This window comes from Neoarius graeffei, chromosome 9 (assembly GCF_027579695.1).
Source record: "Neoarius graeffei isolate fNeoGra1 chromosome 9, fNeoGra1.pri, whole genome shotgun sequence".
Taxonomy (NCBI): domain Eukaryota; kingdom Metazoa; phylum Chordata; class Actinopteri; order Siluriformes; family Ariidae; genus Neoarius; species Neoarius graeffei.
Window position 1 is genome coordinate 31,594,212 of NC_083577.1, and position 249,002 is coordinate 31,843,213.

The 249,002-nt window shown below is 43.3% G+C and overlaps 3 protein-coding genes and 1 long non-coding RNA gene across 5 annotated transcripts; 2 read left to right on the forward strand and 2 right to left on the reverse strand.

The window, feature by feature from the left end:
• Positions 1-43,942: 43,942 nt before the first annotated feature.
• Positions 43,943-44,324, reverse strand: LOC132891186 (uncharacterized). Its single transcript, XR_009655294.1, has 3 exons — positions 44,276-44,324; positions 44,125-44,147; positions 43,943-44,038 (listed from the first exon to the last, which is right to left on the reverse strand). It is a non-coding gene; the product is annotated as an uncharacterized LOC132891186 (long non-coding RNA).
• Positions 44,325-61,951: 17,627 nt separating this feature from the next.
• LOC132892146 (zinc-binding protein A33-like) lies at positions 61,952-64,385 on the forward strand. Its single transcript, XM_060930540.1, has 6 exons — positions 61,952-62,347; positions 62,497-62,592; positions 62,683-62,913; positions 63,042-63,064; positions 63,151-63,269; positions 63,841-64,385. The coding sequence occupies exons 1-6, from the start codon at positions 61,952-61,954 to the stop codon at positions 64,383-64,385; spliced, it is 1,410 nt and encodes a 469-aa protein (XP_060786523.1).
• Positions 64,386-105,928: 41,543 nt separating this feature from the next.
• cenpj (centromere protein J) lies at positions 105,929-146,064 on the forward strand. Of its 2 annotated transcripts, none has more exons than XM_060929309.1 (17): positions 105,929-106,040; positions 106,358-106,676; positions 119,192-119,306; positions 119,404-119,529; positions 119,755-119,878; positions 119,949-120,039; positions 136,509-137,856; positions 139,003-139,126; positions 141,561-141,726; positions 141,833-142,087; positions 142,169-142,286; positions 143,276-143,394; positions 143,509-143,583; positions 143,927-144,067; positions 145,290-145,374; positions 145,465-145,585; positions 145,731-146,064. In XM_060929309.1, exons 2-17 carry the CDS (start codon positions 106,362-106,364, stop codon positions 145,921-145,923), a joined length of 3,516 nt encoding a protein of 1,171 aa, XP_060785292.1. In that variant the 5' UTR covers positions 105,929-106,040; positions 106,358-106,361; the 3' UTR covers positions 145,924-146,064. The 2 variants fall into 2 exon arrangements, with proteins under 2 accessions (XP_060785292.1, XP_060785293.1); XM_060929310.1 differs by having other exon boundaries at positions 143,276-143,343.
• A 4,404-nt stretch (positions 146,065-150,468) lies between these two features.
• Positions 150,469-243,561, reverse strand: rnf17 (ring finger protein 17). Its single transcript, XM_060929311.1, is given in 37 exon segments — positions 150,469-150,580; positions 150,687-150,799; positions 159,739-159,925; positions 160,116-160,254; positions 160,329-160,449; positions 160,536-160,643; positions 167,023-167,079; positions 167,175-167,297; positions 167,366-167,446; positions 167,548-167,667; positions 170,792-170,955; positions 171,094-171,380; positions 171,458-171,579; positions 171,684-171,774; positions 171,883-171,995; positions 182,903-183,047; positions 183,779-184,009; positions 184,106-184,229; positions 184,303-184,417; positions 184,499-184,614; positions 184,714-184,870; positions 185,844-185,979; positions 186,072-186,247; positions 192,957-193,077; positions 196,138-196,318; positions 197,051-197,212; positions 197,285-197,380; positions 198,727-198,944; positions 202,589-202,642; positions 205,558-205,634; positions 205,890-206,058; positions 212,953-213,056; positions 214,434-214,514; positions 214,822-214,919; positions 215,005-215,104; positions 238,351-238,481; positions 243,503-243,561. Coding segments are annotated over 36 exon segments (4,668 nt in total). The 5' UTR covers positions 243,558-243,561; the 3' UTR covers positions 150,469-150,580; positions 150,687-150,691.
• Positions 243,562-249,002: the final 5,441 nt, after the last annotated feature.

Genomic DNA, 249,002 nt, shown 5'->3' on the forward strand with positions numbered 1-249,002 from the left:
TTATGTATTTAACAACAGTATCAAAATACTCGGGTCTTGAAATAAATGCACATTAGTCATGAACAGTGGTAACTACTCTCTTTTGCATTATTTTTGACAGAAGTAAAATTCATACATGAACAAATTTTGGCTAGTTGATTTTCTGTTTGGCGAGTTACTTTGGAAGGTAACTAGTCTGGCTGGCTTGTGAAAAAAAAAATTAATTTCGAGCCCAGATATATATATATAAAATAAGGTTCTAATTTGGCCTAATCAGGCTACTACGCAGTGTTTCCTTACTGCTATGCCCACAATATTGCCGCCATGTTTGTAAAAGTTGCCGCTACATGAATAAAAAGTATATAGATATGAGTAATCTCCACAAGTATTATCCCTCCTGTAATGATTTGTAAAAAGGGCTATAAAGAAAATCCACCTATTGGTGTAGTCAATTCATCTCACACTGAAAAAATAAAGAAAAATCCAACCTTTAATTGAAATAAATTAATTCAGAGAACAAACAAATCACTCATCAATAAATAATTGCTTTCAACAAAAACACACATGACAATTTATTGAGAACCCCAGAAATTATAGTGAACACAATGTAATGTAACACAATGTAACCAATATGATACAGCAGCCATGGATCATGTATGATGGTTGAATATCACTTGGGGTTAAATGACAATAGAGAACATTGAGAAAATTGTTGCTTTTAATGCCTTTGATGACTGACTCTCTCACCTGCCTCTCTCTCTTCCACATCCTCTCAGTGACCAGTTACACAGACATTAAACTGAACACATCTCTGATACTAATCATGTAAACAACAACAATGAGGTTAGAGCTGGAACCAGAGGTACTGTACATCCAAAAAATGCGGCCCAATTCAGTCCGGTCCCCTGTGGAGACTACCTTTCACCATCCCAGAGAGCATAGGTTATCACGTTGCAGGAGGAATTATGCGACGTGTTCTCGCCCCTCTCTGGTCACCACATTGAGAGTCGCCCAGAGGTGGTGGTGCACAGCCGCCCGTGTCGGCTCCCCGAGCACAAGAAAAATGTTGTTTGGTATGACCTCAAGGCGAAGCTCAATATGGGAGTAATTGAAGTACCCAAGACTGATGGGTCAGTCCTGTTCTGTGTGGACTATAGAAAAGTCAATGCAGTGTCTAAATTTGACACACATCCGATGGCTTGCACTGATGAACTGCTTGATCGGTTAGACCGGCTCGCTTTTATTTGACACTGGATTTAACAAAGGGATATTGGCAGATGCCCTTCACTCCATTGTCCCATGAGAAAACAGCCTTTTCCACTCAGTTTGGTTTACACCAATTTGTCACCCTTCCTTTTGGGCTGCTTGGGGCCCCAGCGACATCTCGAAGTCTCATGGAGTGAATTGTCCATCCCCCCAATGTGTCTGCCGCTGCCTATTCAAATGATGTTATTTATACACTGCAAAAAATGATGTCTTAGCAAGTGAAAATATCTTAAATAGTTGAAACGATCTAGCATTTCCTATTAGAAGAACACAAAACCCCAATTCTGAGATTATTAAAACTAGTTCTAGATTGCAACCAACTTATTCTAAGATGTCTTATCAAGTAAAAATATCTGTCTATGCAGCAGGATAATTTCACTAGTATTAAGTAATTTTCTCCTCAAATTCAGTTTTCAGTATTTTTGCAGTGTAGTAATGATTGTCAGCATCATATACAACATCTAAGGGCTGTCTTGAGGGCACAGAGGCATGCGGGGCTCACAGCAAACCCAAGAAAGTGTGCAATTGGGCGGGTGGAAATACAGTATCTGGGATTCCACTTGAGTCATGGGCAGGTGTGTCCCCAAATTGATAAGACTACAGCAATTGAGGCCTGCCCAAGACCTAAGACCAAAAAAGGGGTGAGGCAGTTCCTGGGGCTGGCTGGCTGGCTATGATGGGTGGTTCATGCCTAACTTTTCAGATGTCAGCAGCCTGGTGACTGACCTCACTAAAAAGGGGGCAGATCCATTCCAGTGGACGGAATTAAATTAAAAGCAGTTTTCTGTGGGGTCCTGCAGTTGCATTCTCCTGACTTATTTCTCCCTTTTGTGTTACAGACCGACACGTCAGACAGAGGGCTGGGGGCTTTGTCCCAGGTGGTGGAGGGGGAGGAGCGCACGGTGCTGTACATCAGCCGCAAGCTCTTCATGAAAGAGTCAAAGTACAGCATCATAGAGGAGGAGTGTTTGGCCAGCAAGTAGGTGGTCCTCACTCTCCGGTACTACCTGCTAGGGTGCCGTTTCACCTTCTGTTCCAACCATGCCCCGCTCCAGTGGCTCCACCACCTGAAGGATGCCAACGCGCGGCTCACTCATTGGTATCTGGCCCTTCAGCCCTTTAAATTCGAGGTGGTCCACAGGCCAGTAGCCTGGGAGAAGTCAGCTGCAGGCCAGATGTCTCCCTGGCCTGAGTTGGACAGTGGGGGGTAATGTGGCAGCAAGGGTGTGGTTAAGTGAACGATGAGGAGTCAGGTTGAACCAGCAGATAACATGTCACGAATTAGACCTGTGTCTAATTACTGATTGTTTATTAATGTGCATCTCTGTGTGTCTTTCAGATGGCCAGTAATGAGAGAGAGAGAGAGAGAGAGAGAGCTGCATCTTGCTTTGTGTGTGTGTGTGTGTGTGTGTGTGTGTGTAAATAGTAGTCACTAAAACGTGAACATGAAAAATAAAAGTGCACCTTGGATTGTAGTGCCTGTCTCCAGTTCCTCATTATCTCACCTCAGGGAATTGTTCCAGTGATATTGGTGAATTTTGTTCAAATTCATATGGGTTAAGTTGTACAAAAACATATGAATGCATAGACATTTAAAAAGTTCTCTTACAAATTTGCAAGTTGTCAGTGGTTCTCAAAGTATGGTCTGGGGTCCCTAAAACGTAGCATAGGTATTCACCCCCCTAAAGTCAATACTGTGTATGTAGATCCACCTTTGGCTACAATTACAGCTGCAAGTCTCTTGGGGTATGTCTCTATTAGCTTAGCACCTCTAGCCACTGGGGGTTTTGCCCATTCCTCAAGACAAAACTGCTCCAACTCCTTCAAGTTAGATGGGTTGCAGTGGTGTACAGCAATCTTCACGTTATGCCATAGATTCTCAATTGGATTGAGGTCTGGGCTTTGATTAGGCCATTCCAAGACATTTAAATGTTTCCCTTTAAACCACTCCAGTGTAGCTTTAGCAGTATTTTTAGGGTCATTGTCCTGTTGGAACGTGAACCTTCATCCCAGTCTCAAACCTTTGGCTGACTCAAACAGGTTTTCCTCCAGAATTGCCCTGTATTTAGTGCCATCCAGCTTTCCTTCAGTCTTGACCAGCTTTCCTGTCCCTGCAGATGAAAAATATCCCCACAGCATGATGCTGCCACCACAATGCTTCACTGTAGGAATGGTGTTCTCAGGGTGTTAGGTTTGTGCCACATACGGTATAGTATTTTTCATAATGGCCAAAAAGATCAATTTTACTCTCATTTGACCAAAGAATCTTCTTCCATGGGCTTGGAGAGTCTGCCACATGCAGTTGGGCAAACTCCAAACATGTTTTCTTCAGCAATGACTTTTTTCTGGCCACTCTTCCATAAAGCCCCACTCTGTGGAGTGTATGGCTTAAAGTGGTCCTATGGACAGATACTCCCATCTCTGCTGTGGATCTTTGCAGCTCCTTCAGTGTTATCTTTGGTGTCTTTGTTGCATCTCTGATTAATGCCCTCCTTGCCTGGTCTGTGAGTTTTGGTGGGCAGCCTTCTCTTATCAGGTTTGTAGTGGTGCCATATTCTTTCCATTCTGCTATAATGGATTTAATGGTGCTTCCTGGAATATATATATATATATATATATATATACAACCCCGATTCCAAAAAAGTTGGGACAAAGTACAAATTGTAAATAGAAACGGAATGCAATGATGTGGAAGTTTCAAAATTCCATATTTTATTCAGAATAGAACATAGATGACATATCAAATGTTTAAACTGAGAAAATGTATCATTTAAAGAGAAAAATTAGGTGATTTTAAATTTCATGACAACAACACATCTCAAAAAAGTTGGGACAAGGCCATGTTTACCACTGTGAGACATCCCCTTTTCTCTTTACAACAGTCTGTAAACGTCTGGGGACTGAGGAGACAAGTTGCTCAAGTTTAGGGATAGGAATGTTAACCCATTCTTGTCTAATGTAGGATTCTAGTTGCTCAACTGTCTTAGGTCTTTTTTGTCGTATCTTCCATTTTATGATGCGCCAAATGTTTTCTACAGGGAGTGCAGAATTATTAGGCAAATGAGTATGTTGACCACATTACCCTCTCTATGCATGTTGGCCTACTCCAAGCTGCATAGGCTTGAAAGCCTCCTACCAATTAAGCATACCAGGTGATGTGCATCTCTGTAATGAAAAGGGGTGTGGTCTAATGACATCAACACCCTATATCAGGTGTGCAAAATTATTAGGCAACTTCCTTTCCTTTGGCAAAATGGGTCAGAAGAGGGATTTGACGGACTCAGAAAAGTCAAAAATAGTGACATATATTGCAAAGGGATGGAGCACTCTTAAAATTGCCCAGCTTTTGAAGCGTGACCATCGAACAATCAAGCGCTTCATTCAAAATAGTCAACAGGGTTGCAAGAAGCGCGTTGAAAAAAAAAAGGCGCAAACTAACTGCCCGTGAACTGAGGAAAGTCAAGCGTGAAGCTGCCAAGATGCCACTCGCCACCAGTTTTGCCATATTTCAGAGCTGCAACATCACTGGAGTGTCAAAAAGCACAAGGTGTGCAATACTCAGGGACACGGCCAAGGTAACAAAGGCTGAAAAATGACCACCACTGAACAAGACACACAAGATGAAACGTCAAGACTGGGCCAAGAAGTATCACAAGACTGATTTTTCTAAGGTCTTATGGACAGATGAAATGAGAGTGAGTCTTGATGGGCCTGATGGATGGGCTCGTGGCTGGATCAGCAAAGGGCAGAGAGCTCCAGTCCGACTCAGACGCCAGCAAGGTGGAGGTGGGGTACTGGTATGGGCTGGTATCATCAAAGATGAGCTTGTGGGACCTTTTCGGGTTGAGAATGGCGTCAAGCTCAACTCCCAGTCCTATTGTCAGTTTTTGGAAGACACCTTCTTCAAGCAGTGGTACAGGAAGAAGTCAGCATCCTTCAAGAAAAACATGATTTTCATGCAGGACAATGCTCCATCACACGCATCCAAGTACTCCACAGCATGGCTGGCCAGAAAGGGTCTAAAGGAAGAAAGATTAATGACGTGGCCTCCTTGTTCACCTGATCTGAACCCCATAGAAAACCTGTGGTCCCTCATCAAATGTGAGATCTACAAGGAGGGGAAACAGTACACATCTCTGAACAGTGTCTGGGAGGCTGTGGTTGCTGCTGCACGCAATGTTGATCGCAAACAGATCAAACCACTGACCGAATCCATGGATGGCAGGCTTTTGAGTGTCCTTGTAAAGAAAGGCGGCTATATTAGTCACTGATTTGTTTTTTTTTTGTTTTTGAATGCCAGCAATGTATATTAGTGAATGTTGAGTTGTTATATTGGTTTCCCTGGTGAAAATAGATGAGTGAAATGGGTATATGTTTGTTTTTTGTTAAGTTGCCTAATAATTATGCACAGTTATAGTCACCTGCACACACAGATATCCTCCTAAGATAGCTAAAACTAAGAAAGCCCTACTCCAACTTCCAAAAATACTCAGCTTTGATATTTATGAGTCTTTTGGGTTCATCAAGAACATAGTTGTTTTTCAATAATAAAACTAATCCTCAAAAATACAACTTGCCTAATAATTCTGCACTCCCTGTATGGGTGAAAGATCTGGACTGCAGGCTGGCCAGTTCAGTACCCAGACCCTTCTTCTGTGCAGCCATGATGCTGTAATTGATGCAGTATGTGGTTTGGTATTGTCACGTTGGAAAATGCAAGGTCTTCCCTGAACGAGACGTCGTCTGGATGGGAGCATATGTTGCTCTAGAACCTGGATATACCTTTCAGCATTGATGGTGTCTTTCCAGATGTGTAAGCTGCCCATGCCACACGCACTAATGCAACCCCATACCATACAGCTTCTTCTTTGAACTATAGAGTTTTAGCTGGCAACGGCAGATGGCACGGTGAATTGTGTTCACAGATAATGTTCTCTGGAAATATTCCTGAGCCCATTTTGTGATTTACAATACAGAAGCATGCCTGTATGTGATGCAGTGCCGTCTAAGGGCCCGAAGATCACGGGCACCCAGTATGGTTTTCCGGCCTTGACCCTTATGCACAGAGATTCTTCCAGGTTCTCTGAATCTTTTGATGATATTATGCACTGTAGATGATGATATGTTCAAACTCTTTGCAATTTTACACTGTCGAACTCCTTTCTGATATTGCTCCACTATTTGTCGGCGCAGAATTACGGGGATTGGTGATCCTCTTCCCATCTTTACTTCTGAGAGCCGCTGCCATTCCAAGATGCTCTTTTTATACCCAGTCATGTTAATGACCTATTGCCAATTGACCTAATGAGTTGCAATTTGGTCCTCCAGCTGTTCCTTTTTTGTACCTTTAACTTTTCCAGCCTCTTATTGCCCCTGTCCCAACTTTTTTGAGATGTGTTGCTTTCATGAAATTTCAAATGAGCCAATATTTGGCATGAAATTTCAAAATGTCTCACTTTCAACATTTGATATGTTGTCTATGTTCTATTGTGAATACAATATCAGTTTTTGAGATTTGTAAATTATTGCATTCCGTTTTTTTTTTTTACAATTTGTACGTTGTCCCAACTTTTTTGGAATCAGGGTTGTGTATATATATATATATATATATATATATATATATATATATATACATATATATATATATATATTAGTGCTGTCAAAAATGTCGCGTTATTAACACATTAACTTGACTCAATTTTAACGGCGATAATTTTTTTATCGCGAGATTAACGCTCTGTGACATGATGCCACGCCCCGCACAGCCAGAGTCCTCTGCCCTCCCCCGAAGAGCCACAGTGCTCGGCTTAGGTTTCATTTTCCCACCGGCGGCTCCAGCCCCACTTTGCAGTGGCTGTGACAAGACGTGTTATGCTCTGCAATAAAAAAAAAACATTGGTACAACCAGTGTTCGAACTATGCCGATATTTTCGGGGGATCCCTTTATTCCCTTGGGGGGGGTGCTTGCACTTGTCTCAGAGCGCGGCTCTCCATCGCGCGCTCACTTCGGATATGCAAATGCTTCCCGTTACACACGATTGCTATGTCAATAAACATCATTTTGACAATATTTTAGAGACCCCCGAACATTTCCCAAGTCATGTTTTCAAGGGATCTCATGTCTGTTTCAGGGGATCTCGGATCCCCCGAGTACCCCCGTAGTTCGAACGGTGAGCAAGCCCATTCAATTTTTATGCTGATAAGAGAATTACAATGGTTTTTCATGTGACAAAAATGTGCGATTAAATTGCGATTAATCGCGAGTTAACTATGACAGTCGAGACATTAATCGCGATTAAATATTTTAATCGCTTGACAGCACTAATATATATATATATATATATATATATATATATATATATATATATATACTGTGTATGGGCGGCACAGTGGTGTAGTGGTTAGCGCTGTCACCTCACAGCAAGAAGGTCCGTGTTCGAGCCCCATGGCCAGTGAGGGCCTTCCTGTGTGGAGTTTGCATGTTCTCTGCGTGGGTTTCCTCCGGGTGCTCCGGTTTCCCCCACAGTCCAAAGACATGCAGGTTAGGTTAACTGGTGACTCTAAATTGACCGTAGGTGTGAATGGTTGTCTGTGTCTATGTGTCAGCCCTGTAATGACCTGGCGACTTGTCCAGGGTGTACCCCGCCTTTTGCCCGTAGTCAGCTGGGATAGGCTCCAGCTTGCCTGTGACCCTGTAGAACAGGATAAAGCGGCTAGAGATAATGAGATTATTTATTTATTTATTTATTTATTTTAAACCCAACCCTGATCTATACTTCTTCACAACTTTGTTGGTGACCTGTTTGGAGTGCTCCTTGGTTTTCATGTTGCTTGTTTCATAGTGCTGCAGAGTCAGGGTCCTTCCAGAACAGGTTGATTTCATACAGACATTGTGTGACCGATCATGTGAGACTTTGCACACAGGTGGCTCTTAATCAATTAATTATGTGACTGTGAAAGCTGCCCTGATGTGGGTGGAGTACAGAAGTATGGCAGGTGGTTGTTAATGCTCAGACACACGTTTATTTGTTGCTTTTCAGTAAGAAAATGACACTCTTAAGACAAGGACACACAAACACACACAGTTGTGTTCTGGTCCCAGCAACCACTCCTCTGCTCTCCTACTCCTTTTATACTCCGTCATCACTGCAAGAGACACACACACACACACACACACACATTTAATTGACGATAGGTGTAGCGATTTGGCCACTCACCTTCCCTGACTCCGCCCTGTATTCACAAACCGACGCTTGGCCACGCCCCTGCTGCCACATTCCCTCACCGCCCGACTCAGGTTGGGAAGCTGTCCGGCCTGCAGCAGACTCCCCCCGATGGGGCAGGAAGTTCATCACCACCATCTGCTCCCTTGGCCTGTGGACCACCTCAAATTTGAATGGCTGGAGGGCCAGATACTAACGGGTGATACGCACATTGGCATCCTTCATGCGGTGGAGCCCCTGGAATGGTGCATGATCTGAACAGAGGGTGAAAGGGCATCCCAGCAGGTAGTACCGGAGGGCACGGACCACCCACTTGATAGCCAGGCATTCCTTCTCTATCGTGCTGTATTTGCTTTCACACATCAACAGCTTACGGCTAATGTACAGCACAGGACGTTCCTCACCCTCCACTTTCTGGGACAGAACGGTCTCCAGCCCCCTGTCCAATGTGTCTGTCTATATAATAAAGGGGAGAGAAAAGTTAGGGGAGTGTAAAAGTGGCCCCCCACACATTGCAGCCTTTACCCTAGAGAAAGCCTGTTGGCATTGCTCCATCCACTGGACCAGATCTGGTGTTCCCTTTTTAGTGAGATCAGTCAGTGGGCTGGTGACATCTGAATAATTAGGTATGAATCTACGATAGTAGCCAGCCAGCCCCAGGAACTGTTTCACCCCTTTTTGGTCTTGGTCCTCAGGCAGGCCGCAATCCCTGTAGTCTTCTTAATTTGGGGACGCACCTGCCTATGACCCAAGTGGAAACCCAGATACCGTACTTCAATCCACCCTATTACACACTTTTTCAGGTTAGTTCTGAGATCCACATGTCTCAGCAACATTAGGACGGCCCTAAGGTGTTCTAGGTGCTGCAGCCAATCGTTGCTATCGATAATGATATCGTCGAAGTATGCAACAGCGGGAGGGCAGAGAATCCTGTCCATGAGCCACTGGAATGTTGCGGGACCCCCAAATAACCCAAAAGGAAGTGTGACAAATTGGTGTAACCCAAACAGTGTGGAAAAGGCCTTTTCTCTAGGGATACAGGAGTCAAGGCCAATATCCATTCATTAAATCCAGGGTCAAGTAAAAATTAGCAGCACCTAATCAATCGAGCAACTCATCAATGCAAGGCATCGGGTATGCGTCAAATTTAGACACCGCGTTGACTTTTCAATAGTCCACACAGAACCGGACCAACCCGTTGGCCTTGGGTACCAGGACCACCGGGCTGCTCCAGTCACTGTGTGACTCCTCAATTATGCCCATATTGAGCATGGCATCCCGAACCACCTTTTTTTGTGTTCAGGTAAGCGGTACTGGCGGTTATGTACCACCACCCCAGGGGCATTTCAATGTGGTGTTCTTTGAGGTGGGTGTGGCCGGGAAAGGGCAAGAACACATCAGAAAATTCCTCCTGCAACTTGGCTACCTCTGTGAGTTGGGCCGGTGAGAGGTGGTCTCCACAAGGGACCAGAGCACTTCGGGTTGTGGCTTTGGTTATTTTTACCTCTGGCCCCAGCTCTGCCTTCTCCGGAACTACTGACGCCAACGCTACAGGGACCCCTCATTCCAATACTTTAATAGGTTGAGGTGGTATATTTGTAGAGTCCCGCCCCTATCCATTCATCTCACCTCATACTCAACATGCCCGACTAGCCGTGTGACCTCGAAGAGCCCTTGCCACTTGGCGACTAATTTGGAACTCGATGTGGGCAATAACATGAGTACTTTGTCTCCCAGAGTGGACTCTCTAAGGCACGTGCCCCGTCATACAGCCGGGCTTGACTGTCTTGTGCCTACCGCAAATTCTCCTGGGTTAAGCGAGTGAGTGTGTGGAGTTTGGCATGCAGGTCGAGAACATATTGAATTTCATTCTTACTAGGCTAAGGTCCCTCCTCCCAATTTTCCCGTAGCATGTCCAAGATGCCACGTGGCTTTCGCCCATATAATAATTAAAATAGGGAAAATCCCATGGTGGCTTGAGGGACCTCTCGAACTGCAAATAACAGGGGCTCTAGCCATTTATCACAATTACGTGTGTCTTCACTTATAAATTTCTGAATTATATTTTTAAGTGTTTGATTGAACCTCTCTACCAAACCATCTGTTTGTGGGTGATAAACGCTGGTGCGGATGGATTTAGTCCCCAATAACCCATACAGCTCGCCCAGTGTGCATGACATAGACTAGAGGTCTGCGCGGGCCGGATTTTTCAGTCCCGCTCCCGCCCGCGCCCGCATTGTGCAGTCCCGCTCCCGCCCGCTCCCGCAAAGAATTATGATTTTCAGTCCCGCTCCCGCCTGCACCTGCCATATTTTGTCCCGCTCCCGCCCGCAAATCCTGCATGATGCAGACGTTCGCGTTATTTCTCACGAAAGTTCTTGTCTTGACACAGCGTGATGGTGCCCCGCCCCCTACTTTGAGTGGATTTGAGCATAAATATCTACAGCTCACATTCACATTTGTTATTATTTACCTTGTTTCTGAATTCGGAATGTTGAAATGGCAACATGTAGACCTAATAATAATAATTATTTAAGTAGGCTAATCATTTAAGTATGCGCTCTCCCCGGTGCGTCTCCTATGAATAATTAGTGTGAAAAGAGAGATGGATCGCACTCTTGAACTTATTCTTTTAGTTACATTTCTTTTCAGTTGTTTTTAGCAGCAGAAGGAGACAAACGTTTTGGCTGTTGCCTTCGTCAGTGTCTCTAATAATAATAATAATAATAATAATAAACAATAAAAAAAGACAGGCGAGCACGTAATTCCAAGTGGAAATTTGGTATATTTATTGTTCAGCCATACAAAACATTAGGCTAACCCAGTTTACATTTGTAAAGCATTTCTAACTAGAATATCCTATAGAATACCCTATAAGCATAGCATATATAAATGTTATAACAAAACACAGTCCTAGCCTACAACAACAAAAAATCGACAGTATAGGCTACTGTAGCCATTATAGGGCTATGGTTGCACATTTCTAAAACTATTTGGGCTTGAGCCTCTGTGCAAGTGTTAAACTCAATATAACATAGCTGACCTTGTTTGAATATGAATAAGAAAAATGAGAAAATCAAATGCAGGTAAACGAAACAACTAAGCCTATTGCTTAGGCTATCGGGTTCTTTGAACAGCTATGGAGAAACAGCAAATTGTTCACTGTTGAGGGCTTCAACATACTGCGTCTTTCCTCCAGTATGCGACCACATATGCTGAATGCGCACTCAGATGGTGCACTGGAACCTGGAATGGCCAGTACATGCCGTGCCGAGATCTCAAACACGGAAGAGGAAAGGAATCGGAAACGTACGAGAGACCTCTCCTGGATCAGAATCAGAATTCTGATGACCAGCTCATCTAAGGTGTCATTGAGGCATCATGTTAGTGTGGGTCACTCGAGGCTGGGTGTGAACGGCGAGTCATTAGAGTGATCAAAGGATTGCCCGTTAGGGTGATCAATGGCAATCTGACTCTCTCTGCAAATTTAGGCATCTTAAAATGTTTTTATTAATGCCAAATAAAATATCCAGCACAAATTATATATGATAGACATAAATTAATAATTTATAAATTTTATTTTAAACACGTTTTTAGTTAGCGGGACTGCAGCTTATCACCACTCCTGCCCGCACCCGCATTGTGCACTCCCCCTCCCGCCCGCGCCCGCAATGAGCTTTCAAAATTTGTCCCGCACCGCACTGCTTTGCGGCGGGTCCCGCAGATCCTGCGGGACTCCCACGGGAGTGCAGGGCTCTAACATAGACAAAGTGCCTTGGTCTGTCAGGATTTCTTTTGGAATCCCAACCCAGGACATAATACGGAAGAGCACTTCCACAATACTGCATGCTGAGATATTGTGGAGAGGCACCGCTTCCGGATATCACATTGCATAGTCCACCAGAACTAAAATAAAGCGATATCCTCGTGCTGACCGATCTAATAGCCTGATGAGATCCATACCAATTCTTTTGAAGGGGATCTCGATTAGAGGGAGAGAGCACAAAGGCGCTTTTGGAGTGGCCACGGGGTTTACTAATTGGCATTCACAGCACGCTGCACACCACCAACGAATGTCCCCGCGAATCCCTGGCCAATAGAACTGCGCCATTATTCGGGCTAGTGTTTTATCCTGCCCAAAGTGTCCGGCCATGGGATTAAAGTGAGCTGCATGGAAAACAAGTTCCCTATGGCTCTTAAGGATTAACAACTGGGTCATTTGTTCACTGGTTTGAGTGTCCTGTGTCACTTGATACAGTCTATCTTTAATAATTGCAAAGTACGGGAAGATGGGTGCTGCATTTGGCTGGAGAGTTTGACCATCGATTACTCTCACTTGGTCCTCCGCCAACTCGATGGCTTGTTCTAGTGATGCCGGGTGATGACACTGGACCCACTCCGCCGTTCCTTCCAGAAGTTGAGAGATGAACTGTTCCAGTGCCACCAGCTCGATGATCCCATCAGCGTCATGGTCTTCCACCCTCAGCCACCGCCGGCAGGCATCCCAAAGTTGCTGGCTGAGTGCGAATGGCCGGCCGACCTCCTCCAGTGTCAGCGTATGGAAGCGCTGATGATGTTGTTCTGGGGAGCGGCCGACATGCTGCAGGATGGCTTTCTTCAGGTCAGTGTACCTGAGCTGGCTGTCAACAGGGAGCTGCAGCACTGCGAGCTGCGCCTTGCCAGTCAGAAGCAGGAGGAGGCGAGCTGCGCGCTGCTCGAACGGCCACCCCCACATTTCGACCACTTGCTTGAAAAGAGCGAGGAAAGCTTCTGATTCATCCTGCAGGCCCATCTTCATGAGGGTGGCATGAGGGTCCGTCGTGGTGCTGGTCGAAGCCCCTGCCAAAGCGAGCAGATGCCGGAACGCCTGGCAATCTTCCTGCTGGGCCAGCATCAAGTCTTCAAAGTGTTGCTCCTGCTCCTTCTGGAGGGCGATCAGTGCTTGATGCTGGTTCTCCTGGGTGGTTGCGAGGGCATGGATGAGCTCTTGGAATGGAGAGGCCTTCATGTGGTGGTTCCCTTCTGTACTCCTGGGTTTCGGCACCACTGTAACAGTTCCCTGATGAGGATGGAGTACAGAAGCACAGCAGGCGGGAATTGATGTTCACACACGTTCTTTGTTTTCCTTTTATTTTCTGCTTTTCAGCATCACACTCACACTCTCCCAGTCTTGCACGCACACACACACACACACACACACACACACACGTGTTCTGGTCAGGAGAGCTCCCTTCTCTCTGCTCTCAGCATTCTTCCTGCTTCTTGAGCAGGAAGTGATTTGGTTTACGCACTTCCTGGTTCCTGAGTTGTTTGCGCCGAGTCCTTTTTTCCCGCGAGTGGCGGCGTTAATTACTAATCCTTTTTTAACTTTTTTCTACAAATAAATTTCCAGTATCCTCTTCATTTTTATTGTACTGTCGCTTTCCTTTTTGTACTTTTCACTTTCGCTTTCCTTTTTCCGTTTTTTTTCCTTTCTCTCTTTCTTTTTTCGGAAGAACGCCGAGACCGGGAGCTTTCTTTTTCTCTCCTCCTGTGTAAAGACCACAAGTGGAGGCCATCCACATCGGATCTGCTTTAATATAAACAGATCTTCGTTTAAGGTACGTGAATCTTTTCATCATGGCACACCTTCAGCCTGTTCAGTGTGCTGAGTGCAGGATGTTTAGTCATTCTTCTTCCGTCGCTAGCGATAGCTTTATTAGCTTTATTTGTGATAAGTGCAGATTAGTTAGCTCTCTGATGGAGAAGATTACAGTGCTAGAAGCACGTGTCCAGGCTTTAGAGCAGGTCAGTGAGCGTGAGAACAGTGTAGTTCCTGTAGGGGAAAGTCTGGATGCCCTAGGTGGATTTAGTAATCCCCCAACTCCGGCATTAGAGCCCTTACAGTGGGGCGAAATGGTGACAGCTCGGCGGCATAAGCGTAGAGCCAAAGCTACCATTGAGGCTCACCCACGGGAGCACCACTCCTCTCCGTGTCACGTGCCGAACAGGTTTGCTCTCCTTAGTGATGCACCCACTGAGAAACCTGAAAGAACTCTGGTTATAGGGGACTCTATCATACAGCATGTGAAATTAGCTCAGCCTTTAGGGGCACCAGCAGCTTTAGTCAGGTGTATACCGGGAGCCAGGGTGCCGGACATAGCAGGTAATCTTAGGGTCCTAGGCAAGCACAGGTTCTCAAAGATAGTTATCCATGCAGGAGCTAATGATATACGCCTTCGTCAGTCTGAGGTTACTAAGAGTAACTTTGTAGAGGTGTTTAAATTAGCGAAGGCAATGTCCGATGCTGTAGTATGCTCTGGCCCCATCCCAATGCGGTGTGGCGATGTAGCTTACAGTAGGTTATGGTCGCTGAACTGCTGGCTGTCCAGGTGGTGCTCTGAAAACAGTGTGGGCTTTATAGATAATTGGGCTAATTTTGAGGGCACTGCTGGCCTGTTAGGGTGGGACGGTATCCATCCCACTCGGGAAGGTGCTGCTCTCATTTCCTGCAGCATAGGTCATAGTCTCAGAACAGGCCTAGTTAATTTCTGACAATCCAGAGCCAAGGCCAGGGAGCAGACGAACAGGCTAAACCGACTGTCTGCTAGCTGCACAGTTGTCACTCAGGGTCCACTACATCAAGACTGTGTCTGTTCCCCGAGCTCAACAAAAAGGTAGAAATTTTCAGAGAGTTTGTTCCAGTAACCTAATCAATATAAAATTAGATCATACTGATTGGACAGCTGCTGCCAGCACCTTTGATCTAAAGGTGGGGCTATTAAATATTAGATCTCTTACATCTAAAGTGCTAATGGTTAACGAACTCATTACTGATCAGGAGTTTAATGTACTTTGTTTAACTGAAACATGGATTAAGCCAAATGAAATATAGCATTAAATGAAGCGAGTCCTCCTGGATACAGTTATATACACCAGCCTCGTCTAACTGGCAGAGGAGGAGGTGTTGCTGTTATTTATAATGATTATCTAGGTGTAACACAAAAACCTGGTTATAAATTTAATACATTTGAAGTTCTTCATACTCATATAATGTATGTAGCCTCGAAAAATAAGTCTACACAGTTAATTCCATTGCTTATTATTTACAGGCCCCCAGGGCCATATTCTGAGTTTCTTTCTGAATTTGCAGATTTTATCTCAGATCTGGTTATTTCCTTAGACAAAGCTTTAGTTGTCGGAGATTTTAATATTCACTTTGATAACCCAGAAGACCCTTTAAAAACAGCGTTTGTGTCCATCTTAGATTCAGTAGGGATTAAGCAGAATATCATAGGACTGACCCATAATGGTGGTCACACCCTTGATCTAATACTAACATTCAGATTAAACGTAGACAATATAGTCATACTTCCACAGTCTGAAGTTATCTCAGATCATTATCTCATCTCATTCAAACTATGTCTGAGTAATAATATATGCACCTCACCACACTACTGTATTAAACGTACTTTCACGTCAACTACTGCACAGAGCTTTATAAATGATCTCCCAGAGTTGTCAACTTTGAATGGGTCACTGTCAGCCCCTGCAGAACTTGATCAGGCAACTGAATGCTTAGAGTCAACATTCCGCCATACTTTAGATAATGTAGCTCCTCTAAAAAGGAAAATGGTCAGAGACAAAAAATTAGCACCCTGGTATAATGATGACACTCGCACATTAAAACAGAGCACTCGAAAATTGGAACGTAAATGGCGTCAAACAAAATTGGTAGTGTTCAAATTAGCTTGGAAGGAGAGCTTCCTGAAGTATAGAAAAGCTCTTAGTGCTGCGAGATCAACATATTTTTCCTCCCTAATAGAAGATGATAAAAATAATCCTAGATTCCTATTTAATACTGTAGCAAAATTAACCAGGAATAAGTCCACTATTGACACATGCACAGCTGCAGTATGTAGTAGCAATGACTTCATGAATGTTTTTAATGACAAAATTGAGAATATCCGACAAAACATTCCAACTACTAATTTAAGGTCAGACAATGAAAGTGACCTTGTAGTTAACTATATAACTGTATCAGATCTCGTCTCGTCTCGTCTCGTCTCGTCTCGTCTTCTTCCGCTTATCCGGGACCGGGTCGCGGAGGCAGCAGTCTAAGCATGGAAGCCCAAACTTCCCTTTCCCCAGACACCTCGGCCAGCTCCTCGGGAAGAACACCGAGGCGTTCCCAGGCCAGCCGAGAGACATAGTCCCTCCAGCGTGTCCTGGGTCTTCCCCGGGGCCTCCTCCCGGGGGGACATGCCTGGAACACCTCCCCAGGGAGGCGTCCAGGAGGCATCCGAAAAAGATGCCCGAGCCACCTCAGCTGGTTCCTCTCGATGTGGAGGAGCAGCGGCTCTACTCCGAGCTCCTCCCGAGTGACTGTGCTTCTCACCCTATCTCTAAGGGAGCGCCCAGCCACCCTGCAAAGGAAACTCATTTCAGCCGCTTGTATCCGCGATCTTGTTCTTTCTGTCATTACCCAAAGCTCATGACCATAGGTGAGAGTCGGAACGTAGATCGACCGGTAAATTGAGAGCTTCGCCTTTTGGCTCAGCTCCTTCTTCACCACGACGGACCGGTAAAGCGACCGCATCACTGTGGAGGCTGCACCGATCCGCCTGTCGATCTCATGCTCCATCCTTCCCTCACTCGTGAACAAGATCCCGAGATACTTAAACTCCTCCACTTGAGGCAGGACTTCTCCACCAACCTGGAGAGGGCAAGCCACCCTTTTCCAGTCGAGAACCATGGCCTCGGACTTGGAGGTGCTGATTCTCATCCCAGCCGCTTCACACTCGACTGCAAACCGCCCCAGTGCATGCTGAAGGTCCTGGTTTGAAGAAGCCAACAGGACAACATCATCCGCAAAAAGCAGAGATGAAATCCTGTGGTTCCCAAACAGGATTCCTTCCGGCCCCTGGCTGCGCCTAGAAATTCTGTCCATAAAAATTATGAACAGAACCGGTGACAAAGGGCAGCCCTGCCGGAGTCCAACATGCACTGGGAACAGGTCTGACTTACTGCCGGCAATGCGAACCAGACTCCTGCTCCGTTCGTACAGGGACCGGACAGCCCTTAGCAAAGAGCCCCGAACCCCATACTCCCGAAGCACCCCCCACAGAATACCACGGGGGACACGGTCGAATGCCTTCTCCAGATCCACAAAGCACATGTGGACTGGTTGGGCAAACTCCCATGAACCCTCGAGCACCCTATGAAGGGTATAGAGCTGGTCCAGTGTTCCGCGACCAGGACGAAAACCGCATTGTTCCTCCTGGATCCGAGGTTCGACTATTGGTCGAATTCTCCTCTCCAGTACCCTGGAGTAAACTTTCCCTGGGAGGCTGAGAAGTGTGATTCCCCTATAATTGGAGCACACTCTCCGGTCCCCTTTCTTAAAAAGAGGGACCACCACCCCAGTCTGCCACTCCAGAGGCACTGTCCCCGACCGCCATGCGATGTTGCAGAGGCGTGTCAACCAAGACAGCCCCACAACATCCAGAGACTTGAGATACTCAGGGCGGATCTCATCCACCCCCGGTGCCTTGCCACCAAGGAGCTTGCAAACCACCTCAGTGACTTCGGCTTGGGTAATGGACGAGTCCACCTCTGAGTCATCAGCCTCAGTCTCCTCAGTGGAAGACATGACGGTGGGATTGAGGAGATCCTCAAAGTATTCCTTCCACCGCCCGACAATGTCCCCAGTCGAGGTCAACAGCTCCCCACCCGCACTGTAAACAGTGTTGGCAGAGTACTGCTTCCCCCTCCTGAGGCGCCGGACGGTTTGCCAGAATTTCTTCGAGGCCAACCGATAGTCCTTCTCCATGGCCTCCCCGAACTCCTCCCAGTTCCGAGTTTTTGCCTCCGCAACTGCCCGAGCTGCAGCACGCCTGGCCTGCCGATACCCGTCGGCTGCCTCAGGAGTCCCGGAGGTCAACATGGCCCGATAGGACTCCTTCTTCAGCTTGACGGCATCCCTTACTTCCGGTGTCCACCACCGGGTTCGGGGATTGCCGCCACGACAGGCACCGGAGACCTTGCGGCCACAGCTCCGAACAGCTGCGTCCACAATGGAGGTAGAGAACATGGTCCACTCAGACTCAATGTCCCCCGCCTCCCTCGGAAGCTGGGAAAAGCTCTCCCGGAGGTGGGAGTTAAAGACCTCCCCAACAGAGTGCTCGGCCAGACGTTCCCAGCAGACCCTCACCATACGTTTAGGCCTGCCAGGTCTGTCCAACTTCCTCCTCCGCCAGTGGATCCAACTCACCACCAGGTGGTGATCAGTTGACAGCTCAGCCCCTCTCTTCACCCGAGTGTCCAAGACATAGGGCCGGAGATCAGATGAAACGACTACAAAGTCGATCATCGACCTCCGACCTAAGGTGTCCTGGTGCCACGTGCACTTATGGACACCCCTATGCTCGAACATGGTGTTCGTTATGGACAAACCGTGACTAGCACAGAAGTCCAATAACAAAACACCACTCGGGTTCAGATCGGGGAGGCCGTTCCTCCCAACCACGCCCCTCCAGGTGACACTGTCATCGCCCACGTGAGCATTGAAGTCCCCCAGTAGCACAATGGAGTCCCCAGTCTGAGCACCCCTCAGTACCTCTCCCAGGGACTCCAAGAAGGCCGGATACTCTATACTGCTATTTGGCCCGTAGGCACAAACAACAGCAAGAGCCCTCTCCCCAATCCGAAGGCGCAGAGAGGCGACCCTCTCGTTCACTGGGGTAAACTCCAACACATGGCGGCTGAGCTGGGGAGCTATAAGCAAGCCCACACCAGCCCGCCGCCGCTCACCACGGGCGACTCCAGAGAAGTGGAAAGTCCAGCCCCTCTCGAGGAGCTGGGTTCCAGAGCCCAAGCTATGCGTGGAGGTGAGCCCGACTATCTCTAGCCGGTACCTCTCAACCTCCCGCACAAGCTCAGGCTCCTTCCCCCCCAGCGAAGTGACATTCCATGTCCCAACAGCCAGCCGCTGTGTCCGGGGATCAGGTCGTCGAGGCCCCTGCCTTCGACTGCCACCCAATCCACATTGCACCAAACCCCAACTGCTACCTCTGTGGGTGGTGAACCCACAGGAGGTCGGGCCCACGTCACCTCTTCGGGCTGAGCCCGGCCGGGCCCCATGGGCAAAGGCCCGGCCACCAAGCGCTCGCATACAAGCCCCAACCCCGGGCCTGGCTCCAGGGTGGGGCCCCGGCTGCGTCCTACCGAGCGACGTCACGGTCCTGGATTTTTTCTCCATAGGGGGTTTTTGGTGAACTGCTCTTGGTCTGGCCTGTCACCTAGGACCTGTCTGCCTTGGGAAACCCTACCAGGGGCATAATGCCCCCGACAACATAGCTCCTAGGATCATTCAAGCACACAAACCCCTCCACCACAATAAGGTGGCAGTTCTAGGAGGGGACTGTATCAGATCATCAGTTAAAACGTTTTACTCCCCTTAAAGAAACTGAATTACTTTCATTAATCTCTACATCAAAAGCCTCAACTTGCATACTAGATCCCTTACCTACACATATATTCAAACAGATAATACCTGGAGTAATTGAACCGCTTCTAAAAATAATAAATTCTTCTCTTACAATTGGCTATGTACCCAAATCCTTTAAACTAGCAGTTATCAAACCCCTGATTAAAAAAACCTGACCTTGATCCCTGTCAGCTGTCCAATTATCGGCCAATATCAAACCTCCCCTTTATCTCCAAGATCCTTGAAAAAGCTGTGCACAGCAGTTATGCTCATATTTACATAGGAATAACATCCATGAAATGTATCAGTCAGGATTTAGACCTCATCATAGCACAGAGACAGCACTGGTTAAAGTAGTAAATGACCTACTGTTGGCGTCTGATCAGGGCTGTGTCTCGCTACTTGTGTTGCTTGACCTTAGTGCAGCATTTGATACCATTGATCATTCCATTGTTCTGGATAGACTAGAAAATGTTGTGGGAGTTAAGGGAATGGCCCTCTCCTGGCTCAGGTCTTATCTAACTGATAGTTATCAGTATGTTGATATAAGTGGTGATATTTCTAGACATACCGAGGTAAAGTTTGGTGTTCCACAAGGTTCTGTCTTGGGTCCACTGCTTTTTTCTCTATATATGTTACCTTTGGGTGATATTATTCGTAAACATTCTATTAGTTTCCACTGTTATGCTGATGACACACAGTTGTATGTCTCTGCAAAACCTGATGAGAGACACCAGCTTAATAGAATTGAGGAATTTGTTAAGGACATTAGACACTGGATGCTTATTAATTTCCTTCTGCTTAACTCTGACAAGACTGAAGTACTTGTGCTAGGACCACATACAGCTAGAAGTAAGTTTTCTGATTACACAGTGACTCTGGATGGCCTTTCTCTTTCTTCAAGTGCAGCAGTAAAAGACCTCGGAGTGATTATTGATCCCAGTCTTTCATTCGAAACTCACATTGATAGCATCACTCGGATAGCTTTCTTTCATCTCAGAACTATTGCAAAGATAAGAAATTTAATGTCATTGCATGACGCAGAAAAACTAGTCCATGCTTTCTTTACCTCCAGGTTGGATTATTGTAATGCCTTACTGTCTGGATGTTCCAATAAGTGCATAAATAAGCTCCAGTTAGTTCAAAATGCAGCAGCAAGAGTCCTTACTAGAACTAGAAAATATGACCACATCACGTCTGTCTTATCCACACTGCATTGGCTCCCAATCAAATTTCGTATTGATTATAAAATGCTACTATTGACCTTTAAAGCACTAAATGGTCTCGCACCACAGTACCTGAGTGAACTTCTGCTCCTCTATGACCCGCCACGCCAACTTAGATCAAAAGGTGCAGGCTATCTGCTGGTACCTCATATAGTGAAGGCTACATCAGGGGGCACAGCCTTTTCTTACAAAGCCCCACAGTTATGGAACAGCCTTCCAAGTAATGTTCGGGAATCAGACAGTCTCAGCATTTAAGTCTAGGCTGAAAACATATCTGTTTAGTCAAGCCTTTTGTTAATGGTGTTTATGAGGTAAAGGTGTAGATCTAGAGGGTCCTCAGACATAGAGTGTTTTGGTAAACTGGGATGTATGGATGCTGTCAGTCCCCACTCGCTTGCTCACTCGAGTTTGTTGATGGTGTAGTGGCTGGCTGCTTTATGTCCCAGGGCTCCCTCATGCCTGTGTTACCTTCTGGCTCTCTCCTTTTAGTTATGCTGTCATAGTTAGTTGCTGGAGTCCCTGCTTGTACTCGGTGCAATATGTATACTGCTCCTACTTATTCAGGTGACATTGGGCATACCTAACAACCTGCGTTTTCTTTCCCTCTCCCCCGCCCCAAATCTGTCCCTCTGAGTTACATGGAGTCAATAGGAAATCTTTTGGTGGAGAGGGTGGAGACCCCGACTGGCTATCGTAGCCTGCAGGGAATCGGCCGTCAGACATTCTGTCGCATGTCCCAGACCCGGTGAAATGTAACTGAATTGTCTTGGCCAGCCCTAAGGGTCCCATCTGCATCTCATCATTGCTGAGGAGTGTGCTCCCATCACCCAATCAAGCATCCAGCCAGAGCAGGTCATGATATTTTTTAACCATATTAACATGCCATTGTTGTGTGTTATGCCTGATGTCAAGACTCCCGTCTCTGCGAGCCTACCACACAGATTTAATACTTGTCATTTTTATGGCATACCTAACAACATGTGTTTTCTTTCTCTCTCTCTTCCCCCCCCAATCTGTCCCTCTGAGTTACATATTGGTCCTGGGATTGAGATGCTGGCCTCTTCTGGGCCTCTTTATTTTTTGTATTCGGGCAAGCGGTAAGGGCGGCTCCACACCACCACCCCTGGGGGCGTCTCACTGTGGTGTTCTATGAGGTGGGTGTGGCCGGGCAGGGGCGAGAAAATGTTGGAAAATTCCCTGTGCAACTGAGCCACCTCCGTGAATTGGGCCAGTGAGGGATGGTATCCACAACGGACTGGAGTGGCTGGACATGACTTATTTTATTTATTTATTTATTTATTTATTTATTTGGTACCTCTGGCCCTAGCTCTGCCTTCTCTGGGACTACCGACACCAATGCCACGGGGACCTCCTCATTCCAGCGTTTTAACAGATTGAGGTGGTAAATTTGCAATGCCCTACCCCTGTCCATTCACCTCACCTCATAGTTGTCATCCCCGACTCGCTGTGTGACCTCAAAGGGCCCTTGCCATTTGGCAATTAATTTGGAGCTTGACGTGGACAATAATATAAGCACTTTGTCTCCTGGTGTGAACTCTCTAAGGTGCGTGCCCCTGTCATACAGTCGGGCTTGACGTTCTTGTGCCAGCCACAAATTCTCCAAGGTTAAGTGAGTGTGTGGAGTTTTGCGCGCAGTTCGAAAACATATGTGACCCCTCACCGAATCCAGGGACACATGTCGGCTGAAACGAATCCAAGATAATCGCAAAAGAAGCATTTTCTTTCGAAATTTGTGATTTTTGTTTTTTTCCATCATGTGCAAGTTGAGATCTTGAAGAATGCAATCAGTATTCCAGATAATAGATTGTTTTGTTGGAAAAGCATACATTTTTTGTTGCAAATTGTCTCGTTTTTGTCAGGAATGTAGCCTGCTGGGGGGTGTGGGTAAATTACCATGTGGGCCATTCACATGATGATTTAAGTCTTTTGGTTTTTTTTCCGTGAATCAGCTGTATGATCCGAGTTGAGCGCATGGCTACTTAACTGCATACAGGCGTGTGATTTCACTATGGAATGAGTTACTAAACAGAGCGCAGAGGACCTGACACACCGCGAAGCAAACAGACACACGATATTTACATCGGAGATAATCATTTCTAGCAACAAAAAAAAACGCAACCTCGTTTTCCAGATTGAATGGAATACTTGAATGATTGGCTGATACATGGACCATTCTAGGACTACATTCCATCGGAGGCATTGGTGTGTGCAAGGCGCCATTTCTCTTTCTGATGGGGTAAGTTTATTAATCTAAGGCTGTGTGGTTATTTTTGCATGTAACGGAGAGTGTTGTGGTTTGGTTAAGCCTAGGTCACAACCGGACGTACGATTTTTTGGCCGTGTGATTTTTGGCGTTTCCCAAATCGCTGCGTTTTTTTTTTTTTCACAGAGAAAGACGCGCGTTGGCCGTAAGTTTGTCTTGCAACTTGAAAAAAACGTAAGCACCCGTAGAGTTTGTTTGACATGACAAAGAACCTCTGCGGCTGGTCTGCGCCTCGAAAATCAGCACATCACACGCGCGCTCTCGTGTTTTTCACACACGCGCTCTCGTGCGTTTCATGCGCACTCTCCGTGCGTTTCTTGCGTTTTTTGCGTGTAGACCGGCCGTAGGAGCACATACCGTACGGCCGGTTGTGACCGAGGCTTTACATGAAACTAATGTTGTGTTAGTTGTGTCATCATCGTGCTATCTTTCTTTCTTACGGTGTGAGTAATTTTTCAACCACAAAACGTTAAAGTATACTTTAGGACTTATTTTTGTACTTCATAATTGTTTTGAGCATACTTTGCATGGAAGGAAAATTGATGTGGTGATCTTTGTTTACATGAAAGTAGTATCGTGCTAGCTAGTAGCGGGTAGGGCTTTCCTTAATATCATACAAATGAGCGCCATTATGTGCCCGCCCTACACCCAGAGTAGCTGAGATGGAAAACTTTGAGGGCGATTTTCTCCCTTTTCTGTTTTAAGAAGTATACACTTTCAAAAGGCCACACATTCTTCAAATATTGTCAGGTCTCCACATGGAAGGCATCATTGGAAAGCTTAGAAACTGTACTTTCTGAATCTGTCAATAACTCAAAATGCCCCCGGGCAGACATGTGTCCCTGGATTCTGTGATCTGCCACATATTGAATTTCATTCTTGCTAGGCAAAGGTCCCTCCTCCCAATTTTCATGTACCACATCCAAAATGCCACATGACATACGCCCATATAATAACTCGAATGGTGAAAACCCTTGGAGGCTTGTGGAACCTCTTGAACTGCAAATAACGGGCTCAAGCCATTTATACCAATTACGTGCATCCTCAATTAGGAATTTCTGAATTAAATTTTTGAGTGTTTGATTAAACCGTTCCACTAAGCTATCTGTTTGTGGGTGATAGACAGTGGTGTGGATAGGCTGAATTCCCAACCCATACAGTTCATGCAGTGTGCGTGACATTGTTGTAGTGCCTTGGTCTGTCAGGATTTCTTTCGGAATCCCGACCCGGGAGATAATACAGAAGAGCGCTTCCACAATACTGCATGCTGAGATATTGCGGAGAGGCACCACTTCCGGATATCACGTTGCATAGTCCACCAGAACTAAAATAAAGCAATATCCCCGTGCTGACCAATCTAATGGTCCAACGAGATCCATCCAAATTCTTTCAAATGGGGACTTGATTAGAGGGAGAGGGCGCAAAGGCGCTTTTGGAGTGGCCGTGGGATTTACTAATTGTCATTTGCGGCATGCCGCACACCACCGACGGACATCCCCATGAATCCCTGGCCAATAGAACCGGGCCATTATTCAGGCTAGTGTTTTATCCTGCCCTAAGTGTCCGGCCATAGGATTAAAGTGAGCCGCATGGAATACGAGTTCCCTATGGGTCTTTGGGATTAATAACTGAGTTATCTGTTCACCAGTTTGAGTGTCCTACATCACTCGGTATAACCTATCCTTCATAGTAGCGAAGTAAGGGAAGGCCGGAGAATTTGACCATCGATTACTCTCACTTGGTCAAATGCATGCCACAGAGTCTCATCTCGCAACTGCTCTAACGGGAAATCCTCAAGGGAATCCCAGAGAGAGAGGGAAGAGGGGCGGGATGCTCCTCGCTCCACGTATCGCCCTGACATGGTGCTGATGTAGATGGCTCTGTGACAGCTTCCCCAGCCAATGCTAGACCAGGATCTTCCCGAGACGTATTACTGCAGGACCCACTTCTTACTATGTGTTCCAGTAATTCTTTAAACCCTGGCCAATCAGTCCCCAAAATCAGCGAGTGTGTGAGACGAGGATTAACCACTGCCTTTACTCTATGCTTTTCTCCCTGAAATAGAATGTAGATGGACACTAAAGGGTAGTTGTGAACATCCCTGTGCACACGCAATACCTTCACCACTTGTGCTCTCCCCAATGCCTCACCTTGCACCAGGCTTTGGTGGCTTGAGGTCTGGTTACAGCCGGAATCCACTAGGGTCTGATACATATCCCCTTGTACACTTACCGGTATATGATATGCTCTGGCCCGATCGAGGGCAGTTTCTGGAGCATCAGGGACCTGGACCACCGCTCCCACCTCCATCGTGAAGCACTGACTTTGGAGATGTCCCAGCTCCCCGCAGCGCCAACACACCGGCCCAGGCTCTCCCTTTGCACTGGTGTTATGGACGTCACTCACCTGTGGGGGAGAAGACACAGAAATGGAAGGGGGAAATGGGAGGACATCACAGGTGCATCGGGCTGGCTGGGGGGGAGCTGGCCCCCACCTCCTCAGTGGGGGAACAGGGCAATGATGGGAAGCAGAGGGAGAGAGAGAGAGAGAGAGAGAGAGAGAGAGAGAGAGGAAAGGAGAGAAGAGGAAGCATGTCTTCCAGCCATCAGAACCGACGCCATGTGGTTCTCTGCCAGCTCGATGGCTTGTTCCAGTGACACCGGACAATGACACTGGACCCACTCCACCGTTCCTTCCGGAAGTTGCATGATGAACTGCTCCAATGTCACCAGGTGGATAATTCCCTCAGGGTCATGGTCATCTGCCCTCAGCCACCACTGGCAGGCATCCCGGAGTTGTTGGCTGAATACGAATGGCCGGCCGACCTCCTCCAACCTCAGCGCATGGAAGTGCTGACGCTGTTCCGGGGAGCAGCAGACTCGCTGGAGAATGGCTCACTTTAAGTCGGCGTATATAAGCCAGCTGTCAGGGGGGAGCTGCAACGAGGCAAACTGCACCTCACCGGTCAGCAGGGGAAGTAGGTGCGCTGTGCGCTGCTCGACCAGCCACCCTCACGCTTCAGCTGCTTGCTCGAAGTGCATGAGGAAGGTTTCCGGATCATCGTGTGGACCCATCTTCGTTAGGGTGAGGTGGGGAGGGTCCACTCCGGTGGCGGTCAAGGAGCCCGCCGATGCGAGCAGGTGTCGGAATGCCTGTCGGTCTTCTTGTTGGGCCAGCATCAAGGCCTCAAAGCGTTGTTCCTGCTCCTTTCGGAGGGCGTTCAGCGCTTGATGCTGGTTCTGCTGTGCTGTGGTGAGGGCATGAACAAGGTCCTTGAAGGGCAAGGGCTCTATGGATGGGCTCCCTTCTGCACTCCCTGGTTTCAGCACCACTGTGAAAGCTGCCCTGATGTGGGTGGAGTACAGAAGTATGGCAGACAGTTGTAAGTGCTCAGACACACGTTTATTTGTTGCTTTTCAGCAAGAAAATGACATTCTTAAGACAAGGACAGACACACACACACACACACACACACACACACACACACACAGTCACGTTCTGGTGCCAGGAACCACTCTTCTGCTGTCCTACTCCTTTTATACTCTGTCATCACTGCAAGAGACACACACACACACACACATTAATTGATGACAGGTGTAGCAATTTGGCCACTCACCTTCCCTGACTCCGCTCTCCATTCACAGACACTTGGCCACGCCCCCACTGCCACAGTGACTTATGAAGTGAATTGGTTAGACCATCTCTTCTTTTGGGGTTTCATACAAAAGGGGGTGAATACCTATGCACACTCCAGAGTTCTGTTTTTTCATCTTAATTATTATTTGTGTCACAATAAAACAACAATTTGTACCTTTAAGTGGTAGGTAAATCAAGTGGTGCTTGCCCCCCCAAAAATCCATTTTGAGTCCATCTTGTAATGCAAACAGGACAAACACCATGGGGGAGGAAATACTTTTGTAAGACAATGTACATATTTGAATAATGGTGCCTAATATATACATAACTGTATTATGTTCACAAAATAAAATCTATACTGAGGAGTTGTGTGAAATTTATTAAACAGTTAAACTGATCTCTGGATTCAAAGAGATTGAGAATCCCTGTTCTGCCGCAATTGCTGTAGTCTTATCAATTTGGGGACACACCTGCCCATGACTCAAGTGGAAGCCTAGATACCATACTTCCACCTGCCCAATTGGACACTTTCTTGGGTTTACTGTGAGCCCCACATGCCTCTGTGCCCTCAGGACAGCCCTTAGATATTGTAAATGCCACTGACAATCATTACTATAAATAATGAGGTCATCTGAATAGGCAGCAGCAGACGCATTGGGGGGATGGAGGATTCACTCCATGAGACTTCGAGACATTGCTGGAGCCCCAAGCAGCCCAAAAGGAAGGGTGATAAATTGGTGTAAACCAAACTGAGTGGAAAAGGACATTTTCTCGTGGGACAATAGAGTGAAGGGCATCTGCCAATATCCCTTTGGTCTGTTGTGTAGGATTAGATGTTGATATCCCTCGTTACATACTTGAGGCACTGATGAGACTCTGTGGGGTGGTTGACTGAGTGATGGCATCCTTTAGATTATCAAGTGGGCGCCCTCCTTCATGGGTGTTTCGCTGATAGACCCACAACACCTCCAGAGGGTTCAGCAGTGAGCGTCCCAGGTTCACCCCCTAGATGCCATCACCTCATTTGAGGGCCCAAGTGGAGTCCTTCCTCTTCATCCACAGCCACTGACTCCCCTTTTTAGCAGTCTTGGAGAGGTCTTTGACTGCCTGCTGGTGGGCCTTCCCTCACACTCCCATCTCCCTGAGTAGCCTGGATGTAGAGGTGGCTACAAACCCTCTGCAGCCTACTTCCACCAGGCGTACCTTCACTTTCCAGCCTTGTTGTTGCGCATCAGCTGCAAGCTCAGTGTACCTCAGCTTCTTCCACTCGTAGGCCTCCTCCACTGCACTCTCCCAGGGCACAGTGAGCTCGATGATGTAGATGATGATGTAGGCCAGGATGGGGGCAGCCTGGGCTACAAATAGATCACTCGAATCCAGCAGCATCATCTCCAGTCTGAATTTGGCGCACTTGTACTCCTCTGATAGACTGGCGATGGGCAGATCTAACATCCCTTTGCCATAAAGCCCAATACTGCTGAGGCACCTGGGAAGGCCAAGCCACTTCCTTACATACAAGCTGATCAGCCTCTCCAGCTTTTCCACTTTTGAGAGTGGGACTTCATAGAGGGTTAGTGGCCACATAAGACGTGGAAGTAGTCCATACCGCATGCTCCAGAGCTTCAGCTTGCCAGGAAGTAGGGTTCTGTCGATGTTCTCCAGACCGCTGGCTACCTCCTTCCTGAACTGATCTACCTGCTCTTTGTCTTTGAGGGAGACATCATACCAATGACCTAGGCTCTTCACAGGCTTCTCGGAGACAGTTGGAATAGGTTCCTCGCCAATGTGGAAGCGGTGGACTGACAGTTTCCCCTTGACAATAGAGATGCTTCTGGACTTGCTTGGCTTGATCTTCATGCGAGCCAGCTCGATGTTTTACTGGAGCTTTCTTAGCAGCCGTACAGTGCAAGCCTTGATCATGGTGAGTGTTGTGAGGTCATCCATGTAGGCTCTGACAGACGGCAGCCTCAGGCCAGGTCTTATTCGCTGTCTGGCAACCACCTATCGAGAGGCTCGGATGATCACCTCCATGGCCAAGGTGAAGGCCAGTGGGGAGATGGTGCAGCCAGCCATGATTCCCACTTCTAGGTGTTGCCATGTTGTGGTGTACTCGGCTGTTGTCAAGCAGAGCTGGATGTCCTGGAAGTAGGCCTTGACAAGGTTTGTGAGAGCTGCTGGGATCCTGAAGTAGTTGAATGCTGTCCACAGGAGGTTGTGAGGGACTGAGCCAAAGGCGTTGGTGAGATCCAGAAAAACCACATGAAGGTCTGTTCCCTCCTTCTTGGCGACCTGGATCTGATGCCAGATGACACTAGCATGTTCCACACAAACGGAGAAGCCTGAGATGCCTGCTTTCTAAATCGATGTGTCAATCAGGTTGGTTCTTTGCAGGTATCCTGCCAGTCTGTGAGCGACCACACTGAAGAAGATTTTTCCCTAGACATTTAGAAGGCTGATCTGGTGGAACTGGATGATCTCTGATGAGTCCTTTTCCTTGGGGATAAGGATCCCTCCGGCTCTATGTCAGGACGTTGGTATCTCCTTCTTTTGCCACACGACTCTCATCAGCTTCCAGAGGAATCGCAGGACATCTGGTGCGTTTTTGTAGAGCCCGTATGGAACTCCGTTAGGACCTGGGGCAGATGCAGCCCTTGCTCTATGCATGGTTTTGTCTATTTCATTCCATCTGGGTGGGCTGCTGTCTAGTTCGTGCTCTGGTGGATTGACTGGTGGTATGTCAGGTGGGAGCATAACTTCATGGTGCTGGTCGTCTGTGCAGGATTTTTTCAGATGTTCTTCCAGGTCGGCCTTTGACACTGAGAGACTTCCGCTCTTCTCCTTTGTGAAGAGACTCTTCATGAATTTGAAGGGATCCTTGTAGAAGCATGATCTTGTTTGCTCCTTCCGTCTACGCTTTATCAGGAGATTTTCAGCTCTCCTTAGTGTTGCAAGCATACTCTGGATCTCTTCCTGCAACAGGTTTATACCCTCCTTCTCTTCTTCTGTGGCCTTCCCCATTGCTTCTTCAGCTGCCTCCTCTCCTTGACTAGGCAATATATTTCTGTCTGCCTTCTGGACTTAGTGGGGATTGACGGAGTAGATTGTTTGCCTTCGACCACTCCAAACCGTTCCACTCCATAGGCATAGATTACATTGCCCATTCTCTCCAACATCTTAATGGGTGGTGCCTCTGATCCTTTCTAGAATGTTGCAGAGATCAGTGTTGACCTCCTTCCACAATGTCTTGTCGCAGGATTTTGGCCACTTGACTAATGGCCTTCACCCCTGGATCTTCTTCTCCGCTGCTGGTCGTAATGGGTTGGGTTCAGGTTGCTCCCCCGCGCCTAGATCTCCCTCCTTTGGTAAAGGGGTGTTGATGTCCTGCAGACTGTGGTGTGTGTCCTGCTGCTGAACTTAAGTCGACGGACTCGGCCTACTTCTCAGAAAGTAGTTGTCGATGCGACTTCCCCGTTGTCCCTTCTTGAGGCACCCTTACTTGCCCTGATGTATTTTCAGGCCTTGGGTGGAAGTAACCTTTGACCAGCCACATATGCAGCTCTGAAGTTTGCATCCTGCTGTAGCTGTTGGAGCCTCAAGTATGCTGATCATTAATCTCATAGTCTGTTCTATTCCTGTGTTCATTACCAGGTTGTCTGCCAATGAGCCATCTTCCACCCCCACTCTCACTGACTCAGGGGGTATTTTCTTCTTAGGACTTTTCATAGCCATGTGTGGGTGGGACCCATACACCGATCATGCTGGATCCCACCGCCATGGGTAGTTAGCCCGTGGCAGCCCCATTGGGGTCAATTCCCTCCTGCCAGTTGTCTTTCCATGCCATCGCAAGGTCTTTCCCTTGTTGTCAGCTGCCCTTTCTCAGCAGTCACTGTTTCACCAGGTGATCAGTTCTGTTGTGTAGGATTAGATGTTGATATCCCTCGTTACATACTTGAGGTACCGATAAGACTCTGTGGGGTGGTCGATTGAGTGATGGCATCCTTTGGGTTATCAAGTGGGCGCCCTCCTTCATGGGTGTTTCACTGATAGGCCCACGACACCTCCAGAGGGTTCAGCAGTGAATCCCAGCATCCTGGGGTCACCCCCTAGATGCCATCAGCTCATTTGAGGGCCCAAGTGGAGTCCTTCCTCTTCATCCACAGCCACTGACTCCCCTTTTCTGCCCTCAGGACAGCCCTTAAATGTTGTGAATGCCGCTGACAATCATTACTATAAATAATGAGCTCATCTGAATAGGCAGCAGCAGACGCATTGGGGGGATGGAGGATTCACTCCATGAGACTTCGAGACATTGCTGGGGCCCCAAGCAGCCCAAAAGGAAGCGTGACAAATTGGTGTCAACCAAACTGAGTGGAAAAGGCTGTTTTCTCATGGGGCAATAGAATGAAGGGCATCTGCCAATATCCCTTTGTTAAATCCAGTGTCAAATAAAAGCAAGCTGGCCTAACCAATCAAGCATCAATGCAAGCCATCAGATATGTGTCAAATTTAGACACTGCATTGACTTTTCTATAGTCCACACAGAATGGGACTGACCCACCAGTCTTGGGTACTTCAATTACTTCCATGTCAAGCATCAGCTTGAGTTCATACCAAACAACATTTTTCTTGTTCTTGGGGAGCCGATACGGGCGGCTGTGCACCACCACCCCGGGGCGACTCTCAATGTGGTGACCAGAGAGGGGCGAGAACATGTCGCATAATTCCTCCTGCAACGGGATAATCTATGCTCTCTGGGATGGTAAGAGGTAGTCTCCACAATGGACCGGACAGAATTGGGCCACATTTCTTGGATGTACCTCTGGTCCCAACTCTGATCTCCTGTTGTTGTTGTTGTTGTTGTTGTTATGTACATGATTAGTATCAGGGATGTGTTCAGTTTAATGTCTGTGTAACTGATCACTGAGAGGATGTGGAAGAGAGAGAGGCAGGTGAGAGAGCCAGCCATCAAAGGCATTAAAAGCAACAATTTTCTCAGTGTTCTCTCCTGTCATTTAACCCCAAGTGATATTCAACCATCATACATGATCCATGGCTGCTGTATCATATGGGTTACATTGTGTTACATTACATTGTGTTCACTATAATTTCTTGGGGTCTCAATAATTTTGTCATGTGTTTTTGTTGAAAATAATTACTTCTTGATGAGTGATTTGTTTTTCTCTGAATAAATTCATTTCAATTAAAGGTTGGATTTTACTTCATTTTTTCAGTGAGAGATGAAGAAAATTCACCAAAAGGTGGATTTTCTTTATAACCTTTTTAACTAATCATTACAAGAGGGGCCAATACTTGTGGAGATTACTCATATCTATGTACTTTTTATTCATGTAGCGGCAACTTTTACAGGTGTGTCGGCAATATTGTGGGCATTGCGGTAAGGAAACATTGCGTCGCAGCCCAATTAGGCCAAATTAGAACCCTGAGAGAGATATATACAGTGGTGCTGAAAGTTTGTGAACCCTTTAGAATTTTCTGTATTTCTGCATAAATATGACCTAAAACATCATCAGGTTCTCACACAAGTCCTAAAAGTAGATAAAGAGAACCCAGTTAAACAAATGAGACAAAAATATTATACTTAGTCATTTATTTATTGAGGAAAATGATCCAATATTACATATCTGTGAGTGGCAAAAGTATGTGAACCTTTCTTTCAGTATCTGGTGTGAGCCCCTTGTGCAGCAATAACTGCAACTAAACATTTCCGGTAACTGTTGATCAGTCCTGCACACCGGCTTGGAGGAATTTTAGCCCATTCCTCCATACAGAACAGCTTCAACTCTGGGATGTTGGTGGGTTTCCTCACATGAACTGCTCGCTTCAGGTCCTTCCACAAATTTTCGATTGGATTAAGGTCAGGACTTTGACTTGGCCATTCCAAAACATTAACTTTATTCTTCTTTAACCATTCTTTGGTAGAATGACTTTTGTGCTTAGGGTCGTTGTCTTGCTGCATGACCCACCTTCTCTTGAGATCCAGTTCATGGACAGATGTCTTGACATTTTCCTTTAGAATTTGCTGGTATAATTCAGAATTCATTGTTCCATCAAGGATGGCAAGTCATCCTGGTCCAGATGCAGCAAAACAGGCCAAACCATGATGCTACCACCACCATGTTTCACACATGGGATAAGGTTCTTATGCTGAAATGCAGTGTTTACCTTTCTCCAAACTTAACACTTCTCATTTAAACCAGAAAGTTCTATCTTGGTCTCATCCGTCCACAAAGCATTTTTCCAATAGCCTTCTGGCTTGTCCACATGATCTTTAGCAAACTGCAGATGAGCAGCAATGTTCTTTTCGTAGAGCAGTGACTTTCTCCTTGCAACCCTACCATACACACCATTGTTGTTCAGTGTTCTCCTGATGGTAGACTCATGAACATGAACATTAGCCAATGTGAGAGAGGCCTTCAGTTGCTTAGAAGTAACCCTGGAGTCCTTTGTGACCTCGCTGACTATTACACGCCTTGCTCATGGAGTGATCTTTGTTGGGTGACCACTCCTGGGGAGGGTAACAATGGTCTTGAATTCCCTCCATTTGGACACAATCTGTCTGACTGTGGATTGGTGGAGTCCAAACTCTTTAGAGATGGTTTTGTAACCTTTTCCAGCCTGATAAGCATCAACAACGCTTTTTCTGAGGTCCTCAGAAATCTCCTTTGTTCATGCAATGATAGACTTCCACAAACACGTGTTGTAAAGATCAGACTTTGATAGATCCTTGTTCTTTAAATAAAACAGGGTGCCAACTCACACCTGATTGTCATCCCATTGATTGAAAACACCGGACTCTAATTTCACCTTCAAATTAACTGCTAATCCTAGAGGTTCACATACTTTTGCCACTCACAGATATGTAATATTGGATCATTTTCCTCAATAAATAAATGACCAAGTATAATATTTTTGTCTCATTTGTTTAACTCTGATCTCTTTATCTACTTTTAGGACTTGTGTGAAAATCTGATCATGTTTTAGGTCATATTTATGCAGAAATATAGAAAATTCTAAAGGGTTCACAAACTTTCAAGCACCATTGTGTATATATATATATATATATATATATATATATATATATATATATATATATATATATGGCGCCGTAGTGGTTAGCACTCTCGCCTCACAGCAAGAAGGTCCTGGGTTTGAGCCCAGCGGTTGGCAAGGGCCTTTCTGTATGGAGTTTGCATGTTCTCCGTGTCTGCGTGGTTTTCCTCCAGGTGCTTCGGTTTCCCCCACAGTCCAAAGACATGCAGGTTAGGTTAATTTGTGGCTCTAAATTGACCGTAGGTATGATTGTTTGTCTTTGTGTCAGCCCTGCGATAATCTGGTGACTTGTCCAGGGTGTGCCCCGCCTCTCACCCATAGTCAGCTGGGATAGGCTCCAGGTTGCCTACGACCCTGTAGGACACGATAAGTGGCTACAGATTATGGATGGAGATTATATATATATATATATATATATATATATATATATATATATATATATATATATATACAAAACCTCCAACACACATATTGTTGTAAAGATTAGTAAAAAGTGTTAGAGAAAAAAAATCCACCTTTTGGTGAAGTCAGTTCATCTCACACTGAAAAAAAAAATCCAAACTTTAATTTAAATAAATTTATTCAGAGAAAAATAAATCCCTCTACAAGAAATAATTATTTTAAACAAAAACATACAACAATTATTGGCACCCCTGGAAATTATATTGAACACAATGTAATGTAACTCATATGATACAGCAGCCATAGATCATGTATGATATCATGTCATTTAACCCCAAATATCACTTGGGGTTAAATGATGATAGAGAACATTGAAAAAATTGTTGCTTTTAACATCTTTAATGACTGACTCTCTCACCTGCCCCTCTCTCTTCCACATCTCAATGATCAGTTACACAGACATTAAACTGAACACATCCATGATACTAAACATTAAAACAACCACATCTGTACAAATATATAACTGTCCACATCACAAATATTTTAACTGTTGATGATAAACATTACACAGATTACAGATGTATTTATTTGTGCCTGTTTTAATTCTCCCATTATGCAGATGAACAATGTTATATCAGAATGAATAAAGTGAATTTATTTCACTCAGAATTGATTTAAACTTGTGAATCATTACCTAATGCAGCATTAACATACAAATCCATCTGATCTTTATAAAACCACAAACTGCTGATGGAGAGAAACTTAGAACTTGAATTCTCCTCCACTGCACAGTTTCTCACACACACACACACACACACACAGACACCTAAACATTTCAACCATTCACAGCATAGCGCTAACAAGTACAAATACAGTAAAGACATGAGCTTTCAAATTCTCAGTTTATTTAAAACTAGGGTCTTTTCATCTCTGTCTACATTTCAACACTCTTGTGATTTTGATGAAATGCTATGTCCTTATTTTGAGTTAATAGCTTGTTATTTCAAGTTAGTATGTCATTGTTTAGGGCGGCACGGTGGTGTAGTGGTTAGTGCTGTCACCTCACAGCAAGGTCCGGGTTTGAGCCACGTGGCCAGAGAGGGCCTTTCTGTGCGGAGTTTGCATGTTCTCCCCGTGTCCGTGTGGGTTTCCTCCGGGTGCTCCGGCTTCTCCCACAGTCCAAAGACATGCAGGGTAGGTTAACTGGTGACTCTAAATTGACCATAGGTTGAATGGTTGTCTGTGTCTATGTGTCAGCCCTGTGATGATCTGGCGACTTATCCAGGGTGTACACCGCCTTTCACCCATAGTCAGCTGGGATAGGCTCCAGCTTGCCTGCGACCCTGTAGAACAGGATAAAGTGGCTAGAGTGAATGAGATGAGATGTCATTGTTTAACTTATTATTTTGACTTCCTCATAATTTGAAAATATATCATAATTTATTTTTATTTGTGTTAATTATTTCAAGATATTCTGCAAATATTTTGAGGTGATTCACTGAAAAAAAAAATCACAATGTGTGCTTCACAGATCCCAAAGGGGAAAAAAAGACAGAGACAAAAACATTAATCTTTCAATCTGCAATATTTTATGAATGAACTGGAAGAAAACAATATGAGCTCTAACAGATCTGATTCACGCTTACAGAGCACTGAAGTGGAATGATCTTTAGAGGTGATTCTTTATGATTAACATGCAGGATTGGCAGTAATTTATCAGTAAATGTGTGTGTGTACAGTGGTGCTTGAAAGTTTGTGAACCCTTTAGAATTTTCTATATTTCTGCATAAATATGACCTAAAACATGATCAGATTTTCACACAAGTCCTAAAAGTAGATAAAGAGAACCCAGTTAAACAAATGAGACAAAAATATTATACTTGGTCATTTATTTATTGAGGAAAATGATCCAATATTACATATCTGTGAGTGGCAAAAGTATGTGAACCTCTAGGATTAACAGTAAATTTAAAGGTGAAATTAGAGTCAGGTGTTTTCAATCAATGGGATGACAATCAGGTGTGAGTGGGCACCCTGTTTTATTTAAAGAACAGGGATCTATCAAAGTCTGATCTTCACAACACATGTTTGTGGAAGTGTATCATGGCATGAACAAAGGAGATTTCTGAGGACCTCAGAAAAAGCGTTGTTGATGCACATTAGGCTGGAAAAGGTTACAGAACCATCTCTAAAGAGTTTGGACTCCACCAATCCACAGTCAGACAGATTGTGTACAAATGGAGGAAATTCAAGACCATTGTTACCCTCCCCAGGAGTGGTCGACCAGCAAAGATCACTCCAAGAGCAAGGTGTGTAATAGTCATTGAGGTCACAAAAGACCCCAGGGTAACTTCTAAGCAACTGAAGGCCTCTCTCACATTGGCTAATGTTAAGGTTCATGAGTCCACCATCAGGAGAACACTGAACAACAATGGCGTGCATGGCAGGGTTGCAAGGAGAAAGCCACTGCTCTCCAAAAAGATCATTGCTGCTCGTCTGCAGTTTGCTAAAGATCACGTGGACAAGCCAGAAGGTTATTGGAAAAATGTTTTGTGGACGGATGAGACCAAAATAGAACTTTTTGGTTTAAATGAGAAGTGTTTTGTTTGGAGAAATGAAAGCACTGCATTCCAGCATCAGAACCTTATCCCATCTGTGAAACATGGTGGTGGTAGTATCATGGTTTGGGCCTGTTTTACTGAATCTGGGCCAGGACGGCTTGCCATCATTGATGGAACAATGAATTCTGAATTATACCAGCAAATTCTAAAGAAAAATGTCATGACATCTGTCCATGAAGTGAATCTCAAGAGAAGGTGGATCATGCAGCAAGACAGCAACCCTAAGCACACAAGTCGTTTTACCAAAGAATGGTTAAAGAGGGACAAAGTTAATGTTTTGGAATGGCCAAGTCAAAGTCCTGACCTTAATCCAATGGAAATGTTGTGGAAGGACCTGAAGCAAGCAGTTCATGTGAGGAAACCCACCAACATCCCAGAGTTGAAGCTGTTCTGTACAGGGGAATGGGCAAAAATTCCTCCAAGCCAGTGTGCAGGACTGATCAACAGTTACCGCAAATGTTTAGTTGCAGTTATTGCTGCACAAGGGGGTCACACCAGATACTGAAAGCAAAGGTTCACACACTTTTGTGTTAGGACTAGGACTGTTTTGGCCTCTAGAGGCCACTGTTATTTCCTTTTCATGTCGTGTTTATTTTGGCCTCTAGAGGCCGCCACTGTTCCTGTGTTTTGTGTTTGTGTTAATTGCCTAATTATCTTCACCTGTGTCCTTAATTAGTTTGTCTATTTATACCCCTGAGTTCAGTCCTCTTGTCACGGAGTCTTTGTGCTGTTATGTTTATCTCCAGTTTCCTTTGTACTGTGTTTTTTGATCTTCTTAGCTTTTGTATTTTTGCACTTTGCTTTTCTTTTGGATTTTACTCTTTGGTTTTTTTTTTGTCTTTTGTTTTGCCCTGTATATAGTGTATATAGTTTAAATAAACCTTTTGATTCTTTTTCTACTTCCGCCTCACGCCTCTGCATTTGAGTCATCCCCCTGGTGGCCTAGTGGGGGTTTGCTGGATTATCACACCAACGAACCAGGTTCGAATCCCAGCAAAACCCTAACAGAAAGACTCCGTCATGACCGACTCAGCAGAGGCTGCTTCAACTGTCTACCCGGCCAACCTTCAGGGAATTATGGCAGCTTTGACACGCTTCGGAGCGACCATGGACGCTCATGGACGTACGCTCACCAGCCAACGTGAGGCCCTTGCTCGCCACGAGGAACTGCTTCAGCAAATTGGGAAAACCCTGGCACAGCTGACATCTCTGCCTGCATCTCCTGATCCAGTTCCTGCTCCTGATCCAGCTCCTGCTCCAGTGCCTCCTGCAATGCTGCCTTCTTCACCTCGCGAACCCAGCCTTCCTGCACCACAGAGGTATGACGGCAAGCACAGTGAGTGCCGAGAGTTCCTTACCCAGTGTCAACTCACCTTTGAGCTTCAGCCTACCACCTACACTACGGATCGCCGCAAGATTGCCTTTGTGATCACCTTATTAGCTGGTAAGGCGCGAGCCTGGGCTACTGCTATCTGGCAAAGACAGGGACCTGAGTGCTTTGATTTCCAGCTGTTTTCTGAAGAGATGCTTCGGGTCTTCGATCAGGCAGACATCAGTACCGACGCAGCCCGAAAGCTCATGTCCATCCGGCAAGGAGGAAGCGTCGCAGATTACGCCATCTCGTTCCGAACACTCGCAGCAGTAAGTGGATGGAACGAGACTGCCCTGGTGTCAGCCTTCCACCATGGTCTGTCTGACCCCATCAAGGACGGTCTGGCCTCTATTGGATGCCCAAGTGACCTCGAAACCCTCATCTCACATGCTATTCGTCTGGACAACAGGATGAGAGAACGCCACCAAGCCTTGAGCCCCCCCAGCCTCCCTACCTCTACCTGGAGACCGTCTACCTCCTTCAGTGACTGTCCAGAACCCATGCAAGTGGGTCGTACTCGCCTCTCCGCATCTGAGAGGGAGCGCAGAAGGAGGGACAAGTGCTGCATCTACTGTGGCAAGCCTGGTCACTTCCGAGCATCATGTCCCGAACTCTTGGGAAAAGGACCGCCCCGTCCAGCCGAGGGAGGGTTGTGACGGGGCCTACCCTCTCTCCCGGACTCCCTGGCCAAGGAATCTACATCCCGGTCTCCATCTCCTGGGGTGAGTCTGTCCACTCTTGTCAAGCTTTGATAGACTCAGGGGCGGCTGGGAACTTTATGGATATTCACTTCGCCCAAAGCATCAATATTCCGACTGCACCTCTTGAAGTCCCACTGTCTGTGTCTGCCCTCGATGGCCAAGCGTTAGGTGATGGAAGAGTCACCCAAGTTACTTCTCCAGTTTTCCTCCAGTCTCAAGGTCACAAGGAAGAAATATCCCTGCACCTGATTCCTTCACCTGAGTTCCCAGTTATTCTAGGCCTTCCTTGGCTTACTCGCCACAACCCTCGCATAGACTGGGTAACAAGCCAGGTTGTGGAATGGGGCCCTGCATGCCATGCCTCTTGTCTGCTCTCTAGCTCTCCTGTGTCTCCTGCCGAGCCCCCTGATCTCACCGAGTTATCTCAAGTTCCCACAGAGTACTGGGATCTCAAGGAGGTATTCAGCAAGAGCAGGGCCGCCGTTCTTCCTCCGCACCGGGCCTACGACTGTGCCATCGACTTGCTCCCTGGGACTACCCCTCCTCGTGGCAGACTGTTTTCACTCTCTCAGCCAGAACGCAAGGCCATGGAGGAATACCTCAAAGATGCCCTGGTCTCTGGGTTTATTCGACCCTCCACTTCACCTGCTGGAGCCGGCTTCTTCTTTGTCGGCAAGAAGGATGGGGGGCTCCGACCATGTATTGATTACAGGGGCCTGAATAAGATCACTGTGCGCAACCAATATCCCCTTCCGCTGATGTCCACAGCTTTCGACCTGCTCCAAGGCGCCACCGTCTTCACCAAGTTGGACCTACGGAACGCATACCACCTCATCCGTATCCGACAGGGAGACGAGTGGAAGACTGCCTTTAACACCCCGTCTGGGCACTACGAATACCAGGTGATGCCCTTCGGACTCACCAACGCACCAGCTGTTTTTCAGGCCCTAATCAACGACGTCTTAAGGGACATGATTAACCTATACGTTTTTGTCTACCTCGACGACATCCTTATCTTTTCCAAGACCGTGCAGGAGCACCGCCACCATGTCCGCCAGGTTCTCCAGAGGCTGCTACAGAACAATCTGTTCGCCAAGGCCCAGAAATGCGAATTTCATGTTCCCGAGGTCTCCTTTCTGGGATTTATTGTACGGACAGGCCAACTCCAAATGGACCCTGCCAAGACCCTGGCCGTCCGGGACTGGCCTACTCCCAAGTCCGTTAAGGAGGTTCAGCGGTTCTTAGGATTCGCTAACTTCTACCGCAAGTTCATCAGGAACTTCAGTTCTGTGGCAGCACCCATGTCAGACCTCACCAAAGGGACAGGTGGATCTTATGGCTGGTCTCCTCAGGCAGAAAAGGCGTTCAAAGACCTCAAGGACCGCTTCTGCACGGCACCCATTCTGGTTCTCCCGGACACCTCCCAACCATTCATCGTGGAGGTGGACGCCTCGGACAGTGGTGTCGGCGCGGTGCTCTCTCAACGTTCGGAAGGAAAGCTGCACCCCTGCGCTTACTTCTCCCACCGCCTGAGTCCTGCTGAGTCCCGGTACGATGTGGGGGATCGAGAACTGCTAGCGGTCAAACTGGCCCTTGAGGAGTGGAGGCACTGGCTGGAGGGAGCACAACATCCATTCCTGGTTTGGACTGACCACAAGAACCTGGAGTACCTCCAGCAAGCCAAGAGACTGAACCCTCGACAGGCTAGGTGGGCCCTGTTTTTCAGTCGGTTTGACTTCACCCTCTCATACCGCCCCGGCTCCAAGAACACCAAACCTGACGCACTGTCCAGACTGTTCTCTGCCACTAACAGGGAGAATGAAGTCGGGCCTATTATCCCTGTGTCCCGGATTGTGGCCCCTGTCCGCTGGGGTATTGAGGAGGCTGTCCGACGAGCCCAACGCCAGGACCCCGGTCCTGGGACGGGGCCACCAGGCCTCTTGTACGTCCCACATCAAGCCCGGGCCAAGGTTCTCCAGTGGGGTCACTCTTCCCCTCTCACCGCCCACCCGGGAGCTCGGAGGACCCTGGACTTCCTGAAAAGACGCTTCTGGTGGCCTAACATGGAGAAGGAAGTAAGGTCATTTGTCCTGTCCTGTGAGGTTTGCACCAGAACCAAGAACCCACGACAGCGTCCCCAGGGTCTCCTGCATCCTCTGACCATTCCCCGGCGTCCCTGGTCCCACGTGGCAGTCGACTTTATCACGGGTCTCCCTGAGTCACAAGGTAACACGGTCATTTTGGTCTTAGTTGACAGATTCTCCAAGGCCTGCCGCTTCATACCACTGTGCAAACTCCCCTCTGCTCTTGAAACTGCGAAACTTTTGTTTAATCATGTCTTCCGAGTCTTTGGTCTTCCACAGGACATCGTCTCAGACCGAGGGCCCCAGTTCTCCTCCCGAGTGTGGCACGGGTTCTGCAAGGTCATCGGAGCCACTGCCAGCCTCTCCTCTGGGTTTCACCCACAGTCCAATGGTCAGACGGAGAGGCTCAACCAGGACCTGGAAACCACCCTGCGAGGCCTGGCTATGGATAACCCGACATCGTGGAGCACCTGGCTGCCATGGGCGGAGTACGCCCACAACACCCTGCAGTCATCGGCCACCAAGCTGTCGCCATTCCAGTGCCAATTCGGGTTCCAGCCACCTCTGTTCCCGGACCAGGAGGAGGACGCGGGGGTGCCCTCGGTCAACCAATATGTGAGACGGTGTCGCAAGACCTGGAGCAAGGTCAGGAAGACCCTCATACAGACCTCCAGAACCAACCAGACTCAGGCCAACCGCCATAGAAGACCTGCACACGCTTTCCGCCCTGGGCAGCGTGTTTGGCTGTCCACTAAGGACCTTCCACTGCGGGTGGAGAACCGCAAGCTTGCTCCTCGCTACATTGGCCCCTTCAAGGTGGTGCGCAGGGTGAACCCTGTCTCCTACCGGCTCCAGTTGCCCCGGACTCTGAGGATCAACCCCACTTTCCATGTTTCCCTGTTACGGCCCGTACTGACGTCTACGTATGCCCCTGCCCCTAGGAACCCCCCACCCCCCCGCATCTTCCAGGGGCAGACTGTGTTCACTGTGAATCGCCTGCTTGACTCCCGCCGGGTCCGCGGCGGGTTGCAATATCTGGTGGACTGGGAGGGCTATGGTCCTGAGGAGCGCTGCTGGGTTCCTGCTCGGGATGTCCTTGATAAAGAACTATGTCGGGACTTCCATTCGGCCCATCCGGATCGCCCTGGGAACGTCAGGAGACGCTCCTAGAGGGGGGGGTCCTGTTAGGACTAGGACTGTTTTGGCCTCTAGAGGCCGCTGTTATTTCCTTTTCATGTCGTGTTTATTTTGGCCTCTAGAGGCCGCCACTGTTCCTGTGTTTTGTGTTTGTGTTAATTGCCTAATTATCTTCACCTGTGTCCTTAATTAGTTTGTCTATTTATACCCCTGAGTTCAGTCCTCTTGTCACGGAGTCTTTGTGCTGTTATGTTTATCTCCAGTTTCCTTTGTACTGTGTTTTTTGATCTTCTTAGCTTTTGTATTTTTGCACTTTGCTTTTCTTTTGGATTTTACTCTTTGGTTTTTTTTTTTGTCTTTTGTTTTGCCCTGTATATAGTGTATATAGTTTAAATAAACCTTTTGATTCTTTTTCTACTTCCGCCTCACGCCTCTGCATTTGAGTCATCCCCCTGGTGGCCTAGTGGGGGTTTGCTGGATTATCACACCAACGAACCAGGTTCGAATCCCAGCAAAACCCTAACATTTTGCCATTCACAGATATGTAATATTGGATCATTTTCCTCAATAAATAAATGACCAAGTATAATATTTTTGTCTCATCTGTTTAACTTGGTTCTCTTTATCAACTTTTAGGACTTGTGTGAAAATCTGATGATGTTTTAGGTCATATTTATGCAGAAATATAGAAAATTCTAAAGGGTTCACAAACTTTCAAGCACCACTGTAAGTGTGTGTTAGTGAGAGGGTCGGAGAATGACAGTATTCCTCTGTCCCAGTCCAGCTTCACTCTGATCCTCTGGAGTTTCTGTGCTACTGAGAGGTGAGTGACTGGATGTGGTGTAGAACCTGCGAAATATTGACCATTATAATACCCCACACACCAGATTCCACTTCTAGAGATTATCTCCCCCTTCCTCTGAGCAGATTCTGTCATCACACCCACACTCCACCATGTACAGTCTCCAACTTCCACATCCCAGCAGTGTGTCCCTGAGTTAAAGTCCTCAGATCCCAGGATACACCGAGAGTTATCACCGAATCTCTCTGGATTATCAGGAAGTTTCTGTTTCTCATCACTGCGTCTCACACTTTTCAGATCATCAGATACAATGAGTACAGGATGAACAGCGTTGGGGTCCAGAGTTACAGGTGCTGAAAACACACACACACACGTTTACTCATCTAATTTCATCATTAAATTAGCATGGAACTAGCTAACATTTGCCAAAACCAAACAAAACTTCACTTACATTTCATGAGTTCAACATGAAAGGTGAATAATAATAATAATAATAATAATAATAATTCCAAAACAGTATACAAATAAAACATGTCATAATAATGACCACATTAGGAATACTAACAAAGAAAGAAAGAAAGAAAGACTGTACATGTTCTTCACACACACACACACACACACACACACACACACACACACGAGTCTTACTGTATTGGACAGTGGACTGCATCTTCTCCCAGACTCTGAACTGCAGGTTGGCCAGATGTTTTGCCACATGGATCAGTGCTCCTGAAAGCTCCTCTGGATGCTGCAGTGTGCTCTGGGCTCTGCAAAAACATTCAGGAGTCAGTGTTGCTGTGGGTTTGGATTCAGAAACACAGAGAATGAGAGAGACAGGAAGCACATCACTCACCTTTTCACTGTGGCCTTGTAGTTCTGTAAAACAACAAAGCAAATATCAGTGGATATGATTTACATTTTTACACCACTGAAATGTGACATTTCTGATGATGGAAAGAAGTTTTAATTTCTCACAGTATAAATACTGACTAAATGATCCTCACTTGTAGCAATGAAACGTCTTCAGCTCTCATCTCCTCTTCTACGGCTCTGACTGTCTGAAAGAAATGATATATCTTTGCTCAGCTTCTCAATCTTCTCCTTCATCATCTGACTCTTCTGCTCCTCTTCCTCTCTCAGTGCAGTGATCCTGACTGCCTCTTCATCTCATAGAAACTGGTGAAGCTTCTCAAACTCCTCCTTAATCAGATGCTCTGTGTGTTGGGCCTGAATCTGCAGTGAATAGAAAATCAAATGAAACATAACTGAATATGTAATGAAGCAAAATATATCATATCAAACCCATGTTATTGATTCTAACCTTTATATGTTCTGCAGTCTGACTCCATTTCAGTTTACAGTTTTTAAAGGTCCCATGGCATGAAATTTTCACTTTGAGGTTTTTTAACGTTAAAATGAGTTCCTCTGACCTTCTTAAGTCACCCCAGTGGCTAGAAATTTCATAATGTGTAAACCAAACTATGCCCAACATTTGAGAATGGCGCGTCAAAACGGCGCGTTGATAAGCTCTTCCCTTGCCGACGTCAGCAAGGGAGATGATCCCCACGCCCCCCCCTCTGGATTCCCACCCACCGTATGGATTGCCCGCCCAGTTGTAGTGAGGAGACCATAGAGGACACAACAACATGGCACCACCTAAGCGAGCGAAACATGGAAATTGCGCTGTACATGGATGTGACAACACAGAAAAGAGTCTGTTTTTACTGCCGATGGGAGAGCCCCTGAAGACGCAGTGGCTTAATTTTATTTACTTCAATAATACGCCGTCGAGTCTACCTAAGATGGTGTATGTTTGTCGGAAGCATTTTCCTGATGAATGTTTCCACAACTTGGGACAGTACAGGGCAGGTTTTGCACATCAACTGTCACTGAAGCCTGGGTCTGTACCAAGCATCCCTGCCGCATCAGCCACAAACAGCAAACAAGTGTATAACTGTTAAGTCGTTTTGCCATGTTTTAAAATCGGTGCCACGTTAGCCTTGCAATGGCTACATTAGCTGTGCAGCTAACCGCTTCCTGCAGTTAGCCAGGTACTCTGCGCTACAAAACCAAAAAGCATGCAGCATGCTCTGTTAAACTGAGTTTAGTCTGGAAATTGACTGTAACTTATGAGCTTATGTTTTGCCGTGTTTTAAAATTGGTGCCACGTTAGCCTTGCAATGGCTACATTAGCTGTGCAGCTAACCACTTCCTGCAGTTAGCCAGGTACTCTGCGCTACAAAACCAAAAAGCATGCAGCATGCTCTGTTAAACTGAGTTTAGTCTGGAAATTGACTGTAACTTATGAGCTTATGTTTTGCCGTGTTTTAAAATTGGTGCCACGTTAGCCTTGCAATGGCTACATTAGCTGTGCAGTTAACCGCTTCCTGCAGTTAGCCAGGTACTCTGCACTACAAAACCAAAAAGCATGCAGCATGCTCTGTTATAATAGCCAATCAAAACAGTTTTTACAAAGACAGCCACATTCTTTTTTTTAAGTCACTCGTTCATTTTATTTGTTTGTTTGTTTGTTTGTTCAGTAAAAACCCAAACATTTGTTGAATTTATTTTATTTCCTCACGTCGCACCTTAATGACGTCAGCGCGCGGTATTTTTCCCTTCGTGGTTTGTTCCTTCTCTCTCGCCATAGTAAGACACTCACATCCGCTTGTTCTGACCCACTGGAGGTAGCGTCACAGTGCTGTTAGCCAATCAGAGGTAACACTTTACATGTCATGAATATTAATGATAAGACCCGCCCCCACCCTCTACCCTTCCCCGCCCCCTGCTTCTCATTAGCAAAACGACGCACTGGGAAAAGCGCTGAAATGGGGCTTTCTCCCAGGAGGCTATATCTACGTGCCAAGGGTTCATTTCGAGAAAGGCTGCGGATATAACATCTGGAAACCTCCAGGAGCCCATTTAAAGCATCAACAAACCACCATGCCATGGGTCCTTTAAAGATCTTCAGTTTCTCCTGTAGCGGTTTCAAGGCAGTTTTGAGCTTCTCCTGAAATAAATTAACACACTCCATGGAGACTGTGTTTTAGATATTACTTTCACTCAGATAAACTAAATTGATTGCAAATTGTCATAATTATGAACAACAGCATTTGTTCACATGTGACCCATGAGTTCATATGTCCATTTTACCTTACAGTCTGTTACTGCCTCATCAATGGCACAGAATTTGTGGTTGGTGTGTTTTCTTGAAGTCTGACACACCACACACACCAGCTTGTTGATGATCCAGACAGAAGAGTTTGAGTTTCTCACTGTGCAGACTGCAGACTGTTTCAGACCCTGATGAAGATCTCTGACTTCTCTCCTGTAAGAAAATCTCACACAGGTTCTTTAAGGCCAGGTTTATGGGAGGATACGCCACAGATGACTGCCTCCTACAAAGAGGACATTCTCTGGATCCTTTGGTCTCCCAGACCTGCTGCAAACACACTTTACACACACTGTGACTGTAGTGCAGAAGAACAGGATCCTTGAAGATTTCACTGCACACAATACAGGAGAAATCCTCCTCTGAAAACTTAGAAGCCATTTTATTTCGCTGCTACTGTTGCTCTCTCCAGTCTGAATGCTCAGAGTTTCACTGTCAGAATCAGATTTAGAATCAGAATTGTGTTTATTGCTAAGTACATTCTCACAAGGAATTTGGAATTTACCAGGAATTTGCTTTGGTGTTTGGTGCTTGAACAGTTAAAATAAAAAAGAAAATTAGTAAAGACACAAAAGTAGAAATATAAAGAGAATAAAAATATGGAGAAATCTAAAATATACAATTAAAAAATAAATAAACATATATAAAGAGTATGTGAAATGGATGATTTACAGGTAAATGTCCAAGCTGTACACTGTGTGCTGGAATGTGCAATAAATGGTCACAGAATGAAGATGGCATGACATTGTCATGAAATGTGCAAAAAGCAGTCCAGAGGGGAAGTGCATTAATGTGATGCACTGGGAGTGTGTGTGAGTTCAGAGTCAGTGGGGGGCTCTGACCTTGTTGATGAGGCCCACCACAGTGGGGAAAAAGCTGCCCTTATGGTGTGAGGTTTTGGTTCTCAGGACTGCAACCTCCTACAAGAACAGTGTTCTGCATGAATGCAGTATCAGTCCTTAGAACCAAAACCTCATGCCATAAGGGCAGCTTCCCCAATTCATTTTTAATTGTCTCATCTCATTATCTCATCTCATTCATTATCTCTAGCCGCTTTATCCTGTTCTACAGGGTCACAGGCAAGCTGGAGCCTATCCCAGCTGACTACAGGTGAAAGGCGGGGTACACCCTGGACAAGTCACCAGGTCATCACAGGGCTGACACATACAACCATTCACACTCACATTCACACCTACGGTCAATTTAGAGTCACCAGTTAACCTAACCTGCATGTCTTTGGACTGTGGGGAAAACCGGAGCACCCAGAGGAAACCCACACGGACATGGGGAGAACATGCAAACTCCGCACAGAAAGGCCCTCGCCGGCCACAGGGCTCGAACCCGGACCTTCTTGCTGTGAGGCAACAGCGCTAACCACTACACCACTGTGCCGCCCATTTTTAATTGTATACTTTACAGGTGCTGATCATATAATTAGAATATCATGAAAAAGTTGAATTCCATTCAAAAAGTGAAACTTGTATAATGTATACATTCATTACACACAGACTGATATATTTCAAATGTTTATTTCTTCTAATTTTGATGATTATAACTGATAACTAATGAAAATCCCAAATTCAGTATCTCAGAAAATTAGAATATTACTTAAGACCAACACAAAAAAAGGATTTTTAGAAATGTTGGCCAACTGAAAAGTATGAACATGAAAAGTATGAGCATGTACAGCACTCAATACTTAGTTGGGGCTCCTTTTGCCTGAATTACTGCAGCAATGTGGCGTGGCATGGAGTCGATCAGTCTGTGGCACTGCTCAGGTGTTATGAGAGCCCAGGTTGCTCTGATAGTGGCCTTCAGCTCTTCTGCATTGTTGGGTCTGGCGTATCGCATCTTCCTCTTCACAATACCCCATAGATTTTCTATGGGGTTAAGGTCAGGCGAGTTTGCTGGCCAATTAAGAACAGGGATACAATGGTCCTTAAACCAGGTACTGGTAGCTTTGGCACTGTGTGCAGGTGCCAAGTCCTGTTGGAAAATGAAATCTGCATCTCCATAAAGTTGGTCAGCAGTAGGAAGCATGAAGTGCTCTAAAACTTCCTGGTAGACAGCTGCGTTGACCTTGGACCTCAGAAAACACAGTAGACCAACACCAGCAGATGACATGGCACCCCAAACCATCACTGACTGTGGAAACTTTACACTGGACCTCAAGCAATGTGGATTCTGTGCCTCTCCTCTCTTCCTCCAAACTCTGGGACCTTGATTTCCAAAGGAAATGCAAAATTTACTTTCATCAGAGAACATAACTTTGGACCACTCAGGAGCAGTCCAGTCCTTTTTGTCTTTAGCCCAGGCGAGACGCTTCTGATGCTGTCTCTTGTTCAAGAGTGGCTTGACACAAGGAATGCGACAGCTGAAACCCATGTCTTGCATACATCTGTGCGTGGTGGTTCTTGAAGCACTGACTCCAGCTGCAGTCCACTCTTTGTGAATCTCCCCCACATTTTTGAATAGGTTTTGTTTCACAATCCTCTCCAGGGTGCAGTTATCCCTATTGCTTGTACACTTTTTTCTACCACATTTTTTCCTTCCCTTCACCTCTCTATTAATGTGCTTGGACACAGAGCTCTGTGAACAGCCATCCTCTTTAGCAATGACCTTTTGTGTCTTGCCCTCCTTGTGCAAGGTGTCAATGGTCGTCTTTTGGACAACTGTCAAGTCAGCAGTCTTCCCCATGATTGTGTAGCCTACAGAACTAGACTGAGAGACCATTTAAAGGCCTTTGCAGGTGTTTTGAGTTAATTAGCTGATTAGAGTGTGGCACCAGGTGTCTTCAATATTGAACCTTTTCGCAATATTCTAATTTTCTGAGATACTGAATTTGGGGTTTTCAGTAGTTGTCAGTTATAATCATCAAAATTAAAAGAAAGCTTGTCTCGTCTTCATCCACTTTATCCAGGGCCGGGTCGCGGAGGCAGCAGTCTGAGCATGGAAGCCCAAACTTCCCTTTCCCCAGACACCTCGGCCAGCTCCTTGGGAAGAACACCGAGGCATTCCCAGGCCAGCGTGTCCTGGGTCTTCCCCGGGGCCTCCTCCCGGGGGGACATGCCTGGAACACCTCCCCAGGGAGGCATCCAGGAGGCATCCGAAAGAGATGCCCGAGCCACCTCAGCTGATTCCTCTCGATGTGGAGGAGCAGCGGCTCTACTCCGAGCTCCTCCCGAGTGACTGTGCTTCTCACCCTATCTCTAAGGGAGCACCCAGCCACCCTGCGAAGGAAACTCATTTCGGCCGCTTGCATCCGCGATCTTGTTCTTTTGGTCATTACCCAAAGCTCATGACTATAGGTGAGAGTCGGAACGTAGATTGACCGGTAAATCGAGAGCTTCGCCTTTTGGCTCAGCTCCTTCTTCACCACGACGGACCGGTAAAGTGACTGCATCACTGTGGAGGCTGCACCGATCCGCCTGTCGATCTCACGCTCCATCCTTCCCTCACTCGTGAACAAGATCCCGAGATACTTAAACTCTTCCACTTGAGGCAGGACTTCTCCACCAACCTGGAGAGGGCAAGCCACCCTTTTCCGGTCGAGAACCATGGCCTCGGACTTGGAGGTGCTGATTCTCATCCCAGCCGCTTCACACTCGACTGCAAACCTCCCCAGTGCATGCTGAAGGTCCTGGTTTGAAGAAGCCAACAGGACAACATCATCCACAAAAAGCAGAGATGAAATCTTGTGGCTCCCAAACAGGATTCCTTCCGGCCCCTGGCTGCACCTAGAAATTCTGTCCATAAAAATTATGAACAGAACCGGTGACAAAGGGCAGCCCTGCTGGAGTCCAACATGCACTGGGAACAGGTCTGACTTACTGCCGGCAATGCGAATCAGACTCCTGCTATGTTCGTACAGGGACTAGACAGCCCTTAGCAAAGAGCCCCGAACCCCATACTCCCGAAGTACCCCCCACGGAATACCATGAGGGACATGGTCGAATGCCTTCTCCAGATCCATAAAGCACATGTGGACTGGTTGGGCAAACTCCCATGAACCCTCGAGCACCCTATGAAGGGTATAGAGCTGGTCCAGTGTTCCGCGACCAGGACGAAAACCGCATTGTTCCTCCTGGATCCGAGGTTCGACTATTGGTCGAATTCTCCTCTCCAGTACCCTGGAGTAAACTTTCCCTGGGAGGCTGAGAAGTGTGATTCCCCTATAATTGGAGCACACTCTCCGGTCCCCTTTCTTAAAAAGAGGGACCACCACCCCAGTCTGCCACTCCAGAGGCACTGTCCCCGACTGCCACGCAATGCTGCAGAGGTGTGTCAGCCAAGACAGCCCCACAACATCCAGAGACTTGAGATACTTAGGGCGGATCTCATCCACCCCCAGTGCCTTGCCACTGAGGAGCTTGAAAACCACCTCAGTGACTTTGGCTTGGGTAATGGATGAGTCCACCTCTGAGTCATCAGCATCCACTTCCTCAATGGAAGACGTGATGGTGGGATTGAGGAGATCCTCGAAGTATTCCTTCCACCACCCGACAATGTCCCCAGTCAAGGTCAACAGCTCCCCACCCGCACTGTAAACAGTGTTGGCAGAGTACTGCTTCCCCCTCCTGAGGCGCCAGACAGTTTGCCAGAATTTCTTAGAGGCCGACTGATAGTCTTCCTCCATGGCCTCACCGAACTCCTCCCAGTTCCAAGTTTTTGCTTCCGCAACTGCCCGAGCTGCGGCACGCCTGGCCTGCCGATACCCGTCAGCTGCCTCTGGAGTCCCGGAGGCCAACATGGCCCAATAGGACTCCTTCTTCAGCTTGACAGCATCCCTTACTTCCAGTGTCCACCACCGGGTTCGGGGATTCCCGCCACGACAGGCACCGGAGACCTTGCGGCTACAGCTCTGAACAGCTGCATCTACAATGGAGGTAGAGAACATGGCCCACTCAGACTCAATGTCCCCCGCCTCCCTTGGAAGCTGGGAGAAGCTCTCCCAGAGGTGGGAGTTAAAGACCTCCCCAACAGAGTGCTCGCCAGACGGTCCCAGCAGACCCTCACCATACATTTGGGCCTGCCAGGTCTGTCCGGCTTCCTCCTCCACCAGCAGATCCAACTCACCACCAGGTGGTGATCAGTTGACAGCTCAGCCCCTCTCTTCACTTGAGTGTCCAAGACATAGGGCCGGAGATCAGATGAAACGACAACAAAGTCGATCATCGACCTCCAACCTAAGGTGTCCTGGTGCCATGTGCACTTATGGACACCCCTATGCTCAAACATGGTGTTCGTTATGGACAAACCGTGACTAGCACAGAAGTCCAATAACAAAACACCACATGGGTTCAGATTGAGGAGGCCGTTCTTCCCATTCACGCCCCTCCAGGTGTCATTGTCATCGCCCACGTGAGCATTGAAGTCCCCAGTAGAACAATGGAGTCCCCAGTCTGAGCACCTCTCAGTACCTCTCCCAGGGACTCCAAGAAGGCCGGATACTCTATACTGCTATTCAGCCTGTAGGCACAAACAACAGCAAGAGCCCTCTCCCCGACCCGAAGGTGCAGAGAGGCGACCCTCTCGTTCTCTGGGGTAAACTCCAACACATGATGGCTGAGCTGGGGAGCTATAAGCAAGCCCACACCAGCCCACCGCCGCTCACCATGGGCGACTCCAGAGAAGTAGAGAGTCCAGCCCCTCTCGAGGAGCTGGGATCCGGAGCCCAAGCTGTGCATGGAGGTGAGCCCGACTATCTCTAGCTGGTACCTGTCAACCTCCCGCACAAGCTCAGGCTCTTTCCCCCCCAGCAAAGTGACATTCCATGTTCCAACAGCTAGCCGCTGTGTTCAGGGATCAGGTCGTCGAGGCCCCTGCCTTCGACTGCCACCTAATCCACACTGCACCAGCCCCCTACAGCTACCTCTGTGGGTGGTGAACCCACAGGAGGTCGGGCCCACAACTGCACGTATTCCACGTTGCAGTTGGAATATTCTTTGATTTAAAGAAAGCATTTGATACAATAAATCATGACAAATTAATAAAAAACTGGAATGATATGGCATCAGGGGTATAGTTTTAAACTGGGTTAAAAGCTACTTAAGTAACAGGAGACAGTTTGTGAAGCTGGGAGATTGTTCTTCCTCATGTTTGGACATAACTTGTGGTCTTCCCCAGGGGTCAGTGTTAGGACCAAAGTTTTTTATATTATATATCAACGACATATGTAGTGTATCCAGGGGCGATTCTAGCATCTGATCTTTGGGGGTGCTTAGCCCCCAGAGCTGACAGAGGCACCTGGCTTGAACGACAGTGTTTCCATGTTTATTCCGCATTTAGACTAGACTTAACTAGACAAGAAGACTAGACTAGACAAGACTAAACTTATGCAATGTTTTAACAGAAGCTGACCCAATAAACTATGATATCTACACATTTACAACCACTGACACAAATATTTACGTGATATTTTTAACTAAACAAGACCTACTACTGCATTTGTAATGTTGGAGCTATTCATTTTGAACAGTGGTAATTGTTAATTAATGTGTTATTGTGTATTGTGTAATACAGGGAGTGCAGAATTATTAGGCAAGTTGTATTTTTGAGGATTAGTTTTATTATTGAAAAACAACTATGTTCTTGATGAACCCAAAAGACTCATAAATATCAAAGCTGAGTATTTTTGGAAGTTGGAGTAGGGCTTTCTTAGTTTTAGCTATCTTAGGAGGATATCTGTGTGTGCAGGTGACTATAACTGTGCATAATTATTAGGCAACTTAACAAAAAACAAACCTATACTCATTTCACTCATTTATTTTCACCAGGGAAACCAATATAACAACTCAACATTCACTAATATACATTGCTGGCATTCAAAAAAAAAAAAACAAATCAGTGACTAATATAGCCGCCTTTCTTTACAAGGACACTCAAAAGCCTGCCATCCATGGATTCGGTCAGTGGTTTGATCTGTTTGCGATCAACATTGCGTGCAGCAGCAACCACAGCCTCCCAGACACTGTTCAGAGATGTGTACTGTTTCCCCTCCTTGTAGATCTCACATTTGATGAGGGACCACAGGTTTTCTATGGGGTTCAGATCAGGTGAACAAGGAGGCCACGTCATTAATCTTTCTTCCTTTAGACCCTTTCTGGCCAGCCATGCTGTAGAGTACTTGGATGCGTGTGATGGAGCATTGTCCTGCATGAAAATCATGTTTTTCTTGAAGGATGCTGACTTCTTCCTGTACCACTGCTTGAAGAAGGTGTCTTCCAAAAACTGACAATAGGACTGGGAGTTGAGCTTGACGCCATCCTCAACCCGAAAAGGTCCCACAAGCTCATCTTTGATGATACCAGCCCATACCAGTACCCCACCTCCACCTTGGTGGTGTCTGAGTCGGACTGGAGCTCTCTGCCCTTTGCTGATCCAGCCACGAGCCCATCCATCTGGCCCATCAAGACTCACTCTCATTTCATCTGTCCATAAGACCTTAGAAAAATCAGTCTTGTGATACTTCTTGGCCCAGTCTTGACGTTTCATCTTGTGTGTCTTGTTCAGTGGTGGTCGTTTTTCAGCCTTTGTTACCTTGGCCGTGTCCCTGAGTATTGCACACCTTGTGCTTTTTGACACTCCAGTGATGTTGCAGCTCTGAAATATGGCAAAACTGGTGGCGAGTGGCATCTTGGCAGCTTCACGCTTGACTTTCCTCAGTTCACGGGCAGTTAGTTTGTGCCTTTTTTTTTCAACGCGCTTCTTGCGACCCTGTTGACTATTTTGAATGAAGCGCTTGATTGTTCGATGGTCACGCTTCAAAAGCTGGGCAATTTTAAGAGTGCTCCATCCCTTTGCAATATATGTCACTATTTTTGACTTTTCTGAGTCCGTCAAATCCCTCTTCTGACCCATTTTGCCAAAGGAAAGGAAGTTGCCTAATAATTTTGCACACCTGATATAGGGTGTTGATGTCATTAGACCACACCCCTTTTCATTACAGAGATGCACATCACCTGGTATGCTTAATTGGTAGGAGGCTTTCAAGCCTATGCAGCTTGGAGTAGGCCAACATGCATAGAGAGGGTAATGTGGTCAACATACTCATTTGCCTAATAATTCTGCACTCCCTGTAATAGTGAGTGTGTATTATTATGATTTTACATTAGTTTATATTAGTAAACGCTATGTTACATTAAATAAAATTGACTAACACACGGTGGTCTAGCACCGTAGCACTTGTACAGCTCTGCACAAAAGTATCTCAATATGGATGATAAATGTCGTTTTTATCATTCTGTTCATAGACCAGGGAACATCAATATTGCATTATGCATATTATTGTGTTGTGTTTAACAATTGTAACTCCAGTCCGTACCTTCACATCTCGCTATGCCAGTAATACTCAGGTGCTACTTCCAGTTCCTCATCGGCGTGGAATCCAGTTAAAAAACCACCATGTCGTAGCAAGCACTCGCGCGGACAGGCAACCCAATCAGAGGGGATGCAAGGAGGAGAGGTATTTTACTGCTCATAGAACTATCACGTAACAGGTGAATTCAAGAACACACACACGCCCGCGCACACATTCATTGCGCAGTGCGCAAGGGCACTTATTTCTGAAAATTACGTACAAAAGCAGTGTTTTTGAGGGTGCTGAGCTAGGGGGTGCTGAGCTTGTTTTGGGGGGTGCTTGAGCACCCCCCAAAATAGGCTAAACACGCCCCTGAGTGTATCTAAAGTAATGAAGCTTGTCTTGTTTGCTGACGATACAAATATCCTCTTTTCTGGTGATAATTTAATGGAACTATTGCAGGAGATCACAACAGAAATAAGTAAATTAATAATATGGTTCAACAGTAACAAATTATCATTAAACTTGAACAAATCCAAAGTAATATTATTTGGTAACAACAAAACAAACACAGAAATAAATATTCAAATATAGATGGGGTTATTATAGAAAGAGTTAAGGAAATCAAATTTCTTGGAACAACTATTGATGAAGAACTCACTTGGAAACCACATATAAAAAACATACAATCCAAAGTATCAAGAAGTATTGCAATATTAAACAAAGTCAAACAGTTTCTAGATCACAATTCACTCCGGATTCTTTACTGTTCCCTAGTTTCACCTTATTTAAGTTACTGTGCAGAGGTATGGGGCAATAATGACAAAAATACAATACATTCATGATTCATTCTCCAAAAAAGAGCAATAAGGATTATACACAAGGCTGGTTATTGGGATCATACAAATACATTATTCTTACAGTCAGAAATACTGAAATTTGCAGATCTGGTGGACTATCAAACAGCACAAATATTATTCAAAGCAAACAATAATCAACTACCACATAATATTCAAAAACTGTTCACTGAAAGAGATGGGAGTTATAATTTAATTTATGTGACAAGAGTAAGAATAATTTAAGCTTGTTTAATGGTTTGATCTGGCCCAAGCAATGAGGGCAAAAGATACCCTAACCATGTAGCCTATGTAACTAAGATACATTAACAATCTGGCATTCGTTACACCTACACAAAAAAAAAAAAATTCTGGAGAAAAAAAAAATCTGTGCTGCTTCAAAAATGTAAATTGAACAGCTTGATGAAAGTGCACCGGTGGTGTAGTGGTTAGCGCTATCACCTCACAGCAAGAAGGTCTGGGTTCGAGCCCTGTGGCCGGCGAGGGCCTTTCTATGCGGAGTTTGCATGTTTTCCCCGTGTCCGCGTGGGTTTCCTCCGGGTGCTCCGGTTTCCCCCAAAGACATGCAGGTTAGGTTAACTGGTGACTCTAAATTGACCGTAGGTGTGAATGTGAGTGTGAATGGTTGTCTGTGTCTATATCACGGGCGATTGCTCTAAGACAACGAGGGAGGCTCAGCCTCCTCTAAAAATGACGAACACCGTGTAGGATGAATTGCACTAGGCTTATGTTATAGCCGACCTTATAACATTGCTATTTCAGATCCAGAATCATAGAAATATATGTGCTCAACCCACTACAATGCGAAATCATTCCCTTATAACTTTCCCCAGTTCGCCTAATGTGTGTGTGAGTTTTTCTCCCTCGTGACAGCGCGATGCAGCCCAGCCTCAGTGGATTGGGAGCTATGTGCTTGTCAATCTCAAAATGCAAGACGATTATTGGACAAATACTGCGAAAATGCCCGCCCACAGAGTCTCACGGACTCCCAGACTCAATGGACTTCAACGGCATTTGGGAGCTATGCGCTTTTCAATCTCAAAATGCAAGACGGTTATTGGACAAATAGTGCGAAAATGCCCGCCCACGGACTCCGAACCTCACATGGGAGGGACATGGCAGTTTCCGCAAGGAGACTGGTGATTGGTGAAAGCGGCCGGATATTTTCTTTGATTGACAGCTCGTTTCAACTATAGACAGGCAGCGGTTCAGTGTTGCCAGATTGGGCGGTTTCCCGCCCAATTGGGTGGTTTTAAGTGCATTTTGGCGGGTTTTGAACATATTTTGGGCTGGATAACGTCAGCAGTATCTGGCAACATCAGTTCAGTCCCATGCGGATTCGCAAGTGCTGTGGTCTATTGTAAGAGATCGGCTTACATTTCAATTTCATTCATTACATACGGTTTCTACCAGCTTTTTTAGTTTGTATATATTTTCATTGTAAATAAAGTGTAAATATAGTGTTGTCAAGTTTGCTATCTTACTTCCAGAAATTTCATTTATTTGAGTGACTGAACTTGAACTTGAGGGGGCTAGTCAGCTAGCAAGAAAGCTGCACACAGATGCCAAGCATTGCTGATTTAATTTTGGCGAAGCCATTTGCCAGTCTTCCTTTCGAGGAAAAAATTAAAATTAAAGAGCAGGGTAGACCAACACCTCAAATTGACTTGGTGAAAAAGGTAGGGAATAATACTCGTTCCTTTCAGCTCTCCTGGTACGAGAAAGTGAATTGGCTAACAGCAAGTGACCCACATCAAGAACAGCAAATAGGCTACTTTAGTAATATGTCATGGATGGACCAAAAATATAGAATCTATTTAAAATGTTTATGCTGAGTATATTATATTGGAATATATGTTTTTCTGGATATGAATTAAACACAGCTACAATTTGGAAAACATTTTTAAACAAAAACACAGCTGAGGTCAATTTTTAAACAACATGCCACAATTTTAAAATATAAAATGTTAAAATATACACACACCCCCAACACCACCATCATGTATATTGGACAGTAGGCTAATGGGCCAAAAGAACCTGTTATTTCACAGTTTGTGACCCTGCCAACAATCAGCCAGATCAGAGGCAAGAGTATGGGGAAAATTGATGTGTTTTTTCTTTTAAAATCTGGAAATATCGTAACTGACCAGCCTCCCCTGTTTGAAAGACTACCAGCCGCCACTGGTCTATATGTCAGCCCTGTGATGACCTGGTGACTTGTCCATGGTGTACCCCGCCTTTCGCCCGTAGTCAGTTGGGATAGGCTCCAGCTTGCCTGCGACCCTGTAGAACAGGATAAAGCAGCTAGAGATGATGAGATGGATGAAAATGCGCTGATGGTTACCATGGAAACCCCGTGTCTCCTGCACTGCGTTCCTCCCCCGAGTCACGCGCTCATTCGCATTTGTGTTCTTGGTCTCAGAGCCGCATGCACGAAACACACACAGAAGACAGAATCAACATTTAACATCATTAACTATGCACTTTTTACGGAGACATTTTAATGTTATTCTTTATTTTTTTTATCCAGTTGAATATTTAGCGTACAAATGTATTTTCAGCTCTTAAAAATGACCGAGGTCCGGACTGCGGGGGCCTCAGAGCTGGCTGCGGCCATGGAGATGAACAAGACGCTAATAGGAAGATAAGACAGTTCAATGACAAATGGAAGTTCGGGCAAGATTGGCTAGTTCATAGCAAAATCGAAAATACCATGTACTGCGAAGACTGTAGAAAGTCTGGCAAAGACAGGCACCAGTAATTTTAAACTTGAAACCATAAAGGACCACGAAAAGTCAAATGCACACATCGGTACTACAACATCAAAACAGGCAAAGATGGCTGATTCACTACAGGACAGCATTGCTTTCAGTCCCTGGCTGTCATGAAGTCAGCTGAGCTGGAGAGGATAGAGCTGCTATTTAGAAACATTCACACGATTGGAAAGAAGTTGATTCCGCCCCAGCTATCAACTTATGGCCTGCTGGAAGCCTCAGGTCACGAAGACCATTTTTCATGGACCATTTATGCTGCTTTTCCACTACCAACGTGGCTGAGCCGTGCCGTGCTGAGTCGGGCTGAGTCGAGCTGAGCGGGGCTGTTGGAGTTGCATTTCGACTACAACCGCGCTGAACCATGCTGGCTGGAAGTGGGTGGACACATTGGGTGGAGTTAGCGAAAGTGGGTGGACGTCACATGATGTCGTTTGGCGGCGCAAACAGTGACATCAGTGATCTTTTAAGCGGTAGTCTCACGACCCGGAGAGTAAACAATAAACATGGAGGACATGGAGTCGTTAGTGTTGCTGGTCTTGGTGCTGTGGCTTGTTGTCACCGACAACGCCAACAGATACTGGCAAGAGCGTATAGATGAGGCGAGGCGCATAAGGCTTCATAATTCTCGTAATTTGTAACTCTCCTTCTTCCGGGTTTACGGTGTTGACAGATCCCAGCGTGCTCGCGGGGCATGTGTGGGCATGTGAGGACACTCCTCCGCACCAATCAGCGCGCAGGGGAGTGTCTCCTCACGCCCCTAGCCTCACTCAGCTCGGTTTGGCTCGCTTCAGCCCCACTCCAAAACTGTGCGAGTTTTGGGGGCTAAGCAGGGCTGAAGCGAGCTGAGTCGTGCTGTTTTTGGATAGTCGAAACGCGAGCCGTGTCGGGCTGAAGTGAGCTGAAGTGAGCTGAAAAAGGGTAGTGGAAAAGGGCCATTAGACTCATCTGATGATGAATGTCATGAGGAAATGTAATGTCTCTCTCTACACATGTTCACACACACACACAATAGATAATATAATATACATAATATTTGATAACACACATAATACTTGCATATCAAAACATCAAATGTTTTTCAATGATAAATGTTTTGAATTGGACTTTAAATATTAGAATCAGTTCAGTTGTACTGAAAGTTATTTTTCATATTATACGATATTTCATATTGTAAGGGGCTTGAATTTGAGTTCAATAAACAGAATACTCTGTTGATATTTTTGTCTGAATTGGTTGCATATTTTCATATAGGGAGCTACTTTAACAGCACTGAATGCTTGAGGAGCACTTGAGTGCTCCTGTAGAGATACATTATACGCTGCCATTCATAATTAAATCTAGATCTTCCAAACTGTAACATATCATAGTGAAGAAAAAAACTGCGATTTCCTGGCAACAAAATTGTGGCTAGTGAAAAGGCTGAATGGCGAGTGACTCGGGAAAACCACTAGCCACAGTGGCCGGTGAGCAAAAAAGTTAATGTACAGCCCTGATGTATATAAGTGTGTGTGTATACACACACACACACACACACACACATATATATATATATATATATATATATATATATATATATATATATATATATATATCAGGGGCGATTTCTCAGAGACAACAAGGGAAGCCGAGCTTCCCCTAAAATTCTCTCCCCAAACTGCAGCGTCTACGACGTGGAATTCTCATTAAAACAATAACTTGCATAACATAATATATGCCCAAGATTGTATTTATGTTCATAACTATCCTGTAACTTATTTGAGTGATGTCTAACGAACTTGCAGTTCGCTACGAGAATCACCTTTGCTGCCAGGCTGTAACCTTTCTTATTTCAATGGGCTCTATGGACTGGCAGCAGTGTTGCCAGATTGGGCGGTTTTAAGTGCATTTTGGCGGGTTTTGAACATATTTTGGGATGGAAAACATCAGCAGTATCTGGCAACACTGACTGGCAGCCGGGTATCCGTTGCAGTCTACGAGACGGCTCTGAACAGCCAATTTCGGCTAGTTGTTATTGGTTAAAATCAACAAAATCGTCACTTCCAGGGAAGCCGGGCTTCTCTGGGACTAAACGAGACAGTGGGAGGGACAAGAAGCCGGGCTGATAAAGGATTATTGGAGGTAGTGTTTGAAAGACATGAGGAGGGCTGTACTTCGGTGAGGAACACGGAAGTATGATCAGTCAGTCCCTAGTGGATGTCGAGAAAGTGTAGTCGTGTGCCAAAGTGCTGTCCAAATTTCATTTCATATAAACGTTTCTTCTCATTGATGTCTCTGTACATTACTCTGTAAATAAATGTAAATATTACTCGTTGTGCTCTGTTAACTTTCATCCATTCTATCAGTTTGATCATTCGTGAATTCACTCGTTTATTTAATTTGTAGTTCAATCTGGTTGTAGGCTAGCTTGAGCCTTATTGGGATCTGCAGTGCTAGCTGCTAACAGAAATTGGTGAAGTCTCTGGAAAGCACAACCAGCTGGTATGACAGGGTCACAGACCATTTTCTGGAAAAGGAGCGGAGGGCAGAATTTGTGTATAAATAGTGTTCATGTTCATGAATCTGAAGTGTGTATATTGTTCAGTAATGTTAAGAGAATGGTGGGCTCTGTGTTATAGGTTATACCTGGGTATAATATTCAAGGTTCTGTGTGTTGCATAGCTTACCTGGTTATGAATTTCCAGACTGTGTTGCAGAAGATGTTCAAGGATGTGTTGCACAGCTGGGTGTTGTGTTAAAGACTCTGTGTTGCATATCAGGGTATGATGTTCAAGGATCTTCGTTGAATAGCCAGTGATTTTTGGATGTTTGATATTTTTGATTAAGGATATGAGGCACTAGCCTGGCAAGCCAGACTATAACATGAAATGTACAAGCAAAAATACTTTCTGCCACTAGGTAGGGTTGTCTAGTTCACTATGCTAATGGGGCACACTTTTCTATGCTTTGATATCCGGCCTACAGGTTTTACGATGAATGCGTAAAATGGGCTTCCCCTGTTTTAAAAACCAGCAGCCGCCACTGATATATATATATATATATATATATATATATATATATATATATATATATATATAAGGAAGCTAGATAATCAATTTATATTGACTAAAGTAGAGGGGTGGAATTAAATAAGTTTTTACTTCAGCCCACTCCTTTTCGGACATGTAAACTCAAAACTGCTTAGTGTGTCCTTGTTTGTATTTTTGTCTTGTTTTCTTTTGTTTTGATTTTGATATATTATTACTTATATTATTTAAGGTTTATTTTCTAATTTAGTGGCTTTTTACGTGTTCTTGTTGCAAATGCTGTTTTGTTTTTCTTGTTATCTGCTTATTTATTCATTGTTTGTTTACATGTTCGAAATAAACTATCATCATTATATTTCTACTTTTGCATCTTTACTAATTTTCTTTTTTATTTTAACTGTTCAAGCACCAAACACCAAAGCAAATTCCTGGTAAATTCCAAATTCCTTGTGAGAATGTACTTGGCAATAAACACAATTCTGATTCTAAATCTGATTCTGACAGTGAAACTCTGAGCATTCAGACTGGAGAGAGCAACAGCAGCAGCGAAATAAAATGGCTAAGTTTTCAGAGGAGGATTTCTCCTGTATTGTGTGCCATGAAATCTTCAAGGATCCTGTTCTTCTGCACTGCAGTCACAGTGTGTGTAAAGTGTGTTTGCAGCAGTTCTGGGAGACCAAAGGATCCAGAGAATGTCCTCTTTGTAGGAGGCAGTCATTTGTGGCGTATCCTCCCATAAACCTGGCCTTAAAGAACCTGTGTGAGACTTTCTTACAGGAGAGAAGTCTGAGATCTTCATCAGGGTCTGAAACAGTCTGCAGTCTGCACAGTGAGAAACTCAAACTCTTCTGTCTGGATCATCAACAGCCGGTGTGTGTGGTGTGTCGAGATTCAGGAAAACACACCAACCACAAATTCTGCCCCATTGATGAGGCAGTAACAGACTGTAAGGTAAATAAAATGGACATATGAACTCATGGGTCACATGTGAACAAATACTTTTGTTCATAATTATGACAACTACTTTGCAATCAATTTAGTTTATCTGAATGAAAGTAATATCTAAAACAGTCTCCATGCAGTGTGTTAATTTATTTCAGGAGAAGCTCAAAACTGCACTGAGGCCACTACAGATGAAACTGAAGATATTTAAAAACTGTAAACTGAACTGGAGTCAGACTGCAGAACATATAAAGGTTAGAATCAATAACATGGGTTTAATATTCTCATTATATTTTGTTTCATTATATATTCAGTGATGTTTCATTTGATTTTCTCTTCACTAGATTCAGGCCCAACACACAGAGCGTCAGATTAAGGAGGAGTTTGAGAAGCTTCACCAGTTTCTACGAGATGAAGAGGCAGTCAGGATCACTGCACTGAGAGAGGAAGAGGAGCAGAAGAGTCAGATGATGAAGGAGAAGATTGAGAAGCTGAGCAAAGACATATCCTCTCTTTCAGACACAATCAGAGCCATAGAAGAGGAGATGAGAGCTGAAGACGTTTCATTGCTACAAGTGAGGGTCATTTAGTCAGTATTTATACTGTGAGAAATTAAAACTTCTTTCCATCATCAGAAACGTCACATTTCAGTGGTGTTGAAATGTAAATGATATCCACTGATATTTGCTTTGCTGTTTTACAGAACTGCAAGGCCACAGTGAAAAGGTGAGTGATGTGCTTCCTGTCTCTCTCATTCTCTGTGTTTCTGAATCCAAACCCACAGCAACACTGTCTCCTGAATGTTTTTGCAGAGCCCAGAGCACACTGCAGCATCCAGAGGAGCTTTCAGGAGCACTGATCCATGTGGCAAAACATCTGGCCAACCTACAGTTCAGAGTCTGGGAGAAGATGCAGTACACCGTCCAATACAGTAAGACTCTTAACTCTGTGTGTGTGCGTTAAATATGAATTGTTTCTTTTTCTTTTTTCTGCCTTTATTAGTGAAACTTATGTGGTCATTGTCATTACATGTTTAATTTGTATACTGTTTTGGAATTATTATTATTATTATTATTATTATTATTATTATTCACCTTTCATGTTGAACTCATGTCATGTAAGGGAAGTTTTACTTTGAAAAGTGTCTATTTCCATCAGACTGAGTGAAAAAGTCGAGCTTTTCAGCAGTTTACAAAACTTTTAGCCTTACAATTATAAAGATTGTTTACTGATTGTTTACTGAAATTTCATCTGTGCTGTATGTCGAGCATGTATAGCATATTTGATGATAAAGTTGACTTGACTTGACATTTGTAATTTAAACACACAGAGAAAAGGACACAAGGCATGTTATTAAGTTACTCGTGTTTATTAATGAACTTTGTAATTACAGTTATCATTTATTTAGTTACAGCAAATGTTAGCTAGTTCCATGGTAACGTAATGATAAAGTTAGATTAGCTCCATCAAAACGAAATGTAAAAATGTGTCTGTGTTTTCAGCACCTGTAACTCTGGACCCCAACACTGTTCATCCTGGACTCATTGTATCTGATGATCTGAAAAGTGTGAGACGCAGTGATAAGGAACAGAAACTTCCTGATAATCCAGAGAGATTTGATAAATGTTGGTATATCCTGGGATCTGAGGGCTTTAACTCAGGGACACACTGCTGGGATGTTGAAGTTGGAGACTGTACATGGTGGAGTGTGGGTGTGATGACAGAATCTGCTCAGAGGAAGAAGAATGCAATCTCCAGAAGTGGAATCTGGTCTATGTGGGATTATGATGGCAAATATTTTGCAGGTTGCACATCACATCCAGTCACTCTCCTCTCAGTAGCACAGAAACTCCAGAGGATCAGAGTGAAGCTGGACTGGGACAGAGGAAAACTGTCATTCTCTGACCTTCTCACTAACAAACACTTACACACTTTCACACACACATTTACTGACAAATTACTGCCAATCCTATACGTTGGTTGTAAAGAATCTCCTCTAAAGATCCTCCCACTTCAATGCTCTGTAAGAGTGAATCAGATCTGTTAGCACTGATGTTTTATTTCAGATCATTCATAAAATATTGCAGATTGAAAGATGAATGTCAGTGTTCTCCATGGGCACTTTTAAAGTGGCGCACCACCACATTATAATTCTGGCCTGCAACCCTTCCCTTGGCCAAAAAAATAATAATAAAATATGTAACTTCATCAGTATACACCAAATAAATTGTAAAGTATTCACTTTGTTTTAATTTTGTAACTATTTAACACGCAGAAGACCATTAAACAAATGCATACGGGGCTACCTGAAGTGGCCACGCGATTGCAATTGAAAACAGGGGTGTGGCTAGGATTTTTCGGGGGGGGGGGCACACACTGACTAGCAGCCTGAGTACATTATGTAACAAAAAATAATTATCATTGCTAGTTTTAGGTATCTTAGAAACCGGCTCTTCCATTATTGCTGTTTCTTCCGCGTTTTCTTGAATTTGTGTTCTAGAAACGCCACACTAAAACTTAGCTTCGAAGCTACAAAATGCAACTTTGATGGAAAAAAACTATATAATAAATTGCTTACCTCTCTTCACGTCAAAAGAAGGAGGAAAGTTTCACTTGTTTTGACATGGCGAATTATTAACACGAGGAAATACTCGTAATTCGCAACTAAAAAGACTGCAGATACACTGGCAGATTGACCATGCTTTCTAGTGTGATCGTGTTGGGCGCGCGTGCCTAACAAGCTCCGGCACACGTGCCGTTAACAAAGAACACCTGTCTTTAATCAATGAACTATGTTTGGGCTATTTAAGGACTGCGCCCGTGCAAGGATGATGTGAAGTATTACGCCACATCTAGTGTTTCTTACAGAGCCTTGTTTCCTGGCACTGTTCTTGTTGACCTGGTTTTTCGACTCCTGTTTCTCATCCCTTGATATTGTATAGTTTTGCCTCTGATACTCTGTCCGCGCCTCAATTGACCCCCTGCCTGTTTCCTCAATTACGACTTTACCTGCTGTTTTGGACTGTTTGCCTGTTGTGTGCGTTTCACGCACTTTATGCTCGTATCTGCACTGTGTATTATTTAACATATCTGCACTTACATCCGCCTCTCCTGCACACACTCTGACAAACTGGGTTTTCACGCCCAAACTGCAGGAAGTCCATACAAGGTTATAGAAACCCTAATGAGGCTGAGGTGATAGTCTAGTTTAAAAAAAAAAGTTAGAAAAATTACAGTGGGCGCTTTTCTAATATTCTTATGCGGCTATTGAAAAAATGTATGGTCCGACAAAGGGGGGGGGGGCCCACGGGAACCCCAGGACACCCCCCCCCCCCCCCAGCTATGCCCCTGGAAAAACATCCAGCCGACTGCATACAGATTGTGACCCAGAGCTCTGCAGATTGCGGTCTATCCCTGCGTTATCCTACCAATATTTCTGATTGAAGAAAAAAAAATCGCGGTACACAAATGGTTACTGTAGGTTCCCACTGGGTGAAACACCATGCAAAATTTGCTCATGAATATTCGCTCTGGAGGTATGGTCGTGGAAACAGCATGCAAATTTGGCTACCATGTCAATTAGCAAGTGCGGTTGCAGTGCAGTGACCGGCTGCTAGCTAGCAAACTGTCCTTGAGGAATGTAACGTTAGATTAGCTTGTAAAATTAATCAGTTAACAACAGTTCCTATTCAGTGTGTAAAAACGACAACATACGAATATGATTGTTTTCTAAGTTTGTATGGCATGTAAATAACAATCCGACTTGATACTGACAACAACTGGTGTTCATTAGTATAGGTAATTGTATGGGGCCGAGTAAAATGAAGGATTAATTTCACAAGTGATTTCGAAGTTTTGAAAATTTCAAAACTTTGAAATCACGAGCTAAATTGATCCTTCATTTTACGAGGAACCATACGATTACTTGTTTATAATATATAGGGACAAATTCATACTTTGGAAGCAATTCAAGTTCACAACATTTGTCATTCACGTTTTCTGAACCAATCAGTGCGCAAGACTATCTTGCACGTTTGAATCAGTTTCTAAAGCGTCGTTCATCATGACACGGTGACACGACACAAGGATTTTGAACAGGATTTTAACATCTTTCAGGATTGATCCCGGATATTTCTCTTGTCTCAGATGCCGATCCAATGCTGCCTGCATTACTTTAAGAGAGTCTGGTTCGTAGTTTTCCAGATTTTCTTTCCTCACTTCTGCATAAAACTGCGATAGCACCTTGTCTAACTTGCAGCATTCCTATGCCACTCGAGAGTCATTTATTTGTCTTTCTGCAGCCCATTTCTTCAACACGGAAAGCCAAAAATTTGTACTTTATTTTGTTATTTTCATTTTTGCTTGCAGCTTTCAATTGGTTTATCATTTCTTCGTCATATATAGCGAAACGCAGTATTGCTGAGTCAGCAGAGTCAGCCATTTTGTTGACAAAATTTGCTAATTTTTGTAACCGTAACCAAGCAATGAACTAGCCAATAGCATTTCAGAATGCCCTTCTTGATTGACCAATCAGAATTGAGTAATTTGGCCCTATGTATTATTAAGGTCCCAAAGACATTATTAAATCATATCAAACTGTGCTAATGTTGGCTAATATTGTCTTGCTTGTGAAGTGCCTGCAAACTTTAGCAGCCTGCTAATTTGAAGTGCTTCAGTTAAGACCTGCAGAGCCCTGACCAAGTTCGTGTAACATGACACATGTAAACAACAACAAACCGATGGTGATGTGGACATTGTTCGAGGCCCAGACACCTTTTAATCAAATCAAACATTTTCACGTAATAAGCAAAACAGCCTCCGCCTTCTGGATCAGAAATGTTTGGTTCCTCCCGCCTCTCTTTTGAAAACGTCCCATACCGAGAACACACATCCGCTGAACTGATTGGTTCTCGAGGGGCTTCATTTGAAAGCGGGGGCAAAAACTTTTCTCTGTAGAACCCTGTCACTCCCTCCTCCCCCTCCCCCCTCCGCTCTGGGCTCAAGAAGACAACAGAAGGGCAATAATATAACAACAACCAATCAGAATTCAGATACAACAACCAATCAGAATTCAGATACATTCTGTTGCCAAGTAAAATTGTAACCTTTCAACGTGTCAAAAAGGTTCTCGAGCCCTCGTCCTGTTTTACCGTTAGATCAATCACATATCAGCTTAAACTATATGGAAGCAATTTTGTGCCAAAATGTTCATACAATACTTTTGAAATATCAAACAAAAACGACAAATCAAAATACAAAAAAAGAACAAAAAGTCAATTTTTTTAGACTGGCAAACAAATTATTTGTGTAATCATGCAAAATATCAGTCTATTACTCTTCAGAAACCTTTTATTTTTGTTCCGCGTCTTTCTCAGTTTTGCTTGACGTAATTTATTTTGGTTGCGATTCCAGCTTTCTCGTTTGCGCTCCCTGACTTTTTGCTTGCGGTTTTGGCACAAACTTCATGTGTGGGTGGGCTGTCCAGGAATGCATTCCCATTGGCTAACTTGTGTTTGACTGACAGCTACGCTCAGCCATTCCCTACTCGGATTCTGGCGGACTGTTTGCCGAGTGACCGATCCATTGACGGTAAACAAGGATCGAGTGGACTTCAGTGGCGACTATGATATTGAATTTACACTTTGTTGAATTAATTCAGTATCATAGTCGCCACTGAAGTCCACTCGATCCTTGTTTACCGTCAATGGATCGGTCACTCGTCAAAAAGTCCGCCAGAATCCGAGTAGGGAATGGCTGAGCGTAGCTGTCAGTCAAACACAAGTTAGCCAATGGGAATGCATTCCTGAACAGCCCACCCACACGTGAAGTTTGTGCCAAAACTGCAAGCAAAAAGTCAGGGAGCGCAAACGAGAAAGCTGGAATCGCAACCAAAATAAATTACGCCAAACAAAACTGAGAAAGATGTGGAACAGGTTTCTGAAGAGTAATAGACTGATATTTTGCACGATTACACGAATAATTTGTTTGCCAGTCTAAAAAAATTGACTTTTTGTTCTTTTTTTGTATTTTGATTTGTCGTTTTCATTTGATATTTCAAAAGTATTGTATGAACATTTTGGCACAAAATTGCTTCCATAAAACTAGCATTCTAAAACTAGTGGAAGATTCCACAGAAGAGAGCCGACTCCCCTATGGAATCAATTTTGTGCCAAAATGTTCATACAATACTTTTGAAATATCAAACAAAAACAACAAATCAAAATACAAAAAAAGAAAAAAAAGTCAATTTTTTTAGACTGGCAAACAAATTATTCGTGTAATCGTGCAAAATATCAGTCTATTACTCTTCAGAAACCTTTTATTTTTGTTCCGTGTCTTTCTCAGTTTTGTTTGACGTAATTTATTTTGGTTGCGATTCCAGCTTTCTCGTTTGCGCTCCCTGACTTTTTGCTTGCAGTTTTGGCACAAACTTCATGTGTGGGTGGGCTGTCCAGGAATGCATTCCCATTGGCTAACTTGCACTTGACTGACAGCTACGCTCAGCCATTCCCTACTCGGATTCTGGCGGACTGTTTGATGAGTGACCGATCCATTGACGGTAAACAAGGATCGAGTGGACTTCAGTGGCGACTATGATATTGAATTAAGGATCGAGTGGACTTCAGTGGCAACTATGATATTGAATTAAGGATCGAGTGGACTTCAGTGGCGACTATTATATTGAATTTACACTTTGTTGAATTAATTCAATATCATAGTCACCACTGAAGTCCACTCGATCCTTGTTTACCGTCAATGGATCGGTCACTCGTCAAACAGTCCGCCAGAATCCGAGTAGGAAATGGCCGCAACAGCCTTCGGGGAATGGCTGAGCGTAGCTGTCAGTCAAATGCAAGTTAGCCAATGGGAATGCATTCCTGGACAGCCCACCCACACGTGAACTTTGTGCCAAAACTGCAAGCAAAAAGTCAGGGAGCGCAAACGAGAAAGCTGGAATCACAACCAAAATAAATTACGTCAAACAAAACTGAGAAAGACGTGAAACAAAAATAAAAGGTTTCTGAAGAGTAATAGACTGATATTTTGCACGATTACACGAATAATTTGTTTGCCAGTCTAAAAAAATTGACTTTTTGTTCTTTTTTTGTATTTTGATTTGTCGTTTTTGTTTGATATTTCAAAAGTATTGTATGAACATTTTGGCACAAAATTGATTCCATACTCCCCCTGCCAGCCTCATGGAGCGCAGTGTTTAAGGCTCCAGATGTGTTTTACTTCCATTGATGAGGGAAAGGAACATACACCCTCCCGACAGTCAATGCGTTATTCGCTTGTAAAACACATTTGCAAATTGGTAGAATGAGTTAATCATCACATGCAAGATTTGCAATTAATCAAATGAATTGCTTATTATTATTCATTAATTATTACAGTTCTGAACTTCAAATTTTAAAAGTCTGGACTTTGGAGAGATGATGGATACTCTTGGTGTATGGAATCAATTTTGTGCAATTGCTTCCATATTGGTGGAACACAACAGAGCAAAATATTGCGACTCTCTAATGTTGACCTGAAGTTGGTGCCCCAGGTCCCCACCAATGTTAATACCAAACCTTTTCTGACCAGACACAGTTACAGTAATCATATAACAGCGCGCACACACACATTAGTTAAGTTCAGATGTTTTATGTACTGTATCTGTGATTGTGTAGGCGAGAGCTGCATTTTCCCGCTGCTTCAGTGTTTGTTTACTGCAGGACTACTGGGTTCCCAGGTCAAAGGACCTGAACTACGGAGGCCGGGTTGGCTTTGTAGTGTCAGTCTCGGGCATGCGCACCAGCTTGTGCATGGATTGTAGTGGTTTCATCCAATTAATATATATTTAATTTTTTCACGGTCCAAATCCTGCGCTCTGATTGGCTGGCGAGCGGGTCCGTATCCTACGGTACAGACCCCAGTTACGGACCTCTGGCAACTTGCTCGTTCACAACAACAGCAAACATAGTAGCATTTTTTGTCAACATTTATCTTTTTTTAATAAGATTTATTTAAAAGATTATCAAAATTTTTTTACATTTTTGCCAGCATTTCTCAGGAGAATAGTATTAATTTTACATCATGAATAGCGATAATGACAGTGTTCACAGCGAAAGCGAGTTTTACTACCCTGAGGAAGAAGAAATAAAAGAAAACATGTCAGGAGAAAGCTAAAAACCTCTAACTTGCTAACACCGAGCAAAAACATGGCTGAATCCTGAATGACTCAATTTTGTATAAATGGGGACTACATAGGCGGCAAAATGTAGTTTTTTTTCCAGCCATGGAAATGCACTTGTATACTGAGAAGGAAGCAATTTGCATTACAGCTGTGAATGACAATTCAAAATGGCGGCTCTGCTTGGTTTTCCCTTTTGGGCGCTCTCGTTTTCTGTTAGAATTTGGTAGAGAAAAAAATAAATATATTATTTACCAGCTTAAGGTCGGTCCGTATGGTGAAATACCGTGACCTCAGCCTTGAATACTGACCTCGGCCCAGAGGGCCTCGCTCAGTACTTTCAAGACCTCAGTCACGGTATTTCACCATACGGACCTCCCAGCTGGTAAATAACATTATGTGTATTGTAAAAAAAAAGTATGCATTTATTGAAATTGGGTATTTTGTTTATGAATTATAGAGATTGCTGGCATGTACTTAGACTTGAAATTGTTCTGTAAATGTATGGTTTATGTGATGTTGGTAATATAAAGTAATTGGTATCTTCCAGTGGGTGGGGACAGGCCACTATATCTAGCCCTCTGAAGGGAGGTGGGTTAGTGGGTCATGGGCACTGGGTGTTATGTAGTAGTCCTGTAATGTGCATGTAATCAGGTGGTGCAAATATAATGCAATATAGTATTCTGTTTTGTAGACAGAGTTTTGTTTTTTTTTTTGCAATAATTACTTGACCTTTTATTTTATTATTATAATTTATTTTGTGTTAAATTTCTGCTGCTACTTTGGGAAACCAGACCCAATAAAACATCTTGTATTAAAAGTTCTATCTTTGGCTGTTGTCTATCAGATATGTACAGTAGGAATGGGTTAATTTTTTGTAAAATGATTTCAACAATGATTTAGTATTTCCTATTCATTTATTGGCCGATTTCACTGTCAAAAAAGCCCAAAGTCCGTCAGCTTCAACCGGGGCCCCGTCGGGGGGCCTAGGTGGCCCCCAAACCCCTGTCACCACCTTTTATTTTTGAAAAGTGGAGAACCCTGAATGTTTTGTGTCAGCCTTTTTTCCTTTTGGAAACCCTGAAGCACACTGATTTTTTTTTTCAGTGAATCACCTCAAAATATTTGCAGAATGTCTTGAAATAATGAATTAACTAAAATAATTAGGTAATATATTAAACTATATCATATATTTTGAAAGTCTGAGGAAATCTAAATAATCCATTTTTCAGGGTGAGATGAAGCGACTTCACCAAAAGGTGAATTTTTTCCCGAACTCTCTTTACAAATCTTTAATAATTAGAGGTCGTGCACATATTTTAGTGTGTGTGTGTGTATATATATATGTAGATAGATAGACGCTCATGCCTCGTCCCATGAGCTCCATCCCACTGTTAGGGTTTTGCTGGGATCTGAACCCGGGTCACTGGCATGATAATCCAGCAAACCCCCACTAGGCCACCAGGGGGATGACTCAAGTGAAGAGGCGTGAGGCGAAAGTAGAGTATCAAAAACAGTTTATTTACACTATATACAGTCCAAAGGAAAAAACAAAAGGATAATCCAAAATCTCAGAAGATGTACAAAAAACAAAAATATCCAAAGGGTCAAAGTCCAAAATCCAACTAAGAAAAGAAGAGGCAAAAACTCAAACGCTCAGAAGATCAAAAGGTCAAAACAAATTCCACAAAGTCCAAAAGAAAGAAGCAAAGGATTAAACAGGAAGATGTTAATACCTGCAGGGCATTGCTGCCTGTCGCACCTCCTCCGGTGCCCATGGGTCAGCTGCAGGGTCATCAGCCAGAAACCACCATTCACCAACGTTTCACTCCTTTAATTCTGGTACGTCTCCTGGTGGCGGAGCAGTGACAGGGACGTCTCCCTGTCACCCCCTGCAGCTGATGGGTGTTGTCCCCTGCGGCTGTTGTCTGGGGTTAGCTGTTCTTCCCCCAAGTTTTGTCCTTCCTCCTGAGCCAGAGCCAAAAGCTCCCTTTTTCAGCCTCCTCTGCCAGGTCCTTTGTTGCCTTCCTGAGTCTTCCTCCGGTGAGTCCCACATCCCTCAGGAGGCGTGTGATTGACAACCCCATGAAACCTTGGCATCCGACCTCCACTGGGTAGATGGTAGTCTTCCAGCCAGCCTCCCGGCACTCAGCAGCCAGCTCCGAGTACTTGGCCTTCTTACGTTCGAAGGCGGCCTCAATCCCCTCCTCCATCGGTACTGTGAGCTCGATGAGGATCACCGCTCTTGCCTTGGCTGACCACACGACTATGTCTGGCCGGAGAGATGTGATGGTGATCTCCGTGGGGAACTGAAGCTTCCTGTCAAGGTCGACCCTCATGCTCCATTCCTGGTCAGGGGAGAAGGGCCTTGATGTTTCTCTTGGCCTGGTGCTTCTGCTGACCCCTCCTTCCGCAACAAAGATGGTGGGGTCCTCTGCAGATGCTGGTGTTTTCCTTCCCTGTCGGCACTCCTCCAGCACTTCAGCTAGCTTCCTCAGGACTTGGTCATGGCGCCATCTGTAGCGGCCCTGTGAGAGCGCGATCTTACAGCCTGACAAGATGTGCTGGAGGCTTACGTTGGGAGCATTGCAGAGCGCACAACATTCCTCACTCCCGAACCACTGGTGGAGGTTCCGAGGGCAGGGAAGCATGTCGTAGGTTGAGTGGATGAGGAAGCTGAGTCTTGCCTGTGGGATCTTCCACACGTCTGACCAACTGACGTTTCTGTTTGTAATTCCCTCCCAGGTAGTCCAGCTTCCTTGCCGACCCTGCGACATGGCTTTGATCTTGTAGCGGTCTTCCTCCATCCTTGTCACCTCCGCCACCACCATCTCCTTCCTTTCCTTGCGGTTGGCCTTGGACCAGAAGTGCGGTGCATCTCCCCATCCTAGGCCTGCTCTTCCTACCTGGACTCTGCCCATGATCTCGTGATGTTGCAGCCGGCTGATAGCTTGGTCGACCTCGGTCTGGGCTTTCCACTTGCGGCCAGTCAGAACCTTGGCGTTAGCATTCCTTACTGACTTGTCTGTGGACTCCCTAAGCTTGAGGACCAACCTGGCCTTCTCTTGCATGTAGCCCAGCTGTAGTGACTTCAGTGGTAGCTGCAGCATGTTTTTTCCAAAGAGGCCGGCTTCAGATAGGCACCGTGGCAGCCCCAACCACTTTCGGATGAATGAGTTGGCTTTCCCATCCATCTTACTCACGGTCGATGAGGGGATCTCACTCATTTTCAGGGGCCACATTACCCTCTGGTAGAGTGTGAATTGGTAGCACCAGACCTTGTACTTCCCAGGGAGTTGACTTTGATCGATCCTTGCCAGGCCATCACAAAGCTGTTTCATGACGGTTTTCCCCATCTGCTTGTCAGACAGCTCTGCGGTGTACTGCCTCCCCAGGCTTTTGATGGACTGCTCTGCGAGGAGTGGTATCTTCTCCCCTCCGACAACAAAGGTGATGCTGTCGTTCCTGACTCCTTTCCTGAGTGACAGACTGTGAGACTTGGAGGGCTTGATCTTCATTCTTGCCCATGACATCAGCTCATCCATCCTCTTCAGCAGTCTTGATGTGCATGCTGCTGTCTGAAGGAGGGTGGTGACATCATCCATGTAGCTCCTTAGTGGGGGAAGCCTCTGGCCAGTTGGCAGTTTGATTCCTCCTACCATTTGTCTTGCACCGATGAGAATAATCTCAAACGCTGCTATAAACAGTATCGGAGAAATGGCACATCCCATCGCAATTCCGACTTCAAGCCGCTGCCACCCAGTAATGAAGTCCTGCACGGAGAAGCACATCTGCAGGTTGTTAAAATACTGTGCTACAATGTTCTTGACGCAGGTGGGCATGTGGAAGAAGTCCATGGCGTAGTTGATCAGCTGGTGCGGGACTGATCCATACGCATTGGCAAGGTCAAGCCAGATGACGTGCAGGTCGGTCTTCTCCCGCTTAGCCTTCTGGATCTGGTCCCAGATCATTGTGGAGTGCTCTACGCATCTGGGGAATCCTGGCACTCCTGCTTTCTGACAGTTTGTGTCGATGTAGCCATTCTCAAGCAGGTAGTTGGTCATCCTTCTGGCTAATACTGAGAAGAAGATCTTTCCTTCTACGTTCAGTAGAGCGATGTTACGGAACTGGCCAATGTCTTTGGAGTTTGTTTCTTTGGGAATGAAAACTGCTACCGCTCTTTGCCACTCAGATGGAATGAGTTGCTTTTTCCAGACAGTTCTCATTAAGTACCATAGCAGCTCTAGTACCTTAGGGCAGTTCTTATAGAGCTTGTAGGAGACTCCATTGGGGCCTGGTACAGAAGAGGACCTTGCCTTCTCCACAACTTGCCTGACCTCACTGAGCTTGGGAGGCATGGTGTTAAACTCAACTGTCGGCTGTGCAGGCTGAGGTACGTATCCTGGTGTTCCCAAAGGAATGTTCCTTTGCGGATCACTGTACTGTCCTCTGACATGCTGTTCCAACTGCTCCCTGGTGGTTTCGAGCTTGCCAGTCTTCTTTTCCTCCAGCAGCTGTCTGGCATGCTTAAAGGGATCCTTGAAGAAGCTGGCTCGCTCTTTTTGCTTCTGCCTGTTGCGTTTTCGAATGCGTTCAGCTCTGCGAAGCCCGGCTAGTCTTTTCCTGACCTCCTCCCACAGGGCTTTCAGCCCCTCTTTCTCTGCGTGGGTTGCCTTCCTCCAATTCTTACAGAGTTGCTGACGCCTTTGCACCAGCTGGAGGATTTCCTTTTCTCTCCTTCCCATCACTCTTAGGGTGGTCCTCTGTCTGGGGACAAACTCGCCAAACCTGGCCTTACAGGTTTGGTATATGATGTCCCCAATCAGATTAAGCTTAGCCTCCACCCCTCCATGCAGTGATTCCTCTAGGGTCTTGATCAGGTCTGCGTCCAGTGCACGCCATGCCTCTGTTTCGCTTGACTTTGGCCACTTGATCTTACTTCTTCTGGCTGGTTTCTTGGTCTCTGCAACCCTGCAAAAACCAAGAATACAAAGACACAGGCAAGGTACATGGGACAGAGGGAACTAGCACTAACAGCATAGCATAGGAAAAAGACTCCGTGACAAGGGAACAAACAGAGGGGTATTTATACACACACTAATTAAGGAAAGGGCGGGGCAGGAAACAGGCAATAAGGCAAAAACAGAACACAGTGGTGACCTCTAGAGGCCAAAACAAACATGACCAGAAAAGGAAATAACAGCGGCCTCTAGAGGCCAAAACAGTCCCAGTCCTAACACCCGCTTCTTCTCTCTCTTTCTCCACTGAATGCCTCCAGGTTGTTTTTGGTTGCCCTCTTTTCCTTTTCCCCTCTGGCACCCATGTCATCACTGTGTTGCTGTGGTTGTTTCAATCTTGTCTTAGAATGTGACCAGTCATCTTCCATCACTGCCGTCTCAGTTCCATTCTAAATGGTTTCATATCTGAATTTTCAAGTAATTTTTCGGTGGTCACATGATGTTCCCAGTGAATTCATAGGATTTGTCTGAGGCACTTATTCTTAAAGACATCTACTACTTGGTTGTCTCCTGAATTAATTTTCCATGTTTTGCAACTGTATAAAAGGACACTATGTAAAATGTAAATAAAAAACAGAATATGGCAATTTGCAAATCATGGAAACCCTATATTTCATTGAAAATAGTACAAAGACAACATATCAAATGTTGAAACTGAGAAATTATTGTTTTTTTTTAAATATATATGCTCATTTTGAATTTGATGTCAGCAACATGTTTCAAAAAAGTTGGGACAGGGCCATGTTTACCACTGTGTTGCGTCACCTCTACTTTTAACAACACTCTGTAAACATTTGGGAACTGAGGAGACCAATTGCTGTCATTTTGGAAAAGAAATGTTGGCCCATTCTTGCCTGATCTGCAGTTTCAGTTGCTCAACAGTTCAGGGTTTCCTTTGTTGTATTTTGCGTTTCATAATGCACCAAATTTTTTAAATGGGAGACAGGTCTGGACTGCAGGCAGGCCAGTTTAGCACCCAGACTCTTTTACTATGGAGCCATGCAGTTTTATGTGCAGAAAGCAGTTTGGCATTGTCTTGCTGAAAGAAGGAAGGCCTTCCCTGACAAAAGATTTTGTCTGGATGGCAGCATATGGCTCTGAAATATGTATATATCATTCAGCATTAATGATGCCTTCCCAGATGTACCGTACAAGCTACCCATGTCATGTGCACACATGCACCCTCATATCATCATAGATGCTGGATTTTGAACTGTGCACTGATAACAAGCCGGATGGTCCTTCTCCTCTTTAGTCTGGAGGGCGTGGTGTCCATGATTTTGAAAAAGAATTCATCAGGCCTCAGGACAATTTTCCACTTTGCCTCAGTCCCTCATAAAAGAGCTCAGGCCCAGAGAAGATGGCAGTGTTTCTGGATATTGTTTATATATGGTTTTAACTTGCATTTGAGGATGCAGTAATGAACTGTTTTCACAGACGATCGTTTTCTGAAGTGTTCCTGAGCCCATACAGTGATGTCCACTACAGACGCATATCTGTTTTTAATGCAGTGTCTCCTGAGGGCCTGAAGATCACAGGCATCCACTGTCAGTTTTCAGGCTTGTCTTTTGCATACAGAGATTTCTCCAGGTTATCTGAATCTTTTAATGGTATTATGTACCATAGATGATGTGATGTCAAAATTCTTTGCAGTTTTACATTGAGGAATGTTATTCTTAAATTGTTGCACTGTTTGCCCACACAGTCTTTCACAGAGCGGTGAACCCCTCCCCATCTTTACTTCTGAGAGACTGAGCCTCTCTGGGATGCTCTTTTTATACCCAATCATGTTACCGACCTGTTGTCAATTAACCAGATTTTTTCTTTTTAGCATTAACACAACTTTTTCAGTCTTTTGTTGACCCTGTCCCAACTTTTCTGAAACATGTTGCTGACATCAAATTCAAAATGAACAAATATTTTTCAAAAAATAATAACATTTCTCACTTTCAACATTTGATATGTTGTCTTTGCACTATTTTCAACAAAATATAGGGTTTCCAAGATTGTCACGCCTTTGCATGCTTGAGTCTGGCACAGCTCAAGCGGCCATGTGCACTCACAGAGTGCGTTGTGCACACACTTGGGGCCCAGTCGTATGGGAAACACTTGACACTGATTTGAGCGCAATCGGCATGTACAGATACGGAAGCTGTTTGCATAGATGCTTTGCGAAGCATTATCATTATTACTGTCATGTTTGTTTCTAGCCATGTTTATAACACTGTTTAACTCTGTGGGGTCTGAGGGTATTTTCTGGCACTCTAATGATTTTGGTATGCTCTGATTTTGTTATCAATTTCAACAAATCTAACAGTATTTTCAAAGTCATACAATTACAATAATACACATGTAGTATGTATGTTATGATTGTACTTTTAAAAATATAACAGATAAATGAAGATGTTGTAAAAAACAGTTTTAGAACTGTGTTGGAATGTGTGAAAAAAAACATGACCTTACCCATTCTGTCGAACCGTTTTGGTCACTTAAGGTGATTCTGTTCAGTCTGAGGAATGTATCAAGCACAAAAACTTAAATCTGCTCCATTGATTTGGACAATTAACTGGTAAATTGCAACTATAACTTTTAGTAACTTTGCAGAATAACAAATGAAAAATAAATTAAAATTAAAAATGGCCCTTTAAAAATAATGAGTTGTTTGTGAGTAGTCAACAGAGTCTGTATATTTGTCCTGTCAATCTACTGCAAGTTTCTTAATGTTTGTAACTGCTCACGTGGCAGTTTCTTGTGATGAGTGCACTCTTTAAGGATATGTGTAGCAGTTCTGGTAACTTGCACCACTCAACCACCAGGTAGAGGGTTCGATGAGTATTCGATGAGTCAAGCTGCGATTCACGAAAAATCAGCTGGGAGGCTCGCCATCAATTGATCTCCAGAAATGGCACTCACTCCGTCCTTAAAAGACCTGATCTGTTTGATTTTGCAAACAGGACTTTAAGAATTTGTCAGATCTATTTGTTGTACAACACTCATACTAAAGCATAACAATCATATAACACTAAGTATCACATACAGTATAATACTCCGTGATCACATGTTCAGGCCTTTCATTACACTCTAGTTCAATATAATTCTCCATCAGTATCCAAATCATTATGCTATAACACTAGCATACATTTGTATGCTAAACATTTGTATGCTAAATACTGATTAAACAAAACTAATAGCATAGTTATTGTGATAGTAGCATTAAGCTTTACCTCACTCAAATATTACGAAATATTGGCAGTGTACGTTAGATAACATGTTACATACAGTATGGCTCTGCTGATATTTTCAATGCTCACTGGTAAAAGTACATATAATATTAACATAACAACTAGGGATGCACACCAGTGTTGGCCGAACATTTATATCGGCCAAATTATTTTAAATACCGGTATTGATCAAGCATTTCACAATCGATGTATCCTTAATAACAACACATATTTTCTACAGTAAAATGTTAATGCTGAGATTTCTTGACATTTTTCAAACATTTACATCCTCAAAATTATAACAATAATAATAATAAACAACACCATAGCAATTTAATATCTCCCTTACCTTTTGTACTATTAACTGTAACTATAGCAGTAGCATTAATATTACTGCTTCAAACCACCTCAGAAATCAGTAAGTTTGGCTCTGGCCCCTGCTTCCACCAAACGCAGTGACATGCAGGTCATACAGGACCACACACGCAATTAGCAAAATTAGCATAATATTGGTAGCTTATCAAGATAGATGGAGAGGGAAAACAGGACTTTCCAAACTTCAGGTCACCTCTACACACGTCAGTTATCTTCTGTTTTGACTAGTTAGCTTGTAAATACTTTTTATTAACCTTTACCTTTAAATACTTTTAACTTTCACTGCTCCGGTCGTCACAAGCATGTCTTCTCTCTGTCTCACACACAGATCTGATCACGCAGGTGTCAAGTCAAGTCAAGTTTATTTGTATAGCGCTTTTAACAATAAACATTGTCGCAAAGCAGCTTTACAGAATTTGAATGACTTAAAACATGAGCTAATTTCATCCCTAATCTATCCCCAATGAGCAAGCCTGTGGCGATGGTGGCATGGAAAAACTCCCTCAGACGACATGAGGAAGAAACCTCGAGAGGAACCAGACTCAAAAGGGAACCCATCCTCATTTGGGCAACAACAGACAACATGACTATAACATTAACAGTTTTAACATGAAGTCAGTTTCGTTGATGAAGAAGAAAAAGAAGAAACCTTTATTCATCACATGCACACTTCAAGCACAGTAAAATTCATCCTCTGCATTTAACCCATCTGAAGCAGTGAACACACGCACACACCCAGAGCAGTGGGCAGCCCAGAGCGCCCGGGGAGCAGTCAGGGGTTCGGTACTTTGCTCAAGGGCACCTCAGCCCAAGGCCGCCCCACGTCAACCTAACTGCATGTCTTTGGATTGTGGGGGAAACCAGAGCACCCAGAGGAAACCCACACAGACATGGGGAGAACATGCAAACTCCACACAGAAAGGCCCTTGCCAGCCGCTGGGTTCGAACCCGGAACCTTCTTGCTGTGAGTCGACCGTGCTAACCACTACACCACTGATGTTATAAACTCTTCATTAATGGAAACTTGAGTGCAAAACTGTTCATGACAACTGCAGTCCTAAAGTTAGCAAGTCAACTGTAGTCCTCAGCCATAAAAGCATTACTGTAAATGTCCAGAGCGTCCTCCAAGTGTGACTTTCAACTGTCCATATGGGGCCGTCCTCCACAGGAGCGATGCGATGAGACTCCAACCAGACACAGGGCACCAGGATGGATCAGGCAGGTCCGATAGGTGTGTCATGACCTATCAATCATGTTCAATTAAGGCGGGACCTTACTAACTATGCGTGGCTAATCTGAGTGGCTAATCACTCTCTGTTGGTTCAGATGAGAAAAACAGTAAAACTATATGGCTGATCATCTCTCATTGTTTGACACAGAAAACAATAACATTACATTAATACATCATTAACATTTTTAACCCTTTATTGTTACTGGGTTACATATTGTTTTGGGATAAAGGGTTGGCAGTGGGAGGGGTATTCAATAATCAGTGTAAAATATTTCCATTCATTCAACGAGGAGAGGGAAAACCCCTCCCATTGCCGACTCTTAATCCCATCAGGTCAAGTCACAATGGGTAAGGTCATGTTTTTTCACACATTCCAACACAGTTCTAAAACTGATTTTTACAACAGCTTCATTTATCTGGTATTTGACTTTATTTTGGTATTTGACTCTATTCAGTGTGTCTTGAAATTAACTCTTGTACTATAGATGACTTGCAACCACGTAATCAAAATGTGTTACGTCATGAGCATCTGCCATGATGATGGATATACAAAGCAATTAGGATGGCAGCTGCTGAAAGCATGTCTGTAAACAATGCTGAATTTTCTCAGTATTACCACAATTTGAACGCCTGAGCGAAGATAGATATGTGTGGTTTTGACCCATATAATTTAAAAAAGTCAGGCTTTTCTGAAGAAAAGACGCTTCTACCGACCATCAAGTATGAATACAGGTCATTTCATCCCGTGACCATTTCATCCAAAGCCGTTTTCATACGCACTATCGGTTATTTTATATTTCAGGTATTTGTTTGTTCAAAAAAAGGGGGAATTCTCAATGGAATTTAACTGAAGCATAACACATTTTTGTAAAGCAAATGAATGGCACAGTATGGATCATATTAAATCTTTAGGCGCCGAGCAACGCTCTTGCGGGGGCTACGTTCGCAAATCCCGGACCAAGGCTACTAAGCCTCAGAGTTTCCTCTTTCCAAATCACGGACAGAATTCTAAAAAATCAGAACGTGCCATGTTCACAAGTACTGTTGTGACCACAACCATATACAGCACGAAGATATGGCATAGCTAAAAGAACACTTTCAGAAGTGGAAAAACAAAGAGAGTTAAACTACACCACTGTCCTACCCACCTGCTGAGATGCTCAATTATCACCAGGAAATATCTAAAACCTCGTACTATTGATCATTTCCACATAATCTACCACCAAATGTCTCAATGGTTGTCCTGGCACTAGCATGTGCCCTATTGTAATTATATCCTTCCTTACATTATTCCAAACACAAATTCCACCTCCATTCATTGTTTCATCTATCACAAGTCAACATTAATCCAAACAAGGAAAATGCATGTTTTCCACTTAAGTAACCCTAATGCAGATTAATAAATACATAGAAACAGACAAAAACACAATTCTACTGGGAGAAAAAAAAAAACTTAATTTTGGGGAGTGGACAGACAAAATGAGAGGTCTATGCACTAACCTAAATGTCTAAAGCTACAGATTAATGTTTCCAATTTTCTTATTGTGGTCATCACCCTTGCGCTATGGTCTAAAACATACATCAATAATCAAATACTAAATGAACAAAGCAGAGACACCAAAAACCTTTCTTGGCTTCTCCATAGTGTTGTAGTCGAGTCACTAAACCTTGAGTTCAAGTTCAGGCTCTGGGCTTCAGTGTTCAAGTCCAAGCCAAGTCCAAGTCATTAAAGGAAATTTCAAGTCAAGTCCACTATTGGTTAGCGCTGTCGTCTCACAGCAAGAAGGTCTGGGTTCGAGCCCCGTGGCCGGCAAGGGCCTTTCTGTGCGGAGTTTGCATGTTCTCCCTGTGTCTGCGTGGGTTTTCTCTGGGTGCTCCGGTTTCCCCCACAGTCCCCCACATGTGGTTTGGCATTGTCATGTTGGAAAATGCAAGGTCTTCCCTGAAAGAGACGTCATCTGGATGGGAGCATATGTTGCTCTAGAACCTGGATATACCTTTCAGCATTGATGGTGTCTTTCCAAATGTGTAAGCTGCCCATGCCACACGCACTAATGCAACCCCATACCATCAGAGATGCAGACTTCTGAACTGAGCGCTGATAACAACTTGGGTCATCCTTCTCCTCTTTAGTCCGAATGACACGGCATCCCTGATTTCCATAAAGAACTTCAAATTTTGATCCGTCTGACCACAGAACAGTTTTCCACTTTGCCACAGTCCATTTTAAATGAGCCTTGGCCCAGAGAAGATGTCTGCGCTTCTGGATCATGTTTAGATACGGCTTCTTCTTTGAACTATAGAGTTTTAGCTGGCAACGGCGGACGGCACGGTGAATTGCGTTCACAGATAATGTTCTCTGGAAATATTCCTGAGCCCATTTTGTGATTTCCAATACAGAAGCATGCCTGTATGTGATGCAGTGTCATCTAAGGGCCTGAAGATCACGGGCACCCAGTATGGTTTTCCGGCCTTGACCCTTACGCACAGAGATTCTTCCAGATTCTCTGAATCTTTTGATGATATTATGCACTGTAGATGATATGTTCAAACTCTTTGCAATTTTACACTGTTGAACTCCTTTTTGATATTGCTCCACTATTTGTTGGCGCAGAATTAGGGGGACTGGTGATCCTCTTCCCATCTTTACTTCTGAGAGCCGCTGCCACTCCAAGATGCTCTTTTTATACCCAGTCATGTTAATGACCTATTGCCAATTGACCTAATGAGTTACAGGGCTCGAAATTCATATATTTTTTCTACCAGCCAGCCGGACTAGTTACCTTCCAAAGTAACTAGCCAAACAGAAAATCAACTCGCCAAAATTTGTTCATGTATGAATTTTACTTCTGTCAAAAATAACACAAAAGAGAGTAGTTACCATTGTTCATGACTAATGTGCATTTATTTCAAGACCCGAGTATTTTGATAGTTTTTTTGCACACTTTACAAATTGGCATTTGCTGTTCCACGTCCTCCTCGCGATATCCAAAAAAATGCCGGATGACTGACCCCTTCCTAGTTCTTTTAGGAACCAATTTGTCCTCTTCCATTTTTAATTTGTTGCTGAAATTGACAGACACGGTAGCCTATGCAACACCAGCAATTGCACGAACTAAGTCAGCACTGACTAGAAACCAGAAACCGAAACTAGAAAATCTTCCCGCAAGTTCCTTTCAGCACCGAGATTTCGCCCAGGATTGGTTGGAGAGTGTGTGATGTTATTGTTTTTTTTTACCCTTAGGCAGCCTCTCACGTTACTGCCTGAGGGACAGGGAGAAAACCACCGGAAAAGGTTTTAAACAAACACGAAACAAACGCAAGTAGGCAGATGACCATAAAATACTCAATAGTTACGATATAATTTATATGTATCTCACACAGAATTTTCGGAGATATATCAAGTATATTCGATATATCGCACAGCCCTAGTCTGAATCTTCTCTTCATCACACACACACACACATCACATTATCTCTAGCTCCTTTATCCTTCTACAGGGTCGCAGGCAAGCTGGAGCCTATCCCAGCTGACTACGGGCGAAAGGCAGGGTACACCCTGGACAAGTCGCCAAGTCATCACAGGGCTGACACATAGACACAGACAACCATTCACACTCACATTCACACCTACGGTCAATTTAGAGTCACCAGTTAACCTAACCTGCATGTCTTTGGACTGTGGGGGAAACCGGAGCACCCGGAGGAAACCCACGCGGAGAACATGCAAACTCCGCACAGAAAGGCCCTCGCCGGCCCCGGGGCTCGAACCCAGGACCTTCTTGCTGTGAGGCGACAGCGCTAACCACTACACCACCGTGCCGCCTTCTCTTCATATATATTTTTTTATTTTCAACTAGCCAGCCGGGCTGCCTAGTGACAGGAATTACCCGCCAAATGACAAATTAAGTCACCTCGGGCGACCGGACCACCGTGAATTTCGAGCCCTGTGTTGCACTTTGGTCCTCCAGCTGTTCCTTTTTTGTACCTTTAACTTTTCCAGCCTCTTATTGCCCCTGTCCCAACTTTTTTGAGATGTGTTGCTGTCATGACATTTCAAATGAGCCAATATTTGGCATGAAATTTCAAAATGTCTCACTTTCGACATTTGATATGTTGTCTATGTTCTATTGTGAATACAATATCAGTTTTTGAGATTTGTAAATTATTGCATTCTGTTTTTATTTACAATTTGTACTTTGTCCCAACTTTTTTTGGAATCGGGGTTGTATTTTTATTATTCATTATTTTTTTTAGGGTTTCTGTCTAAAGTCTTGTTTAATTTTTCTTTTTCCAGTCAACATGTGCTTTTGTTTGTGTTCATTTACCATGTGGTGGTGTCATGGGTTCCATTTGTTTTCTATGGCCATATGCTTCTGACCCCACCCATTCTACTTCCTGTCTGTTTCCCGCCATTTTTGCATGCACACCTGTTTCTCATTGTCTCTATTAGTTGTGCTTTAAAGCCCTGTTTCTGGCCTGCCTCTGTCAGACTGTGCCAGTTGTTTTCTGTTCTGTTCCAGCTGTTTAAGTTTTTGCATTCTCTTCTGTGTTTTTTTTTCCCCCTTGTTTGCTTGTTTTGCCTCTTGGATTGTTACCTCTTGCTTGCATTTTTGGATTTGAGACTGTTTTTGGTTTGGACTTGTTTGCCTGATTCTTTGTTTAGAACTTTCTGACTTCCTTGGGCTGTGCTGGGCTGTGAGTGAGTCATTTTCTGACAAAGATCCTAACACTATTTATTCTTGGATTATTACACTGTAAGAAATTTACCATAAAATTTACAGTAACTTACTGGCAGCAATTAACCAGGTAATTACTGTAATATATTTTACAGTAGAAGTACTGTAATTCCATTTACAGTATTGATGTATTTACTGTAAAATAAAAAATTAAATACCGTGATTTCAGTTGTATTTACTGTGCTGGTTTATTTACTATACAAACAAAGCACTCATTTTTTTTAACGGTATTCTATATGGCAATGCAGTACTATTAACAGTGATTACCTGTTAATCACTGTAAATTCAGTTTCTCACTGTACGATTTAAATGCTGAATCACTGTGATTTAATATTAACCATTAACAGAATGACCCATATTCTAAAATATTTCAATCAACTACAGAAAACAAGAAAATTGTTAACAGGATTATTTATTGCTTTGGTGAACAGGAACATAAAGCACAAGTTGCTAAATTTTTTAGACAAAAAACTTGGACTTGGAGACCCTTGGACTGAACTTGGGACCCAGAATCCCAATTGGAGCCCTGAAATTAAAGAAGAAAACACATTAATAATTACATTTATTACAATTACTTTGTAATGCACCACGTATGAGATGAGGGTCTAAGATGGTGATGTTGGTATCATGTCAAGATACTTGTTCCTGATAAGAGGTGTGTCACTGGCTGCAGGAGCACTCAATTACATATTCTTCAATCAAAATGTGGGCTAACAAACTTAATGCAGCACTGTCAACAATATTTGTTCTTGTAACCCACTTTATTTGTGAATAATGTAGCTTATCCTCATGGCTTCTGTGTGAGCAGAATAAATGCAGAACATTATATATTGATCATTGGAGAGGGTATTTTAAATATCCTGATGACTGCTGCATTCAGTTTAAGGTAGCCTACATTTTGATTCAAAATGTAATTGAGTTTAGCAATGTGTTAAAATGCTTAAAGAGATGTTGAATAAACTGTTTTTAACATGTTTTTGATTGAATATGAATTACAGCATGTTTGATTTTTTTTCTGCTGAGATCGACTCAAGAACCTTCATCAGTGGAGCATAGTCTCAATCACTGTTACCCCTTTTCCACCAAATCAGTTCCAGGTCTGGTTCGGGGCCAGTGCTGGTGCTGGTTCACAACTCGTTCAACTTGCGAGCCAGCTGAGAACCAGTTTGCTTTTCCATAGCTCGCGGTGCTAAGCGGAGTCACGTCATTACGTCGCTGTATACGTCAGTTATGGCGCTACGTTTACATAAACCTTGGCGCGAATATCAAAGCAAAAACAACATGGAAGAAGCAGCAGCAACAACAACAATAATAATAATGGATGACTTCGCGTTTGTACAGCTGCTGCTTCTCGTCGCTTAAAAATGGCGATCTTTCGTGGTCTTGTTATTGTTGTTGGTCTTAACAACTCCACCACCACCCCACCACCCCCACCCCCGCTGACATAAGCGGTTCTTTCCTCTGGCCCAGCAGAGAGTTGGTGCTAGCCTGGAACCGGTTTTTCTGGCCCCAGAACCAGTTCTTTGTCAGTGGAAACAGAAAACCCGGTTCCAAACTAAGCACTGGCCCCGAACCAGCCCTGGAACTGCTTTGGTGGAAAAGGGGCATGTGACACAACCGTAGCTTAACACATTATTTAACCCTTACCGTATATGGTGTTAGGGTCTCTGTCCTCACATGGCCTGTTCTTATTGTGAGTGTTATCAGTACAATGTTCCAACAATTGTTACATTTCTAAGTACCAACACCTGTTTGCTCCCATATTCCCGCACTTTTTTACCCTCTGTATTCCAGCAACCTACAAAAAAAAATTTTTGCAGGTGCAAATTTCTCTGCTCAGAGGGCAAAAATGCCCAATATAGTTTGTTGCTTGGACGTGAGGGACAGCAATACTCAAACCATGACATTTTTACATACAGTATAAATCAACACTGCTATGGCTGTACACCAGAAAAACACAACTGAGTTGTTGATAACTTTCATATGAACTTGTACCATGATATTACTTTTACAGCAGAGTTAAGTCTGAAACCACAGGTTTGAATGACTAAAAATCATTTATCACATTTCCTTAGCGAGCAGTCAACAGCTGGCCAAGGCAGCTGTCTCCACTAATGCAGTCAGTAACTATTATACATAAAAGACCAGAGTTTGGACATTTTTGTATTCAAATTTGAGACTAAATCTTTTGAAAAACATGTAAAAATCCATAAAGTTGAATTGCTTGGAGCAGACCATTAACTGAACTCCTTGACATATTTCCTCTTTTTATGCATTTTATCATGAAAAATCGGGCAACATTTTTATTAATGTGATCTAACAGAGGTAAATAATAAATATTATCCATATAATGTTGTCTTCATTGCTTGTAATTGGGATGAATTGAACATCTGGTAAGTATCTTTATATAAATTATGGCTGTATTGATTTAAAAAGCCACCAGACCCGCAAACATGTCCAGTGTAACAAAAATATGAACATCCCACAAAGGTTAATAAAACTATTTGAGATAACATCTTTAAATAAACCATCTTGAACTTTCAATGCAAAAGCTATTATCAGAACCTCACCTCTATCTAGTCACTTAGCCAATCGAACTCAGTGAAGTCCCTGATGAAGGAGATCACATGGGGGTTCATGTAGGAAGTCTTCTGCTTCACCACTCTCCCAGTCTTCCTGCTCATCTGCTCCTTGGCACTGCACTTAGTGAAGTCAGGATTAATCCTGACCAAAAACCTATGAAAATGAGTATAGGAGTTAGAGGGTGGGACAATATTTACATGTCAACAAGCCTTCCGTTCTCTAATAAAGCATTCAAGTTGTAAGGAGACTTCAACCTACACTATTTACATACTTAAGACCAATAACATTTTAAAGGAAGAGGGTGATTTTGAACAGTTTTTCAATTGTCAATTTGCTTTTACATTTCAATCTTTACAATCAACTATTTGAGAGAGTTAATACCTCTGAACAAACTCCAATGTTGTGTTGGCTTCCTCCTGATACTCTAGGTTGAAAACATAGTAACAGGCGAAGAGAGCGGCCAAGGCAGTGGTGAAGTCAGTCAGGTGAGCAGCAGGTGGAATTATGACCCTCCCCTCGATCGACAGCATCCATTTTTTCGCAGTCAGGATTGTCTCTCCTTAGTCAGAGTCAGACATTACAAAAATTATATTTCATAGCAGTACATTCCATAAATGATTTGCTCCACATGAATGACTGTAAAAACAGGTCAAGGAGCATACATATCTTCCAAGCAGTGCATAAAACATAAAAGGAGCAGATAAAGTAACTGGGTTGGTGAGAGATAAACAAAAAGTGACACATGCATAGCAAGCAATCTGAAATAGCAATAATGACAGCAGAGGTGGCTACTAGGAATGAGTGAGTACACCATTATCTGTATCTGTTCAAATCAACTAAATTATCTATATCCGTACTCTGAATGGGGCTTAACCCAGAAGTGGGTGTGGTTTAACCCAGAAATAGGCTGGTCTTAGCCCAGAAGTTGTCTTTTTCGCCGGAAATTTATACGAGTTTATCAGAAGTTTCTATATGTATTGTTTATTAGAAAACTATTTACATAAAAGCCTCCGAATTTAGCTTCAGATAAATTTTTTGATCACAAGAGTCAGAGAACTATTTACAGATAAAGGTTTTATAAACAGAACATGAATAAACTTCAGTGAATCAATGAACACAAGCACAAAACAATGCCTTGTCTACCGAACTGATATTCGAGTGATTAGGAGTGGTCATGAAGCTTTCCTTACTCTGACAGAGTCAGAACTGCAAGTGCTGTGTTCGTGGGTTTTTACGTTGACGTGACTTGCCCATTCGAAGCACGACCGTTGAACTCTCTTGATCCTCATTGGATAAATTTATGTCACCCTATGTCAGCCAGTGAAAGAAAAACAAAAAGATAAAACTTACTGTTGATAAAAATACAAATGCATTATGAATTAATAATGCAATAAGAAGTCATAAATATGATATAAAAAGTATGTGCCCAGATACTTTTTTTAATCTAATCTAAAAATCTATCTATCTATCTATCTATCTATCTATCTATCTATCTATCTATATTATATTATATTATATTATATTATATTATATTATATTATATTATATTATATTATATAAAGTAGAGTAAAAAGTCTCTGTCAGCCAACAACCAGTCTGTCCAAAAGGATCCAGAGGATACCATGGGTCCCAGCAGTGTAGATATAGATAATGTAGAATAGAAACATTTAACTCTGACACCCAACTTTTGAACATTATTAAAAATTTATTCTCGACAAACGTTTCGGCCTTCGGCCTTCTTCAGTGTCATAAAAAACTACATAGTGCTGTGGGCTTGGTCTTATATATACAAAATTGTGAATTCTATACACTTCAAAATAAAAGACAAAGACAAAAATAAACTATTAATTAAAAAATTAATAATTAAATATTATTTTAAAAAATGCGATTTTTAGATTTATATTATTTTCGCTTATTTAACCCATAAGGGGCTAAAGTAAACAATTACGACATCCAGTACGCTTCCCTATTTAGAAGCACGTTGTCTAAACTATCTTGAGCAGCGTTAACTATTGTTTCTATACAAATGAATTCAAAATCATTCAAGTTATGGGGAGACTGATTAAAATGTTTGGCTACTTCGCATGTTTTTTTGTTGTTTTTCATACTAGATTTATGGTTACGAAAACGTACTTTAAACTCTGTAGTACAAGAGCCAACATATTGGAGATTACATTTACGGCAAGTTGCTAAATATATTGTATTGCGGGAAGTACAAGAAAGATGTTGACGAATTTTGTATTTCCTTCTGGTTACAGAGCTGACAAAAAAAATGACTCAGCGAAAAAGTTATTACATAAATCACATTTTTTGTGACACCTAAAGCAACCTTGTTCATGCCCTTGATTATTGACTTCCATGTCACCACGCTTAAGTTTAGAAGGTACCAGAATATCCTTAAGATTTTTAGGCCTTCTAAAAGCCGAAATAATACTACCCTCCGGAAATACTTCTTGCATGAAAGTATGGAATGCAGAAAGCTGATATTGTTCCGCAAAATCTTACCAATATCCAGAAGGTTAGGATTAAAGTCAATAACCAAGGGCGTAACCTTATGCTCAGGCCTAATTGCCCTGGATATTAATTGACCATAAGGATATTCTGGCACCTTCTAAACTCAAGTGTGAAAAAATCTGTAAAAATACTGTAAAAATCATACACAGTAATGTTACTGTGTTTAATACAGTAAATAACTGTAGATTTCACAGCCATTTTTTACAGTGTACAGTTATGGAATAGGACTATTTAATGCTGTATCTTTATTATTTACTGTTTGATATCAAACGCATTAAGAAGGCAAGAAATGCCACTAATTAACTTTTGACGAGTCGCACCTGTTACTTAAAAAGCATTCCAGGTGACTACTTCATGAAGCTGATTAAGATAATGCCAATAATGTGCAAAGTGTCAAGGTAAACAGTGGCTACTTTGAAGAACCTAAAATATGAAATGTTTAAACAAAACTTTTTTGTCTACTACATAATTCTATTTATGTTCCAGATGTTATTTCATAGTTTTGATGTCTTCAGTATTGTTCTACAATGTAGAAAATAGTCAAAATACAGAAAGACCTATAAATGATTTGAGTGTCCAGATTTTTGACTAGTACTGTGTACATCAGCTCAGTCTTGCTGAGATTTTACTTTTGGTGATGGGCTCCTTTGTAATGATATGTCTCCAGATAGCAAGGAACAACCTGTGTACTGTATAGTGTGAAAGAGAATGGGTTGAGCAACATCAGTGGAAGAAGCCATGTGACGATATCACTAAGAGAACAGCTATAAAGGGGAAAGACAGGAGGACCTAGAACTGAGCCTTGTGGGACACCAGGAAAGAGTCTGCAGATTCTCTCCAACAAGAAACAATCTTTTGTGAAATATTTGAGATCAAATTAAAACAATACTAGATACAGCATTGTCTGTGAGTTGAACCCTGAACTTTATTTTGAGAATTAAGTAATACTCCTGAAATATAACAATGTTTGAATAGTGTTCTGCTTGAATGCAGTATCTGGTTGCATCATAATTCATTTAATACATTTTCAGTTTCTCAGTGGTTCTGTAAAGCCCAATAAATTCACACACATTATCAGTTCTTATCTGATGCAATATATAGATCATCTATCTGGAAATAACTGATGCACATGAATTGGCAAATCAGACATGTGGCTACAGACAAATCAGATTGTAAGAGAAATAAGGAACATGAGTGAAAAAGACATGAAGTGATACACTGGCAGTCATGCACATCTAGGCTCATACTTTAAATATTGTAGTTGAAGCTTATTGTGAAGAACTGTGTGTTTTAAGATGGTCATACTGACCATCACATCTGTTCAGATGTTGTTTCAATACTGTGACCATACTGAAGTCTAATTTACTTTTCTAGAGGAGTCCTTCAACTGAACATGTATTTACCTACATTGCTGTCATCTGACATTGTGTTCATGTGAAGCCATAGTCCTGGAGGAATCATATTTCATGCCACTCTATATGTATGTATTGTCACGATGGCAGGTTAAAAGCCATTTCTTCCTCTGCAAGTGCTCCTCACTGCACCGTGGTGCTGAAGAAGAGAGTGCCCCAGTCAATGCACCAAAAGCAAGCAACAACGGTTCAGCACCACTGGCTGAAGACAGTGACAAACGCACGAAAGGACTAGTAGTTTAACACAGCATGGCTGGTGGGTCCTAATTACAGTGTGCACATCGATCCTCCCAGAGTTCACATTAAAGTATATAAGGGCTGCACGCTACAGCAAGTGAGTACGTCCTTTCCAAGCTCGTTTAATGCTCTGTTTATTCCCCACCCTACACACACCAGACTCGAGTTCAGACGATGCACTCGAAAAGAAGAAAAGGCTGCCAGCAAGCCACATCGGACTCCAGTCCTTCACACTACCGGATCCACTGCAGCTTCCATGCCACGCTCACTGCACAGCCTCACCAGCTAAAGGAAAGAAAAAAATTCCACCAGTTTTGCACCTAACCTCTGTTGTGGGGTGTCTGTGTCTGCCACTGTCACTAGTATCCCTCACACTGGTGGAGAATGTGGGGAGGTGACACAGACTGTGGTGCCCCAGTGGTGGACCCTGTTGTGTGCCATCTCCTGGTCAAGTTGTGTACCATCTAATCCTCGGGCACAGATGGCTTCTTTGTAGAGTGGTATAAAGTGATGCAGGAACAACTGGGTCCAACATTTTTGAAAGCTTTTAATTGGGTACTACAGAAAAATGAAATCCCATCCTCATGGAGGGATGAATAATCTCTGTCATTCCAAAGCATGGAAAAGATAAACTGGATTGTGGAAATTATCATCCCATTAGTGTGTTAAATGTAGGTTACAAACTATTTACATCCATACTATCCAAAAGAATAGACGATATTCTGCCAGAACTCATTCACCTGGACCAGACAGGTTTCATCAGACAAAGACAGACACAAGATAGCATCAGGAGAACACTGCACATTATCAGACATATCACACAGCAGGCAATAGAGTCTGCCATCATAAGCCTAGATGCCGAGAAAGCGTTTGACTCCGTTAGGTGGTCCATCCTATACAAAGTATTATCAAAATTTGGATTTCATGAATCCATCATTGAAATATTTAAAGCACTGTATGGCAAACCCACTGCAAGGGTAAAAAATTAATGGTGATTTATCCAATTCTTTTATTCTGGAACGAGGAACGAGACAGGGCTGTTATGCCTCGCCCATGCTCTTCTCTTTATTTATAGAACCCCTGAGTCAATGGATCCAACAAAATGTCAAAATTAGGGGGATAGACATGCTAACAGGGGAACATAAGTTGGCTTTGTTTGCTGATGATGTACTGATATCCAGTGCCTTGAAAAAGTATTCATACCCCTTGAACTTTTTTCACATTATTCCACCTTACAACCACGAACTTAAAAGTTTTTTTATTGAGATTTTATGTGATAGACCAACACAGAGTAGCACATAATTGTGAAGTGAAATGAAAATGATAAATGGTCATCAAAATTTTAAACAAATAAAAATCTGAAAAATGTGGTGTGCATTAGTATTCAGCCCCCTGTACTCTGATACCTCTAAATGCAATCCAGTGCAATCAATTGCCTTCAGAAGTCATCTAATTAGTTAATAGAGTCCTACTGTGTGTAATTTACTCTCAGCATAAATACACTTGTTCTGTGAAAGACAGGCATAAGAAATGTAGGGGACACAGTACACATAAGGAAGAAGGTGCTTTGGTCAGATGAAACCAAAGTTGAACTTTTTGGCCTAAATGCAAAGCGCTATGTGTGGTGGAAAACTAACACTGCTCATCACCCTGCACACACCATCCCCACTGTGAAACATGGTGGTGGCAGCATCATGCTATGGGGATGCTTTTCTTCAGCAGGGACAGGGAAGCTGGTCAGAGTTGATGGGAAGATGGATGGAGCTAAATACAGGGCAATCCTGGAAGAAAACCTGTTGGAGGCTGCAAAAGACTTGAGACTGGGGCCCTGTCCACACGGCAGCGGATTCAGGTGACTCTGATACAATTGCTTATCGTTTAGGCCTGGCGTCCACATGGCACCGGCGTTTTGGGTGTCCAAAACGCAATCTTTTTGAGAACGGGTTCCAGAGTGGAAAGATCTGGCAATGTTGCCGTTGTGAAGTCGTCTGGATGAGTAGAACAGATTTGTTTATGATGACGTCACAACCACATGACTGTGAGTGCTTCACACCGGGTAGAAGTGTAACGAATATCACCAGGATATCACCAGGAAAAAGCCTTACAGAGCACTAGTGAGAGTGAAACACGAGCTTGGATATTATTATTATTATTATTATTATTATGTTCAGTGTTAGTTCACAGTAGTAATGCAAGAAGCAGAATAGTGACAGTAATAGTGAAGCAAAAACATGCAATTGTACAAACACTGCAGCTCTACAGCAAAATATTCATTTATGAAATGGTCTGATTCTTAACACCAGTAGTGCCAATGATCTTCTCATTGCGATGCGATGCGAGTTGTCAACAAATCCTATAACTTGGTTCATGAAACGCGCTTACAAAATATTTTCACTGTGAATATTTATTGTGTAATGGTGCAAAGTGAGAGAGAGAGAGAGAGAGAGAGAGAGATAGAGAGAGAGAGACTCTGCCCTTAGGGCAGAGTCAATCCCGCCAGCAAAAATAGGGGAAAAAAGGAGCGATCTCACCTCTTCAGATGTTGGTTTTAGTCCTACAATACATTCCTCAAAAAGGGCGTAGAGGAGCAAATTAATCCATCAACGTGTAGCATTCAATTTATTACGGACCATTAAAGATGCCGCCTTCCGCGTAGAATCATACGTCATCCTCGCCGCCATATTGGATAGGTCAAAGCGGAGAATAAAGATTCATGCGCTGCCTTTAACTGTACCAACAGGTTTACCGTCCAAATGAGATCACATGGGATTGCCTTTCACAGGTGAGAAACAACAAATTAATCCATCAACGTGTAGTATTCAATTTATTCCGGACCATTAAAGACGCCGCCTTCCGCGTAGAATCATACGTCATCCTCGCCGCCATATTGGATAGGTCAAAGCGGAGAATAAAGATTAGCTGCGTTTAACTGTACCAACAGGTTTGCCGTCCAAACGAGATCACATGGGATTACCTTTCACAGGTGAGACTGGAAAAATACTTTTCATTGTATTTGGTCATTATAATGTAATTTTACGAACAGATTTTCCTGACTTTGTGGCTAATATGAAGTCTCGTGCATAATAGTTTATGCGCATGCGTCCTTACTTCTTCTATTGTTCTGGTGTTTCCGAAGGGACCGTCTTACAGCGCCCCTAGAGGTGTGGCATGTGTATTGCATCGTTTTCAGCAAGCGTTGCGTTGCCATATGGACCTGATATTTTACTGATCATTGCCCATTTGGACGCGATATATTTTTAAATAACATCTCGTTGCCGTTGTCGTTGTCGTGTGGATGTAGCCTTGGAAGGAGAGTCACCTTACAGCAAGACAATGACCCTAAACAAACAGCCAGAGCTACAATGGAATGGTTTAGATCAAAGAATATTCATGTGTTAGAATGGCCCAGTCAAAGTCCAGACCTAAATCCCATTGAGCATCTGTGGCAAGACTTGAAAATTGCTGTTCACAGATGCTCTCCATCCAATCTGGCTGAGCTTGAGCTATTTTGCAAAAAGAATGGGCAAAAATTTCAGTGTCTAGATGTGCAAAGCTGGTAGAGACATACCACAAAAGACTTGCAGCTGTAATTGCAGCAAAAGGTGGCTCTACAAAGTATTGACACAGGGGGGCTGAATACTAATGCACACCACATTTTTCAGATTTTTATTTGTTTAAAATTTTGAAGACCATTTATCATTTTCGTTTCACTTCACAATTATGTGCTACTCTGTGTTGGTCTATCACATAAAATCTCAATAAAAACCTTTTAAGTTCATGGTTGTAAGGTGGAAAAATGTGAAAAAGTTCAAGGGGCATGAATACTTTTTCAAGGCACTGTATTTAGCACAGCCTACACAGTCACTCCCAAAATTGATGAGTCTCCTCGAAAAATATGGGATACTCTCAGGTTACAAGCTTAATATACAAAAGACATTTAATTATGACCCACCCAATCATCTCATCTCATTATCTCTAGCCGCTTTATCCTGTTCCACTGGGTTGCAGGCAAGCTGGAGCCTATCCCAGCTGACTATGGGCGAAAGGCAGGGTACACCCTGGACAAGTCGCCAGGTCATCACAGGGCTGACACATAGACACAGACAACCATTCACACCTACGGTCAATTTAGAGTCACCAGTTAACCTAACCTGCATGTCTTTGGACTGTGGGGGAAACCAGTGCACCTGGAGGAAACCCACGTGGACACGGGGAAAACACGCAAACTCCACACATAAGGGCCCTCGCTGGCCACGGGGCTCGAACCCAGACCTCCTTGCTGTGAGTCGACAGTGCTAACCACTACACCACCGTGCCACCCAATCATATCAGGGGAAAATACAACCCCGATTCCAAAAAAGTTGGGACAAAGAACAAATTGTAAATAAAAACGGAATGCAATAATTTACAAATCTCAAAAAGTGATATTGTATTCACAATAGAACATAGACAACATATCAAATGTCGAAAGTGAGACATTTTGAAATTTCATGCCAAATATTGGCTTATTTGAAATTTCATGACAGCAACACATCTCAAAAAAGTTGGGACAAGGGCAATAAGAGGCTGGAAAAGTTAAAGGTACAAAAAAGGAACAGCTGGAGGACCAAATTGCAACTCATTAGGTCAATTGGCAATAGGTCATTAACATGACTGGGTATAAAAAGAGCATCTTGGAGTGGCAGCGGCTCTCAGAAGTAAAGATGGGAAGAGGATCACCAATCCCCTTAATTCTGCGCCGACAAATAGTGGAGCAATATCAGAAAGGAGTTCGACAGTGTAAAATTGCAAAGAGTTTGAACATATCATCATCTGCAGTGCATAATATCATCAAAAGATTCAGAGAATCTGGAAGAATCTCTGTGCGTAAGGGTCAAGGCCGGAAAACCATACTGGGTGCCCGTGATCTTCGGGCCCTTAGACGGCACTGCATCACATACAGGCATGCTTCTGTATTGGAAATCACAAAATGGGCTCAGGAATATTTCCAGAGAACATTATCTGTGAAGGGCGGCACGGTGGTGTAGTGGTTAGCGCTGTCGCCTCACAGCAAGAAGGTCCTGGGTTCGAGCCCCGGGGCCGGCGAGGGCCTTTCTGTGTGGAGTTTGCATGTTCTCCCCGTGTCCGCGTGGGTTTCCTCCGGGTGCTCCGGTTTCCCCCACAGTCCAAAGACATGCAGGTTAGGTTAACTGGTGACTCTAAATTGACCGTAGGTGTGAATGTGAGTGTGAATGGTTGTCTGTGTCTATGTGTCAGCCCTGTGATGACCTGGCGACTTGTCCAGGGTGTACCCCGCCTTTCGCCCGTAGTCAGCTGGGATAGGCTCCAGCTTGCCTGCGACCCTGTAGAAGGATAAAGCGGCTAGAGATAATGAGATGAGATAAAAACAGCTTTATTCTACATTTAATTAACTTTCAGAGCTTTGTTTATGTAGTCTTTTTCAGATAATGCTAGGATAATGTTTTTCTTCCATCTTTTTCTCAAGCACATTGTAATGTATGAAAATCTATTGTGGATGGCACCTCTGCCGCCTCTCGTTCACTCAAGATGAACTAAACTTCGGACGACAGCCATTGTTGTGCCGCTTTGGTGTGACGTCATCAAAATGAATGAGTGAACGAACTGAACGAACGAATCAATTACAGCATCATGGCTGTGTAGAAGAAGGGTCCGGGTACTGAACTGGCCAGCCTGCAGTCCAGATCTTTCACCCATAGAAAACATTTGGCGCATCATAAAACGGAAGATACGACAAAAAAGACCTAAGACAGTTGAGCAACTAGAATCCTACATTAGACAAGAATGGGTTAACATTCCTATCCCTAAACTTGAGCAACTTGTCTCCTCAGTCCCCAGACGTTTACAGACTGTTGTAAAGAGAAAAGGGGATGTCTCACAGTGGTAAACATGGCCTTGTCCCAACTTTTTTGAGATATGTTGTTGTCATGAAATTTAAAATCACCTAATTTTTCTCTTTAAACGATACATTTTCTCAGTTTAAACATTTGATATGTCATCTATGTTCTATTCTGAATAAAATATGGAATTTTGAAACTTCCACATCATTGCATTCCATTTTTATTTACAATTTGTACTTTGTCCCAACTTTTTTGGACTCGGGGTTGTATAAAATGAACTGGGATGCAGAGTCAATCAGGTATCTGGGGGTTAACCTGTCTAAAGATGTTTCGAAATTATTTCCTCTTAACTATGATCCTGAAGATAAAACCAGATATATTAAAATGGGATGTTACTCCTTTCTTGAGTCTGAATTCTAGAGTACGGTAGAGTCAAGTAAAACAAATATACTGCCACAGTTGTTATATCTCCATCAGTCTCTCCCAGTAAAAATACTGACCAAACAGTTTACGGACTGGGATAGGTTGATATCCAACTATCTATGGCGAGGGAAAAAAAACAGAATCAGGTATAAAACCTTACAATTACGAAAGGAAGATTGAGGCATTAGCCTCCCCTGCTTGCAAGCATACTATTATGCAGCCCAATTAAGGCCATTAATTTGTTTATGTACGCCATCATACTCTGCAAGATGAAAAGAGATCGAAAACACAATGATAAAAGACATACCAATAGCAGCAGTGATGGCGCATCCGGAATTACAAAATAAAATAGTAAACAGGGAAAATCCCTAGATCAATATAATGCTGGAATCCTGGCAGGAGATCGTGAAGTTATGTAAAGTGAGTGAATCATTAAAACTATTGTGGTTGTATGCTTATGATTCAGATTTTGTCCCACATAGATCGGATGTTAGATTTTAAATATGGATTACCAAAGGCCTAACTAATTACTATAAATTTATCCACAAGGAGGCATTTCAGAGCTTTGAATCTCTCCGGAAAAATCATGGTCTGGATCGTAATGATTTCTATAGATATCTCCAGGTTCGACAGTACTTTAACCAGAACCTGAATGCAGCTTTAGAAACAGGAGAGACAGGAATCATGAAAATACTGTTATCACATCTAAATCCACAGCATGTTATAAGACTGTCTCGAAGATGTACAATGCTATTTTCCAGTCCAGTTCTGAGAATGCTCTGTATATAAAAGAGAAATGGGAGAAGGAAGGTAATTTTAAAATCTCTGAGGAGGGTTGGAGAAGAATTTGTCGAGTGCAATGGAAATCAACTAGTTCAATTACATGGAGAGAATTTTGTTGGAAAAATGCAATAAGGTTTTTCATTACACCCCTGCAAAAACGACATCAAGGAAGTAGCTGAACATGTTGGAGACTGTGTGGGGTAAATGATGCCAACCACTTCCATATTTTTGGAAGTGCCAGAATATTGTGCCTTATTGGCAGGAAATATACAAACATATTAATAATTAATTTTTTTCGCGGTCTGGTTTCCATCAAATCTTGCGCTCTGATTCGCTGGCAAGCGGGTCCATATCCTACGATACGGACCCCAGTTATGGACCTCTGGCAACTCGCTCGTTCACAATAACAACAAACATAGTAGCATTTTTTGTCAACATTTATTTTCGCCTTTCTCAGAAGAATAGTATTAATTTTACATCATGGATAGCGATAATGACAATGTTCACAGCGAAAGCGAGTTTTACTACCCTGAGGAAGAAGAAATAAAAGAAAACATTTCAGGAGAAAGCTAAAAACCTGTAACTGTTGCTAACGCTGAGCAAAAACATGGCTGAATCCTGAATGACTCAGTTTTGTATAAATAGGGGACTACATAGGCGGCAAAATGTAGTTTTTTTCCTGCCATGGAAGTGCACTTGTATACCGAGGAGGAAGCCATTTCCATTACAGCTGTGAATGAGGATTCAAAACGGCAGCTCACCTTGGCTCTGTTTTCCCTTTTGGGCGCTCTCGTTTTCTGTTAGAATTTGGGGGAAAAAATATTATTTACTAGCTTAAGGTCAGTCCGTATGGTGAAATACCATGACCTCGGTCAGTACTTTCAAGACCTTGGTCACGGTATTTCACAATACGGACCTCCCAGCTGAGCTGACTACAGGTGAAAGGCAGGGTACACCCTGGACAAGTCGTCAGGTCATCACAGGGCTGACACATAGACACAGACAACCATTCACACTCACAGTCAATTTAGAGTCACCAGTTAACCTAACCTGCATGTCTTTGGACTGTGGGGGAAACCGGAGCACCCGGAGGAAACCCACGCGGACACGGGGAGAACATGCAAACTCCGCACAGAAAGGCCCTCGCTGGCCACAGGGCTCGAACCCGGACCTTCTTGCTGTGAGTCGACAGCGCTAACTACTACACCACTGTGCCGCCCCTGGATAGAAATATTACATGAAATTTATATTATGGAAAGGCTGTCGCATTCCCTCAAGATCCAAAAAGAAAATTTTATCAGATTTGGACTAGATGGACTGAGTACATTAAACCTATAAGGTCAGACTTCAGTTGATTTTTCAGAATTGCTGAGTGAGACTGGTGGGTACCCCCCCTTTTTCCCCCTTTCCGCCCTGCATTTTTATTGCACAACAGCTCACTTTTTACCCCCCCCCCCCCCCCCCCCCCCCGTCTGTAATATCAGAAGTGAAAGCTTTCCATGTTCACTTGTAAATAATAATTAAACCTGTTGCTAGAAAAGAAAAACAATGGAAGAGCCAGACACTGAAATGGCTATCAAACATGCTGCATAGTTTTTGTTTTGGATATACAGTAAATGACTGAAATGCCTTGCAGTAATGTTGAGGTTATGTAAAATGATCACTGTGGGATTTGTGCTTTTCCAAATAAAAATAAATAAATAAAATTTATTTATGAGCCCTGCGATAACCTGGCGACTTGTCCAGGGTGTACCCCGCCTCTCGCCCATAGTCAGCTGGGACAGGCTCCATCTTGCCTGCGACCCTGTAGAACAGGATGAGCGGCTACAGATAATGGATGGATGGATGGATGGATGGATGGATGGATGGATGGATATATATTTATGAAGTACTTCTGGAGGTTATCTCCCCCTTCCTCTGAGCAGATTTTTTCATCATACCTTCATTCCACCATGTCCAGTCTCCAACTTCAACATCCCAGTAGTGTGTCCTCGAGTTAAAGCCCTCAGATCCCAGGATACACCGATAGTTATCACTAAATCTCTCTGGATTGTCAGGAAGTTTCTGTTTCTCATCATCGCATCTCACGCTTTTCAGATCATCAGATACAATGAGTCTAGGATGAACAGTGTTGGGGTCCAGAGTGACAGGTGCTGAAAACACACACACACACATTGAAACATGGTGTTTCAATGGTGACAATCTAACTTAATCTTTACTTTAGCGTGGAACTAGCGAACATTTGCCTAAACCAAAGAAATGATCACTCATCATTTCATCTCATAATCTCTAGCCACTTTATCCTGTTCTACAGGGTCACAGGCAAGCTGGAGCCTATCCCAGCTGACTACGGGCAAAAGGCAGGGTACACCCTGGACAAGTCGCTAGGTCATCACAGGGCTGACGCATAGACAACCATTCACACTCACATTCACACCTACGGTCAATTTAGAGTCACCAGTTAACCTAACCTGCATGTCTTTGGACTGTGGGGGAAACCGGAGCAAACCCACGTGGACAACATGCAAACTCCGCACAGAAAGGCCCTCGCCGGCCATAGGGCTTGAACCCGGACCTTCTTGCTGTGAGGCAACAGCGCTAACCACTACACCACCGTGCCACCCCACATATTCTGACAAAAACAGAATCAAAGGATAATTGCAAGACTTAGATTTGGAAAATGTCTACTTAATGATACACAATTTCTTAAAAAAACTCTCCAATCAATGTACAACTTGTGGTGTAAAAGAAAATATCAAACACTTGCTTCTAGATTGTATTAAATATCCAAACTTTCATCTCATCTCATTATCTCTAGCCGCTTTATCCTGTTCTACAGGGTCTCAGGCAAGCTGGAGCCTATCCCAGCTGACTACGGGCGAAAGGTGGGGTACACCCTGGACAAGTCGCCAGGTCATCACAGGGCCGACACATAGACACAGACAACCATTCACACTCACATTCACACCTACAGTCAATTTAGAGTCACCAGTTAACCTGCATGTCTTTGGACTGTGGGGGAAACCGGAGCACCCAGAGGAAACCCACACGGACACGGGGAGAACATGCAAACTCCGCACAGAAAGGCCCTCGCCGGCCACAGGGCTCGAACCCGGACCTTCTTACTGTGAGGCGACATCGCTAACCACTACACCACCGTGCCGCCACACCCAATTAGAAATTAATATTAAAAATGTACTGTTACATAAAGAATTTTATGATGACATTTATAGGTTTATTATTGGTAAAGAAATCAAAATTTAATTTTGGAAAAAAGAAACTCGTATTTAATGTGTGTGCTTGGTCACAGTATGAGAACTAGCAGTTCAAATAATTATAGGACGCTTAAAAGAAAAAGGTAAATCCCACAATTCAGCTTAAACTATATGGTCAAAATCTTAAGCAAGTAAATGTCATCAGATATTTGGGTGTGTGGTTGGACATTAAGTTAACTTTTAAGGAGCATATACAGAAAGTAGTAGGAAAATGCAAAAAAGGTGTTAATATATTGAAGTGTATTTCAGGATATAATTGGGGAGCATCAGGGTCCTCCTTGAAAAGGATCTACGGTATATAGCTTTGATTAGGTCAGTGTTGGACTATGGATGTATTGTGGTTATGTCAGCATGTAAGACATTGTTAAGTGAACTAGATAGGGTCCAAGCTAAAAGTTTAAGAATATGTTGTGGGGCATTTAGAACTTCCTCAATACCAGCAATACAAATTGAAACAGGAAAAATGCCTTTATATTTTAGGTGTATTAAACTAAGCATGGCATACTGGGTTAATTTGGGTGGGCATGAGGAGTCACATCCTACTAAACAAGTTCTATTAGATTGTTGGGAGTATGGCAGATCTGTCCATAGTTTTGGTTGGGAAGGCAATAAGAAGGCAAAGGAGTTGGAAATAGATGCCATTCCATGTTGTGAAACTGTTCCATTAGTTAAAACTCCTCCTTGGTTGTTTAGTACACCTGTTGTAATAATGGAAACAAAAGAAATAGCTAAGAATGGTGGAGTATATCAGGATGTAGAGCAGTATCTAGAGATTATGTACTGTGACACTACTCAAATTTATACAGATGCATCAAAAGACACAGAAGGTAAAACGGGTATAGGTATACACATACCAGAATATAAAGTTAACATTAAAAAGAGAACTTCTGATAACATGTCTATTGTAGCAGCTGAAATGTCAGCTATTGTATTTGCTCTGCAATGGATAGAAGATGTTAAGCCCCCTAAAGCAGTCATTTGTTCAGACTCCATGTCATCCCTGATATCCATATGAAGTGGTAATTCTTCATGCCGTCAGGACCTATTGAATGAAATTAATCAACTCTTATTTGTATTACATCAACAGAGAATAGTCATCCAGCTTGTATGGGTTCCTGCACACAGTGGAGTGAAGGGCAATGAAGAAGCAGACAAGCTAGCAAAGGAAGCTGTCAAAAATGAAGAAGTCCAGCTGAATATTCCACTTAGTTGTACAGAAATCAAGGTATTAATCAAACATAAGGTAAATCTGGCAAGCAGATTGGGACAAGGAGAAGAAGGGAAGACATTTGTACAGCATACAAAAAGAAATATCAAGCAGCAAATCAAGTTACTCAGGAAGAGAAGAAGAGGTATGGTTCACACGTATGAGAATAGGCCACACTGGATTAAATAGCAGCATACATATTATTCATAAGCATCCCACTGGCATGTGTGAGTTTTGTGAAGTTAGAGAAGATGTGGAGCATGTATTATTAAGATGTGTAAAATACTCAAGACAAAGACAAGGTCTTAAGAGAATAGTTGAAGCAGCCAAAAAGGTTTTCTCTTTAGAAACCCTACTGGGGGAGCCTAGATCAAGGCATATCACTAATGCAGTAACAACTTTTATTAAAGACACTAAGATAGCTGGTCGCATTTAATCTTATCGTTTTGTTTTTTTTAAAATAATGTCCGCGTGATTACACTCCAGTCCAGTAGTTGGTGGTAATACACTATGTTTGTCAACTGCCATAAAACTTAACAGAAGAAGAATTATAGGACGCCAAATCACTTGAGCCCTGAAAGAGGGGGGCAGATTTGACGTCTTTAAAACAGATTTATATTTACCTAATTAGAGCAAGAATTGACTATGGGTGTTTGGCTTATGCATCTGCAGCGGCGACTGTACTGGCCAGGCTGGATGTAGTCCAAGCTGTTGCTTTGAGATTGTGTACCGGAGCCATACGTTCTTCCCCAGTGTGTTCCTTGCAAGTTGTGGTAGGAGAAATGCCTCTTGGTTTGAGGAGAAAACAGCTGCAGGCCAATTATTGGGTAAATCTGATGGGACAAGGACCTGATCACCCTGTTAGGGGAATAATTGAGCCAAGCTGGGAGAAAGAGGTGGCAAATCTGTCAAGCTTTGGATGGACGGTAGAATCTGTGGCCCAGGACATGAAAATTCTCCATAGAACCTTTTGCCCAGGAGTATTGTGGCCGTTGATTCCTGTGTGGCAGCTGGGGGTCCCAGACACTGACTTAATGTTGCTAAAAATTAAGGAAAGGGATCCTGAAGCAGAGCTGGTATATAACTTTTATTGCCATGTAGAAAATAGGTATCAAGACTATGTCTTAATATTTACTGATGGGTCAAAGGATCAGGGCACAGGTGCTACTGGGGCAGCTTTTATTGTTCAGGGAATGAATGTGCAGGCCTTGAAGAGAACTTCTGATTTTTTAAGTGTGTTTTCAGTAGAGTTATATGCCATCCTGATGGCTGTGAGGTGGACTGAACAACTACAGAATAAGAAGGTATTAATATGCAGGGATTCAGTGTCAGCTATTAGAAGTCTTGGGAAGGGAATGTCCAAGGCAAGACAAGATTTGATATATGACATTTTACTGGCGATTAGAGATGTTGGAAGACATGGAGTGAAGGTATCATTTTTATGGGTACCTGCCCATGTAGGAGTCAGACTGAATGAAAAGGTGGATAAGTTAGCTAAGGAGGCAACTCAAAGGGAATCCATCGATGTCAGTGTGAGCCTATCAAAATCAGAAGGCAAGAGTATTGTGTGGCAGGAGTCTCTTTTGAGATGGCAACAACTGTGGGAGAATGACACAAAGGGAAGACATCTGTTCTCAATCACTAGTAGTGTTACTGACTCAGTTAAAGTTTGCAGTAGTGGTAGACGTAAGGAAGATGTAATCATTGCTAGTTTGAGAATAGGTCATACTGGCCTAAACAGTACTTTATTTATTTTAGGAAAACATCTCATCTCATACCTGGCGACTTGTCCAGGGTGTACCCCGCCTTTCGCCCGTAGTCAGCTGGGATAGGCTCCAGCTTGCCTGCGACCCTGTAGAAGGATAAAGCGGCTAGAGATAATGAGATCTCATAGACACAGACAACCATTCACACTCACACCTACGGTCAATTTAGAGTCACCAGTTAACCTAACCTGCATGTCTTTGGACTGTGGGGGAAACCGGAGCACCCAGAGGAAACCCACGCGGACACGGGGAGAACATGCAAACTCCTCACAGAAAGGCCCTCGCCGGCCACGGGGCTCGAACCCAGGACCTTCTTGCTGTGAGGCGACAGCGCTAACCACTACACCACCGTGCCACCCTAGGAAAACATCAAGACGGTTTATGCTCTTGCCAGGAGATGGAGACAGTTCAGCATGTTTTGCTGTCTTGTAGGAATTATGACAGCTATAGACAAGAATTGTTCAGTCACTTGAGACAGAGTGGCATGACAGAGGTGTCTTTGAAAAGCGTGTTGGATATGGGGACAAGTGTGAAGTGCAAACGTCACTTCTTCAAGTTTTTACTGGACACTGGACTGTACGGAAGGATCTAGGCCAATGGCGTTTTAGTTCTATAGGTGGCAGCAATGCAACTTTTTGGATGCCGGCTGCCTTAAAACCACAAAGAAGAAGAAGAAGAGCCCTGAAAGAAGCTCAAATCAAATCATGTGAGTGCTGAGATGGGTTTTCACTACATTTCCCAGAATGCACCGCGGATTTTTTGTGTCTGTTTCCTGTCTCGCGGGTTTTGTTTTGTTCTGGCGGTTCGTTTGGAGACTGGAACGCGAGTATGTCGGACATCTTCTGAGCACTTTAAATATCCCACAGCCACCAAACCAAACCAGGTGTAGGTATTATTCCGGAGTTAGTTTTAACTGAGAGTTTGTCGTTAATTAGAGAGTGTTTATGTTAGCAAAAGGCAGCTGTAAGTGTGCTAATGAGTGAAAAGTTTGTTTGTGTTGTTTCCGGTGTTTGTTTAACGAGATAAAAGCTTGTTAGCCAGTTAGCTACCATGAAATTAACATGTACATTAAATATTTGTTATTTAGCTACGAATTGTTATTGTAGTGTGTGTTTCTTCTCACCAAATTATTATCCAGCTACCATACCATAGCTGACCAGACAGGAAGTGAGACACTAACTGTAGGAATTGCACTGTTTCAGGAACATGACATCTCCAGCTGGACCACAGTCTCACTTCCTGTGGCGCTGGATGCCGAGCAGCTCTCGGGCCGGGGTGTTTCTGAACGGGTCTCCAGAAGAAGTGGACTCTGTCAGGAGCAGCTGCAGCTCTCCAGGTGTGGACATGTCCTTGGAGGACTCCTTCGGTGCCCAGTTCGCCCCTTTACCCATGTCCCGCAGCAGCAGTTGCCTGAGTGTGGACTCCATCTGTCCTTCACAGTCCAGCAGGGCCCCGGTCTCCGCACCCTCCAGCAGCCCTGCTGCAAGAAACCCACAAGTACTCCTCAACCGGCTCCAAGAAGTAGGTCAAAGCATCGTTTCTTAAAGCAGATACGCAAAGCGTATCTGAGTGGATAGTATCTCCATCCTTGACTCTTGTATGCTCAGGGATCGAAACGGGCGGTCACCCACTCGCCAATGCGAGTTGGAAAGGGTACAGGCAGGGCTCGAAATTAACTTTTTTTCTTTGTGTCCCCCAGTGGTCCCGAATTCTGTGTTGTATTGTCCCGAATGGAAGCAATAGTGTCCCCATTTTTTTCCTCTCTGAAATAACCAGTGGTTAATATTATCATATGAAGTTACTATTATATTTGTAACTATGCGATTTTGAACCCTTTATATCATTTTTACATTAAGTCACAAGACACAAGCGACACATGTCCTATACATCATCTACTTCAAAATTACAGTTATTGCGTTTTCAGTTTATTAAACTTTGGCGATCTCACTGTATGAATAGATACCCGTTTATTTAAAGGGGCCAACTAGCTCATTCAGAAAATGTTTCAACTCCCTACATCTGCAGTACACTTTAGTTGAAAATAAGACCCCTTTTATGTTCATTTCATCTACTTATACCTTGAATATCTGTTGGCACTTATAAGGCCAACTTATAATTTTCACCATTACCGTTATCCATTTTTATGAACTTTCCGTTATCCATTTTATGAACTTTCGCTGCCGAAACGTGGGTGCAGATGTTAGCAACATCAACATAGTGCCAGGTCCGAGCCTAGTTGTGCTGCTGACTGACTAAACTTTCTGAACTAGAAAGACACCAAGAAAACTCACTTATTCTGTTGAACGGTATCTTCCGTCAATATCATCCACATCATTCCTGTTGTATTTTATAACGTGTCTAACAGTGTTCATTCAGTTCATTCAGTTGCTAGCGTTGCCTGCAGACCAGGCGAGGACACTTTGGATCCTGAAGGTCCCGGAGACGTTATGTCTGGGCTTTCAGTTTCTTCCCCGCGGTCGGTCCGCTTCAACCACTTAAGCATTTTTGTTCTGGCAAGAGTCGGCGCAGCGTGTGCGGTAGCAATTCCATTCCAAGCCCATATAATGCGGACACCGGCCGAAGATTCTAGAACAGAATGCGCTGCTCTGTAGCCTACTGATGCAGGTGCATCGAAAGTGTAGCTACTATGTATTTTTCGCTGTTAACGTTTTAAAATTAAAATTGACAAATTAGGTGAATGTCTACGTATGTGTTACGGCTTTGTAAATAATATTAATGTAGAACTTTTTTTCTAGATCTATTTTTTTCCATTGTCCCGGGATTGTCCCAGATATCATAATTTTGTGTCCCAATGACATTTTTTTATGGTCCCCGGGACGTCGGGACACCGTTAGTTTCGAGCGCTGGGTACAGGTGACTAGTGACAACATGTACTCGACCGAGTGGGCGACTGGCTCGCCACGCTATATACACTACCGTTCAAAAGTTTGGGGTCACTTTGAAATGTCCTTATTTTTGAAAGAAAAGCACTGTTCTTTTCAATGAAGATCACTTTAAACTAATCAGAAATCCACTCTATACATTGCTAATGTGGTAAATGACTATTCTAGCTGCAAATGTCTGGTTTTCGGTGCAATATCTCCATAGGTGTATAGAGGCCCATTTCCAGCAACTCTCACTCCAGTGTTCTAATGGTACAATGTGTTTGCTCATTGCCTCAGAAGGCTAAGGGCCTCTGCATGCTCTTGCGACAAGGCTTTCGCAGATAGCTTTTCGCAGACAGTTGTAATTTATCGTTGAGCGGGGAGTAATAGGCGTGCGCGATGTTATTCACCGCCACAACGCAAGGGGGCGCGAAGTCGCGAAATCGCTAGGAGTAGTTGGTGGGTGTGGTTAGTGGAGTGTTTATCCTCCGGTTACTTATAATGACTAGAACTGGAGTCGTATAGATGTACGTACTTCCTCACTTCCTTGATCAACCGCTCTTCGTGCTGCTCCATCTTCGCTCGTGTTTTTAAAAATGGCGGTCGTGAAAACAAAACAAACTGGGAAAGTAGGGAAGCGGAAGTGCGTGTACAGCGGATGTAGAGTGGACCAATCAGAGCCCTCTTGTCTGCGACGCTGTCTGCGAGGCTTCTGCGGTGGTCACAATTTTTGGGAGGTGCGCGCAGAGCGTCTGTGAAGGTGGGGGGGGCTACGCAGACGCCATCTGCGAGGACTGGGTTGTCAGCATAAATTGGCCTTAATGGATGATTAGAAAACCCTTGTACAATCATGTTAGCACAGCTGAAAACAGTTGAGCTCTTTAGAGAAGCTATAAAACTGACCTTCCTTTGAGCAGATTGAGTTTCTGGAGCATCACATTTGTGGGGTCGATTAAATGCTCAAAATGGCCAGAAAAATGTCTTGACTATATTTTCTATTCATTTTACAACTTATGGTGGTAAATAAAAGTGTGACTTTTCATGGAAAACACAAAATTGTCTGGGTGACCCCAAACTTTTGAACGGTAGTGTACATCAAACTACTCACTGCCTCGATGGTTTCTATCAACGATTCTCGCCCATTTTAAGCAGAACTTGGTCTATTTTACTGTTTTTTACGATAATTTCAATAGATTTTGTGAGACATTTGTCAAGTTGGCATAGACGCGGGCGCCACCATATTGTTTACGTGCGCAGTATACACCGCTACATGCAGCATGGCTGCGCGAAGTTTCGTTTCTTCCCGTTCATTTTCGTTGCTGCCCGTGAAGACAAATGTAACTTGAACCGCTATTGGTCAGATAGATTAGACCCCCGCGAAGTTTAAAAGTCCTTGGCTTGACATTTCTGACAGCCATCAAAACAAACAGATATCGCTCAACAAGTATGATGAGCCAGATCAGCCTGCAGGTGATGAGAGGGAGTATGTGGCAGGAGATGTAGAGCCCCATGAGAGACAGAATGAGGAGGTGGAAGATGAAGATGATGAGGAGGCGCAGGATGATGTGGTGTATGACCCGATAGATGATGATGATGATGATGATCTGGATGAGGGTTTCGAAGATGGTGATGATAATGAGATGACTGAGGAAGAAGTTTATAGACAGTTGAAATTGATCACTCATGTATAATATGGTTGTATTATATGAATAAATATATAAAATCGGCTTGAAATTTGTAATTATAAATACGGACCAGGGTGGCACGGTGGTGTAGTGGTTGGCGCTGTCGCCTCACAGCAAGAAGGTCCGGGTTCGAGCCCCGTGGCCGGCGAGGGCCTTTCTGTGCGGAGTTTGCATGTTCTCCCCGTGTCCGCGTGGGTTTCCTCCGGGTGCTCCGGTTTCCCCCACAGTCCAAAGACATGCAGGTTAGGTTAACTGGTGACACTAAATTGACCGTAGGTGTGAATGTGAGTGTGAATGGTTGTCTGTGTCTATGTGTCAGCCCTGTGATGACCTGGCGACTTGTCCAGGGTGTACCCCGCCTTTCGCCCGTAGTCAGCTGGGATAGGCTCCAGCTTGCCTGCGACCCTGTAGAACAGGATAAAGCGGCTAGAGATAATGAGATGAATGAGAAATTCGGACCAGTACCTCTGAGAGGCACTATTCCAAATGGACCAGTGCTCCCAAATTCCCGTTTCGATCCCTGTATGCTGCATAAATGGGAATTTTAAAAAAATTATTTTTTTCGTGGTCCAGTTTCCATCAATTCCTGCTCTCTGATTGGCTGGTGAGCGGGTCCGTATCCTACAGTACGGACCCCGGTCAAGGGCGCGTTATCCTAATGGGCTTCATGGGCAGCTGCCCAGGGCCTCGGCCACTAGGGGGCCTCAGAGGTAGCGAGATCGGAAAATATGAAACGATATTTTCAGAAGTTTTAATCATATTGATAACATGTTTGATGCATTTCGCCACCCGTAAGGAAGCCCACCTTGTCCCGTCGCATAAATCACCCGTCATTGTCAATATGATCACTGTCCACCATGTCTTCACACGCTACGCTAGCTTGAGTTCAATGATTTAATTAATGACTTCGCTTTCCAGAAATGTAGGAAAGTGCCCTTGTAAGTTGACCCATGGCTGTCAAACTGAATGCGCAAAGCTGTGTGCCACTGCTGTTTGGGACATTACGTGTGTGAAAGGATGAAATGTTTCACATAGCCTAACGTTTTGAAATTTATTTCTGAGAAGCAAGATATTTTTCTTTCTTTATCATCACTGTTTGTTTTCACAAGTTAAAAGTCGCCTGGATTCCAAAATGAAAACGGACGGTTATATACCAAATGAATGTCCTTGTTCTGAATACTAAAGAAACTGTTGTAGGCCTACCGTAGGTTATGTTCTTGATATGTTGTTCATTGACTCACTCATTCAAAGGCTTCTTGAGGCTAAACTTCAGTTAACCAGACTTGTTAATCGTGATGTCTGATGGATTTTTTCACCATGCAATTGCCTATTTTACCATTGCTTTTTCTCGATTAAATAGGTGTTGATGGATATAAAGTTTTATTGTTCAATAGTATTTCTAATTGTGCCACTGTCATTATTTAAGTTTCTGTGTCTAATTAGACAGGCACGTCTGAGGGGGTGAATGTGCTGAGCGCAGTTGACAACAGGCGGGGGGGGGTATCTGCCCAGGGCCTCGGCAAGGGTTAATGCGGCCCTGACCCCGGTTACGGACCTCTGGCGACTCACTCGTTCACAACAACAACAAACATAGTAGCATTTTTTGTCAACATTTATCTTTTTTTAAATAAGATTTATTTATTAGATTATCAAAAATCTTATAAATTTTTGACAACATTTCTCAGGAGTGGCGACTTGTCCAGGGTGTACCCCGCCTTTCGCCCGTAGTCAGCTGGGATAGGCTCCAGCTTGCCTGCGACCCTGTGGAACAGGATAAAGCGGCTACAGATAATGAAATGAGATTTCTCAGGAGAATAGCATTAATTTTACAGCATGGATAGCGATAACGACAGTGTTCACAGCGAAAGCGAGTTTTACTACCCTGAGGAAGAAGAAATAAAAGAAAACATTTCAAGGGAAAGCTAAAACCTGTAACTTGCTAACACCGAGCAAAAACATGGCTGAATCCTGAATGACTCAATTTTGTATAAATAGGGGACTACATAGGCAGCAAAATGTTTTTTTTTTTTTTTCCTGCCATGGAAGTGCACTTGTATACCGAGGAGGAAGCCATTTGCATTACAGCCGTGAATGAGGATTCAAAATGGCATCTTGGCTCGGTTTTCCCTTTCGGGCGCTCTCGTTTTCTGTTAGAATTTGGTAAAGAAAAAAATAAATGTATTATTTACCAGCTTAAGGTCGGTCCGTATGGTGAAATACCGTGACCTCAGCCTTAAATACTGACCTTGGCCCAGAGGGCCTCGCTCAGTACTTTCAAGACCCCGGTCATATATATATATATATATATATAAATTTATTTATTCATTTATTTATTTTTTCGAGAGGTAAAATTGACCACAAAGTTGGCATTTGAGCTGCCCCGCTGAGCCAGCCAGCCCCGACTCCGTGACATCACAGCGGTAACAGGTTTTAAGGCTGAGGCCTTTGACAGCTATCGACCAAAGTCATATAAATAAAACTTTATGGTGAAAGTAAGAAATACCGTCACCGACTTGCTCAACTAAGACTGATTTGACTTCACTGATTGTGGGTTGACTCTCATTAAAACAGGATAGGTGTTATAACTCAGGGCTCGAAATTCGTATATTTTTTCACCAGCCAGCCGGACTAGTTACCTTCCAAAGTAACTCGCCAAACAGAAAATCAACTCGCCAAAATTTGTTCATGTATGAATTTTACTTCTGTCAAAAATAACACAAAAGAGTGTAGTTACCATTGTTCATGACTAATGTGCATTTATTTCAAGACCCGAGTATTTTGATACTGTTGTTAAATACATAAATGAGAACAACACAGAGCACCATAATATAATCCAAAAAAATGCCAGATGACTGACCCCTTACTAGTTCTTTTAGGAACCAATTCGTCTGCTTCCATTTTTAATTTGTCACTGTAATTGACTGAGCTTACACTGTAGCCTATGCAACACCAGCGATTGCACGAACTGAGTCAGCGCTGTAAACCGAAACTGAGTGTTGCCAGATACTGCTGACGTTTTCCAGCCCAAAATATGTTCAAAACCTGCCAAAATGCACTTAAAACCGCCCAAAATGTACTTGATGCCTATCTTGTAAAGTAAAAATATGCAGCTAAAGTCCAGTATACTATTTGTAAATCGAACAACAATGCAAACAACTTGTAAATGGCAACATGAGACTGTCAGTGTTGGAGGTGAAAAATCTGCTGTCTGGTACTCGGCTCCGTATGGTTGAATCAGATTATAACTTTGCGATCATCTGCTGTGTTCTGAATCCTACATGCACCAGTAGGTGACGCACACGCATAATATTACGTAGGCTATGTTAGGCTACGATGCATATCTGACATCTGCATTGCTGAGGTTATTTATTTTTTATTTGTCTTTTATTTATTTATCTTTTTATTTATCCTGTTTGTTTTATTAATTTTATAGGCCTAGTTATTCTGCTTAATTTATTCTTGTCTACATCCATGTATTTTCTTCATCTGTTACCCTGATTTTTGTGGATTTGTTAGATTGTACCTGTTTTTATATACTTCAATTAAAAAAAAAGTTGGGCTACAATGCATGGCTGAATGTAACATGAGAAGAGAAAACGGAGAATGGATTGCATCATTCTTAGTGCATTCCCACTCCTTTCTGTACTTTTTTTTTTTTTGTATTTTGCCCACTTTGGCATCTTGACTAGTCGTTGTTCACTAACTGCACTCTGTGTCGATCTCTGATTGGGTCACAGAAGTGTTTAATATGGATTGGATTGGATGTAGACTAGTGGATGTAGATAGTACATAGAATGTGCTGCATCAAAGTCCTTCTAAGGCTATATAAGTCTCTCTGGCTGCATTCTTACACAGAACGTTGGTGTGAAATATTTATAAACATCTGATAAAAACCCGCCGAACTAACGTCAAACCTGCCCAAGCCATTTTTTGCCCGCAAAGTAGAATTCAAAACCGCCCAATTGGGCGGGAAACCGCCCAATCTGGCAACACTGCCCGCAAGTTCCTTTCAGCACCTAGATGTCGCCCGGGATTGGTTGGCGAGTGCGTGACGTTATTGTTTTTTTACCCTTTAGGCAGCCTCTCACGTTACTGCCTGAGGGACAGGGAGAAAACCACCGGAAAATGTTTTAAACAAACATGAAACAAACGCAAGTCGGCAGATGACCATAAAATACTCTATAGTTACGATATAATAATTTTATGTATCTCTCACAGAATTTTCGGAGATATAGCGAGTATATTCGATATATCGCACAGCCCTAGTCTGAATCTTCGCTTCATATATATTTTTTTATTTTTAACTAGCCAGCCGGGCTGCCTAGTGACAGGAATTACCCGCCAAATGACAAATTAAGTCACCTCGGGCGACCGGACCACCGCAAATTTCGAGCCCTGTGTACATGCATTTTCACTGATTAAAACGTAAAAGGCTAATTAAATAATCAGATGAACTGAGAATCACGTTCTGAAGCAAATTAAATAATCTTATACTGGTAACTTAAAGCATATACGCAGTGCCATGGCCTCACTTTCGTTTATAAATGCCTTGAGACCTCAAGAATGGCACAGGAATAGTTTTAAGCATTAACAATGAATCTAATATAGTAAGTTTTATAATTAAAGTGGTTCATATAGGTAGCGAATGACCTTGACGTCCGTAACGTCACAGCAGGAAGTCTATCGGTCTCATCGCCATTTCCGCTATACTAAAAAAAAAACAGCTGACTGCAACTCCGATCCTCCATTTTGAGCTGATTTATTGCCATGCCACGTAGATGTGCCAGCAACATGACAGAAGGTGGATTTATGTTGCATTCACGGCCCAAGAATGTTCAAACTGCAAAGATTTGGACGCATTTTGCGAGAAGTTCACGGGCACATTGGGCGACTAGGAAGTGGTCTCTCCACTGCTCTGCACATTTTACTGAAGACTTGTACGAGACCTCTGATCTGTTGAGGAGCGTTGGCTATAAGCCCGTATTGAAAGAGGGTGCAGTACCAACAACTGAATAAAACTACAAGAGAAGGAAAGTATTTATTTATTTTTAAAAGGAAAGTAAGTTCAGTTGCATCAGTTCTCCTGGAGTGAGCCGAGGGTTGTTGCTAAAACCCGGGATGGAACGGGACGTGACGCATCGGCCAGGCAGTGACTTCCCCGCGATTGCTGCTAAAACCGGTGACGTTCCATTCCGTCCCGGGTTTTAGTAATCGCCTGAGCCGAGCAGTAATGGCGGAATACTCAGTATGGAGAATGAGTGGAGCAGCTGTCTGATTTCTCCGCTGGATATACTCGCCTCAGCAGCAATATCTCACCCTTACGTGGAAGAAGCGAATGAACGGAGAACTGAACGAACAACTGAAAGTCAAATTGTTTTGAAACAATCGACCACAAGATCGGCCTTCAAGAAGCGAGAACACAGACGGATAAGCTTCGACTCTCATTTGGCTAAAAAAAACCACAACAAAAACACGTTGTTTACCTGCATTTAGATTAATACATGTAACTTGTATTGTGTATTTAAGTTACCGGTATAAGATTATTTAATTTGCTTCAGAATGTGATTCTCAGTTCATCTGATTTATTTAATTAGCGGGTTTTAAGGCTGAGGCCTTTGACAGCTATCGACCAAAGTCATATAAATAAAAATTTACGGTGAAAGTAAGAAATACCGTGACTGACTTGCTCAACTAAGACTGATTTGACTTCATTGATTGTGGGTTGACTCTCGTTAAAACAGGATGGGCGTTATAACTTATGCAACATATATGTACGTGCATGCATTTTCACTGATAAAACGTAAAAGGCTAATTAAATAATCAGATGAACTGAGACAATCACATTCTGAAGCAAATTAAATAATCTTATACCGGTAACTTAAATACAGAATGCAAGTTACATGTATTAATCCAAATGCAGGTAAACGAGTGTTCTGTATCCAAATGAGAGTCGCAGCTTACCCATCTGTGTTCTTGCTTCTTGTGGCCAATTGTTTTGAAACAATCTGAATTTCAGTTGTTTATTCAGTTCTCTGTTTATTCGCTTCTTCCACATAAGGGCGAGATATTAGTGCTGAGGCAAGCATATCCAGCAGAGAAATCAGACAGCTGCTCCACTCATTCTCCATTTTCTCCATACTGAGTACTCCGCCATTACTGCTCGGCTCAGGCAATTACTAAAACCTGGGACGGGACATCACCGGTTTTAGCAACAACCATGGGGAAGTCACTGCCCGAGTGATATGTCCCGTCCCGGGTTTTAGCAACAACCCTTGGCTCACACTCCAGGAGAACTGGTGCAACTGAACTTGCTTTCCTTTTCTTGTAGTTTTATTCAGTTGTTGGTACTGCACCCTCTTTCAATACAGGCTTATAGCCAACGCTCCTCAACAGATCAGAGGTCTCATACGAGTCTTCAGTAAAATGTGCAGAGCAGAGGAGAGACCACTTCGTAGACACCCAATGTGCTCATGAACTTCTCACAAAATGCGTCCAAATCTCTGCAGTTTGAACATTCTTGGGCCAAGAATGCAACATAAATCCACCTTTTGTCGTGTTGCTGCACCCACCAGCAACACGTCTACGTGGCATGGCAATAAATTAGCTCAAAATGGAGGATCGGAGTTGCAGTCAGCTGTTTTTTTTTTTTTTTTTCTTTAAGTACAGCGGAAATGGCGATGAGACTGATAGACTTCCTGCTGTGACGTTATGGACGTCAAGGTCATTCACTCAGAGCGCGACCTATATGAATCACTTTAAGCGTAAAAATTACTATATTAGATTTATTGTTAACGCTTAAAACTATTTCTGTGCCGTTCTTGAGGTTTCAAGGCATTTATAAACGAAAGTGAGGTCATGGTTCTGTGTATTTCCTTTAAACTCTCAAGCAATTTTCTGTAAACAGTCAAGAGAGATTGGGCTAAAGATAAAAGCTCATTCGACCTGGTTTAAAAAAAAAAGGAACTGTCTCATGCTTTCTTTGGTGGATAATCTCAGAGATACAACCCCGATTCCAAAAAAGTTGGGACAAAGTACAAATTGTAAATAAAAACGGAATGCAATGATGTGGAAGTTTCAAAATTCCATATTTTATTCAGAATAGAACATAGATGACACATCAAATGCTTAAACTGAGAAAATATATCATTTAAAGAGAAAAATTAGGTGATTTTAAATTTCATGACAACACATCTCAAAAAAGTTGGGACAAGGCCATGTTTCCCACTGTGAGACATCCCCTTTTCTCTTTACAACAGTCTGTAAACGTCTGGGGACTGAGGAGACAAGTTGCTCAAGTTTAGGGATAGGAATGTTAACCCATTCTTGTCTAATGTAGGATTCTAGTTGCTCAACTGTCTTAGGTCTTTTTTGTCGTATCTTCCGTTTTATGATGCGCCTAATGTTTTCTATGGGTGAAAGATCTGGACTGCAGGCTGGCCAGTTCAGTACCCGGACCCTTCTTCTACGCAGCCATGATGCTGTAATTGATGCAGTATGTGGTTTGGCATTGTCATGTTGGAAAATGCAAGGTCTTCCCTGAAAGAGACGTCGTCTGGATGGGAGCATATGTTGCTCTAGAACCTGGATATACCTTTCAGCATTGATGGTGTCTTTCCAGATGTGTAAGCTGCCCATGCCACGCACTAATGCAACCCCATACCATCAGAGATGCAGGCTTCTGAACTGAGCGCTGATAACTTGGGTCGTCCTTCTCCTCTTTAGTCCGAATGACACGGCGTCCCTGATTTCCATAAAGAACTTCAAATTTTGATTCGTCTGACCACAGAACAGTTTTCCACTTTGCCACAGTCCATTTTAAATGAGCCTTGGCCCAGAGAAGACGTCTGCGCTTCTGGATCATGTTTAGATACGGCTTCTTCTTTGAACTATAGAGTTTTAGCTGGCAACGGCGGATGGCACGGTGAATTGTGTTCACAGATAATGTTCTCTGGAAATATTCCTGAGCCCATTTTGTGATTTCCAATACAGAAGCATGCCTGTATGTGATGCAGTGTCGTCTAAGGTCCCGAAGATCACAGGCACCCAGTATGGTTTTCCGGCCTTGACCCTTACGCACAGAGATTCTTCCAGATTCTCTGAATCTTTTGATGATGATATGCACTGTAGATGATGATATGTTCAAAGTCTTTGCAATTTTATGCTGTCGAACTCCTTTTTGATATTGCTCCACTATTTGTCGGCGCAGAATTAGGGGGATTGGTGATCCTTTTCCCATCTTTACTTCTGAGAGCCGCTGCCACTCCAAGATGCTCTTTTTATACCCAGCCATGTTAATGACCTTTTGCCAATTGACCTAATGAGTTGCAATTTGGTCCTCCAGCTGTTCCTTTTTTGTACCTTTAACTTTTCCAGCCTCTTATTGCCCCTTTCCCAACTTTTTTGGAATCGGGGTTGTATGATAGACTTCTACCCAAGATATTGCCATCACAAAGATTCATAATTAACATCCTTACAACACATTTTATACTGTTTGACTTTTTATGTAGGTGTAGAAGAGTAACGATTTTACAAGGGTAAGGCACGTGAAAATCTTGAAAGTGCAACATTTATTAAAAAAAAAAATTTAGTGTTTTTTTTTTTTTTCCTTTTTCCCCTCTTGAGGAACATGGGCACTTGTTAAGAGCTGGAAAACTTGCAGTGATTGCAAAGTTATACATTTTGAGAGGAGTTCGGTTTTGAGTCTAGTTTCTCTCATTGTCAGTTTGATTGATGATTGGCTCGTACAGGTGGTATGTGTGTCTCATTTGTCTTAAATTGGGAAATTCTCAACGCTTTTGTTGCCTCTTCTGCGCACCTCTTGCTCCAACAAGCTTCTCTGTGGTATTTACACCTGTCCTTTGTAGAAACGAATAGGAAGCAGGGTGAAAAATGTTTTTCTGCAAAATCAACATTAATGCCGTCTCAGGGAGTTTTCCCATGCTCCTGCACCTCTAACTTTCTCATTATGGATCTAAACCTAAAACTACATCTGTATTTCTCTAAAGCTGCTTTGTGAAAATATCTATTGTTAAAAGCACTATAGGAATTTTATTTAATAAATTTAAAAATAATTCATGCAGTTATGCCAATAAATAGACAGACATAACACAAAGTGGGAGGAAAATGGCTGAATGAAAAGAAAGTGGCTCTGATTACTGATCAGAAGGTTGTGAGTTCAAATCTATGTTCATGTTGCATAGTTTAATTTGCGTTTTTAAAATTATGCCTCCACCACTGGAAGGTGGAGTATTATGGGTAGTATTTATGGGTATTTGAGACATATACAAATTTAGTTTATTAAAAAAAAAAGACTAAACTAGGTGGTAGTGTAGTGCACCATCAATGCCTTTGTCAAGTTCTGTTTGTTTCTTCCTAGTATTTTGTAATGGTTTCTTACAAAATAAAGGATGTTTTCTGCAGATAACATACATTTTGAGAGTGAAATGTGAGTTACATGTTTCTTTAGCTGAAGCAGCTGCAGCAGTGCATGCAAGAGCAGCTAAAATCCCACCAGCAGGAACAGCTGCAAAAACTGCAGAATGAACAATCAAGGCTTTTGGGAATGGTGCAGACTGCCACAGGTATAATGCACTGCTTCACTGAAATCTACAATTTAATAACAATTCTGATCTTGTATTTTATGTAAATCCGTCTGAGTCAGTTTTTGAATTTTAACAGAGAATCACAATATGCAACAGCTGTACATCAAAACTACCGAGCAGTCAAGGTCCTCTCACACAAGACAGAGAGATTCGCCACTTCAGCTTGAGCACCAGCAACCCAGTGAAGTGGAAAGGACACTTGGTAAAGTATTGATTCTCAGTCTATGTGCTGTGTAAGAAAGATAACATACCTCTGTATTTCTCAATCCAGTGAAGTACCACTGACCTGCACGTTTTAGTGTTTTACCTCCTACTGAAACTTTTGTTCAGTCTCAGTCAAGCTTGTTAATTAGCTGAATCAGGTGAGTTGGGAGCAAGGGAAACCACCACTGAAACACAGACCCCTATCAATTTATTATTCAAACAGACCCAAGTGTGGACCAGGCGAGTTCTGGACATCACAGTGATGATGATTATCATGAAGAACAATCGCTGCATTCTGAGGATAAAAGCCTGTGCCAAAAAGGCGGTGAAGCAGAACCACATGACAGGTCGGTATCATCAGCGATGGACCAAATATGAAAATTGCAACGTCATAGTGTGATTGTGATGTGTCTCCAGGCCAATCAGCTCAGGTGGCAGTGGGAAGACGTTTGAAGAGATGCTGGAAGAGCAGCTCAAGCTGGAGAATGAGAAGCTCAGCAAGATATCTGTAAGATATAAATTATACTTCCAGTCATAGATCAATATGTTCAAATAATACTCTAGTGGTTTTTTTTTCCTACCTTTTCCAACAAAAATTTCTTTTAGTTTCTCATTTCTCCAACATGATGCATGAGTGGGGGCTGTATAGCATGATGTGATGCAATGTCTTTAACAGACGGATCAGACATGAAAGAGAAAGTCTTACCCAGTGTGGGAAATAAGGCCGGACCAGCGGACATTTACCAGTAATTTTCACGTTTGTCCGTCTGTATTTCAAAAGAATCAGACCGGCTGGCCAATAAAAAATAATTTGAGTGTGTCAGTCTGTATTTCAAAAGCATCAAACCGGATGGTCCATGAAAAATTGTAAAGATATGGGTCTAATCTACTTCTAATTTTCTTCCAAACTGTAGCGGACAAAGTAGAATTCATATACAGTGGGGAAAAAAAGTATTTAGTCAGTCACCAATTGTGCAAGTTCTCCCACTTAAAAAGATGAGAGAGGCCTGTAATTTTCATCATAGGTACACTTCAACTATGAGAGACAAAATGAGGAAAAAAAATCCAGAAAATCACACTGTCTGATTTTTAAAGAATTTATTTGCAAATTATGGTGGAAAATAAGTATTTGGTCAATAACAAAAGTTAATCTCAATACTTTATATACCCTTTGTTGGCAATGACAGAGGTCAAACATTTTCTGTAAGTCTTCACAAGGTTTTCACACACTGTTGCTGGTATTTTGGCCCATTCCTCCATGCAGATCTCCTCTAGAGCAGTGATGTTTTGGGGCTGTCGCTGGGCAACGCGGACTTTCAACTCCCTCCAAAGATTTTCTATGGGGTTGAGATCTGGAGACTGGCTAGGCCACTCCAGGACCTTGAAATGCTTCTTATGAAGCCACTTCTTTGTTGCCTGGGCGGTGTGTTTGGGATCATTGTCATGCTGAAAGACCCAGCCACGTTTCATCTTCAATGCCCTTGCTGATGGAAGGAGGTTTTCACTCAAAATCTCATGATACATGGCCCCATTCATTCTTTCCTTTACACAGATCAGTCGTCCTGGTCCCTTTGCAGAAAAACGGCCCCAAAGCATGATGTTTCCACCCCCATGCTTCACAGTAGGTATGGTGTTCTTTGGATGCAACTCAGCATTCTTTCTCCTCCAAACACAAGTTGAGTTTTTACCAAAAAGTTCTATTTTGGTTTCATCTGACCATATGACATTCTCCCAATCCTCTTCTGGATCATCCAAATGCTCTCTAGTAAACTTCAGACGGGCCTGGACATGTACTGGCTTAAGCAGGGGGACACGTCTGGCACTGCAGGATTTGAGTCCCTGGTGGCGTAGTGTGTTACTGATGGTAGCCTTTGTTACTTTGGTCCCAGCTCTCTGCAGGTCATTCACTAGGTCCCCCTGTGTGGTTCTGGGATTTTTGCTTACCGTTCTTGTGATCATTTTGACCCCACGGGGTGAGATCTTGCGTGGAGCCCCAGATTGAGGGAGATTATCAGTGGTCTTGTATGTCTTCTATTTTCTAGTAATTGCTCCCACAGTTGATTTCGTCACACCAAGCTGCTTACCTATTGCAGATTCAGTCTTCCCAGCCTGGTGCAGGTCTACAGTTTTGTTTCTGGTGTCCTTTGACAGCTCTTTGGTCTTGGCCATAGTGGAGTTTGGAGTGTGACACTTTGAGGTTGTGGACAGGTGTCTTTTATACTGATAACGAGTTCAAACAGGTGCCATTAATACAGGTAACGAGTGGAGGACAGAGGAGCCTCTTAAAGAAGTTGTTACAGGTCTGTGAGAGCCAGAAATCTTGCTTGTTTGTAGGTGACCAAATACTTATTTTACCGAGGAATTTACCAATTAATTCATTAAAAATCCTACAGTGTGATTTCCTGGATTCTTTTCCCCCCATTCTGTCTCTCATAGTTGAAGTGTACCTATGATGAAAATTACAGGCCTCTCTCATCTTTTTAAGTGGGAGAACTTGCACAATTGGTGGCTGACTAAATACTTTTTTTTGCCCCACTGTAGATGTGAATTACAATTTATGTTAAAGGTATAAATTTCATTTGAATTTGTAATTTCATATGTAGTTTATTTCATGATTAAAATGATGAATAATATGTGGCAAGGTTAGAATTAGAAGAATTAGAATTAGAATTCATATGCGAAGAATTAGAATTCCATAGGAACGGTCTCGCGCTTCTCATTGTAGATCTTGAGGAGCCGTGGAAGCGAACAGTTTTTCTTACCTGGCTCTCTGCATCTTAGAACATTTGTAATTGTTAAAATGAGGATTAAAGTTCAACTTTCAAGACGTTTCAAGTGGATTTATTACAAGGCACATGGACATTGAGAGTGGAAACAGTTACTTTGGGTCAGAGACTTTGTCAGTGTAAGCTATAGCACTTTTCTCAAGGTCTCACTAAGAACAAGCCTCTACATTAGTAAGACAAACTTGCTTGACATTGGATTACAAAACGCTGGAGAGGTTCGCTGAAACTGGAAAGAAGATTCATCGAGGGATTTACCGATGGACTTCTGAACTAGCACGATCACGCGCTACACTCGTGGCTGGTGATTGACAAGTGGACGTGGCTGCAACGTGACTGTCGCAAGTGGAATTGGAAAAAAAACGGACCGACGTTCAAAGCAATCATGACGGATGAAAAAGAAAAGACGGTAAGCCCTCTGGGGAAAAACGTTTAGGTAAACCAACACAAGTGTCATTGGAAAATAATCTGCAGACAAGAATCAACTCCAGAAGAGCAAAGCTAGGAAAACTGACTGAGAAAAGAAACGAATTGCTTGCTTTAATGGAGGATGATGCAAACATGGAAATTATAACAAAGGAATTGTTATCCAAGTATGAAGAGCTGATAGGAGAATTCAGTAAGATAAATGCTGATGTCAAAGACCTGTACAGTCAACTTGGATGCATAGGGAATATGAATGCAGATCAAAGTGATTGGTTTCAGCCAAGATATGATGAGCAATGCGATTTTGTGCGAGAAGTTAGGTCATGGATACAAGATGCAATGCTTCGCATAGAAGAGTCTGAAAGAGTGAACAATGAGGTAAATCCTGAAGATAGCGCTTCAGTTGCATCCAGAAAGAGTACAAAAGCCAAGTCTGTCTCTTCTGCCTCTGTAGTATCATCAGTTCGCGCTGAGCGCTTAAAAGTTGAAATGGAGAAAGCTACTTTGTTAACCAAGACAGCTACATTGAAACAGGAAAGGGCTTTGGAGAAGCAGGAGCTACAGCTCAAAGCTGAAAAGGAAAAACAGAAAAGGGCTTTGAAGGAGCATGAGCTACAACTCAAAGCTGAAAAGGAAGAGTTGGAGTTACAAGCAGAGCTCGCTGCATCAGATGCAAAATTAGCTGTGTTAAGAAAATATGAAGGCTCAGATGTGTCAAGCGGCTCTAAAGGCAGTAGAGTGGATCCACTGACGGCTACTCAGAGACAACGTCAGCCACAATAGGAGCGGTGGGGCTAGTAATGTATCTCAGCATAGCCATAGTGGTGGAATAGCTGCCAATGCAGCACCTGTTACTTCAAAGGGCAATTCTGCAAACAGATAACCTGGTTTCTGTCATGCAACGCCAAAACGAGATAACAGAGTCTAATAAAGCAACAAAAGCTATCTACATTGCCATCGCCGAATATTCCAGTTTTTAAAGGAGATCCAATGGAATACCGTCTATTCATGAGAGCTTTCGAGCATCGCATAGAAAGCAAGACTGAAAACAGCAAAGATCGGCTTTATTATTTGGAACAGCACACAAGTGGTCAGCCTAATGACTTAGTGCGCAGCTGTTTTCATATGGACCCTGAACAGGGCTACCCTGAAGCCAAGAAATTATTAAAGGAGCGCTTTGGTGACAAGTATAAGATCTCAATGGCATACCTGGACAAGGCTTTAAATTGGCCTACTATCAAGTCGGACGACGCTAAGGCACTTGAAGCATACGCTCTGTTTCTGATCAACTGTAACAATGCAATGTCGGATCTAGAGTACTTGGATGAAATGGAGAATGCCGCGAACATGCGCACAGTCATCTCCAAGCTCCCATACAGGCTGAGGGAGAAATTCAGGAGTGTCGCCATTGACATTCAGAAGAAAGATTGGCGAACAAAGTTCCAAGACGTGGTGTCATTTGTAACCAAACAGGCTAAAATGGCAGCACACCCTGTGCTTGGTGAAATCTCAGGTCAAACAAAGCGCCAACCTGAAAAATCAGCTGGCAAGAAAACCATCATAACGCTAGCTACTGAAGCTAAAGAGCAGAAAGTAGTGAAAGATGTTGCTGGTGCCGAGAACAAGAAAGCTAAAGAGAAGAAGCCAAACATGAACATGGCTTTCGTGAAATCGTGCATCTTCTGTCAGGGAGATCATACCATGGAACAGTGCAAGAAACTTCAAAAAAAGCTGCACAAAGAAAAATTGGAATTCCTTAAGAGTAAAGGACTCTGCTTCAGCTGTCTTATAGGAAGACACATGAGCAGTACCTGTGAAGAAAAGAAGAGCTGTGAGATGTGTTCAGCTAAACACCCTACACTGTTACACATAAAGCAGAAACCTAAAGACATACCAAAGGAAGACACTTCAAGGGAGGAACCAAAAGAGGAGTCTTTACAGGAAGAACAAACTGTGGTCAGTGGATTCGTGGATGCAGGGGAAACTTGCTCTCAGATGGGGGCCGGGGGTGCAGGAACCGTCCTCGCCATCGTTCCGGTGAGAGTGAAGGCAAAGAAAGGCAACAAGGTGCTGACTTATGCGTTCCTGGACCCAGGGAGCAATGCCTCCTTTTGCACTAACAAGCTAGCCAACGACCTTAACCTGCAAGGAAGAAATGTGAACATCCTACTTACCACTATGGGAGACCAAAAGACCGTCTCGTGCAAGGTGTTGCCAGACCTAGAAGTCAGCAGTCTGGAGGGGGATGACTTTGTCGGGCTCACTGGTGTGTTTATGCAAAGGGCCATACCTGCTAGTCAGGAGAACATCCCAACCCAAGAGGACGTGGATAGGTGGCCACACTTACGAGGTGTACGAATTCCATTGATCAAGGCGGATATCGATCTTCTAATTGGGACTGATGTCGCAAAAGCTTTAGAGCCAGAAGGGGTAATCCGCAGTGTGAAAGATGGGCCGTATGCAGTACGTACAGTCTTGGGATGGACAGTGAACGGGCCGCTGCGTGAGAACATCGGAAGCTGGTCAAAGGACGGATACCCACAGATCCAAATGAATCGGATATCGGTGGCTCGACTTGAAGAATTGTGGACCCAGCAATTCAAGTATGATTTCCCCGAGAATGCTCAAGGAGAGCAGCTTGAGATGTCGAAGGAAGATCAACTGTTTATGGACAGAGTCACCACATCCACAAAACTGGTCGACGGTCACTACTCTATCGGATTGCCATTGAAGAACAAAGATGTGAAAATGCCTAACAATAAAGCAATGACGGAGCAACGAGCGCTCAACATGAAAAAGAAGCTTCAGAGAAACCAGACGTTCCGAGAGGAATACGTCAGCTTCATGAACCAGGTCATAAACAAGGGATACGCCGTCAAAGTCCCAAACGAAGAGCTTAACAGGAGTGATGGAAAGGTGTGGTTTATTCCGCATCATGCCGTCTCCCACCCCAAGAAGCATAAACTTCGAGTGGTATTCGACTGTGGTGCTTCATATCAGGGAACCACACTCAATGAGCAACTACTGCAAGGGCCTGACATGACAAGCAGTCTGGTTGGAGTCTTAACACGATTTCGTCAGGAGCCAATCGCAGTCATGGCAGACGTGGAGTCCATGTTCCACCAGGTCAAGGTCCCATCTGAAGACGCCGACCTCCTCAGGTTTTTATGGTGGCCTGACGGGGACATCTCAAAGGAGCTGCAGGAGTACAGAATGGAGGTACACTTGTTCGGAGCCACCTCCTCACCCAGCTGTGCGAACTATGCACTGAGAAGGTGTGACGAGGACAACAGGAGTACTTTTGATGCAGCAGCTGTAGAGACAGTGTTGAACAATTTTTACATCGACAATTGTCTAAAATCGGTTAACTCAGAACAGGAAGCGATCAAGCTACTCCACGACTTGACGGCCATCTGTCAAACAGGAGGCTTTAGACTGACAAAATGGACGACCAACAGTCGAAACGTGTTAACCATTCCGCTTGAGGACCGAGCAACAGAAGTCAAAGATCTTGATCTCGACCAGGACTCACTCGCCATCAAGAGAGCTTTGGGAGTACAATGGTGCATCCGGTCAGATCAGTTCAAGTTTCAGGTGTAGGTGCATTTTGGTAATTATTAAGTGATCTCATTAAATCAGTCTCATTAAATTTGAAGGTTAATAATTAAAATGAATCAATCCCATTGAATCGTTTAATTTGACTCATTTGAATTGAATCATACCATAGAATCAGTCTCATTGAATCGTTCAAGTGAATCGTTCAAGTGAATCATACCATTAATCCTGGTGCTTAATAACAAATTACCAAACAGCTAAATTATGGTATATTCCAAATTATTATTGATCACTTACCATATTACATAAATCATCTGCACCTTTTTGAATTCTTTGAGAGATTGGGGACTTCGGAAATATTGGAACACCAGCAAATTAATACACAGTTTTAATAATAAATGGATTTATTATAACAAAGATAAAAAATGAATAATAGGTTGTAATCATTATATACACATGATGTGGTTTGTGTATGTGTGTGTGTGAGAGAGAGAGAGACCTTGGGTGTTGCTCTTGAGAGGGTTGGCTCTTGTGGCTAACTCCACGTGTTTGTGGGGGAGGAGTTAAGGCCCAAGGACCACCTCGTGGAGTTAAACAAAGAAAGGTGTGTTAAGTCTAGCTTGTTGCTAATGTGCTTGTTAAAGGCCCTATGGCCTAGCTAAGCACATGGTAGGCCTAGATTAGCTTTGTGGCTAAGCTAAGACAAAGGAATTAGCCATGTGGCTAACTAGGGTATGTTTGTGAGTGGCCACGTGGCCTGAACAAAGAGGATTTCTAGCTGAGGTGTGGTTTATTAGGCCTGATGGGCCTGTGAGGCTAATGAAACAAAGGGCTAGCCGGTAGCTAACCCACTAGCTCATAATACTGAATCCACTAAAATCTTGATGAGATCAAGATGTATAATAATGAAATTAAAATGTTAGTAAGAATAAGAGAGAAAGAGGCATGCACAGCCTGTCTATTAAAGCAATTGAGATTAAAACAAAAACAGAACAATCAACAATTCAACACGTTGCGTGTCGAGCAGTGTAAACAATAAACCTGGGTTTAAATTCACACTATTTCAATAAAAGCAAATTCCTAAGACTATCTTAATTTATGCCCAAATGCCAAAATCTTACTCAATATTCTTTAGCAAGATATGAAGAGATATTCGCCATTGGAGCACGTGAGTCGCTCGTGATGAAGGCGTAGAGAGCTTTCTGGTCCAGCGGATCACTTGGGTCGTTTCTGTGAAGGCAGAGGATTCTTGGTCCGAACTTCAGCGTTCGTGAGGAAAAGTCTCTGATCAGAATAATATGCACAGTGCTTCAATCAGGAGGAATTCTGGTTGCTCCTAATTATAAATTGACTGCTCTGAGCTGCAGTCATATGTACTTAATGAATGAAACCGGTTGTAACTCACTGAGTTTAAAATCGCTCGATCTTAGATTTTTACTGTGGCCAAAGGTAAGACAAAGAACTCGCGCTAACTCGTGGATCTTGCAAGAAAGAAAAGAAAAGACGTCTTTTTGGTGAAGAGCATCCCTTTTGTGCGTCTATATTCCTTGAAATCTAGACACCAGAGACAAAGAGCGGAGCATTCGCGGGTTGTTTTATGCTCTCGTTGGAAGTGACGTAGATGATCCCGCCCCGGCGTGACGAAGGTCAACGCGGAAGTAGGCTGATGGGAAATGTAGTTTCTTAAAGAGACAGTGGCCTGTACCTACACAGGTGAACATCGAGCGGAAGCCTCTCACCAGGAGAGGAATCCTGTGTACAATGAGCTCAGTCTATGATCCGCTAGGAATGTTGTCACCAGTCATACTACCTGCTAGAAACATCCTGCAAGAATTGTGTAGACTAAGAACAGCCTGGGATGACATTGTACCAGAACACCTCGCACAACAATGGACCAAGTGGACCGAAGAACCCCAACAGCTCACTGGCTTTGGAGTAACTCGATGCTTTAAGCCACATGAATTTGGCAAAACTTCATCGACGATTCAGCCCCCAGAGGATCATGGCTGATGGGAAGAATCGTGAAGACTGTGGAGGACGAACATGGAGTCGTCCGCAAGGTTCGAGTCAAGACGAAGACGAACGAACTTGAGCAGCCGATCACCAAACTCTGCCTGCTTCAAGAAGCAGAATGAAAAGGACTGTCAAGTACATTCAATGTTGTAATTGTTTCTAGGATAGAAAGCAATTAGGGGCCGGGTATGTAGCGGCCAAAGTAGAATTCATATAGATGTGAATTACAATTTATGTTAAAGGTATAAATAATTTCATTTGAATTTGTAATTTCATATAAGTAGTTTATTTCATGATTAAAATGATGAATAATATGTGGCAAGGTTAGAATTAGTAGAATTAGAGTTCATATGCGAAGAATTAGAATTCCATAGGAACGGTCTCGCACTTCTCATTGTAGATCTTGAGGAGCTGTGGAAGCGAACAGTTTTTCTTACCTGGCTCTCTGCATCTTAGAACATTTGTAATTGTTAAAACGAGGATTAAAGTTCAACTTTCAAGACGTTTCAAGTGGATTTATTACAAGGCACATGGACATTGAGAGTGGAAACAGTTACTTTGGGTCAGAGACTTTGTCAGTGTAAGCTATAGCACTTTTCTCAAGGTCTCACTAAGAACAAGCCTCTACACAAACGTTACACTGGGCATTCGCCATTCACATTGTCATAATATGGCCTGTGAAACAGGGGTCCCTGCCGGCCTGGCTTTAAAAATTCATAACTCTGCCACCGATGGTCCTGGCCCCGCCAAAATTTACAGGCATCTCCTTCTCCCTGAGCCCTTTCAAACCAGCCCAGGCACGGCCCAGTATGACTCCGGCTTGGCCTGTTATTTGCCCTGGAGCCCTCGAAAAACTTTAACACGAGCCCTGGCTTGAGCCAGTGTTTTAAAAATTCCTAATTTGGCCACCCAAAGTCCTAGCCCTGGCAAATTTTACAGGCACATCCCTCTCCCTGAGACCTATTGAACGAGCCCAGGCTCGACCCGATCCAACATCAGCAGCGAGCGCGGCTCGCAGAAAACTTTAGCACGAGCCCTTGCTCCAGCTGCTCTCATGCATGGGGGATTTAAAAATTCATAACTCAGTTTGGCGGCGCTAACACCGAAGGTCTTAGCGCCGCCAAAATTTACAGGCACCTCCCATTCCCCAAGCCCTTTTGAATCAGCCCAGGCACGGCCCTGTATGACCCTGCCTCAGCCTGTTATTCACCCCCAAAATCTCCGTGCGAATGCTGCTCGCCGCAAACTTTTTTAATATGAGTCCTGGCTCGAGCCAGCCTTTAAAAATTCATAACTTGCCTACTCAAAGTCCCTAGCCCTGCCAAACTTTACGGTCCTGTTCCTCTCCCTGGGACCTTTTGAACAAGCCCAGGCTCGGCCAGATCCGATGTCAGCAGCGAGCACGGCTTGTTAACTTTAACACGAGCCCTAGCTCCAGCTGCTCCTTTGCGGGGGGATTTAAAAATTCATAATTGGTCACCGAAGGTCCTAGCCCTGCCAGAATTTAGACACCTCCCTCTCCCTTAGTGGCACACTAAATAAGACAATAATGATGCACTCGGTATTCGTTGTTTTTATTGCACGATGCATTTGAACTAGTGTTTTTAGGGTTGATGGTATCTGATTAATCCAGTCAGTTGATTTAAGTTTACATGAAACTTTGCAGTACAGTATTATGTTAAGTGTCAAACTGCCAATCAGTGGTTATGTGCATTTATTTTTTTAAATTCATAATAAGAATGACCATCATATGCTTTGCAGGATGTAGATTTAGATTTGTAGTGTTTTTCTTTTATTTTCTAAGTTTGAGTCCAGCAGGTTTTAGTCTGAATGCTAAATGATATTACCATTTCTAGTTTTGAGTCATTTTGATAAGTTATTTGGAATCTCGTACTCAAAATTGTAACACTATTATATAAGAATAGTTCTATTGTTAATTACTAATTTCTTATAGACTTGTTATAAACATGGTATAGAGGGTTGCCGCGTGACGTCACTGTGCCGTGAGATTTTGTTAGGGCGCCATATTGGAAGACCTCAAGTACGTGCATACATACATACATACATACATACATACAATACAAAACAAACTACGAGCGAGAGTGAAGTGATATTACAGCTTGTGAAGTGACACGATGGCTGATAATTCTAGTTATGTGAGTACATTACCAGCTGCAGAAAGGGCACGGTATGTGGAGAAACTGGCTGTGATGGATGGGTTTGACCCATATGATAAGACTCGGGGCAAGGGAGAATGGAAACATAAGGAGGACCTGACTACTTATCTGTTTTTATTTATATATCTTTGAATTATTTGGACATGGGGAAAAACTATATTTAAAATCCAAAGAGGGATGGAGGGAGGAAAATTAAAACAAAAGAAAGAAATGAAATATATAACAAATGTGATAAAATTAAGGATGTTTTTATTCAGTAAACATTTAAAAAAATGTTCAACACTCTAGCCTAGTGACTTCCAGTAACAAAATGGTCTGAACATATTCTGTACTGCTGTAGACTTGAAGTATTCAGATCCGCTCTGCATAAAGCAGCTAAATACTCTGTCTCCTGGCAGAAAGCTCCTTGGTTTGCTCCCGTTGTGTCTCAATCACAGCTGGTATTCTGAAGAAAGACTTCTTTTCACCTTTCCCATCAGCTTTGTTAGAACACCCTAACACAGCACAAAAGTTTACCATTGTAGGCTTTTGATGAATCAAGTTCCTCATCGGTTCACATACCGCACGCTGCCATTATTTCCCTCTAATCATGAGTTTGTTGGTCTTCCAATATGGCGCAGGGTTTGTTTACTTCCGGTTTCGGGTGACGTCAGTGAAAGGGGTCTATAAAAGTAATTGTTTACATGATGTTTCATGAGTGTTATTATAGTACCTGTATATGAGTACCAGTAAGTTGTAACCAACTGGAACAGCCTTGCCCACCCCCCACATTTTTTTTTTTTCCTAGACATGGAACTGACCTGTGTGTACTACTGTTTTCTTGAGTGTAATTTGAAGCATGTTTTTCTTGAATCTGACATTTACTTGTAGATTGTATTCAATTTGGAGTGTAATTAGCAACTGTCTAGTGTAATTTAACCTTTTGAAGATCACAAAAATGTGCCTGGAAATAGCTGAGAAGCCATCTCCAAGCATCTAAAGCCCTTCAGCTTTCTGAGCCCTAAGGCGGGCCCTGGACCTCCAGCCACATTGTTCTGGACCTTTGGCCCGTCATTCGGACAGAACATTTCAGACTTGTCTGTACTGTTAGGCTGCTTAAAATTCCTTATTTCCCACACTGGTCTTGCCAATATGTATTTAATCATCTTTGTAGCACTGGAGCGATGCAGTAAAGTAACTTCACTAATGGTACATTCCCATTGCAATGAGCCAAAATGATTCCTTTGACCTCAGTTAGCTGCTTTGTGGGTGTGTCACTCAAATGTAGACTAAGGAGTGTTCTATGCGCCAGCTATCCATCAATTTTCTCTACCACTTATCAACCGGAATGGTTAGATGAAGGAGGCTAAGTTACGAGAGACAAAGTTTTTATTTATATATATATATATATATATATATATATATATATATATATATATAAACAAACTTTGTCTCTCGTAACCTAGTCTCCTTCATCTAACCATATTAGCCATGACCTATCCTTGGGGTAAAAAACGCCTGAAAAACGTAATGTTATTTGAGGAGTTGCATGATGACTGTATATGTTCTCAACGTAGTGTCTACATGGGTTAATGACTATTGTTTTTTGTTCCTAGATAATATTTAAGTGCCGTAATACCGTTCTATACGTGCAAGAATTGGTCTTATTAAAGCTTGTGGCTGTCTGGCTTAGTTAAAATGCTAACCGTTAGCACCCGACTAGCTGCTATTTTAGAACGTCGAGTGATCAAATGCAGCGGTCTCAAAAGTAGCCGGTCACCGGCGGCAAATCGCCGTCTGTGGCTTGTTATGCCGCCGGCTATTGTCAGTCGAGTCACAAAATTTAATATTAAATATCTCTGACGGCAAAAAAAGTTGTGAACATAAATTACATCCACTATGTCATGTATGTCCGTTGCCGCGTCAACTTTGTGTACATCCTCGACATGAGTGCAGCCATTACTGCTGTGTTGCCAGATTGGGCGGTTTTGAGTGCATTTTGGCGGGTTTTGAACATATTTTGGGCTGTGAAACGTCAGCAGTATCTGGCAACATATTTTTTTACTTAATACAAGAAATTAATGGATGCCAACGTTTTTGTCAAAATGGTATTTTATTTTCCATTGTTTAGGCAGCTTCAGCATCATACTGTGAGATTCTGTTCAAATTGTTTTTTTTCTTCTATGAAGCCTGAGCCATTTATTTTATTAGTTTATAATTATTGTTTAATTTAGTCTTCAGGAGAGACTGCCTGCACACAGTACTAGTATTAATAGTTTTTTTTCTTACATGAAAGCTGAGGCATTTATATTATATTTTAAGGTAACTTCATGTTGTGCTGTGAGGTTCTATGCACTTTAATTTTTGAACCAACCGGTGCATTTGGATAAGTAAAGCCTATTTATATTGGTAAAGTTGTTTATAGGACCATTTCTCAGTGTCTTTTTTTTTTTTTTTTTTTTTTTTTTTTTTTTTCAATAGTTTTTCAGTAATAACTTAATATTTAACATATCACTCAATTTTAAACAAACCCCCCCCCCCCCCCCCCCCCCCCCCCCCCATGGGCTGCCTCCATAGTCTCCAAAATTTCTGTGGGAAACACTGGCGTGCGTAACAACGCTAATCAAGCTTAAGCTAGACGACCCGCCTCAAATACCCGTCCCGGGTAAATGTTATCCCAATTTTAGATGACCTGTTCCAAACCATCCTGCCCCATGAAAAATTCGTACTCTGTCTGTCTGTCTCTATCCATCCATCCATCCATCCATCCATCTATCTATCTGCACGCTTTGCGTGCATTATGTCTGCCGCTGGCAGACATTTTACCATTTTGCACCCTGCTGTAAATTATTTGTACCCTGCTATTCTCCCAAACTTTGAAGCCCCTGCAAATGGTAATGTGTAACCCATGTGTGTGTTATATGAGTTCATGGTGCATCCATCCATCCGTGGTAGCCACAACATTACAGTCACTTAGGCTGTCTAAATTAAGCAAAAACATTGGCGAATTTCGCCTCCTTTCAAAGTCAATGAGAGCGAAGCGAAATTCATTTGTGTCGGGATGGACCGTAATGAAGTCTGACTGATATTTTGTGTGTGTGGTGGTGGGGGGGTCCGCGTCGCCACGCTACCTCACTCTTTTTTTTTTTTTTGACCATGGTTGTGTTTGCATCCCTGTACATGTCTGTGAAGATTCTCAATCATCCAGGTCATAGTAAACTGTGGGTGGTAGAAAAGGGCAACTGGACTTGCTTGAAGATTCTTGAAAACGTTTCACCTCTCGTCCGAAAGGCTTCCTCAGTTCTGTCTGACTAATAGGAAGTATCAGATATTTATCCTCTCCTGAATCAGAATTCTGATGACAAGTTCATCTAAGGTGTCGTTGAGGCATCATGTTGGTGTGGGTCACTGGAGGCTGGGTGTGAATGGCGAGTCATTAGCTGACTCTCTCTGTCCTCCTGTGAGTCACCGAAAACAGCTGGGTCCTGGTGTACACCCAGCCGTCTGGGAAGAGTGTCCAAGACCGCGTTGTAGATGGTTGATAAATGATGTCTTAGACCCCCACCTCTGTTCAGTGATGGCCGTTCCAGGTTGACAAAAATGGCTTCTTTAACTCCTCACTCATACCAAAGATCCTCTCTGGCTAAAATGCGTACGTTACAATCCTGAAATGAGTGTCCTTCGTTGTTAAGATGAATGTAGACAGCCGAGTCCTGGCCTGAGGAGCTGGCTCTCCTGTGTTGAGCCAAGCGCCTGTATAGCGGTTGTTTTGTTTCCCCAATATACGAGTCCGTGCATTCCTCACTGCACTGAATTGCATACACTACGTTGTCCTGTTTGTTATGGCCCTTTTCCACTACCCTTTTTCAGCTCACTTCAGCTCGCTTCAGCTCACTTCAGCCCGACACGGCTCGCGTTTCGACTACCAAAAACCAGCACGACTCAGCTCGTTTCAGCCCTGCTTAGCCCCTAAAACTCGCACCGTTTTGGAGTGGGGCTGAAGCGAGCCAAAGCGAGCCGACTGAGGTTGGGGGCGTGAGCAGACACTCCCCTGTGCACTGATTGGTGAGGAGGAGTGTCCTCACATGCCCACACACGCCCCGCGAGCGCGCTGGGATCTGTAAACACCGCAAACCCGGAAGAAGAAGAATTACGAATTACGAGAATTTCTGAAGCCTTATGCGCCTCGCCTCATCTATACGCTCTTGCCAGTATCTGTCCGCGTTGTAGGTGACAACAAGCCACAGCACCAAGACCAGCAATACTAACGACTCCATGTCCTCCGTGTTTATTGTTTACTATTCGGGTCGTGAGACTACCGCTTAAAAGCTCACTGAATCAGTGACATACAGAGCATCGTGGACGAGTTCGCGGAGCGCAAGGCTCGTCGTATGCCCTTCAAATAATGCGCGCAGTAGGCTATTGATGTTTTATTATGAGCCATGTACAGTATGTCGCCTAATGTTTTTTTGTTTCTGAGTTACATGTTCGTTTGAAGGACTTAATGTACAAAATAACATAGTTGCACCCCGGAGTGTTGAAATTGGTAAACACAGTGCATTCAGTGAGGTTTGCACCGCCCTCCTTTTATTTCTGACTCTTCCTGTCAGCGCTGCAACCTCTGAGCGCTCATTCGTATGCCCTTCAAATAATGTGCGCAGTATAGGCTATTGATGTTTTATTATGAGCCATGTACAGTATCCTAATGTTTTTTGTTTCTGAGTTACATGTTCGTTTGAAGGACTTGATGTACTAAATAACATATAGTTGCACCCGGTAGTGTTGAAATTGGTAAACACCGCAGTTGCGGACATTTTGTAACCTAAAATGATGTTATGATAAGCTTTAATAAAGGGTCCGGTCATTTGCCCCGCCCCCGGCCCGGCTCTGACTTGTTCCGCCACTGTCACTGATGTCACTGTTTGCGCTGCTTAACGACATCACGTGACGTCCACCCACTTTCGCTAACTCCACCCAATGTGTCCACCCACTTCCAGCCAGCACGGTTCAGCGCGGTTGTAGTCGAAATGCAACTTCAACAGCCCCGCTCAGCTCGACTCAGCTCGACACGGCACGGCTCAGCCGCGTTTGTAGTGGAAAAGCGGCATAAGTCAGACAGAACTGAGGAAGCCTTTCGGACGAGAGGTGAAACGTTTTCAAGAATCTTCAAGCAAGTCCAGTTGCCCTTTTCTACCACCCACAGTCAACATTTTTATACTGTCGTCTCACTCTTGCTCCCATAAGCCTCTGTGTGGGTTTTTTTTTTTTAATTCCTGTCTCTGCAAAAATTATTGGGAAGCAGGACAAAAATGTGAATTGCTGCAGTGTGAATGTACTGTTACTTGTACTGGCAAGTCCAGCTTCTGAAAAGGTGAAAATTATATAGATTTAGAGTGTTGACTAAGGAATGGAATTCCAAATGTGGAGCAACGCAAAGGCACAGTGAGTAGCATTGCCCATTGACCGAGTCATTGGTTCGATTGTATGCTCTGTTTACTGTGTGTGAAGTTTCACATGTTCTCCCCGTGTTTCTTGTGGATTTCCTCCAACTTCTTCGGTTTCTTCCAGCTGTCCAAAACCATGCATATAAGTGGTTTGGTTGTTTAATTGCCCCTAGGTGTGAATAAAAGTGTGAATGCATGGGGCTCCTGTGCCCTCTGGAGTGAATTCTCCCACCTTGCAGCCCATGTTAATGTTAATTGCTTACTGAAGATGAGTTTCAGGTGTTTTGCACAAGTATTTAACTGCCCCCAACAACAGCCTTTACACTTTCATTATCTTTTTTCCCCCCTCTTTCTTTTCAGTACAGGCAAATGTATCTATTCTTCCATCTGTTCCATAGATGCAGTATATAGATTAGATTAGGTTAAAATGATGGAATATGCTTTTAAGCCCTGGCTAGATTTGCTTTTTGGTTTTATCAGTTAAAAGCTGAATTAATATTGAAGGAAAATGAATGATTTGCTTGACTTTGGGAACAACATGTAGACATTTTAATTTGATAGATTAAGTCTGTAAAAAAAATTTTTCTGTATGTTCTGTAGAGTGCTCCTACTGATGCAGCAAAGGTGAAGAAGCCATTTCTGAGACGAGGGGAAGGCTTGTCCAGATTCACTAGAGGAAAAACCACTGGATCAGTGAGAATCAGGGCAACTAGTTCAGACACCAAACCCACACCAAACATCAATCCTTCAGTCATTCAGAACCTGACCATCAGATCCCACCAGAGCTCTGAGCCAAAACAAACTTCTCCAAAATCTATAAGTACAACAAACATTGTAACCCAGCGTAAGACTGCTGTACTGAACAAAAATAACTTTCCTCAAAAGATTTCAGGACCAGTAACCAAGGCATTTGCAAAAGCTCATGTTCATGGAGGCCACCAAAAGGTCAGAGCAGAAGGGCAGAATGTGAGCTCTGGACATGTCCAGCACCAAAGCAAGAGTAATAATAAGCCTGAAGGTCAGAAGGTCCTCTCAGATATCATGGTTGATATCAGTAAGGGGGCATCAAGACAGTTTCACAGTATGGATGAGCAAAGTGCTCGAATTGCAGAGAACTCATTTGAGGTGTGGCTGAAAGAGCGTGGTGAACACTGGGAAAGAGATCAGCACCGTGAGCATGTGGAGCTTGGTGAGTTTGAGCTGCTAGAGAGAGCAGCAGATGAGTTCTCTTTTTCCAGTAACTCCTCTTTCATCAACACGCTTTTGCGAAGTAATGGCAGACGCCTTTCCTCTACTCCTGTCAAATTGCCACCAAAATCGTCATTTCCTGACCAGTGTCTCGACGACAATACTGGCCTCAGCAAGACTCGCGGGCCCCTAGTACCACCTGTAGACAGTGTGGCAGGGATGGAGGTGCCAAGTGCACAACAGGATGAAGTGATTACTGAGTGCTCTGGAGATGAAGACATGGAAAAGTCTGATGACTCGCTGTGTAGCAACACAGTTTTTCACCAGCCGGCTATAGTGCCAAACCAGACACAACCTTTCAGCTTCCAAGTTTCAGCACTGCCCTACGATAAGATCGCTTATCAAGACAGAGACAGAGCTGGAAGTCCAGAAGGGGAAGAGGAGAGCCATAAAGACTCGACTCTGGTGGACGCCAGAGGTCAGGTTGAGTTTGATGATGACGACACGTGGCATGAGCCTGAGAATTCCACTTGCAGTCCTGCAAAGATGGATGATCAGCCAGATAGGGTACTGAAGAGAAAGATTGCAATCTCAAAGGGAGCAGACCTTGATCATTGTTCTAACAGCCCATCAGATCGTGAACAAGAACCACCACCGACGTGTAAGTTAATAGCGAAGATGTTTCCAGCTCTGAAGCCAAAACAGTGTCCTCCTCCATCAGAAACACCAAATTCAGATGAGCACAATGAACAAGGAGCAGGTGATGAGAACCGTCTGTTTAATAGTTATTCCATGAAATCGAGTCGTACTTGAGCTGGTGGCTGACGAGGCGCGTAGCGTCAAGTTTGCTATAAGCCACGTATGACGAGATTTGAGTAGAATAACAGTTTTATTCTATCCACATTCAGTGGATTTTGAGACATGGAGCATTTTTATTTTTTGCAAATTTGATAAAAACTTTATACAAAATGTCAGTCATTTCCGCTTAGACTGTAAACAAACCGACGAAATGACAGTAACAGTTTGTGAAAAATTCTGTTATGATAATTCTTGAAAAATAGATGCGTTCTACCCATCACATACTTTCATTCCATATTTTTCTTGCTTCTGCCCCCCCCCCCCCCCCTTTTTTTTTTTGGTGGGGGGTTTTGTTTTCGAGTCGAGTTTTTATTTCGACCTCTGTTGGTCCAGCAAAACGCTCCAACATTTTGCTTTTCTCTACTCACAGTATACAAGCGGATTGCCTCTGTAGAGTAGCCAATCAGAGCGTGCGATTTGCTCATATCCAGTGAATGTGGATAAAAGATATTTTTTGTGAATAATATCTTTTCTGTAGACTGTTCTGATATTCAGGGTCATTTGTCAGAGGTTAACAGTGATGTGCTTGCCTTTGGTAAATTATATCAGTATGCTTGTGTGTGCATATATACAGTGCTCAGCGTAAATGAGTGCACCCCCTTTGAAAAGTAACATTTTAAACAATATCTCAATGAACACAAACAATTTCCAAAATGTTGAAAAGACAAAGTTTAATATAACATCTGTTTAACTTATAACATGAAAGTCTCATCTCATTTTCATCTGCTTATCCGGTGAAAATAAGGTTAATAATATAAACTTAGATTACACATTTTTCAGTTTCCCTCACATGAGGGTGGTGCAAAAATGAGTACACCCCACAACAAAAACTACTACATCTAGTACTTTGTATGGCCTCCATGATTTTTAATGACTGCGCCAAGTCTTCTAGGCATGGAATGAACAAGTTGGTGACATTTTGCAGCATCAGTCTTTTTCCATTCTTCAACAACGACCTCTTTTAGTGACTGGATGCTGGATGGAGTGTGTGTGTGTGGGTTTTTTTTTTTTTATATATAATTTTTTTCTCTCTCTCTCTCTAATCCAGCCAGATCAACATTACTCCGTGAGCGCTTGGTGGAACTGGAGACGGAGATAGAGCGCTTCAGGAAAGAAAATGCAGCACTGAGCCGACTCAGGCAGGAAAACAAAGAGTTTCAAGAGAACCTGTGGTACGGAACAATCCAAATTCATAAAGGATGCTTTTACATCATCAGTCTGATACCAGATAGATACCAATCTGTTTGCACAGTCTGAAGCTAAATTTATACTTTTAGTTTGGTTTCACACCAAATATAATTAACAAAAAATAGTTGCTGAGGAGTATGTAGGCCTCTTGAGATTCTGGTCCATGTTGACTGATTTACATTAGAGTTCCTGCAGATCTTTCAGCTGCACTTTCATGCTGTGAATGTCGTGTTCTACTGGATTCAGATCCAGTAACTGGGAAGGCCACTGAACTCATTGTCATGTTTATGAAACCAGTTTGAGATTACTTTTTTGCTTTGTGACATGGTGCATTCTCATGCTGGAAATAGCTACTGGAAGATGGTAAAGGCCCGGTCCCACTGGCCGATGGACACAAAACGTATGCAAAAAGGACACAGCGGACAAGCAAAATTTCGGGGGTGGCTCTATCTGTTTTCATCCACTCCAGAAATGGACAAAATTGGCGAAAATTTGCGAAAACAGAACGGAAAAGAACGGATGTGGGTAGTATATAGCGGGGATGTTAAACGCATGTTCATAGGAAGCCTAGCGGATGGAAGCGGATGACAGCTCCGAAGGGGTTACCGGTGATAACTGAGAAGCGGATGCATAGTGGATGAAGGGGATGCATCACGTACGCCTAACGGAAACAAAGGGGATGTTGCGCGGATGTATATCGGATGCAGACCGTTCACTGTGCATGCGGGGGGTATGAATTGCGTCTGCTCCGCGGATATAAAGGGATGCAGCACGCACGCCGTCAGCATAAAGTGGAAAGACGTGCTGGCGGCTACATCGATACATCTCTACTACATCTCGTTTAAAAGTTTTGTGCAGCTCAAGACTTTTTGCGTGGATGAAATCACAGTGGACGGATGCTCGATGGATAGAGCGTATGAAGCACGTATGCAATGAGTACACAACGGATGCATAGCGTTTTCCAACGGATAGCAAAGATTTTTTTACGTTTTACATTCTCTTTGCATCCGTAAGTGCAGTGGGACCGGGCCTTAAATTGTGACCATGAAGGGATGCACACGGTCAGCAACAATACTCAAATAGTCTGTGGCATTCAAGCGATGATTGATTGGCATTAACAGACCAAAGTGTGCCAGGAAAACATTCTCCACGTCATTACACCACATCCACCAGGCTGGACTGTTTACACAGGGCAGGGTGCGTCCATGCATTCATGCTGTTGGTACCAAATTCTGATCCTACCATCCATGTGCCTCAGCAAAAATCAGATGAAACTGTCTGATGAATCTTATGTTTCAGTCTTCAACTGTCCAGTTGTGGTGAGCCTGTGCTCATTGCATCAGCAGCTTTCTGTTCTTGGCTGACAGAAATGGAACACAACATGGTCTTCTGTTTGTTGTAGCCCGTCCGTCTCAAGGTTTGACGTGCTGGGCTTTCGGAGATGCTTTTCTGCTCATGACAGTCATGTAGTGTGGTTGAGTTACTGCAACTTGAAACAGTCTGGCCATTCTCTATTGCTCTCTCTCAACAATAAGGCGTTTCCTTTTGCAGAACTGCTGCTCATCTCATCTCATTATCTCTAGCCGCTTTATTCTGTTCTACAGGGTCGCAGGCAAGCTGGAGCCTATCCCAGCTGACTACGGGCGAAAGGTGGGGTACACCCTGGACAAGTCGCCAGGTCATCACAGGGCTGACACATAGACACAGACAACCATTCACACTTACATTCACACCTACGGTCAATTTAGAGTCACCAGTTAACCTAACCTGCATGTCTTTGGACTGTGGGGGAAACCGGAGCACCCGGAGGAAACCCACGCGGACACGGGGAGAACATGCAAACGCCACACAGAAAGGCCCTGAACTGCTGCTTATTGGATTTTTTTTTCCCCTTTAATCCATCATTCTGAGTAAACTCTGTGAAATCCCAGGAGATCAGCAGTTATAGAAATACTCAAACCAGCTCCTCTGGCACCAACAATCATTCTCAAAATCTTTTCTTTTTTTTTGCCCCCCCCCCCCCACACACTGTTGATTGATTACCTGAATCTGCATGATTTTATGCAGTGCAAATGCTGCCCCATGATTGGCTGATTAGATAATCGCATGAATAAGTAGTTGTACAGGTGTTCCTAATAAAGTGTTCAGGGAGTGTATTTCACTGTTATAGTTGACCAGTTTATTACCTTGCAAAGTGGGTGTAAACATAACAGGCAGGGAAAATACAAAATTGTGCTGGACTCTGGTCCTTGAGGACTGGAACTGGGTAAAAAAAATTATGATTTCACTGTTAATTATGGAAAGCTGTGCAGAGTATAACTGCATGCTTACGTATGACTGAAGCTCATATTAAAATTGAGAGTTGATTTAAAGATTGGCTCGTTTAATTTGCTGTCTTTTGGTGACATTTTCTTATAGCAAGGAGAGAGCGGAGTTTCAACAGAACATGGCAGATGAACTTGCCAAATGGGAAGAGTTTAAGCGTGAGGAAGGCCGGAAGCTCCAACGTGAGAAGAAGCTGTTTGAGAAACATGCAGCAGCTGCAAGGGCAAGACCTGACAAACAGGAACGAGATGAGATACAGGTTTCTGTTTCCACTATCTTTCATTCCTAATCTGTTCTTTAATATGCTTATGCCCAGCACAATTCAGTGTACTCTTGAGTTTTAATTGTGTGTGTGTGTGTGTCAGTCTCTAAAACGGCAGCTAAACACTCTGCAGGAGGATTTAAGAAAACGAGATGCTCGCTGGACCAGCACACACAGCCGTCTCAGGCAGCAGATAGACACCCTCAGTGCAGAGAATGCTACTCTCCGAGACCAGGTCCGCACGCTGGAAAGACTTCGCCTTAGTACCTGGAAAAATGCTGAGTCTGGACGGGAGAAAGACAGAGGGAGGTCCAGTGCATCCAGCAATAGTAGTAACACCAGGACTACAAAATCCAAGGTGCAGAAAGAAAGCCCATCATCTTAACCTTGTCTGTTAGGAAAAATACAGTGGTTAATTCTGAGACTTTTGTGTTCCTAGAGCCCCTCTTCCAGTATTAAAAGCACCCCACCTGAGAACAGCAAGAAGATAGAAAGCCTAGAGGTTCAGAATCCTCCCAAAATTCCAGCCAAGTCCTCAAGCACCACATGCTCTACAGGTTTGAGAGGACTTTTTTTCTCCCCCCCCCTTCCATGCTTGGAGGAACAAATTAAATACCAATATGACATGCTGCCAAAATATAGATTTCCTCATACCATGGTTATGGTGATAAGTCCAGAAACAGCCCCAGTATAAGACAAATTAAACATGAACCTGAACAGCTTCAGTAATTAGTAGGCATTTTGGAAAAACTAAGTTTCACAATGTACTATTTAACCGTTTATAGTGATGCGGCGGACACTTTTTCTAAGGCAAAGAGCCCTTTTCAAACTTGTGGGTTGTCAAAAGCAAAATAAATGAAGTGTGTGGCTTTTGTCATGACCTCAGTAAATGGACCAGATGTTACCAATAACATCACCGGCACATATGAAACCAAACATTAGACCATGATATTCAAAAGAGTCAGTACACAAGAAACATTTATTTGTCACATATACATTACAGCACAGTGAAATTCTTTTCTTCGGTTGTTAGGAAGTTGGGGTCAGAGCACATGATATAGTGCCTCTGGAGCAGAGAGGGTTAAGGGCCTTGTGCAAGGGCCCAACAGTAGCAGCTTGGCAGTGCTAGGGCTAGAACCCCTGACCTTCAGATGAACAATAACCCAGAGCCTGAACCACTGCCACAGTGGAATTGCGTAGACGGATCAGCAGCATATAGCCATGTTACATAAAGTAATCATAAATGCTGATGATTCATACCATTTGTCTTGGGTGCGTCTCCTTTTCCTGAACTATGCTTTACAGGGTTTGTATCTCCATCAAACTATCCTCAATAGTTTATCCTACCCAGACATCATTTGTTAGACAATAAAGTGGGATCTGGAACAGTGGCATTCCTGACATTTTTGGTCGTGTTGGGTATTATTATTATTTTTTTAATTGCAATTCATGTTTTCCTTGAGGAAAATGAAAATATTTAATGCATTGGAATAATGTTAAATTTAATGCCTCCTAATATGAATGTGCCTACCTGATTTTCCTCCAGATTGGCAAAAGGAGCCCTGTCCAGTGGTTGGTCAACACCACATCTCGGATGATTTAATAGTATCAGAGGTAAAGAGCTATGATCCTCAGCTAATCAAGAAGTCCACCCTCTCGCTCTTGGTGATGAGCATTTTTTTTTTTTTTAAATACAGAAGGCTGTTACAGTGACCTGAAACTTTAATATTCCCTCTCAGACATATTCGTATTTACCTTCCATGTGCTGTCCTCCCTCAGGAAGTGGACGGTCACAGGGACCTCACGGGGAAATCTGAACTTGAACAGGAAGAGATCGCGCACACAGATGGCAAGGTATGAAAAACTAATTCAGGGGAATTGATTTGAGTGAGCAGATTTGCAAAAGTATGTAGTGCAGCTTTCCCCCCGCAAAGAAATCAAGAGCTGTTCTAATCAGTGGCTGTATAAATTAATGCATGCTCCAGCATGCAAATCGCACGTAAACCAAAGAAGGGCGTGTGCTGTTCAGGAACCGAGGTGTTATTTCTTGGCTTCCTTGAGGGGGGGGGTGGGGGGAGTGTGTACTTCTCTACTTTTCTGTTTAGCATTTTATGTAACTGCCATGCCAAACAATACAACATTCAAAATGTAGCCCTTAAAACATGGTCATACTTTTTTTTTTTTGGGTGACTATCAGATTGAAAAGATATTTCCTGATGGAGGACGACTTACAATTTTCCCTAACGGCACAAGGAAAGAAGTGTCTGCTGATGGACTGTCAGTCAGAGTCAGTTTTTTCAATGGGGACATCAAGGAGATAATGCCAGATCAAAGAGTGGTGAGGCACATTATTTCACCAATTCTTAATATATTTAATTTTATAGCATTTCAAATTGGAAGTGCATTTGGAGTGAAGAGCCTCATCTGAATGGGCTCTTTCTGTCTGAGCAGCTTGCTGAGGGAAAGTGTATTTTAGGATTATTATATAGTGTATACATATTGCATGTACTGTGGGATTCTTCAATCAACTTGGGCTACATCCACACGACAACGGCAATGAGATTTTTTTTTTTTTTTTTAAATATCGCGTCCACATGGGCAATGGATCAGTAAAATTTCAGGTTCATATGGCAACGCAACGCTTGCTGAAAACGATGCAATACACATGCCACACCTCTACGTGCGCTGTAAGACAGTCCCATCGGAGACACCAGAACAATAGAAGTACACGTATAAACCCCTTCTTCTGTAGCATCAGCCACATAAAGTTTTGATTATTAATCAGTAGCGTAAAACGAAAGACGCGGAAAGAGGAATGAACGGGGGTAGATGGAAGCCGGTACGCCAACATTCTGATATCCTCCAGAATTCTTTAATGGTCCGGAATAAATAGAATGCTACACGTTGATGGATTACTTTGTTCTTCTACGCCCTTTTTGAGGAATGTATTGTCGGACTTAAACCAACATCTGAAGAGGTGAGATCGCTCCTTTTTTTTCTTTTCCTATTTTTGCTGGCGGGATTGTTTTTGGTAACCGGGCGGTGCGCGGTTTGGTACTGCTTCCGCAGTGTTTGGACTAAAGACTCTGCCCTAAGGGCTATTCTCTCTCTCTCACTTTGCACCATTACACAATAAATATTCACAGTGAAAAATATTTTGTAAGCGCGTTTCATGAACCAAGTTATAGGATTTGTTGACAACTCGCATCGAGTTCATTACACTTCCACCCAGTGTGAAGCACTGACAGTCATGTGGTTGTGATGTCATCGTAAACAAATCCGTTCTACTCATCCAGACGACTTCGCAACGGGGCCGTTGCCAAATTTTTCTACCCTGGAACCCGTTCTCAAAAGATTTCGTTTTGGGGCACCCAAAACGCCGGTGCCGTGTGGATGCCAGGCCGAAACAATAAACAATTTTATCAGATTCACCTGAATCCGTTGCCGTGTGGACAGGGCCTTAGTGGTTGTGTAGCACTTATTACTCACATGAATGTTTATTGCAGGACATGTTAAATCTTTATTACCTGGAATTCTAACCCTTTCCTCATGAATTTCAGATTTATTATTACGCACAAGCTCAAACCACACACACGACGTACCCTGATGGGCTGGAAGTGCTTCAGTTCCCAAACAACCAGATAGGTAAATCCTTATTTCTGTAGGAAACTGATGAAATAGGAGGGCAGCGGTTGCATTTCTAAAAGCTCAAGTCCTGTTGACTCTGTATTTCAGAAAAACACTTCATAGATGGCCATAAGGAAATCATATTTCCTGATCAGACTGTGAAGAATCTCTATCCAGATGGAAGAGAGGAGTGTGCGCTCATTGATGGTACAATAATACAGCAAAACCCGTAAGTACATCCATGTTCTTTTAAAGAACCTTCAATGGTGCAGTGTTATTAGAGCAGACATAACTTTGAAACATGTGGTATTTTCATTTACAAGCTCTGCTACTGTTACTAAAAGTTTGTTCAGTTATGCATGGTTCTTTCTTAGGGATGGCACTAAGCAGATCCAGTTCAACACGGGTCAGCGGGAGCTGCATACTGCAGAATTTAAGAGACGGGAATACCCTGATGGCACAGTTAAAACTGTTTACTCGGATGGCCGACAGGAGACCCGCTACCCCACTGGCCGTGTGAGGCTCAAAAACCCTGAAGGACATGTCATCTTGGACACCAAAGCCTAAGAGAAACAGTGAAGTTTGGTGGAAAGGAAAAACTGTGTCAAAAGTGGGAAAAACAAATGTGTGTTTTTATATTAACTAATAGCTGTTAATTTATTTGTAGTGTACATTTTTGTAAAATAAATATCCACTAAATTAACCAAAGCTTCTCCAATTAACAGGAATTTACTTATTCTGTAACAAGCATAGAAACTACAATAAGTCTGAACATTAACATACAACAAAGGAAGCACTAAGCAAGGCTAAAAAGTTCTAGTGGTGCTTGAAAGTTTGTGAACCCTTTAGAATTTCCTATATTTCTGCATAAATATGACCTCAAACATCAGATTTTCACACAAGTCCTAAAAGTAGATAAAGAGAGCCAAGTTAAACAAATGAGACAAAGATATTGTACTTGGTCATTTATTGAGGAAAATGATCCAATATTATATCTGTGAGTGGCAAAAGTATGTGAACCTCTAGGATTAGCAGTTAAGTTGAAAACACCTGACTAATTTCACCTTCAAATCAATGGGATGACAATCAGGTGTGAGTGGGCACCCTGTTTTAAAGTACAGGGATTTATCAAAGTGATCTTCACGAAACGTTTGTGGAAGTGTATCATGGCATGAACAAAGATTTCTGAGGACCCCAGAAAAAGCGTTGTTGATACTCATCAGGCTGGAAAAGGTTACAAAACTCTCTCTAGACTCCACAATCCGATTGTGTACAAATGGAGGAAATTCAAGACCATTGTTACCCTCCCCAGGAGTGGACGACCAACAAAGATCACTCCAAGAGCAAGGCATGTAAGTTAGCAAGGTCACAAAGGACCCCACGATAACTTCTAAGCAACTGAAGGCCTCTCACATTAGCCAATGTTAACGTTCAGGAGAACACTGAACAACAATGGTGTGCATGGCAGGGTAGCAAGGAGAAAGTCACTGCTCTCCAAAAAGAAACTTTTTTTTTTTTGTCACATGCACACTTTAAGCACAGTGAAATTCATCCTCTGCATTTAACCCATCTGAAGCAGTGAATACACACACACACACACACTCAGAGCAGTGGGCAGCCACACCATAGCACCTGGGGAGCAGTCAGGGATTAGGTACCTTGCGCAAGGGCACCTCAGCCCAAGGCTGCCCCAACCTAACTGCATGTCTTTGGATTATGGGAGAAACCGGAGCACCCGGAGGAAGCCCATGCAGACACGGGGAGAACATGCAAACTCCATACTGAAAGGCCCTCGCCGGCCACTGGGTTCGAACCCGGAACCTTCTTGCTGTGAGGCGACCGCACTAACCACTACACCACCGTGCTGCCTATTGCTGCTCAGCTGCAGTTTGCTAAAGATCACATGGACAAGCCAGAAGGCTATTGGAAAATTTTGTGGATGGATGAGACCAAAATAGAACCTTTTTGGTTTAAATGAGAAGCATTATATTTAGAGAAAGGAAAACGCTGCATTCCAGCATAAGAACCTTATCCCATCTATGAAACATGGTGGTGGTAGTACCATGGTTTGGGCCTGTTTGCCATCATTGATGAAACAATGAATTCTGAATTATACCAACGAATTCCAAAGGAAAATGTCAGGACATCTGTCCATGAACTGAATCTCAAGAGAAGGTGGGTCATGCAGCAAGGCAACGACCCTAAGCACACAAGTCATTCTACCAAAGAATGGTTAAAGAAGAATAAAGTTAATGTTTTGGAATGGCCAAGTCAAAGTCCTGACTTTAATCCAATGGAAATGTTGTGGAAGGACCTGAAGCGAGCAGTTCATGTGAGGAAACCCATCAACATCCCAGAGTTGAAGCTGTTCTGTACGGAGGAATGGGCTAAAATTCCTCCAAGCCGGTGTGCAGGACTGATCAACAGTTACCGGAAACGTTTAGGTGCAGTTATTGCTGCACAAGGGGGTCACGCCAGATACTGAAAGCAAAGGTTCACATACTTTTGCCACTCACATATGTAATTTTGGATCGTTTCTCAATAAATAAATGACCAAGTATAATATTTTTGTTTCATTTGCTTAGCTGGGTTCTCTTTATCTACTTTTAGGACTGTGTGAAAATCTGATGTTTTAGGTCTCATTTATGCACAAATATAGAAAATTCTAAAGGGTTCACAAACTTTCAAGCACCATAGTAAGTCAGAAAACGTGACCAAGTCTGTACAGAGGCCACTTTATGTTCAGCCTTGCTAATTAATAAAAGTAGGCTTTCCTATTAAGAAAACACCCACAATTTATTGGAGACCCTGACCAAGCTCATTAAGTTCACAGTAAAGTGGTGGCTCCATTATAGAATTTCTGTAAGTCATGTATAATTGATCTATACAGGTAAACTGAAACCACTGCCTCAAGCAGCATTGTTACAAGTATTACAAGACAGGACATACACTTATTTTATTGTAAATGAATTGTAGGTACCTTGCAAATATCAAGCTCACTGAATTTTCTGTGAAGTGCTGCACTGCATTAATATTTCAAAAGTACTAGCCTTAATGCATATGCAAAGAAAAATCTACGTTAAACATTTACATTGTCTTTCACTTAGTGTACAGAAGGAAAAGCTATAAAACCCAACTACTGTGAAGGCTTACAAGTTTCCTTCCTCATGTGGACATTTTACCCCACACTGCATCAAATTATACTAGCTTCATCTCCTGCAAGGAAAATGCATGAATTTCCCCCTATGGAGGATTAATAAAAAGTTTATTGTACAGGAAACATGAGAAATGCAAAGGCATAGCAGCAATATAGGTGGCTCACTGTAAATTAAAATCAGAATCAGTCTCATTAAAACTTTTTCCATCCTTACTAATTAATAAATCTGGACCCTCAATTTATTCAATATACTGACCAAGCTATTTTCATTATAATTAGTCTCATAGGGCATCCTTTTTTTTTTTTTTAGTTCATGTCAAATTGCAAGGGTACAGCTTCCTTAAGGATTTAAAGCTGGGTGCTGACTGCACCATTCTAAAAAGACACTGATCATCTTCTGAAGCTTTACCACTGCTTTCCAAGATGCTAAACTGACATGCAAAAGTATGACGCATTTGTGGTCCAGAACACTGTTCTACAGTCTGGAGTCCAACAACGCAGTGAAACACATTAAAATATGCTAAACACAGACCAACTTTGTACTTGTAATCCAAGAGATGTCCACTCAAGCTGGTTGCAAGAAGACCTGAGTAGCCTAGCAACCTGATATTACTTGATATTTGATTGAATAAATCCATTTTATTTATTAAATCAGATGGACACTTTAGTTGAATGTTATCCACTTATGATTACAGATTGCCACTAAAAGACTGGGAGTGAAGATTTGTTTAAAAATTATTTAAGCATTTATAGTGGTCTAAGGAATCCATCTATGAAATGGGGGGAATGACAATGAAAAAAAAAATTTATATATATATATATATATATATATATACACACACACACGTTTCAATTTGGGACTAATATGCAGGTCGGCAACATGTGGAAAAGGCCGTTTCTGAGGCAAGGGGAAGGCTTTTCCAGATTCTCGAGGCAAAGTCACTGCATCATTCAGAAACAAGGATATATATATATATATATATAAAAAAAAATGTGTGTATATTTTTTATATATATTAGTGTGTATATTTTATATATAGATATATATATACACACTTTATATATATATATAAAAATGTGTGTGTATATATATATATATATATATATATATATATATATATATATATATACATACACACACACATCAATACCTGAAGAGTACATTTGTGTGGGTTTAAAAAAAAAAAAAAAAATTGGTGTAGTGGCGATATTGCACCCAGATAACTGAGCATTTGGCAAATGTTTTTGTGTGCTTTATAGATTTGGAATGTACATAGTCAAAAAAAAAAAAAAAAAAAAAATCACTCAATTCACTGAAGCATAGAAACATGAAGTTTTAACACAAGGGATTTACTTATTACCGAACAAGCATAAAGACATGGACATAACATACAGGAACAATACTGCAACTAAGGCCAAAAGTAAAACATTAAATCAGAAAATATGACCTTGCCATCCTTTCAGGGGTCACTTTATCATCTTTGTCTTTTCTACTTGATAACACTGGGCCTTCCTTTAAGAAAACAGTGCCCACAATTTACTGGATACGTAGAGTTCACAAGAACTTTACGCCTCCATTATGGAAGTTCTTTAAGTAATGTGCACTTGCGTCACAAACAAACTGAGACCGCTGCCTCAAACAAAAGGTAAGAAGACTGAACAAAGCTAAGGTTATGGGTTTTACATGTACTTATTTGGGCCAAGTTAATGATTAAAATCATTATACCGTAATGCCTTTGCAATTGATGAATTGCAAATGAATTCAAATTATGTTGAAAATGTAAAATGACATGCAAATATTAACACTACTTAATACATTTTTCTTCCACACTGATACAGATAAAATCCAACTACTTAAATGGAGCTGTAAGGTGTATCCATCAAGTTGTAGGCATGTTTCCTTTATCTGGCCATATTAAACTAAACTGTGCACCAAAAGCAAAAAAGCTTTTCATTGCCTCTCCAGGGATCTGCATTAACTTAAAATACCAACATCAAAATAAACTCAACAACAAAAGGGTAAGAACATAAAACTGTCTTTCTGAAGCTGCATTTTCAGCAGTACAACCTGTACAGCAGATAAAACACAAAATCAGTGTTACATATTGAAATTCTTAAAGCCTTTGCATAAAATATTAATACAAAATTATTCTTGTCACTAACCGTGTACTCACTTTCTTTATTCCGTTTCATCATCATAATCAGCGAGGCCTTTCTCCACTAGAGGAGTATGGACCAAAGTTCCATCTGCGTTGTACAGCAACACAGTTGGCTGTGGCTCTACAGCCTGAAACAACATTAGCAACACGTTCATTTCAATCAGCATCTCAACAATGTTTGAGCCTATATAATCTAGAATAGTTGATTATATGACTTGTGACACTATCAGCTCTTTTAAAAAAATATCAAATGAATAAAGACAATGTAGCTAAAATCAGGTTGGCATCAATCCACACAAGCTCAGATGGTAGGAGCCGCACTTGATTGGAGCTTTTAGTTGTGTACATGTTCATGAGGCAATGCGTGATGTGCACAATGCTAAATTGGTAATTGCTAAACTTTCCTTATTTGAGCTTCATGCAGGGGAAAAATGTTTTTGGAATAACCTATACGTAGCTTTAATATTACAATAAAATATTGCACCAGTGTAACTAGCTTAAAGCATATACGCAGAGCCATGGCCTCACTTTCGTTTATAAATGCCTTGAGACCTCAAGAACGGCAAAGGAATAGTTTTAAGCGTTAATGATAAATCTAATATTAGTAATTTTTACGATTAAAGTGATTCATATAGGTAGCGGTCTGAGTGAATGACCTTGACGTCCTTAACATCACAGCAGTAAGTCTATTGGTCTCATCACCATTTCCGCTATACTTAAAAAAAAAAAAAAAAAAAATACAGCTAACTGCACCTCCAATCCTCCATTTTGAGCTAATTTATCACCATGCCACGTAGATCTGTTTTTGGCCAGTGCAGCAGCATGACAGAAGGTGGATTTACGTTGCATTCATGGCCCAAGAACTTTCAAACTACAAAGATTTGGACGCGTTTTGCGAGAAGTTCACGGGCACATTGGGCACCTACGAAGTGGTCTCTCATCTGCATATTTTACTGAAGACTTGTACGAGACCTCTGATCTGTTGAGCATTGGATATAAGCCCGTATTGAAAGAGGGTGCGGTATCAACAATTAAAGAAACTTTCCTTTTCTTGTAGTTATGTATTTTATTTAATTTTTTAAAAGGAAAGCGAGTTCAGTTGCACCAGTCCTCCCAGAGTGCGAGCTGAGGGTTGTTGCTAAAACCCAGGACGGAACAGGACGGGACATATCGCTCAGGCAGTAACCTCCCTGCAGTTGTTGCCAAAACCGGTGACATCCTGTTCCATCCCGGGTTTTAGTAATTGCCTGAGCCAAGCAGTAACGGTGGAATACACAGTATGAAGAAAACAGTGAACGAGTGGACCAGCCGTCTTATTTCTAAACTGGATATTGCTGCCATCTCGCCCTTACGTGGAAGAAGCGAAAGAACGGAGAACTGAACGAACAACTGAAAGTCAGATTGTTTCAAAACAACTGGCCACAAGATCAGCCTTCAAGAAGTGAGAACGCAGACGGGTAAGCTCCAACTCTCATTTGGATAAAAAAAAAAAAAACACCATGTTGTTTACCTGCATTTAGATTAATACATTGTAACTTGTAGTGTGTAAGTTACCAGTATAAGATTATTTAATTTGCTTCAGAATGTGATCATCTCAGTTCATCTGATTATTTAATTAGCCTTTTATGTTTTATCAGTGAAAATGCATGCATGTACATGTATGTTGCACAAGTTACAGTGGGGCAAAAAAGTATTTAGTCAGCCACCAATTGTGCAAGTTCTCCCACTTAAAAAGACGAGAGAGGCCTGTAATTTTCATCATAGGTACACTTCAACTATGAGAGACAGAATGGGGGAAAAGAATCCAGAAAATCACACTGTGATTTTTAAAGAATTTATTTGCAAATTATGGTGGAAAATAAGTATTTGGTCAATAACAAAAGTTCATCTCAATACTTTGTTATATACCCTTTGTTGGCAATGACAGAGGCCAAACATTTTCTGTAAGTCTTCACAAGGTTTTCACACACTGTTGCTGGTATTTTGGCCCATTCCTCCATGCAGATCTCCTCTAGAGCAGTGATGTTTTGGGGCTGTCGCTGGGCAACACGGACCTTCAACTCCCTCCAAAGATTTTCTATGGGGTTGAGATCTGGAGACTAGCTAGGCCACTCCAGGACCTTGAAATGCTTCTTATGAAGCCACTCCTTCGTTGCCCGGGCGGTGTGTTTGGGATCATTGTCATGCTGAAAAACCCAGCCACGTTTCATCTTCAATGCCCTTGCTGATGGAAGGAGGTTTTCACTCAAAATCTCACGATACATGGCCCCATTCATTCTTTCCTTTACACGGATCAGTCGTCCTGGTCCCTTTGCAGAAAAACAGCCCCAAAGCATGATGTTTCCACCCCCATGCTTCACAGTAGGTATGGTGTTCTTTGGATGCAACTCAGCATTCTTTCTCCTCCAAACACGACAGGTTGAGTTTTCACCAAAAAGTTCTATGTTGGTTTCATCTGACCATATGACATTCTCCCAATCCTCTTCTGGATCATCCAAATGCTCTCTAGTAAACTTCAGACGGGCCTGGACATGTACTGGCTTAAGCAGGGGGACACATCTGGCACTGCAGGATTTGAGTCCCTGGCGGCGTAGTGTGTTACTGATGGTAGCCTTTATTACTTTGGTCCCAGCTCTCTGCAGGTCATTCACTAGGTCCCCCGTGTGGTTCTGGGATTTTTGCTCACCATTCTTGTGATCATTTTGACCCCACGGGGTGAGATCTTGTGTGGAGCCCCAGATCGAGGGAGATTATCAGTGGTCTTGTATGTCTTCCATTTTCTAATAATTGCTCCCACAGTTGATTTCGTCACACCAAGCTGCTTACCTATTGCAGATTCAGTCTTCCCAGCCTGGTACAGGTCTACAATTTTGTTTCTGGTGTCCTTTGACAGCTCTTTGGTCTTGGCCATAGTGGAATTTGGAGTGTGACTGTTTGAGGTTGTGGACAGGTGTCTTTTATACTGATAATGAGTTCAAACAGGTGCCATTAATACAGGTAACGAGTGGAGGACAGAGGAGCCTCTTAAAGAAGTTGTTACAGGTCTGTGAGAGCCAGAAATCTTGCTTGTTTGTAGGTGACCAAATACTTATTTTACCGAGGAATTTACCAATTAGTTCATTAAAAATCCTACAATGTGATTTCCTGGATTCTTTTCCCCCATTCTGTCTCTCATAGTTGAGGTATACCTATGATGAAAATTACAGGCCTCTCATCTTTTTAAGTGGGAGAATTTGCACAATTGGTGGCTGACTAAATACTTTTTTGCCCCACTGTATAACACCTATCTTGTTTTAATGACAGTCAACCCACAATCAGTGAAGTCAAATCAGTCTTTAGTTGAGAAAGTCAGTCATGGCATTTCTTACTTTCACCATAAAGTTTTATTTATATGACTTTGGTTGACAGCTGTCAAAGGCTTCGGCCTAAAAACCGGTTACCACAGTGACATCACGCACTCGGGGCTGGCTGGCTCAGCGGGGCAGCTCAAATGCCAACTTTGCAGTCGAGTTTAAGTCTCAAAAATATACTTTTTAGTTCCCATTTATAACCCAGTATACAAGAATCAAGGATGGAGATACTATCCACTCAGAAATTTATTTAAAAATAAAAGCTTCTGCGCATCTCCTTTAAACTGCCAACTTGACAAAGAACTTGTATCCATCCATCCATTATCTGCAGCCACTTATCCTGTACAGGGTTGCAGGCAAGCTGGAGCCTATCCCAGCTGACTATGGGCAAGAGGCGGGGTATGCCCTGGACAAGGTCACCAGATCATCGCAGGGCCGACACACAGAGACACTCACACCGACGGTCAATTTAGAGCCACCAATTAGCCTAACCTGCACGTCTTTGGACTGTGGGGGGAAACCGGAGCACACAGAGGAAACCCACACGGACATGGGGAGAACATGCAAACTCCACACAGAAAGGCCCTCGTCGGCGGCTGGGCTTGAACCCAAGACCTTCTTGCTGTGAGAGGACAGTGCTAACCACTACACCACTGTGCCACCACAACTTACACCCAATGGAGTCAAAATAAATATAAAATATATGGACAAACACCCATCCTTGAATCGCCACCTTAACATGGTGGAGGGGTTTGAATGCCTCAGGGATTCTAGGAGCCATGTTGTCGGGACAATTGCCCCTGGTAGGGTCTCCCAAGGCAAACAGGTCCTAGATAAGAGGCCAGACAAATAGTGGTTCAAAATGACCCTTATGAAAGAAAGAAAAAAAAAAAAAAAAAAAACAGGTATCCAAGTACCCTCACCTAGACCAGGGATACTGGGGCCCCACCCTGGAGCCAGGTCTGGGGGAGGGGTTCGTCTGCGAGCGCCTGTTGGCCGGGCCCATGTCCGTGGGGCCTGGCCAGGCCCAACCCAAATGAGCAACACAGAACCACTCTCCTGTGGACCCACCACCCGCAAGAGGTGCTGTAAAGGTCCAGTGCACTGAGGATCAGGTGGCAGCCAAAGGCGGAGGCCCTGGCATACTGATCCCCAGCTGACAAAACTGGCTTTTGGGACATGGAATGTCACCTCTGTGGTGGGAAAGGAGCCTGAGCTTGTGCGTGAGGTTGAGCGGTACCGACTAGATATAGTTGGGCTCATCTCAACGCATAGCTTAGGATCTGGAACCAATTTCCCGGAGCGGGGTTGGACTCTATGCTGGAGTTGCCAAGGGTGAGCGGCGCCAGGCAGGGGTGGAGCTATTGGTAGCCCCCCAGTTCGGCATGCTAACATCGGAGTTCTCCCCAGTGAAAGACTGTTTCCCTGTGCCTTTGGGTCGGGAATGGCCTCTGACTGTCATTTGCGCTTACGCACCAAATGGTAGCTCGGAGTACCCGGCCTTCTTGGAGTCCTTGAGTGGGGTGATAGTGCACCATGAGGGGACTCCATTGTTTTACTGGGGGACTTCAATGCTCACATGGGCAATGACTGAGACCTGGAGGGGTGTGATTGGGAGGAATGGCCTGTCCTATCTGAACCCAAGTGGTGTTCAGTTGTTGGACTTCTGTGCCATGCACAGTTTGGCCATAAGAAACACCATGTTCGAGCATAAGGGTGTCCATAAGTGCACATGGCACGAGGACACCCTAGGCCATAGACTGATGATTGACTTTGTAGTCATTTCGTCTGATCTACAACCGTATGTCTTGGACACCTGGGTGAAAAGAGGAGCAGAGCTGTCAACTGATCACTACTTGGTGGCGAGCTGGATCAGATGGTGGGGGAGGAGGCCGGACAGACCTGGCAGGCCCAAACAAGTAGTGAGGATATGCTGGGAACGTCTGGCGGAGGCTCCCATCCGTCGGCTCTTCAACTGCCACATCCGGCAGAGCTTCAACTGCATACCGGGGGAGGGTGGGGACATTGAGTCTGAGTGGACCATGTTCCGCACCTCCATTGTTGAGGCGGCCATGCAGAGCTGCGGCTGCAAGGTTGTTGGTGCCTGTCGTGGCGGTAATCCCCAAACCCAGTGGTGGACATCTGTGGTGAGGGGAGCCATCAAGCTGAAGGAGGAGTCCTATAGGGCTTGGTTAGCCTGTGGGTCTCCAGAGGCAGCTGACAGATACCGACAGGCTAAGCAGAATGCGGCTCTGGCGGTCACTGAAGCAAAAATTCGGGTGTGGGAGGAGTTCGGTGAGGCCATGGAAAGTGACTTTCGGTCGGCCTTGAAGAGATTCTGGCAAATCATTCAGTGGCTCAGGGAGGGACAGCAGTGCTCTGTCCCTACTGTTTACAGTGAGGATGGAGTGCTGTTGACCTCAATTGGGGACATCATCTGAGGGTGGAAGGAATACTTTGAGGATCTCCTCAATCCTGCCTTCATGTTGTCTGAGGAGGACACAGAGCCTGAGAGTGCTTGGGAGGAGACTCCCATCACAGGGGCTGAGGTTGCCAAGGTGGTTAAAAAGCTCCTTGGTGGCCAGGCTTCAGGGGTGGATGAGATTCGTCCTGAGTTCCTGAAGGCACTGGATGTTGTTGGGCTGTCTTGGCGGTCACGCCTCTTCAACACTGCATGAAGGTCAGGGACAGTGCCTCTGGCTTGGCAGACTGGGGTGGTGGTCCCCCTTTTTCAAAAGGGGGACCAAAGAGTGTGTTCCAACTTCTCAGCCTCCCTGGGAAAGCCTATGCTGGGGTGCTGGAGAGGAGAGTCCGGCCGATAGTCAAACCTCGGATTTAGGAGAAGCAATGCTGTTTTTATCCTGGTTGTGGAACACTGGACCAGCTCTTTACCCTTGCAAGGCTACTGGAGGGTGCATGGGAGTTTGCCCAACTGGTCTACAACCCCAGTTCCAAAAAAGTTGGGACAAAGTACAAATTGCAAATAAAAGTACAAATTGCAAATAAAAACGGAATGCAATGATTTGGAAGTTTCAAAATTCCATATTTTATTCAGAATAGAACATAGATGACATATCAAATGTTTAAACTGAGAAAATGTATAATTTAAAGAGAAAAATTAGGTGATTTTAAATTTCATGACAACACCACATCTCAAAAAAGTTGGGACAAGGCCATGTTTACCACTGTGAGACATCCCCTTTTCTCTTTACAACAGTCTGTAAACATCTGGGGACTGAGGAGACAAGTTGCTCAAGTTTAGGGATAGGAATGTTAACCCATTCTTGTCTAATGTAGGATTCTAGTTGTTCAACTGTCTTAGGTCTTTTTTGTCGTGTCTTCCATTTTATGATGCACCAAATGTTTTCTATGGGTGAAAGATCTGGACTGCAGGCTGGCCAGTTCAGTACCTGGACCCTTCTTCTACGCAGCCATGATGCTGTAATTGATGCAGTATGTGGTTTGGCATTGTCATGTTGGAAAATGCAAGGTCTTCCCTGAAAGAGACGTCGTCTGGATGGGAGCATATGTTGCTCTAGAACCTGGATATACCTTTCAGCATTGATGGTGTCTTTCCAGATGTGTAAGCTGCCCATGCCACACGCACTAATGCAACCCTATACCATTAGAGATGCAGGTTTCTGAACTGAGCGCTGATAACAACTTGGGTCATCCTTCTCCTCTTTAGTCCAAATGACACGGCGTCCCTGATTTCCATAAAGAACTTCAAATTCTGATTTGTCTGACCACAGAACAGTTTTCCACTTTGCCACAGTCCATTTTAAATGAGCCTTGGCCCAGAGAAGACGTCTACACTTCTGGATCATGTTTAGATACGGCTTCTTCTTTGAACTATAGAGTTTTAGCTGGCAACGGCGGATGGCATGGTGAATTGTGTTCACAGATAATGTTCTCTGGAAATATTCCTGAGCCCATTTTGTGATTTCCAATACAGAAGCATACCTGTATGTGATGCAGTGCCGTCTAAGGGCCCGAAGATCACAGGCACCCAGTATGGTTTTCCAGCCTTGACCCTTATGCACAGAGATTCTTCCAGATTCTCTGAATCTTTTGATATTATGCACTGTAGATGATATGTTCAAACTCTCTGCAATTTTACACTGTCAAACTCCTTTCTGATATTGCTCCACTATTTGTCGGCGCAGAATTAGGGGGATTGGTGATCCTCTTCCCATCTTTACTTCTGAGAGCCGCTGCCACTCCAAGATGCTCTTTTTATACTCAGTCATGTTAATGACCTATTGCCAATTGACCTAATGAGTTGCAATTTGGTCCTCCAGCTGTTCCTTTTTTGTACCTTTAACTTTTCCAGCCTCTTATTGCCCCTGTCTCAACTTTTTTGAGATGTGTTGCTGTCATGAAATTTCAAATGAGCCAATATTTGGAATGAAATTTCAAAATGTCTCACTTTTGACATTTAATATGTTGTCTATGTTCTACTGTGAATACAATATCAGTTTTTGAGATTTGTAAATTATTGCATTCCGTTTTTATTTACAATTTGTACTTTGTCCCAACTTTTTTGGAATCAGGGTTGTACATGCGTTTTGTGGACCTGGAGAAAGCTTACGACCATGTCCCTCGTGATGCCCTGTGGGAGGGTACTTCGGGAGTATGGGGTTCAGGGCCCACTACTGTGGGCCATTCAGTCCCTGTATGACCGGAGCAGGAGTTTGGTTCGCATTGCCGGCAGTACGTTGGACTCGTTCCCGGTGCATGTTGGACTCCGCCAGGGCTGCCCTTTGTCACCGGTTCTGTTCATAACTTTTATGGACAGAATTTCTAGGTGCACCCAAGGGGCGGAAGGTGTCCAGTTTGGTGGCAGCAGGAGCACGTCTGTTTTTTGCAGATGATGTGGTCCTGTTGGCTTCATCAATCTGTGACTTACAGCATGCGCTGGGACGATTTGCAGCCGAGTGTGAAGCGGCTGGGATGAGGATCAGCACCTCCAAGTCCGTGGCCACGGCGCTCAGCCGGAAACGGGTGGAATGCATACTCCGGGCCAGGGGGGAGTTGCCACCTAAAGTAAAGGAGTTTAAGTATTTCAGGGTTTTGTTCACAGCTGAGGGTAAGGGGGAGCGGGAGTTGGACAGACGGACCGGGGCAGCGTCAGCAGTGATGCGGACGCTAAACCAGTCTGTGGTGGTAAAGAGAGAGCTGAGCCAAAAGACAAAGCTCTCAATTTACTGGTCCATCTATGTTCCCACTCTCAACTATGGTCATGAGCTATGGGTAGGTGACCGAAAGAATGAGATCGCAGATACAAGCGGTAGAAATGAGTTTTTTCCCACAGGGTGGCTGGGCTCTCCCTTAGAGACAGGGTGAGAAGCTTGGTCATTCGGGAGAGACTAAGAGTAGAACCACTGCTCCTCCACATCGAAAGGGAGTCAGTTGAGGTGGTTCGGGCACCTTGTTAAGATGCCCCCTGGACGCCTCCCAAGGGAGGTTTTCTGAGTATGCCCCACCGGGAAGAGACCCTGGGGCAGACCCAGGACACGCTGGAGAGATTATATCTCTCGGCTGGCCTGGGAACACCTCAGTATTCCCCCGGAAGAGCTGGTGAAGGTGGCCGGGGAGAGGGAAGTCTGGGCTGCTCTGCTTAGGCTGCTACCCCCGTGACCCGGATAAGCGGTAGAAGATGGATGGATGGACAGACGGATGGATGGATGGACAGACATAATAACATGTTCCCATACCCTCACCACAGCGTGCAATTTTCCATGCAGCAGGTCGATCATCTCCAGCATGGCCTTCATACTCCACTCTGGCCGATAGGGAATGCGCTCCAACTCCTGACACAGACGCGCGGCCTTGAAGCCTGCCAGCTGAACACACATCGCCTCACATGGGAAACGGAGCAGTGTCTTGGGAAGACAACGTAGTCTGCCACAAACACACATCACAGACTGATGATAATTTTCAGTCCATGAGCCCAAGTAACAAGCAAGCATATGGAATCTCTTAAAAGCAACACTCGATTTCTTATTGTATTTAATTATTTTTATGAATTCAAGTAGAATATTTATCCATAAGTATGAATGAATGTGCATAGAATGTGATGAAAAGCCCTTACTTGCTTAATGGCAAAATGTCATCTGAGCCAAAGTCCACATGTCTCACAAGAAGCTGGATGCTGGGGTAGAGCTGAGAAAAGCCAAGCAGCTTTGCACGGTAATATTTACGATCACTGTACTCGGCTAGACAAGGACCCTCTAAAGACAAACATGACCATATTAAAAACAAACAAACAAACAAAAACAACACACATACATGACAATCAAGGTACCAATAGGGAAGTCTGTCAGCAGGGGCAAAGTGTCGATGTCATTGTTCACTTGGCTCAGGGCTTCGTCTAGAGACTCCTGTTCTTGTTCACAAGCTGGTGGATCCAGCACACTCAAAAAAACCTACAAGAGGCCCAAAACAACAACAACGAGAAACATGATATCAGCACTTTTCATTAATCATATCTGTGAAGGTATCCATGTACTACCTCTTTAGGGGTGCGAATGTGCTTAATTTTGACCCAGCAGGACTTCCCTCTGTCTGGAAGCTTGAGGTCAGTGTACACCCCTAACATGGTCTGGGGTTCCTCCAAGCCCTGTTAGAAAATCATATCATTTCACTAGCCTTTTATTAAGCAAATGGCACAGCCAGTCAAATTCCTAAGGGGCAACCACCACACTTGTTGTACAGAGTCTGCAGGGAACCTCAAAGTAAATGTCACTCCAGGTTTATCTCATGCAGGCATGTTACAATGACTACTGCAGTCCAAATATTTTAAGATTCCAACTACAAATAGTATTTTGGTATAACCTTTACACATTTTATAGCTTGCAGAGGAGCAGTGATTGAGAAAGATGTAGCAGGTGAATCTAGCCCCCCCCCCCAATAATACTTAGTAAATACTGTGTTACAGTTTTTCCTCAATTACTTACACACTGTAACTGGGCCAAGTAACTGAACATCCCAAAAGCATAATTCCTTCTACCAAAAGACAGACAGATTTCCCAAAACTGTCAACACTATTCCCACATGATTCAGATTTGTTTAGCTTTTTGTGAAAAACTCTCCATACAAATCCTTTCATACATCAATGGCTGCACCATGTGTGCATTTACAAAGCACTGGCATTCAGTATCAATACAGACCAAGTCCTCAATTCATTACAGCTTCAACTCAAATTTCACACAGTTCCCCAGGTGGAAACACGAAGAGTTTAAAAAAAAAAAAAAAAAAAAAAAAAAAAACTCAGAAGCTCAAGATAGAGATAAAAGGGCCATGGATCTATACAGACATGAAGGAAGAAGACAGAGAAGAGAAGGTCAAAGAGGAAGAAGAAGAAGCGCAAGGGGCAAGACGACAAATCATTCTGCAGTGTGGAAAATAAGGAATCTTAAGCAGATGCTTAAACAATTCTGAAATTATGTCCGTCCAAATTTCAGCATGTCTGAATGATGGGCCAAAGGCCTAGAACAATGCAGCTGGGGGTCCGGGGCCCACCTTAGGGGTCAAGAAGCTGAAGGGGCTTTAGATGCCTGGAGATGGCTTCTCAGCTATTTCCAGGCACATTGTGATCTTCAAAGGCCAAATTACAGTAGACATTAGTTGCTAATTACACTCCAAATTGAATACAATTTACAAGAGAATGTCAGAAGATTCAAGAAAACCATGGTTCAAAGTTATACCCAAGAAAACAGTAGCACACACTGGTCAGTTCCATGTCTAGTGAAAAACCAAAACAAACAAACAAACAAACAAAAAAGTATGGGGGGTGGCAAGGATGATCCAGTTGGTTACAACTTACTGGTACTCATATACAGGTATTATAACATCACTCATGAATTATGTCAACAATGACTATTTTTTATACCATGTTTATAATAAGTATATAAGAAAATTATTAACAATACAACTATTCTTACAGAGAGTTAAAATTGAGTATGAGATTCCAAGTAACTTTGTAACAAAATGACTCAAAACTAGACATGATCAGATCATTTAGAATTCAGACTAAAATCTGTTGGACTAGAACTTAGAAAATAGAAGAAAATAAAAACTCTTCAAATATAAATCTACATCCTACTATCATTAGACTATCATTCTTATTATGAATAAAAAAAAAATGCACAACATTACCACTGATTGGCAGTTTGGCACTTAAAGGGGTACCAAATATAATATATACAGTTGCTGATGTGACAAAGTAACGTATTCTTAAGTATTCTATCAAATTTATATACTAGAAAACAACGAAATATCTTGGTAATTGTAAATGTAATACTTTATACGCTAAACCGCGCAAGAGTCGCCATTTTTAAAAGACCGTGACGTCAGCTCTACCCACTGCACTAGCGGAACTCTCTGAAATAGAGGAGATAAGCGTGTAATCATGGCGTCGGGCACATCAAGTGAAAGCAACAGCTCTGTTGAATCATACGAAGAGATCCCGCAAGACACACTGCAAGCAGGCTATGGCTTAGAAGGGTACCAGTTTGAACCTAGGAGAGGTACTCTCGACTCCGGTGATGAAATAAGAGAAGAAAGCTCGGATGACGGCGAGGATGAGACTGATGCTGACCATGGGCATGGCGAGCGTGGGGCAGAGCGTATGCGTGCAGGTGACACGGCGTGGTGCTCGTGCGGAAAATGTAACGTGGAGTTGCTCACGAGTCCAGCAGAATTTATTTGCTGCAATGAGATAGGCGCCACCCGTGGACTTGCGAAATCATCGCAAGAGGCAGAAACAGGTATTTCACACGTGCTATTCCCAACCTCAATGAGCCAACACAACTGGGCACATACATACGTCATGAGTGTTACGCAGAGAAAATGAACGTGCATTCTGATTGGATAAAATTAATATCATGGCGGGCTGTTCAAACTGCGGAAATAGTTTGCTCGAGCTACTTTCAAAACACTAACTTTCCAACCTTAGAACAAAAAAACTTTTGCAAGTCTTGAATAAGGTTCGTTAATGTGTGTTTGTTATATTTACTCTATATATTCCCCTCTGTTCCCCTTTAACCTAATACTGTACTGCAAAGTTTAATGTAAACTGAACTCTTAAATCAACTGACTAGATCAATCAGATACTGTCAACCCTAAAAAGACTAGTTCAACTGCACTGTGCAATAAAAACAGTGAATAATGTGCATTATTATTATTATCATCTTATTTAGCGAGCCACTTGGGGAGAGGGAGGTGCCTATAAATTATGGCAGGGCTAGGACCTTCAGTGACTGAGGTATGAATTTTAAAATCCCCATGTGCACAAGCAGCTGGAGCCAGGGCTTATGCTAAAGTTTTCCGTGAGCAACGCTTATTCCTGCCATTGAATTGGGCCGAGCCTGGACTTGTTCGAAAGGTCTTGGGGAGAGGGATATGCCTGTAAAGTTTGGCAGGGCTAGGACCATCAGTGGCCGGGTTCTGAATTTTTAAATGCTGGCTCGAGCCAGGGCTCATATTAAAAGTCTTCAGCGAGCAGCGCTCACACAGGGGTTTCGGAGGCGAATAACGGGCCGAGGCGGGGTCATACTGGGCCGTGCCTGGGCTGGTTCGAAAGGGCTCAGGGAATGGGAGATGCCTGTAAATTTTGGTGGGGCTAGGACCATCAGTGGCAGAGTTGTGAATTTTTAAATTTGGGCCTGCGGGGGCCCCGGTTTCACAGGCCGTGTTACAACATGATGTATTCGCCCAGTGGAAGAAAAATCAGAAGTAGTAGTAGATTAGACCCATATCTTTACAATTTTTCATGAGCCAGCCGGTTTGATACTTTTGAAATACAGACGGACACATTCAAATTATTTTGTAAAATCGGCCATCTAGTCTGATGCTTTTGAAATACAGACGGACAAATGCGAAAATTACCAGTAAATGTCCGCTGGTCCGGCCTTGTTTCCCCACACTGTTCTGGATGAGATTTATGCAACTCTGGCTGACCATGTCCATGGTCTGTCAATGAGGGAAGCCAGACAAAGAGTACAGCCAAATCTGAGCCACTGCACAGTGGCCTCTACAACCCCAATTACAAAAAAGTTGGGACACTGTCAAACGTAAATAAAAAACAGAATGCAATGATTTGCAAATCTCAAACCCGTTTATATTTTTCCACAATAAAACAGACAACATATCAAATGTTTAAAGTTAGAAAATGTACCATTTTAAGAAAAAAATAAGGTAATTTTGAATTGGATGGCAGCAACATGTCTCAAAGTTGGTGCAGGGCCATGTTTACCACTGTGTAGCATCCCCTCGTCTTTTAACAAGAGTCTGTAAATGTCTGGGAACTGAGGAGAGCAATTGCTGGAGTTTTGGGAGAGGAATTTTGTCCCATTCTTGCCCGATATAGGATTCTAGCTGCTCAGCAGTCCTGGGTCTTCATCATTTCATGATGCACCAAAATGTTTTTAAATTGGTGAAAGGCCTGGACTGCAGGCAGGCCAGTTCAGCACCTGTACTCTTCTACTACGAAGCCATAATAGATGCAGTTTAGCACTGTCTTGCTGAAATATGCAAGGCCTTCCCCGAAAAAGACGTCGTCTGGATGGGAGCAGATGTTGCCCTAAAACCTTTCAGTATTGGTGGTGCCTTTCTAGATGTGCAAGCTGCCCATGTCATATGCACTAATGCACCCCCATACCATCAGAGATGCAGGCTTTTAAACTGAGCGCTGGTAACACAGCAGATGGTCCCTCTCCTCTTTAGTCCGGAGGGCACGGTGTCCATGGTTTCCAAAAAGTATTTCAAATTTCGATTCGTCTGATCAAAGAACAGTTTTCCACTTCGCCTCAGTCCATTTGAAATGAGCGTTGGCCCAGAGATGATGGCGGTGTTTCTGGATCACGTTCACATATGGCTTCTTTGCACGATAGAGCTTGAACCTGCATTTATGGATGGCACAGCAAACTGTGCTCACAATGATTTCTGGAAGTGTTCCCGAGCCCATGCAGTGATTTCCATTACAGAATCATGTCTGCTTTTAATACAATGTTGCCTGAGGGCCTGAAGATCACGGGCATCCAATATTGATTTTTGGCCTTGTCCCTTGCGCACAGAGATTTCTCCAGATTCTTGGAATTTTTTGATTATATTATGTACTGTAGATGACGAGATATTCAAAGTCTTCACAATTTTGCATTGAGGAACATTATTCTGAATTGTTCCACAATTTGTAGATGTAGTTTTTCGCAGATTGGTGAACCTCTGCCCATCTTAACTTCTGAGAGACTCTGCCTCTCCGAGATGCCCTTTTTATACCCAATCATGTTACTGACCTGTTGCCAATTAACCTACCAAGTTGCAAAATGTTCCTCCAGTTGTTTCTTTTCAGTACCACTTACTTTTCCAGCCTTTTGTTGCCCCAATCCCAACTGTTTTGAGACGTGTTGCTGCCATCAAATTCAAAATGAGTTAATATTTTTTCATGAAATATTGAAAAATATTGAGCAGTGGTAGGCTGTATGTTTTTCTCTTTGTTTCAAAACTGCTGCACATAAGGCTGGTTTATGATTTTAGCATTAATTGTCACATGCCTGATACCATCACTGTACCGGTGTCATTGTTTCTGTATCGTAAAGCTATAAACCAAATGTTTCTCAACCAGTGGGCCGCAAATTTTTCTCAAGTTTGAAGCCAAATGCTAAATTGTTCAGGATATCGTTGTGTCCCAAATCTGGTAGCTGGTTTACCAAACACTTTTCAAGTGGAATAAATACATCCGTGGGTAAATTAAGACGAACAAGCCTTTATTTTGTCACATTCCTCCTCCTACATTTAAACCACGCACGTACGAGTACACACGAACACACAAAGAGAGAGAGAGAGAGAGAGAAATAAATGTGTCTGTGGGTAAATTCTATGGATCTGCGATTCTTGCTGTAAGAGAAGAGCAGGGAGGACTGAGAACCGAGCAGATGTCGTTTGTTTACACCCAATACTAAAATGTGTAGCGTCCTACCAACCATCGCGAAGACGCGTACAAAAAGCCCAGAAACTCCTATTTACCCGGACAAAAATAATACAGGATTAATCATCTTGTGTCCTGATCCGCAGATCTTTAGCCCAGCCACTATAAAAAGTTGTATGCCTCCATGCTCTTCTAGGTTTCCATCTCTGTGTCCGTGCAGAATGATGTCTGCAGCACCAGGTAGTTTGAGATGTCGGGGACCTCAACAGATGGATAATTTCCCAACTCATAATGAATGAATGAATGAATTTAAGCATGATAAGTTGATCAGCAGAGCTGGTGGGGTCGTGCATGTACAGATACAAATAATTACACATACAAAAGACTAAAAATAAATCTTAAAAAAAAAAAAACCTTAAAATCTGTTCTATTAATTATCTTCACATCAAGTTAATTAATAGTATGCATAACTATTGTCTTTGTATTTAGTTCCGGCTACAATAGGATCAAAATTTATTCTATTAATGTCAAATTTAGCGAGATAATTTTTCTTTCATAGGAAAAATCCTTCTTTGCTAGCATGCAAGGATCTAATCCCACTGAGTGGTTTTTATATCCACTTCTTTCAAGTGTACTACTTGGTTTTAATAACTTGCTTGCTTGTTGAATACAAACATAACACGAATTTTATTGCTAATTGAACAGACTCCTCTTTTGGATCATTAATCCTTTTTGACTGAGAATGCCCTGCATGCAGGGTTTGGCTTCTGGCACATCCATACAGTTTTAAAAAAGACAATACCTACAATCTAAAAATTTGTTTTTATTGCATTTATTTAATTCCCATCTGTAACAGGGGGTGATGTTGCGTCCCATTAATACACTACAATAAATTATTAGATTCTAATAGAATAGATGAGCCAAAATAATTGGGGATCTTTTTTAATGGGCCCAGACTCGGTACAAGTATAAACAGGTGGGCCTCAAAGCAGAAAAGGTTGAGAACCCCTGCTGTAAATTACATGTACAAACTGATCGTTCTGAATGAATGACAGAAGTATGGCAGTTTCACCTCAGCGTTCAAGTCCCAGTCATCCAAATCAGGCACTGGAGGTTTCACCACATAATCCTAGTAGTACACACAAACACAATGTTGAGAAAAAAAAAATTATTTACACTTAAAACAGCCACCCATCAGCTTCACATCTTGTGACAGTATCAGACCTTAGGGCTGTCGACAGACAGGTTAAACGTGGCGTGCTGGTGTTGCAGCATGATTTTGCTTAGTGACATCCCATCCAGTATCATCTCCACAGTAACCAAGCCCCGTGGATCCTCTGGCAGCTCCTGAGAAACACGTCAAGAATTGGCCTGGGTAATGAGTATTAGGAGATGTGACGTGTCTGTTAACTTACAAGAACATGAACGGTGACCATACGGCCAAGCAGCAACTCCTTCATAAGAGCCACTGCGTCCCACTGCCATGTCCCTCCCACCTACACAAAATACAAATGAGGTGAGAAACAACTAATTTCTGTCAACTACTGCAACACTAAAATAAATAAATAAATAAAACAAAAACAACCCATTTGCTCACCGGAAGTACCCCATTTATCTGGCAAGGCACACAAAGCTGAGGAACATTCTCACAAAGCACCGTTGGATACACATGGCACACTGGAATATTCTCCACAATCCCCTGATCCACATACCACACCTTTAACACACAGTATAGTCACAAATGTAACAAGTGTGACGATTTAATGAAAATCCTGAGGCTGACAGCTTTTGGAAACACCAACTGACCCTGCCCACCTGACGAGCTTTTTTTTTTTTTTGTAAAAAACCTCAATCATTTTGTGGAATAACAGATTTTAACAAGAGTGCTCTGAGAGAGCAATACACCCCACTGGTAACTATGCCATAACTTTGGTAAAATGCAACTGAATTGAACAAAGTTGCAATGTGTGTATTACCGACAAAGAATCCTGTCAAGTTTCCTGAAATTCCTCCAAAAATTGTGAGAGGAGTTGATTTCAGAAGGTGAGTACTCTTCTCGGGACGGACATCGCCATGACATCGCCTTTCGGCCAGCAGGGAATAAACTTTTTGCTGCCAAATTACATGAAGTTCCTCCAAAAACTGAGAGGGAAGTTGATTTCAGAAAGCAAGCACACCTTGATGAAATTGCCAAACTACAAGTTTGTTAATAATCAAGGGCATAACTCTGGTAAAACTTGTCCAAATTAAACGAAATTTCAATATGCGTATAAAGGCCAATTTATGCTGACAACCCAATCCTCGCAGACGGTGTCGCAGACAGTGTCTGCGTAGCCCCCCCACCTTCGCAGACGCTCTGCGCACACCTCCCAAAAATTGTGACCACCGCGGAAGCCTCGCAGACAGTGCCGCAGACAAGAGGGCTCTGATTGGTCCACTCTACCCGCTGTACACGCACTTCCGCTTCCCTACTTTCCCGGTTTGTTTTGTTTTCACAACCGGCATTTTTAAAAACATGAGCGAAGATGGAGCAGCACGAAGAGCGGTTGATTGAGGAAGTGAAGAAGTACGTACATCTATACGACTCCAGTTCTAGTCATTATAAAAAAAAAAAGTTCTACTCATTATAAGTAACCGGAGGATAAACACTCCACTAACCACACCCACCAACTACTCCTAGCGACTTCGCGCCCCCTTGCGTTGTGCCGGTGAATAACATCGCGCACGCCTATTCCCCCGCTCAACAATAAATTACAACTGTCTGCGAAAAGCTATCTGCGAAAGCCTTGTCGCAAGAGCATGCAGAGGCCTTAACTGTCATATAACAAAGCCTTTTTCCAAGTTTGGTGAAATTCCTCCACAAATTGTGAGAGGAGTTGATTTCAGAAGAATGTTCACCCTCAGGAAATTGTCAAAGCTATGGTCAAATTTTCACAAATGAAATTAAATCGCAATATGCGTATTATTGTCATATAACTAGGCCTTTTGCCAAGCTTCGAGAAATTCGTCCAAAAATCGTGAGGAGTTGATGTCAGAAGGCAAGCACACCTTCATGAAATTGTAAAAAGTACATGGTTGTTAAATCAAGGGCCACAACTCTGGTAAAATGCGACCGAATTGAACAAAACATGCGTACTACCGACATATAACAAGGCCTTTTGCCAAGTTTGGTGAAATTCTTCCACAAATTGAGAGAGGAACTGATTTCAGAAGGAAAATACATGCTCATGAAATTGTGAAAGTATAATTTTGTTACTCAAGGGCTGTAACACTGGTAAAATGTGACCAAATTTAACGAAATTACAATATGCGTAGTACCGACATGCAAAAGGCACTGTTGTCAAGTTTGGTCAAATTCCTCCACAAATCGTGAAAGGAGTTGATTTCAGAAGCTTCCGGGGACGGACATCGCCACAAAATAATCCCCCTTCGGGTCTTTCGGCCAGCAGGGGATAAAAATGAATATGCATCTGAAAGTTAATTCTAACATCCCGTCCCTCTGCAGAAATGGAAGTGTGTAATGTTAAAAAACTTCAGATCTCAGTCAAAGCCATGAAATAGCAAATCAGAATGGCAAATAAAAGAGCATCTTTAAAGGGGAGCACCATTAAAGTGTACAATTATATCACCTATAATACTGCTAGATGTAAGATTTTAGAATTTGCCCTCTCTGATATAAAAGTGCAAGCTGTAAACACATTTTTGTAAAAACCCTGTGCTCTACTCCACCCTCACAGCCATGAATGCCAAGTCAATACACATTCTGAGAGAACTCGGGGCTGCATACCAAAATCAGATAGTGCTCACTAAGTAGTATGCTTAAAGTGCCATTCCACCATTGGATGTATTCTTTGGCATAAAATACAATATATTTTGACAACATATATAAATGGTATCACTAGATAGAGAAATCTTTTAGCTTCAAAATGATATATCAAACAATTTCTTGACAACGACAAGTATATTAATTTTGCGACCAAAGTCACCTACCCTTTTAATTTCCGCGCGTGATGTCATCGGCAGGTTCCCCTTCTTGTGTACCACGTGACGTGTGACGTGGCACATATCAGCAATGGCGGATAGAATGCGATAAAACTAATACCAATAAATCTAGCTAATACCAATAAATCTAGCTAACTGAAAGATTAACTCAATTTTTCGCAATTTTTTTGGCCCCCATATACGAGGAGAAATGACTCTCTCACTTTGGGGGTTTCCTGGTCTAAAAATAGACCGACATGTGGTACACAAGAAGGGGAACCTGCCGATGACATCACGTTTCACTACCGCGCGGAAATTAAAAGGGTAGGTGACTTTGGTCGCAAAATTAATATACTTGTCGTTGTCAAAAAATTGTGTTTGATATATCATTTTGAAGCTAAAAGATTTCTCTGTCTAGGTCATGTCATAAAATATATTGTATTTTATGCCAAAGAATACCTCCAATGGTGGAATGGCACTTTAATCAGTGAGGGTATCCTTACAAACTATTTGGTGCACAGACAAAACGTCATTACAATTTGGGATGGAGCCCCAAGCTGTTGAACATCCAGCCATCATTGGTTAACTGTACAAACTTCAAAAATTTAGTTAAACTTCAGACTGGATGACAGTGACAGATGCTGTGATCTGAGCTGGTGCATGATGCATGCGTACAAATTTACTCCCAATTCTGCCCCAAGAATTCCTATTACAGGAGTGTCAGGGCTAAGGAATAGTGTTATTGTCCCCTGGCTCAATAATTAAACTCTTTATACCCAGTGAACTGTTCAATAGCTGGTTAAACATCCAGGAGTATGATCGCTACACAAATGTCGACCAGAAGGATTTAAAATTCTAACCTTCACATAGCTTCCGATCACTTCCTGGACTTGTCCACGATACCACAGCATGTCCGAGCCCATGACAACACATCCCAATACATTCTTCCATTTATAGTGCTTCTGCCTGGGCAAAGTCTTAATGTGCTGCTGCAGCTGCTCCTGCAAGCGCTCAAACTCACACACTGCTCACACACATGCATACGTGACAGAAAATAGAGTCCAAGATATAAATTACTAAATTAGTTCTCAAATAATCCACAAGCACATAAAACGAATGACCCCATGTCACTTTGCGCCATTTACATTACTCTCTCACATACCAGCCTGTAGTGTCATAACGTGGATGACTCCGTCGTCAGAGACAGCAGGGATGCTCATGCATGCGTCCCCGCAGGGGGGCAACTCTGGGGGTAAGTAGGCCTGGGTTCTCACTCTCTCTGGTGAAGGCATGATGCGTGGGGCAGGTACGGGCAAAGGTGTGTGAAAGGGAGCTGACAATTTATTATTCTGACTGTTCTCTTCACGCGCAGTCTCTTCTAGGGACACGGTCTCATCTAATGCACAACTTGGGTCGTCAGACAAGTCAGATCCTGACTTTGGTGCAGGTCTGAAAGACAGACTGAAATGAGAACGAAAGAAGAGAGAAGGCCACTTCTGGCTAAAACAATGAAAGAGCTGTTGTACTTGACACTTCTTTCTCGCAGTGCGAGACCCTCTGCGATGAGGAAATCGGCTATGCTGACATGCCGGCCTGCTCTGTTGGAGCAAAACAAAGAGACGGGCACTGGTCTGACAGAGGAGGGCTCCTGCAGGCATAATAAAATCACCAAACACACATATAAACAGGTAAACTGGGGGGAACAACATGGAGTTTGTAGAGAAGGTTAATATAGTAAGTCAACCTGGTCACCTTGATGGTCATTATAGCCATGGCACCAGTGAGGTAGTAGGAAATAAAGTCACATGCTGTAGCCGTCCAGGTAGAACAACCACCAGCTGGCCTTATGTTGGGCGATGAAGAAATGTGAGACAAAGTCAAAGAGCGATAGAAGAGAATTACATAGTCCTCGGGTAAAAGTCAACCCTCAAAGCTCATCATTTTTGCATACCTTATATCACTGAGGCAACACTCCAGTAGAAAGGAGCCAACCAACTCTGGGAGAAGAGGCCTCAGGCTACTCAAATGGATCTTCACTTTATTACCAAAGTCACAGCGCAGCACCTGTCATCATTTTTTGCACATCCTCTGTAATACTGATTATTTTTATTCATCATTAAAATAGCAGTCATATTTTATATATTATATATATTAGTGCTGTCAAAAATGTTGCGTTATTAACGCGTTAACTTGACTCAATTTTAACGGCGATAATTTTTTTAATCGCGAGATTAACGCTCTGTGACATTATGTAGGTTTTTCATAAGCTTTTGAAACTGCCAGGAACTTGGAACAGAGACTTTGCTTAGAAAAACGATAGCAGCTAGACTGTAATGCCACGCCCCGCACAGCCAGAGTCCTCTGCCCTCCCCCCCAAAGAACCAGCGCGGGCAGGGCGCGCTAGTAGAGATGGGATTTATGGCTCTTTGATGGGATCCGCATCTTTGTGATCCGTTCTTTGAAAAGAGCCGTTCAAAAGACTGGCTCATTTGGCTCTTTTTAAATATTTATTCAGTTTTAAGAAGACAGCGTCTAAAGAAGCCAGATCCCTCTGAACTGTAAACTCAATGGTATCCCAGAAATCCTTCCTGTAATATGCAAATTTGGCCGCCTCTGATTGGACAGCGCGACGCATCAACAGGCAGAAAGTGTAAAAGTACAAAATGTGTTAAGTGAGCTGAAACAGTAAAGATCAGATTCAATGCAATATTTATCAATGAACAACTTAAACTTAATATAATAGTGTACTTTATATTATAATCAAGCATGTCAAGCCTACCGTCACTGTGTAACCCAGGGGTGGGCAAACTTTTTGGCTCAGGGGCCACATTGACTTTTGAAATTTGCCAGGCGGGCCGGGCCAACACCAAATTCATACCGGTACATATCGAACATAAACCGGAAAAGCTTGTTTGTTATTGTAAGGCCTTCACTGACAGAGACCCAAATGCAGATCAGATTGACATTTATTTTAGTTCTCAGGTCAACAAAGGCAGAGCAGAAAAATGCTTGCAGTTCAATAGATTGGCATATAAAAAAATATATACACATAAACACCAGCACAAAGCAGCCACCCACGACAACCAAAATTACTAAGAGTTATACTTTTTATATTATTATGTCATGTCTGTAAACATGTGACTACCATCGTATTACAGCTCCAACATAGTTTTAAAAAGAGAAAGTGTTAATACTCACATTCACTCAGCAACCGCTGAGCTGTATTCATCCGTGCTTGCACTGACTGGTTGTTAGCATAATTAGCATGCTTGGAGGAAAAGTGCCATTTGAGGTTATACTCCTTTAAAACTGCAACGGTTTCTTTGCAAATAAGGCATACAGCCTTTGATCGGACTTCAGCAAAAAAATATTTAGTTGTCCATTCTTTATTGAACACCCTGCACTCACTGTCCACTTTTCTTTTTTTAGGACCACTCACTGTAAAGTTTTATCCTGTGTTCTCAAGACCATCAGTGGCACGGGCGCCAGAATGACTTCCATGGCACGCGCTGCACCACTCTGCAAATGTAATCTCGCGTGAATACGACTGACTGGAAAGACGGATCTCTAGAACACCTGTCTACGTGATAACACTGACGCTTATATAGATCTGCTCAATCGTGTTTATATGATTGTCTTCCGCGGGCCGGATTAAAACCGCCAACGGGCTGGATGTGGCCCGCGGGCCATAGTTTGCCCACGTCTGGTGTAACCTGTCTCTCTGATAGACTAACTCAAGCAGTAGATCACTTCACTCATGGTTCTCTTGCTAGTCTCGGGACGAAGAGCCCCGGTGCTCAGCTTAGGTTTCACTTTGCAGTGGCTGTGTCAGGACGTGTTATGCTTTGCAATAAAAAAAAAAAAAAAAATTGGTACAAAACAAGCCCATTCACTTTATGCTGATAAGAGAATTACAATGGTTTTTCATGTGACAATAATCGCAATTTAATCGCACATTTATCGCGAGTTAACTATGACAGTCACGACATTAATCATGATTAAATATTTTAATCGCTTGACAGCACTAATATAGATAGATAGACAGACAGACAGACAGGGCTTTCCACTAAGGCTCATACTAGCCAGCCATGACAAATAAGTAGCCAGCCGGGGAGGGGGGGGAAGCGTAGTAAACACAAAAACTCCTGTGCACGCAGTTCCCAGGATTAAATGTATTTACCACAGACCATTTATTTATTCACTTTACTCAAATGCAAAGTAAAATGGCAGTAAATCATCTTTCTTTTCTTGCGTTCAACTGACAAACTGAGATTGCAGGTCATTATAACCTGTTGAATAACAGTCAGAGCGACAAAAATATAACCTAAAGTATACAAATAAAAATACTCTGAAATAAAAGTTAAATATCATTCAACAAAAGTCCAGAATGCTACCAGCACTTCAGAATACATTTGAATAGTTTTATCCCCATTTCCATCTTAATCATCTTCACTATCGCCATCTTCCCATTCAGGATCAGAGCCCATGCCCAGCTCAAAAAGGGCCCTACTGAGATTCTCCCTGGTGCTTGCCACACCTTCTCCCTCAACCTGGACATTTTTGTCCATTAAGCCTTCCTCTTCATCTTCTTTCTCCTCAGTGAGGTTGACTTGGATTCCGGTGCTGATGAGTGTTGGCATGCTGACCTCAGCATAATCTTTACCCCCAACTCTGGGAAGAGTTTTGAGAGATGGGAGGTTCCTGGTGTGTTTCTGTCTCCACACTCAAAGTAGGAGAGCATTATTCAAAAACTGTTCATATTATTAATATTAGCCTAAGTATGCCTGAATAATAGACAAGCTATATTAATTTCTCAGACATTTGCTCTATTATTATTACTACAACATATTGCATCTTTTTTATTCATTAAATGTATGCCAGACGCTAATGCACCAATGAAAACTGATTTGCGCACCGAAAATAATCAGTAATAGGCTATACAAGCTCACTGTAAGACTCCCTACGTGTGGGTGGAGCACAGAGGACGGCAGGACAGAGATCAGGTTTTATAAATTGGCTTTATTGCCACACTTTTCAGTCTAACAATATCCCTCGCACAGACAGACACAACCGGCGTCTGGTTCAGGGTTTAGCTCCTTCTGCTCTCGCTCCTGATATAGGGCGCAGTCACTGGGAAGACACACAAACACGTTAATTGCTCTCAGGTGACGTGATTCTGCCACTTACCTTCCCTGACTCCGCCCTCCTGTCACAGACCGGCGCTTGACCACGCCCCCGCTGCCACATACCCCCACCGCCCGACTCAGGCCTGGCGGCCGTCCGGCCTGCAGCCGACTCCCCCCCCCCCCCCCCCCCTCGACGGGAGAGGAAGTCCGCCACGACCATCTGCGCCCCCGGCCTGTGGACCACCTTGAAATTGAAGGGTTGGAGCGCCAGATACCAACGGGTGATCCGCGCGTTGGCATCTTTCATGCGGTGGAGCCACTGGACGGGCGCGTGGTCCGAACAGAGGGTGAAAGGGCGCCCCAGCAGGTAGTACCGGAGGGCGAGAACCGCCCACTTGATGGCCAGACACTCTTTCTCTATGGTGCTGTAGCGCCCCTCACGCACCGACAGCTTCCTGCTGATATACAGGACAGGGCGGTCCTCCCCCTCCACCTCCTGGGACAAAACCGCCCCCAGCCCTCTATCTGACGCATCGGTCTGCAACATAAAAGGGAGAGAAAAGTCAGGGGAGTGTAGAAGTGGCCCCCCACACAGTGCAGCCTTTACCTCTGAGAAAGCCCGCTGGCACTGCTCCGTCCACTGGACCGGATCTGGTGCCCCCTTTTTAGTGAGATCAGTCAGCGGGCTGGTGATGTCCGAATAATTAGGTATAAACCTGCGATAATAGCCAGCCAGCCCCAGGAACTGTCTCACCCCCTTTTTGGTCTTGGGCCTCGGGCAGGCCGCAATTGCTGCCGTCTTATTAATTTGGGGATGCACCTGCCCGTTGCCCAAGTGGAAGCCCAGATACCGTACTTCCACCCGCCCAATCGCACACTTCTTTGGGTTGGCTGTGAGCCCCGCTCACCTCAGCGACCTAAGGACGGCCCTCAGATGTTCGAGGTGCCGCTGCCAGTCATTGCTATAGATGATTATGTCATCTAAATATGCTGCCGCATACGTGGCGTGAGGGCGGAGGACTCTGTCCATCAGCCGCTGAAACGTCGCGGGCGCCCCAAACAGCCCAAACGGAAGGGTGACGAATTGGTGTAAACCAAACGGTGTGGAAAAGGCCATTTTTTCTCGGGATAGTGGAGTCAAGGGGATCTGCCAATATCCCTTCGTCAAATCCAGTGTCGAATAAAAGCGAGCAGTGCCGAGTCGATCGAGCAACTCATCAATACGAGGCATTGGGTACGCGTCGAATTTAGACACCACGTTGACTTTTCTATAGTCCACACAGAACCGGACCGACCCGTCGGCCTTGGGTACCAAGACCACCGGGCTGCTCCAGTCACTGTAGGACTCCTCGACGATGCCCAATTCGAGCATGGTCTGAAGTTCTTCCCGAACCACCTTTTTTTTGTGTTCGGGTAGCCTGTAAGGGCGGCTATGCACTACCACCCCCGGGGGCGTCTCTATGTGGTGCTCGATGAGGTTAGTGCGACCGGGCAGGGGCGAGAACACATCCGAAAACTCGGTCTGCAACTGGGCGACCTCCGTGAGTTGGGTCGGGGAGAGGTGGTCTCCACAGGGGACCGGAGAGGTACGGGATGCCAATGTCCCTTTTTGAACCTCCGGCCCCAGCTCCGCCTTCTCCGGAACTACCGACACCAACGCCACGGGGACCTCCTCATTCCAGAGTTTAAGCAGGTTGAGGTGGTAAATCTGTAGCGCCCCACCCCTGTCCGTTCGCCTCACCTCATAGTCGACATGCCCGACTCGCCGTGTGACCTCAAAGGGTCCTTGCCACTTAGCGATCAATTTGGAGCTCGATGTGGGCAAAAGTACGAGTACCTTATCTCCCGGAGTGAACTCTCTAAGGCGCGTACCCTTGTTGTACAGGCGGGCTTGCCGTTCCTGGGCCTGCCGCAAATTCTCCTGAGTTAGGTGGGTGAGCGTGTGGAGTTTTGCGTGCAGGTCCATAACGTACTGAATTTCGTTTTTACTTTGTGAAGGTCCCTCCTCCCAATTTTCCCGCAGCACGTCCAGGATGCCGCGCGGCTTACACCCATATAATAATTCGAACGGGGAGAACCCCGTGGAGGCTTGGGGGACCTCTCGCACTGAGAACAGCAAGGGTTCGAGCCACTTATCCCAGTTACATGCATCCTCACAAATTTAATAATATTTTTGAGGGTGCGGTTGAATCGTTCCACTAAACCGTCCGTTTGTGGGTGATACACGCTGGTGCGGATCGACTTAATCCCCAATAACCCATACAGTTCGCGCAGTGTTCGTGACATAAACGTAGTGCCTTGATCAGTCAGAATCTCTTTCGGGATTCCAACTCGGGAGATGACGCGGAAGAGTGCCTCGGCAATACTGCGTGCTGAGATATTGCGCAGAGGCACTGCTTCCGGGTATCGCGTTGCATAGTCCACCAGAACTAATATAAAGCGGTACCCTCGTGCTGACCGATCTAATGGCCTGACGAGATCCATCCCAATTCTCTCAAACGGGGTCTCGATTAACGGTAGAGGGCGCAAAGGCGCTTTTGGAATGGCCGCTGGGTTTACTAACTGGCATTCGCGGCATGCCGTACAACACCTACGGACATCGCCGCGAATCCCCGGCCAATAGAAACGGGCCATTATTCGGGCTAGTGTTTTATCCTGCCCCAAGTGTCCAGCCATGGGATTAAAGTGAGCCGCCTGGAATACCAATTCCCGGCGGCTCTTCGGAATTAAAAGCTGCGTGACGCGCTCTTTAGTTTGAGTGTCCTGCGTCACTCGGTATAATCTATCCTTCATAATCGCGAAGTAGGGGAAGGACGGGGTGGCGTTCGGCTGGAGCGTTTGACCATCGATTACTCTCACTTGGTCAAACGCATGCCGCAGAGTCTCGTCTCGCGACTGCTCTAATGGGAAATCCGCGAGGGATTCCCCAATAGAGAGAGGAGGAGCCGGTGGCTCCTCACTCTGACGCGGAGATGACGTAGACGGCTCGGTGACAGCTGCTCCCGCCAAAGCAACACCGGGACCTCCCCCTGTCAAATGGCAGGACCCACTCTCGACTAGGCGTGTCATTAAACCCCGAAATCCCGGCCAATCAGTCCCCAAAATTAGAGAGTGGGTAAGGCGAGGATTAACCGCCGCCTTCACTATAAATTTTTCCCCTCTGAAAATAATGTGCACCGACAGCAAAGGGTAGCTGTGAACATCCCCGTGCACACATAACACCTTCACCCCTTGTGCTCCCCCCAATGCCTCGTTTTGGACCAGGCTTTGGCGAATTGAGGTCTGATTACAACCAGAATCCACCAACGCCTGATATGTAGCCCCTTGGATACTCACCGGTATGCGATACGCTCCGGCCCGATCGAGGGCGGCCTCTGGCGTGTCGGGGATCCGAACCACCGCGCCCACTTCCATTGCCGTGCACTGCTGTTGAAGGTGGCCCGGCTCCCCGCAGCACCAGCAAACCGGCCCGGGCTTTCCCTCTGCACCGGTGATCTGGGGCTCACTCACCTGAGGTGGGGGAGAGACAGACACAGAAGGGAGAAACGGGAGGGCACTGTGGGTGCGGCGGGCCGGCTGGGGGGGTGCCGGCCCCCGCCTCCGCGGAGGGGGAATGGGGCGAGGACGGGACACAGGAGGAGGGAGAGAGAGAGAGAAGAGGAGAGAAGAGAAGATGCCATCTGCTGTCCTGCCACTGGGACAGCTGCCAGATGATCCTCCGCCAGCTCGACTGCCTGATCCAGCAACGCCGGGCGGTGGCACTGGACCCACTCCGCAGTTCCAGCTGGTAAGCAGGCGATGAACTGATCCAGTACCACCTGGTCGACGATTCCCTCGGCGTCGCGATTGTTGGCCCTCAGCCACCGCCAGCAGGCGGCCCGGAGCTGCTGGCCGAACGCGAACGGCCGGCCGACTTCCTCCAGTCGCAGCGCGCGGAAGCGCTGGCGCCGTTGCTCCGGTGTGCGCCCCACGCGCTGGAGGACGGCCCGGCGGAGGTCCGCGTAGGCCAGCCGGCGGTCGGCGGGGAGCTGTAGCGCGGCCAGCTGTGCCTCTCCCGTGAGCAGGGGGAGGAGGCGCGCTGCTCCATCGGCCACCCCGAGGCTCCGGCGACCTGTTCAAACAACGTGATGAACGCCTCGGGGTCATCCTGCGGGCCCATCTTGGTGACAATGAGGGGAGACGGGCCCGCGGCCGGAGCGCTGGTGGACCCCGCCGACGCGAGGAGATGCCGGAACGCCTCGCGATCTTCCTGCTGGGCCAGCACCAGGGCTTCGAAGCGGTGCTCCTGCTCCTTTCGGAGCATGACGAGTGCCTGGTGCTGGCTTTGCTGAGCCGTGGCGAGGGCGTGGGCCAGATCGGCGAACGGGGAGGATTCCATGGGGCTGCTGGTTTGGTGCTCCACCGTCCCGGGTTTCGGCACCACTGTAAGACTCCCTACGTGTGGGTGGAGCACAGAGGACGGCAGGACAGAGATCAGGTTTTATAAATTGGCTTTATTGCCACACTTTTCAGTCTAACAATATCCCTCGCACAGACACACAACCGGCGTCTGGTTCAGGGTTTAGCTCCTTCTGCTCTCGCTCTCCCTCCTGATATTGAGGTATTTCACCTGACGTCACAGGGTCACGTGACGCCCCGGTGTCCACCATTTTGGACGGCAAGCTAGCTAATGTCAACAACAGTAGCTAGTATGTTACTGTAGCAATATTTACGTTCAGTCATTTGGATGACTGTTAAAACCTTTCAGTCTCAAGTTTTTCCTTTACTGGATTTACTAGTTTACTGAGCTAGCGCGCGATGGCTCCCGGCCCGGCCGCCGAGCGCGCGATGGCTCCCGGCCCGGCCGCCGAGCGCGCGATGGCTCCCGGCCCGGCCGCCGAGCGCGCGATGGCTCCCGGCCCGGCCGCCGAGCGCGCGATGGCTCCCGGCTTGCCCGAGCGCGCTAGCTCAGTAAACTAGTAAATCCAGTAAAGGAAAAACTTGAGACTGAAAGGTTTTAACAGTCATCCAAATGACTGAACGTAAATATTGCTACAGTAACATACTAGTTACTGTTGTTGACATTAGCTAGTGCTAACAGCTAGTTGCTAATACACTGCTACAACTACACCGACCCTAATAATACAGTTCTTGGTCACTGCCTGGTAACAGCAAATTTATAATGGGCCATGTCTCAACAGACTAAGAAGTTATTTCAATGACATTTAATAACATTTTGTTTATCCTGAGGACCGAAAGTAAATGAAAATGTGAACAAACCTTAGCTGTAATCAGATGGCGACCACCGGCTCCAGGGACGACCCGCTGATGTAGGCATGTTACCCAGCCTGACACAAAATATTTGTAGGCATCCAAACTCTTATACGCTTTCAGATCAATACCTGTGTATGGCGATGGGTTTTTAACGACATAGGTATACAGATCATGTGGGCCGAAGTCAGGTAAAGACGAGGGCTTCGTGTACTTCCGTACGTCAGTGAACAATCCTGGTGGAAGCAGGTCAACATCGTTCTCTAAGCCTGCTAACCTCAATTTTTGCAAATACCTCTCCCTCTGCTCGCCCTGTAAATGCCCTACGTCGCTGGATAGTGAAGGTGTTTTCTGCATCTCGCTCCTTTTTCTTTTATGTTTTTCGTTTGTCGCCTTCCTCGCATTCAAACTGATTCGAGCCGTGCCGTCCAAAATGGCAGCGTCACATGACTTGGTCACGTGAGTGAAATACCTCAATAGGGCGCAGTCACTGGGAAGACACACAAACACAGGTTAATTGCTCTCAGGTGACGTGATTCTGCCACTTACCTTCCCTGACTCCGCCCTCCTGTCACAGACCGGCGCTTGACCACGCCCCCACTGCCACACTCACATATTGCATCATGAGGCGTTCCTGGCTTGTAAATCTTTTATTTTTGGTGCATGACACATTCACGCAACTGAGCATGCTATAAATTAACAACGACAACGGTCTGCAGTGGTGGCTACACAATTAAACACTCAGCGAACATTTCTCCATTTGTGTATGAAAATACACTCCAACCACTCAGTTTGGTTTCATTTATAACCAACGGTGTCTTTTGATGCCAGCACGTAATTGAACGAGAGAAGACTGGTTTACCGCAGACAAAATAAGTGTTATCTCTGCTTCTGTTCCCTCCGACAGCCCCGACACACTACTGCCTCCGCCGAGTGCGCGCGCACACACCACATGTCGGGGCCGCAGATGAGTTACTCTCCCTTAAACAAAGAAGTCGGCGGGGAATTTGTGGTTATTATCGGTACAAACAGCGCGAATCACAACTTAAATTAGTGCGATTCAGTTTGACATTATTGTCAGTCTGTTAGATAAACATTTCATTTTATTAAAATCGAAAATTAATATTTAGAGCCTGTGGGCTACAAAAATAGTCATTAAAGTAGCCGGCTGGACTTAATTGGCTGTATGGCCGGCAGCCGGCGCTTGTGGAAAGCCCTGTATGTATGTATGTATGTGTGTGTGTGTGTGTGTGTGTGTGTGTGTGTGTGTATATATATATATATATATATATATATATATATATATATATATATATATATATATATATATATATATAAATATAAATAAAAGAACAAAGTAAAAATGTTCTGACAATAAAAATAGTTACTTTAACAAAACTTTCAGTTTCTCCCTAATTTGGTCTGGGCTACAGACGGCTGTGGCATAATTAGTTATGTTGCTTGGCTAATAGGTTCAGACCCTTAAAACCTTTTTAAAGATGTGTGTGCCTTTTATAATTTCTCACATAAAAATTCAATTTGAATTGCCACACACATACACGTGCAGTACATAGTAGGTAGCACTGCTGCCTCACAATTTCAGGGCCCCTTAGATTCCACCAAGGTCCCAGTTTGTTTGGTTCCCCCCCACCTCACCAAAACATCCCTAGGTGAAAATGAAGGTGGTAATAATAATGATGTTCAATTTATACCGCCTTTCTGAAAACCCAAGGTCGCCTTACAATTATTGCGATGGATGGATGGACTGACAAGTCTACCAAATAGAGGTCAGAATGTCATTCCAATGGTGTAGCAGCCACAGTTCCACCAAAAGGCGCACGAAAACAAGTCCCACACCGCCAACACAGCCGCCGCACATCATCACTCGCAACACCACGCCATGGATCCACAAAGCAAGCACAGACGCACCGCCACGCAGAGTGCTGGTATGTCCCAAACCACCTGCACAGCCGCCCTGATGCCACCGAGCAACATCGCTCGGAACATCACGCCAAGCACTAAAGCACCGCTGCACAGAGCGCTGGACAACCACAATGTTAAAATGAGCAACGAGCTCACTGCAGTCCATAGCGAGGAGCACAGGCATCACCCACGGCAAGCCAAGGCCTGGAGGGAACCGACGCCCAAAACTGGGTCCGGAGCTACACCACAACTGGTGGACAACACACTCAAACAAAAACAAAACATCAAACTATACAAACAACAACAACAAAAAAAGAGAAAATTAAATAAAAAGATCTGGTGAGAAGTGGCAGCCAGAATGCGCACGACGTACTCTCAATCGGAAACGGAAAGGTGTGAATATATATCGTGCCTGTGGTGGACTCCTGTCCCATGGCCAATGTTTCTGGGCTAGACATACTGACATGAAATGACATGCATGTTAACATAACCAACAACCTGTAATTCATCCCTTTTAAGCACCCCCGACACGTGTCGTGCACCGTTTCCTGCCTTAGAATGTGCCACTGAAAGGGAGATGAACAAACTGAGCAGAAACCCTTTTTATCGTTTTCCGATTTATGATTTTTCAGCACTGATCTTGATTTTGCAGAAGTGCATTTGCTGTCTTACCTCTGCAACATTGCTGGATGACACATTGCACACCTTTCCTCTCTCCCAAATACCATTCACATTAGCAGCACAAAGCGTCTCCGCTTTCCAGATGATTTCCTGTGGTTCAGACTTCGAATACTCTTTTTTTAGGAAGTCATGAATCCTAGCACATACAAGAAACAGAATATGTTGATTACTATATTGTAAATACTGTTGATTACTATATGTATTAACTATTGAACATTTAGGACTGGTGGCACGGTGGTGTAGTGGTTAGCGCTGTCGCCTCACAGCAAGAAGGTCCGGGTTCGAGCCCCGTGGCCGGTGAGGGCCTTTCTGTGTGGAGTTTGCATGTTCTCCCCGTGTCCGCGTGGGTTTCCTCCGGGTGCTCCGGTTTCCCCCACAGTCCAAAGACATGCAGGTTAGGTTAACTGGTGACTCTAAATTGACCGTAGGTGTGAATGTGAGTGTGAATGGTTGTCTGTGTCTATGTGTCAGCCCTGTGATGACCTGGCGACTTGTCCAGGGTGTACCCCGCCTTTCGCCCGTAGTCAGCTGGGATAGGCTCCAGCTTGCCTGCGACCCTGTAGAACAGGATAAAGCGGCTACAGATAACGAGATGAGACATTTAGGACTGTGATTTTAAAAAAAGGTTGGTGACAAAACCTGAAGACAAGTGATTTATATGTAACTGATAGACATTATATTACTTTACCGAACAACACTAACAATATTTTGCTCTTCAGGATTAGTGTCAAAAACTACAAAATTAACCAAAATCGCTCTGCCAGCTAACAGTCAGTTTGATGATAGTAATGTTCAGGTGAGTGGTTCAGGAGTCAGGCCAACACTTTCTTGATTACCACTTAGATTTTATTTTATGGACACCGGTACCTCTTTAGCTGAGTGTCATACTGAAGCAGCTGCACACAGATATTTCCAGGGGAGGTCACATGGGTAACCTTCACTTTCACATCCTTCAGACAAGCTGGCAGGATCAAACCGGGCTGAAGTGCTGAAGGGTCAAGGGTAGGAAGTGTTGGCTTGCTCGGAGATGAGCACTCTTCCTCCAGTGGGGGATCCCAAACTGTATGCTCCAGTGGGACAGGTTTCTTACGTGAGACTCTAGGGCAGACAGTATAATTTACCTGTGAGTGATAGGCTTTTAGTGTAAATGACGCTGTGTAGATGCTTTCAATTTAAAAAGAATATTGTAAATACTGTTTGGTCAGAGAGGCCAGCCCTTTTGTCACCAAGATTTCTCCGATGTTGGACAAACACTCAGTAGAATGCTCGCTGACCTCAAACAGACATACAGGCATCGCCTTGGAAACAGGTACAAGTTCTGGAAAACATGTACAAAAACATGAAATGCTGCAGTAGCTTAAAGAATTTATAAATGCATATGTATAACTCACCTTTTGCAACTACAACGACCAATTTCTGGTCTGTCAGTTTCCGGAAGATGTCAATGCTCTCCTCACTCCAAGTTTCTCCTGCACTCAAAACACTATCCAGAGTACACCACAGCGCCTGAAGAGAAGAATAAGAAAGAGACAGCTTAGCGCAAGGCTACAGATACTGATCATCCCTAATCCCTTACAGGATTCTCACCATGGCTGGCAGTGCAAAAAACTCGTCCTTTATTTGTCTGAGGTCTTTAACAGACAGAGTGTCTCTGTTGCCAAAATCTACATACTGGACTTCCACCATCCGTCCACCAGGGAAACCTGATAAGTAGACTTCACATCAGTAAAATAAATAAAATTTAAAAACAAACAAGAAATGCGCGCACACAGACTCTCACTCAGACACACACACACACACACCTGTGACTTGAGCCCTGCACCAGTCCTTGTTATCATAGAGGGCAACACAGGCCTGGGATAGAACAGGTGAGTAGATCTGAAGGTCACTTTCAGCTCCAGGAAGCCCGTAACAGTTTTGCAGTTGTGTGTTTAGTAGCAGGAACTCCATATTGTCCACCTTCATGATAAATATAGTTAATATCAACAGACTCCACATGGATTAGTGCTTACATCTAAATTGGGCTCCCCCCCAAAAAAAAATAAATAAATAAATAAATCACACACACACACACACACACACACACACACACACACACAATATATTTGTTAAACAATTCCAAAAAAAAAAAAAACCTCCCAGAGCTCAATCAATATAAAATGTTTTCAGAAACGTGCATGTCATTCATAAAAAATTATGATTCATGAATAGTAAATTGTCAAAAATTAATCAGAAACCACCCATTTAGCTAAACATGGCTTAAACTCAAAGTCCTAAATAAAAATATTCTCCCTGGAAAAGACTGAAGGATAAAAGGAAAAACAAAAGAAACTCCTGAGCCTGCTAGAGTCACTGAATCACTCACAGGATGGATTAAAAAGAGCTGAACAACCGATAACACACACACACACACACACACACACACACACAAGTACTACCAAGTGTATTATTACACAGTACATCCAAAACTGGAACTGCTCTTTTAACTTTGAGTAGGCTACCTGCCCCTCTCGCACAGGTCTCCGTACAGCCCCGAGGCCTCCAATACAGGGCCTTTAAAAAATAACACTATTTTCCCCCCCGACAGACTTCCTTTCTTTACAGTACCGTGTTTCTTCTGGTGAAATGGCTACCAGATTGAGTTTGGAGAAAAGAAAAAAAAGTCACGGTGTCGTATACCACGTTAACATTTTTAATCGCCTTGGATATTAAATGAGCAATTATTTACAAGCCATTTATTCTAAAAATGTTAAAATAGAGCAAATTTACAGTAAATCTACTGTTCTGTATATACATTCTACAAATAAACCATTCATATACAAAATCACATGTTTAGTTGTTTGAAAAAGTAACAAAAATACATGTGGGGTTTTTTTTTTTTTCCAAAATTTAACTCAACTCTAACTTTTGTGTCAGAGTACAGTCAACTCACTATCTGTATGTAGAAGTCTGATGGTGTGTTTACATGGGAAACCACAGCATTGAGCTCCGTGTTCAGTTTGGGATACACCGGTGGATAAAACAGCAGCGTCTTACTGCCTGCAGAGGCCACCTGGGGGAAATAGAACCTGCCACAACACAAACACACATTTTAATAATATTTAGATAATATTAAAAGAGAGTGACGTTTAGCTTTTCAGCTAACGGTAACATGTCTTGCCTGGCAAGCTCCATGAACACAAGGTGTTCTCTTAGAGAAAGTGACGTGTTCATTGACCCTTTCTTCAGATCCACCAGAAGAGTGTCTCTCTCCTCACCAAGCACCTGCATGTCCACAACACTTGAGCCAATCACACGCTTCATCTCTTCAGACGCTTCCCTGCTCCAACCTTTTACCTGCAACAGAAATACACTCATTGAGCACGTTATTAGGCTGTTTGGAGAGCAAAAGGGCAGCCCTACCCAGTATTGGAATAGTGTTCTGAATAAAATGCTCAGGGAGTATAGTTCCACGAATAGTTTAGCAGCATGGAAACAAGCTCTTGCCCATTAGTCCCTTATTTACAGTGCCTTGCAAAAGTATTCATACCGTACCCCTTGAACTTTTTCACATTTTTCCACCTTACAACCACGAACTTAAAAGTTTTTTATTGAGATTTTATGTGATAGACCAACACAGAGTAGCACATAATTGTGAAGTGAAACGAAAATGATAAATGATCTTCAAAATTTTAAACAAATAAAAATCTGAAAAATGTGGTGTGCATTAGTATTCAGCCCCCTGTACTCTGATACCTCTAAATACAATCCAGTGCAATCAACTGCCTTCAGAAGTCATCTAATTAGTTAATAGAGTCCTACTGTGTGTACTTTACTCTCAGCATAAATACACTTGTTCTGTGGAGGCCTCAGTGGTTTGTTAGAGAACACTGAAGAACAAACAGCATCATGAAGACCAAAGAACTCACCAGACAGGTCAGGGATAAAGTTCTGGAGAAGTTTAAAGCAGGGTTAGGTTATAAAAAAAATATCCCAACCTCTGAACATCTCAAGAAGCACCGTTCAATCCATCATTCAAAAATGGAAAAAGTATGGCACAACTGCAAACCTACCAAGACATGGCCGTCCACCTAAACTGACAGAGCGAGCAAGGAGAGCACTGGTCAGAGAAGCAGCCAAGAGGCCCATGATCACTCTGGAGGAGCTGCAGAAATCCACAGCTCAGGTGGGAGAATCTGTGCACAGGACAACTATAAGTCGTACACTCCACAAATCTGGCCTTTTTGGAAGAGTGGCAAGAAGAAAGCCATTGCTGAAAGACAGGCATAAGAAGCCATGTAGGGGACACAGCAAACATGTGGAAGAAGGTGCTTTGGTCAGATGAGACCAAAGTTGAACTTTTTGGCCTAAATGCAAAGCGCTATGTGTGGCCAAAAACTAACACTGCTCATCACCCTGCACACACCATCCCCACTGTGAAACATGGTGGTGGCAGCATCATGCTATGGGGATGCTTTTCTTCAGCAGGGACAGGGAAGCTGGTCAGAGTTGATGGGAAGATGGATGGAGCTAAATACAGGGCAATCCTGGAAGAAAACCTGTTGGAGGCTGCAAAAGACTTGAGACTGGGAAGGAGATTCACCTTCCAGCAAGACAATGACCCTAAACATACAGCCAGAGCTACAATGGAATGGTTTAGATCAGTGGTTCTCAAACTGTGGTACGCGTACCACCGGTGGTACGCGAGCGATCTCTGGTGGTACGCGGGGGAAAGTCATATTTTCGCATTAACATTTTCAGCTAAAAAAAAAAAAAAAAAAAAACCTGAAACATACAGTGCATAATAAATACAACGTTTCAAAAGAAATGTGTAGCTACGTGTGAGAATGTGAAAAATTACGTCTGGCTTTTACATTTTTGTGGCAATGCAAGTCTTCAGGATTCTTTTTTTTTTCCTTTTTTTGTGCTGAGATGTTTGATATTTCACATATCTTCTGCTGAGAAAAAAAGACTTGATGTTTGTGTTATTTGTGGGCCAGATTAGGAGCATAATTTTGTAGAGGTCAAATATGTACTGTATGGCTCTGTGCCATTTTCATTCAGTTGCAATTTGAGTGTGTATTGTGCTGTGTATGTAGGAGTATGTGAGAATTGTTGGACAGAGTTGTAAATGTCTGATTCAGTGTTAACAGCTATCAATAAATAACCATAATAAGGAATAAACATCTCTCCTGTGTGGCTGAAGCTAATAGGGAAGGCCTATGCTGCTATATTATAATGTTGGTGATCATGGTGGTACTCAGAGAGCTCAATATTTTCTCAGGTGGTACAGAGTATAAAAAGTTTGAGAACCACTGGTTTAGATCAAAGAATATTCATGTGTTAGAATGACCCAGTCAAAGTCCAGACCGAAATCCCAGTGAGCATCTGTGGCAAGACTTGAAAATTGCTGTTCACAGACGCTCTCCATCCAATCTGGCTGAGCTTGAGCTATTTTGCAAAGAAGAATGGGCAAAAATTTCAGTGTCTAGATGTGCAAAGCTGGTAGAGACATACCACAAAAGACTTGCAGCTGTAACTGCAGCAAAAGGTGGCTCTACAAAGTATTGACGCAGGGGGGCTGAATACTAATGCACACCACATTTTTCAGATTTTTATTTGTTTAAAATTTTGAAGACCATTTATCATTTTCGTTTCACTTCACAATTATGTGCTACTCTGTGTCGGTCCATCACATAAAATCTCAATAAAAACTTTTAAGTTCGTGGTTGTAAGGTGGAAAAATGTGAAAAAGTTCAAGGGGTATGAATACTTTTACAAGGCACTGTACAGTACATGTAAGATGCACATGCCCCAATTTAACTCCAATTATATCCAAATAGGGTACAACAGTGCAAGAATTCCAGCTTTTATATGTAAAATCAAGTGAACACTGAGAATTACAGCGCATATATATCAAAAACGTGCTTCCCCTTTTAAAGGATCCATCTAGTTTGGATGTAAATACCTTTCAATTATAGCTGAAAAGTCTAAATAGTGAGCTTTTGTTCACCATTTAATCTCAACTTGAATATACTGTGGTAGACAGCTAAAACAGTACCTCTCTCAGTGTCCGAATATTTATGGCCCTGACTGTATAACTAATTTGCGTGACAAGAATCCTAATTTATGCAGACATTGTGACAATCAGACATTCATTCAGCTTTTTCAAATAAAAAGCTAAATGGAATATGAAAAATATATACAGTAGGTACACATTTTTGGACGCCTCAAATATTACAACATTACGGGCATTTGGCAGACATTAGAGCACTGAAATCCTCCCTCTGCATTTAAGCCAGTGGACAGCTGTGTTGCAGCACCTGGGAAAAAAATTGGGGCTTAAGGCCTCTGCATGCTCTTGCGACAAGGCTTTCGCAGATAGCTTTTCGCAGACAGTTGTAATTTATCGTTGAGCAGGGAGTAATAGGCGTGCACGATGTTATTCACCGCCACAACGCAAGGGGGCGCGCAGTCGCGAAATCGCTAGGAGTAGTTGGTGGGTGTGGTTAGTGGAGTGTTTATCCTCCGGTTACTTATAATGACTAGAACTGGAGTCGTATAGATGTACGTACTTCCTCACTTCCTTGATCAACTGCTCTTCGTGCTGCTCCATCTTCGCTCGTGTTTTTAAAAATGGCGGTCATGAAAACAAAAACCGGGAAAGTAGGGAAGTGGAAGTGCGTGTACAGCGGATGTAGAGTGGACCAATCAGAGCCCTCGTCTGCGAGGCTGTCTGCAGTTGTCACAATTTTTGGGAGGTGCGCGCAGAGCGTCTGCGAAGGGGGGGGGCTTCGCAGACACCATCTGCAAGGACCGGGTTGTCAGCATAAATTGGCCTTTAGGTGCCTTGCTCAAGGACACTTCAGCCATTCCTGCTGGTCCAGGGAATCAAATCGGTGACCTTTTACTCCCAAACCTGCTCCTCTAATCTTTAGGCCATGGCTTCCTCATGAAATATTAAATCAAAATCAACCGCTATTTACAGGGATGTGATTTGGGGCTGGTGAAATTATCTGAAAATTTTAGCCGGGGGTCTGGGGGCCACAGGCCCCCAGCTGGTCCAGGGCAGCGCCCTGGTGGGGGGACAAGGGGGGGCGAAGCCCCCCGAAGCTCCTGGGTTCTGGGGTTCTCTGACTTAAAAATTTTACTAAAATGGCAAGCAAACACACAAGAAAAAACGTGTCATGATTAACAAATTCAAGCCAATTTAATGGTCAACATGCAACTCTGAGCCCCTATAGTAAATTCAATGATTCTTAACTGACAAAAAGCCAAAACATGAAACCTAAAAATGTCATTCTAAATTAAATCTGCATTAGAATAAATAGAAAACTGTATAAGGAAAAACAAAATTTATACTTTCAATTACTGTAGAAGTTGAACATACCTAAATGTGCCTTTTCAAACAAACATGATGCAACATAAGAATTCATCCACCATTATTTATTAAACTCTATTGCTCCTGGTAGTCTCCCGGTTTGCTTCTTACGTATGGCAACTTCTAATATTTGATTAAGTTACTGCACACCCCGTTTAGACAGGGTAACAGGATTGACACAAAAAAAAAATTAGTTATGCATAGACTACTTACCAAAACTGAAATTTTTAAGTAAATATTCTCAGATTCAGTTCATTCTGCCATCCATATAAAAGGTGAGAATATGTAGATCCTTGGCAACAAATAATTTCAATAATAGCTTTTGGGAGCATTTATTTTTGTTGTGATTAAATCATGGTAACAGAACTGACACAAACCTCTGGGACAGGTACAAAAATTAACAAAACATCGAAAAAATCTCTTTTCTTAATGGCATTTTCAATTTGTGACATCATATGTCCATTGTGGTTTCCACAGTCTTGTCGTTGAACATGAAAAAGTTTCAATTCCACCTTTGGCTAACATTAAGAATCATGTCTGAAAAAAGTCTCTTTTCAGTGGGACAGCCATTTTTGCTCATTTTCGACCCTAGAATTTGCTACAAAATACACATTTATGAACCAAAGTAGTCAAATTTTTAAATGCAAGGTAGAACTGATAATGTTTTATCATATGAGACCATAAAAAGGTTTTAGAAATCTCATCTCATCTCATTATCTCTAGCCGCTTTATCCTTCTACAGGGTCGCAGGCAAGCTGGAGCCTATCCCAGCTGACTACGGGCGAAAGGCGGGGTACACCCTGGACAAGTCGCCAGGTCATCACAGGGCTGACACATAGACACAGACAACCATTCACACTCACATTCACACCTACGGTCAATTTAGAGTCACCAGTTAACCTAACCTGCATGTCTTTGGACTGTGGGGGAAACCGGAGCACCCGGAGGAAACCCATGCGGACACGGGGAGAACATGCAAACTCCACACAGAAAGGCCCTCGCCGACCCCGGGGCTCGAACCCAGGACCTTCTTGCTGTGAGGCGACAGTGCTAACCACTACACCACTGTGCCGCCCCGGTTTTAGAAATCTCAAAATGTAAACAAAACACGTCCGGACAAAAAAAAAAAAGTTTTCTGTGAAATTGACTCATATACAGAACTGTACAGTGTTCACTCACTTGAGGATTTTCATATGCAAGAATAAAAATCACTTTTTCACTAAACAACATCCACAAAAAATGTGTTTGCAATTAATTGGGATCCACTGTTTTTATCATTTCAACCGCGCATCAGACCCTCGGCCAATTGAAAATGTCTTTCATGCACTTTTCTCCCTCATGAGAATTTGGAAAAGTTGGCAAGCATGTATTATTTGCACTAACATTTTAATATTGAATAAACAAAGCAAAATTGTGTATAATTACCTTACATCCACGCTGTGGGAAAAGTTTAGAGCGAAAATTAAAACTAACTTCGAGTGAAAAAGGTGAAATAATCTGTGATGAAGTTGGCAGAGACTCTGAGGTAAAGTGAGAGGAGGCGGGAGGAGTCAAGCATCACTGCCGCCTCACAGACTCACTTTCCCGGGTTAAACTCCCACCGCTCCCCCTCTCTCGAGCTTTTATTTTGTTTTCACTGAGTAACCATTTTGATTTGTAAACTAGAGCCGTGATTTAAACTGCTGTTTCTTCGGACGTAACTAAAACAAACTGAAATAAAAACCGCCCCTTCTTTTCTCCTCAGAAGGTTTAGCCTCCGATGCTAACCTTTTAAACACAGCTTTCATAGCGTGCGCATGTGCATCCAGGAAGCAACAGATGGTGCGAGGCCCCGTTGCCACGGCAACCTTCGTCACCCCGCGAAAACATACCCAACTGTCGCACGTGCAGTGACACCATCACCACTCACAGGTTTATTATGGGGAAAGAAATGAGCTGGGTTGTTTTTTTCTTCTTCCCCATGTTTATTTACTTTAAACACACACACACACCCCAAACTGATGATCAGGTGCATCTTTACGCTCGATCACGGAGGCTGCCATCTTTCAACTCTTTGTTTGAAGCGAGCTTACGTACAGCTATCTAACAAGCGCATTCATTGGTTGTTACAGAGCGATGGGCCAATCACGTACCTCGTTTCATCTCAATGACGGAATTACTGAAAGTCGGAACGAATAGGATATGAATGCGGATTTTTGAGCGAAAAATCGGAAAAAAAATTTTTTTTTTCAAATTTTGAGGTGAAAAAAGCGGAATTCCGCGAATTCGCGGAAAAAAAAAAATCACACCCCCGTATTTAATAATGAATTTAGTAATTTCCTGAAAATCAATGGTATCAGGCAAATCTAGCGTTACAGAATCCTGAACTGTGTGTCACTCACTTCCAGTTACTGTAGTTATTTACACACTCAGAGCTAGCTAGGTTTTTATTTGTTTCTGAACTCCAATAGGTCCGATTTAACTAAAGTCCACTGTGCTAGATTAACCTGAATAAAAATTACTTCATTAAAATCACTGACTACGCCTTGTATGATAATGCTAAAAAAGGCAAAAAGAAGTTTGGCCCAACTTCACAATTTTACATAACTGCATTTTTTATGCAGTTTATTTTAAATACTGAGTAATTACAACGTGAGAACTTTACAGAACAATTCATTACGCTGATCCTTAGCTCTGATCTCTCACCAAGTCTGAAGGAATGATGTCTTTCAGGGAACACCGAATGGCCTGAGGAGCCCACCGATTCAGGTCTGCCTGGGCAGCAGAATCAGCTCTCCGAACACAGTCATTTAGCCTAACAAGATCACTGAGAAAGTGAAAGGGAGAGTGGTCACAGTGAGAAAATATCCACAAACTCCACATCTGTGTTCATGTAGTTTTTGAATATTTCGCTACCTATAGCCAAATATGATACAGCTGGCAACTTATACCTACCACCACCCAGTCAGTTAGGTACCTTGGTAGCTAACCAGTCAGCCAACCATTCGGGCAGGCAGGTATCCAATTAGGTAAATCAGGCAGCTCGCACATACAGCTGGCTGGCAACAAGGTGCCTGGATGGCTGGCTGACTGACTACGAGAGGGCGAGGTGGTCTGGCATGCAGTCAGGATTTCAATTCATTCCAAAAGGGATCTATGCAGTTGAGGTCAAGGCTCTGTGCAGGTCACTCAAATTAATCTACACGAACCTTAGAAAACCATGGATTTTTATAAAGTTCACTTTGTGCACAGGGGCATACACCATACAAAGACGTTCTAGGCAATTCTGTGCTTCCAACTTCGCGGCAACAGTTTAGGGAAGGCCCACATATGGGTGTGTAAGTCACATACAGTGAGGTCCATAAGTATTTGTACAGAGACAATTTCATTATTTTACCTCTGGACACCACCACAATGGAGTTGAAATAAATCAAATCAAGACATGATTGAATTATAGAATTTCAGATTTAATTGAAGGGGTTTCACAGAAATATTGCATTATTGTTTAGGAATTACAGCCATTTTTGTAAAATCATGAAACTTGAGACTGTCCAAATACTTATAGACCTGACCATGCCTTACCTGTGTGAATGACCACTTCTGGATACCGGTCTACCTGTTTCAACTGGCTGTCTGGCTACCTAACCTACATACCTACCTCGTTACACTACCCCACCTACAGAGCTACTTACCTGCCTACCTCAGGGACACCCACCTACCTGCTTGATGTAAACCTGCTTGATGTAAAGCTGGCTACCTACCTGGATGGAGCTCTACCTTGCTGGTTGGCACTTACCTACCTGGCTACTTCTGAACTAATTGGCCACATACCAACCTGTGTGAATGACTTTGTTGTTACGTATTAGCCCGCCTGCCAACCTATCCAGCTCTCTACCTAACAGGCTGTACGAATTTCTGCCTGCCTACTTGCCTGGCTGTATTTCCACCTGCTTAACTACAACCCTGATTCCAAAAAAGTTGGGACAAATTGTAAATAAAAACGGAATGCAATAATTTACAAATCTCAAAAACTGATATTGTATTCACAATACAACATAGACAACAAATCAAAATGTCGAAAGTGAGACATTTTGAAATTTCGTGCCAAATATTGGCTCATTTGAAATTTCATGACAGCAACACATCTCAAAAAAGTTGGGACAGGGGCAATAAGAGGCTGGAAAAGTTAAAAGGTACAAAAAAAAAAAAAAAAAAAAAAAAAAAAGGAACAGCTGGAGGACCAAATTGCAACTCATTAGGTCAATTGGTAATAGGTCATTAACATGACTGGGTATAAAAAGAGCATCTTGGAGTGGCAGCAGCTCTCAGAAGTAAAGATGGGAAAAGGATCACCAATCCCCCTAATTCTGCGCCAACCAATAGTGGAGCAATATCAGAAAGGAGTTCGACAGTGTAAAATTGCAAAGGAGTTTGAACATATCATCTACAGTGCATAATATCATCAAAAGATTCAGAGAATCTGGAAGAATCTCTGTGCGTAAGGGTCAAGGCCGGAAAACCATACTGGGTGCCCGTGATCTTCGGGCCCTTAGACGACACTGCATCACATACAGGCATGCTTCTGTATTGGAAATCACAAAATGGGCTCAGGAATATTTCCAGAGAACATTATCTGTGAACACAATTCACCGTGCCATCCGCCGTTGCCAGCTAAAACTCTATAGTTCAAAGAAGAAGTTGTATCTAAACATGATCCAGAAGCGCAGACGTCTTCTCTGGGCCAAGGCTCATTTAAAATGGACTGTGGCAAAGTGGAAAACTGTTCTGTGGTCAGACGAATCAAAATTTGAAGTTCTTTATGGAAATCAGGGACGCCGTGTCATTCGGACTAAAGAGGAGAAGGACGACCCAAGTTGTTATCAGCGCTCAGTTCAGAAGCCTGCATCTCTGATGGTATGGGGTTGCATTAGTACATGTGGCATGGGCAGCTTACACATCTGGAAAGACACCATCAATGCTGAAAGGTATATCCAGGTTCTAGAGCAACATATGCTCCCATCCAGACAACATCTCTTTCAGGGAAGACCTTGCATTTTCCAACATGACAATGCCAAACCACATACTGCATCAGTTACAGCATCATGGCTGCGTAGAAGAAGGGTCCGGGTACTGAACTGGCCAGCCTGCAGTCCAGATCTTTCACCCATAGAAAACATTTGGCGCATCATAAAACGGAAGATATGACAAAAAAGACCCAAGACAGTTGAGCAACTAGAATCCTACGTTAGACAAGAATGGGTTAACATTCCTATCCCTAAACTTGAGCAACTTGTCTCCTCAGTCCCCAGACGTTTACAGACTGTTGTAAAGAGAAAAGGGGATGTCTCACAGTGGTAAACATGGCCTTGTCCCAACTTTTTTGAGATGTGCTGTTGTCATGAAATTTAAAAAAAAAAAAAATCACCTAATTTTTCTCTTTAAATGATACATTTTCTCAGTTTAAACATTTGATATGTCATCTATGTTCTATTCTGAATAAAATATGGAATTTTGAAACTTCCAAATCATTGCATTCCGTTTTTATTTACAATTTGTACTTTGTCCCAACTTTTTTGGAATCGGGGTTGTATATAGATTGATGGCTTGCTACCTACTTAGCCTATCTGGATGGTACCTGACTTACCCGGCCACCTGCCAGACTAGCTAGGTACCAAATAATTAATAAATATTCGGTTCACGCCGATGTTTAAAAATAAGTGTAAACCATAAAGACAAGAAAAGTGCGGAACTGCACACTTCCAATTTGATGTGTAAATAAAATTAAAACACGTTAAAAAAAATAATAATTCAGTCCATTTTAAGCTGAACTGTTCCTGCACTCGTTATTCATGCATGGTGTGTACCAGACAGACAGACAGACAGACGCTCTCCTCACCCTGAAATGGTGAGTCCCTGAGAGAAGCCATAATCAAGAAAGAACACTTCCAGGCGTGCAAGATCATTTGCTGAGCACTGAGTCACACACTCCAGACAGCCTTTCTGGATCAGCTCACATACCAGTGCTCTACACCAGAGGTCATCCTTCCACTTCACAAACACCAGTGCTCCTTCATGCACATACACACAGGGGGAACATTTAAACTTCTTGATCATCTGTCAAACGGTTACACCTCAAATGCATTAACGGATTTGGATAAAAACATAACTCACCTTGAAATGAAATCGTCACAATACCAAATACAGGGCACTGTTTTACAGTGTAATTGTATATGAATTCTGGATGATTGTAAATCTCAAGCATGAATAGTCAAAGGACTCTCTAAAGTTTTCTGAAAGACCTCATTGGATGCCTCAAATAAACCTTAAAATATACTTCAAAACAGGACGGAAGCTACTGCAGAAAAACAATTTCAGATATTTGACCTTCCTGTGACCTTGATCACACGGTGGCACAAAGATATGAAGCTTATATCTTCCACCTCGTTCGCGTCGCTCACTCGTGATACATTTAACCACGCGAAGATAAACTTCATATCTTCACGCAATATCCTCTATATTACTGCATGTGTGCAATATTGATGGCTTCATAAAATTTCTTTTGACAGTAGTAGAGATGTCGAACAGAATTTTTCTGTAGTATCTAGAAAAACCACCACCTTTCAACACAATCCTTCTCATCCGGCATTTCTGCCCAAGCTATTTTTTTTTTTTTTTGGAAATGCATGCATGTGCTAATATAAAAAAGGATGCCCTTGTACATTTGTATACAGTAACAAATTACAGTGAGGCAGGGGGAAATCAGAAACATGCTATTCTAACTAAATTCTCCACATTCTTACCGGTCTTGATTTGGTCCTTTACAGTGAAGTGGCTGCATTCTCCAGAGCAGATGCTGTTAATCCTGCTGGCCAGCAAGACTCTTGCTTTGCGCTCAGCCATATAGTGCACGTAGAAATGTGTCGGGTTGATTATGTGGGTCACCGCAACCCAATTCTGCAATGCTGGAAACAAGAAAACACACATTAGTTTTCAGGTCGAAACCAATAGAAGGGAATGGATTCAAGGAAAATGACTGATTCCACCACTTTGAGAGACAGCGATCCTGTCTGGCAGTGCCTTGCGATTCTTTCTCGGCACCCTTTGTTTCTCTGCAGGCTTGTATTCCTGGACTAAGGGAGCAGAAACAGGTAACTGATATAATTTTCCAACGAAACAAAGAAGCTGACCAACATACATTCATTCCATATTTACAGTACACTACCGTTCAAAAGTTTGGGGTCACCCAGACAAATTTTGTGTTTTCCATGAAAAGTCACACTTTTATTTACCACCATAAGTTGTAAAATGAATAGAAAATATAGTCAAGCCATTTTTCCGGCCATTTTGAGCATTTAATCGACCCCACAAATGTGATGCTCCAGAAACTCAGGTGGGGTTTACATTAGACCGTATCAGCGGATCATCAGATTAACGTTTTTAAAACGATTAGTGTGCACACAGCAACGCCAATACACGATTCGCGTGCACACAGCAATGCCAATACACGGATACGCTCGGCTCCGCAGGCATCCTGCGCTCCAAATCACTCCGCCCCGAACAGCGAGTGCTCTCTAGAGGGTGCGCACTCCGGCCCTGCGCAGCTCACAGAGCGCGCGCGAGTGGAGCGCACAAGCAGTGATTTGGGACTGAGCCGCTGTGTGTGTGATCCCAGCGCATGTCGGGCATGCGCGTCACTTACCACTTGCAAGTGGAAGGATGGCAAGCCTAAAGACCATCATAACTACACAATGGGCAGTATTTGCATCAGTATTTGCAGTATTTTCATATTTTTATACTCTTTAATGAAAGGTGATACAAGGCGGAAGTCTGCGCCGTTTTTCAGCAGTCGCGTCACATGACCAACGCCAGCGAATCAGGAAGGTGGATGTCACAGTGACGTTGTCCAATGACGACGCCAGCTAGAGCTCAGCACAGCGTATCCACGTATTCTCAATGTTTACACAGCACCGGACCAGACACGATCTGGATTGAATACGTGGACCCTGGCGGATTCCTGTTTCCCGGCGTTTTAATGTAAACGGACAGTGCATCCGCGAAGAAAACGAGACAGATACGGTCTAATGTAAACTTGGCCCCAATCTGCTCAAAGGAAGGTCAGTTTTATAGCTTCTCTAAAGAGCTCAACTGTTTTCAGCTGTGCTAACATGATTGTACAAGGGTTTTCTAATCATCCATTAGCCTTCTGAGGCAATGAGCAAACACATTGTACCATTAGAACACTGGAGTGATAGTTGCTGGAAATGGGCCTCTATACACCTATGGAGATATTGCACCAAAAACCAGACATTTGCAGCTAGAATAGTCATTTACCACATTAGCAATGTATAGAGTGTATTTCTGATTAGTTTAAAGTGATCTTCATTGAAAAGAACAGTGCTTTTCTTTCAAAAATAAGGACATTTCAAAGTGACCCCAAACTTTTGAACAGTAGCGTACACACATGGTATGTGCATACCCATTACATCGCTCTCCTCATCAGCAACTGTTTCCTCAATGATTTCCTCTATAATAACATTAGGACTTGGAGCATGGATGCGTTTGGGGGATGCTGGACGAGGAAACACAGGCACTCGAGGACTGTCTCTACCGCCTCTCCTTTCCCATGAACCTCCACTCCTCACTGGCTGTTCGACATGCTCTGACGCAGGAGGGATGACCACCTCCTCACACACACTGACATGATGAAACAACCAAGTCACATACATGGAGGATATCACATGGTGGCACAAAGATATGAAGTTCATCTTCGAGTGGTGAACATCTTCACGTGTGAGCGAAGCAAACAAAGTGAAATACTTTTCAACACAAGATAAACTTCATATCTTTGCACCACCATGTAAACGTTCTTTATTATATAGACACATTCACAAGAAAAAAAAAAAAATACGCAACTTAATCAAAAGAATTTTAATTTTGATCCGGTTCACCATTTTGACCATGCATCAAAATGACAGAGTGAAGATATCAGGAAACGCGTCACTCAAGTCTGGGATGTATTTCGTATGAAAAATACGAGTTTTTCAAGATGAGAAGATAAACTTCAAATCTTCAAGCCAACATGATTTTCTTTCAATTACACGGTCATGTTCACGAACAAAAAGTACACAAATTTATCAAAATCCTCACAAGTGGTTTTACTATTTATAGGCATGTGTTTGAGGAATATGAAAGTTTTTGTTTTATTCTGTAAACTACTGACAGCATTTTCTCCCCCAAACTCCAAATAAAAACATTGTCACTTGGAGCATTTAACTGCAGAGAATGACAACTGGTCAAAATAAAAAAAAAGAATCAAGTGTGTTCAGATCTTGAATAAATGCATAGAAATCAAGATCATATTCAATTTTAAACAACAAAATACTCATGTTTGAACTTGGGAGGAGTTCAGAAATCAATATTTGGTGGAATAACCCTGACATTTAAAATCAAATCATAGCTTACATGCCTCTTGGCATGCTCTCCACCAGTCTTTGACGTTGGTCTTAGTTGACTTTATGCCACTCCTGGTGCAAAAATTAATTCAGCTCAGCTTTGTTCGATGGCTAGGTGACCATCCATCTTCCTCTTGATCACATTCCAGAGGTTTTCAAATGGGGTTCAGGTCTGCAGATCAGGCTGGCCATGACAGGGTCTAGATCTTGTGGTCCTCCAGCCACACCTTGTTTGACCTGGCTGTGTGGCATGGAGCATTGCCCTACTGTAAAACCCAATCCTCAGAGTTAGGGAACAATGTCAGAGCAGAAGGAAGCAAGTTTTCTTCCAGGATAACCTTGTACATGGCTTGATTCATGTGTCCTTCACAAACAAAATTCTGCCCCATTCCAGCCTTGCTGAAGCACCCCCAGATCACCGATCCTCCACCAAATTTCACAATGGGTATGAGACACTGTGGCTTGTAAACCTCTCCAGGTCTCCGTCTAATCATTTGACGACCAGGTGATGGAAAAGCTGAAAATTAGTGTTATGTCCCTCTTCTACCTCTAGGTGGCTGTAGGTTCTCCCGTATTTTCTTGTGTTTTGCCTGTTGATTGTCTTCCAGGGGTTCCCTGTTGGTGGGACGTCTCCAATTGGTCTACCTGGCATGTTGCGCACTATAGAGATCTTGCAGTCACGTGACCGGAAAGTACACAACCGCCATCTTGTCGGTCAAAAACACCGCTGAATACTGCTGCACTCGTGTACAGAATGGATCAATTTCAACCAACGGACTACACGGCTCATTTTTCTAATGAACAGATAACTAGATATATGTCTAAAATAAACGATCTACAGATTTGTGACCCTTATGGCTTACCGGACGGAGTTTTCACGACCGGATTTTGAACTGCCAGCGGAATACCCGGACGTGTATAATTACCTCATTAACTTTCCCTCGCTGTTCAGTGGTGAAGCACTGCGTGCCTATAAATCTCTGGACAGTTATCTTTCCAGAAATTCAGGATTTGTCAGCGACTCAGATGTGGCATCTTGTAAACAAGAATCCTCATTGGATGGGTAAGTCACTTAAGTATTGAGTATAGCACTGACCAGCCGATTATAGAATAGAATAAGGTAATTCCAGCTGTAATTCCAAATCGTCCGTCTTGTTTACATGGATCTGGCGTTGGAGAGGTAGAGGCTTGGCAGTGGAGGTTTGAGTGGCTGTTTTCTGAGCTTAGTCAACAGGCCGGCTCTGCCTGCAGCCTCGCTTTTGCTTCCGCTCCCGGCGCCGCCTCCTTCGCCTTGCTTCCGATAACAATCCACGGAGACCCCGCTGGTCTTGCTATCTCATCCGGAATGTTGTGCATGCGATGGAAATCGCTACAAACCGTCATTTTCTGCTGGAAACCAATGTCCAGTAAGTCCATACGGTCGTAGTGGATATTGAAGTCCGGTACAGACGAACAACAGGCAAAAATACACACAAAAAACATAAAAAAACATGCACAGGTAGGGAGAGCTTGTAGCCGCAGCCGTTGTAGTAGAATTGTATATAGTAGGGTTTTCCAGAAGAAAAGGTAGAAGTAAAAGCAGAAGTAGAACCAGAAGTAGAAGGCGGAATATGGCGTTTGACCGACAAGATGGCGTCTGTCACAATCTGGATCGGCTGTGACGTCACATGCAAGTGCTCCATAAATGGGAGCTGTGACCAGGAGCAAGAGGGGTTGTCTTCACGCCAGCAGCTGATGCCGTTATTTACCCTTATTATATTTAGTTATTGTTTTTGTTTTATTTACTATTTGCTTGTATTGTAAACCCCTTACTTGTAATAAACCCCCTAGACTTGAGTCTGTTGGTTTTTTGGTCATTCGTGTGTTACGCTGGTTAGCTGGTTGTAACAATTAGACTCCAAGATGATGACCTTACTCCAGTCCTTCATGGTCCAATCCTTATGGTCTTTAGCAAACCTCAGCCTGGCTCTTCTTTCCTTCTCACTTACGAAGGGCTTTATTTTTCTCACTTTGCATGACTTCAATCCCACTCGGAGGAGCCCGTTTCGAACCGTCCTTACCGTGCACTTAACCCCAGCTACCATTTTCCATTCTTTTTGTAGGTCACTTCATGTCATCTTATGGTTGTTGAGTGACACTCAAAGGAGCTGATGATCATCCCGGTCAGTGGAGAGTCGTTTTCGCTCTCTGCCAGTCTTGTAACGTAGTTGTCCCCAATGTCTGCTGTTTGACCTTGTTTTTATGAACTGCCATTTTTGAAATTTTGAGGATGGAAGCAACCTGACACTCACTGTTTCCCTCTGCCAGTAAAGGCAGAATTGAAACCTTCCCTTTCTCACTCAAAACTGTTCCTTTTAACTCTCTTGGCATGATGAATAGATATTTTTGTATTCTAATTCAAGTTACTACTAGCACTGTTTTCACCATCCAAACTGGTCCTATTGCAAGTGGATAGTGATGACCACAGCAGTGGTTTTTATACTTTTCCTTGTTAAATAAGATTTAGTTCAGGTGATCACCTAAATCAGTACCTTAAGTAAAATTAAGTGTGCTTGTGTTGGAATTCCAGCACAGATGCTGGAATGAACTGGCTGCCATACATAAAGGTGTGGATTTAAAAAAATTGAAGTGGTTTCTAAATTATTTCTAGAGCAGAATGTGTGTGTGTGGTTGATGGTTTTCACAAACAACCTGCTCTCCTTTTTTTTGTACCTCAAATATAATTATTCAAGGAAAACCTTTTTTTTTTTGCAGTTCAAAGATACACATAAATGCTGGAACAGGAACAATTTTATTCCATATAGTGTGCTGAATATTCCAATAGTCGATCATCTATGGATATTAGATAAAAAGAAAACTGCACTCAAGGTAAAAACACCTACTCACAGCTTAAAATTGCCTTCCAGGCAGTCTCTCACATGGTCTTCATTGATAATGCACCTATACAAAAAGATCAGTAAATTTAATATGTCCACTGTTCTTTGGGAGACAATTATATAAACCGTCCAGGGCTCGACATTAAGGACTGCCCGATTGCCCGGGGCAAGTGAAACATACATTCGGGCAAGTGGGATATGTCCCTGACATGCCTGACCGGGCAAGTTGGAATGAGCCTATATTACCAACTAGCACGACAAAAATTAGGCTTTTTGATCTTTTATTTCAGTTCCTAAAAGCGTCCCTCACTACGTATCCGCCATTATGTCTTGGCTGTTTTCTTAGTATCGGTTTCATTTACTGCTCATCTCATATCATCTCTAGCCGCTTTATCCTTCTACAGGGTCGCAGGCAAGCTGGAGCCTATCCCAGCTGACTACGGGCGAAAGGCGGGGTACACCCTGGACAAGTCGCCAGGTCATCACAGGGCTTTCATTTACTGCTTTGCAAGATATTTTATATACCCCCGCTGTTGTAGTATGGTACACGTACTGTTTGTATAGACCCCTTGTGCATGACGTCACGCATCACGTGATTACAGCTGAGGTCAGACAGACACCGTCTTTCATCCAAGCAAGGCTTAATCTGTCTTCAATATGGTTCATTTTTGCGCCGTTTTTGCATGTTCAAACAGAGAAATAGATAAAAGGCGTCACCGTCTCCCCGCTATCAAGAAAAATGTTAACAAATAGAAGCAAATGCTTCAAGAACAACGAGGAAATGAGTGGCTAAAGAATACGAGGAGAAGAGCTCAGCCTGAAAACTCCAGAGAAATTCACGATTGTATTTAAAATGTATTTTACAAAAACGAAGTCGGAAGTGAGGATGGAAGAGTTTGCTTAAGAATCTCGTTTTATTTTTTTCTGCTCGCTTTCGAGTCAGCGCCTTCATGAAAGGGTTTGATTTTCTTACGGGTGAAGCCGCTTCCTTATTCGACACAGAAAACCCAGATTGGTTTCAGACAACTCGGGCATAAAAAACTCAACAAGGAGTGACATGCGCGATAAATCCTGAAAGAACAGAACAGATTAAGAGCAGAGCGCTGGGGCTTTGTTTCTGTTAATCAGAGGAACACAGTCCTGTGCAAAATATTTATACATCATTTTTTTTTTTAAATTGTTGTTGTTATATCATCATCCACCTCTAGGTTTATTTAACCCTCCCCGCGCTGTGTCCCGACAGGCCGGCTGCGCCGATTCAGTTACAGGTTGCCAGGTCTGTATAAAAAACACCCACAACCTACACACTAACAATTTTAAACTCGTACATTATTCTGTCTGTCATGACGCAGTGCAGGTTTGTTTGTTTTTTTTAAACCTAGAGGTGGATGATATAAAAAAACAAAACCGATACATAAATCTTCTCTAAGGCTGCTGGGCCATAGAAGGTTCACGCTGCATGCTGCACGCTACACGTTCACGTGAAGAACCGGACCCTGGGCCATTAAACTTCATGCTTGGATGTTCACGTGTTGCGTCTGTTCTACTTTGACCGAGTAACCAACAATACGGACTCTTCGGATGACGACGATTGCCTCATTCTGCTTTTACTGAGACAGAGGAAGAGAAAAAGGAACAGAATTTGGAGCCGAGAACACTTCCTTCTGAGAGAAACCCGTGGTGAATTTCACCGAACATTCTATAATCTGCTTGACAATCCCGATGAAGAACTATTTTTCAATTATACCATTCAATTATATTTTTTCTTAAGTTTTCCCCTGAAAGCATAGAGTTATCTCCCTAGACCCGTTCTGATTGGCTGGCGCGGCGGTGACCGCATGCATTGACTGGAATTTCCATCTTCACGCCTAGAAAAAAGTGTGCATGTTCATTTCTCGCTTCACGCGTGAAGTGTGCAGCGTGCAGCGTGCAACGTGAACGCCGTTCTATGGCCCAGAGCAAGTCATGCTACATTTGCCCACTTTTCTTTACACGCGTGTAGCGTGAACCTTCTATGGCCCAGCTGCCTAACACAGTACTGTTCAAAGGTTTTGGCACCCTATTGTTTTCTTCATACAAACTTTGTTATAGATTTCTATTTTATGACTTCTGCATCATCAAGTAATGAACCTGCAGTCAGAGAGAGTTTTACACAAACACACTGAACTTTACAACAGCTGCATGCATGTGAAATAGAAATAAATCGACTAAGGCAGGAAAAACTATTTTGGATAAAATTGTTATTGTCTGTTACAAGTAAAAAGTAACCAATAACCAAACTTCAACTCAGTGTGTGATCTTCATTTTATGTTGCAATTCACAACTATTCTATGGTTTTCCTAAAAAAATAAATAAATAAAATTTGTACTCGCAAAGGGCGGCACGGTGGTGTAGTGGTTAGCGCTGTCGCCTCACAGCAAGAAGGTCCTGGGTTCGAGCCCCGTGGCCGGCGAGGGCCTTTCTGTGTGGAGTTTGCATGTTCTCCCCGTGTCCGCGTGGGTTTCCTCCGGGTGCTCCGGTTTCCCCCACAGTCCAAAGACATGCAGGTTAGGTTAACTGGTGACTCTAAATTGACCGTAGGTGTGAATGTGAGTGTGAATGGTTGTCTGTGTCTATGTGTCAGCCCTGTGATGACCTGGCGACTTGTCCAGGGTGTACCCTGCCTTTCGCCCGTAGTCAGCTGGGATAGGCTCCAGCTTGCCTGCGACCCTGTAGAAGGATAAAGCGGCTAGAGATAATGAGATGAGATGTACTCGCAAAATAGGGGGAAATGATAATATTGGGGGGGGGGGGGAATTTACCCCCACTTGCCTGTTTAAAAGTTAATGATGTCGGGCCCTGCTGTCAGTAACAGTACTTACGTACAACACACTGACCTAAAATCAGGCTCTGGTAAAGTGCAAATTACAAACAGAAATATAAGACACATTAGGAAAAGTGTGATGTATATTATATCATATTTAGTGGTTTAAGACCTACCCAAGACCTGAACGCAGAGTGAGGCAGCTCATATCGTACGATTCTGTGTCCACAGGGCTCTGCAGAGTCTCCAGAATCTGAGCAAGTAAATTCAAAATTTGGGGGGGGGGGGGAATCAGGATATTATAAATTAAATACAGCAGCGTTTTAAATGTACTCACCAATCACTTTATTAGGAACACCTGCACACCTAGTCATTCATGATCTGATCATCTCTAATCAGCCCTTGTGTGGCAGCAGTGCAATGCGTAAAATTTAATATATCTTTACGTTTAAAATATATCAGGACTACAATATTTTACTGTTGCTGTCAAGCACCAGTGATAAAGTACCTCATCGAGATGGCAGTAAGTCTCCAGCAACGGGACCTGGCGAACATGTCGTGCTTTCTGGATGGCTGTGTGTAACTCTCTCCGTCTCACTTGCAGTTTCTGACACTCCTCCCTCCCAGCTGAGAAGAGCTTCTCGAGACAGCTCAGTTCAGACACCAGCACACTACGTCTGAATTCACACATGATAAATATGCTGCTTGATATATTATTCTAAATATTATAGCTATGACCTACAGGCTCTACCATGACACTTCACTCAGATTTATACATGAATCTTAAAAAAGGTACTGACTACAAAGTTAAATTCTGGGGAAAATGTTCTGCGTCTATAGCTGTTGCGATGCTGCACACATCACGTACCCTGTGTGCCACTGTTTTGCAAAGATAAAACGTGTCCCGCATTTTACGATTCCAAAAATTGTCGAAGCAAGCAAGCAGCAATATCACATGACCACCGTCAGGTGTGTTTGACCTACTTTTAACCAAAACAAGTAGGTGTGGACAAACACGGTGGACTACGCTCTCCTGCAAGCTAAGAGCCAGTAGAAAAGAAAAGGAAAGCCTGCCTAGTGAGTGCAACTGAAAGATAGAACAAAGTTAGAAGACATGTTATTTTTCTGAACAGATAACTAAATTATTCTAGCTAGCACTTAGCTATCTTAGCCTTAGAATGCATGGGCTCGACTCCACGGTAGCGAGTATGGAGTTTTTGGGGCCTTTCGCGTGACGTCATCGTAACTGCAGTTTTGTTTATCCGGCCAAGCTTTATGTTTGACAACGACCGGCAAAAGTGTATGCAAGTAAAAGTCAGTAAAAAAGTCTACATGCAAACTTGGAAATGTTATATCTAAAAAGAACAATGCCAGAGACCTGTAGTGCTTTTGGATGTAATAACAGACGTGGCGATAAGCCTGGTTTAACTTTTCACCACTTCCCAGTGAACCCAGAAAGATGTAAAAAAAAAAAATGGCAAGCTGCAATTAAATGGGAAGACTGGATGGCAACAAACCATTCCTGTGTGTGTGGCGAACACATCAGGTTAGTATGAAAGCTCTGTGCAACGTTAAAATGTATATCTGGATGTGGGCTTTGGATGCGATACATTTTATTTAGACCCAATGCTTGGCTAAACTAGCAACATATTTGTTATATACTGATAATGTAGGCTCGACAAAACACCATAAAACGCGCTAGATCTAGGCCCTGGCTTGTTTATTACTATTAGAAGTCTACGTTTAAGTTTACCTTTGTCATAATAAGGTATTTTTTCTTTATCAGGAATTTCCCATAACGTTCCGGCATGAACCCGGCCTCGAAATATTGGTAGACAGCTGCAATTTCGCATGACTTTAGCATTTCCAGTGTATTTAGAAGTCCCAAATACTAAATAGCAGACATGTGGACTCGAGTCATGTGACTTGGACTCGAGTCAGACTCGAGTCACCATTTTGATGACTTGAGACTTGAAATCCCTAGATGAGGAATGACTTGCAACTCGACTCGGACTTGCACGCTGTTGACTCGAGACTTGACTTGGACTTGACAGTTTTAGCTTGCAATGACTTGGCGTATCAGGTATATTCTCCCCCCTCCCGATTTTGAATCCAAGTACACTCGTTATTATTTGAATGCGGTGTAGCTCCTTGTCCTAGGCTATGGCAGCTCAATCCACTAGCACTAGGTGTCACTCAAGCACTTCAACTGGTTCAAATGAAAAACCAAACGGTGATGGGCAACGAGGACGCTGAACATTGATGACGCTGAATGATGAACGGACGGATAAAAACATGATTCCCCGCGTAATTTCCTTTGGATTTAAAGAATACTCCAATACAGATGGCAAACGCATTGCTACGTGCAGAACATGTGGAGCCACAATTTCGGACAGTCAGTCAACCACATCAAACTTCGCTCGTCACCTGAGGCTGCATAAGGAAAAGTAAGTAACAAAGCTAGGCTACAGCTAGCAAGAATCTGTACAGGCTAGTTGGTGGCTAGAAGTGGAATGTGTTAATATATTAACGCTGTCAAGGATTTGTTTTGCTTCGCTGAATATAAAATAGTGAAGTAGATTTTTTTATTGGATTGCTTTTGTGTTCAGTCTAGTGTTAGATTATGTGGACTAGGCTACCAGTTAACACACATTGGGAAGGCATAGCCAGAAGGTGGTGATTTGGTCAGAGCAGAGAACGTTTACAAGATTGTTATAAAGGCTCTGGTCAGAACGACACAGACTTATGATAAGAACCGGACAGCAAAGGATAAAACGTGAATCAAATAAACAGTTACCCAGGCTGCAAACTAAGTATGTAAAACAGAAGTTAGCTCTTTGCAATGAGAAAGTCAGTGCTTGTCATGAAAGGCATTTAAACCACTGAGACGAGATGACTAGCAATGCAAGTTAAACCAGGCGTTTAACTGTTTGCTACGTACTGCACCAAGTCGTGGACGCTGTGCGATGTGTGTTATTAGTGCTGGGATTACGTGTCATCAGAGACATTCAATTCTATTCTCTTCCTCTCTCTGGTGTCATGTAGGCAATGTGAATAATGGGCCATTTGGGCTATGTAAAATGTAAGCTCAGCTAGGGCTGTGCGATGTCCCCTTAATTGGCATCGACAATGTTTACAGTGCAAACATCGTGATGGACGATGATTGCGGGGGGGGTTTAATACCACGTTATTAAATATATTATTATTATTAAAAAAGTATTATTAGATACTCATCCGAGGCTTTGGCACGTAAAGGAAAAAAAAAAAAGCGCTAGGTGATGTGGAATATTTGGCCTTGACAACGGATATGTGGTCCAGCTGCAACATGATGCCCTATATGTCAGCTACTGTACATTATGTGGACCGAGAGTGGGCAATGCAGTCCAAATGCCTGCAGACGAGTTTCGTGCCAGAGACACATTCAGCGGACAACTTAGAAGACGCATTGCGCGAGACACGTGCCGAATGGAAAATAGAGGAGAAAAAGATCGCCTGTATAACAACGGGGCGAATAATGCCACAGCCATCAGGCAATTGAAATGGCCGTGGTTAAGTTGTTTTGGGCACAATTTGAACCTGGCCATAACCAACTCGCTTGCGCAACAGAGGGCCAGTACAGACCGAGCGTTTGGAGTTTGCCGAGCAGTCAACACTGCGTTTGCGCACAGCTGGCTTCGGAGAAATGAGCTGCGCAAAGTGCAGGTGGAAATGAACCTCCCCGAGCACTCACTGATCACCGCAAGATATTAATCTGCTCTAACAATGAAAGACTAGTATTCAAACTATGAGAAGAAACTACACTTAAGCTATTACTCATTGTTTATTTACACCATATCAATTGAAGATGCGTTTCGGCCTTTAGTGCGCACTTGAACGCGCTAATTTTTCCAATTTATTAGTGTTTGAATTACTGCACTGGCTTTTAAAATCATGATTTAATATTGTTTTTTTACTGTCTTTACATTTATCAGCATCACCTTCATTCTTCCCTTTGGTTTGACATTATGGCTTAGAGTGGACCATTCTGTGTCTGAAAGTAGGCCTATTTACCAGATTAAAAAGTTATTTGACTTCTGCCGAAGTCTGCGCTTCACTGCCGTTTGATAAGGTGCAATATTTCCCGACTGAAGTCGTTAATAGTGGCTATTTGTTTGAACAACATGACAAATTTTACATTAAAAGTATAGTGTAGGCTAAAAAATGAAGTCGAAATTTATTATTAGTAGCATACTGTATTTGTGTAACCACGTTATGTTCACTAGCACGTCCCTGCACCATAGCCTACGTGAACAAGCGGTAATAGGATATTACTTTATAATGATTTATATAATTATGTATTTATACATATGTTATATAATATATTTATATATTAAACAAAACTAACTAACTAAACTAACAAAAAACTAAGTTTTTAGGTTAAATAGGCCCAGATGATACCGTATATGCATGTTTATGACAGGAGGGGGCGTGGTATCACAATAGTGGCTCTCCATCGTGATGGATGACCACCATCGTCGATGGACGATGGCATCGTCTATCGGCACAGCCCCAAGCTCAGCTGACGTTTTATAGCGCAGTACATCCCGACAGATTGGAGTGTAGCCTACTCCGACGCGAAGCATTATCCCACAGTCTTACCCAAACGACAGGGCACACAATGCCTCTAAATAGCATGGCTTTACCAGTGCATTTATTAGTCTCTGGCGAGAAACCAAATTCGCCAAAAGCACGCAACTTGGATCTGGAGGATTCCGCTGAACATTCTGAAATTCACAACAACTGTTTATTCTACTTTATTATACGGCTCTCTAGAATGTTGCCAGGGCTTCATTCTCACATTCTGGCCAGAGCCCTAGAGGACTCCGATTCTGGCTACATCGTCACAACGTTCTGTGTTTACTGAGGCTACCGGTATTTTAGCGAGTGTTTAGTGAATGCATTGTGGTCTAGCTAAACTGGGAACATCCTGGCTGGCTTGTATTAAACATTATACTGTGTATAAACAAATATGTTCAGATTAAATGAACTCAGACTTTGATATTGAAAATGATAAAAACATGTTAATGTCTACATGATTAAAAACAAGTAGGCCTACTAATTTTACATTTTTTTTTCTTGTTTAGATTTGCAGAATATCTGAAGAACAAGATCATCCCAAGTGAGACAGAGCAGCCGTCCATTTCTAGATTCCTTACTGCAAAAGATACAGTACAATGCTACCCACCCACAACAAAAAGCCATCACAAATTCAATACTAACAGATTTGGTCATTGGGTGCAACATCCCTCTCTCAGTAGTGGAGAACAGATATTTCCAGAATTTTTTGTCAGTTAGTTGGTCTCTCTCACACACACAAACGTACTCAAGTCACGTTGTATTGTGTTAAAGGCATGTCATGTTGTATGTTGGGACAGTGTCTAACTTCAGAAGGAAAACCATTCTTTGATCCTAAAAGTACACAGATCATCTGTTAGCTTGGACTTTGAGTTTCATGTCTTAAAATGCACATGAAAAGCATTTTTATGTGAAAAATGACATGAATGAAATGAAAAGAAAATGATTTTTGTTCCACAGTACCAGTACTAGTTTTGTTTAGAATTTTGTTTTAATTTCTCACTAATTTTCCAATAAAAAATTTAAGGAAATGGTCATACTTTCACTCATTCTCACACCCTTAGCCTCAGATGTACACTGACTCACTCAAACTAAACTCACTGAAAATTTAGGATGCTTTACTAACGTTAACTAACTAATCATTGTCTCCTCTGAGATTCTTTGATTGTCTTGGGGCAAGCTCTAAAACATTTTAAAATGGAAAAGAATGGGTGTACTGTAGTTACTTGTGCTGACTCTATGAATCATTGACATTACATTAAGCAGACATTTTTATCCAAGGTGACTGGAAAAGGAGGACATACACGGCAGTGTGGAGAGGTAATACATTTGTGGTAAAAAATGTGTTGATTGCCTGTAGAATAAATGGTGACTTGTTAGGGACTTGGAAAAAAATGAGACTTGGACTCGACTTGGCTTGGGTAGGACTTGGACTTGACTTGGTCAAAAGTGCCTTGACTTGTGACTTGACTGGGACTTGAGTGGTAGGACTTGAGACTTACTTGTGACTTGCACATTAGTGACTTTGTCCCACCTCTGCTAAATAGTTCAGGATGTCAGTGTCCCAAATCCGGTAGCTGGTTTGCTGAACAATTTTCAAGTGGAATAAACACATTTGTGGGTAAATTAAGAACAAGCCACCTTTATTTTCGTCACATGTAAATTCAAGCACAGCGAAATTCCTCCTCTGCATTTAACCCAATCTGAAACAGTGAACGCACACGCAGCGGGCGCACACACACACACGAGAGAGAGAGCAGAATAAATAAATAAATGTGTGGGTAAATGTATTTGGCTCTGTGATGCCTGCATGTTTCAGCTTTTGGATGCAACATGATCTGCTAGTATATTCTAAATTTTTAATCGTCACAATGTTTTCTGCATGTTGCCATCTTGGTGTGATGCAGTTCCATAGTTATGCTAACTAGTTTCTCGCGTTCGGCTGTTTCTGTAGGGCCGTACTGTTTACCTAAAGAGGGAGGGAAAACGGTCCCAAAATGGAGAAAAGCGACCCTCAGCACGTCAAAATGATCATATTTTGTCTGCATGATATTGTTCTTGCGAGACATAGGAAAATGCCATGCACAATAATTTTTTTTTTTAATTACCGGTACAGATGACTTTGTAGTCAGCATCTTTAATGTATTCAAATGTGTAAAATTAAATCTGTGAAAACTTGAGTATCTACTCAAGAGTAGAATAAAATGACCAAATAAACTAAGTTGGTAAACAAACTGAGCAAAAAGTGCTTTAAATCAATATACTAAGGTTTGTGAACTTGCTGCAAGTCATTTCTTTTTCCTCCCCCCTTAAAACATTTCTATGATTTTCCACTTCAATTTTTGTTGGTTGCTATACCACAAAAAAGAGCTGACATTTTTTTATCTTGGTTTCATTATTTAGTTCACAAAAAGCTGCAATTTTATCAGGCATGTGTAGACTTTTTATATCCACTGTAACTCCAGGACCATTGGTACCGTGAATGCAAGTAAGTAAATTTAAAAATTATATATATATATATATATATATTTTTTTTAATATTGAGTTGTATAGTTTCATTATTCTTTTCAAGCACAAATTGTACAGTTGCAGCATTACTGGCACCTCCACAATTCTGACTTGTGAAGCATCCTATTATGAGAACAAAAACACAAAACAAAAAACAATAGGGCTCACTGGGGGGGGAAAAAAAAAAAAAAAACTTGTATGTTAAACCTTAACATTCTGTTAAGGTTTAACATGTTTGCAGTTCAACATACTAGTGGATGCAGGTTATTTGCTTATAGTCACTAAATTATGATGTGAACTTGAACTACAAGAATGGAGAATGGTGTAACACAGCATATCTCCCTTTGACCAGTCAGTTTTGCATGTTAACATGATGAGATATTTATGGTGAGAAAGGGTCCAACTAACTCCCTGATGATTTTTCGATCAGTGTATACGGTACAACACACCTTCTTTGCAGTAGCACAATTGCCTTTTCAATGCAGTCATCAATTTCCTTTATGATTCGATTCCTCTCTTTCTTCAGTCGAGACTGAATTCCTGTAACCAGAGTCTTGGAGCAAAAACAAATTTGAATCAAGGGAAAGTCACCACGAGCAGAAGTAACAACTTTTCTAATAACAAGGGCTGTAACAGACACTTCACGGAATCCAGGGACGCATGTCGGCCGAAATGAATCTGAGAAAATCACAAAAGCAGCATTTTTTTTTCGAAATTTGACATTTTCATTTTTTTCCATAATATGCAAGTTGAGATCTTGAAGAATGCAATCAGTATTTCAGATAATAGATTGTTTTGTTGGAAAAGCATACATTTTTTGTTGCAAATTGTCTCGTTTTTGTCAGGAATGTAGCCTGCTGGGGGGTGTGGGTAAATTACCATATGGGCCATTCACATGATGATTTAAGTCTTTTGTTGTTGTTTTTTCGCGAATCAGCTGTATGATACGGGCTGAGCGCATGGCTACTTAAGCTGCATACAGGCATGTAATTTCACTATGGAATGAGCAAGCTAAACAGAGCGCAGAAGAGCTGAAACACCGCGAAGCAAACAGACACACGGTGATTACATCGGAGATAACCATTTCTAGCAAAAAAAAAAAAAAACAACAACCAAAAGGAAGTGTTCTAGGACTACATTATTCCATCGGAGGCATTGGTGTGTGCAAGGCGACGTTTCTCTTTCTGATGGGGTAAGTCTATTAATCTAAGGCTGTGTGGTTATTTTTGCATGTAACGGAGAGCGTTGTGGTTTGGTTACATGAAAGTAGCGTTGTGTTATCATCGTGCTATCTTTCTTAAGGTGCGAGTAATTTTTCAACCACAAAACGTTAACGTATACTTTAGGACTTATTTTTGTACTTCATAATTGTGTTGGGCATACTTTGCATGGAAGGAAAATTGACGTGGTGATCTTTGTTTACATGAAAGTAGCATCGTGCTAGCTAGTAGGGGGTAGGGCTTTCCTTAATGTCATGCAAATGAGCACCATTATGTGCCCTCCCTGCACCCAGAGTAACTGAGAAAGAACTTTTTTTGGGGGGGGGGGGGGGGGCTTTTTTCACCTTTATTGGATAGGACAGTGCAGAGACAGGAAACGAGCGGGAGAGAGAGACGGGGAGGGATCGGGAAATGACCTCGGGCCGGAACCAAACCCGGGTCCCCGGATCCATGGCACGGCGCCTCATCCACCTGAGCCACGACGCCCCTGAGAAGGAAAAATTTGAGGGCGATTTTCTCCCTTTCCTGTTTTAAGAAGTATGCACTTTCAAAAGGCCACACATTCTTCAAATATTGTCAGATCTCCACATGGAAGGCATCATTGGAAAGCTTAGAAACTGTACTTTCTGAATCTGTCAATAACTCAAAATGCCCCCGGGCCGACATGTATCCCTGGATTTCGTGATCTGACACCAGTATGCATCCTTTACCTGGTACAGGCTGTCCACGGTATTAAGGTTTTCTGATGCTTTACAGAGGGCTTCATTTAGAATCTTCACCATATCTGGACCCTGCACACAGTTGATTTCTTTTACTGTTTTTGTACAGCTGAACACTATTTTTTAAAACCGTTTACAATAAAACATCTGTACAATTTTTTTTAAGATCTATTGAATTTAGTAAAAATAACATGAATTTTTAAATCAACATAAGTTGAATATTTCCCAACCGACACAGACCTGTAGACCTCAAAGTCAATGCTATCAACAGGGATCCCTCCAACACAAACAAATCTAATTCCAACGTTAAACTGGCTGAGCACGTGACTCATAACTTGGCCTATGAAAAAAACTGTAATAGTCAGTCAATCACATGTACCTCTTCAGAAAGCTGCTTCGGGGTAGACACGTCTCCTGCTGGACTCCTCAATCTGCGAAGTGTCTGTCTGACTCCCCCATGGAGAACCCTTCCATTTATGCATTTATTCAGACAGCAAATAATTTATGTCAAGGTTTTCATGGTAATGCATTATTTATTAGCTTAGTAAAGGGGGAAGGAATCACCTCCTCTTGGAGTTCATCTTGGCTGTGTAGATAAGGCCAATTATCCTGCTGTCCACTTGCAAACCATCAACCCCTTCCTCACCAATTTCAGTGCTCATCTACAGCAAAAGTTCAATGTTAATACAATTATGAACTTCAATCAAAGTACAGTACCAGTCAAAAGTTTGTACATCCCACTCGTTCATAGTTTGTATTTTATGGTTCATAATCCCCAACTTCATATTTTTTCAATAGATTAATGAAGACATGCACTTTCCAGTGGTATAATTCTTTTTATGGTAGACCTTGTCATACATGAGCAATATGCATTTGAAATGTAGGCGTGAAATGATTCATTTTTAATGCCTCATGAATCAGAAAATTTTATTTATTTTAGAAAAATACTTAGGTCACCAAAATAGTACTACAAAATGAGAAATAAATACCAAAGTTTGAACGATCCGATGTGCTTCAACGTGGAAATACAGAGGGCCAAAACTGCTCCAAAGCACAAACAATTTTTTTTTCTCCACAGTTTCCAGCAAGCTATAAACTGACAAATATGCAACTGTGGATCTTCTTTTAGAGTAGTTAAAAAGACATCTAGTACCCAAGAACAATTCCTGAAAATTTCATGCATTTAGCATGAATAGTTCAAAAGTAATGACTTATTGAACTTAGCATCTTTTTCTGTACCACTTGTTTTCACAGTAAAATCAGTGTCACACCCCATTTTTAAAGCCCCAATATCTCAAAAACTAATAAAAGATATAAGGCTGAAATTTTGTATGGTGTTTACGGAGAATAATAACAGTAGTTTGTGAAAAGTATGAAGCAAATCGGAGATGGTCAGTCAGGAGGCCTTTGGTGATTTCATATGGACTGATCCACTTTTCTACTTGAATGAATGATCAGGAAACTCCAGGATTTAAAAAAAAAAAAAAAAAAGTCTGTATAAATACAAATCCAGACACTGATTTCATGTTATGGGGTGTAGTAATGACACAAACTAGCTTTATGTACTTAATATAACTGAGAAAGTTGTGTTTTAATAATAAGGCTGCATTTACTGCAGTTAAGCCACTAAACGCAGTCCCATTGTGAGAAATTCTGCAAATTTCTAAGAAACGCAAACAATGCAACTAGCATTAATTTTTTCAGACACATCCACCCATCCATTATCTGTAGCCGCTTATCCTGTCCTACAGGGTCACGGGCAAGCTTGAGCCTATCCCAGCTGACTATGGGCGAAAGGCGGGGTACACCCTGGACAAGTCACCATCTCATCACAGGGCTGACACAGACAACCATTCACACTCACACCTACAGTACGGTCAATTTAGAGTCACCAGTTAACCTAACCTGCATGTCTTTGGACTGTGGGGGAAACCAGAGCACCCGGAGGAAACCCACGCGGACACGGGGAGAACATGCAAACTCCACACAGAAAGGCCCTCGCCGGCCACGGGGCTTGAACCCGGACCTTCTTGCTGTGAGGAAACAGTGCTAGCCACTACGCCGCCCTCAGACATTTCTTCATTAACATTTTTTTTTTTTTATATATATATATATATATATATATATATATATATATATATATGGGCGGCACGGTGGTGTAGTGGTTAGCGCTGTCGCCTCACAGCAAGAAGGTCCTGGGTTCGAGCCCCGGGGCCGGCGAGGGCCTTTCTGTGTGGAGTTTGCATGTTCTCCCCGTGTCCGCGTGGGTTTCCTCCGGGTACTCCGGTTTCCCCCACAGTCCAAAGACATGCAGGTTAGGTTAACTGGTGACTCTAAATTGACCGTAGGTGTGAATGTGAGTGTGAATGTTTGTCTGTGTCTATGTGTCGGCCCTGTGATGACCTGGCGACTTGTCCAGGGTGTACCCCGCCTTTCGCCCGTAGTCAGCTGGGATAGGCTCCAGCTTGCCTGCGACCCTGTAGAAGGATAAAGCGGCTAGAGATAATGAGATGAGATATATATATATATATATATATATATATATATATATATATATATATATATATATATATATATATATATATATATATAAATAAAATCTCCCCTTCTCACCCCCGGCAGGGGGGTGGGGTGTATCCATGTCATCCTCAAGCTCGGGTCCTCTACCAGAGGCCTGGGAGTTTGAGGGTTCTGCGCAGTATCTTCGATGTTCCGAGTACTGCGCTCTTCTGGACTGAGGCTTCAGATGTTGTTCCTGGGATTTGCTGGAGCCACTCTCCCAGTTTGGGGGTTACTGCCCCAAGTGCCCCCACTACCACGGGGACCACGCAACCCTTGACCTTCCACATCCGTTCCAGCTGCTCTTTCAACCCTTGATACTTCAAGTTTCTCATGTTCCTTCTTCCTGATGTTGGCGTCAGCTGGGATCGCCACATCTATCACCACCACCCTCTTCTGCTCTTTGTCCACCACCACTATGTCCGGTTGGTTAGCCAGGATCTGTTTGTCAGTCTGGAAGCTGAAGTCCCACAGAACCTTGGCCCTGCTGTTCTCAGCCACCTTCTGTGGTATGGCCCATTGGGACTTGGGTACTTCTATTCCATACTGGTTGCAGATGTTCCTGTATACTATCCCAGCCACTTGGTTGTGCCTCTCCATGTACGCTGATCCAGCTAGCATCTTACACCCTGCAACTATGTGCTGGACTGTTTCAGGGGCTTCTTTGCACAGTCTGCATCTTGGGTCTGATCTACTCTGGTAGATCCTGGCCTCTATGGCTCTTGTGCTTATGGCCTGTTCTTGTGCTGCCATGATTAGTGCCTCTGTGCTGTCTGTCAGTCCTGCATTATCCAGCCATATATATATATATATATATATATGGCTTTCCCCAGAGGAAAAAGGAAAAAAAAAAAAAAAAGTCTACTGATGTGGAGCCTGGCCTGGCCTAGAGGGCCTGAAGGCTGCTGGGGGGTCCGGGGGCATGCTTTCTCTGAAAATTTAAATTAGAGACTTCAAAAAATGGTGCATTCTGGAGGCATCTAGGGCTGATTTAGGCACAATTCAACATTAGTAAATTTGCTGTTTTTTACCTTGTCAAATATGCAAGGGGCAAAATTAGATTTGAAACAAAAACACTTCATAGCACGCCTCTTCATTTTACAATTCCAGGATGCCAAGAACAGAATCGAGGTCAAAATCAGAACACCACCATCTAGTGACCAGCACCTAGAACATGGTTTTATATATGGCTGCAAATGACAGTCAGTGCCTGCAGCGAAAGCCTTTATTTTCACTTCTGGATTGAGTACCAGGACAGTCTAGTAATATCTTCCTATTTCTATTAGTTATTACGCATTTTCAGAGGAAAACAGGAGGCATTTAGGTGCGGACAGTACTCTGCATTGGTCAATTTATGGCACTGCTTTTTTTTTTTTTTGGTGTGCAAGTGACAGCACGGCACTGACGTCGTACAGCGCGGCAGAATGCCACGTATCCGCACTTTGGCAAAAGCCCTGAAATAATAAGTGGACAAACCAGCAGAAGTATAAATCAAATTACTGTATATTAGGAGTCAAAATCTCCCCCACTTCAGGTAACACAGACACAAGAAATATCCATGGAATTGGGCTATTTAACAGCTATGGGCTCTTTCCCCCCCCCCCCCAATACTGGAGGTTGTGAATGTATTAATTATATCACTGTTTCACGAACCAAATAGGTATGCTGAAGTAAATGCACATGGGCTGTGGTTATGAGTAAATTTATTAAAATGGTTATAATTTAACGTTTCTGACTGCAAAGTTGAATTCTGGACAGAAATGTTCTATTTCTATTGTTGTAGTTTTGAGATGTTTTGAGTTGAAACTGAGGAGTCGTGCTGCTGCACACACCATGTATCCTATGTGTAAATGTTTTGCCAAGATAAAAAGCGTCCTGCATTTTAGGATTCTGAAGATCACTGAAGCAAGTGAGCAACAATATCACATGACCACCATGGGGTGTGTTTGACCTACTTTTAACCAAAACAAGTTGACATGGGCAAATATGGCAGACAACGCTATCCTGCCACCTAAAAGTCGGTGATAAAGAAAAGGGAACTATGAAAGCAAAAATCAGCTAGAAAGTGCGCCAGAAAAGCGATGGAAACCAAAAGGTTGTTCTCAAGAATTTTCATGAAGAGACAGCTCGACCGCTGGAATCGACTGAAAGATGAAAAACACAAAATCTGATGAAGAATTTGCAGTGCTTGTCTTGGATTGGTGAGTCTGAGTATGGAGTTACAGTGGTATGCAAAAGTTTGGGCACCCCTGGTCAAAATTGCTGTTACTGTGAACAGTTAAGCAAGCTGAAGATAAAATGATCTCCAAAAGGCATAAAGTTAAAAGATGACTCATTCCCTTTATATTTTAAGCAAAAACAAATTTTTTTTATTTTCATCTTTTACATTTTCAAAAATGACAAAAAAGGAAAAGGGCCCAAAGCAAAAGTTTGGGCACCCTGCATGGTTAGTACCTAGTAACACCCCCTTTGGGAAGTATCACAGCTTGTAAACACTTTTTGTAGCCAGCTAATAATCTTTCAGTTCTTACCTGGGGGATTTTCACACATTCATCCTTTCAAAAGGCTGCCAGTTTTACAAGTTTCTTGAGCTGTCTTGCATGCACTGCTCTTTTGAGATCTATCCACAGATTTTCAATGATGTTTAGGTCAGGGGACGGTTGCCCCTTTTCCACCAAAGCAGTTCCAGGGCTGGTTCGGGGCCAGTGCTTAGTTTGGAACCGGGTTTTCTGTTTCCACTGACAAAGAACTGGCTCTGGGGCCAGAAAAACCAGTTCCAGGCTAGCACCAACTCTCTGCTGGGCCAGAGGAAAGAACCGCTTACATCAGCGGGGGGGCGGAGTTGTTAAGACCAACAACAATAACAAGACCGCGAAAGATCGCCATTTTTAAGCGACGAGAAGCAGCAGCTGTACAAACGCGAAGTCATCCATTATTATTATTGTTGCTGCTTCTTCTGTGTTGTTTTTGCTTCGATATTCGCGCCAAGGTTTATGCAAACGTAGCGACGTAACTGACGTATACAGCAACGTAATGACGTGGCTTCCCTTAGCACCGCGAGCTATGGAAAAGCAAACTGGTTCTCAGCTGGCTCGCAAGTTGAACAAGTTGTGAACCAGCACCAGCACTGGCTCCGAACCAGCCCTGGAACTGATTTGGTGGAAAAGGGGTATGTGAGGGCCAGGGCAAAACCTTCAGCTTGTGCCTCTTGAGGTATTCCATTGTAGATTTTGAGGTGTGTTTTGGATCATCGTCTTATTGTAGGACTCATCCTCTTTTTAACTTCAACTTTTTTACAGATGGTGTGATGTTTGCTTCTAGAATTTGCTGGTATTTATTCGAATCCATGCTTCCCTCGACCAATGAAATGTGCCCTGTGCCACTGGCTGCACACAACCCCAAAGCATGATCGATCCACACCCATGCTTCAGAGTTGGAGAGGTGTTCTTTTCCTGGAATTTGGCACCCTTTTTTTCTCCAAACATACCTTTGCACATTGTGGCCAAAAAGTTCTATTTTGATTTCATCAGTCCACAGGACTTGTTTCCAAAATGCATCAGGCTTGCTTAGGTGTTCATTTGCAAACTTCAGACGCTGAATTTTGTGGCTAGGACGCAGGAATGGTTTTCTTCTGATGACTCTCCCATGAAGGTCATATTTGTTCAGGTGTCGCTACATGGTAGAACAGTGCACCACCACTCCAGGGTCTGCTCAATCTTTCTGAAGGTCTTTTGCAGTCAAACAGGGGTTTTTAATTTGCCTTTCTAGCAATCCAACAAGCAGTTTTTTCAGAAAGTTTTCTTCATCTTCCAGACCTCACCTTGATCTCCACTGTTTCTGTTAACTGCCATTTCTTAATAACATTACGATCTGAAGAAACAGCTACCTGAAAACACTTTGCTACGTTCTTGTAGCCTTCTCCTGCTTTGTGAGCATCAATTATTTTATTATTCAGAATGCGAGGGAGTTGCTTAGAGGAGCCCATGGCTGTTGATTTTAGGGACAAGTTTGAGGAGTCAGAGAATTTATACAGCTTTGAAATCTGCATCATCTAACCTGGCGGCACGGTGGTGTAGTGGTTAGTGCTGTCGCCTCACAGCAAGAAGGTCCGGGTTCGAGCCCTGTGGCCGGCGAGGGCCTTTCTGTGCGGAGTTTCCATGTTCTCCGCGTGGGTTTCCTCCGGGTGCTCCGGTTTCCCCCACAGTCCAAAGACATGCAGGTTAGGTTAACTGGTGACTCTAAATTGACCGTAGGTGTGAATGTGAGTGTGAATGGTTGTCTGTGTCTATGTGTCAGCCCTGTGATGACCTGGCGACTTGTCCAGGGTGTACCCTGCCTTTCGCCCGTAGTCAGCTGGGATAGGCTCCAGCTTGCCTGCGACCCTGTAGAACAGGATAAAGCAGCTAGAGATAATGAGATGAGATCATCTGACCTTTCCTAACGAAGAATTTGAACAAGCCGCAGCTCAATAAGCTAATTAAGGTCTGGAACCTTGGTAAAAGTTACCTGAGAACTCAAATGTATTGGGATGCCCAAACTTTCGCATGGTGTTCCTTTTCTTTTTTTTACTCTCCAATTTTACAAAACAAAAATACAAAAATCCTGCAGAAAACGCTGAAAAGAAAAGGTGTCATCTTTATCTTTATGCCTTTTGGGGATCAGTTCATCTTCTGCTCACTTAACTATTCACAGTAACAGACATTTTCAGTAAGGGTGCCCAAACTTTTGCATGCCACTGTAGACACCTAAATGTTTTAATCTTACAGAGAAATAAATGATAAAACAAAAGCAGTAACAGAGAAAAGATGTATTCGTCTTTTGTTTCACGGGTCTATCCGTGAATGGCAATCACAAATTATATCCCTGCAACTCAAAACTCTCGGAGGTCGATCCAGAGTCACAATGCTGTCTGTGCATCACCATCTTGGTCTAACCCAGTTCCCAAGTTATGCTAATTATGCCGTGTTCACATATATACACACACACACACACACACACCGGTACAATAGTGGTATAACTGTATCGATACAAAGTATACCGGTACAGTTTAGTGCATCTGTCCACACTAGCGAGAAATGTTTGCAGTTTTCTTTCACGGTAATTGAAATGCACGTGCACGAAATGTTTCCGTGGTTACCGAGTAACTTCCTTCCGAGAATATGGTGGATGAAACAACGTGTGTGCTTTCTGTTGGCAATGTACCGTACAATCTGTATTTCTGGTGGTCATTTATTCAGTCGAATCGTATAAACCGCGCAAGGCAGTTGAGAAAGAAACAAAGAAAACGAATCTCCGTTCTTCACCATTTTATTCAGCGAAGACATCGATTGAGGTGTGTGACTTTGCGCTTGTGCATTATATTTGTATCGATACAGAGCCGCTTCATCTGTCCACACTACAGCGAAGCGCTACAGTACCGATACGAAACCCATACATTTGTGGGTTTCGTACCGATACAGTTATACCGCTACAGTACCGGTATAGTTGCTAGTGTGGACAGGTGTTGCGGTACGAAAGTAGTTTCGTATCGGTACAAAATCCCTAGTGTGGACAGGGTATTAGTTAAAGCTCATTCTAAAATTGTCCAGAGGTGTGAATGTGCATGTCTGAGAGGAGAAAAACTAATAATCCAGTAGAAGGCAACGGGAAACCACTACTGTAATTCTTCCCTAGAAAACTTTGATGGCTGAAGCTGTCAGAGCAGAGCTGCCATCAGGAAGAACACTAAAGAAGAGAAGAGAGTTAAAGCTCCTCGTGATCGGCTGTTTCCATGGGGCCATACTGTTTACCTCAAGAGATGGGATATTCATTCCTAAAACATAGGAAAGCGACCCTCAGCACATCAAAATGATCACATCTCGTCAGCATGATATTGTTTTTGCAGGACATAAGAAGATGCCATGCACAATTTTTTTTTTTTAAATTTCAGGTGACTTTGCAGTCACCACCTTTTATTAAAAAAAAAAAAAAAACCGTGCTATTCTTCACAAGCATGTGTGTACATCGTTGTTGCATAATGAAGTCACAGAATACAGATTCACAGAAAATAAAATTATATATATATATATATATATATATATATATATATATATATATATATATATATATATATATATATATATATATATATAAAAAATACAAACCACGGACCTTTTATTCCTGGATGGGATTTTCTGTGAAATATCAATCTTAAATTAAACATATAAATGCAGGCAAGATATTTTAAAAGTCCAAAGATTTCATTGTTTTAGACTTCTTAATTTTTTTTTTTTTTTTTTATCTGTGATACATCTGTAAGAAATCAGTAACCAATCTGTAATACACTGAAACGCCCGTGACCAAGCCGTAAATTATTAGCATCCGTGATGCATCCATATTAAAATCCGTAACCACTTCGTATTTTGTATTCTTTTATTATATTTCCATAATCCATAGTCCATGACCGATCAACCACTGGAGTATATGCATGGGCTGTTTTGAAGTCCAAGCGATATGTGCTACTACTTGGAAAAAACTTCCATGACTCTTCCTAAATTGCATGCATTTATTTACCCGAGTGGCAGGACCAAGCGATATTATACAGGTAGTCGTCGACTTATGACCGCGTTTGGTTACGACTGACCGGTTGTAAACCGATCTGGTCGTAAGTCGGCCTATGTTAAATGAACGCAAGTATATTGTGATGTGTAATGATATTGTAATCATCTTAAAGTCTTATTTTATCAACATTTTATTTCATTACCTTGGCTCATTATTTGGTTTAAGTCAAACACTGCATATTCGGGGTGAAAGTAACTTTTATTTCTTGCTGGTATATTATTTTGAGTCATAGTGCACCTAATTATTTATTATTGTCTACTTATCAAGCATTCACTAGGACTTCTTATCACTCAGTAGTACTAGTATAGTACTTTATCACACACTAGTATAGTACTTTATCACACTTTCATCTACCTGTATCAGTTTTTGATTATAAATAAATTGCAAACATCATTTCAACAACACAATCGTTTTAATTACTTTTTTTTTTAGCTGAACAGTTGAAAACTAACTTTTCATTTTGGACATTGGACACAGAACAGTGGAACAGAACAGAAAAGTGAAAGTTACTTTGATTACCAGCTGCGCACATTATAGCACAAGATCTGGTTAAGCCGTATGCGCGCTGTAGCTTGCTCGTTGTTTGTCCAGTGAAACACTGCACACCTAACAGAAGAGGCTGGATGCAGTGTTGCCAGATTGGGCGGGTTTTGAACATATTTTGGGCTGGAAACCGTCAGCAGTATCTGGCAACACTGGCTGGATGCTAGGCGCTGCTGGGAGCTGGGGCGGAGACCATCGTACGCTCAGCTAGCAAACACTTGCCAGTCATAACCAGACGATTGTAAAGTCAAATCAGTCGTAAGTCAATGACTACCTGTAGTTAAAATTATAGTTATGGTGTGACTGCTCCAGACTGGAACTAAATTCAGGCATAGTTATGTGTTGTGCTGCCCACAAATAAAACAATTTTTTTTTACCCTGTGAATGTGCATTATTTAAAATAAATAAATAAAATTAAAAAAAAAAAAAAAAAAGTAAACCAATTTTAAAGAGCTGTTATTTACGACAATATCCTATATCCTTGTCACTTTCTGGGGTTTTCTTTGTACTGTATATTCATCAATGGTAGTAATGCTTTAGAAAGGGTTTAAGGGGTTCAGATGGTGATACTGGGCTGGTTGAGGCTGACACTGACATCAAGACGTTTCCAACTTAAAGACTGTTACTGGATTTGGTGACTTAAGATCCCTTTGAGGCCATCCTTAAAAAAAAAAAAATCCGTTTCCTGTCCACCAGGTGAGCAAAAAAATTCAGTCGGGAGATTTTTTTATATATAAGAAATCGCAATGCTGTGTTTGCTTTTTCTTTCAGTACTTTATTACAAAAGCAGACATTTAATAAAATGACAGTTTAATCAACTGAAACTTGTACAAAAACTTTGTTAGCATTTTAAATGCTGACTGCAACATTTGCAAAACTTTTACAAAGGTACTTAAAATGTCCGACACATGGACTTTTTGTAGTTCTAAATCGACCGTTAGGCCTAGTTCGGATGAAATTACACTATTAAAATGATCACTGAATGATTTGTTTTTCTGAATCTTTACTATTTTGTTGTTCGCTAGAATACCATTTTGCAATTTCACACTTAAGCAAATGTTTGAAAACTCCGGATCTCCTTCCTTCATTGGTGGCTGCCATTTTTTTTTTGGGCCGCACGGCGCATGCGCAGAGCTGATTCAATTCAGAGTGCACGCACACTCGGCGGAGGCAGTAGTGTGTCGGAGGGAACAGAAGCAGAGATAACGCTTATTTTGTCTCTGGTAAACCAGTCTTCTCTCGCTCAATTACGTGCTGGCATCAAAAGACACCGTTGGTTGTAAATGAAACCAAACTGAGTGGTTGGAGTGTATTTTCATACACAAATGGAGAAATGTTCGCCGAGTGTGTAATTGTGTAGCCGCCACTGCAGACCGCTGTCGCTGTTAATTCATAGCATGCTCGGTTGCGTGAATGTGTCATGCACCGAAAATAAGAGATTTACAAGCCAGGAACGCCTCATGATGCAATACGCAAGAAAAGAAAGAAGATTTACTGCCATTTTACTTTGTATTTGAGTAACGTGAATAAATAAATGGTCTGCGGAAAATACATTTAATCCTGGGAACTGCGTGCACAGGAGTTTGTGTTTACTCCCCCCCGGCTGGCTACTTATTTGTCATGGCTGGCTAGTATGAGCCTTAGTGGAAAGCCCTGGGAATGCGGAAATGTCAAGTTGGATTTTAGATTTATGAACCCGGAAAAAAAAATATGTCGAAAAACCGGCGTTAAAAAGTAAATAAATAAAAATTTCAACCGCTCAAATGGCACTCACCCGGCCGGTGGACCGGAAACAGAACATTTTTTAATAATGGCCTGATTCTCAAAAAAAAAAAAAAAAAAAAAAAAAAAAAAGAGCCTGGCAACAAATCTAGAGACTTTTGTGCAGATGTTAGTCAAGAGGCGTTACAATAGTGCTGATTTATATATATATATATATATATATATATATATATATATATATATATATATATATATATAACAGCACCGGGATGTTTCACTGTGTGCATCACACTGCTCACCACAAACTTCCACTTCCTAGTCCAAAAGAGTTACTATAGCAGTGTTCGTGTCATCAGCAGCAGACATGGCAAATGAAACTTTTCAGGAATACAACTTTTTTTTTTTTTTAATAGATTTTAAAAGTTTGTCAGATGAAGAGGAAACAGAAAAAGGGACACCAATTTTACCGAGGCACCTTTAACAGGAATGTCGTACAAATCAATGTGAGCTAGCTAGCTAGCCAACATGCTATAAAGTGAGTGTATCTATCTTCAAGGTCTATTTCTGCTAGTAGAGCAAACAAAGAGAACATTCCATATTGTTTACAGAAAATTAATTTCTTATTTATAGAACCGTTATATAAAATGAGCAATATCACACTCAAAGTTGTGCTGTTGTACTGAATATCAGCACAGCTGTGATCATCTTTACAGCCATCCCAGTCATGTGATATTGCTTAAATGTATCGTTTTCTATTCTGATAACGCTATAAAATTCTAAAACATAATTCGATATTTTAAGTGAAAAATCTGTTTCTTCACATACCCTCATTGGAAATACGATATACAGTGAGCGCCATTTCGCGAGATTCAGAACGACATCCCGAAGATGACATCAACATTGGACATATGGTCGCCACCATTTTATTTTTCTCTACTCACGGTATATGAGCTGATAGCCAAGTAGCAGAGCAGCCAATCAGAGTGCACAATTGCTCATGTTCAGGGAATGTGTTTTTTTTTTTTTTTTTTTTTAATACATTTCTCCCCAGGATTAAAATAAAGCTCTAATTTTGCGCAGCCTGTAGAGTGGAGAGTATGTGGGCACATGAGGGGGGTTCCCCCTCAAAATTTTGCAAAAAGGGAGCCCATTTGGTGGCATCTGGTGACTTTTAGGAGCATTTTGTGGTGGTAGCGACACGGTCACTTTTTACTGTTAACATGGTTGAAACAGTTGCCATGACAGGTGGAGGCCTGTGATGCTGTGGTCTGTAGCATGGGGTTCACATGAGTGACAAATAAAGTCATCATCTGACAACAACGCATATAATAAGGCTGTTTTATTACCTGAACCACTGCCAGAAGACCACTAACCAAAAAGTTTGTGTTCTATTGCAATTAGAAAAAAAAAACAAAACAAAAAAACCACCCACTGCAGACTGCATTTGCTGCAGAAATGCCCTTTATACTTAGGCCTACTTAATACTTTGGATAAAATTGTTATTGTCCGTTACACACTTATCAACCTGTGTGGCCCAGTTGTGCCTTTTGAATTGAGAATAAATGAAGAGGGAACTGAACATTAACCGTTTATTGAAATTATAATTACTATACGAGGCCATCCTTAAAAAAAAAAAAATCCGTTTCCTGTCCACCGGGTGAACAAAAAAAAAAATAATGTTCAGTCGGGAGGGAGGGATTTTTTTTTTTTTTATATGGATGGATAAGAAATCGCAATGCTGTGGCAGCAGGGGCGTGGTCAAGCGCTGGTCTGTGACAGGGGGGAGGAGTCAGGGAAGGTAAGTGGCAGAATCACTACACCTGAGGGCAATTAACCCGTGTTTGTGTGTCTTCCCAGTGACCGCGCCCTACTTAAGAAGGGAGAGCGAGAGCAGAGGGTCTCTTCCCCGAACCAGACACCGAGTGTGTCTGTGAAGTTCTCAATAATTGTTAGACTGAAAAGTGTAGCAATAAAGCGCCATATCAACCTGAACTCTGTCCTGCCATCTTCTGTGCTCCACCCTTTCACAAGAACCGCTACAGTGGTACTGAAACCCGAGATCTGGAGCGCAGACGCCGAACCGCCCCATGGAGTCTTCCCCATTTGCCGACCTGGTCCACGCCCTCGCCACGGCCCAGCAAAGCCAGCACCAGGGGCTAGTCACTCTCCGTAAGGAGCAGGAGCAGCGATTCGATGCCCTGGTGTTGGCCCAGCAAGAGGATCGACAGGCGTTCTGGCACCTCCTCGCGTCGGCGGGGTCTACCAGCGGTCCCACCGCGGGCCCGTCCCCCCTCACCCTGACAAAGATGGGCCCGCAGGATGACCCCAAGGCTTTCATCACGCTCTTTGAGCAAGTTGCAGAGACCTCGGGGTGGCCGATAGATCAGCATGCGGCGCGCCTCCTCCCCCTGCTAACGGGAGAGGCACAGCTGGCCGCGCTACAGCTCCCCGCTGACCGCCGGCTGGCCTACACGGACCTTCGCCGGGCCGTCCTCCAGCGTGTGGTGCGCATCCCCGAACAGCAGAGCCAGCGCTTCCGCGCTTTGCACTTGGAGGAAGTTGGCCGGCCGTTCGTGTTTGGCCAGCAACTCCGGGACGCCTGCTGGTGGTGGCTAAGGGCCGACAACCGCGACGCCAAGGGGATCATCGACCAGGTGGTACTGGAGCAGTTCAACGCGCGCTTGCCAACAGGAACTGCAGAGTGGGTCCAGTGCCGCTGCCCAGCGTCGCTGGATCAGGCCATCGAGCTGGCGGAGGACCATTTGGCGGCTGTCCCGGCGGCAGGACAGCAGACAGCCTCTTTTCTTCTCTCTCTCTCTCTCTCTCCCCCTGTGTCCCGTCCTCGCCCCATTCCCCCCATCGCGGAGGCGGGGCCCGGCGCCACCTCAGCCGGCCCGGCGCACCCGCGGTGCCCTCCCGTTTCTCCCTTCTGTGTCCGTCTCTCCCCCCCCCCAGGTGAGTGAGCCCCAGAACACCGGTGCAGAGAGGAAGCCCGGGCTGGTTTGCTGGCACTGCGGGGAGCCAGGCCACCTCCAACAGCAGTGCACGGCAATGGAGGTGGGCGCGGTGGTTCGGATCCCCGACGCGCCAGGAGCCGCCCTTGATCGGGCCGGAGCGTATCGCATACCGGTGAGTATTCAAGGGGATACATATCAGGCGTTGGTGGATTCCAGTCGTAATCAAACCTCAATTCACCAAAGCCTGGTGCAAAACAAGGCATTGGAGGGGAGCACAGGGGGTGAAGGTGTTGTGTGTGCATGTGGATGTTCACAGCTACCCTTTGGTGTCGGTCCACATTTTTTTCCGAGAGGAAAAATTTATAGTAAAGGCAGCAGTTAATCCTCGCCTCACCCACTCGATAATTTTGGGGACTGATTGGCTGGGATTCGGGGAGTTGAGCCGTTTAGTGGAGAGTGGGTCCTGCCATACTTCAGCAGGGGGAGGTCCCGGTGTCGCCTTGGCGGGAGCAGCTGTCACAGAGCCGTCTACGTCATCTCCGCATCAGAGTGAGGAGCCACAGGCTCCTCCTCCCTCTCTCGGGGAATCCCTCGCGGATTTCCCGTTAGAGCAGTCGCGAGACGAGACTCTGCGGCATGCGTTTGACCAAGTGAGAGTAATCAATGGTCAAACGCTCCCGCCGAACGCCACCCCGCCCTTCCCTTATTTTTCTATTATGAAGGATAGATTATACCGAGTGACGCAGGACACTCAGACAAAAGAGCAAGTCACGCAGCTGTTAATTCCAAAGAGGCGCCGGGAATTGGTATTCCAGGCGGCTCACTTTAATCCCATGGCTGGACACTTGGGGCAGGATAAGACACTAGCCCGAATAATGGCCCGATTCTATTGGCCGGGGATTCGCGGCGACGTTCGCAGGTGGTGTACGGCGTGCCGCGAATGCCAGTTAGTGAATCCAGCGGCCATTCCAAAAGCGCCTTTGCGCCCTCGACCATTAATCGAGACCCCGTTCGAAAGAGTCGGGCCGGATCTCGTCGGGCCATTAGATCGGTCGACACGAGGGTACCGCTTTATATTAGTTCTGGTGGACCATGCAACGCGATAACCGGAAGCAGTGCCTCTGCGCAGTATCTCAGCATGCAGTATTGTGGAGGCGCTCTTCCGCGTTATCTCCCGAGTTGGAATACCGAAAGAGATTCTGACTGACCAAGGCACCACGTTTATGTCACAGACACTGCGCGAACTGTATGGGTTATTGGGGATTAAGCCGATCCGCACCAGCGTGCATCACCCACAGACGGACGGTTTAGTTGAACAGTTCAACTGCACCCTCAAGAATATAATTAAAAAATTCGTAAGTGAGGACGCGTGTAACTGGTATAAGTGGCTCGAACCCTGGTTGTTTTCAGTGCGAGAGGTTCCCCAAGCCTCCACGGGGTTCTCCCCGTTCGAATTATTATATGGGCGTAAGCCGCGCGGCATTCTAGATGTGCTGCGGGAAAATTGGGAGGAAGGACCTTCACAAAGCAAAAACGAAATTCAATACACTATGGACCTGCGCGCAAAACTCCACACCCTCACCCACCTAACCCAGGAGAATTTGCGGCAGGCCCAAGAATGGCAAACCCGCCTGTACAACAAGGGGACTCGCCTTAGAGTTCGCACCGGGAGATAAAGTACTCGTACCGTTGCCCACATCGAGCTCCAAATTGGTCGCCAAGTGGCAAGGACCCTTTGAGGTCACACAGCGAGTTGGGGACGTCAACTACGAGGTGAGGCGGACGGACAGGGGTGGGGCGCTACAGATTTACCACCTCAATCTGCTTAAACTCTGGAACGAGGAGGTCCCCGTGGCGTTGGTGTCGGTGGTTTCGGAGAAGGCGGAGCTGGGGCCGGAGGTTCAAAAAGGGGCATTTGCGTCACGTACCCCTCCGGTCCCCTATGGAGCACTTGCATGTGACGTCACAGCCGATCCAGATTGTGACAGACGCCATCTTGTCGGTCAAACGCCATATTTCCGCCTTCTACTTCTCCCTTTTCTTCTGGAAAACCCTACTATATACAATTCTACTACAACAGCTGCGGCTACAAGCTCTCCCTACCTGTGCACGTTTATGTTTTTTGTGTGTATTTTTGCGTGTTGTTCGTTTGTACCGGACTTCAATATCCACTACAACCGTATGGACTTACTGGACATTGGTTTCCAGCAGAAAATGACGGTTTGTAGCGATTTCCATCACATGCACAACATTCCAGACGAGAAAAAAAAAAAAATTCCGGACGAGATAGCGAGACCAGCGGGGTCTCCGTGGATTGTTCTCGGAAGCAAAGCGAAGGAGGCAGCGCTGGGAGCGGAAGCAAAAGCGAGGCTGCAGAGCCGGCCTGTTGACTAAGCTCAGAAAACAGTTACTCAAATCTCCACTGCCAAGCCTCTACCTCTCCAACGCCAGATCCATGTAAACAAGGCGGACGATTTGGAATTACAGCTGGAATTACCTTATTCTATAATCGGCTGGTCAGTGCTATACTCAATACTTAAGTGACTTACCCGTCCAATGAGGATTCTTGTTTACAAGATGCCACATCCGAGTCGCTGACAAATCCTGAATTTCTGTAGAGATAACTGTCCAGAGATTTATAAGCACGCAGTGCTTCACCACTGAACAGCGAGGGAAAGTTAATGAGGTAATTATACACGTCCGGGTATTCCACTGGCAGTTCAAAATCCGGTCGTGAAAACTCCGTCCAGTAAGCCATAAGGGTCACAAATCTGTAGATCGTTTATTTTAGACATATATCTAGTTATCTGTTCATTAGAAAAATGAGCCGTGTAGTCCGTCGGTTGAAATTGATCCATTCTGTACACGAGTGCAGCAGTATTCAGCGGTGTTTTTTGACCGACAAGATGGCGGTTGTGTACTTTCCGGTCACGTGACTGCAAGATCTCTATAGAGACCACCTCTCCCCGACCCAACTCGCGGAGGTCGCCCAATTGCAGACCGAGTTTTCGGATGTGTTCTCGCCCCTGCCCGGTCACACTGACCTCATAGAGCACCACATAGAGATGCCCCCGGGGGTGGTAGCGCGTAGCCGCCCTTACAGGCTACCCGAACACAAAAAAAAGGTGGTTCGGGAAGAACTCGAGGCCATGCTCGAAATGGGCATTGTCGAGGAGTCCCACAGTGATTGGAGCAGCCCGGTGTCCTCGCCCTCCGTTACTACCTGCTGGGACGCCCTTTCACCCTCTGTTCGGACCACGCGCCCCTCCAGTGGCTCCACCGCATGAAGGATGCCAACGCGTGGATCACCCATTGGTATCTGGCACTCCAACCCTTTAATTTCAAGGTGGTCCACAGGCCGGGGGCGCAGATGGTCGTGGCCGTCCGGGGGGGGGGGGGAGTCGGCTGCAGGCTGGACAGCCGCCCGGCCTGAGTCGGGCAGTGGGGGTATGTGGCAGCGGGGTCGTGGTCAAGCGCTGGTCTGTGACAGGGGGGCGGAGTCAGGGAAGGCAAGTGGCAGAATCACTACACCTGAGGGCAATTAACCTGTGTTTGTGTGTCTTCCCAGTGACCGCGCCCTACTTAAGGAGGGAGAGCGAGAGCAGATGGTCTCTTCCCTGAACCAGACACAGAGTGTGTGTGAGTGTCTGTGAAGTTCTCAGTAATTGTTAGACTGAAAAGTGTAGCAATAAAGCACCATATCAACCTGAACTCTGTCCTGCCGTCTTCTGTGCTCCACCCTTTCACAAGAACCGCTACAGCTGTTTGCTTTTTCTTTCAGTACTTTTTTTATTACAAAAGCAGACATTTAATAAAATGACAGTTTAAATCAACTGAAACTTGTACAAAAACTTTGTTAGCATTTTAAATGCTGACTGCAACATTTGCAAAACTTTTACAAAGGTACTTAAAATGTCCGACACACGGACTTTTTGTAGTTCTAAATCGACCATTAGGCCTAGTTCGGATGAAATTACACTATTAAAATGATCACTGAATGATTTGTTTTTCTGAATCTTTACTATTTTGTTGTTCGCTAGAATACCATTTTGTGATTTCACACTTAAGCAAATGTTTGAAAACTCCGGATCTCCTTCCTTCATGGTGGCTGCCATTTTTTTGTGCCGCACGGCGCATGCACAGAGCTGATTCAATTCTATATCCTGCGCAGAATGCAGGGCTTTCCACAAGCGCCGGCTGCCGGCCATACAGCCGACTACACAATTAAGTCCAGCCGGCTACTTTAATGACCATTTTTGTAGCCCACAGGCTCTAAACATTAATTTTCGATTTTAATAAAATTAAATGTTTCTAACGGACTGACAATAATGTCAAACTGAACTGCACTCATTTAAGTTGTGATTCACGCTGTTTGTACCGATAATAACCACAAATTCCCCGCCGACTTCGTTGATCAAGGGAGAGTAACTCATCCGCGGCCCCGACATGCGGTGTGTGCGCGCACTCGGCGGAGGCAGTAGTGTGTCGGGGCTGTCGGAGGGGACAGAAGCAGAGATAACGCTTATTTTGTCTCCGGTAAACCAGCCTTCTCTCGTTCAATTACGTGCTGGCATCAAAAGACACCGTTGGTTGTAAATGAAACCAAACTGAGTGGTTGGAGTGTGTTTTCATACACAAATGGAGAAATGTTCGCTGAGTGTGTAATTGTGTAGCCGCCACTGCAGACCGCTGTCGTTAATTCATACCATGCTCAGCTGCGTGAATGTGTCATGCACAAAAAATAAGAGATTTACAAGCCAGGAACGCCTCATGATGCAATACGCAAGAAAAGAAAAAAGATTTACTGCCATTTTACTTTGTATTTGAGTAACGTGAATAAATAAATGGTCTGTGGAAAATACATTTAATCCTGGGAACTGCGTGCACAGGAGTTTATTTTATTTTGTGTTTACCCCCCCAGCTGGCTACTTATTTGTCATGGCTGGCTAGTATGAGCCTTAGTGGAAAGCCCTGGGAATGCGTAAATGTTAGGGCTGTAACGATACACCCAACTCACGATTCGATTCGTATCGCGATTTTTGACCCACGATTCGATACATCCACGAGTTTTTTAAATGTATTTTTAAAGTAGTAAATTTGACTTATTAACATTTACTTACTTACATTAACTATTTAATAGCAAATAATTCAGACCACTGCAGAGAATGAGTAATATGTATGCAAAAATGAACAAATGTATATCCAAAGACTGTTTTATTTCTCAAAATAATGCTGTTGAGCCGGAAGCTCTGTTTTTTTCGGTTCTGAAAAAGTCATTTTTCCAAATCGTGTAAATCCGTTAAGATTTTTTTTTTGGGGTGGTGGCTCTCTCACTGTCTCACTCTCATAGGGCCAATGATTTTCTGTGATCGCAGAAAACAGATGGAAATTACGGAATTTTTATAGTGAAACATTGCTCGCGTGTCAAAATGTAACTACCGCAGAAGGCTTCCGCCCAAGCAGACATGCCTTCAGTGTTGCCAGATATTGCTAACGTTTTCCACCCCAAAATATGTTCAAAACCAGCCAAAAAGCACCTAAACCCGCCCAATCTGGCAACACTGCATGCCTTTCCGGTCAAGTGATTGTGATTGGCTTGTGGCACACCTAGCCAGCCAATGAGCTGCTTGTTTACAGATTCGCTCCCCGCGTCGCAACCAGAATGGCGACCGCTTAAAAGAAATGAATGCTCTGCCAGTGGAGAGTGTGGACGTTGCGTGACTCGCAGAAGATTGTCGCAGGTCGGCGAAAAAACGACTTACTAATAGATATAAAAAATAAAAGTATTTTAAGTAAGTTTAAAACGTAATTTAAATAAAAAGTAAAGTATTCATAAATTGAAGTTTGGAAGCACCTCTGTTTTTGGGCTGAGGAGAAGTTTGAAAGGGTGTACCGCGATTCTGCCTTCTTGTATCGCGACACGGATCGTGGCTCTGCGTATCGCGATTTCGATTTCGATATGCATATTGTTACAGCCCTAGTAAATGTCAAGTTCGATTTTAGATTTACGAACCCGAAAAAAAATGTCGAAAAACCGGCGTTAAAAAAAAAAAAATTTCAACCGCACAAATGGCACTCACCCGGCCGGTGGACCGGAAACAGAACATTTTTTAATAATGGCCTGACTACAGCTACAACTGGAATGTGCCAATTGTTAGTGTTTAATTATTATACCATCCACGATTAGATAAGATTAAAATAAAATCTTACAGTATTGTTTGAAAGTGTAGAGCAAGATATTTTATTTTACAAAAAAAACCCTTCAGATATTGTTTTAACAATAATAAGCATCACTGTATAAATGACGCACTGCAAATAGCTCTGTAACTAGATGTCCTTGGGTTTGTTGAGACATGGAGGGCAGGAATACCGGTACCATCTAGCCCACAGTTCAGGTCGGAGTCCTTTGAGATTAAACACTTTGGCTTTCACAATATTCTGTTCCCAAAAGCTGATGCAGGGAAAAAAAGTCTTTACACAAAGAAGGTTTTCTTGCTTTTGTAGTTTTTTTTTTTTTTTTAAACTGTTCTTCCATGTCGGGACTCTTCAGGAAAAAGAAGGTATATTCCAACATGTAGCTAACGCTAGGCCACAAATCTGCACGGTCACTCCAGTTGTTTCGAGGAACTTTGTACAGATCATAACCACTAATAAGCTAATTTTCACATATACCTATCCTTTGCTTCTATCTATCTGACCAAGATTATCCAAGTAATCCAGTAGTAGAGCTTTTTTTTAGCTGTAGTTTTCTTCAGACAACAGCAGCAGATGCCAGACATCTTCACTTGGCTTCAGTATGCGAACAGTATGCAAACAAAGTTCGCTTATCCCCCAGGCACAAGGTAGCGACAGCTGCGAAGGTAAATGTGATGTCAGTGCAAAGGTGCTCGCCCACACACTGAAGCATCATGGTACCAGTGCAGGAACAAAGTGATTGAGGGCGTTTGTTGCGATTGTGGATTTCCCAGGGGTATTTCTGGTCTGCCTGAGTGCATCATGGCAGCAAACTGGCTCAAAACACTGATTTTCCTTCAAAATATGCCCCGAACACCGCAAGGTAGAAATCAGACATGATTTTTCAGCAAGTGTCAGAGAGGAAGGAAAAAAAAAAAAAAAAAAAAAAAAAAGTGTGTCTCAGTATGAAATTAAAGCGTGTTGGCCCCGACACGCAAAAGCGCTCTGGGGAGAACAATATTTATTTATACACTACATTTTAAGCTGGGGATTTATCAAGTTCATGAGCTGACATCATTACTGCTTTGAATTATAGCTACACTACCGTTCAAAAGTTTGGGGTCACCCAGACAATTGTGTTTTCCATGAAAAGTCACACTTTTATTTACCACCATAAGTTGTAAAATGAATAGAAAATATAGTCGAGACATTTTTCTGGCCATTTTGAGCATTTAATCGACCCCACAAATGTGATGCTCCAGAAACTCAATCTGCTCAAAGGAAGGTCAGTTTTATAGCTTCTCTAAAGAGCTCAACTGTTTTCAGCTGTGCTAACATGATTGTACAAGGGTTTTCTAATCATCCATTAGCCTTCTGAGGCAATGAGCAAACACATTGTACCATTAGAACACTGGAGTGAGAGTTGCTGGAAATGGGCCTCTATACACCTATGGAGATATTGCACCAAAAACCAGACATTTGCAGCTAGAATAGTCATTTACCACATTAGCAATGTATAGAGTGGATTTCTGATTAGTTCAAAATGATCTTCATTGAAAAGAACAGTGCTTTTCTTTCAAAAATAAGGACATTTCAAAGTGACCCCAAACTTTTGAACGGTAGTGTACGACACGAACAATCTCAGAATTCCAAACACGCCCAACAAAAAGTACAACACCTATTAAGAAGCCTTTTTTATTTAAAAAGAAATCATAATTAAACCTGTTTTTTTTTTTACATTATTACTATGGTGATGAACCCCGTGTCCAAAATTGCTCCCTACTCACTATATAGGGCACTAGGGCAATTCCATGTAAATATCAACCTCACCATGCAAAAATAAAGCAACATGTAATACATCAAAACCACTCCCAGAGATATCACCTAGGCCTGTATTTTACAGATGTGAATAAGTTGAACCAATTTGTAACCAACCTAATGTCACTGTCAGTCTTTCTTTCTTTCTTATAATGTAAAACCCAAGCTAAAATCAACTTTGATCATGTACAATTCTATATTATTGCCACAAACCACAGAAATGTATGCTAAAATCCACAAAACAGCAAAACAATAGCCATCCTAAATATTATTTAAGAACTTTGATAGTTTTAGCTGATATTTAGAGAGTTTTTCAAAGGGTTATGGTGGTTAAATTGCTGATTTTCTAAACATACGCCATGTCTATTTCAGACGCGTCACATCCATAACGGAATTTCGTCACATCCATAACGCTGACTTTTCCTTCCGAAACTCTGCATGAAATACAAAATATTTTAAACAAAGATTTTTTAATATTCACCTTGGACCCCTCTATCAAATGGATATCTCCATTTCGACATTAGGTTTACAATTTCACAGAGTTTGATAAAAATGTACAGTCACCCAAGAAAAGTGATACTTTTTCTGTCACATCCATAACGCATCTTTTATTGGCATTTTCTGGCATGCCCTAGATGTACTATGGGAATTGTTCTTGTTCTATCACTTCTCCAGTATGGTACAGCCTTAAAATATGCAACACCTGTTTAAATACTGGGAGACAATAAAACATGCACTGGGTCATTTGTCGCCATTTTGAGTTCAAGTGTCACGTCCATAACGCTGGAATTGCTCATTATATAGTGAGGACGCCATGTTGTAGTGCTGTCCAAAACCTTAGTGAGGATTATTTACACCCTACATAGTGCACTCAAAGTATCCCACAATGCATTACAAAAAGTAGAGTACAACCGATGGTCACTAACCAAAGCAATATATCCCATCATGCATTGCAGTTGCGCTGAAAGAAATCAAATTAAAAGTCTCAAATTTGATTTAATAAAAGACAGCGGCAAAGAGGAAAGTATTTAGCCTTAATTTTAAAAGAACTGAAAGATGCAGGTACTTTGTACTGATTAATGTGGGAAATACGCTCAGTATAATATGGATCCATCACAAAAATGCATGCATGTATTTATTATTTTTGAAAACCCACCAGCCGACTGATCTGGCACGTTTTAATTGTGCGACAGTGATGACAAATACCAGCGCGATGGACTAGTGTCCGAAAGTGTATTTTCATTTTACCAATGAGCTCACTATATAGTCCTCTATATAGTAATTCCCTATATAGGGAGTAGTGAACGAGTGAGCGATTTCGGACACAGGGAACATCTTCAGGATATCATTCTGAGTCTCGCAAAATAGCGATCACCATGATGTACCAATGATAATGATGAATAAATAATATGCAAATTGGGGTATGACATGATCTGGTGACATTTTGAGTGCTTTCGCTACTTTCCCCCCCCCCCGAGTTGGAAAAGCTGGTTGACATGCTGTAGAGTAGTAAGGGAACTGCAGCCAGGGCTCACCGTGCACTCGGGGCAACTGATGGAGGACATGGAGTTAGAGTCCTGAGGACACTCCAGAGATCGGAGACACTCTGCACAGAAGATGTGGCCACAGAAGAGCACATGGGGCAGCCTCCCTATAACATTATTCTCTGTGCACACAAACACATGTACAGCAATACAGAAGTTAACATATGAAGCAATGAGTCACGTGGTGTCAACTTCAATCAAACAACAACTTTATTAACATGTCCAACTTACAGCTGGCCACAAGTAGCCTACTAATTGGGGACACTAGTTCAGTCCACACTGTTAAAGCATATACGCAGAGCCATGGCCTCACTTTCGTTTATAAATGCCTTGAGACCTCAAGAATGGCACAGGAATAGTTTTAAGTGTTAACAATAAATCTAATACAGTAATTTTTACGATTAAAGTGATTCATATAGGTAGTGGTTTGAGTGAATGACCTTGATGTCCATAACGTCACAGCAGGAAGTCTATCGGTTTCATCGCCATTTCCGCTATACTAAAACACAAAGCTGACTGCAACTCTGATTCTCTATTTTGAGCTAATTTATCACCATGCCACGTAGATGTGTTGCTGGTGGGTGCAGTAACACGACAGAAGGTGGATTTATGCTGCATTTATGGCCCAAGAAATGTTCAAACTGCAAAGATTTAGACACGTTTTGCGAGAAGTTCACGAGCCCATTGGGCGGCTACGCAGTGGTTCTCTGCTCTGCACATTTTACTGAAGACTCATACGAGACCTCTGAGCTGTTGAGGAGCGTTGGCTATAAGCCCGTATTGAAAGAGGGTGCAGTACCAACAATTAAATAAAACAAGAAAGTATTTTATTTAATTTTTTTTTTTAAAAAGGAAAGTGAGAGTTTAGTTGCAGCAGTTCTCCAGGAGTGAACCGAGGGTTGTTGGTAAAACCCGGGAAGGAATGGGATGGGACATATCGCTCAGGCAGTGACCTCCCCGCGGTTGCTGTTAAAACCGGTGATGTCCCGTTCTATCCCGGGTTTTAGTAATTGCCTGAGCAGTAATGGCGGAGTACTCAGTTTGGAGAAAATGGAGAATGAGTGGAGCAGCCGTCTGATTTCTCCGCTGGATATTGCTGCCATCTCGCCCTTGTGTGGAAGAAGCGAGTAAACAGAGAACTGAACGAACAACTGAAAGTCAGATTGTTTTGAAACAATCAGCCTTCAAGAAACGAGAACACAGATGGGTAGGCTGCGACTCTGGTTTGGATTTAAAAAAAGTCTACCTGCATTTAGATTAATACATGTAACTTGTATTGCGTGTTTAAGTTACCGGTATAAGATGATTTAATTTACTTCAGAATGTGATTGTCTCAGTTCATCTGATTATTTAATTAGCCTTTTACATTTTATCAGTGAAAATGCATGCATGTACATGTATGTTGCATAAGTTATAACACCCATCCTGTTTTAATGAGAGTCAACCCACAATCAATGAAGTCAAATCAGTCTTAGTTGAGCAAGTCGGTGACGGTATTTCTTACTTTCACCGTAAATTTTTATTTATATGACTTTGGACTATAGCTGTCAAAGGCCTCAGCCTTAGAGGTCATAGGCAAGGGTCGGAGGTGGAACGTAGAATATCAACTCTATTGTCTAGAAGAACGACCCAAAAAGCGAATTCAATCTTCCTGGTGTCTAATTTGCACCCTAAAATTGAATAAAACGGTTAAAATATACTGGTTTGTGCAACTTCTGAAGGTTTGTTTACATCTCACTTATGTGCACTTTCACTGCCAGGGGGCCGTCATTGTGACGTCATTCAAGACAAACAGACTGGGAGCAGTTCTGTGTTTACTTGCGAAACGAGCACAAGTGTGGACTTTGGTCGTGAGAGGTCGTGTAAAATGTCTGAAAGCGATAGCGATTTTGAAGTAGGAACTCTCCAAATTAAAATATCGAGAGGTGAAACCATATATGTATGTACTCGCTTCACGCGTACTATGGCCGTTGCAAAGCAACCAGTGAATGTGGCTCACTGGTTTGACCATGCAGTCTCGGAATCGGACAGCGACTCGGATCGCAGTGACCCCGGACCTCAACAAGACTCACGCCCAAACGATTTATCCTGGTAGTTATGATAAATTCTTACTTTTGTCGTAATACTAAATAAGAGCCCTTTTGAAGAATAATTAAACCACACGGGCGCACACATAATCCCTATAATATAAGGTGGATTCGTTTATATTGCTAATAAAATATATTGCTAATAGTAACACAAGCATTATACTATTTATAGCCTACTCTAAGCAGGAAAATATCCTTTCTGTCTCATTTCCACAATGATTGTACAGGATCCCTCAGGATTCTTGACTTGTCATTTGCAAGCAAAGGTAAAGATGTTTACCTCCAATCTTCTCCTTTTTGCTTGAGCATTGCTGCTCAGTTTCTTCTTTGACTGCTTGATTTTGTGTTTTAATTTTGTCGGAACAGCGTCAGGTTTGAGCCTTCTCTGTCCGACACTGACACCTAAACTCCCCAACAGACGGGGATTCTTCAAAAAGTGATCGGAGCACAGAGTGGCGTATTTACCCGGCTGCCAACCCTCTCACTTCACGCGTACAATCCACTCTCTCCGCCTCTTTCGGAAAAAGGTGAAAACTTCTTCCTGAACCGGTCCTGTTGTTACAGTTCACTGCACAACAAGGCATGGGTTTTCTTTGGAAATTCCCGAACACACATCTGCACTCAAGCCAAACGGCAATGCAAATAAACGGAAGTGGACTCAACTCAAGCGGTTTGTTTGTCTTGAATGACATCACGCGCCGAGTGGTCACGAAAATCGCTGAGCAGAAATTCGCCGCGATCCGCGCTAACTTATTTTAATTATTACTTATTAACGATATTTCTTGGGACCAGAAGAAAATTACAGAGGGTTTTTTAAACATATAAAAGTTTCAAATGTGCATAAATTGAAAACCTTTGCCTATGACCTTTAAAACCGGTTCCTGCACAGGTAACCCAGGCTGACGATTTGTATAAGATGTATGTACTGTATACAAATTAATATATTAAAAAAAAAAAAATTGTCCAAATTTCACAAATAAAGCTTAGATTGCAAGAAAACAAGTGTACTTACCGTTTCATGCATGTATTTGGTCATTTTAAGCATATTTTAGCCATTTTTTGGGTACCCCATACTCTTCGGTTACCTAAAAAAATAAGGTTGGAGACTCCAGCGAACCACCACGCCAAGTCACTCTGCTTCCACCTGATTTTCTTTTGACTAAAAACAAGGATTCTTCCAGATTTAAACCCACCAGGTAAAAGAAGAATGTCTAAGGATATCCAGGAGGTATTTCAATACAAAATATATTTTAACTAATAGTATAAATTTCACCGTTTAATTATGAAAAGCAACAGGCCAAACTTCTTGCCAGGGAAAATCTGGACGGAAACGAATACGTCACACCACAGGAAACCCAAAACCAAACATTATCTCGAAGCTGATTGGACCATTATGAACAAAAGATAATTCAAACACTCTTACTAGGGCAAAAGTAGTTCGACAAATCAAAGCTAAGCAGGGGAGGGTATAATAATATGGCAGCCAATCAGAAACACACCTGACGAAGCCGGGGGGGGGGGGGGGGGGGGGGGGGGGGTGTTGCCAATTTTAAATCCCAAACCGACTCTGTAACAACTGTAAATAAACCAAAATGTTAAAACTGAAAATGTGAGATAACATTCAAGGTGTTAAGAAAATCAAAGGATGTTCTGCATCTTTCTATGTATCGCTGAAAACCTGGCAAGTTAGGAAATTAGATCGTCGTCACTGCGATGTTATTTTTCAATAATTTAAAAATACGAAAACTCTATTCAAATCCTTCCTGTTTTATAGGATTTTGAAACATTACGAGCCTACGATTGGTAGTTTGGTCTTTCGAGATGATGTTGTGGCTCATGCTACCAGAGACATAGAAAATATCCAGCCAAGTCTACTGAATTATCTATTGTTCGTAACGGTCCAATCAGCTTCGAGATAACGTTTGGTTTCGGTTTTCCTGTGGCGTGACGTACTCGTTTCCGTCCAGATTTTCTGTGGCCTGTTGCTTTTTGTAATTAAACGGTAAAATTTATACTATTAGTTAAAAGATATTTTGTATTGAAATACCTCCTGGATATCCTTAAGCCAGTATCTCACTGGGCTGCGACAGCCCGCGACTAGTTGGACACACAATTGCGATAAAATATGCGAATTAGCAACAATTTTCACTTGGAATCACACTGAATTGATATTCGCATATTTTACCGCAATTGTTCTGTCTCCAACTAGTCGCAGGCTAGCCTGGGAAATCCCATGCTGCTTTGCACACTCGTTCCGATCTGAAAAGACAGCATGGAAACTATGGTCTAAAGGCTCGCCGGAGTTAGGGAGCCAATCAGAGAGTGGGGAGGGGTGGAAAGACGGTGACGCGTACTACAGGCCGGTGATGACCTGGCGACTTGTCCAAGGTGTACCCCGCCTTTCGCCCGTAGTCAGCTGGGATAGGCTCCAGCTTGCCTGCAACCCTGTAGAACAGGATAAAGCGGCTAGAGATAATGAGATGAGATATTAATTTGTATACAGTACATACATCATCTTATACAAATCATCAGCCTGGGTCACCTGTGGTTCCTGCTGTGACGTCACGCACTCAGGGCTGGTTGGGGCAGCTCAATACCAACTTTATGGTCGATTTTAACTCTCAAAAATAGATATATTTTTAATTTCCCATTTCTGCAGCATACAAGAGTCAAGGATAGAGATACTATCCACTCAGAAATGTATTTAAAAATAAAGGCTGTGCGTCTCTGCTTTAACTTATTTGTGTTGTCTCAATAAAAACACACTGTACCACCACACCACAGCTGACTTATCTAATTTTATATAAATACATATAACGTACATTTACCAAAACAAAGCTTTAATGAAGGGTAAGACGTTATAAATAAACTCAAACTAGTTTATTTAAACGCCATGTTTATGACTTGAGTCCTCATGTGGATTCCCTTGGAGGATGCACTCTGCTAATTAGCTTTTGTGATGCTAATTCATTAAGCTCAGGTCATTAGTTTGGCTCTGAAAAAACATTGCACATTTTATAATACAAGTAAATAAAGAGAATTCGTTCATAAATTACCAGACAATGTGTAGGGTAAGCCACAGTTATTACACGCCACTGCAGGGTCCATCATGATGCTTCTTCAGCACAGCCAAGAGAAAGACAAAAACAACAACTTTGCCTTTTTCACTCCTGGGCTCACTGGATCTTTTTAGTGAGTCGGTTCATTTGATTCAACTCTTTAATAAGAGCCGATTCCTTCGACTCCCGTACGAATCATTGCTATTTTTTGGGGGGGGGGGGGGGGGGGTGTTTGTTTGTTTGTTTGTTTTAAATCTGAATCAGAAACGTCCATCCATTATAATGATCAAAATTATACATACAGCGGGGGTGTCGTGGCTCAGGTGGATAAGGCGCCATACCATAAATCCAGGGACCCGGGTTCGATTCCCGATCCCTCCCCATCTCTCTCTCTCTCTCTCTCTCTCTCTCCCGCTCATTTCCTGTCTCTACACTGTCCTATCCAATAAAGGTGAAAAAAGCTCCCCCCCCAAAAAAAAAAGTTATACATACAGTACACCTAATATTTGGGTAAAATGTCTCTTCACGGCGGCACGGTGGTGTAGTGGTTAGCGCTGTCGCCTCACAGCAAGAAGGTCCTGGGTTCGAGCCCCGGGGCCGTTGAGGGCCTTTCTGTGTGGAGTTTGCATGTTCTCCCCGTGTCCGCGTGGGTTTCCTCTGGGTGCTCCGGTTTCCCCCACAGTCCAAAGACATGCAGGTTAGGTTAACTGGTGACTCTAAATTGACCGTAGGTGTGAATGTGAGTGTGAATGGTTGTCTGTGTCTATGTGTCAGCTCTGTGATGACCTGGCGACTTGTCCAGGGTGTACCCCGCCTTTCGCCCGTAGTCAGCTGGGATAGGCTCCAGCTTGCCTGCGACCCTGTAGAAGGATAAAGCGGCTAGAGATAATGAGATGAGACTGTCTCTTCACAAGAGTCACCTTGACCAAACATTTGTGACCCCTCACCAAATCCAGGGACACGTCAGCCGAAACGAATCCGAGATAATCGCAAAAGAAGCTTTTTTTTTTTTCAAAATTTGTGATTTTTGTTTTTTTCCATCATGTGCAAGTTGAGATCTTGAAGAATGCAATCAGTATTTCAGATAATAGATTGTTTTGTTGGAAAAGCATACATTTTTTGTTGCAAATTGTCTCGTTTTTGTCAGGACTGTAGCCTGCTGGGGGGTGTGGGTAAATTACCATATGGGCCATTCACATGATGATTTAAGTCTTTTGTTGTTGTTTTTTCACGAATCAGCTGTATGATACGAGCTGAGCGCATGGCTACTTAAGCTGCATACAGGCATGTAATTTCACTATGGAATGAGTTACTAAACACAGCGCAGAGGAGCTGAAACACCGCGAAGCAAACAGACACACGGTATTTACATCGGAGATAACCATTTCTAGCAAAAAAAAACGCAACCTCATTTTCCAGATTGAATGGAATACTTGAATGATCGGATGATACACGGACCGTTCTAGGACTACTTTCCATCGGAGGCATTGATGTGTGCAAGGCGCCGTTTCTCTTTCTGATGGGGTAAGTTTATTAATCTAAGGCTGTGTGGTTATTTTTGCATGTAACGGAGAGTGTTGTGGTTTGGTTAAGCCTAGGTCACAACCGGACATACGATTTTTTGGCCGTGTGATTTTTGGCGTTTCCCAAATCGCTGCGTTTTTTTTTTTGTTCATGGAGAAAGACGCGCGTTGGCCATAAGTTTGTCTTGCAACTTGAAAAAAATGTAAGCGCCCGTAGAGTTTGTTTGACATGACAAAGAACCTCTGCGGCCAGTCTGCGGCTGGTCTGCAGCTCGAAAATCAGCACGTCACACGCGCGCTCTTGTGCGTTTTTTGCGTGTAGACTGGCCATAGGAGCACGGTACGGCCGGTTGTGACTGAGGCTTTACATGAAACTAGCGTTGTGTTAGTTGTGTCATCATTGTGCTATCTTTCTTTCTTATAGTGTAATTTTTCAGCCACAAAACGTTAAAGTATACTTTAGGACTTATTTTTGTAGTTCATAATTGTTTTGGGCATACTTTGCATGGAAGGAAAATTGACGTGGTGATCTTTGTTTACATGAAAGTAGCATCGTGCTAGCTAGTAGGGGGTAGGGCTTTCCTTAATGTCATGCAGATGAGCACCATTATGTGCCCGCCCTACACCCAGAGTAGCTGAGATGGAAAACTTTGAGGGTGATTTTCTCCCTTTTCTGTTTTAAGAAGTATACACTTTCAAAAGGCCACACATTCTTCAAATATTGTCAGATCTCCACATGGAAGGCATCATTGGAAAGCTTAGAAACTGTACTTTCTGAATCTGTCAATAACTCAAAATGCCCCCGGGCCGACATGTGTCCCTGGATTCTGTTTTCTGACACATTTTTGTTTGCCATGAACAAGCTTCTGGCAGAATTCTGGTTGAATATTTCATGACTCTTCATGGTAGAATTGGTAGAGTTCAATTAAATGTTTTTTTTTTCTTGGCATGGACTCGACTTATAAGCACGGTCCATATATTTTCAATAGGGTTGAAGTCAGGACTTGTTTTAAGCTTAATGTTAGCCTGCTTTATCCTCCACAACCAGCTCTGATGCGTGTTTGGGTTTATTGTCCTGTTGTAACTCCCAAGTCCCAAGTCCTGTTCAAGTTTCTGATGGTTTATGCTGAAGAATTCTGAGGTAGTCCTCCTTCTTCATTATTCCATCCACGTGGCCAAACAACTCAATCTTTGTCTCATCTGACCATACAGCTTTCCTCCAGAAGGCTTTTTCTTTGTCTGTTTGATCAGCTTCAAACTTTAGTTAAGCTTGAAGGTGTCAATTTTGGAGCAGTGGGTTATTTCTTAGATAGCAGCCTCTCAGTCCATGGTGATCTGAACTGTAGACAGTGATCTATCAGCTTCCAGTTCATAGCAGGGCTGTGCCATGGTGGTTCCCAGGTTGTTCCTGACCATCCAAACCAATTTCCTTTCAGCTGAGGGTGACAGTTTGGGATTTCTTGAAGCAAAATGGCTTGGCAAAGTGACTACACCTTACAATAACTTGGACACAATTGTTTGAACTGATCTTGGAATTTGCAGTTGTTTAGAAATGGCTCCAAGAGACATTCCAGAGTTGTGTATATCTGCAATCCTCTTTCTCAGATCTGCACTGAGCTCCCTGGACTTTCCCATTTTGCTGTGTGTCAGTCAATCCAATGAGTGCTGTAAACAAACCCTTTTTATGAAGGCACAGAGAAGCTACCAGCTGTAGTCAATCATGATCACTAACAAGAAGTTAAGAGACTTCGGCCTTGGCAAGATAAGAGACATTTTGGAAGTTTCAGCACCTCTGAATTAATAATCTAAGTGAACATATATAAATTTTTGACCCTGTAGGTATAATTTTGACCTTGTGTTGATTTCAGAAAACCCAAAGAAAATTAAAACTTGTGCACCAAATTCGAGTAGTTTTTTTATTAAAGATGTATGCTGTACAATCATTCTACCACAGAAAAAGAACAGTTCAAAGAAATTACTGAAAGCCCAAATATTGCCATGACATTCATATCCAAGATGACATTCATGTCACTGTATGTAAACCACACTTGTATATGACAGACTAGTGCAGAGTAAACTCACCATTTAATACTGTTAAACCAATTGGTTCTCAATAGAGGGCTCAAACAACACCAAGAAACCAGCAAAACCTAGTGATATCAGCACTGGGTTTGAGAAAGGTTGACATGCACATTATGTACTATTAACATGAACTGTGAAGATGATTTTGGGAATAGATTGGGTGGACCTTTGGAGGTGGATTTTTTCATTGGTCTTCTGTGCATCAGATACAGCTTGTGGCACACTTACATTCATCTCATCCATTGTTTGCTCAGACACACTTGGCATCACAGCCAAGAACCTGATACACACAAGGGAAATATCCAAACAACTATCCTATCTAAAAGAGTTCCAACTGATGATGATTTAGCCAGAAATGATATGCTATCAGGCAGCACAGTGGTGTAGTGGTTAGCACTGTCGCCTCACAGCAAGAAGGTCCTGGGTTCGAGCCCAGTGGCTGGCGAGGGCCTTTCTGTGTGGAGTTTGCATGTTCTTCCCATGTCTGCATGGGTTTCCTCCGGATGCTCCGGTTTCCCCCACCGTCCAAAGACATGCAGGTTAGGTTAATTGGTGGCTTTAAATTGACCGTAGGTGTGAGTGTGAATGGTTGTTTGCCTCTGTGTCAGCCTTGCGATGACCTGGCAACTTGTCCAGGGTGTACCCCGCCTCTCACCCATAGTCAGCTGGGATAGGCTCCAGCTTGCCTGCAACCCTGTAGGACAGGATAAGCGGCTACAGATAATGAATGGATGGATGGATGGATAGTTTAGGTCCTTTTATGGTTAAATGGGTATCTAATGTATGAACCATGCTTTTGACCTGAGTAAAAAGGTTGTGTGCCACAAATAACACCTATTATGGATATAATAATTGCATATTAATGATGTAATACTTTTAGACCAATTTCCTATGTGGTTTCAGGGCTCTTTTTATGCCCAAAGTTCCCCTGCATGATTAACTATGAAACAGCAGCCTACTGTACAAACATTAGAAGAAGAAACCTTTATTCATCACATGCACACTTCAAGCACAGTGAGATTCATCCTCTGCATTTAACCCATCTGAAGCAGTGAACACACACACACCCGGAGCAGTGGGCAGCCATACTACAGCGCCCGGGGGAGCAGTCAGGGGTTAAGTACCTTACTCAAGGGCACTTCAGCCCAAGGCTGCCCCATGTTAACCTAACTGCATGTCTTTGGACTGTGGGGGAAACCGGAGCACCTGGAGGAAACCCACGCAGACATGGGGAGAACACGCAAACTCTGCACAGAAAGGCCCTCGCCAGCCGCTGGGCTCGAACCCAGAACCTTCTTGCTGTGAGGCGACAGTGCTAACCACTACATCACCGTGCCGCCCAACAACAAACATTACAACAAGTCCAGATTTATGGATTTATATCTGAACTTGTATATTATTACCAAAAACAAGACTTGGCAAATTTTGAAAAGTAGCCTCCAAATACAACCCTGATTCCAAAAAAGTTGGGACAAAGTACAAATTGTAAATAAAAACAGAATGCAATGATGTGGAAGTTTCAAAATTCCATATTTTATTCAGAATAGAACATAGATGACATATCAAATGTTTAAACTGAGAAAATGTATCATTTAAAGAGAAAAATTAGGTGATTTTAAATTTCATGACAACAACACATCTCAAAAAAGTTGGGACAAGGCCATGTTTACCACTGTGAGACATCCCCTTTTCTCTTTACAACAGTCTGTAAACGTCTGGGGACTGAGGAGACAAGTTGCTCAAGTTTAGGGATAGGAATGTTAACCCATTCTTGTCTAATGTAGGATTCTAGTTGCTCAACTGTCTTAGGTTTTTTTTTGTCGTATCTTCCGTTTTATGATGCACCAAATGTTTTCTATGGGTGAAAGATCTGGACTGCAGGCTGGCCAGTT

Excerpts from the sequence above, each read along its gene's own strand:
- cenpj (XM_060929309.1), top strand. The coding sequence starts at position 106,362 with ATGACATCTCCAGCTGGACCACAGTCTCACTTCCTGTGGCGCTGGATG. Across the intron at positions 119,530-119,754 it reads TGAAGTGGAAAGGACACTTG|ACCCAAGTGTGGACCAGGCG; the intron begins GTAAAGTATTGA and ends TTATTCAAACAG. Across the intron at positions 142,287-143,275 it reads AAGCACCACATGCTCTACAG|ATTGGCAAAAGGAGCCCTGT; the intron begins GTTTGAGAGGAC and ends ATTTTCCTCCAG.
- LOC132892146 (XM_060930540.1), top strand. The coding sequence starts at position 61,952 with ATGGCTAAGTTTTCAGAGGAGGATTTCTCCTGTATTGTGTGCCATGAA. Across the intron at positions 63,065-63,150 it reads TGCAAGGCCACAGTGAAAAG|AGCCCAGAGCACACTGCAGC; the intron begins GTGAGTGATGTG and ends ATGTTTTTGCAG. Across the intron at positions 63,270-63,840 it reads GCAGTACACCGTCCAATACA|CACCTGTAACTCTGGACCCC; the intron begins GTAAGACTCTTA and ends CTGTGTTTTCAG.